Source organism: Leuresthes tenuis, unplaced genomic scaffold (assembly GCF_036924035.1).
Source record: "Leuresthes tenuis unplaced genomic scaffold, fLeuTen1.0.hap1 SCAF_2, whole genome shotgun sequence".
Classification (NCBI taxonomy): Eukaryota; Metazoa; Chordata; class Actinopteri; order Atheriniformes; family Atherinopsidae; genus Leuresthes; species Leuresthes tenuis.
In genome coordinates, this window is record NW_027325356.1 from 1 (window position 1) to 232,500 (window position 232,500).

The 232,500-nt window shown below is 44.9% G+C and overlaps 8 protein-coding genes across 11 annotated transcripts in view; 2 read left to right on the plus strand and 6 right to left on the minus strand.

Annotated features, from left to right (window-relative positions):
• Positions 1 to 5,335: 5,335 nt before the first annotated feature.
• On the minus strand, positions 5,336 to 38,703 carry LOC140301375 (EMILIN-1-A-like). 2 transcript variants are annotated; one of them, XM_072379771.1, is made up of 14 exons: positions 38,262 to 38,703; positions 21,347 to 21,472; positions 21,020 to 21,261; positions 20,403 to 20,644; positions 17,666 to 17,839; positions 16,482 to 17,237; positions 15,231 to 15,558; positions 14,549 to 14,776; positions 14,205 to 14,453; positions 13,518 to 13,703; positions 11,284 to 11,400; positions 10,799 to 10,817; positions 10,551 to 10,684; positions 5,336 to 9,912 (listed from the first exon to the last, which is right to left on the minus strand). In XM_072379771.1, exons 1-14 carry the CDS (start codon positions 38,399 to 38,401, stop codon positions 9,590 to 9,592), a joined length of 3,264 nt encoding a protein of 1,087 aa, XP_072235872.1. In that variant the 5' UTR covers positions 38,402 to 38,703; the 3' UTR covers positions 5,336 to 9,589. The 2 variants fall into 2 exon arrangements, with proteins under 2 accessions (XP_072235872.1, XP_072235873.1); XM_072379772.1 differs by lacking the exon at positions 10,799 to 10,817 and having other exon boundaries at positions 10,551 to 10,685.
• Positions 38,704 to 60,369: 21,666 nt separating this feature from the next.
• On the minus strand, positions 60,370 to 172,952 carry vps13c (vacuolar protein sorting 13 homolog C). 2 transcript variants are annotated; one of them, XM_072379776.1, is made up of 87 exons: positions 172,749 to 172,952; positions 171,194 to 171,237; positions 170,965 to 171,007; positions 166,993 to 167,088; positions 166,829 to 166,861; positions 164,295 to 164,396; positions 162,254 to 162,316; positions 154,126 to 154,200; positions 153,889 to 153,998; positions 153,755 to 153,814; positions 151,754 to 151,813; positions 151,554 to 151,634; positions 151,409 to 151,466; positions 151,098 to 151,225; positions 150,925 to 151,031; positions 150,536 to 150,710; positions 149,658 to 149,720; positions 149,446 to 149,581; positions 149,278 to 149,378; positions 148,849 to 148,991; positions 148,272 to 148,464; positions 147,334 to 147,448; positions 145,961 to 146,097; positions 142,287 to 142,419; positions 142,013 to 142,130; positions 141,807 to 141,939; positions 141,652 to 141,724; positions 141,369 to 141,469; positions 141,126 to 141,279; positions 139,347 to 139,426; positions 139,213 to 139,272; positions 138,904 to 139,054; positions 137,343 to 137,459; positions 137,163 to 137,266; positions 135,961 to 136,128; positions 129,744 to 130,048; positions 127,807 to 127,954; positions 127,619 to 127,727; positions 127,425 to 127,555; positions 127,169 to 127,325; positions 126,977 to 127,056; positions 125,102 to 125,161; positions 124,718 to 124,871; positions 124,523 to 124,642; positions 124,339 to 124,442; positions 123,684 to 123,851; positions 122,756 to 123,060; positions 122,438 to 122,585; positions 121,963 to 122,101; positions 121,768 to 121,883; positions 121,532 to 121,698; positions 120,574 to 120,827; positions 119,431 to 119,657; positions 116,991 to 117,083; positions 116,582 to 116,815; positions 116,372 to 116,503; positions 115,999 to 116,088; positions 115,015 to 115,170; positions 114,563 to 114,827; positions 114,314 to 114,474; positions 114,103 to 114,224; positions 113,664 to 113,961; positions 111,413 to 111,802; positions 102,870 to 102,974; positions 102,537 to 102,692; positions 102,178 to 102,303; positions 101,965 to 102,098; positions 99,446 to 99,572; positions 98,481 to 98,716; positions 95,730 to 95,874; positions 95,417 to 95,557; positions 94,915 to 94,996; positions 94,770 to 94,839; positions 89,501 to 89,612; positions 89,304 to 89,417; positions 88,941 to 89,071; positions 88,779 to 88,860; positions 88,324 to 88,437; positions 88,103 to 88,178; positions 87,853 to 88,016; positions 87,728 to 87,773; positions 85,730 to 85,853; positions 81,436 to 81,550; positions 66,779 to 66,870; positions 66,570 to 66,693; positions 61,518 to 61,601; positions 60,370 to 61,199 (listed from the first exon to the last, which is right to left on the minus strand). In XM_072379776.1, exons 1-87 carry the CDS (start codon positions 172,846 to 172,848, stop codon positions 61,101 to 61,103), a joined length of 11,247 nt encoding a protein of 3,748 aa, XP_072235877.1. In that variant the 5' UTR covers positions 172,849 to 172,952; the 3' UTR covers positions 60,370 to 61,100. The 2 variants fall into 2 exon arrangements, with proteins under 2 accessions (XP_072235877.1, XP_072235878.1); XM_072379777.1 differs by lacking the exon at positions 166,829 to 166,861.
• A 6,012-nt stretch (positions 172,953 to 178,964) lies between these two features.
• Positions 178,965 to 182,293, plus strand: agrp (agouti related neuropeptide). Of its 2 annotated transcripts, XM_072381162.1 has the most exons (3): positions 178,965 to 179,168; positions 181,883 to 181,980; positions 182,047 to 182,293. In XM_072381162.1, the coding sequence occupies exons 1-3, from the start codon at positions 179,030 to 179,032 to the stop codon at positions 182,236 to 182,238; spliced, it is 429 nt and encodes a 142-aa protein (XP_072237263.1). In that variant the 5' UTR covers positions 178,965 to 179,029; the 3' UTR covers positions 182,239 to 182,293. The 2 variants fall into 2 exon arrangements, with proteins under 2 accessions (XP_072237263.1, XP_072237262.1); XM_072381161.1 differs by having other exon boundaries at positions 181,883 to 182,293.
• Positions 182,294 to 183,132: 839 nt separating this feature from the next.
• LOC140301377 (chymotrypsin A-like) lies at positions 183,133 to 184,757 on the minus strand. The gene is made up of 7 exons (XM_072379774.1): positions 184,673 to 184,757; positions 184,405 to 184,508; positions 184,257 to 184,336; positions 184,105 to 184,183; positions 183,848 to 184,028; positions 183,445 to 183,578; positions 183,133 to 183,352 (listed from the first exon to the last, which is right to left on the minus strand). Exons 1-7 carry the CDS (start codon positions 184,722 to 184,724, stop codon positions 183,191 to 183,193), a joined length of 792 nt encoding a protein of 263 aa, XP_072235875.1. The 5' UTR covers positions 184,725 to 184,757; the 3' UTR covers positions 183,133 to 183,190.
• An 18,229-nt stretch (positions 184,758 to 202,986) lies between these two features.
• LOC140302303 (chymotrypsin B-like) lies at positions 202,987 to 205,674 on the minus strand. The gene is made up of 8 exons (XM_072381137.1): positions 205,534 to 205,674; positions 204,715 to 204,795; positions 204,464 to 204,634; positions 204,307 to 204,386; positions 203,921 to 204,002; positions 203,661 to 203,841; positions 203,346 to 203,479; positions 202,987 to 203,264 (listed from the first exon to the last, which is right to left on the minus strand). Exons 1-8 carry the CDS (start codon positions 205,672 to 205,674, stop codon positions 203,103 to 203,105), a joined length of 1,032 nt encoding a protein of 343 aa, XP_072237238.1. The 3' UTR covers positions 202,987 to 203,102.
• A 2,730-nt stretch (positions 205,675 to 208,404) lies between these two features.
• LOC140301376 (chymotrypsin B-like) lies at positions 208,405 to 210,218 on the minus strand. The gene is made up of 7 exons (XM_072379773.1): positions 210,117 to 210,218; positions 209,882 to 209,985; positions 209,725 to 209,804; positions 209,339 to 209,420; positions 209,079 to 209,259; positions 208,764 to 208,897; positions 208,405 to 208,682 (listed from the first exon to the last, which is right to left on the minus strand). Exons 1-7 carry the CDS (start codon positions 210,166 to 210,168, stop codon positions 208,521 to 208,523), a joined length of 795 nt encoding a protein of 264 aa, XP_072235874.1. The 5' UTR covers positions 210,169 to 210,218; the 3' UTR covers positions 208,405 to 208,520.
• A 6,599-nt stretch (positions 210,219 to 216,817) lies between these two features.
• galr1b (galanin receptor 1b) lies at positions 216,818 to 228,636 on the plus strand. Its single transcript, XM_072379789.1, has 3 exons — positions 216,818 to 217,590; positions 219,256 to 219,321; positions 228,123 to 228,636. Exons 1-3 carry the CDS (start codon positions 216,904 to 216,906, stop codon positions 228,438 to 228,440), a joined length of 1,071 nt encoding a protein of 356 aa, XP_072235890.1. The 5' UTR covers positions 216,818 to 216,903; the 3' UTR covers positions 228,441 to 228,636.
• Positions 225,972 to 232,500, minus strand: part of LOC140301381 (transient receptor potential cation channel subfamily M member 1-like) — a 40,609-nt gene continuing 34,080 nt past the window's right edge. The window contains 1 exon segment of the mRNA XM_072379778.1: positions 225,972 to 227,044. Coding sequence (XP_072235879.1) covers positions 226,995 to 227,044 — 50 coding nt within the window. The 3' untranslated portion in view covers positions 225,972 to 226,994.

Sequence of the window (232,500 nt, forward strand, 5' to 3'; positions counted from 1 at the left end):
CCTACCCTAACCCTAACCCTAACCCTAACCCTACCCTAACCCTAACCCTAACCCTAACCCTAACCCTACCCTAACCCTAACCCCTAACCCTAACCCCTAACCCTAACCCCCTTACCCTAACCCCCTAACCCTACCCTACCCTACCCTAACCCTAACCCCTACCCTACCCTACCCTAACCCTAACCCTAACCCTAACCCTAACCCTAACCCCTAACCCTAACCCTAACCCCTAACCCTAACCCTAACCCCTAACCCCTAACCCTACCCTACCCTACCCTTACCCTACCCTACCCTAACCCTACCCTTACCCTAACCCTAACCCTAACCCTAACCCCTAACTGTATGGACTCTGGATTAATGCCTAAACCTAAGGCTTAGCTTTTATGTGCAAGTCCTTTTAATATAACCCCTGCCCTGCATTCAGCCCTAACCCTAAAGGACTCTGGACTAATGCCTAAACCTAAGGCTTGGCTTTTATGTGTAAGCCCTTTTAATATAACCCCTGCCCTGCATTCAGCCCTAACCCTAAAGGACTCTGGACTAATGCCTAACCCTAAAACCCCTAACCCTAACCCTGGACGATTTGGAACCCTAATGGCTCTTTTGCTCTCTTTTTTCTCTCTCTCACATACACCGATTGGCTATGGGACACACCCCGGGACCTGATCAATCTCGGCGGGGCCTTCCTTGGGTGAGGGTGTCTAGTGATAATGGCCGAAACGCCCTGTGATCCCAAGGTCCACTACTGACGATGTGTACCCCCAAAATCACAGTTCTCATTTCACTCACCTCTGTTACAGGTCCACATAATGTCACGTTTATATTTTACACATTCACTCTATCTCCTCTCCTCCTTTTCACTTCCCTCCTGTCTTGGAGGGAGTGGAGGTGGCAGAGTGTACAGCCTGGTAAGGCGGGGGAGTGGGATACAGTCCGGTCCGACACCCTCTCCCTGACTCTGTCTCCTCCGGTTCCTGTTTCACATGTGGATTGATGTGCATGTATGACTGTGTACATGGGCATTAATGCATATGTTCTTTCACCTAATTGGAGATGTCATGGTACTGGTCATTATAAGGCGACGAGGGCTGCGGATGACGTGCGACGGCCAGTGCCTTACCTTTGGCTCCCCATTTCAACTGGCTTGTCGTTGGATGAGTCAGGGGGGGTCATCGTGATAGAGTCTCTCACCTAACCCTAAAGGACTCTGGACTAATGCCTAAACCTAAGGCTTAGCTTTTAGGTGCAAGTCCTTTTAATATAACCCCTGCCCTGCATTCAGCCCTAACCCTAAAGGACTCTGGACTAATGCCTAACCCTAAAAGACTCTCTCTAGTTGGCTTTTTTACGGCACTTTTTCAGAACTGGACTGGACGATTTGTAACCCTAATGGCTCTTTTGTCCACTTATGTGCTAGCCCCTTTACATATAACCCCTGCCCTGCGTTCAACCCTAACCCTAACCCCTTCTGGACTTATGCCTAGCCCTAAAGACTCTTTCTAGTTGTCTTTTTTAAGGCTCACTCTTATATTCTGCCCTTTTCAGAACTGGACTGGCGGATTTGGAACCCTAATGGCTCTTTTGCTCTCTTTTCCTCTCACATACACCGATTGGCTATGGGACACACCCCGGGACCTGATCAATCTCGGCGGGGCCTTCCTTGGGTGAGGGTGTCTAGTGATAATGGCCGAAACGCCCTGTGATCCCAAGGTCCACTACTGACGATGTGTACCCCCAAAATCACAGTTCTCACTTCACTCACCTTTGTTACAGGTCCACATAATATCACGTTTATATTTCACACATTCACTTTATCTCCTCTCCTCCTTTTCACTTCCCTCCTGTCTTGGAGGGAGTGGAGGTGGCAGAGTGTACAGCCTGGTAAGGCGGGGGAGTGGGATACAGTCCGGTCCGACACCCTCTCCCTGACTCTGTCTCCTCCGGTTCCTGTTTCACATGTGGATTGATGTGCATGTATGACTGTGTACATGGGCATTAATGCATATGTTCTTTCACCTAATTGGAGATGTCATGGTACTGGTCATTATAAGGCGACGAGGGCTGCGGATGACGTGCGACGGCCAGTGCCTTACCTTTGGCTCCCCATTTCAACTGGCTTGTCGTTGGATGAGTCAGGGGGGGTCATCGTGATAGAGTCTCTCACCTAACCCTAACCCTAACCCTAACCCTAACCCTTACCCTAACCCTAACCCTAACCCTTTTTTATGTTCTAACCCTAACCCCTAACCCTACCCTAACCCTAACCCTAACCCTAACCCTGGACGATTTGGAACCCTAATGGCTCTTTTGCTCTCTTTTTTCTCTCTCACACATACACCGATTGGCTATGGGACACACCCCGGGACCTGATCAATCTCGGCGGGGCCTTCCTTGGGTGAGGGTGTCTAGTGATAATGGCCGAAACGCCCTGTGATCCCAAGGTCCACTACTGACGATGTGTACCCCCAAAATCACAGTTCTCACTTCACTCACCTCTGTTACAGGTCCACATAATATCACTTTTAGATTTCACACATTCACTCTATCTCCTCTCCTCCTTTTCACTTCCCTCCTGTCTTGGAGGGAGTGGAGGTGGCAGAGTGTACAGCCTGGTAAGGCGGGGGAGTGGGATACAGTCCGGTCCGACACCCTCTCCCTGACTCCGTCTCCTCCGGTTCCTGTTTCACATGTGGATTGATGTGCATGTATGACTGTGTACATGGGCATTAATGCATATGTTCTTTCACCTTATTGGAGATGTCATGGTACTGGTCATTATAAGGCGACGAGGGCTGCGGATGACGTGCGACGGCCAGTGCCTTACCTTTGGCTCCCCATTTCAACTGGCTTGTCGTTGGATGAGTCAGGGGGGGTCATCGTGATAGAGTCTCTCACCTAACCCCAGTCACTACCCAGCCCTAACCCCTAAAGGACTATTTTTTCTTTTATAACCCTTCCCATGTCCACTTTTCTAACCCTAACCTCACCTATTACCCTGCCCTCACACTAAACCCTGTGTGTATGAAAGTATAATTATGTGTATATATGCGTGTTTTTGTATGGGGCGGGCACTTGGGGACAGGTGGGTGTGAGGTATGTATGAGGGAGGGTTCTAATAAAAACTAAAATCATAATAAAATATATAAATTCGGACTGGGATACGTGTGGCGGTGCAAGTGGATATGTAGAATGATAGATGTATATATGTGTATGTATTGGGTGTGTGGGTGTGTGTGGGGGGGGCGGTGCGGGCCTGGGTTTTGGCGGGGGTTGGATGGAGTGTGCATTGACCCCGCTTCCATTTCGGATAGCGGGGTCCAAACATTTCAGTGTTCTAACCCTAACCCTAACCGTTCGACCCCTTTATAAAGGTCCTGTTTGGGTGACACGAGTCCTTTGTGGAATTGGGGGGAGGGAGGGGCCCAAAAGCAGGAACAGTGATGGCCAGTGCATTAAACTCTGCCACCTATGGTGGCGGAGTTTCTATTTCTATTTCCCCTACCCAAATTAATGGATTGATTATGAAAATTGTATTTTAATCGGATGGAAGGATCAAAAGTGTCAAGAATATGAATAAACTGTTGAAATTCTTCCATGGAATGTGTCCAAATACCAAAAATGTCATCCAAATATCTCAAATATAGAAGGGGTTTCTTACTGCACCTATTTAAAGCGTTCTCTTCCCAGTCCGCCATGAAAATGTTTGCGTAGGCAAACCTCTTCCCCATTGCAGTCCCCTTAACTTGTAAATAAAAGTCCCCATTGAATTCGAAATAATTTTTTGTTAAATTTATTTCGAATAACTGTAAAATTTCTTCATCTGGTCTTTTTCTTGCAGGGTATCTATTAAACAGTTTCTTGACAGCTTTTAATCCAGCTTCCGTGTCAATATTTGTGTATAAACTGTCTATGTCAATAGTAAAGAAAAATTAATCTATCAGTATGTCCAAGTCCTTAATGATGCTGATGAAATGTTAAGTATCTTTTAGATAAGATGGATGTTTAACCGATAAGGGATTAAAAAAATAATCAATGAATTCTGCAGTTTGGTATGTCTCACTGCCACAATCGGCCACAATTGGCCTTCCTGGGGGAATCTTGAAAGGTATCGTCCACTTTTCTGGTTATTTGTGGATTTTAGGTAGGATATAAAAACGCCTAGGTCGTGGTTCCAATTCACCTTTTAAATAACGTAATTGTTTTTTATTAATCACTTTGTTTTTACATAATTTATTAAGAATGTCATGGACTATTGGTACTGTATCCAAATAAATTGGTTTGTCTAATTTTTTTATAATACATTTTATCATTCAATTGGCGATTAACTTCTAAGATATACTGATCTCTACCCAAAATCACAATAGAACTCCCTTTATCTGATGGCTTAATAATGTTTTTATTTTGAACCAATTCCTTCCAATATCTCTTCCTCCAATGACAAATTGGGATTTTCCATTTGAGTTCTAAAATGTTTGTTAAAATTCTTTTGATCCTCTCTTATTAAGGCATTAACCTCTGGGGGCAATTTATCAACTGGGGGTGACCATACAGACGTTGGCACAAATACTGGTGGTTTCCATTTATGATCCCTACTGTCAAAATAAGCTTCTAATTTTACCCTCCTGTGATAATTTTGAATATCGAAATTTTGAAATTGCTTTCTTTGATTTCTATACAGATTAATGGTGGGAACAAAGGTCAAGCCCCGATTCAACAAATTCCACTGTGCCTGTGATGGCTTGAAGTTGTCTGCCAAAACTATGACATTTTTGGAACCCTTAATCCCCTCCGCCACAGGGCTTATGGGGCCTTTAAGTTTAAATAAGAGGTCCAATGCTCCAGCATCTTCTGGGCGGTCTGTCTAGTCCAATGTATGTTGTCAGATTCTGTTTGAAAATACATATCGTTCAAGCCCACAATATATGGTATATTGTGTATGATGTTCCAATTGGCTTGAATTGGACTATATTACTTAAGTGCCTTGAGATGACAATTGTTGTAATCTGGCGCTTTATAAATAAAATTGAATTGAAACCTGTTGTTATTGTCATTGTAAACTGAACATCAACTTTTTGTGTTTGTCTTGAATGCATATGCCTTTACCAGCAGGCTGTTAAAAGAACAAAAATACTGTACTAAACAAAGCTGTCTGCCTACACAATACTGCTGGTCAAACATTGACCTGTTCGATAGTCGTGTTATAGATTTGTAGGAAACGATAGAGTTCATATCACAGTGACATACTTCAGTTTGACGATTAAAATCAGAGGCCAACAGTTATTCCCGGTTCGGTGATTTCTTGCATATAGAATAATTTTTCTCAGACTTCCGTGTCTTTAATGATAGTTAAACATTTCATGTCATTACAGAAGTTGGAAGTGTAAAAACAGATTTACATGACAAATGCCTGTCAGACAATAAAGTTGGTAAATCCACTGAGTAAAGAAGGCCTCCTTTTCACATCTCCTTAAGTGTCAAAGAACACAACAGTCAGTTTGATATATTTAAAAGTTCATCTGGAGACGGGTAAGGAAAAATAGATAAAAACATTTAAAAATTCTTCCATTGTGTTCATTGACCAATGACTTTGATGGAAATGTTGAATACATTACTGATCTGCTGAAAATATTTAAATATTTGATTCATATGTCTTTCTTAACCAGTTGTCATATATTTTCAATGCAAACACTCACCATCATATGAAACACCTAAGTTTCTAAGTGAGTGTGTTGTCTAACATTCTCAGCTGTGTATACTTAACAGTCTTTCACAACAGGTAAAGGTGATACTGAATATTTCACTTTTTGTCATCAAATCCCAACTTAACCTGAACAATAAAAACTGCCAAATAACTGAGACACTAGTCTGGTTTAGATTTACAGGTGACTCAATTAAAAAGCATTTCTAATTTTTAAAGAAATTGCTTGCACACGTTTCCATTGATTGAATTTCATAAAAACTCAAATTGGATGTCTGGTGACAGGGTGCCTTGTTCATGGTTATAATTCAGTGGAAATTATAGTTCTAACAGGAAACAACAATAACAAAAATACTGTGGTGCACATCCAACAAATGGAAAGACCTTTTCTTTAGAAATTGCTTTAATCCTTTTTGAATATCTGGCATATTATGTCTCGATGTCAGGCTATTTCCTGTGTGAACCTACACGTCTGGTTCAGACAGGAAACAGCAGGTGACTCTGTAAAGTGACTCTTTCTTATCAGGCGAGATCCACAAAGTTGTTTTGATTCGACTCAAATATACATCAAGTTTTTCAGAATAGAAAGAAACCTCCTTATGTCACATTTGTGAAGGTTGTATATAAGCTAAAATCTGAATGAGAATCAAAAACAGCAATGGAAACATGGCTATTGATGCATCTTATTCCTCTGTGCCACAAAGTTCCATAGTTCTCTTAAAAGTATTACACCCCATCAGAGTACCTCCGTGTGATATGTCCATGGTTTCAGTTACAGAGTTGTGCCCTGCTGCCACAAGAGTTTAGGATATACACTATATTGCCAAAAGTATTTACTCAGCCATCAAAATAATCCAATTCAGGTTTCTAATTACTTCCATGGCCACAGGTCTATAAATTCAAACACCTAGGCATGCAGACTGCTTCTACAAACATTTGTGAAAGAATGGGTCGCTCTCAGGAGCTCTGTGAATTCCAGCATGGTACCGTGATAGGATGCCACCTGTGCAACAAGTCGAGTCGTGAAATTTCCTCTGCTAAATATTCCACAGTCAACTGTCAGCAGTATCATAACAAAGTGGAGGTAATTGGGAATGACAGCGACTCAGCCACAGACTGGTAGGCCACATAAAATGATAAAGCGGGGTCAGCGGATGCTGAGGCACATAGTGCGCAGAGGTCGCCAACTTTCTGCAGAGTCAATCGCTACAGACCCTCAAACTTCATGTGGCCGTCAGATTAGCTCAAGAACAGTGATTAGAGAGCTTCATGGAACGGGTTTCCATGGCCGAGCATCTGCATCCAAGCCGTCCATCACCAAGTGCAATGCAAAGCGTCTAATGCAGTGGTGTAAAGCACGCCGCCACTGGACTCAAGCAGGGAGAGGAGGAGTCTGGGTTTGGCGGTTGCCAGGGGAACTGCACTAATTGTGCCAAGTGTAAAGTTTGGTGGAAGGGGGATTATGGTGTGGGACTGTTTTTCAGGAGCTGGGCTTGGCCCCTTAGTTCCAGTGAAAGGAACTCCGAATGCTTTGGCATGCCAAGAAAATTTGGCCAATTTCATTGAGTGGCCTGCACAGAGTCCTGACCTCAACCCTGTAGTACACCTTTGGGATGAATTAGAGCGGAGACTGAGAGCCAGGCCTTCTTGTCCAACATCAGTGTCTGACCTCACAAATGCACTTCTAGAAGAATAGTCAAAAATTCACTTAAACACACTCCTGAACCTTGTCGAAAGCTTGCCCAGAAGAGTTGAAGCAGTTATAGCTGCAAAGTGTGGGCTGGTGTCATATTAAACCCTATGGATTAAGAATGGGATGCCACTTAAGTATATATGCCTGTAAAGGCAGATGAACAAATACTTTTAGCAATATGGTGCAGTGTTTCTCAATCCTGGTCATCAAGGTACATCGCCCTGCATGTTTTCCATTTTCCCTGCTCCACAGCACACCTGATTCAAATGAATGGGTCAGATCTTTAAGCTCTGCAGAAGGCTGAGTACGACCCATTCATTCCCAGGGCGGTGTGCCTTGAGGACCATGATTGAGAAACAATGATATGGTGTATGTCACTGTGGATGCAGAGTTCTCACTTCTGCTAAGTAATAATCACACATTTTTATTTTGATTACTATAAACTGTAGGGTCACTACAATTTTCCAAAAGAAGATTTTATGTTTATTTTTAAAATATGGTGTTACTTCTTTTACGTAAGTGCTGGATAGTGTGATACTATCACTTTGTAAGATATCTATATGTTTCTTCCACCATTGATCCTTTAATGGGATTTAATGACAAAAAGAAAATACTAAGTAATTACAGCCTTATCCCTTGACTTTTGTCCATTTGTAAGAAAATCTTTGGTTTAAATACAACATAAAAAAATCCAGAGCAAGCAAAAAGCATAATTAAAACAATCATTTCATAAAATCACCAGTCAAAATACAGACAACACATTCTGTGGTTCAGAAGCCTTTGAGCAACAAATAACAAGTTTTTAATTGTTTTTTTTACGTGATTACCATGTGTTCCCTTGACCAGATGATGAGGTTTTTGCCTGACCTTCTCCAAAACAGGACATGCACACAACCTTACTGATTGATATCTAACTATCCAGTAGTACAATAACAATAAACTTACCAGGATTTCTGATTCAAGTCAGTTAGATGAACTGTCAGTAAAAATGACCAACTGATAAATGGCATGGGTTACAAATATGAAAGCTCTTGCAGTCTCAGCTAAGACTTACATTTATTTCTCACATTAACATGATAATTGGAGAAGACCAGATCTGGAGGAAAAAGAGAATAGAGACAAATAAATGTCTAACAGAAAATAAACAAAATAAATGTGCATCTGACTGCAGAAGAAGTGCACAAAAGTCCAGCTGATGAGACTGTAGGTCAATCACCTCACCTCATGTTGAAGGGAACGACAGGGTTTATAAGAAACTTGACCTGCCACCTCATGACATATGTCATCGTGTTATGTCAGCCGAGAAATATCTGCATATGAAGAAAACTTAAGAAACAACTGGGCAGCATTTATTGAAAACTGAATTTTGCTAAATGTTCAGAATGGGCATGAAGCCTTCCGCTTTAGGTTTCTGTGGCAGCCAGTGGCTGGAAATATTGAACATCTTAATGGAAGAATGGATTTTATAAAATATCAGTTAAATCAGGATGCTGATGTTCTGTTGGGAGACAAGAATGTAAAAGTGGAAAGAAGCTTACTTATATAACAGTGATTTGCCACAGCCCTCAAAATCCACTGTGTATCAGTTCATAAAACAGTGATTAAAAAGTGTATACTATTTATTTATCCCTTTCATAAAAATGTAGCAGGGTATTAACATTTTTAATCATAATTTATCAGGATGTTTTTTTGCATTGTGGCTGTAATGCAATGTGCAGTCTGTAGAGGGCACTACCTTAACGTTACACTGTTAACACTGTATTTCTTCACCACATCAGTTGTTTCTTTCCCAAAGGCTGCAAAAACATTTGAAACAGCAAAAGCAGTTATGGCAGGCAACAGCTGATGCTGGTTTCCAGAGATATTTGAAGTTAGATTGTGTGACCACATCAAATCAGCTGACGGAAACAAATTCTCTCCTCCCAACATAAGTCTATAAAGAGACATAAACCTGATGCAGAATAGTCAGTTGTACAAGTCCTGTGTAAGCTATGTGAGCTGTAAAAGATGTGTTATATATAGAGAGATAATTTTTTCAGGAAGCTTCTTAGGAAAAGTATTTAGTCATCAGGTTTGAATTACACCAGAATCAGGATATGACAAACCTTTTGTGGCTACCTCCTGTGGGTTTGAGATTAATATTAAACACATGTTCAGATTTCCAGTCAGATCTGTTTATAAGACAGTGACATGAATGCTCACATGCCTTCATAGAGTAGCATGCCATTGAATATTGTGAGTGGCTCAGAAGAGTAGGGTAATTTGCCAGTCACCAGGTCAATACACACTGTGTCCCGAGTCTGCAGAGGCAGGATGATGCTGAAGACAGCCAGAGAGCCTGGAGTGATTTTAGCCTCAGCCACAGGGTTGTTCTCCAGACCCTCAGGCTGATACCCTCCTGAGTCCACCCGGGCAATGCCAAAGTTTGACCTTGAAAGGACTGCCTCTATCTTTTCATTCTTATAACCTGTCAGCACAGCACTGAAGAAGTAATGTCCATCTACAGGGGCAGTGAAAATACCTGAAAGGGACACAGTTGAAACACAGTTGAAACACAGTTGAAACACAGTTGAATACTAAAATGACTCCAAACTAACAACTTTGTGATCTTTACAAACATCCTTCTACCTCACTTTCAAAAGTAAGAATAAAGGGCAAGCTTCCACGCTAAGCCAGAAAATGTATGTGTAACTAAACAAATGGAGGAAAATATGCCATAAAATATATCAATATATTGATTACATAATGCCTAAGTAAACCAGCAGTAAGGGTAAAAATGATAACATTCACTCAAACTGCTGTGTTCAGTGACTTGTTGAAGAAGTTGTCAACATACAGACAGGAATGGCTAGGAATGAAACTAATGATCCTCTCATTACCAAACATCATGCTCTACACATGGTGTTTCTGTCTGTCTTTTCCCCACTCCGAGACAACAGAATTACTTATTCCGACCCAACTGGGTAGAATGATTTATTATTCAGCAACTCATCTTCATGTGCTCACATTCATGCCTGTACACTTCTTGTGCGTCACCCTTACTCAATCCGTCTTGCAACAAGAACACAGATGGACAGCTCTTCACCGACTTAGACACAAACAATAGTTCCTATTCTTACGAGTTTTCACAAGTGATACACAGACTGTAGTATTGCTCACCTGTTCTTGGGTCGTAGAAGTTTCCCTCATTGACAAAGATTTCATTAAAAGCAATAGTTCCTGTATCGTCCATGGGGAGAGTGAGGGCAGCAGAAAATGATAGCCTGTGGGCATGAGCATCAACACCAGGAAGACCTGGAGACACACACAGAAATACTATGAACTCTGCACATTATGATTGATAATACATCACACTGAACAAACATGACTCTAATAGGATCATCTGTTTTAAGCCTAAAAGGTATACCCCTGTTTCACCTTTGGGACCTGTAACAGACAGAAATGTTGTTAGAAAAGGTGTAAAAAGAGAGGCTCAATGAAGAGGCGACAGTTTGTTTGGTTTAACATAACAAGATCTAAAACCCAAGAAATGTTCACTTCTTGCTTTTCACATTTCTCAAAACATTGTTAATTGAGCCTGAATTATGCTCAACTCTACGTCTTACATTTAAGATTTTGCAGTCTTCACTTAGAAAGTAGAGTAAGGATTAGGGCTTTCTTAGATAAACTGAAACATCTTTAAGTTAAATTCATCATGTGAGTTATATCGTTAGTATTTTTTGAGACATTTCTGAATTCTTTCAAATGAGAACTCAAAATTATAAAGTAACAAGATGTGCCTTCCTCTTCATAGATCTAATTCACTCATTCATTTAGTTTTTATTTAGTTTGGACAAAAGTTTGAGTAGGTTTGTTCTAAGTTTTGAATGCTGTTGCATAATCTCTCTCTTACCAGGCAGACCTCGGGCACCACTTTCACCTTGTCGTCCTTGAGGGCCAGGGGGGCCCCGGGGCCCTGGCTGCCCATTGAAGCCTCTTTCTCCTGGAGGTCCTGGAGGTCCAGGTAGGCCTATGTGATGATGCAAACAATAAACACAATGTGAAGACAGCTTCACTGACTTATATCATTTCACCTCACTTTATCTTAAAAGACATTACCGACAAAAACTCATGAATTTATTTACAGGTGCAATGGTTCAAACATTTTGTTGAAAACTTTCAGAGTTTCATAATTCTATCCAAAGTCTCGTAGTATTGCCCTCAATACCTCTATTTGTTTTTCATAAATAACTTGAAGCACAGTTAGACTGTCGGCAACTAGCAAAGCAGAATAAACCACTTTCATAATATTGCCAAAATTAGGAGCATCCCGTGTCAGAGTGATACAGAAAAACTGGTTTATACATTTATTATGACCTCTCTTTCTTCTGCTCTCTTTACTCTCCATGAACATATGACATTATTGTTGTCATTAACCCTCTCTCAGCAGGTATCTCTGGCCTGGTGTTACGCTGCTTGTTGCTCCTTTTCCCTGTCCTGTCAACCCCCAGCTGGTCCAGGCAGATGGCCGCCCTTCCTGGCTCTGATGGAGGTTTCTTCCCGTTAAAAGGGAGTTTTTTTTTCTCTCCACAGTCGCCTTGTGCAGCTCAGGATGGGGAATTGGATTGAAGAGAAGTTTCGGTGCAATCTGCGGGTTTCCTTAGCTACGCTACTTTTCTTAATTAGCTCTGTATGAACTGGGCTAATTTTCAATTTTATGAATTGGATTGTAATTGACTTGAATTGGACTGTATCTTTGAAGTGTCCTAAGATGACATTTGTTGTCATTTGGAGCTACATAAATAAAACTTAATTGAATTCAATTGAATTAAAGATAAGTTCAGTGAGTTTCAGTTTTTGTGGTAGTTGAGCAATGCATAAATGCATTTTCAATTAAAACATTTTTACGATTATCAAAGCTTGTGATTTACATACACCCTGAATGGGTCGCCGTGCATGATCACACTCACCCCTAAGATCAATTTACAATCACCAATTAAATTACTTTGTTTTCGGACTGTGGGAGAAAGCCAAAGAACCTGGAGAGAACCAACGCATGTAGAAAAGTATACATTGGAATGCTATTCTAAAGTAAGCGTGCCAATTGTCTCCTGCTAACGAGGAACAAACCTTCTGTGAAACAGATCAGAACCTGGCCAGAGGTGGCCACCTCAGCTCTGCAAGACTGTTTTGAGTGTACAGATTGGAATGTTTTCAGAGAGGCTGCCACTTCCAACCAACATGTCAACATAACCGAATACACCGATTCTGTGACCAGCTACAAATGCATGGAAGATGTATCTGTCACAAAAATCATCACCTCAAGGGCCAACGATAAACCCTGGTTTAACAGGGAGGTTCGTGAGCTTCTGAGAGCACGGAACACTGCCTTCTGGAGACAAGGATGCCCTCAGTGCAGCAAGGGCAAACCTAAACCGGGGCATGAGAGCAGCAAAGCGTGCCTATGGACAGAAAATCCAATCTCACTTCACTGACACAAAAGACTCAAGACGCTTATGGCAAGGCATCCAGACAGTAACTGGCTACAGGCCCACCCCTCTACCCTGCAAGGATAGCTCAGACTTTCTCAACTCACTCAATGTATTCTTCAGCCAGTTTGAAGAAAACCACACCACCACTCCAACAAAAGTCCCTCAATGCTAAGAAGTTGCAACACTGCAACTGGACCCAGCTGACGTGTGGAGAACCCTGGGAAAGGTGAATCCCAGGAAGGCTGCGGGCCCGGACAACATAACTGGGCGTGTGCTTAGAGACTGTTGAAACACTGACAGTCTAGGATGTATGCTCACAGTGTCTATGTTGTTGCTTGTTATATGTTATATGTTACTGTCTACTGTCTACCATGCCTGATATCTGATATCAATTGCACTTTATGTTCTAGTGTGTTGTAAGTCTCAATACAGTTATAGCTTAGTTGTATGTCAAATTTTAACTCGTATACATTTGGAGTTAAATAAATGAAATTTCAGTCTGCTTGCAATGTACTGTTGTAGAGCTTGATTGACAATAAAGTTCGCTTTGACTTTTTGACTTTGAAATAGAGAGCTTAATCGAGCCATCACTGTGTGGCCGAAGAACAACAACAAAAAAAGACAATGAAAGAGAACAGAGGAGTTAACAGCTTACCGGTAAGGCCAGGGAAAATATTCAGGTCTCGAAGCACCTGGTTCAGGCTCGAGTTCAGGCTCTTCATCCTGCTGTGGATGTTTTCCTGGTCCCTCTGAATAAATCCCAAAATGTCTTGATGATGAATGACGGACTCATTCATAACAGAAACACAAGACCACAAACTTCTCACATGTTGATTCAGTCCTGAACACAGAAAAAAGCAGAAAACCAGACATTTTATGAAACCAGAAATGTCATCTTGTGGGAAATATAACACGTAAAAAAGGACTTATCATTCCTTCTCGTGTAATGGGACCATACAACCAATAGCCTGAATAGTGATGTCTGCATTTAAAAAATTAGTTAATGATGTGGCAGCTTTCATGTATACACCCCTTTATTTCCTATCCTTATCTTAATGGGAAAACTTAAAATTAGGGAACAAGGCCACATATTCTTCAAGTAAAGTTAATTGAGGTTATATATGAAGTGAAAAGTAGAATTGTCTGATCATAGACCAGTACAATCATATGTCGTTTGTTTTACAAGGAGTGGCTCCCTTCATGGACATTAGAAAATAACGATTAATAGAAAGTAATTCAGATATAAACCACTTCTGCTCTGACAACTTTTATACACTGTTCTATACTACGATTTTCGAGTTAGAATATTCTCAGAAAGCCCCATCAAAAAAAAAAAACACACCTTCCTTGATTTTGTGGATGGAGTCAGAAACACCATCCAGCTTTCCACAGACTCCTTCCAACTTTGATAGCCTCTTCTCCAACCCATCTCCAGACCTCTTACAGTCTCCCATCTCCACCAGCAGCATGCTCTCGAACTGACGAACATCCCGATCCATCTTATCCAGACGGTCTCGGCTCTCCTCGATGTGCTCTGTCACTTCCTCCTGGATTTTGTCTAGCTCAGAGATGATCTTATCCTTGGTGTTTCCTGTCAGGGTTCATGAACCCATGAAAGGTGTGAACATTAGCTGGGTAATGTACAGTAATGAATGAAGATGGACAGTGTAACTGAGCTGGACCCACCAAGGTCAGTTATGGCACTGCCATGTTTGTGCACAGTATGTTCGAGACCCTTGAGGGTGTCGTTGATGGAGCTGAAAGTGAAGATGACCTCAGACAATTCCCTTTGAAGCGTCTTCAGCTGATTATTGTTGATGGAGCCTCCAATCACACTGTGGCCATCTAAAGGTTTTCCTGCATCCAGCCTTGGTCCGTGTCCACTGGGACCACCAGTGCCACTGGAACTGCCACCTATTCAGGGTTTAGTTTGTATACAACTTTCATTACAAATTCTTTTTAGTTAAAATTTTGCAGCTTATCATCATGCAAGGAGACTTTTTTTAATAACGGGAAACAAAATCACAAATTTGAAGCTTAAAAAAGTAAGTTGACTAAAAATAATATTTCTTTAATCTATTTTTAAGCTTACTAAATTATTGATTATCTTAGAAAATTCAGGTTGTGGGTTAGCTGTATTTTTATTTTCATGTCATATTTGTTGAAAAGATTCAAACTGGTGGAGTTTGATAGAGACAATTATTGAAGTAAAACTATGCTTGAAAGACAATAAGCAGGGAACTAAAGTCTGAAAGAACAAAATACACTAGTATGACATTGAACTTTGAGGATAATGTTACTATGGACAGATCAGTATTAACTCAATCCAGAAATATTAATCGAAGAACATTTGATTGATAGATCTGACCTGTGAACGTGTCATGGCTGGTCTTACATTGACTGATACATGACTGAACATCTTTTCGTAGCACACGGACTTCGTCTTGCAGGAGGGAGCACATATGGGAGCAGCTGTCTCCGTCCAGTCTTGTTTGGATACTGTTGATGTGGTTCTGCATTTTCACCAGTACATCCTGGGAACTGTTTTTCAGCCTCTGTAGCTCATCCTCTACTTTCCCACACACCTCACAATCTTTCCCCAGCAACTCCACCTCCGTAACGATTCGGTTAAATTGCTCTCCATGGTCACCGGTCAGAGACTTGATCTGACGAACATCATGACTTAGGTCCAAAACCTGGAAATTGTTTTACTAGTTAACAATCACATCACTTTAATTTCAGTGTCTTAAGAGACATCAGTTTGAAAACACTTCAATTAAATAATTTAACATCAAGTGGGTAAGTTATAATAATTCACAAATGTATTCTGTGATATGAAAATCTAAACAAAGAATGAAGATGAAGACAGCCCAACCAACAGTGTTTAAATGTTTTGACTGACTAAAGATCAGGCAACAGACAACCCCAGTTTGAATGTGGACAACTGGACTTCTTCTTCTTGGATCTTGAAGACGTTTCGTGTCTCATCCAAAAGGCTTCTTCATTTTTAAACTAGATGGTGGGGAGTATCAGTTTATAAGCAGAGAGGGTTGTTACAATTACATGTGTCATTGAACCCCCTGACCAATGTGCATGTCGATAGAGTCATTATCACCTCTGAATTGTCTACCTGCCTGAAAGGGAGTGTTTTGGTCACAGGATCGAAAGTGTGAATGGTTGTGAAAATGCCTGGGGAGGAGAGACAGTGCTGCATTGTAGCTGCTGACACATGTGACTGCAATGATCATGTCTGCTTATGAACTGATACTCATCACCATCTAGTTCAGAACTGAAGAAGCCTTTTGGATGAGGTGAAACATCTTCAAGAACCAAGAAGAAGTCCAGGTGCACTTATCCAAGCTCTTACGACTACCATGACCTGGATAACTGAGAACTGAGAACATCAGACAACATCTTAGTTGGGACAATAAGAGCCTCAACTAATGCAAATGTGTTTCTGGCAAAATGCAAAAATATTCATAAAGATATTTTTATCTTTTCATTACTCAGTATAATTTAAAGAAAGTGAGAATTGGACTTAAACACAATCACATTTAATGATTCAGGACCTCATAAAAAAATCTACCTTTCTCTCATCTTGTAACAGATATGTGCTTACCCTGTCATACATAGAGTCTCCGGACACTGACAGGTCTTTGAGTCGAGTGGTAAAATGTCGAATCTGATCCTCATTCGCTACTACTCTCCACTCAAGAGATTTCTCTGTTGTATCTCCAGTGGTTCCTCCCCCTCTTGCCCCCGCCCCACCTCCACCTGCTCTGACAACACCTTCTCCTCCCCTTGTAGGTCCACTGCCTCCTTCTATTCCAAAACTTCCTTTTTCATCTTTTTTGTCACCTCTTCCTCCTTTAGACTCGCCACAACCACACTCCTCAATTGTCCACTTCATGAGGGAAGTATTGAAGTAGTCCTTCAGGTTCTTCTCCAGGTATGAGCACCTCTGCTCAGTTTGCTGCACATTGCTGTTGATCCGCTGCTCCAGGTCTTGCAGCAGATTGTTCAGCCAATCCTTTGTCACCACACTATCTCTTCCAGTGCCAGCAGCCAAACCTTCCCCTCTGGATCCACTTTTGTTATTGCTGCTGCTGCCACCTGCTCCACTGAAGTCCTTGTCCAGACGGTTGAGTAAAACATCAAAGCTCTCTGAGGCCGAGCTGATTTTGCGTTCAGTATCACTGATGCGATTTTGGAGGTCATTAACAGTGTCACAGCATCCCTGTGAGCGCACCACTTTCTGGTGCAGCTCATTTTGGTCCTGCTGATAACGAGCATCCAAGGCATTTAGCTGCTTCTCCAGAGCTCGAATCCTCTCCCGGTCCTCCTGCTGCTGTTGGCGCAGATCTTCCACTCCGGCCTGAAAAAAAGACAGCACTGAATCAAATATTTCCAAATACAAACTTGTACACAGAGTTTAGCTACTGGCTTGAAAAAAATAAATAAAAGATAAATAACTTTTTAATGTTCATAGGTATTAACCTCCTTTGATTAAGACAAAGTTTAGAGATGTCCTCTATATGTCTGGTTTCTGTTTGAAGTTATGGTGTTGTAATTACACTATATCATAAAGAATAGAGGCAGACTGTAAGATATCAAATATTTTTCTCTAATGGACCTACAGGGAATAACTTGATATTTATGTTCACTGACTAAGAGACAGAAAAGTCAGTTTTCTTTTACATACCATCAGCATAGAATAATTAGAGTTCATCTTGTTAAGTAAAAGATACTGTCCCCTCTATGTTATTTGGATAATCAGCTCATTAAAGGATTGTGTCCTGATACCTGACAGGATGAGCAGGAAAGCGACACTCTCCTCTCTAGCTCTCTCAGGATCTCCTCCTTCAGTGAGTTCAGCTTCACTCTACTTAGTCCTCCTCCAGACACACTTCCATCCAGCTCATTACCTTTTCCGTTCACAAGATGGTTGTTAATGCTGACCAGGGTTTTATCGTGAGCCTGTTGGCGGGGATAATCATCAGACACAGTACAGCACAAAACATGAACAGATGATGTCTGATATACCAAGCACCCAAAGGTGCAGCTACCGCTAGAAGGAAAAAGAAAGCAAGAGACAGATTAAATAGGGACCTGCTTATATAGGCTCAGCCCATAAGCCCCAGATGCTGTCAGTCAGGTTATTGGCCTGAAGCTGACAACAGAAAGCACCTCAATAAAACACGATGTAACGATGGGTGCCCCAGTCAATGTGGACAAGGAAGTCAAGTCAAAATTCATTTCTATGGCATGTTTAAAGCAACATTAGTTGACCAAATCAGCAATAACTAAAATCATCAAAGAAGTAATAGGAGAGTGGTTGTCTTCTAAATTGAAATCTCCAAACCCTAGACATGTCTTAGTGTCCTTTGGCAAAACTCCAAAAGCAAACTTGCCCTAATTATGCTCACTGGTCTCTAACAGCACAGAAAGAAGAGCTGCACATATAGACCATATACTAACAGGTGGAGTAAAAAAAGAAAAACCTGAGTATCTTCCTGTCATCTAATTATTACAATGGCACCAGCCTTTGGGTCAGATATATTATACAGTAACTGAGCATTCTGTCATTAAAATCAGTGTGTTTGAAACTGAACAAATTAATAGCATAATAATTTGAGATATATTAACATGGGTCAAATTGTGATAAATCAACAGCTGAGTCCATGATTGCAAATCTTGTTGTATATTGCCAGTCCATAGTGGCCAGGATTTAACAAAATATATCAAAGGTAAAATATGAAAAGTGTCACAGGCAGCTAAGAGTCAACGATGCAGCCTGATTCCTTGTGTTCCAGATTCTTGACCATTGCGGTACTCAGTATTTTGATCCTTTGTCTGATCACTGAAGTCGAGCGTTTCTCCTTCAGAGTTTTCATTTGGTTAATGTTTTGTGTAGATTCTCAGCTTAGCTTTGACTAATTTTCATAGTCGATTTTGGTTTCCTCCTTTCGAGTGAGTTCTGTTGTAATGTTTCATAGCTCCTCTGTCATAGAAATGGATGCTTGATTTTTGTTCTTTGTCGAATTCTGTAGTTTCTCCAGTAGAAGGAGAGTTTTCTTTGTTCACCTCTTTAGAAGAGCGTTGTCAAATTTAAATAATAATCTTTTTATAGACCTTTCGTTTTCCTCCTAGAGTGGAGAGACAGTGCCTTAGACATTTTTCATAGTGTTTATTTCTCTGTCAGTTTATAAATAAACTATCTTATTCTGAAATTGATCCTGCGCCTGTGTCCTGCCGGTTTCTGACACATTCGGCATTATTGTTGTCATTAATTGTGTTTCTCTTTCTCAGCAGGTATCTCTGGCCTGGTGTTACGGTGCTTGTTATCCCCTCTTTCCTGTCCTCTCAGCCCTCAGCTGATCGAGGCAGATGGTTGCTCTTCCTGGTTCTGGTTCTGATGGAAGTTTCTTCCTGTTAAAATGGACATTTTTCTTTTCACCATCACAACGTGCATGTTCATGACGAGGGATTGGATTAAAGAGAAGATTCAGTGTGTTACAGTGTCTTCCTATGAAACTTGATTTATTTAACAAAACTAAAACAAAAGGCACAGCCAAGCTGATACTCCACAAAACTAAACTTGAGAAACAAAAACCTGCCAAATAACAAAACCCTGACTGAGACATTGAACATGTATAGAACATGAGATACAGAGAAGCACAAACCATGGATGAAATGACGGTGAGGATCTGACAATGACTGAGGGAAAACAGGGAGCTTAAATACTGTGAGGGGAAGTGATAAGTGAATGGATGCAGCTGAGAAGATTGAATACAGGTGAGTGAGTGGAACTGATGACTAGAACACAGAAACTAAGGAAGCTAAAAGCGAGAATGTGACTACTGACCCAAGTAAATGGCAAAAGCAAACATGAATGTAACCATTACAGACAACAAAAGACTAGTAGATACAGCCTGCAAAATACCATAAAAACCCTAAGAAGAAGAAACCAAATCCAGAAAACACAAAACATAAAAATCAAAAACAAAAATCCACAAAACCCTAACAATTATAGGTCCCTTTCAAATTAAATAACTATAGTAACAGAAATTTGGATGATTTCACTGCTTAGACAAAGCATTTTTTTAGGGTATGTTATGGCAGCAGATCTGATATCTAAGTCATTCTTGAAGCACTCTTGGAAAAATAAAGGACGCGTTATCTAGAAAAAAGCAAAAATACAAAAAATTTAAATAAACTATTCTCTTTCTACAATTTCTTGATATTATTTCCATTAAACATGGCAAGCGCGGTCAAAAAACTGTTGATCTATGCTTCTGAGATCCTTCTTTCGTATTGGAGTTCTTTGAGACTAGATGGTTTTATAGGAAGTAACGCTTTCATAATAAAAGTCTGAATTTCATAATACTTACCAACAAAACTTAAACTGATGTTTACCTCATTTACTGTTAATAACCAAATTTAAAGACAAGATATTTGAAAAAAAATAAATCTATTTAAACCTTATTTTTTGCTCTAACAGTGTAATTGCCATCTTCAGTCTTGCAGAAGACAGACTCACCTGAGTACGGTTGTCCAACTGATCAAGTTTGGTTTGAATACTATGAATTGTCTCCTTAATCTCTGGCTGAGCTGCATCTGCTGGGTTTCTTCCTCCTGAAGAAGGTCCTCCACCTCTGAGAGCTGGTTTGTTGGCCTCTTGCTGGAAGCGTTCATTCATGGTTGACTGAAGAGCCTGCAGGCTCTTTGTCAGGCTCTGGATCTTCTCCTCCAGCTGCCTCATCTTCTCACTATCCTGTTGACCTGTAAAGCAAGAAAGCAGCTCAACTGTTAAGTCCAATGTTAAGTTGTGAAGGATCAATAGAGAAATAGAAAACTCTTAATGAGCATTTCAAGGGTCCTATGGACAAAATTATATTAAAAAACTGGTCCCTTCCTGTTAATCAAGCCACTGACTCATGAGATGAGGAACAAATGTTTGTCTTCAGTGTTTCACCTTTCAGTGTATATTTCAAACTTCCATCCATCCATTTTCTATACCCGCTTAATCCAACTCAGGGTTGCAGAAGGCTGTGAGGCAACAGTGCTCACCACCACACTGGCATGTAGCCCTATTTAACACTTCACTTGGAATAATGTTTGTAAGCATCCAATTACCAAATATGAGGGTCCACTCACCCATGTATCCTCCTGTCTGTCCAGTTCCAGTCCTGCCTCCCCGGTAACCCCCTGTTTCTTGTCCAAAGCTTGTGTCCCCAGTCTGTCCAGTCTGAGGTCTGGTGATGGCAATCTGGGTTCCTGCTTCACTAATTGGACCATTGTTACAGTCCTCTCCCCTGTAACCTTGGCAACACTTCCACTCCATCTCTGTCACCATTTTATAAGCCACTTTGTAGCGTGGCCTCATGTAGGTCCGATAGCTGCAGAGACACCAGGATACCAGTATGACTCTGTTGTAGTAGTTTCAGTTGATATGACTGAAAATGACAACAGGAGTTTACTCACACCACTACTCGGCTGCACTGTCCACTCCCCCAGCTGCAAGGATGATAATCAGGCTTCACATAGGTTTCAACTCCATCCTCAACCACACAGCTCACAGTCTTTGTGACCACAAAAGCACACCAGTTCCTTTATAACACACAAATAAAAAAGAAATAAAAAAAAATGTAAAGAGCTGCTATTAATGCTTAAGTAATTAGTTGAATAAAACTCAAATGTGCTTCGGTTGCTCGTGGACAAACATTCTTTACCGTGATACCTGAACAGTCAGTTTTTCCTCTAAAAATGCAACCAGACAAAATTAATCCATCTGTTTGCTAAATGCACAGGAGAGTGTGGCAGGTATTTACAACGCATGCAATAATACAAGTTAAACTTTTATTAGTTGGATGATCCCAATGTATGTTTTCAGTTTTCTGTGGCTTGGCTGCAGCACAGAGTGAGGATGTCACTTGACCTTGACAGACTGATTACAAACAAAGGGTTTTTAAAGATTCACACTGAGACAATAGTCTTTTTTTCCGCACAGCTTATTTATGAAGAACAAATCAGCCGCAACATCAAACCCACTAACAGGTGAATAGAAAAACACTACTAATTCATTGCAATACATTCATTGTTCTGGCATTTATGTGGATGTTACTTTGGTACGCACCACCGACCAAAACACATATACCTGAGTGAGATACTTTCCACCAAGGAGGGCAATACACACTCCACACCATAAATCTGCTCAGGAACAGCAGAAGGAACACGACAACAAGCCTGAGAAGGCCATCAACAAAACCCCTCTCAGTCTGATTAGGCATCTTGTTTATGTTTATGTTTATGTATTTAGTGGACAGTGGGTGACAGTGTAGAGATAGAGTGCAGGTATAGAGGGAAGTACAGGATAAGTGCTAGGGTAGGAGATGCTCTCTGAAGAGCTGGGTCTTCAAGAGTTTCTTGATAGATAGACAGGGACGCCCCTGTTCTAAGGGCACTCGGTAGGTCATTCCACGTGGGAATGACAGATAGAGCTGGGTATCTTCAGCATAACATTGGTATGAGAAGCCATGTGATTGGATGATCTGTCCCAGTGAGGTGGTGTATATGGCTAAGGGAAGAGGTCCCAGTACTGAACCTTGGGGGACCCCTGTGTGAGGTGGTGCGCTGCAGAAGTGTGACCAGTGACCAGTGAGGTACGATTCAAACCAGGAGTGTGCTCTCCCTGTGATGCCCATGCTAGAGAGCATTGACAAAAGGATACTGTGGTTGACAGTGTCAAATGCAGCTGATAAGTCGAGCAGGATAAGTACAGAGGACTTAGCTGTCGCTCTGGCTTCTTTTAAGGCTTCTGTCACAGCCAACAGAGCCATTTCAGTGGAGTGTCCACTTTTAAACCCACATTGGTTTGGACCAAGGAGGTTGTTATGTGAGAGGTAATCGGTGACCTGCTTAAAGACCTTTTCAATGGTTTTCGACAGAAGCGGGAGGAGAGAGACCGGCCGATAGTTCTCCACGAGCTGGAGGGAGGGAAGGTTTCTTGAGCAGCGGTGTAACCCAAGCTTGTTTTAATGTGGTAGGAAATGTGCCCGATGTCAGTGAAGCATTAATCACATGCGTGACTGCTGCAGTTACAGTAGGAGCAATGGATTGGAAAAGATTAGTGGGAACAGGGTTCAGCGGGCATGTAGTAGGCAACTAAATGTGAGAAGTTTAGATACACAGCCCTCACTGAGAGGGGTGAATGAAGCAGATGCAGTAGGACTTCTGCATGCCGATTTTGTGGTACAAGGTTCAGATGTAGGCAGTTCAATAAACTGTTTATTTATAGCTGCCACTTTGTCAATAAAGAATGAGCCAAAGGTGTCTGCCGTCAGATTGGTAGCAGGTGGTGGCGGCGTAGGATTAAGTAGAATTTTGAAGGTGGAAAAAAGTTTCTGGGTGTAAGTAGTACTGTGAATCCTGTCAATGTAGAAAGACTTTTTTTGCATCATTGACACTGGATGAGAATGATGACAGTAGTGCCTGGAATTTGGTTAGATCTGAAGGATCTTTTGATTTGTGCCATTTCCTTTCGGCAGCTCCCCTCACAGGTTGATGTGCAAGTATTATCAAGCAAATATTCAAAATGCACTAGCACAAGTCTGGTCCACAGTGGCCCTACCCGCTGGACATCCTAGAGACAGACCCCACAGGACACCCCCGGATTTAATGCCTCGACAAGTCAGTCATGTTCTGGCTTCATGTGGAGGATTCTAAGCTAAGATGCTTTTCCCATGTCAGCAGGGCACAACACCAATAAAAACAGCTGCTCTTAGTATTTTCTATCATAATGCCCCAACAGCAGTAACATCTGAGATGCTACGCATTTTTTCTCTACGGTCCTCATTTCAAGCATCGCCACTCCTGGAAAAAAATGTTATTATTATCATTATAACACCATGGAGCTTAAGGAATTTTTAAGAGGTTTACTTCAAAGACAGCACTCTCTCACTTCAAATGTGTTAGTAATAACTCAAATTAAATAGTCATTAATTCCTGTCAGAAATATTTCTGTTCAGGTAAGAAATAAAGTTTGTATCGACACAGATGAATATTCTAATAAAATTTTATTTATAAAGCACATTTCAAACAACCACGTTAAATCAAAGTGCTGTACAGTGTGTGAAATACCTAAAATATTGTCAGGGCCTCAAACACAGGACACAAATGCAGGGTCGATTCAAAGTCAAGAATGTTTATTTATGTAAACAGCAGGTGGAGGATCTCCAAGCAGAGCAAATGAAAGGGCTGTGAAATCCTGAACACTCTCCTCAGTAAATATGTTTGAGGATGGTGCGGCTATGAAAAATTATCAAAATAAAAAAAACACAAAATAAATCTTCACGCTCTCCTATTGAGGCGGACTTAAACAAAAGACGCTCTCAAAAAACAGAGGCACTATGAAACTTAACAATTAACTATAAGCACAAAGATCTTTAAGAACAAAAACACAAAGTTGCTCCACTAGAGGAGGAACTATGAAACTTTAACATTAACGAACGCAAAGCTCCGCTAACGGAGGTGACTATGAAAAGGGTACTAAGCAAAATCACTACAAAAGAGAGAAACAAAACTGACTATGAAACTTACCATGAGCTAATCTATGTGAGGCTCATGGTAAGAGGCAACACACTGGCAACGAGACAAGGGAGACGCAGACTATTTGAACACATGAGGAACCAAGGGGAACAGGTGGAAACACTTTGGGAATCAGGGGAGACAATCAGACGCTTGACACAGGAAGAAGGGCAAGGTACCTGAAACGAGAGGGAAGTTAATATTTCAAAATAAAACAGGAAATGATGAGACAAGATATGAATCAAAGCATAAATCGTGACAGAAGGATTCTGCCAGCATGGACCCAGCAGAACTGTTTGATTTCCTGGAGTGGGTCAGAGTGATGGGAACTTTCAGGAAGACCAAGACCAGTCCCCTAAAGAGACTAAAGGTGTCAAACAGGATCCTCGAATTCTTCGAGGACAAACCTGTGCATCTTTTTTTCACAGACACGACACGCATTCTGGAGGAAGCCGAGAGGGTCAACCAGGCAGCCCTGGATGAAATCTTTGGGCGGAGCTCTTCATGGGAGGCATCCGGGGCTGCTTCCAGCCTCCCCGGTGTTGTCTTCTCTTATCTTGCCGTCCCCACAGCTCGCCGCCACGTCCAAGCCGGCTGCCGAGGCCCTGCCGCAGCACTCCGCTGACTCAGCCATGACCCCTACCAAGCCTGTTGCCACGACAAAGCCTGTTCTGGCGGTCAGGGTCCCTCCCTCCCATTCCAAATTGGGAACGTTTGGAAGCCATTCCTTGAGGGAGGGGCTGTGGGCATCGCAGAGAGTGGGCGCATCTTTGTCCTCGCCGTCACCTATGGAAGCCCAGGTGGGTGCATCTCCACCACTGCCCTCGCTGGTGGGAGCCCAGGCGGGCCCACGCCTATCCTCACCTTCGCCTATGGAAGCCCAGGTGGGTGCATCTCCACCACTGCCCTTGCTGGTGGGAGCCCAGGCGGGCCCATGGATGTCCTAGCCTCTTCTCGCTGCCCTGAAGGGGCATCCGGGCCGCCCACCAGACTGGACCCAGCACTAGGCCCTTCAAAGCCCCTCCCTCCCACCCTATTTTGGATGTCTGGTAGCCATCCTTGAGGGGGAGGCTCTGTCACAGTTTATGTTTTAATATTCTTATTTTCAGGTCATTTGTTATGTTTTCAGCTCATGTCACGTTAGGTTCACTCATGTCACCTGTTTTCCGTTTCACAGCTGCACATCATCACCAATCACTTCCCCACAGCATTTAGTTTCCAGGTTCAGTCACAGTCTTTGCAGAATCCTCACTTTCCCTTGCGTGTTCACACCTAGTAATGCTAAGTCTGCCTCATAGTACCATAGTCTTGTTTGTTTATTTTTCATAGACTCGTTTTGTCTTGGTTATTTTTGCCACAGTTAAATTTTTTGATATCCGGCCCTGCCACGGTTTTTGCCTTGCTCTTTGTTTGTGGAATAAACCTTTTTGATTTGAGAAGTTCTGCATCTGGGTCCTCCCTTCCTCCACCGTTTCCTGACAGATGTGTATGTATATATATACATATAATACATATAATACATATGTATTCAATTTCACATACATACATATAAAAACAACAACTGATTGGTGAAGTCCACACTTGCATAGTAGAAATGAATGACGAAAACAAGTGTGTTTTTAAAAGAGATTTAAAAACAGGAAGACAGGAAGCCTACTCATAGATCAAACACTACTTATTTCAAAGTTTTGGAGCTGTGACTGTAAAAGCCTGATCACATCTGAGCTTCAGCCTAGGTACCAGGACAACTAAGGTCAACTGATTAGAGGACCTCAGGGACCGAGAAGGAACATGACCCTGAATCAGGGGGGAAAATGCATCCTGTTGGTGCTTCTGATTACAGAAGGGGGCTGTGTGTCATGGGTTGTCAGTGTTATTTCAGCTTTATGGATGATCGAAAACATTTAAAGATAAAATCCAAACACTGCTCACAGTGATCCTGAAACACCTGCAGAGACTGAAGATAATTCAGATAAAACAATGAGTGAACAGAGTTATTTCTGTCTATTTCTGTTCTTCTTTAAGTTATGAGTCAAACATCCTGCAGGTCATCTGAAAGCTCGATTCTTTATATAAATGACACAATCCTTGTTCATGTGTGGGTTATTGTGGATAAAATCTCTCAAAACTGTTAGGCTAGTCAGTGGTGGAAGAACACAAGTGCAGAGAGCAGACTGGATGTGGAAACTTAACCAAAGGTTTAAATAAAATCTGAAACTAAAAGTGAAACTAAGTTGGGAAACCATAAACTAAACTTGGAAAGCAAAAAAACTAAATAACAGAACAGTCCAGACTGGGAGAAAAATCAGATGCCAAGGAACATAACTACAGAAGTGACCAAAGTTTAGAGAAATGACAAGGATCTGACAAAGACTGAGACAAAGGAGAATAAATAATGTGGGTAACAGAACTGAGGCATGACTGAGACTGCATTAGATAAATAAAAAATTAAAGCAAAAACAACAACTAAGGTAAATAAAAGAGAGCTGAGAAACAAAAAGGCACATCAAGAACAGACTGATACAGACAGAGAATAAATCCTATTTCCAACCCAGAACCCCAAAATACTGATAATACTCAGAATCAAAAGAAATCTAACCCAAAGTCACAAAATAAAACAGAAAACAAACAAAATAAAAGCGGAAAAAAACCACAATCCCTGACACAAACAGTAAAAATGCGGAGCTGATGTCATCCACTGTCATTGTTGGTGAGGTAACTGAATGTCTGTGTCACGTTGAAACAGTGACTCTTTGTGTTTAAATTAAGTGTTTTGATTTATTTTCTCTGGAATCCAGAACAATGTGATAAATCTGATTCAGTTACATTTACTTTACTCCTCTAAAATAAAAAAAATCTGGAATTAAACAGAATCCAAGAAGAACTGGTCCAGAAGTCCAGAGTCAGAGTGTGTTTGGTGTAGGTGTTCTCTGGGGAGATGAGTCTTTGCTCTGATAGCATCTGGTAGCTGGTTCAAGCATCGTGGAACCACCAATGAGAACAGTTTGGACTGAGACTGCCTTGTTTGTAGGGATGGCAGAACCAGACAATGTTCCAGAGAGGAACACAGAGGTCCAGAAGGAGCATCAGCCTGTATGCCATGGGCAGCCAGTGGAGGTTAATGAATAAAGGAAGATCATGTGACCTTTTTAGATGATGGAACAGCAGATGCTCTGCTAGGTTCTGGACGATCTGTGGGGGTTTTCTTGTGCATGATGGGATAGCTGCTAAATGAGCACCGCTGTTGGTCAAGGTAAAACATGAGTGTCATGGTCTTTGACTATATTTTATCCCTTTTGTGAAGGAATAAAACCTAAGCTTCATGTAGCACCTCCCAGGCAGGAAGCAAGAGGTTTCAGGCAGGTCACACTGGGAGGAGGCCACTGTGTAACATCCACTGGAGATATTTCAATTCTCAGCCTTCTTGGGAAAGCCTCAGACTTCCTCAGGGAAAGTTGGAGGAGGTGGGTGCGGTGAGGACGTGACCGTTTGGTGAACATGACATATGAAACTGATATCTGCACCTGTTATGAAGGGCGAAATGTAACCCACTTCTTGTCAACCAATTGTGTCTGTTTGTATCACTACATTCAGGGAACTCGGTAACATAAAGTTATAGATAGATGTATTATATGAAACTTGGATCCCCAAAACATATTAAACCCAATTATAGTGCCACCTGAAGGTGGACACCTTTCGCACACAAGGTATGTGGAAGCTCTGAATCCAACCTGTAAATAACTCTCTCATTATTCAAATGGTTTAGGCTGCCCATGCAGTTTTATTGAATTATTCCAGAAAAATTACAATGGAAAACAGTCTGTGGGTATGGACTGTTCCTGGTATGCTGTCTATTGTTAATAGGGTTAAATAACCATAACCCTTACTGCAGGTGTGGAAGTGATCTGATGTTTTCAACTACACTGTCCGCCAAAAATAAATCACACACTCTAATATTTTGTTGGACCACCTTTAGCTCAGATTATGGCACAGATAAGCTGTGGCATTGTTTTGATAAGCTTCTGCACTGTCACAGAATTTTTTTGTCCAGAGTTGCATACATTTTTTACCAAGATCTTTTAGTGATGATGGGAGAGTCGGAACGCTGTGCAAAGTTTTCTCCAGCACATCCCAAAGATTCTCAGTGGGAGAAGGTCTGGACAAGAGGGCTGCATTGTGATTGGGTCCTACCGGGTCCCACGGGACCCAACTCAAATCTCGCGGGAGCGGGCGGTATGAATTTTGCTGCAGGCAGGAGCGGGCGGCTAGAAAAACCACTGCGGGATCGGGATGTAGCCTAGCGACAGGATGTCAATGAATTATGTGGAAAGGAAGCTCAAAGAAGGTCTTTACAGCACAAAGACAAAGCAAGGCAAGTCTGACATTTGGAGAAGTTTCTCACTTGTCCATGAATCTCTTTATTAATAGCCTATAAAATTACGTGTTTTCTCCTGCGGGACGGGAGAAGACACAAAATCAATGCATTTCTATTATTGTGCAGGCATAAATCCTCAAAGTTTTGCGGGAGTGGGCGGGAGTGTAACACACACTTTGCGGGTGTGGGCGGTAATCGTCAGAAATTCAGTGGGCGGAAAGCGGGATGAAGAAAGGGTTAGGGTGCCAATAATTTGACCCTACTGAACCAGATCAACATCTTCTCCACGACCACAGGATTCAGTTAAATTCAATTCAGTTTTATCTATATCGTGCCAAATCACAAAAAAAAAATCAATTCGCGGCTGGGGCCTTTCTGTTTGGAGTTTGCATGTTCTCCCGTGTATGCGTGGGTTCTCCCTGGATACTCCGGCTTCCTCCCACCGTCCAAAAACATGCATGTTAGGTTAATTGGTATCTCTAAAATTGTCCTTAGGAGTGAGTGTGAGCGTGTGTGTGGTTGTTTGTCTCATTTGTCTCTCTGTGGCCCTGTGATGGACTGGCGACCTGTCCAGGATGTACCCTGCCTCTCGCCCGATGACCACTGGGATAGGCTCCAGCCCCCCCACGACCCAACCAACAGATTAAGTGGGTACAGAAAATGGACAGTGCCAAAAAAATTACACTCATGGAGTTTCTTTACTAAAGTACACATGATAAACACTAAGTTGATACAAGCCAAGAGGACATCTTTAAAAATCTTATCTGAACATATGTCCTGTGTTGTAAGGAAAAACAAGCTACGTCTGTGTGATTGATCAATTTCAGGCTGTTGATTATCAATAAATCTTAGTGACTAATTCATGCTGCTCCTGAATGACTGCTATGGTATTTGTAAAATGAGCCAGTTGTTATGTGTTGGTTGAACATTTTAACGACATCATCTACAGAACTGAACATACCCACTGGCACTGATCATGATTTGTGGCTACACTAATGTTTTCCTGGGACAATAAATTGGGGTGTTTATCAGCAGGATTCACACAGACAGCCACAACCCCAGTGATTTCACTCAAGAGGAAATGACGTGTGCATGTTAGCAAGCAGGCATATACAGTATGAGGCCCCTGAGCGCAGCCCCACCTTTTACAGTCAAGCTTGTTTGGCTTGGATTTGGCATATTACTAACATGATCAAATGTTGATAAATATCAGCTTACAGATTTGCATCACATCAACTGAAGTAAAACATCAGCATCTCAGAATCTTTGTGTATTTATTGTGTTATCACTGTTTTTAGACATAAACATATCTATTTTCTTGTGAGTTGGTGGCTTTAATTGTTGAGATTTTCTGCTGTGTATTGATTTTTTGCACTGCTCTGGTGATTAACTTCTGACATTTTACAACATCTTTTATGATGAACAACCATGCAAACAGAAAAGATATTTACAAAAAGGAGCAGCTGATTCACCTTTCCAAAAGCCAATTTATAACTGGAATAAAGACCCAAAATCCCAGATGAGTTGAAAAGGAAACGCTGTTGATTTTAGGTAAGAGCAAGACGAAGAAACAGGTGATGAGTTTAAACAAAGTCTTCCATAAATCCTCATGGGGAATGCAAGATCACTGGCAAATAAAACGGATAAGCTTGGAGCGCTTAGGAGGACAAAAAGAATGTTGAGAATGCAGTCTTGTGTTTGACTGACACATGACTGTAGGAGCACATACAGACTCCAACGCCTCTCTCCCCAGCTTTAAGATAATATGAATCAACAGAGGCCTGAGGAGCAGTGGCAAAACCAAAGGTGTAGTTATCACAGTGCTTGTTAGCAACAGATTGTGTCATCGTGGACATGTCCCTGTGATGGAGAGGATCTGTACCAGGGACACTGAACTGTAAACTGTGTGAGTTTACTGCAATATTTTCCACAAAAAGTTAATCTGTATTATTCTGGTAGCGGATTATATATTACCCATAGTCGCTGCCAACACAGTCTGGGACATAATCAGATTAGGCACTTCTAGGCCACAAAAAAAAATATTCACCATAGTACTGAAACTTCATTACCTAAAGTAAACAATGACCTCCTTATTCTCTCTGATAATGCTTTTGTCTCTGTGCTGGTCCTATTAGATCTCAGTCCCGCATCTGACACCGGGTTACACCAATCGGAGATCACTAAAATTAATGTTGCAATGAACAATGTCAAACTTCATAGTTTTCTCTGGACCCCTGCCAAATCTGACGAGCGATGACATGTTTTGCGGCATGTCTTCCTTCAACCGCTGGTTGTCTAGATGGTGTCCAGCAAACAATGTAGGCTATATAGATAATTAGCAATATTTTTTGAGAAAACATCATCAGATTAGGAGAAATGGCATTCATCCAACTTTGGAAGGAGCAGCTCTCATATGTAGAAATATGGACAAATTTATTAGTCATCCAAAAACATGACAACCCAGGGTTGAGACCAGGATGCAGAGTTGTAATCTGACACACTTCTCTACAGCTTCCCACCTGCTGATTGGTTTGAGCTCTTTTGAATCTCTGATTCTCAGTTTTTCCCAAAGTGGAAATCACAAAAACCTCTTGTGTTTGTTGTTGTGTATCGTCCACCTGGCCCTCATTCCGAGTTTTTATCCCCGTTAGTGCTGAGATAAAGTCATCGTAGTCGGTGACTTTAATATTCATGTAGATGTTGAAAATGACAGCCTAAATATTAACTTTAATTCTATATTAAACTTTATTGGATTTTCTCTAAGTGTTCACAGACCTACTCACTGCCTTAATCACACCCTTGATCTTGTGCTGACTTATGGCATTGAGAGTGAACAGTATTCCCTCATAACCTTGTGTTATCTGACAATTTTTTAATGTATTTTTTTATATATTACTTGACTGTACAGCTTCTGAGAAGAAATTTGGCATAATTCACAGCTGCATGCTTTAAAGCAAACTGCAAGAAAGTTTGAAAGAAAATGGTGTTCCACTAATTCAATTATTCTGGAAAGAAAGTTTTATAATGTATCAGTAACCCCCTTCATAAAGCTAGAGCTGCTTATTATTCATCATTGATAGAAGAGAATAAGAATAATCCCAGGTTCCTCTTCAGCGCTGTTGCCAGGCTGACAAAGAGTCCGAGCTCTGTTGAGCCATGTATTCCTTTAACTCTCAGCAGTGATGATTTCATGAGATTCTTCATCAATAAAATTGTTTCTATCAGAGAGAAGATTGATGGAATCCTTCCCACTTTTATCACTGATGTATCATCAAGTAGAGCAGCTTTAGAAGTATCTTTAGAACCTGATTTGTATTTAGACAGCTTCTGTCCAGTTGATCTTTCTGCGCTTACAACGATAGCTTGTTGTATTTTACTTTACAAGTTGTACATCAACTTGTATTTTAGACCCAATTACAACTAGACTGGTCAAGGAGGTTTTCCCCTTAATCAATACTTCCATATTGGATTTGATCAATCGGTCTTTGTTGACAGGATATGTACCTCAGACTTTTTAGGTTGCTGTAATTAAACCTTTACTTAAAAAACCTACTCTTGATTCAGAAGTGTTGGCTAATTATCGATCTATATCCAATCTCCCTTTTTTGTCTAAAGTTCTTGAAAAAATAGTTGCAGCTCAACTTTGTGATCATTTACATAGAAATAATCTGTTTGAAGAGTTTCAGTCAGGATTCAGAGTGCATCATAGCACAGAAACAGCACCTGAACATGTTATTGGGATTAAAGGAACTGCATTAGGCTGGTTTAAGTCATATTTATCTGATAGATTCCAGTTTGTTCTTGTAAATGAAGAATCTTCCTCACACACCAGAGTAAGTCATGGAGTTCCTCAGGGTTCTGTGCTTGGACTGTTTTATTTCACTTTATACATGCTTCCATTAGGTAACGTTATAAAACAGCATGGCATAAATTTTCATTGCTATGCTGATGATACTCAGCTGTACTTATCTATCAAACCAGATGCAACCATTCAGTTGGTTAGATTACAAGCATGTTTTAAAGACATAAAAACCTGGGAGACTCAAACTTACTGTTTCTAAATTTAGACAAAACTGAAGTTGTTCTCTTTGGACCTGAGCGCTTCAGGGAGAAACTGTTTAGTTGTAACTTACTCTAGATGGTATTTCCTTGGCTTCTAGTACTACAGTGAGGAACCTTGGGGATATTTTTGACCAGAATTTGTCCTTTGACTCACATATAAAACAGGTTTATAGGACTGCCTTCTTTCACTTTCGTAATATGTTAGACAAGTTAGGAATATTCTGTCTCAGAGTGATTCAGAAAACCTCCTCCATGCATTTTTTACTTCAAGATTGGACTACTATAATTTTTTATTATTGGGCTGTCTGACAAATTCTCTGAAAAGCCTCCAACTGATCCAAAATGCTGCAGTCAGAGTTTTGATGAGAAGTAACAGGAGAGATCATATTACGCCAGTTTGAGCTTCTCTTCATTGGCTCCCTGTTAAATCTAGAATAGAATTTAAAAGTCTTTTATTAACACAAAAACCCTCAATGGCCAGGCACCATTTTATTTGAGAGATATTTTTGATCCGTCTTACCACACCAGAACTCTGCTGACCAGCTTGTTGTTCCCAAAATCTCTACGACTAAAACATGAGGGATTGCTTTCAGTTGTCAGGGAAGTAATTTTCCAGTTTGGGATGAATAAAGTACTTCTATTCTATTCTATTCTATTCTTCTCACATTGAACCAACTCCTAGCTGGGGTACAAAATCCCAACATCCTCTCTGCTTTGAAGACAAGTCTTATAACATGTTTCATTGAAGAAGCTTAACTTAATGTTTGTTTTTATGTACAAACATTTTTACAAACGTTTTTAAATGTTCCGAAGATCATTCTTCTATATTTTGATATACAAATACTTGACCGGTTCAGCGTGTACCCTGCCTCTCGCCCAATGACAGTTGCGACACAAAATTTTACCAATACAAACAGGTTTATAAGGGATATGAGGTATTTAAACAGTGCAGACTGGTTTACAAAGGATTTGAGGTATTTAACCGATGCCAATGGCTTAAGAAATCTTTGAGATATCTAAACAATGCAGATGGGTTTATGAAGGATTTGAGGTATTTATGTTTATGTTTATGCATTTATCCAAAGCGACTTACAGATAGGCAGATAGGGTAAGGTAGTACCTTTCATACAGGGGATTTGAACCCAGATCTCCCACATGAAAGCTGGCAAACATACCACTACACTATCCAGTCCCTATTAACCAATGCAGACAGGTTTATGAAGGATTTGAAGTATTTGTCCAATGCAGACGGGTATGTGAAGGATTTGAGGTATTTAACTAATGCAGATGCCTTTATGAAGGATTTGAGGTATTCAACCAGTGCACATGGTTTATGAAGAATTTGAGATATCTAACTAATACAGACGGGTTTATTAAGGATTTGAGGTATTTAACCAATACAAACGAGTTTATGAAGGATTTGAGGTATTTAACCAATGCAGATGGGTTTATTAAGGATTTCAGGTATCTAACTAATGCAGATGGGTTATGAAGGATTTGAGGTATCTAACCTATGCAGAAGGGTCTATGAGGGATTTGAGTTATTTAACCAATGCAGATTGGTTTATTAAGGATTTGAGGTATCTAACTAATGCAGATTTATTTATGAAGGATTTATGGGGTTTATGAAGGGTTTATGAGGGATTTGAAGTATTTAACCAATGCAGATGGGTTTATTAAGGATTTCAGGTATCTAACTAATGCAGGTTGGTTTAGGAAGAATTTGAGGTATCTAACCAATGCAGACGGGTTTATGAGGGATTTGAGTTATTTAACCAATGTGGATTGGTTTATGAAGGATTTGAGTTATCTAACCAATGCAGAAAGGTTTGTGAGGGATTTGAGGGACTTAACCAATGCAGATTGGTTTATAAAGGGTTTGAGGAATTGAACCAATGCAGACAGGTTTATGAAGGATCGCAGGTATTTAACCAATGCAGGTGGGTTTATGTGCAATCCTGCAGAATGCTAACAGTGTGTAGCCCTTGGAGTTATGGTAAATGGACTGTACTTATAAATAGCTTTTCTAGTCTATGTGACCACTCAAAGCTCTTTCACAACTCATGCCACATTCAACCATTCACGTACAGACTCATACAGCACGCTACACAGTGCTTTGTTTTAAGCATTCACGCATTCATACAGGTGGGCAACATGGGGACACTTCCGTGGAGAAGAAGGGAGTCGAACCACCAATCTTCCATTTAGTAGGTGACTGCTGTTCCTTCTGAGCTGCAGCCACTGATGACACTACACAAAGTTCAGATGCTAACTGGTTGGAAATTCACTCATCATAAAGAGGACAATTTGTAAAAAAAAAAACAAATAAAAAAGGAGGCCAGGTTTAAAGCATTTTAACATTTACACACCTTTCACACTGTGGTTGTATCTCATTGGACATTCTTGTTAAGCTGTTGTCTTTCTTGAGTAATTAACTCACACCAAATAGACAAGGTTCAAGGTCCAAGGTATCTATATTATCCGCTGGGGGGAGATGGGGGGGGGGGGTAGTGGGGGGGGGGGGGGGGTAATTTGATCTGCAACAAGCAGTCATTCAGTTGCAACAATCATGCAAAAACGACAAAGCAAAACAAAATAAAATAGCAGCAAAGGGACAAGGATGACTAAAAACAAAGTAAAGCTACTTATTTAGCCGAGCAATGGCAGCAGGGACAATAGAATGTTTGTATCTATTAGTCCTGCATTTTTAGAATTACACAGGATTAGACAGGGCTGGATAGCGTAGTGGTATGATTGCCACCTTCCATGTGGGAGACCTGGGTTCAAATCCCTTGCATGAAAGGTATTACCTCCAGTAGGGGTCCTTAGGCAAGACCCCCTTACCCTACATCCCTACCTGTAAGTTGCTTTGGATAAAAGCGTCTGCTGAATGCAGAAACACACATAGACAGTAATGTTAGTGAAAAACTTGTGTTCCGCCATGTCAGCCCGTCCATATGACCAAACACCCTTTCAACTCTCTCAGCTGAGAAAAATATCAGCAGCACATCAACTCTGACACTCTTTCTACCCCCATACCTTAAAAAAGGACATAATTCCTACCTTCAAAGAGCTGTTTGAACTATGCCACAAAGATCTTTGTCCATTTTGACGTCTGAATGTTCCACACGAGAATAAAGCTAAAGGACCAACAATAGCAACAACACAGACCAAAGCTCAGATGGTTCCACATATTTCTAACAATGCCCCTATTTGGCAGCAACACTTAACAATGGGTAAACATGTTGCAACTTGTAACGCACCACAAACCCATGACAGAACCCTTAAAACTAGTTTGCGCTGTAAGATTCTGAGTCACAAACAAATGTTGGAGGTCACTGACAGATGCCCATATCTTAAGTGAATCTGAGTTTGATTGGTGGTCATCAGTCACTGCATAGAATCAACACAGAATCATACCAGAACCCTGAGAGGAACACGGTGGTCCAGAAGGAGCCTATATGACTGAATTTAAACAGCTGCTGCAGACTCAGAAGTCACTCCGTAGGCAGCATTGGGGACTGGGTCAGATTCAGACAGGTCTGGTTTAGTTCTGCAGCAGCAGCTGCATCTGAGTGGTGTACTATGAAGCAAGTGGAGCTGATTCCCCACTTGAAAACATGGTTTTAATAGTAACTCGATCTACAATGTACGTGTTGGTTTACTGCAACTGCAGCATCTTTGGTGGGCAGACAGGATTGGATATTTAACATATTTCAGCTGCAAATCTACTTGAATTCAACATGAAATTCTTATCAAAAATACTCATTTTTAGTGAAAAGCTGATGGTGTGGCATGAACTGAATACCAGATGAAGGTGCCTGATGTTGGAAGACAGCCATAGAAGTTGGAAACCACAAAGAGTTTGTAACGACTTGTAGAATCAACTATCCCTGAAATTCAAGTTGTGTCAAATATTTAAACAGATCTATGAAAAAGATGCCATTGAATCAACATGGAATTGTGGTTTAATTTGATGGCTAAAATGTCAACATTAGATGTCAACATGTAATGTGGAACGTTAATCTGAAATGTGAATTATGGGCTTTAAATTATTTTCCAATCTCAACTCTCAGCTCTGTCTGACGACATTAAAATGTTGTTTCAGTCTGAGTTTGCTGTTTGGGACATCATCAGGATGAGAATCAGGGAAAGCCTGAAACTGTTTTCAGACAATCTAATCTGAAACTAAACCTAAAGTACTCTACAGCAAGTTATGAGCTCAGCATTAGTTTTAATGGTGAACACAGAAAATTGTGACTCGTGCTCGTTGACACGCTGAACTCACCTTAGACCACATTCCTGTGAACATCCGAGACCCTCCCACCATATTATTTCTCTCAGCTTGTTGGATGTGCAACAAACAGCAGATTTGTCACACTTTCAGCCTCTGTGTGTTTTTCACTGTTACCTTTGTTTTGCAGAATGTATTTTGGTCTGTTTTTGTTGAGCATCTGGTTATTTTATCCTATGTGCATTGTGTGTTTTATTGGTTTAAAGTCAGTAATAATTGCAGTGAACCAAACTTCAGCTCCATGAAGAACATTAAAGTCAACTCTCGGAACTGATTCTCTGGCTCTGTTGCAAACCCATCATCTTAACAAGCTTCTAATAATGAAGCAGACAAATACAAGCAATAATAAAAGCAATGACCCATACGAACTGACACTGGATCAATGTAGATGGAATTTCTGGAGACACTGAATATGGTGACCTGTGTGGGTCAGATTCTGACTGAGTCCCACAGTATCATATGTACCTGCCATCATATTAATCATCTCGTCTCACACACATGAGAAACAACCCGAAACTGAACTTTGCTGCAGCTACCATCTGACAGAAAGAGCCCCCAGCGTTCATCATCCAAACTCCCCACAGAATCTGCAACGTGGACCGGAACCAGTCTGATCCGCAGAGATCCAAACCACATTCCATAGGATAACTCTTCCGGTCCACATCCTGCTGGGTCAGAACCTTACACTCTGTCAGCAAAATGGTTTTAATGTGGGTGATTAACGTTTTTATGTTGGATGAGGTGACTGCTACTCGTGCACATGAATCTAACATACATGCACTCATTACTGCAGTTAACCTCACAGCTTCAACACGTGCGTGAGCCACAGTTTCAGCAGCTGATTCACAGAAACTCAGAGAGCTGACTTTATTTAGATCAGGGCTGAGAACTCAGCAGAACCAGCAGGAACCAAATCAGCAACCTCAGAGCTCACAATAAAAATATCTGCTGTGCGCGCACTTCAACACGCACGCTAATGCGCGCGTCGAAACTCTGTGAGGTCATCACACCCTGGGGACACTTTCTTTCTCTCCACCCTCATATATCATCATTATGATCCTTTCGTGCACGTGTCGTTTTACCTGTGTCGGCTGGCAGCGCGGGCCCCGTGCGCGTGCATGTGTCCGCCAGCATACAAGCTGTAAGAGGGTCGCAGCGGGAACGTGCTCTTGGTGTGTCCGCAGGTCCAGAGCACGAGCAGCAGCAACGGGAGCGCGGCCATCCCGATCAATAAAGGATCGATAAAAAATATTAATATTCAATCAGAAGCTGATCACTGGCGGGAAATCCGTCTCCATGGAAACAACAAAAAAGTTTCCACACAGTTCGTCCCGTCCTACAGTCCCATGATCCGGTTCCGATCCAAACGGACTCCTGTGAGCTCCCCCGGTCCCGATCCTCCACCTTTAAGCCGGCTTTAATCCCGTTCTGGTCCGGTTCGGTTCGGTCCCGGTTGGTCCATCCGAACTGGTCTATAACAAAGAGAAGAAAAAGTTGCGACAGACTGAACCGAGACAAGCTGCTCCTCCTCTTCATACACCCCCCCACCCCCGAACTGTCCCCGCCCCTCCTGGTGGAGAAACCGGAGCCGTGCGGCTCCGCAGCCACACCTGAACCAGGCCGAGCTCAGAGATGAAAACACAGGGTTTCTATCAAAGGTCCAGTCCGCTGGTTCTGACTCTTTTTTCAAATGTTTTTTTGTTGACTGAGAATTCCTTAGTCAGGCAGAAGAGAAACAGTCTGTTATGATTCTAACAGAAAGTAAAGAATAACATTTTGTTTTTCACATCTTAAACGTGTAAAAAGGGTTAAAGAAGAGTAGTTCTTTTTGTGCTGTCTGAGTGTGAAGCAGCGCTCTGAAAACCAGAAAACAGCTGCAGGCAGGATGCTGGTTGTTGGGTTTGAACTACAGCAGGTCTGATACGATTACAGACTGTATCATAATACAGTCTGTTTCCTCAGAGGCGTCATGTTGGAGCAAAGCAGGGTACCATGGAAATAAAACAGGCAGAGTAGACCAATCACTGCTGGGGTTTGCCTCCGTTAGGTGGATGCACATTTCTTTATTGTGAGCACACCACACCTCTGATTAACTTTTTTGGGATCCCACAACTCAAATATGTAGACAGTCATTTTTATCCAACTAACCTCCTGAAACTATTAAGAAAACCTGCTCCATGCATCTGTTCCTTCAGGACTGAACTACTGTAATTCTTTATTATTGTTCTGTCCCACAGATTCTCTGAAAAGCCTCCAGCTGATCCAAAACCCTGCAGCCAGAGTTCTGATGAGATCTAACAGCAGAGATCATGTTTCTCCAGCTTTAGCTTCTCTTCATTGGCTCCCTGTTAGATTCAGAATAGAATTTAAGATTCTTCTCCTCACATATAAAGCTCTTAATGACCGAGCTCCATCACATCTTAAAGATCTCACAGTTGGATATTTCCCCAACAGAGCACTTTGCTCTCAGGCTGCAGGTTTCCTTGTGGTTCCTAAAAATAAACAAAGATAAAGTTCTGTCTGTGGAGCTGAGGTGGATTCAGTGTCACAGAGAGTCTTCAAACATCTTGACTGAGAGTCAGAAAGCTCAGACTGAATTTTCTAAAGGAAACTAAAGATGATTAAATGTCTACAGAGTAGCAGCAGAGATCATCCTGACTGGAAACATCCCAGACCGACCCGAAAAGACTCTGCAGGTGATTAAAACTTTCCAGAACATCAGAGAGGACCCAAAAGGAGAAAACCCACCCAAACACAGCTCACAGTTTACCTGCTACTGTTCAGCTGACTCTGGATCAACTCTCAAAGCTCTGCATTCACTCTCCTCTCCACTGCAATAATCTAAATGTCCTCCCTCTGATTGAACTTTATTCTGAGGATATATATATATATATATATATATATATATTCTGAGGATATATATTCTGGCCATATATAGAAGTTCATTTTTCAACCTCTGGCTGCATAATAGTAAATTGAGTCATGAATCCCGAGAGCTGCTGTTTTTTTGGCCGAGTTTAACATTCATACAGAACCTATAACCCATGACATCTCTGACCTCCACATTTGTTCAGCTGTCTGCTGGACAGCACACAGTTTTTGTTCTGCTGTCACATGTCCGGCCAACGCTGAATAAAAATCTGAGCATCTGAACCGGACACCAAGGTTTATCATTTGGTTTCATGATTGTTTCATTTCAGTGTATTTTTCAGACATGAAGGGAACGTTGACATGCTGATAAAACTGCCAGGAACGGCCACGCTGAGGGGGGGTCAACCCATGGAAAGCAACGGGCCCTGACGGCGTCTCAGGACGGGTGCTGAAAGACTGTGTGGACCAGTTCGCTGGGATTTTCACCAAGATTTTCAACCTGTCACTGACACAGTCTGCAGTCCCATCCTGCCTGAAGATCTCCACTGTTGTCCCCCTACCCAAGAAATCCCCCACAACCAGCCTCAACGATTACCGGCCAGTTGCACTTACACCTGTGGTGATGAAGTGCTTCGAAAAAAAGGGTTAGGAGTCACATCAAGTCCTTCATACTCATCACCGGTTCCCCTCAAGGCTGTGTGCTGAGCCCCCTGCTTTTCACCCTCTACACCAGACTGCAGCCTCATCCACAGCAGCAACACCTTCGTTAAGTATGCAGACGACACCACAGCGGCAGGTTGCATCATTGTATGTGATGAGTCCACTTACCTAGATGAGGTACAACAGCTGACTGTGTGGTGTAGAGACAACAACCTGCTCCTGAACACATCCAAGACAAAGGAGCTTTGACTTCTCAAGAAATAAAACGGACATTCAGTCCATTTTCATTGGTGGGACCTGTGTGGAAAGGGTCAGTGACTTCCGCTTCCTGGGAGTACACACAGAGGATAAACTGACCTGGGACAAGAACATCACACAGGTGGTCAAGAAGGCACAGCAAAGACTCCACTTCCTGAGAATCCTTAGGAAGAACAATATCAACCAGAGACTGCTTGTGTCTTTTTACCGCTCCACCATGGAGAGCATCCTCACATACTGCCTCTGTAGTGGTCTGACAGCTGCACCGTTGCAAACAGGAAAGATCTCCAGAGGGTCACCAAAATGGCAAAAAAAAAGGGGGGGTAGGGGGTGACATCTGCGCAATATAATAGCCCATAATTACCGAAAATATACTGCTATTCAAGGCCGTAACTACCATCGAGGACACGGAGGTCGTGTCCTCTGTATTTTTCGTCGTTGTTGCTTAAACTGTGGTATATGAACTCAAAATAAATTACACGTGAAACTGACTGCAGGACGATGATCTTAGTCTCCCATAAAACCGTAAGGTGATTTTATACTTGAAGAGCCAAGAGTAGCGCAACTGTTTAATAAAATAGTCGCTCGAGAGTTTGGGCATACATGCTGCTCGTCATCAACAACACGCACTGTCGTTATGGTAACTACCACAGATACCATAATGTCGGACGTTGATGTTGTTACCGTTAGTGAGTCATTTAGTCACAGCAGTCACTGGAAGAGGAGCACATCAAGCTAAAAATGTAGGTAGAGAGCAGTTTAAGTGTTAGATGACTGTGAGAAAAAAATGCATTTTCATGTCGAAATATTTTAATTGCAGCCCAGCGAACTGATCAGATAGAAGGAAACATCGAATAAAAGTTTAATTTTGGTTAACTCCGTGAGTACTGGTCGTCAATCAGTTTCCACCGGTTGAGTCAACATTCATTTTGCGATTGATATGTAACCAGACGTCTTCGATTGAAAATGAAACATTTATTCAGTGTTGATTTCTCAAAGTTGGATGTTGAACCCGAGCACAACACGGCACGGAGCAGATCATGCGGGACAGGAAGTCATGCGCAGAACAAAATAAAACATTCAGTTCATTTTCAAAAATAATAATAAATAGTTTTCTGTAGTAACTTGCCCTTACTTCATGAGTCACCATAATGTTCCTTCAAAAAGCTTCCCCATTTTTACCTCAAAATTTCAAAAGCGCCCTCAAGGTTTTTTAAGATCTCTGACACATCTGAATACATGATTTTGAAATGGCATATTGTTTGCATTTCTATTAGTTTAGTATTTGACTGTGTTTATATTCTTCACTAAAGTGAAAACAGGATAGGGAGGAAAAGGCTGAGCCAAACCAAGCTTGCTGCCCCTTTAAGATCTCAAAATGTAGTTAACTAGTTAAAGGGATATACCACTGATTTTCAGCATTTGCATATATTATCCCTCTGTCCCAGGACAGTTAATTTCCTTTTTATTCCTAATCCATGACTTGATGAAAGTCATTCTCCAGGTTTTTTAATGGGACTCATTTGCAAATCATTTAGGATGAGGCTGATGTTCTCTGATAACAAACAAAACAAATAAGCCTATTCAAAACTTATAATGATGTTGTTTTTGCTCCTTAGACTCTGAAAATGGCCAGATTTAAACAATGGAATTAAAAAAAATTCCGGGGCAGCAAGCCCCCAAACCCGTTCTCATTCATGACTTCAGTATTTTTTGGCCTTGCATACGGCTATTAAACACAAAAGGCAGTTCAAGGGAAATTATCTTAATTAAACATCCCAGATCAAGACAAGTGCAAACGAAATAAAGCTGTACATTACTGCATTATGTTTGGATGATGGAGGACGCATAACATCCAGCGTGCTCTGGGTGTATCTGAGGGATGCTGCGGGTCGGTGCGCCTGCAGTTAAAAAACTAATAAACGATTATTAGACTACAATATTGAAATATGGTTAATATGATATTAATAGCCTATAATAGGCTATGAATAGGCTCTGAAAACACACATTTAGCACTTGGTACTTTCCTCCTGATGAAATTAACCACAGACTGTATGAAATTAACACGGCAAAAAAAAAAACAATCAGAATTTTGGTCGACCCAGAACGTATCGACCATTAAGTCAACCAGTTGACTAGGACTTTACAGCTCTAGTGTCCTCTACCCACACTGGAGGACCTTCATGGCTCTTACTGCTACAGAAGAGCCTACACCATCCTGAAGGACTCACTCCACCCTGGACATTTCCTGTTTGAGCCACTCCAGGGCCATCAAAACCAGCACATATAGATTAAAAGATATAAATGCCTCTTCACAATGAAGTGCAATACACTGTTTTTCTGGTGACAAGTGCAATATATTGTTTTTAATACATAGTCATATTGTTCTCTTTTTTATTAGATTTTATACTGTTTTTATATAGTCATACTGTCCTTTATTGTTATATTGTTATATGTCTGCACTGAAAGGTCTGCACCATACTTTCCGTTGTACTTGTTGCAATAACAGCAAAGAAAATCTGAATCTGAACACAGCAAAAACAAAGCCAGAACAGCCAAATCCTATGGTTCAGCAGCTTATTTGTAACCAAGAAGAGGTCAGAGAACAGAGAGAGGTGCTTTTGTTGATGAACTGCAGATTGAGATGAAAAAAAAGACCTGACAAATCACAAAGTTGAAAACCACACACACACACACACACACACACACACACACACAGTGTTTTATAGGAGATAAACTGTGTGTTTAGTTTTAAGTTTGTTCCTGAACAGAAGAATCAACAAAACCACAAGAAATGAGAGCTATGTCACACAGAGAAGATACACTGCAATCCATGCTGCTGCGCAAGGAATCAAACCAGTAGCCTTCTTATCAAATAACATTATCTGCTTTCACCAAATGTAATGTTGTGTGTTGCTGAAGAGCACTTTGGCAGTGAAACAGCTGCTCACTTCATGAGTTTTGAGCCTCGTGTCTGCAGGATGTAGCATTGTAGCACTGCAGAATGAAGTGGGAGGTGGATGAGATCACTGTTAACATTCCTGGTGTTAATGTAAACATGTGACCCTGAATGCAGCATACTGCCGTTTCTGTGGTGAAGAAGAAGGATCTCAGCTGTGTTTGTATTGGTGAAGCAGTCAGAGACAGCTGAGAGAACCAAAGCTTTACTGTGGCTCCCGCTACAGTGAATCTGAGCAAGGCAGTGGTTGATCTGCAGCGTGCAACATTAATTTAGCCTCTTGTTTTGTGTCATGCAGCATTCGTGATAAACCCCAACAATGTATTCTTCAGTTTCTAAACTTAACCAGTCAGTGAGATAAAAAAAAAAAAGTGAAACTTTAGAAAATGTGGGTTGGATGAAGCTCAATCTGTTCAGGGACCGTTCGCAGACTTATCTGCTACATTCTCAGGAGTTTGACTTATCAAAAAAATGTATGTTTGTCACGATGTTGGAGCCAGAAAATTGTTTTGGGCTGTATTTGGTACACTGCTGTGGATCAGTGTGTCTATAACACATTCTGGAGTGGGACGACAGTGAATCATCTGTAACATCTGTTCTACCTGCTGACACTAAAAGCATCGACACAAGCATCCAATAACGGTTTAGAAGAAGTAGAGGAAAAAAACCTCTACCCTGATACGCTGGATCAGGTCAGGTCAGGTCAAACTGAAGTTAACATGCATCGTGACTCCAGATTTAGGGCAGTAGTTTCGACTGCAGCATTGAGAAGCTCCTTTTTAAAACAATAATGTGAAGTTTTTTTTGCCTGAGGCTGTTACAGCGACCGGACGCACCCCCTTACCTGTTGAGCCTCCAGGTTATCACCTGTCAGTCTGAGCTGCTGCAGTTTGGACGTTTCCACTCTGTTTCTGCTGCACTGACGACTTCCCCTGCAGGGAACAATAAAGTTTCACCTGATCTGCCTTTACGTGCAGCTGTAAAGCAACAGAAGTCCTCAGATTTCCTCCTGTTGAGCTCCATTACAGGGTGAAAAGTCCCAGAGCAAAAAATGTGCATTTATGGTATAATAATAAAAAATACAAACATACGTACATGTATATATCAAACCATCCATCCACTCTCTACACCCGCTTAATCCAACTCAAGTCATGGGGAGCCTGGAGTCTATCCCAGCTGTCTTTGGGTGAGAGGCAGGATACACCTAGGACAGGTCAGCAGTCTAGTGTGTGTGTGTGTGTGTGTGTGTGTGTGTGTGTGTGTGTGTGTGTGTGTGTGTGTGTGTGTGTGTGTGTGTGTGTGTGTGTGTGTGTGTGTGTGTGTGTGTGTGTGTGTAATATTCAAACCCTTTTCATTCATGGAAAACGTCACAAGGTGAAGAAAAGATGGCAGAAATTATTCTGAAAGAAAATGCTTGTGCTGAATAAAGAGATGTTGACCACACTAACCCTCTGAGCTGTGACTCTTTAGTGTAAAACTGCTCTGAAGGTGAACCACCATTGCTTCCCTCTGTGTTGTTTTCATGTAACTTCGTACCACAAACTGAAGCATGTTGGTGTCTCAGGTTGCTCGCCCTCCTGTCCTCATACTTATTTACAGGAATCCAAAAACGAAAAAAGAAAGAAAAAAAAAATCAAACATTTTGACGGTTCCCACCACAAGGAATTATGGGACAGAAGTACTTAACCGCAGGCCCACAACACGAACCCATTCACGCTCTAATTATTAAAGACAGAACAACTTGGCTCTTTGTTTGTAACCCAGTCTGATTCTGGCAATGAAAAGATCAGAAACCAGCTGGGAGCTGAGTGAGGAGAGAGAACAGTGGTCACCCAACAAGTCCAAGTCCGACTGAGACGCTCATCAGATGTCTGTTCATACCTTACTCATAATGGCGTCCTAAAAAGTAACGCCCTACAAACCCCATATGGGAAATCTGATTCATACAAGCTCTTCCACATCAGAGCAGACATCACTAGCTCAAAAAAAAAGATGTCCCCTGCCCCACGTGGAGGAGATCGCCACCTCACACTACTTTAGACAGGTCAAAGCCACCCTGTCTGAGCCCTCCTACCCAACCCACCACCTGGTCGACCCACTTCCCTCAGGCTGATATGGTTCCATCAAGGATCTGGAGCAGTGGTTCCCAATTCTGGTCCTCAAGGCACCCCGCCCTGCATGTTTTCTATGTTTCCCTGCTCCAGCACACCTGATTCAGATGAATGGGTCGCCCTAAGCCTTCTGCAGAGCTTAAAGACCTGACCTATTCATTCATTGGAGATGCACCTTAATTTAGTTGTATTCTATTCTATTGTGCTGAAGAGGCCACAAAGTCCTCATAAGGACGAAGGAGAGCTGCAATTTTAACAGTTTTTCCCATCGGTTACACAAGGTCACATCAAGTTTCAAGCTTAAAAATGTCATTTATTTTTTTAAATCATGTGACCATACCCCACAATTAACACCGTTTTTTATCCTGCTCACCTCCTCATCGCCACATGGACACTGAGGAGGTGGACAGCCACACAGCGCTGATGTAAGTAACATCATCACCAACATCCGTTTGACATATAGAGATACTGTTAGGTTTGGTTTCATAAATGATGCTGAGTGTGGGGGGGGTTAGGGAATGGTGAGCATTTCCTGGGAGCATCCCGATATTTACATTTCTCTAAAAGCTGATTGAGAAGATGCTGAACATGTTGGGAAGTTGTTTTAAACATTTCATGGTCACAGAGCTTTTAATCTGATATAAATTGGTGAATTTCTTCAGAATCTGCTGTCACATCAATTTGCTGAAGCCAAACTTTAGCGAGAAGGAGATCTGTGATCCTCTCATCCCTTCTTTTAAAAGAAATTAACAATTTCTGCACCCTTCATGACGAGATTCTTACTCCTGCAGATGCTGAAGACTGCTGTGAGATATACATTTCATAACAGACAATGCTCCAGGTGAAGACAGAGTTTGAATTTTAGAGATTTCTTCTGTTGAGTGTGGATCATTAAAACTTTCAGTTTGCAGTGTGAATTCAACTCTCTATCCTCTGCCTCTCCGCTGACTGATATCAATCATGGGTTTCAGGAATGTTAGAGAATGTGTGGCAGTAGAAAGTGGGTCAAGAATCTCAGGCTTCATTGCTTTACCAGAAACATGACCACCACAAGTTTACCAAATTTTAGCAGCAGAGATGGAAACATTTCTTCTTGACTGGACGCTTTCAGCAGAAAAGAGGTTGGACGCTGAGCATGATGAGAGGAGGGATGAACATGGAAACAGAAAACATTGAACAACTCTGTGAAGTTCAGGGCTGTGGGGGAATTAAAATAAGAATACAGATACAAGCGGCTGAAATTAGTTTCTTTTAGAGGGGGGCTGGACTCAGCCTTAGAGATAGGGGGAGGAGCTCCACCGTCCGGAGGGAGCTCGGAGTCGAGCTGCTGCTCCTCCACAGGGGTCAGCTGAGGTGGTTCATCTCGTTAGGATGCTTCCTGGAAGGAGGCTCCCGGGCAGAACCAGAACTCACTGGAGGGATTATATATCCCATCTGGCCTGGGAACACCTTGGGATCCCCCAGGAGGAGATGGAGAGTGTCTCTGGGGAGAGGGATGTCTGGGTTTCCCTGATTAACCTGTTGGCTCCGACTCAACCTCAGATAAGAGGGATATGATGGATGGATGCATGGGATGAAACAAAAGTGTGACCATGAATATATGACTGAAATATATGTATTTTTTATCTTTTGAAATTTGACCCAAATAACAGATTTATGAATACTAATAAGCTCCATGCAAATAAACCAGCAGCTGAGTCTTCCTCTTTAACAAAATTGCATTGTGTTAATATATAGTTAATATTTATCTTTAGTAATTTCAGTTATTTTGTATTTAAATTAATTTGTAGACCTAAAGCATTTTGCTGCATCTCAACTTTTCTTTTTCTCTCAGATCTTTTCCATTCCACCTCTTCTCTCTTTGGGACTTTTAGCCATTATTATTTCAAGTCACATCTGTCTGTGTTGATCATCTACCACCGACTCGTCAAGACTGAAAGGTGATGAAACTATAATAAATATACATCATATGGCCTCCTGCTCCCATCAAGTAGGCTGCAGAGCTTTGGCCAGATTTTTGTCCCTTTATTTTTCCCATATTTCTGAGGACCTTTGAACCCCCTGAGCAGCCGGCCTGTTTGCCAGGTTTGCTGGATTGAGCTTTGGGTTCATGTCTGTTCCAGAAAGGTTGATCCAGTTCAAGCTGATCGTCTTTAAACAGACACGGCTTCAGATTTAGTCTGAGTCTGCTGCAGGGAGACTAATCTAAACTGATCTAAAATTTGCTGGGGGTGGGGAACATACCTGGGGCCCCTCTCTGCTGTTTCCACTGGGCTCTGAGCACCCACCCCCACTGTGTTTATTTTCCTTCCTTCAGGAGCTTTTCTCAGCTGCAGACTTTCAGGTGGAGAAATCTCTGAGCTGCAGAAACAGGCTCAAACAGAGCAACAGGCAACCTGAAGGCAGCATCCTGAGCATCATCGTCATCTGTCCAGAAAGCCCCAGAAAACATGAAAGAGCAGAACTCAGGTGCTGTGTTCTGATTACACCTCCACATCAACCACTAAACAAACTAATATTGAAAGTCCTGAATCTGCAGCACAAACCTTTTTCTTCTTCTCAGAACAAATTCTTTGCTCAGTCTGAACAATCTCTAAAGGCTCTTGTGAAATTAGCGAAAACTGAAGCTCACCTCATGATGTTAACATATTTTGGTTCCTTTGGACGGTACTAAAGCACTAATAATAACAATAATTGTAACAACAATAGTAATTACAATACCCTTCTGTTGAGGCTGAACTGGTGTTTTCATAGTTCAGGCTACAACATTAGAGCTGACAGCATGACGTTTCCTACATCAAACACAAATATTTTCATGTTATCAACAATATGATTATCCTATTTCTCTGGTTCATTTATTCAACTGAAGTTAAACACAGGATATACGAGAAAAATCTCACCAGCGGATCAAAGTTGTCCCTGAAAAGACCCATCAGTCCAACGCTCATACGATGACATCATGGCATCAGACGGTTTGACAAGTCATCCGTCACTAAGGGTTGAGTTTCGCAGAAGAAATCAGTATAGTCAGACTTTAGGTTAGAAAAGTAAAGTGTGAAGGAGATGCTGTCGTGTAGAAAGATTCTGGGAGACTGTTGACAGAATCAAACACGACACGCTTCTGATCTAGCAAACAATTCAGCAAGTTAATAACTTCGCCAGCTTTACCTTAAAGTTTAGATAAATATATTTTCAGAAAAAAGTGCCTTATCTTGAGCAGAAGAAAATGTGGATCTGGACATTCTGACAGTAGAGGACAATCTCTCACAAACCCATATTACTCAGGGGGAGAGGTGCTACCATTAAAATGATGGTTCTACCAAAAGTTAACCGCCTTTTTTTTTATGATCCCATAAAACCATCTGCTACTTGGTTTAAGTCACTAGGTTCGTAGATTTCCACGTTTCTGTGGAAAAGAAACAGCAGCTGTCTCGCCATTCTGGGCGGTCAGATGTGGGCTGGGGGGCCTTGTGGCTTTTGGTGGTCTTGGGGAGTGGTGGCCCGGTGAGGTCATTGTTGGGGTGGCTTTGTGTCTGACCTAGTTGGTAGCTTTGGATGGTTACGGATGTTACAGTCTTGCAATGTGGGGTCACTGGGGGGCCCTGTGGTGATGGCTGCTAGCTCTGGTTAAGGTGGCCGGGTGTGTATGTGTGTGTGTGGCGGTGTATTTCCCCTGTTGAGGACTGCTTGGGCAGGCCTGTGGGGTCATGGGTCTCTGCGAATAATGTGACTGCGTTTCATTTTCTTTTTTGTTTTACATTTTGAAGGGGGCCCTGTGAGGTGGGGAAGGTGGATGGTGTGCAGTGGCTCCCCGGATGCTGTGGGCATGGAGCCCTCCCCTCCTGCCCTGTGGCAGGTGCCAGGGAATGGAGGTGTCTATTGCAGCCAGTCCCTGGCTGCCCTTTCTCTCCTCCCCCATACCCCTCTCTGGCTCCTGTACACAGCACACATGCAGGGTTTTGGGGGGTCCCCCGCCCCTCAGTTTTAATTACACCTTAGACATGACTACTTATCACACAGAGACACACAGTGTGTGGGGGTGTTCCACTGTCCATCAGCAGTGGGGAGGATTCTGCCACATTCTTTGCTCTCCCTCTTCCTCTGTCAGGTTCAGCAGTATTATGTAAGGTGTTAATAAATAAATCAGCAGTACTTGGGAATCAAGGAGAACTTTACACACATAAAGCTTCTTTGGCAAAGCAAATGTTTTTGGCACAACATGGTATTCAGATTATAATTCTGCTGCCACAATGCTTCACAGGACAAGTGGAAAAGAAAAAAAACTTCTGAAAGTGAGTCTCTGTTTCTGTCTGTGGAGAAATCAAACATCCCTCTCTGCTCGGCCTCCGGCAGCTGGAAGTCATTAACCCCCCCCTTCGTGTTTTTACCGCTCAGACACTGAGCAGAGCGACGCCCTGGTCAGTTAGAACGACTCAAACACTGTCCAAACTCAGAAAACACGACCAAGCAATAAGAGAAATCAGACATTAAACTGAAGATAAAGTGATGAGATTTAAATCTAGAAGCTCAGCTGCTGAAACACTATCAGTAACCAAACATTGATTAACAGCCACTCACACTTTAAGCAGATGTTCACAGTGAAACGGTCCAACATTTAAACAACAAAAGCTTCTGCTGCTTGAGGACACGAAAAAACTCAGAGTTAAGACCTTCTTTTTCTAAAAGGAAATAAAGGTCCTGTGAGGTCGAGTCATCCTGCCTAAAAGGGTTATGACACTCACTGCAGTTTCACTGCCACAGAGCAGCAAGTGGAGGATCATTACAGTAATGGCCAGAAAGCTTCAAATTCTTCATATTGGTATCTTAATTCAGTACGACCAGAACTCCTCAGAGCGCCACGTCCTTCAGTTTGTGTTTCTGGATCTGATGTAATGAGTCAGACCTCCAATGAAGAACAAGCACTCACTGCTTCCCAAACTGGCTCCTGTTTAGGTTTATACACCAGTCCAACACGTTGCTGTTATTCAGCTGTTAAACCAGTTCGAAAAATAAAATTAAAACTACAGAAGAAAGCTGCTCTTATCAGAAACACAGTAATTAGTTTCTGAAACACATCAGCTCCAGTGCAAACAAAAAAAAACTGCAGGAAGTTTAATGTGAAAGTCGTCTGTCCTTGACCGCCTGATGAAGCTCTGCTGTTTTATCTCAAGAGGTTCGCATCACATCCAACAAACACAACGGACAAGATAAGTGAATCCGAGAGTTCACAGCAGAGACAGACAATATTATGTTAAGACTATGAAATGTTCTACCATGGAAATACTAGAACACAAATAAAAATGTGAGAGATGATGCGCAAAAGAAAACTCAGGAACTCGTAGCTTTCTGTCGTCTCCAAACTGATTGTAAAGGACCACATTGATTTTTCTGTTTGTGCTGACATTTTTTTATAAAATTGATAACATGGAACAGATTATGAGTACAACATCTACTTTATTTTGCAACATCTTAAATAATTTGAGGTTATCTATGAAATCAGATGAAAACAATCAGGCTACAAGCCTGTCTTAAAGACATAAAGACCTGGACGACTCAGAACTTTCTGCTTATAAATTCAGACAAACTGAAGTTGTTCTCTTTGGACCTGAGCGCTTCAGGGAGAAATTGTCTAGTTATATAGTTACTCTAGATGGTATTTCTTTGGCTTCTAGTCCTACAGTGAGGAACCTTGGAGTTATTTCTAACCAGGATCTGTCCTCTGACCCACATATAAAACAGGTTTCTGCCTTCTTTCACCTTCATAATATCATTAAAATCAGGACCATCCTGTCTCAGGGTGATGCAGAGAAGCTGCTCCATGCATCTGTTCCTTCAGGACTGAACTACTGTAATTCCTTATTATTGTTCTGTCCCACAGATTCTCTGAAAAGCCTCCAGCTGATCCAAAACCCTGCAGCCAGAGTTCTGATGAGATCTAACAGCAGAGATCATGTTTCTCCAGTTTTAGCTTCTCTTCATTGGCTCCCTGTTAGATTCAGAATAGAATTTAAGATTCTTCTCCTCACATATAAAGCTCTTAATGACCGAGCTCCATCACATCTTAAAGATCTCACAGCTGGATGTTTCCCCAACAGAGCAACAGGTTTCCTTGTGGTTTCCAGAGTTTCTAAAAGCAGAATGGGAGGCCTGCTGGGGGAGCTCCCATGATGCACCTCTCCTCCCTCCATGTTCTGCTGCTATAGGCCCAGCCTGCTGGGGGAGCTCCCATGATGCACCTCTCCTCCCTCCATGTACAGATGACATCATTGCTGTCATTAACTTGTGTTTCTCTCTCTCAGCAGGTGTCTCTGGCCTGGTGTTACGCTGCTTGTTGTCCCCTCTTTCCTGTCCTCTCAGCCCCAGCTGGTCCAGGCAGATGGACCCTTCCTGGTTCTGGTTCTGATGGAGGTTTCTTCCTGTTAAAGGGAGTTTTTTCTCTCCACAGTCGCCTCGAGCAGCTCAGGACGGGGATTGGATAAGAGAGAAGTTTTGGTACAATCTGTTGGTTTCCTGAGTAGGCTACTCTTGTAATTGGCTCGGTATCAATTGGACTTATTCTTAATTTAATTAATTGGATTTGATTGGATTATGATTATAATTAATTGGCTTGAGTTGGACAGTATTATTTAAGTGCCTTGAGATGACATTTGTTGTGATTTGGTGCTATTTGAATTGAATTAATGAAAAATTTGAGCTCATCTTGAATCTGATGGCAGCAACACATCTTGAAAAAAGTTAGGGCAGGAGCAAAAAAAAAGCAGGAAAAGTAGGTGATACAAAGAAACCATTGGAGAAACATGATGCCGCTAATCAGGTTAATTAGCAACAGGTCAGTAACATGACTGGGTATAAAAGGAGCACCTTAGAGAGGCAGAGTATCTCAGAATAAAGATGGGCAGAGATTCAACATTCTGCGTAAAACTAAGTCTACAAACTGTGGAGAAACTTCAGAAAAATGTTCCTGATGAAAAACTGTGAAGACTTTGAATATTCCATCATCTACAGAATGTAATATCATCAAAAGATCCAGAAGATCTGGAGACTGTTCTGAAAATCAAGAGAAGAAATATTTCAGCAAGACAATGTTGAACTATTCCAACAGCATGGCTTCGTAGTGGAAGAATCCAGGTGCTGAACTGACCTGCCTGCAGTCCAGACCTTTCACCACCTGAAAACATTTAGAATACAGCAAAGAAGACCCAGGAATCCTCTATCAGACAGTAATCGGACAGCATTCCTCTCCCAAAGGTCCAGCAGCTGGTCTCCTCAGGTCCAGATGTTTACAGATGTTGTTAAAATAAGAGGGGATGCTACACAGTGGGAAGCATGGACCTGACCCAACATTTATGAGAGATTTGCTGCCCTCAGAAGTAAAATGTCTCATTTTTTACACTTGATATGTGTTCTGTTGTGGATACAAAGTTAGTTTGTGATATCTGATAATATTGCATTCTGTTTTTATTAACATTTTGAACAGCATCACAACTTTTTTGTGAATGGGGTTCTTTAAGTGAAGAGGTGAGGTATTTTGGTTTTATCAGAATGACCTGAACAGAATGCTGTCACCAGAGACTCAAATCCACATTTGCAGCTGCTGCTGCATAAAACATGATCAAACTGACCTTCACTCTGTCTCAGAAACAAAAGAAACTGATGCATCCATCACAGGACGATGACTTCTCACTTCCTTTCCCAGCTGTGCAGGAACAGAGAGTTATCAATCTGTTGTCATGGATGCCATAAATTACAGCTTGTTTCTGTGGAGACAGGATGGGCAGAAAAATATTTGCTGACCGACGCCCTAAAGTCACATCGGTTCATCAGTGAGAACACAGCAGTTTTCTTTTGACCATCAAACCAATCAATCAATCAATCAATAAATGGCTTCTCTCCAATCATTCCAACATCCTCTGTGTTGGAGAGATTCCCTGATCCAGGGAAAGGAACAAAGTGAACCCTCAAAGGATAATCAAAACAAAATGAATCCTATGTGAAAAATGTGTGAAATAAAACAGCTTTAAACCAATTATCATATTACTTAATAAATGTTTTAAATTAGCTTTGTTGCCAACTTTCCGTTTGTCAGTAATTTTAAGTGTTATTTTAGGTGACATCTGAGAAACATTATCTTCTTCCTGTGTTTCATGTCAGGTCATGTTGGTGAAGTATGAAGAGCTGTTGATGATGTCATCAGGAACAATCAGGACTCATGTCTCACTTGAGGTTAAGGACCCAAACCCAGGACTACTGGATGGAGGAGCTGAAGACAGACACAGACCGCAAGCGGTAATGCTTTCCTTGAAAAAAAACAATGGCACTGCAGAGGCAGACATAAAGTACAACCAAAAGTCAAACAGAACTAAGGAAAGAAGAACTGAACAATTTACTGACTAATAAGGAAACGACAAGGAGGAATATTCACAGCAACATCAATTATCTGGCAAATGACTGAGGTGACTGCAGAGCTACAAATACTGGGAGGGCTGATGAGGAGAGTGACAACAGGTGAGTGATTACCAGGAGACAGGTGTGAATGAGACCAGGGGACAAGACCAACACAACCTAGGATATCTAGGGGAAATGACGAGAAAACAAGAATCCAAGAAAATTTAAAACTGAGGACTGAATACTAAAACAGAATACAAGGAATAGAGCTCAAAGAAAATACCAAACAGGAACACAGAACAGAGACTAAACCAAGGAGCTGAGAAATAACTAACATAGAAACATGGAGCATTAACTCTTGACATCACAGAGGCTGCAAATGAAGCGTCCACAGGGGGCGCTGCAGCGCTGAGAAGACACTTCTGAGCAAAGTGGAGCAGAGCCACAGTCTGAACTCACATCAAACATTCAGAAGGACTTTACTTCCTGATGACATCACCATCTCTGACATCCATGAGAAAAAAACCTGAAGATGGTAACAGCAGCTTTAGTCTCTCCACCAACTGATCTCACCAAGAGAGAACTATCCATGATGCAGTGGGAACTTCTCAAGTTTGACACAAACTGACTCAGTCAGTTCAGCCTGCAGACACAACATACAAGCAAACATCGATTTAGACACTTCTTACCTGGAAATGCCACTTTTAATAAACACCTTCTGCACAAAGCATCCTAACCAGAGGAACCACCTCAGTTGACTAGTTTCTATGTGGAGGAGCAGCGGCTCGACTCCGAGCTCCTCCCGGATGGTGGAGCTCCTCCCCCTATCTCTAAGGCTGAGCCCCGCCCCCCTCTGAAGGAAACTCATTTCAGCCGCTTGTATTCACGACCTCATTCTTTGGGTCACTACCCAGACCATTACCATAAATGAGGGTTGGAACAAAGATGGAGCAGTAAACTGAAAGTTTCTCCTTCCGGCTCAGCTCCCTCTTCACCACAACGGACCGAAGCAGCGCCTTCATTACTGCCCCAAGCCGTCAGTCCATCTCTAACTCCAACTCACCGTCACTGAGAACAAAAATCAAGAGATACTTAAACTCCTCCACCTGAGGCAGAGACTCATCCCCGACCCAGAAGGAGCACTCCAACCTTTGGTTTAGAACCATGGTCTTGGATTTGGAAGAGCTGACTTTCATCCCGGCTGCTTTGCACTCTAGCTGTGAACCCTACCCTACCCCCCTAACTGAAGGCTCTGCTCCAGAGCAGCGGAAGGTCATGGCTTGAAGAACCCAACAGAACCACATCATCTATAAAAAGCAGAGATGTGACCCTGAGGTTCCTAAACCTGACGTCCTCCTCTCCCAGACAACACCTTCAGATCCTGTTCATGAAAACCATAAACAGGATCGGTGACGAGGGGCAGCCCTGCTGGAGTCCAACACGCACCGCAAATTAACTTGACTTTGTGCCACCAATGTGGCTATAGCTCTTACTTTGGTGATATAGGGACTGAATAGCCTATAAAAGCAACACTGGTACCCCATACTCCCATAGCACCTCCACAGAATGTATGCATGTATAAATATAAGACGTAAGTAACCTAAATAAATAAAACTAAAGACAAGATTGCACAATGCACTGCAGTAGCAGATGTGAGCATAGCAAAAAAGTAACAGAGTGAGCAGAACATAGCAGCAATTTGACAAAGTGACATGGTGCATTTTTAGTAAAATGTTTAGAAGATGGGTGGAGCAGTTCAACAGTCTAACAGCCTCCGGGTTGAAGCTGTTTTTCAGTCTGGGTGTCCTAGCAGACGCTTTTATCCAAAGCAACTTACAAATTAGGATAAAACATTACAGCTAAAATCAAAGCTAACAATAAGCTACATAGAAGGAAACCACTAATCAGACTCAGAGGTGACAGAGTAGAGATAGAGTGCAGGCATAGAGGGAAGTGCTAGGGTAGGAGATGCTCTCTGAACAGCTGGGTCTTCAAAATTTTCTTGAAGATAGACGGTAGCGCTCAGTGTGTCGTTTCATGTTCAAAAGAGTCTGGACTGTCTTAGGCGTGGTGTAGGAGCTGCTAGACAACAATCCTGTGATGACCGAAGTGACCGAGTTGTGGATGGAGCCGTTCCATTAAGCTCTTTGTAGCTAACATCAGGGACTTGAATCTGATGCTAAGGGCAGCCAGAGGAGCTCAATGAACAGAGGGGGGACGTGTTCTTTTAGGCTGATCCAAGACCAGACGCACCGCCGCGTTCTGGACCATCTGCAGAGGTTTCACAGGCTGGAGACCAGTTAGGAAACCAGTTAGGAGACCAGTTAGGAGACCAGTTAGGAAGCCAGTTAGGAAACCAGTTAGGAGAGCAGTTAGGAGACCAGTTAGGAAACCAGTTAGGAGACCCGTTAGGAAACCAGTTAGGAAACCAGTTAGGAGAGCAGTTAGGAGACCAATTAGGAGAGCAGTTAGGAGACCAGTTAGGAAACCAGTTAGGAAACCAGTTAGGAGACCAGTTAGGAGACCAGTTAGGAGACCAGTTAGGAGAGCAGTTAGGAGACCAGTTAGGAGACCAGTTAGGAAACCAGTTAGGAGACCAGTTAGGAAACCAGTTAGGAGAGCAGTTAGGAGAGCAGTTAGGAGAGCAGTTAGGAGAGCAGTTAGGAGAGCAGTTAGGAGACCAGTTAGGAAACCAGTTAGGAAACCAGTTAGGAGACCAGTTAGGAGAGCAGTTAGGAGAGCAGTTAGGAGACCAGTTAGGAGACCAGTTAGGAGACCAGTTAGGAAACCAGTTAGGAGACCAGTTAGGAGACCAGTTAGGAGACCAGTTAGGAAACCAGTTAGGAGAGCAGTTAGGAGAGCAGTTAGGAGAGCAGTTAGGAGAGCAGTTAGGAGAGCAGTTAGGAGACCAGTTAGGAGACCAGTTAGGAGACCAGTTAGGAAACCAGTTAGGAGAGCAGTTAGGAGAGCAGTTAGGAGACCAGTTAGGAAACCAGTTAGGAAACCAGTTAGGAAACCAGTTAGGAGACCAGTTAGGAAACCAGTTAGGAGACCAGTTAGGAAACCAGTTAGGAGAGCAGTTAGGAGAGCAGTTAGGAGAGCAGTTAGGAGAGCAGTTAGGAGAGCAGTTAGGAGAGCAGTTAGGAGAGCAGTTAGGAGAGCAGTTAGGAGACCAGTTAGGAAACCAGTTAGGAAACCAGTTAGGAAACCAGTTAGGAGACCAGTTAGGAGACCAGTTAGGAGAGCAGTTAGGAGAGCAGTTAGGAGAGCAGTTAGGAGACCAGTTAGGAGACCAGTTAGGAAACCAGTTAGGAGACCAGTTAGGAGAGCATTGCAGGAGTCAAGGTGGGAGATGACCAACATGCTGATGGAACATGGGGAGAATGTCCTTCAGGTTCACATGTTTAATGGGAGGCAGAGCCTTCAGTTATCAGGCCCCTCTCTTGTGGAATAAGCTGCCAGTAAATGTCCGGGAAGCAGACACCCTTTTCCACTTTTAAGATTAGGCTTAAAACTTTCCTTTTTGATAAAGCTTATAGTTAGGGATGGCTCAGGTGACCCTGAAACATCCCATAGTTAAGCTGCTATAGGCTTAGACTGCTGGGGGACCTCATCTGTCACACCTTTCTTCACTTTGCTCTCTTTTTCCCCCTGTTTAATTTCTCAATAGCTGCCAGGCTCCTAACCAACACCCGTAAACATGACCACATCACACCTGTACTTTACTCCCTCCACTGGCTACCTGTAAAATTTAGGATCCAGTTTAAAACCTTGTTATTTGTTTTCAATGCAGTTAATGGTCTTGCACCCCCCTACATAAGTTAAACCTGAGGCTTCACCAATCTGGCAGAGCTCTCCGCTCTGCTGCTCAACATCTGCTGGAGGTTCCCCGGTCCAGGTGGAAGCAGTGGGGTGACTGATCTTTCGCAGTGGCAGGTCCAAAATTTTGGGATACACTGCCCTCTGATTACGTAGCACCACTGACCGACCTCAGCTCAAAGCCAGATTAAAAACATTTATTTAAACTGGCTTTTCACTGAAGCTGTGGCTCACCTTTTTTGTTGTTGTCTTGTGTTATATGTAATATATTTTAAATCTATTTCTCAAATTGTGAAGCACTTTGGTCAATTTCTGGTTGTTGTAAGGTGCTATATAAATAAATGTTGATTGATTTAAATTATATTATGTCCATGTGACATTATTGTGGTTATAAACTTGTGTTTCCCTGTTCCAACAGATATCCTTTGAATGGTGTTATGGTGTTTTTCCCCCCTCTTTTCCCTCTTTTCTGTCTTCTCAAACCCCAGCTGGTCGAGGCGGATGGCCACCCTTCCTGGTTCTGGTTCTGTTAGAGGTTTCTTCCTGGTTCTGCCAGAGGTTTCTTCCTGGGTCTGGTTCTGCCAGAGGTTTCTTCCTGGTTCTGCCAGAGGTTTCTTCCTGAGTCTGGTTCTGCCAGAGGTTTCTTCCTGGTTCTGGTTCTGCCAGAGGTTTCTTCCTGGTTCTGCCAGAGGTTTCTTCCTGGGTCTGGTTCTGCCAGAGGTTTCTTCCTGGTTCTGCCAGAGGTTTCTTCCTGAGTCTGGTTCTGCCAGAGGTTTCTTCCTGGTTCTGGTTCTGCCAGAGGTTTCTTCCTGGTTCTGGTTCTGCCAGAGGTTTCTTCCTGGTTCTGCCAGAGGTTTCTTCCTGGTTCTGGTTCTGCCAGAGGTTTCTTCCTGTTAAAGGGAGTCGTTCCTTTCCACAGTCCCTCAGGCTCAGGACGGGAGATTGGACTGAAGACAAGTTTCGGTCCAATCTGTTGGTTTCCTTAGCTAGGATATTATTTTTTGAATTGGCTCTATATGAATGAATTGGATTATTTTGAAAATAATTAATTGGATTTCACTGGATTATGATTACAATGAATTACAATTGGCTTGAATTGGACTATATTATTTAAGTGCTTTGAGATGACAATTGTTGTAATTTGGCGCTATATAAATAAAACTGAACTGAATTGAACTGAATTAGCATTAGCTCTCAGTCTGATTAGCAGACCGGCCCTCTTGCCCCTCTTCTGCTTCCTTGAACACTGCCTTCTCTTGGTTCTGAGTAAAGGCCCGGCTTTTACTCAGGGAAATCCCTCAGGGGTTACGGTCGTAAGTCTTCTCCAAGTCCACTAAACAGATGTAAACTTGGATGATCAAACTCCCATGATCCCCCTCAGTAACTCTGAGGGTGAAGTTGTCCACTGTCCCACAATCTGGTGAAAGGTCCTCCTGAAGGTCATAAAAGGAGCATAAAACATCTAATCCATTCATTTAATCCATGGTGCTCTTCTGTCTGGAAGCTTTTTAACTACCTCTGCAACTTCTGCCGGTGTGATGGTCGAGTTCTCAGAACCTGGCCTCTCAGTGGCGGAAATCTTGGTTGCATCAACACGCTTTGTGTGGAGGTGAGCCCCATGATATCTTGTTGGTACTGCTCCACCTCACACACCAGCTCAGGCTCTTTCCCTGCCAACAAGGTGACGTTCCACATCGCAAGAGCCAGATTGCAAGGAAGACTAGGCCCCAGCTTTTACTTATTGCCCAGCTTGCATTGCAACCGACCTCAGAATTCCTCCCCGTAAGTGGGTGGTCCCACCTGAAAGTGTGTGAGTGAGTCCAGCGGAGCCCCAAGAGTCAAGGCTCGGTCACCAGGTGCTCCTTACGTTTACTTGTACTCGCTGTAAGTTCAAAATCTGAACAAAAATATTTATTGAAACCATTAAGTAGTAATACATCAAATATACCATTAATTTTCTGTACCTAATTTATCAAATTCAAGGTCACAAGGAAATGAGGCAGGTGGGCGGGGCCTGTAGATTATTGATTAATTTTACCTTTTTAATTGGATCAGCTCAGTTATAGTCAGTTAAAAGCTGACAACTGGACCTTTGACACAGCTCAATAAGTTAAGAACACCAACACAGAATGTTAAATCTCATCTTATTAGACAATATTGAGATTACGGGTCAGATCCCAGGTACCAACATGGAGACAGAAACATCAGCAGGTCTCAGCGAATGTAATGAGTCTGAAGCTTTGCTTGAAGATTTCTACTCATAAATTTACAAATGTTTAAGTCATTTACAGTTTTTATTCTTGCTGTAGATCTTCAGATCTGTGTTTATTTCACTGAAAATGAATTACATCATCAACACACTGATAGGTGTAAATATAAAAATGTTTTTTTTATGGATTCTTCCTCAGACACGAGGCACAGAACAGACAAAAACACCCAAAAACTGAAGACTCGTTAAAAAAGAAGAAAAACACTTTCTGAACCCAGTAAAACTAGATATTCCATTTAAATTAATTAGTATCTTTATATTGAGTTATAGTCATTTATATTAATTTGTCTTCTTGTTATTTAGTTTGATTCAGCCTCTTTTACCATTTAAAACAAGATACAGTTTAAATTTTCATCAGTACAAAGTTTGAGACAGCAGAGAAAACTACAGCCCGTCGTAAACCGTCAATAACCCGCTAACAAGCTAACCCCGTGAGTCACAAGAACAACAATCACATGATGATGAACCTCGCTGCCTCGCTCATCACATAACATCTGAGCAGGTGTGCTTGTGTGTTGCACAAATCGGGTTCAGGTCCAAACGACACTTTACATAAAAGCTAACTTGCTGCAGACAGGAAGTGACCTTGTTACTTTTTGTTGGGTTTCAGAAAACGCTGCGACTTCTGTCTCGCCATGCGATGCTGCTGCTGCGCCACCTGAGCGTCATGGATGGCGGCCCGCAGTTTCTGTGGGAGACAACACCAACCAGGTGAGGGAGGATCCAAATAACCACACACTGCTCTCCACCTGCTATCTGACCTGATGTTACCTGGGCTGACCTGACAGCTGCCATGCAGTCAAACCATCAACGACCCTAACCCTATCCTACCCACAGCAACCAAAGATGCAGGAGCTCTCTGACTCTCCGTCACACTCTTCATCACACATTTCACCACACTACTCATCACTTTTATTAGAACAAAGTTAAAAACTGAGCTAAATTCACAGTGAATGACTCTGCAACAAGTAAAGATCTCCCCAACACACACACAAACAAACAGTACCTGGGCAGTGTTTGGGTCTCTGAGTTGGACGTTCCTAACTGATTCCTGACCGTCTCTGGTTGGAAGTTGGAACTTATGCTGCTCCTGAAACACAGAGGCAAAAAACAGACGTGAAACTTCTGACAGGATGTGATGTCACAGGAACTTAGAGGAGTCATTTGGTCTACTCCATTTTCGTTATGGGAGCTTTTAATTGGTGTGTTCAAAGGGGAAGACTTAACCACAGCAGACAAGGTTACAAGAGCAGCTTTCTAGCTGTGGATACTTGAAGCCAGAATAGCTGGAAATAAAGCACATTTCTGCAGTTCTTTTGGCTTCTTTCATGGTCAGCGTGTATTAGGAAATGTGCTTCTGAGTTAAGTTTGTATTTACAGAGGTTTGGATGAAAGCCTCTATGAATGAAAATGGATAAGAACATCCATTTTCATCAAAATGTTGAGAGATTTGACGAACTGATTACTTGTTTGTTATCAAACCTAAAAGTTTTGTTTTCTTCTTTGAAAATAAGAAAGACTGAACAAAAAATAATGGGTATCTTTCTGTTTTTCAAAGGACTTGAATAACTTTGTATATTCTTGAATAAGACTCATGAGTGAACTACTAAGTTTGGGAAGAATCAGTGGGGTGACAACTGTAGCGAACTCAAGTGTGGATTTAATATGAAACTTAATGTTTGGAAGGCCCCAGCATAGATGGGGGATTTCCACACCCGGAAGAGACAACCATCACCTTATTTACCACAACCTTTGTCCTTTGGAGATGATTTGGGAGACTCTCTCCCACCAGACCTGTCCCATATCTTATGGGTAAAGCATTAAGGCCCTAATGCTAACTAGCCTGAATACACAAAGAATCTCTTTGATACAGATCAGGGGAGAGCAACCAGACCAACTGTTGCTTCCTTCTTATCTAGACAATGTAACATCTGCTTTGATCCAGCAAGACCTCTCAGACTACTTTCTTCAGATTCACTTTGATGAACTTTAAAACTGTGTTAAAAGTGTCTTATATCTTTGTACATTTTCTTTAAAGTTTTCAGTTAAATCACAAGCTGCTTTTCACGATCATACTTGGTACAATAACGAAGAAATTATTATTTACAAAATAACTTTTCTATGGACCCACATTGCCCCCTAGTGGTCTGTATTATTAAATAGTTAAATCCTAATTAGTTCAGTAACTATACATTCAAATATTAAGTAATGCAACCGTTAACCAATGTTTCCTGTTGTTTCTTTTTTGTATTCTATGGTTAACGCAGGAAGATAACATTGTGTGGTTCTTTATTCATAAGTCGTAACTTTACAGATATCCATCTGAATTTCAGAGGTATTCAAGCTATGTATTTTATGTTATTTGATGTCTTTTTAGCTTTGTACATTTATTTCATGTCTTCACCTTCATATCTTAACTTGGTGTGGGGGTTTTCAGAATCCTCTGAGCAAATGTATGTTAAGACAAAAGAATGGAGAAATTGAGTTTTCTTTGTTTTCTCAAACTCTTAACGCTAGAATTAAAACTTCTACTTTACGCGCCCAGGCAAACGCCATAAAGGTTTCAGGCATATCATTGGCTGAAGGGGGCGCGTAAGCCTGCCCCCCTCCGCGAACCAAACTCGACCCACGAGAAGAAAGTTAGAAGATTAGTTAGAAGTTAGAAGAAAAAGGAATGTCGGATGGACAGATAGAAAGATGAAAGGATAGAGGGATGAGGAAAATGGAAAAGAACAGCAAAGAGAACAGAAGTAACACAAATGTTTTTTTATTTTGGTTCGTCCCTCATTATCTCATCTCCATGTCTGTTCTTCGTCGCTCCGCTGCTGCAGACGTTATCACATCGTTAGTTTTTTTTCTACAAATAAAGCCAGCAGCTTGTCAACTTTTTGTTAATATTTTTATAAATTGAAGTTCACCTCAGAGTTGGTTCTTCAACCAGGCCAGCAAACCAACTCCAACACTCAGGGGAACATTTGTTCATTTTTGATGGTGAAGTCTTGATATCAACCGTCCGTCTCCTTGGCAACGAGAGGCCATCGGTGGAGAAGAGAGATCTTCCCAGGCAACTTGAAAGTCCACTGAAAGCCATCCACAACCAAGAAAGGCCCAGAGACAGCGGAACCAAGAGAGACCCACTTGGACACCACTAAGTGGGCTAAGTGCCAACCACAGTAAGGTCTTCCCTCTTCTTCTCTTTTTCAGACGGCACGGTGGTGTCAAGAGAATTCACTGTTAAAATTATAAATTACTTCAAAGGTGTCAGCTTTTAACCGTAAATAATAACTAAAATTAAGACAATTTTAGCAATTCTGGTACATTTCTCCATTTGCTTGCCCCTTTTCGAATCACTAAGTGTTCCTGTATACCCAAACATAGTCAACGCATTTCTCCTGTTTGTCCTTCAAGGTTCATGTTTTGGTTTCATTTAGCAATAAATAGTTCATATATATATATCTAACAAATCATTGTTGAATGTTTCTTTACGTCATTTTGGTCAACTCAAGCGAGAAGTAGCACTTTGACGGATTCATTTTAAGAAAACAGAATCGGGAGATTCTGTCTTTTTCCTTCTTTTGAAGGTGGCGCCCACATGTATATGAGGTAGTTAAGGTTCATCTAAATAGTGAGAACACTATTTGTAAACCGTTTATATTCTTCTGGTTCTGCCGTGTCAGGGTATGCTACACAACATATTTTGCCCTGACAATAACAGAACTGGAGGCTATTTCCTTTACAGATTTCCTGGGAAGCTTATAACATTCAAATCCTGTAAAAGTGGTGTTTGGATTGCTGCAGTTGTAGATGTGGAAGACTTACTTATAGATTTTAGTAAATGTGTGTGGGCATAATAATATTTATCAGAATTAAACTTTATTCAGATCACTTCCAGAAATTACTAGAGAGAACCGAACAGTTTATAACAATTCATTCACTATAACTCTGTGTACAGAGAAAATATGGAAAATGTAATGTATTTACTCTGTAAAACCTCTGATTGAACAATTTACAAAAGACAGAATTTAGTTAGAATTCTTTCAATAAAATTTAGTAAAATTAGATGCCAGAAACAAAAAGAAAAAAAAGAAAATGAATTCAAAACGCAAATACTTATCTGAAGAAAGCATAACAAATTCTGGTTATATTAGGTATCGAGCAAAAGGGAATGAACAAGGAGGGGAAAAGGTCATATTTCTTTGGTCTTGAACAAGAAAAATTAATTCAATAAGCTCCCCGATAATTATTAACTGCAACTGCTTTGAGCCTAAACTAATCTGAACATATTTTCAAATTCTACTCTGAATTGCCCTGTCATTCCTTGAAAATACTAAGCTGTTTATTCCGCAAATTACCTTGGATTTGAAAGTGTTATTCTGAGGTCTGTATGGTTTAGGGTAAAAGAGGTGGAAGTGGTGGTAAAACAAATGCCAGAGGGGAAGTCCCCCGGCCGGGACCCCAGACCCTCAGGGGTCGGTATTTAATGCTCTGATGGAATGTGTTAAAAGATGAAGATTTAACACCAACCATGAAGCGAGGAATTCTTACCGAAAGATATATTCATAATCTTTGGTTAAAACCCATTGAATGTGGATTATATATTACTGACACAACTGATTGCTAATCGGCTAAAAGAAGGAATTGGACAAATTATAAGTGACATGCAGTCTGATACATTCATAACAACATTAGATTGGTTCTTGAGTCTTTCAGTTCCAACTTTTGGTTGAAGATAATAGATTCTTTTTTTAAATTTTTCTTTATAAAGCCTTTGACACAGCAAAACACCCTTTGTTGTTGTCTCGTTCATTTCCATGACGCCAGGGCCCAGTACATCCGTCTTCAACATTGGTTTTCTTGTCCGAGTTTTCCCTCTTCTAAGCAACTTTCCCGACTCCCATATTCTATTTATTCAAATTTCTGAACTTCTGGCCATTTATATTAAAGATAGGCCTGACATAGAGGCGTTGAAAGTCTTTGATAATCCTATTTCTATAATTCAGTTGGCAGATGATCCTATAATCTTTCTAAAAAGCTTGGATCAAACACCTCTTATAATTAGTAATATTGAGAATTGTCTAAAGCATCTGGCCTTTACTTAAATCTTAAATAGATTTGTATGGTATTCCTGTTCAAATCAAGTGAAATATTGAGGTGTAGTTATTTATCTCTCACTCTATGAAATTAATAAAAAAAAGGTTAAATCTCTGCTTAACTCTTGGTTGCAATGAGATTTATACATTTTTGGCCAAATTTAGCTACACCAAAATAGAAGCTGAATGTGATGATAGAAGGTGATGCAGTTAAATCAATAAGGGGACTTAAATGTTATCAATTATGGAATCAGATAATGGCATGTTAAAATTTCTGTTAAATAAGGATAGTTTATGTTTTTACCGCGAACATCTTCAGGAAGTGTGGTGGGATAGATTTTCTTTTAAGTTGTGATTTTTGTGCAAGTAAACTACCTGTTAAGTTATCCAAGTTCCATTAAAAGGTTGTATTATATTGGGAAGAGGAAGATATCTGGTCGATCTTACATTGAGGAACGATTGGGGGGATTTGCTGGAATTTGAAATTCACAAGGAAACAATTTTCTGTGATCATAAAGGCAATCCCTGAAGGCTCTATAAATGTGGTGAAGGGAGCATCATATTACGAGATGCTAATCTCTGTTCTGCCTTTGATTTATTTGAATGGTTTTCATTTTAAAGACAAGAAATTCTCCAACAGGTTTATAAGGAATGCTCCCTCTTCAGAACTGAGGAAATAGCTAATGAAAGATATTTCGATCAATATGACTATAAAAATAAGAACTAGGTACCTTTGTCTCCCATTTTTACCATAAACTAAAGAAATAAATTTCAAATTTATTAGCAATATTCATCCATGTAACGAGTCTTTGAGACAAAGTTCAAACAAACAGGAATAAAAGTAATTTTTATTTAACGTCTGAACCATGTAGCGACACAGTTCATCCATAAATGTGTGTTTTAAACACTAAATCACTGTTTGTCATTTTTATTAACGAGTTAAAAAGGTCGGGAGTGGAACCACCAACCTTGCAGTAAATCTTCAGCTCTGATCCCTTCACAGCTGGAGGACGATAGAAGTTCTCAAACAGACACTCCCACTCTTTGTTGAAGTGGCCCACAAAGTCCATCTCCTTCACACAGAAAACCCTCCTACAAAGCAACAAGAACAAAGAAGGTGAAGAGCGACAGGCTGCGTGTTTCAGAGCAGGTTGGGCTCAGCACATCGACCTCTGACCTGTTGGTGACGATGATGTTGGTCTTCCTGTGTCCAGGGAACTGACAGTGATCCCTGAATACTTCACCTTCCAGCTGTTTGATCTCTGAGCGCTGCACACACACACAGAGACACACACACACACACACACACAGAGACACACACACACACACAGAGACACACACACACACACAGAGACACACACACACACACAGAGACACACACACACACACAGAGACACACAGAGACACACACACACACACGCACACAGAGACACACACACACACACAGAGACACACACACACACACAGAGACACACACACAGAGACACACACACACACAGAGACACACAGAGACACACACACACAGAGACACACACACACACACACACACACACACACAGAGACACACACACACACACACACAGAGACACACACACACACACACACAGAGACACACACACACACACACACACCCTAACCCCCTAACCCTAACCCTAACCCACAATCCAAAAACATAACCCTCTCTCTCTCTCTCTCTCTCTCTCTTTCCCACCCCCCCCCTTCCACATACACAAACCAAAGGCCTCGAGCCTACTGCATACAGTACACACTCAAACACTTGCACCACTCACCTCAAGGGAAATTCAATTTCCTATCGCACCCGCAGCACACCACAATCCAAAAACATAACCCATCCTCTCTCCCTCTCTCTACCCCCCCCCCCCCCCCCCCCCCATCCTAGCAGCACATAACACACACCATAAGGACCCTGAGTCTATCGCACCCACATTGCTACACAACTCAAATTGCACGGAGTTTCCCAGGGTCTCCTGAGTTACTCCAAGACCATGGCACTACACGCAGCAGCTCCCAGCGAGATCACGAGTTGAGCGTGCACCCCCTTGGTTTCTACACCAAACTCCATGGTAACCAGCTGGTTGCGTAGGAGGGAGACCACTGAGTAAAAACTCTTGAGCCTAACCTTTGCCTGATCCTCGGTCGAACTGGGCCTGCTCAGGTATTTTGGCTTAAACCAGAATACTGCAAATGCACACTTATGAAATGCATCCAACGATACCTACACACAAACTCAAAAACTCTCTCTCCATCTCCCCTCACTCTCTCTCCATCTCCCCTCACTCTCTCTCCATCTCCCCTCACTCTCTCTCCATCTGCCCTCACTCTCTCTCCATCTGCCCTCTCTTCTCCAGCTCCTCTCCATCTCCCCCCTCTCTCCATCTCCCCAAAAAGAGACTGGGACACAAGAAAAAGATACAACCAACAAGTGAACTTGACTAGGAACAGAAGATCTCAAACCCCAAAAGCAAAGGAATACTAGTCCTCAGGAATGATCAACAGTCACACCCACCATAAAGAGGGAAGGACCAGCAGACACCCAACAAAAGGAAAACTCAGAAACTAATAGGAAATACAGGGAAACAATAACACCCAAACAAACGGAACAGACCGGACAAACTCAAACGGACCAATCAGCAACATGACCACACCCACCCGAACAACCGCAAGGGATTGTGGGTAACATGAAAAAAAAAAAAAAAAAAAACGGCACCGTCCAACAAACCAACAGTGAGAAACAGCACCACCCCCCGAAAAAAACGGAACACCGCAAGGGATTGTGGGTAACATGCAAAAAAAACCGCACCATCCAGCAAACCAACAGTGAGAAACAGCACCACCCCCCGAAACAAACGGAACACCCACATCATCCTGGACTCACCTCCTGAATGACCAGACGCTTGGAACAGCACACCGCCTCCAATCAAGACCAGAACCCCTGAAAGACGGAACCAACTCTGCAAGACGACACAAGAATGCCAGAAGCAACCAACCACCAGGAAACCCCGGATCTGCAGGCTTCGCAAAGCAAAAAAGGCACTTTTCAGAGCTACCCCCCTTGGGGTTTGGGACAGCCAAGGAGGAGCACACCTGCAAGACCAACCAACTCGGACAAGCTCCAGAAACATCAGGACGCTACTCAATAAAGATTGTACTATATGCTCTCTAAAAAATAGATGCTGACAAAACCAACTAACCCTCACTGTATAAAACTCTTGCAGCCTCGGATAACCCCGGACTCCCAACACACGGCGGACTAACCCCCAGGAAAGGGCTACTGGACATACTGGGGTAACCTTACGGTGACAACAAACAGTATTGTTCATTCCAGTAACCCTGGTAAGTAAGCAGCCGCCCATGTTCCGACTATAGGACAGCACTGTGGGGCCGGTGACTCAGGGCATCAGAGTCTTAAATGTTGCCCAGTCTTCTATGAGGACTAGCCTCAAAGCACAACAGAACACTTTGCACCACACACGTGGTTACTCCAGTAACCAGAGGCCAAATCAAACTTCCAATTGGATTACTTCAAATTGCCACCTTCACAGGTTTACATCCGTTGACTTACTTAGAAGTCAATCCGTGGATGCAACGGGACCTAGACACCAGACCTCAAACCGGCTTGTAATAAGCCTCGATCAGGGTCAAAGTGGACAAAGACAACCCCTTATCCTTTGATAACGGCCATTTTGCAACAAGGCCGCCATTTTGGATCCCATAGACGCACCAGTTCGGACACAAACTTTAACGAGGGCAACCCCTTGTTCACCATAAAACAAAAACCCAATAAAATAAAAACCGAAACCAGGGCAAGCTTAAAGATAAAAACTTTTTTTATCACCTAATCACCAAAAAATTGGACACTGGACTAAACCCTGGAATTGATCAACCAGGGGGCCCCCACAAGGGAGAACGTATGGTGATAAACAGCTGAAACGTTCGCTGATCTTGTGGTACACCACTGATGAATTAGTCCTGAAATTGTACAAAAAGAAAATAGCCTAGCTTCCTGATAGTGTGGAAATACAACAGGCATCCCCACACTAACAGCGTTAAAAACACTCAAACCATAGGAAACAAAATAGAAAGCAAAACCAGACAGGGCCAGATCGAATTCCAAAGATAGTTAGAACAAAGAAACAACAATTGAGCCAAACGACGTAGCTATATGGGTTACAACACGGATCCGGAACTGAAACCAGAACACCACCAACAGAAGTCGGAATCAGTCTCAACACCTATGAGCACAATGGAAACAAAATGCAGAACTGGGACCTGCACCCAACCAAACCACACATAATTTGTGGAGACTCAAATCTGAAGAGGTTACCAACAATCCAGAACAGTGAAATCCGGATTGACAGCTACCCTGGCGGAAATCTGACCAGCAAATATTATTTGTATTATTTTTTTCTAATTTATAGTTTACCACCTACCCACCATCTTTATACCCTCCCCTCCCATTTACCTGTACCTTAAAGGTCACAGGACGCTAGCCCTAACCATAAGTCCTTCCCCGTGCCACGCCACGGGAAAACTAATTTTCATAAGCCTAACAATTTTGGCTAAAACTAACGGTCTCCGGCTATCTGACCACCTGATTCTTTTGTCTCAGGCCTTTCCCGGTCATTTATCCTTACCCTAAGGTCACAGGACGCTAGCCCTAACCATAAGTCCTTCCCCTGGCCACGCCACGGGAAAATTAATTTTCATAAGCCTAACAATTTTGGCTAAAACTAACGGTCTCCGGCTATCTGACCACCTGATTCCTTTGTCTCAGGCCTTTCCCGGTCATTTATCCTTACCCTAAGGTCACAGGACGCTAGCCCTAACCATAAGTCCTTCCCCTGGCCACGCCACGGGAAAATTAATTTTCATAAGCCTAACAATTTTGGCTAAAACTAACGGTCTCCGGCTATCTGACCACCTGATTCCTTTGTCTCAGGCCTTTCCCGGTCATTTATCCTTACCCTAAAGGTCACAGGACGCTAGCCCTAACCCTAAGTCCTCCCCATCCTCTCTCTTTCTCTCTCTCTCTTTCCCACCCCCCCACCCCACACATACACAAACCAAAGGCCTCGAGCCTACTGCATACAGTACACACTCAAACACTTGCACCACTCACCTCAAGGGAAATTCAATTTCCTATCGCACCCGCAGCACACCACAATCCAAAAACATAACCCTCTCTCTCTCTCTCTCTCTCTCTCTTTCCCACCCCCCCCCTTCCACATACACAAACCAAAGGCCTCGAGCCTACTGCATACAGTACACACTCAAACACTTGCACCACTCACCTCAAGGGAAATTCAATTTCCTATCGCACCCGCAGCACACCACAATCCAAAAACATAACCCATCCTCTCTCCCTCTCTCTACCCCCCCCCCCCCCCCCCCCCCATCCTAGCAGCACATAACACACACCATAAGGACCCTGAGTCTATCGCACCCACATTGCTACACAACTCAAATTGCACGGAGTTTCCCAGGGTCTCCTGAGTTACTCCAAGACCATGGCACTACACGCAGCAGCTCCCAGCGAGATCACGAGTTGAGCGTGCACCCCCTTGGTTTCTACACCAAACTCCATGGTAACCAGCTGGTTGCGTAGGAGGGAGACCACTGAGTAAAAACTCTTGAGCCTAACCTTTGCCTGATCCTCGGTCGAACTGGGCCTGCTCAGGTATTTTGGCTTAAACCAGAATACTGCAAATGCACACTTATGAAATGCATCCAACGATACCTACACACAAACTCAAAAACTCTCTCTCCATCTCCCCTCACTCTCTCTCCATCTCCCCTCACTCTCTCTCCATCTCCCCTCACTCTCTCTCCATCTGCCCTCACTCTCTCTCCATCTGCCCTCTCTTCTCCAGCTCCTCTCCATCTCCCCCCTCTCTCCATCTCCCCAAAAAGAGACTGGGACACAAGAAAAAGATACAACCAACAAGTGAACTTGACTAGGAACAGAAGATCTCAAACCCCAAAAGCAAAGGAATACTAGTCCTCAGGAATGATCAACAGTCACACCCACCATAAAGAGGGAAGGACCAGCAGACACCCAACAAAAGGAAAACTCAGAAACTAATAGGAAATACAGGGAAACAATAACACCCAAACAAACGGAACAGACCGGACAAACTCAAACGGACCAATCAGCAACATGACCACACCCACCCGAACAACCGCAAGGGATTGTGGGTAACATGAAAAAAAAAAAAAAAAAAAACGGCACCGTCCAACAAACCAACAGTGAGAAACAGCACCACCCCCCGAAAAAAACGGAACACCGCAAGGGATTGTGGGTAACATGCAAAAAAACCGCACCATCCAGCAAACCAACAGTGAGAAACAGCACCACCCCCCGAAACAAACGGAACACCCACATCATCCTGGACTCACCTCCTGAATGACCAGACGCTTGGAACAGCACACCGCCTCCAATCAAGACCAGAACCCCTGAAAGACGGAACCAACTCTGCAAGACGACACAAGAACGCCAGAAGCAACCAACCACCAGGAAACCCCGGATCTGCAGGCTTCGCAAAGCAAAAAAGGCACTTTTCAGAGCTACCCCCCTTGGGGTTTGGGACAGCCAAGGAGGAGCACACCTGCAAGACCAACCAACTCGGACAAGCTCCAGTAACATCAGGACGCTACTCAATAAAGATTGTACTATATGCTCTCTAAAAAAATAGATGCTGACAAAACCAACTAACCCTCACTGTATAAAACTCTTGCAGCCCCGGATAACCCCGGACTCCTAACACACGGCGGACTAACCCCCAGGAAAGGGCTACTGGACATACTGGGGTAACCTTACGGTGACAACAAACAGTATTGTTCATTCCAGTAACCCTGGTAAGTAAGCAGCCGCCCATGTTCCGACTATAGGACAGCACTGTGGGGCCGGTGACTCAGGGCATCAGAGTCTTAAATGTTGCCCAGTCTTCTATGAGGACTAGCCTCAAAGCACAACAGAACACTTTGCACCACACACGTGGTTACTCCAGTAACCAGAGGCCAAATCAAACTTCCAATTGGATTACTTCAAATTGCCACCTTCACAGGTTTACATCCGTTGACTTACTTAGAAGTCAATCCGTGGATGCAACGGGACCTAGACACCAGACCTCAAACCGGCTTGTAATAAGCCTCGATCAGGGTCAAAGTGGACAAAGACAACCCCTTATCCTTTGATAACGGCCATTTTGCAACAAGGCCGCCATTTTGGATCCCATAGACGCACCAGTTCGGACACAAACTTTAACGAGGGCAACCCCTTGTTCACCATAAAACAAAAACCCAATAAAATAAAAACCGAAACCAGGGCAAGCTTAAAGATAAAAACTTTTTTTATCACCTAATCACCAAAAAATTGGACACTGGACTAAACCCTGGAATTGATCAACCAGGGGGCCCCCACAAGGGAGAACGTATGGTGATAAACAGCTGAAACGTTCGCTGATCTTGTGGTACACCACTGATGAATTAGTCCTGAAATTGTACAAAAAGAAAATAGCCTAGCTTCCTGATAGTGTGGAAATACAACAGGCATCCCCACACTAACAGCGTTAAAAACACTCAAACCATAGGAAACAAAATAGAAAGCAAAACCAGACAGGGCCAGATCGAATTCCAAAGATAGTTAGAACAAAGAAACAACAATTGAGCCAAACGACGTAGCTATATGGGTTACAACACGGATCCGGAACTGAAACCAGAACACCACCAACAGAAGTCGGAATCAGTCTCAACACCTATGAGCACAATGGAAACAAAATACAGAACTGGGACCTGCACCCAACCAAACCACACATAATTTGTGGAGACTCAAATCTGAAGAGGTTACCAACAATCCGGAACAGTGAAATCCGGATTGACAGCTACCCTGGCGGAAATCTGTCCAGCAAATATTATATTGATTATTTCTCATTATTTTTTTATATATTCTATTTTATAGTTTACCACCTACCCACCATTTTTATGCCCTCCCCTCCCATTTACCTTTACCTTAAAGGTCACAGGACGCTAGCCCTAACCATAAGTCCTTCCCCTGGCCACGCCACGGGAAAATTAAATTTCATAAGCCTAACAATTTTGGCTAAAACTAAAAGTCTCCGGCTATCTGACCACCTGATTCCTTTGTCTCAGGCCTTTCCCGGTCATTTATCCTTACCCTAAGGTCACAGGACGCTAGCCCTAACCATAAGTCCTTCCCCTGGCCACGCCACGGGAAAATTAATTTTCATAAGCCTAACAATTTTGGCTAAAACTAACGGTCTCCGGCTATCTGACCACCTGATTCCTTTGTCTCAGGCCTTTCCCGGTCATTTATCCTTACCCTAAGGTCACAGGACGCTAGCCCTAACCATAAGTCCTTCCCCGGGCCACGCCACGGGAAAATTAATTTTCATAAGCCTAACAATTTTGGCTAAAACTAACGGTATCCGGCTATCTGACCACCTGATTCCTTTGTCTCAGTCCTTTCCCGGTCATTTACCCTTACCCTAAGGTCACAGGACGCTAACCCTAACCATAAGTCCTTCCCCTGGCCACGCCACGGGAAAATTAATTTTCATAAGCCTAACAATTTTGGCTAAAACTAACGGTATCCGGCTATCTGACCACCTGATTCCTTTGTCTCAGTCCTTTCCCGGTCATTTACCCTTACCCTAAGGTCACAGGACGCTAACCCTAACCATAAGTCCTTCCCCTGGCCACGCCACGGGAAAATTAATTTTCATAAGCCTAACAATTTTGGCTAAAACTAACGGTCTCCGGCTATCTGACCACCTGATTCCTTTGTCTCAGGCCTTTCCCGGTCATTTATCCTTACCCTAAAGGTCACAGGACGCTAGCCCTAACCCTAAGTCCTCCCCATCCTCTCTCTTTCTCTCTCTCTCTTTCCCACCCCCCCACCCCACACATACACAAACCAAAGGCCTCGAGCCTACTGCATACAGTACACACTCAAACACTTGCACCACTCACCTCAAGGGAAATTCAATTTCCTATCGCACCCGCAGCACACCACAATCCAAAAACATAACCCTCTCTCTCTCTCTCTCTCTCTCTCTCTCTCTTTCCCACCCCCCCCCTTCCACATACACAAACCAAAGGCCCCGAGCCTACTGCATACAGTACACACTCAAACACTTGCACCACTCACCTCAAGGGAAATTCAATTTCCTATCGCACCCGCAGCACACCACAATCCAAAAACATAACCCTCTCTCTCTCTCTCTCTCTCTCTCTCTTTCCCACCCCCCCCACCCCCCCCCCTTCCACATACACAAACCAAAGGCCTCGAGCCTACTGCATACAGTACACACTCAGACACTTGCACCACTCACCTCAAGGGAAATTCAATTTCCTATCGCACCCGCAGCACACCACAATCCAAAAACATAACCCTCTCTCTCTCTCTCTCTCTCTCTCTCTCTCTCTCTCTCTCTTTCCCACCCCCCCCCTTCCACATACACAAACCAAAGGCCTCGAGCCTACTGCATACAGTAAACACTCAAACACTTGCACCACTCGCCTCAAGGGAAATTCAATTTCCTATCGCACCCGCAGCACACCACAATCCAAAAACATAACCCAACCTCTCTTTCTCTCTCTCCCCCCCCCCCCATCCTAGCAGCACATAACACACACCATAAGGACCCTGAGTCTATCGCACCCACATTGCTACACAACTCAAATTGCACGGAGTTTCCCAGGGTCTCCTGAGTTACTCCAAGACCATGGCACTACACGCAGCAGCTCCCAGCGAGATCACGAGTTGAGCGTGCACCCCCTTGGTTTCTACACCAAACTCCATGGTAACCAGCTGGTTGCGTAGGAGGGAGACCACTGAGTAAAAACTCTTGAGCCTAACCTTTGCCTGATCCTCGGTCGAACTGGGCCTGCTCAGGTATTTTGGCTTAAACCAGAATACTGCAAATGCACACTTATGAAATGCATCCAACGATACCTACACACAAACTACAAAACTCTCTCTCCATCTCCCCTCACTCTCTCTCCATCTCCCCTCACTCTCTCTCCATCTGCCCTCACTCTCTCTCCATCTGCCCTCACTCTCTCCCCATCTGCCCTCACTCTCTCTCCATCTGCCCTCTCTTCTCCAGCTCCTCTCCATCTCCCCCCTCTCATCTCCCCCCTCTCTCCATCTCCCCAAAAAGAGACTGGGACACAAGAAAAAGATACAACCAACAAGTGAACTTTACTAGGAACAGAAGATCTCGAACCCCAAAAGCAAAGGAATACTAGTCCTCAGGAATGATCAACAGTCACACCCACCATAAAGATGGAAGGACCAGCAGACACCCAAGAAAAGGAAAACTCAGAAACTAATAGGAAATACAGGGAAACAATAACACCCAAACAAACGGAACAGACCGGACAAACTCAAACGGACCAATCAGCAACATGACCACACCCACCCGAACAACCGCAAGGGATTGTGGGTAACATGCAAAAATACGGCACCGTCCAACAAACCAACAGTGAGAAACAGCACCACCCCCCGAAAAAAACGGAACACCGCAAGGGATTGTGGGTAACATGCAAAAAAACCGCACCGTCCAGCAAACCAACAGTGAGAAACAGCACCACCCCCCGAAACAAACGGAACACCAACATCATCCTGGACTCACCTCCTGAATGACCAGACGCTTGGAACAGCACACCGCCTCCAATCAAGACCAGAACCCCTGAAAGACGGAACCAACTCTGCAAGACGACACAAGAACGCCAGAAGCAACCAACCACCAGGAAACCCCGGATCTGCAGGCTTCGCAAAGCAAAAAAGGCACTTTTCAGAGCTACCCCCCTTGGGGTTTGGGACAGCCAAGGAGGAGCACACCTGCAAGACCAACCAACTCGGACAAGCTCCAGTAACATCAGGACGCTACTCAATAAAGATTGTACTATATGCTCTCTAAAAAAATAGATGCTGACAAAACCAACTAACCCTCACTGTATAAAACTCTTGCAGCCCCGGATAACCCCGGACTCCTAACACACGGCGGACTAACCCCCAGGAAAGGGCTACTGGACATACTGGGGTAACCTTACGGTGACAACAAACAGTATTGTTCATTCCAGTAACCCTGGTAAGTAAGCAGCCGCCCATGTTCCGACTATAGGACAGCACTGTGGGGCCGGTGACTCAGGGCATCAGAGTCTTAAATGTTGCCCAGTCTTCTATGAGGACTAGCCTCAAAGCACAACAGAACACTTTGCACCACACACGTGGTTACTCCAGTAACCAGAGGCCAAATCAAACTTCCAATTGGATTACTTCAAATTGCCACCTTCACAGGTTTACATCCGTTGACTTACTTAGAAGTCAATCCGTGGATGCAACGGGACCTAGACACCAGACCTCAAACCGGCTTGTAATAAGCCTCGATCAGGGTCAAAGTGGACAAAGACAACCCCTTATCCTTTGATAACGGCCATTTTGCAACAAGGCCGCCATTTTGGATCCCATAGACGCACCAGTTCGGACACAAACTTTAACGAAGGCAACCCCTTGTTCACCATAAAACAAAAACCCAATAAAATAAAAACCGAAACCAGGGCAAGCTAAAAGATAACTTTTTTTATCACCTAATCACCAAAAAATTGGACACTGGACTAAACCCTGGAATTGATCAACCAGGGGGCCCCCACAAGGGAGAACGTATGGTGATAAACAGCTGAAACGTTCGCTGATCTTGTGGTACACCACTGATGAATTAGTCCTGAAATTGTACAAAAAGAAAATAGCCTAGCTTCCTGATAGTGTGGAAATACAACAGGCATCCCCACACTAACAGCGTTAAAAACACTCAAACCACAGGAAACAAAATAGAAAGCAAAACCAGACAGGGCCAGATCGAATTCCAAAGATAGTTAGAACAAAGAAACAACAATGGAGCCAAACGACGTAGCTATATGGGTTACAACACGGATCCGGAACTGAAACCAGAACACCACCAACAGAAGTCGGAATCAGTCTCAACACCTATGAGCACAATGGAAACAAAATACAGAACTGGGACCTGCACCCAACCAAACCACACATAATTTGTGGAGACTCAAATCTGAAGAGGTTACCAACAATCCGGAACAGTGAAATCCGGATTGACAGCTACCCTGGCGGAAATCTGTCCAGCAAATATTATATTGATTATTTCTCATTATTTTTTTATATATTCTATTTTATAGTTTACCACCTACCCACCATTTTTATGCCCTCCCCTCCCATTTACCTTTACCTTAAAGGTCACAGGACGCTAGCCCTAACCATAAGTCCTTCCCCTGGCCACGCCACGGGAAAATTAAATTTCATAAGCCTAACAATTTTGGCTAAAACTAACGGTCTCCGGCTATCTGACCACCTGATTCCTTTGTCTCAGGCCTTTCCCGGTCATTTATCCTTACCCTAAGGTCACAGGACGCTAGCCCTAACCATAAGTCCTTCCCCTGGCCACGCCACGGGAAAATTAATTTTCATAAGCCTAACAATTTTGGCTAAAACTAACGGTCTCCGGCTATCTGACCACCTGATTCCTTTGTCTCAGGCCTTTCCCGGTCATTTATCCTTACCCTAAGGTCACAGGACGCTAGCCCTAACCATAAGTCCTTCCCCGGGCCACGCCACGGGAAAATTAATTTTCATAAGCCTAACAATTTTGGCTAAAACTAACGGTATCCGGCTATCTGACCACCTGATTCCTTTGTCTCAGTCCTTTCCCGGTCATTTACCCTTACCCTAAGGTCACAGGACGCTAACCCTAACCATAAGTCCTTCCCCTGGCCACGCCACGGGAAAATTAATTTTCATAAGCCTAACAATTTTGGCTAAAACTAACGGTATCCGGCTATCTGACCACCTGATTCCTTTGTCTCAGTCCTTTCCCGGTCATTTACCCTTACCCTAAGGTCACAGGACGCTAACCCTAACCATAAGTCCTTCCCCTGGCCACGCCACGGGAAAATTAATTTTCATAAGCCTAACAATTTTGGCTAAAACTAACGGTCTCCGGCTATCTGACCACCTGATTCCTTTGTCTCAGGCCTTTCCCGGTCATTTATCCTTACCCTAAAGGTCACAGGACGCTAGCCCTAACCCTAAGTCCTCCCCATCCTCTCTCTTTCTCTCTCTCTCTTTCCCACCCCCCCACCCCACACATACACAAACCAAAGGCCTCGAGCCTACTGCATACAGTACACACTCAAACACTTGCACCACTCACCTCAAGGGAAATTCAATTTCCTATCGCACCCGCAGCACACCACAATCCAAAAACATAACCCTCTCTCTCTCTCTCTCTCTCTCTCTCTCTCTTTCCCACCCCCCCCCTTCCACATACACAAACCAAAGGCCCCGAGCCTACTGCATACAGTACACACTCAAACACTTGCACCACTCACCTCAAGGGAAATTCAATTTCCTATCGCACCCGCAGCACACCACAATCCAAAAACATAACCCTCTCTCTCTCTCTCTCTCTCTCTCTCTTTCCCACCCCCCCCACCCCCCCCCCTTCCACATACACAAACCAAAGGCCTCGAGCCTACTGCATACAGTAAACACTCAAACACTTGCACCACTCGCCTCAAGGGAAATTCAATTTCCTATCGCACCCGCAGCACACCACAATCCAAAAACATAACCCAACCTCTCTTTCTCTCTCCCCCCCCCCCCCCCATCCTAGCAGCACATAACACACACCATAAGGACCCTGAGTCTATCGCACCCACATTGCTACACAACTCAAATTGCACGGAGTTTCCCAGGGTCTCCTGAGTTACTCCAAGACCATGGCACTACACGCAGCAGCTCCCAGCGAGATCACGAGTTGAGCGTGCACCCCCTTGGTTTCTACACCAAACTCCATGGTAACCAGCTGGTTGCGTAGGAGGGAGACCACTGAGTAAAAACTCTTGAGCCTAACCCAACCCTTACCTCTGAGTTTATTTCCTGCAGCTGCCCCCCCACAGAGATGGACCCTCTGAATCTGACATGAAGCATGTTTCATGGGAAAGGAAACGTGAGAGACGTTTTATTACAATTCATAAACTTAGGAACACTACAGACATCACACACAGAGGTCAGAGGTCATGCTGACTGTTACATAAATACTAAGTCCTCACAAAGATACACAAGTGTCACATGTTCATGTACAAGTTCAGGATTAATTCAGATGTGAAGCTTTTACAAAAATATTTCAAAGATCTAACCCTAATTTCACTGCCTCCTCGGTTTGTTTCGATAAAATAAAGTAATGAATTATTAACAAGCCAGGAATCAGAAATAAAAAACAAAAGGCAGCAACAGCTTGTTTAGAAAAACAGAGACAAGAGTAGAAATGTGTGAGGTATGAGCAGAAGCCTTCAGCATGCATAGAAACCTGAATGATTTCAGTTAATAAGAAGAATGCGACATTTTACACCACAAAGTCAGAGACTAACGCAGCACTTTAGTCTTCAAAAGCACATTCAGTGTTAAAGTTCGTCACCAGAGCAGGTTGAGTCCTCCTCAGGCTGCATGAGAAGAGGAAGAGAATGAAAAAAAGAAGTGGATAAGGAGGAGAAGGTTACAGAAACAGCTGGAGAAACACGATGCAGCTAATCAGGTTAATTAGCAACATGACTGGGAGCACCTTAGAGAGGCAGAGTCTCTCAGAATAAAGATGAGCAGAGATTCAACAACCTGCTAAATACTGTGTCTAGAAAATGTTCCTCAAACTGTGAGCAGCTTCTGCTCCCATCCAGACGGCGTCTTCTTCAGGGAAGGCCTTGCATATTTCAGCAGGACAAAGTTAAACCACATCCTGCATCTGTTCCAGCAGCACAGCTCTGTAGCAGAAGAGTTCGGCTGCTGGACTGACCTGACGGGTCCAGATGTTTCCAGATGTTGTTCAAAAAGAGGGGATGCTACCCGGTGGGAAACATGGACCTGTCCCAACATTTATGAGACGTGTTGCTGCCCTCACATTCAAGTAAAATGTCTGACTTTCATGTTCTGTTGTGGATAAAATGTTAGTTTGTGAGATTTGTGAATCTTTGCCTTCTTTTACACAGCGTCCCAAAAAAGATCCCCACCTCCCTGTCAGCGTTTCTAATTAACGATGTCGGACTGTGTTTCGCCGCATGTCCTCCTTTAACCGCTGGTTCTCTAACCCAAACCCACACTATGGGCTTCAGAGATAATCAGAAATCTTTCTGGAGAAAACCTGGTCTGATGAGGAGAGACGGCATCCATCCCACTTTGGAAGGAGCGGCTCTCATTTCTACAAATATGGACGAATTTATTAGTCATCCAGAAACCTGACGACCCAGGGCTGAGACCAGGATGCAGAGTTGTAGTCTTACACACTTCTCTGCAGCTTCCCACCTGATGCTGCCCCCCCCCAAAACCCCATAATGACCGTCTGCTCCCACACCACCCAAATTAAATCAATCAAAAAACACAAGATGTCCATCATTCCAACATAAAAGATATTTATAAAAAATGTATAACTGAACAAAAACAAACTATTTGCTGAATATTAGATCTCTCCTTTCTTGATATATTTAGGCTTTAGTCTGCAGCAGGAAGACATTAAAGAATCAACCCTCTCTGGTTGCTAATCTTAATCGATGTCGATTGTTCCGGGTTTTATTTGTCAGGAGTGTAAATAACGACTTAACAGACAAAGATTAAACATGAGCTTGTACTGATGTTTTCTCCTCTAAAACTGGGACATCATCAGATCTAAAACACAGAAGGCCTTGCCTGATTGTTGTCACGGGAACAGTAAAAAGAGAAAGTGATCAAACCTGGAAAAGGTCGAAACCCTGCGACTCCGTCAGGTCATATGGGCGGATGATCCCGTCCTCCTTGATCAGGCGCACCGGACGAAGTTTGTTCACCTCCTCTGTGGACTCGGCCGCTCTGACATCACACACACACACACACAGCTCTGTTATCTGCCTGAAACTTAAAGCCCACCTCCACCTGACTCACAATAAACTAAATTCTGATTGGACGCTTCAGAGTCACATGACTGAGCTGAAACAAATCAGTTTTGGTTCACATTTGAAGCTCTGACACACACCATGCGGCAGGCAGCTTCATTCAGGTCTCACCTGTGGTGGCCTCTACAGTGATGGCATGAAACGACAACGTTCAACAGGTTATCATGAACTGACTGATGGGTCACCTGACAGACGGGTCACCTGACAGACGGGTCACCTGACTGATGGGTCACCTGACAGACGGGTCACCTGACAGATGGGTCACCTGACAGATGGGTCACCTGACTGATGGGTCACCTGACTGACGGGTCACCTGACAGACGGGTCACCTGACTGATGGGTCACCTGACAGACGGGTCACCTGACAGATGGGTCACCTGACTGATGGGTCACCTGACAGATGGGTCACCTGACTGATGGGTGGAGGGATATGAAGGTCATTGAGAAATGTTTCGGGAGCAGAAGGAGCTTGATGGGGTGACAACTGAAATCTGAACGCGTTTTTCCAGAAGCTTCAGTTTGTCTTTAAATGTGCAACTAAATTTATCCATCAGTACCATTTATTCAAGTTTGAATAAAGAAATTCTCCAAATACTTACAAATACCCCCCCCCCCCCCCCCCCCGCCCCCCCCAATAATGTTTGGGACAAAGTAATGGCAGGTACATTAAAGCAGCCATGTTTAGTACTTTGTTGCATATCCCTTACACACAATGACTGCTTGAAGTGGGTGACATTAATGACATCATGCTGAGTATCTTCTAAGGTGATGTTCTCCAAGCCTCTACTGCAACCACAGCTCCTGCTTGACCCTTGAAGTTTCTTCTTCAGCATATAGAAGACCTGCTCAGTTGGATTTAAATCCGCTGACTCGGCCATGTTTCAGCTCTGAGAAACTCTGGTGCTGCTCAGCAGGCTGTTTGGATCATTCTCTTGTTGCAGGATGAAGCTTTGGAGGCATTTACTGCAGCTGGAGCAGATCAGATGTTTCTATCCAGCTCAGAATTTATGGTGCAGCTGCCATCATCAATGAAGATAAGTGAGCCAGAACCTGTGGCAGCAGAACCTGTGGCAGCAGAACCTGTGGCAGCCAGAACCTGTGGCAGCCAGAACCTGTGGCAGCAGAACCTGTGGCAGCAGAACCTGTGGCAGCCAGAACCTGTGGCAGCCAGAACCTGTGGCAGCAGAACCTGTGGCAGCAGAACCTGTGGCAGCCAGAACCTGTGGCAGCCAGAACCTGTGGCAGCAGAACCTGTGGCAGCCAGAACCTGTGGCAGCAGAACCTGTGGCAGCAGAACCTGTGGCAGCAGAACCTGTGGCAGCAAGAACCTGTGGTAGCCAGAACCTGTGGCAGCCAGAACCTGTGGCAGCCAGAACCTGTGGCAGCAGAACCTGTGGCAGCCAGAACCTGTGGCAGCAAGAACCTGTGGTAGCCAGAACCTGTGGCAGCCAGAACCTGTGGCAGCCAGAACCTGTGGCAGCAGAACCTGTGGCAGCCAGAACCTGTGGCAGCAGAACCTGTGGCAGCCAGAACCTGTGGCAGCCAGAACCTGTGGCAGCCATACATGCCCACACCATAACACCCCCACCACCGTGTTCAACAGAGGAGCTGCTATGCTTTGGCTCTTGGGCACTTCCTGTTGGTCTCCACATTTTCTTCTTGCCATCCCTCTGATGCAGGTTCTTCTTTGTTTTCCAAAACTCTGCAGCTCCTTTAAGGACTTTTTGGTAAACTGCAATGTGTCCATCCTGTTGTTGTGGCTAACTAGTGGTTAGCACGTAGCAGTGTAGCCTCTGTGTTTCTATTCATGAAATTTTTTGTGGATAGTAGTCTCTGACAAAGGCACACTTGCCTCTGAAGACTGGTTCTGATCGGTTGGGCCTTTGAGGATTAGGGTAGGATTGTTCTTTACCACAGTGAGGATTCTTCTGTCTCCCTTGGCCTACCTGTGCATCATTTCTTCTTAATGATCTTTCAGACAGCTGATGTTGGTAACCCTAAAGGTATGAGCCATGTCTCCGATGGTTTTATTCTGGTTTCTCAGATTCATAACAGCTTCCTTGATTTTCATTGGCTCTCCTCATGTAGAATAGCTACAGAAACAAGTCGAGGTATCTTATCCCTGCACTGATGAAGCAGTAAAACAAACCTGAGGAACCACACACACCTGGAAGCCACCTGTCCCAAACATTATGCACCCTGAAATGAGGGGGGGATAAAAAGGGTTTTAATTTCTACATGGTGGAACTGAAATGTATGAAAATGACTTGAAATGAAAGTATGGAATGTGCACTTTAATTGTTTGATTTAGAATTTTACAGTGAGGAACAGAGAGATGGGACTGTGTTTACACTCCTATGCATTAGTATCTAAAAGCAATCTCATGTAGTGTAGAGGTCTTAAAATGTACTTATGCAAATGTTTGGTGCTGGACATGTACTCACAAATATGTGTCACAACAACATACAAAACACACTGATGCTGTTATTGTTCCTGTGCATAATGATTGTTAATCAGAAGGTGGCTAAACTCAGCCTGCCAGAACCATGTGACCAGTCAGCCAACCAATCCCTGAGGAGAGAGCAACACGTGGGATTCAATATCAACGAGTTCCACGGGATTTACATGAAAAACGACACACAGAAACATGTCAAAATGACTGATACATCTTCAGCTGACGTCTGTCTAATCAGAGGTCCAGAACACAAGCTTGAGACGTGAGGGGGCGGAGACTGCAGGGAACCAATGAAATCAGAAGATTGCATCCCCATGACACCTTAAACTTGCATTTCATTTAGCAGAAACTTTCACCCAAAGCAACATCACTGAGGCATCAGTTCAGTCAGAAACTCTGGTGTCAGCATTAAGAAAGGAATCTGTTTAAAGGACAAAGTCCCAGTAGAACCGGTCCAGAAGTCCAGAATCAGAGTGAGTTTGGTGTGTTAGGGTGTTAGAGGTGTTCTCTGGAGAGAGGAGTCTGTGCTCTGATAGCATCCAGTAGCTGGTTCCACCATCATGGAACCACCAATGAGAACAGTCTGGACTAAAGCAGAACCAGACCAGGTTCCTGAGAGGAACACAGAGGTCCAGAAGGGACTGGATCTGATTCAGGCAGCCATGGACAGCCAGTGCTGGAGGGTCATGTAACCTTTTTAGTTGCTGGAACAGCAGACGCTCCGCCGGGTTCTGGGACCATCTTTGGGGGTTTCACTGTGCAAACTATTAGAGCTTCTCAGCTCAGAATTGATTAAATTCTCTGAACCTTGAAGGCGAGCAGCGTGATGTCACAGTGAACACCACCCAACCTCACCTGTCCTCTCAAGCATGGAGGTGCCCACAAAAAAATAAATAAAACGGCTGAGAGGCTGCTCTACACTTCCTGACAGATTCCAGGTTCACTGGAGTTAAAGTAATACGAAGACAGCTGCTGAAGGCCTGCTTTATATCAATCATCACATTAAATTGTTAAATTTACTAAAAAAGACCCACCCCAACCGCCACCAGCAGGGCAAGTGTCTCTCCCCAGGGATGTGGCTAATTAACCTGCAACAAGCTGAGGGGAGGGGCTTCAAGCAGCTTTAGAATGATGGACGACATGACGAGCATGAATCAATATCAATGGATTAACTTTAACAAGATGCAGCAACTTACCGTCCGTCTGATGCAACAGTCAACATGCAAACATCAACCTGCTGAGCATCAAAGCTCAGCTCCACCATCACTGTTTGGATCAGCTTTGATCTGCCTGATAAAAGTCAATGAGCTACAGAGGACACCTGTCCTGGACCTCTGTGATATTTTATTATTGTGAGGCTTCTTTACACCAGCAGTGACAGTTGGAGCTAAGCTTTAACAGTTTTATGTAAAATACTCACACCAAACAGCAAGACAAAGAAAGAACAACAATCCCGGCAACAACACCACCACGCAAAAAACAAAAGCAGAAAATAGGAAAATTAGTGAGTTTACAAGAAAAACAGAGGACACAACAAAACACATAATGAAGCACACAGGAAGTTCTTCAGTATCATACTGGAACTTCTCAGAGAGACCACCGTAAAATACAATCACTGTGACTGATGGTTCAGGCAAATACCTCTGGATTCCCTGGAAGGTGCTGCTGGCCATGTCCACGATGCCACCTGTTGGCCGAGCGACCACACCCACAAGACCTTTGCCAATCCCCTTAAAGAAACCTGCAGCCCCCTCCTTCTTAGCTCCTACAGACAGACAGAAAATAAACAGTCTTATCAAGTCCCCTTTTTTAAAACTAGTTTCTCTTCGATCAGAGGATCTGAGAACCCTGATCTGTTTTTCTTCCAAAAGTGGATGTAGTCTTACACACTTCTCTGCAGCTTCCCACCTGCTGCTACCCCCCAAAACCCCACAATGACACCACCCAAATTAAATAAATCAATAAACACATGGTTTGCTGAATATTAGATCTCTCCTTTGGAAGTCTCTGTTAGTGAATGATTTGATCTGTGATCATCATATTGATATATTTTGTCTTACAGAAACCTGGCTGCAGCAGGAGGATCATGTTAGCATTAATGAATCAACTCCCTCTGACTATTTAAATGTTCACGTTCCTCCAACCACAGGCAGAGGAGGAGGAGTGGCAGCTATCTTCAGATCAGGGTTAGTAATCAGTCCTAGACCCAAGATTAGTTTTAGCTCTTTTGAATCTCTGATTCTCAGTTTTTCCCAAAGTGGAAATCACAAAAACCTCTTGTGTTTGTTGTTGTGTATCATCCACCTGGCCCTTATTCTGAGTTTCTGTCTGAATTCTCAGAGTTTTTATCCCAGTTAGTGCTGAGTACAGATAAAGTCATTGTAGTGGGTGACTTTAATATTCATGTAGATGTTGAAAATGACAGCCTAAATATTAACTTTAATTCTATATTAGACTCCATTGGATTTTCTCAAAGTGTTCACAGACCTACTCACTGCCTTAATCATACCTTTGACCTTTGACTTATGGCATTGAGAGTGAACAGTTAACAGTGTTCCCTCATAACTCTGTCTTGTCTGACCATTTTTTAATAACTTTTGAATTTACATTACTTGACTACACGGTTTCTGAGAAGAATTCTACATATAGAAGGTGTCTGTCAGAGAATGCTGTAACCAGTTTTAAAGTTGATTTCATCATCCTTTTCTTCACTGCCATGTGCAGATATGACAGAGGACGGCTACCTAAATTTTACTCCAGTAGAACTTGACTCTCTTGTTGACAGCACTATAGCTTCAATGCGTACAACACTGGACAATGTTGCCCCTCTGAAAAGGAAGGTAATCAGTCAGAGGAGGTTGGCTCCTTGGTATAATTCACAGCTGCTTTAAAGCAGACTGAAGAAAGCTGGAGAGACAGTGGCGTTCCTCTAATTTAGAAGAGTCTCAATTAGTCTGGAAAGATAGTTTAATAACGTATAAGAAAGCACTTCGTAAAGCTAGAACTGCTTATTATTCATTATTGATAGAAGAGAATAAGAATAATCCCAGGTTTCTTTTCAGCGCTGCTGCCAGGCTGACAAAGAGTCCGAGCTCTGTTGAGCCATGTATTCCTTTAACTCTCAGCAGTGATGATTTCATGAGATTCTTCATCAATAAAATAGTTTCTATCAGAGAGAAGATTAATGGAATCCTTCCCATTATTATCACTGATGTATCATCAAGTAGAGCAGCTTTAGAAGTATCTTTAGAACCTGAATTTTTAAATAAACTGAATTGAACTGAATAATCCGATCTGACATCTTAGGGTTCTGGATCAGAGCGTCTGGTTTGTGGTGTCCAATCAGTTGTTTTTGAGTGCCACAGAAACAGAGACCCTTGTTCGTATTCAAACTCTTTCAGATAGGTTAAGATCTAGAATTTCTTTCTTTGAATCCTTAAAGCTGGTCACCACAGATTGTTCTGTACTTTTGTCAGTTGCACAGAATGTATGTTGGGTCCAGTCATTTGTGTTCAATGTCCTGTTTGATTTGTGTATCATTTTATTACAGCCTTTCTATGAATAAAATAGGATATGTGCTTCTTCTCTTTTTGTTGTTTTCCGGTAGGAAGCTGGGTGTCGCAGGATGTGAAAACATACCTTCAACAGGCTTGGTGACGATGCCTGTAACCCCGCCAACGACCCCCTGCAGAGACACAAGGCGTTTTTATAGCTGCAGCAGGTAACGTCAGCTGACAGAATATCTAAACACAGTTCTTCTTAACCTTCAGCAGTCCTTTTCCACCTTTGGCCAGACTCTCTCCGAAGTCTTTGGGTGGACGGTTCATCTCTTCTCGTCTTTTCTGCTGGTACTCTTTATCCATGGTGATGGCTGCCAGGCCTTTACCCACTGAACCCGTGATTTTCGACACCATACCTGCAGCACCTCCTGTAAAAGGAATCCATTGCTTTGTAACACTCACCACAGAGCTCATAACCTTTCTGTCAAATGTCATCAAAACATAAAATTCTCACCGACAGTGTGACCCAAGAGGCTGCGGACACCAATCACAAAACCTTCAGCAAACTCTTCTGGTCCCTGAACAGCTCCCTGAAAAACCAAGAAGCAACCTTCTGTCATCCACATTTCTGTGGCAAATGTACGACTATAAAGACAGTTTCTCAGATCATTAAATGGTCCCGATCACTGCACGGCATTGTGTGGTATTCATAACTCAGTATGCAGGATGCGTTACCTGGAACGGCTCATAGAAGAAGGCCTCCACCCCCTCAGACAGACCTCGGATCAGTCCAAATGGATTTCCCAAGACATCCAGACCCAGAACCAGAACATACATTTGCTTCAGGAACTGCAGCCAGAACCGACACCAGGTTTTACTTCAAATGTTTTTTAAACACTCACATCAGAGGAAGATCAGAGGGATCATTCCTGCTCAGCTTTTTAAGCACAAGCAGAACAGAGTCATTTATTTATGACTAATGCAATAAAGATTTAACAGTAAACTTATTGTGTCCACTTGGTCAAACACTGACAGCTGCTGTAACCCAACTCTGCTTTATTCATGCAGAACTTTTTAAACACACATAATGTGTGTAACAGTGCAAAAGCAACATGTAAAAAGCAAGAAACGATTAAAAGATGAATAGATCAATGAATAACTGACCCGTCTGACTGTGCCGTTAACCTTACCTGTTCACTGTAGTGTCGAGTGACCGCCCACATCAGCTTCTCTCTGCGGTAAAACTGGTACTTCACCTCAAAGAAGGCCAGTCTGACACAGGCACAGAGAAGCAAACACAACATCAGACACACAGATCAGTTTGCAGCTCACAACAGCAAAATGATCCTCACTTGAAGATGATGTCGTCTACATCAGTCAGAGTAGCTCCGATACTTTTCAGCAGCAGGTTCAAAGACTGATCAGCAGCAGTCTCCTGAACAGAGTTATCACCGCTGGAGCCCAGAGACAGACTGAGGTGGAGCTGAAACACAAACCCTCACAGAGGTCACAATTCAGGCTCCAACTGTCTGCATACCAACAATCAGAGGTTAAACAGCTAATTCTAACCCAGGTGGACTGAGGATTGTTAAATTGATACAAACAGAAACGTTTTAATTTGATTCTTCAGTTTCTTCTGAGTTCAGTGTTTGAACATCTGTTTCACTCAGACTGAGGAAGGTTAAAGGATGTGTAGAAGTGAATAGGACTGTTACCTTGATGGGTGAAATGTGGAAATGTTCAAAGAAACTGAGTCCTGATGTGTCAGACAGCGATGCCTCCATCAGCTCGGCCTGCAGAAGCTGCAGATCTCCCTCAATCAGCCCCAACTGAAGAACAAACACAACTTTTTACTCCTCTGAGCAACAGTCGTGTATCAAAGGTGAAATGTCAGCTTCCTGCGTTTATCTACCTTCTGTCCCTCGGCCTGAGGGCCAGCAGCTGGTGTGAACAGAGCCAAGATGGCTCTGAGGAAACCCTGATCGATCTTCACTGCCATCTCCTGAACCAGAGCCATGAAATATCTGAAGGACACAGAAACAAATAAAGAGCTTCACCTGATTCACATCTGAGCAGACTCAGAGCCAGAGAAGAACCAAAAAACAAACAGAAAAACCACAAGTCGGTCTGAGGCTACTGTGAATCACTTTGTTCTGCTGCCAGCACACAGAAAGTGAAAAGCTGTAGGAAACTCTGTAGGAGACTCTGTAGGAGACTCTGTAGGAAACTCTGTGGGAAACTCTGTGGGAGACTCTGTAGGAGACTCTGTAGGAGACTCTGTAGGAAACTCTGTGGGAAACTCTGTAGGAGACTCTGTAGGAGACTCTGTAGGAAACTCTGTAGGAAACTCTGTAGGAAACTCTGTAGGAGACTCTGTAGGAGACTCTGTAGGAAACTCTGTAGGAAACTCTGTAGGAAACTCTGTAGGAAACTCTGTGGGAGACTCTGTAGGAGACTCTGTGGGAAACTCTGTGGGAGACTCTGTAGGAGACTCTGTAGGAGACTCTGTAGGAAACTCTGTAGGAAACTCTGTGGGAGACTCTGTGGGAAACTCTGTGGGAGACTCTGTGGGAGACTCTGTGGGAGACTCTGTGGGAAACTCTGTAGGAGACTCTGTAGGAGACTGTAGGAGACTCTGTAGGAAACTGTAGGAAACTCTGTAGGAAACTCTGTAGGAAACTCTGTAGGAGACTCTGTAGGAGACTCTGTAGGAGACTCTGTAGGAAACTCTGTAGGAGACTCTGTAGGAGACTCTGTAGGAGACTCTGTGGGAAACTCTGTAGGAAACTCTGTAGGAGACTCTGTAGGAGACTCTGTAGGACTCTGTAGGAGACTCTGTAGGAGACTCTGTAGGAAACTCTGTGGGAAACTCTGTAGGAAACTCTGTGGGAAACTCTGTGGGAAACTCTGTGGGAAACTGTGTAGGAGACTCTGTGGGAAACTCTGTAGGAAACTGTAGGAAACTCTGTGGGAAACTCTGTGGGAAACTGTGGGAAACTCTGTGGGAAACTCTGTGGGAAACTCTGTGGGAAACTCTGTGGGAAACTCTGTGGGAAACTCTGTGGGAAACTCTGTGGGAAACTCTGTAGGAGACTGTGTAGGAGACTCTGTGGGAAACTCTGTAGGAAACTGTAGGAAACTCTGTGGGAAACTCTGTGGGAAACTCTGTGGGAAACTCTGTGGGAAACTCTGTGGGAAACTCTGTGGGAAACTCTGTGGGAGACTCTGTGGGAAACTCTGTAGGAGACTCTGTAGGAAACTGTAGGAAACTCTGTGGGAAACTCTGTAGGAGACTGTGTAGGAGACTCTGTGGGAAACTCTGTAGGAAACTGTAGGAAACTCTGTGGGAAACTGTGTAGGAGACTCTGTAGGAGACTCTGTGGGAAACTCTGTAGGAAACTGTAGGAAACTCTGTGGGAAACTCTGTGGGAAACTCTGTGGGAAACTCTGTGGGAAACTCTGTGGGAAACTCTGTGGGAAACTCTGTGGGAAACTCTGTGGGAAACTCTGTGGGAAACTCTGTAGGAGACTGTGTAGGAGACTCTGTGGGAAACTCTGTGGGAAACTCTGTGGGAAACTCTGTGGGAAACTCTGTGGGAAACTCTGTGGGAAACTCTGTGGGAAACTCTGTGGGAAACTCTGTAGGAGACTGTGTAGGAGACTCTGTGGGAAACTCTGTAGGAAACTGTAGGAAACTCTGTGGGAAACTCTGTGGGAAACTCTGTGGGAAACTCTGTGGGAAACTCTGTGGGAAACTCTGTGGGAAACTCTGTGGGAAACTCTGTGGGAGACTCTGTGGGAAACTCTGTAGGAGACTCTGTAGGAAACTGTAGGAAACTCTGTGGGAAACTCTGTAGGAGACTGTGTAGGAGACTCTGTGGGAAACTCTGTAGGAAACTGTAGGAAACTCTGTGGGAAACTGTGTAGGAGACTCTGTAGGAGACTCTGTGGGAAACTCTGTAGGAAACTGTAGGAAACTCTGTAGGAGACTCTGTGGGAAACTCTGTAGGAGACTCTGTGGGAAACTCTGTAGGAGACTCTGTGGGAAACTCTGTGGGAAACTCTGTGGGAGACTCTGTAGGAGACTCTGTGGGAAACTCTGTGGGAGACTCTGTAGGAAACTCTGTAGGAAACTCTGTAGGAAACTCTGTAGGAAACTCTGGGAAACTCTGTGGGAGACTCTGTGGGAGACTCTGTAGGAGACTCTGTGGGAAACTCTGTGGGAAACTCTGTAGGAGACTGTAGGAAACTCTGTAGGAAACTCTGTAGGAGACTCTGTGGGAAACTCTGTAGGAGACTCTGTAGGAGACTCTGTAGGACTCTGTAGGAGACTCTGTAGGAGACTCTGTAGGAGACTCTGTAGGAAACTCTGTGGGAAACTCTGTGGGAAACTCTGTGGGAGACTCTGTGGGAGACTCTGTAGGAAACTCTGTAGGAAACTCTGTAGGAAACTCTGTAGGAGACTCTGTGGGAGACTCTGTGGGAGACTCTGTGGGAGACTCTGTGGGAGACTCTGTGGGAAACTCTGTAGGAGACTCTGTAGGAAACTCTGTAGGAGACTGTGTAGGAGACTGTGTAGGAGACTCTGTGGGAAACTCTGTGGGAAACTCTGTGGGAGACTGTGGGAAACTCTGTAGGAAACTCTGTAGGAGACTCTGTAGGAGACTCTGTAGGAGACTCTGTAGGAGACTCTGTAGGAGACTCTGTAGGAGACTCTGTGGGAAACTCTGTGGGAAACTCTGTGGGAAACTCTGTGGGAAACTCTGTGGGAGACTCTGTGGGAAACTCTGTAGGAGACTCTGTAGGAAACTCTGTAGGAGACTCTGTGGGAGACTCTGTGGGAGACTCTGTGGGAGACTCTGTGGGAGACTCTGTGGGAGACTCTGTGGGAAACTCTGTGGGAAACTCTGTGGGAAACTCTGTGGGAAACTCTGTGGGAAACTCTGTGGGAAACTCTGTGGGAAACTCTGTGGGAAACTCTGTAGGAGACTGTGTAGGAGACTCTGTGGGAAACTCTGTAGGAAACTGTGGGAAACTCTGTGGGAAACTCTGTGGGAAACTCTGTGGGAAACTCTGTGGGAAACTCTGTGGGAAACTCTGTGGGAAACTCTGTGGGAAACTCTGTGGGAAACTCTGTGGGAAACTCTGTAGGAGACTCTGTAGGAAACTCTGTAGGAAACTCTGTAGGAGACTGTGTAGGAGACTCTGTAGGAGACTCTGTGGGAAACTCTGTGGGAAACTCTGTAGGAAACTGTGGGAGACTGTGTAGGAGACTCTGTAGGAGACTCTGTAGGAGACTCTGTAGGAGACTCTGTAGGAGACTCTGTAGGAGACTCTGTAGGAGACTCTGTAGGAGACTCTGTAGGAAACTCTGTAGGAAACTCTGTAGGAAACTCTGTAGGAGACTCTGTGGGAAACTCTGTAGGAGACTCTGTAGGAGACTCTGTAGGAGACTCTGTAGGAAACTCTGTAGGAAACTCTGTAGGAAACTCTGTAGGAGACTCTGTGGGAAACTCTGTAGGAGACTCTGTAGGAGACTCTGTGGGAGACTCTGTGGGAAACTCTGTGGGAAACTCTGTGGGAAACTCTGTAGGAAACTCTGTAGGAGACTCTGTAGGAAACTCTGTAGGAAACTCTGTGGGAAACTCTGTGGGAAACTCTGTGGGAAACTCTGTGGGAAACTCTGTGGGAAACTCTGTGGGAAACTCTGTGGGAAACTCTGTAGGAAACTCTGTAGGAAACTCTGTGGGAAATTCTGTAGGAGACTCTGTAGGAAACTCTGTAGGAAACTCTGTGGGAAACTCTGTGGGAAACTCTGTGGGAAACTCTGTAGGAGACTCTGTAGGAAACTCTGTAGGAAACTCTGTAGGAAACTCTGTAGGAAACTCTGTAGGAAACTCTGTAGGAGACTCTGTAGGAGACTCTGTAGGAAAGTGGAAACGAACAGGAGACGAACAGTGAACCGGAAATCAAAGAGAACTCTTTTGCCTTTCCTTTAAGCTCGTCAACTTCATTACAGAGAACAAGATGGACTGTACTTGTATAGCGCTTTTCTAGTCTGACCACTCAAAGTGCTTCTCACACACACTCATACAGCACGTCTTAAGTCTTAAGAACCTCTCTCTACATTCCACTAATTTTATCTTTGCACTCTTGTACTTCTGCTGCCTTAAATTCAACGGATACTGTGAGGCTTGCAATCATTCAGGTCCACCATCTTGTCATCTTGTTCATCAAACCTCAGGTGGAGAGCCTGAATAGCAGTCACAATGTAATTTGCCGTCGGACTGGGTTTAGCCGCCTCTCTCAACTCCTAAAGGAAACTCACTTACTTCGTCAAGGCTTCTTTTTCTCCGGTGCCGTTCTCAGACTCCATATCTGACAAATAGTAATCGTGGTCACCTACCATCGGGGATCTTTCATCTTTGTCCCACTCAGACAACTTTCTCTCTCTTTTATCCTTTCTCACATTGGTCTTTCGACACAGTCAAACTTCCAAAGAAGTGAAGAAGGAGTGAACAGGAAGGGACAGTGAAGTGGACTGGGATTGCTCATGATGTGGTTCTGTTGGCCTGATCTGATCAGAGCCTCTAGTAACTGTCAGTAAACTGGTTCAGAATCAGTGTAAACTGGTTCAGAATCAGTGTAAACTGGTTCAGAATCAGTGTAAACTGGTTCAGAATCAGTGTAAACTGGTTCAGAATCAGTGTAAACTGGTTCAGAATCAGTGTAAACTGGTTCAGAATCAGTGTAAACTGGTTCAGAATCAGTGTAAACTGGTTCAGAATCAGTGTAAACTTGTTCAGAATCAGTGTAAACTGGTTCAGAATCAGTGTAAACTTGTTCAGAATCAGTGTAAACTGGTTCAGAATCAGTGTAAACTGGTTCAGAATCAGTGTAAACTGGTTCAGAATCAGTGTAAACTTGTTCAGAATCAGTGTAAACTGGTTCAGAATCAGTGTAAACTGGTTCAGAATCAGTGTAAACTGGTTCAGAATCAGTGTAAACTTGTTCAGAATCAGTGTAAACTGGTTCAGAATCAGTGTAAACTTGTTCAGAATCAGTGTAAACTGGTTCAGAATCAGTGGAAACTGGTTCAGAATCAGTGGAAACTGGTTCAGAATCAGTGGAAACTGGTTCAGAATCAGTGGAAACTGGTTTTACTACATCCTGGTTCTTACTTGAACTGCATGACGCTGCTATGCTGGTTGAACCTGGTGATGACCGACACGTCGATGAAGGGCTTTGGTTCTGTGGAAACAGAACAAGAGTTACAGCCACCTACACCGAGATCAGAAGAGTGATGCAGGTAAGAAAATGTTCCACCTGAATCCAGAGCAATGGACTTTGGAGGAGGAACTGGATGGAAGACAATGGGGAAGATGGCACCTGGCAGCTGGTTGTCCACCTGCAATTAGAAATTATGTTGGTAAGCCAGGTGTGTGCAGAGGTGTGTGTGCAGATGTGTGTGTGCAGAGGTGTGTGTGCAGAGGTGTGTGTGCAGAGGTGTGTGTGCAGAGGTGTGTGTGCAGAGGTGTGTGTGCAGAGGTGTGTGTGCAGAGGTGTGTGCAGAGGTGTGTGTGCAGAGGTGTGTACAGAGGTGTGTGTGCAGAGGTGTGTGTGCAGAGGTGTGTGTGCAGAGGTGTGTGTGCAGAGGTGTGTGTGCAGAGGTGTGTGTGCAGAGGTGTGTGTGCAGAGGTGTGTGTGCAGAGGTGTGTGTGCAGAGGTGTGTGTGCAGAGGTGTGTGTGCAGAGGTGTGTGTGCAGAGGTGTGTGTGCAGAGGTGTGTGTGCAGAGGTGTGTGTGCAGAGGTGTGTGTGCAGACTCACTTGCAGCCAGTGCAGCTGGGCTCTGAGGCTGCGCTGGTGCTTCGACTGCTTTAACTCCAGCTGGATCCCAGAAAGGAAGTTCCTCCTCACTGGGCAGGAAAAGGGTTGACGCATCATCATGATGGCTCTGCTGAGATTCACCTGGTAACAGATTACATCACACATTCTGACTCAACTCATTGGACAATAGACAGATCTGATTCTAATTTATAAAAACCACGACCTTCCAGACCTTCAAACCCATATTATTAATCTGTGTTTTTAACATGTGAGTCTGTATGTGTATTTGTTAACATGCATGTTGACCTCTGACCTCCACATTGGTCTCCAGTCTGACCCAGCCACCCTCCGTCTTTCCACTCAGCTGACTCTGGTAGGTTTTCTCCAGCAGGTTGATGTTCTTCTGACTGAACGGCTTCCAGCGATTCTTCGGCTTCATCTCCCAAACCACACCTGAGCTGTGACACAAGCACACCTGAGCTGTGACACAGGCACACCTGAACCGTGACACAGGCACACCTGAGCCACACCTGAGCCGTGACACAGGCACACCTGAACCGTGACACAGGCACACCTGAGCCACACCTGAGCCGTGACACAGGCACACCTGAGCTGTGACACAGGCACACCTGAGCCGTGACACAGGCACACCTGAACCGTGACACAAGCACACCTGAGCTGTGACACAGGCACACCTGAGCCACACCTGAGCCGTGACACAGGCACACCTGAGCCGTGACACAGGCACACCTGAACCGTGACACAGGCACACCTGAGCCGTGACACAGGCACACCTGAGCCGTGACACAGGCACACCTGAACCGTGACACAGGCACACCTGAGCCGTGACACAGGCACACCTGAGCTGTGACACAAGCACACCTGAGCTGTGACACAGGCACACCTGAGCCGTGACACAGGCACACCTGAGCCGTGACACAGGCACACCTGAACCGTGACACAGGCACACCTGAGCTGTGACACAGGCACACCTGAGCTGTGACACAGGCACACCTGAGCCGTGACACAGGCACACCTGAGCTGTGACACAGGCACACCTGAACCGTGACACAGGCACACCTGAGCTGTGACACAGGCACACCTGAGCCGTGACACAGGCACACCTGAGCTGTGACACAGGCACACCTGAACCGTGACACAGGCACACCTGAGCCGTGACACAGGCACACCTGAGCTGTGACACAGGCACACCTGAGCCGTGACACAGGCACACCTGAGCTGTGACACAAGCACACCTGAGCTGTGACACAAGCACACCTGAGCCGTGACACAGGCACACCTGAGCCGTGACACAGGCACACCTGAGCCGTGACACAGGCACACCTGAGCCGTGACACAGGCACACCTGAGCTGTGACACAAGCACACCTGAGCTGTGACACAGGCACACCTGAGCCGTGACACAAGCACACCTGAGCTGTGACACAGGCACACCTGAGCTGTGACACAGGCACACCTGAACCGTGACACAGGCACACCTGAGCCGTGACACAGGCACACCTGAGCCGTGACACAGGCACACCTGAGCCGTGACACAGGCACACCTGAGCCGTGACACAGGCACACCTGAGCCGTGACACAGGCACACCTGAGCCGTGACACAGGCACACCTGAGCCGTGACACAGGCACACCTGAGCCGTGACACAGGCACACCTGAGCCGTGACACAGGCACACCTGAGCCGTGACACAGGCACACCTGAGCCGTGACACAGGCACACCTGAGCCGTGACACAGGCACACCTGAGCCGTGACACAGGCACACCTGAGCCGTGACACAGGCACACCTGAGCCGTGACACAGGCACACCTGAGCCGTGACACAGGCACACCTGAGCCGTGACACAGGCACACCTGAGCCGTGACACAGGCACACCTGAGCCGTGACACAGGCACACCTGAGCCGTGACACAGGCACACCTGAGCCGTGACACAGGCACACCTGAGCCGTGACACAGGCACACCTGAGCCGTGACACAGGCACACCTGAGCCGTGACACAGGCACACCTGAGCCGTGACACAGGCACACCTGAGCCGTGACACAGGCACACCTGAGCCGTGACACAGGCACACCTGAGCCGTGACACAGGCACACCTGAGCCGTGACACAGGCACACCTGAGCCGTGACACAGGCACACCTGAGCCGTGACACAGGCACACCTGAGCCGTGACACAGGCACACCTGAGCCGTGACACAGGCACACCTGAGCCGTGACACAGGCACACCTGAGCCGTGACACAGGCACACCTGAGCCGTGACACAGGCACACCTGAGCCGTGACACAGGCACACCTGAGCCGTGACACAGGCACACCTGAGCCGTGACACAGGCACACCTGAACCGTGACACAGGCACACCTGAGCTGTGACACAAGCACACCTGAACCGTGACACAGGCACACCTGAGCCGTGACACAGGCACACCTGAGCTGTGACACAAGCACACCTGAACCGTGACACAGGCACACCTGAGCTGTGACACAGGCACACCTGAGCCGTGACACAGGCACACCTGAGCTGTGACCCTGAAGGACCTGCCGAGCTCCACAGCAGGGTCAGTGAGCTTATTTTAAAGACTGCAGGGAAAGGTGCTGAACATTGGACTGAACAGCTCTACCCATCAACCCCTGCAAAACCAAAGAGAAACGGCAGAAGAGAACAGACCAACCCCTCAAACACAGGAGGGTCATCACAGACAGCATAAGAGAGTTTGTTTGGAACTGGACCGTGAGCCACATTTTCATTTTGGTGCACATCAGGGTCCACGTTACAGCGCTAAGCACTATGGGAGCCATCACAGCAGAGTTTGTGTTAATCCAACTGAATACACTCTTAGATAGTTTAGGATGTAGACTTCTGATTGATCCTTTTTGCCAGGGTTTCTTGTGATATTTATCCTGTGAGTTTATCATTCAATTAGTGCTTTCTCACTTCACCGGTGATCTCTGCAAACTTTGTACGACTCTCAAAGGAGAGACGACTTCATGACCTCGGAAACTAACTTTAGGCCCGTCACACTCCTCGAGTCACTTGTTGATGCTTACCTGGTGATGCCAATATAAGCGATCTCCTGCTGGCTGCTGTTGCTGATGAGCGACAGTCCAAGGTTTTGCAGTGACACCTTCACTTCCTGTTGAATCTGTTCGAGCTCCTCGGCCTGCCGGGCCTTTGTCACCATGCCGGTGTCCTCGGTGAACAGCAACATTCGCTGGCGTCCATCCAGGAAGGAAACCCAGTGGACCTGAGACTTGCTGTCATAGGCAAACTGACCCACATCATCCTGAAAGGACAAAGACAGACTGTGAGGGTGTAGTTCTAAAATGGCCTCAGATCATGTTTCTCCAGTTTTAGCTTCTCTTCATTGGCTCCCTGTTAAATTCAGAATAGAATTTAAGATTCTTCTCCTCACATATAAAGCTCTTAATGACCGAGCTCCATCACATCTTAAAGATCTCACAGTTGGATATTTCCCCAACAGAGCACTTTGCTCTCAGGCTGCAGGTTTCCTTGTGGTTCCCAGAGTCTCTAAAAGAAAGCTTCATCTTTATGAGCCCTTTATTCAGTCACGTGTCCAATTCTGCACGGGTCAGAAAATCTTAACAGCGGGCTGCAATTGTTAGCACCAGCTAGCACCAGCTAGTATTAGCATGCTCTGTTAGCTGCTGGTTTCAGACCTATCAGAGCGTGCATCCTCTCCTTCTACTGTACAGTGAACGAGAAGTTTCAGTTTGGACTTCAGACACATCTAAAAGTGGTTGATTCGGTGTGCAGTTTGAACAGAGGCACCATTTGGACCCAGCTCAATGGGCTGCAACATGAAATGAAGGCAGAACACACAAGTTTAATCAAATGTATCATTAATAACCAGCCAATGGTAAAAACCCTCAGAAACACACTACAAGCAACACGAACCGTGCAGCCCATAAGAAGCAGGAAGGCCGGCACCACCCAGACTCCGCCGTAACAGTTACCAACGGGAAAAAGAATAAGGGCTCCGTTTGAATCAGACCTTCAGCAGATCCAGCTCTCCTGAGTGGTCCATGTAGCTCCAGCTGAGTGTTCGGGTTCCTGTCGGGTCATCCCACACAAACCGCCGGGCCTCACTGGGTTTCAGCTCGTAAACCGCCGCTGAGCCGCTGGGGAAGAAAGAGCAGGCATTTAGGTTGCTGTTACAGTGAAGAGGAGTCATGAGAAAAAGAAAACAGAGCAAGAACCGAGCAGAACTTTCAGGTGATCACCACCTGGCTGTGGGGTGGATTTTAATCTGAGAAACATGAACAGCTCTGAACTGTGTCCATCTGTGGGGGAACAGTTGCTGTATATCTGGAGGAGTCTGCTGCACCCAGTGGGTCATGATGTCTTCACCTCCGAGTGGTGGCTACTGAAAATCCTGCTGGAGGACTCCAGGTGAGGAGGAAGCTGTCAAGAAGAATAAGGACCCCTAGTTTGTCTGGTCCTGAAGAAGCATTGGGGGGTGGCTTTGAGACCGTACAGAAGGACTTTCAGCTGATGAAAGTGGACAGAACCTGGACTGAGGTCACTGCCTGACATGTAAATAATAATAATAATAACAATAATAATACATTTTATTCTAAAAAAGCGCCTTTCTTGACACTCAAGGACACTTAACAACACATTAAAAACACAATAAATAAGATGATACAAGTTAAACAAGGCAATGAGGCTAGAGGGAGAATGCACCTTGGAACTTATGGGTTTTGAGTTTTGATATGAAGAGGGGTAAAGACTCAATGTCTGGAGTGAGTTCCAGAGTTTGGGAGCAGAGCAACTTAAAGCTCTGCTCCTCATGGTGCTGAGATGGGGCACAAAGAGGTGGAGGGAGGAGGAAGACCTGAGGGAGCGAGAGGGAATGGTGATGGAGAAGAGATCAGACAGATATGAGGGGGCGAGGTTGTGGATGGCATTGAATGTATGGAGAAGGATCTTGAATGGGTTCTGGTAACTGGCTGCAGAGTTTTGGACCAGTTGAAGCTTATGAAGGGATTTGTGAGGGGCGGGGGTTAGGCTGAGTCGCAATAATCGATGCGGGAGGTGACGAGGCTGTGGACCAGGATAGCAGTGGTGTGAGGAGTGAGAGAGGGGCGGAGACGATTAATGCTGCGTAAATGGAAATATGCAGACCGGGTAATGTTATTAATGTGGGAGTGGAAAGAAAGTGTGCTGCTGAGCATGACACCCAGACTCTTAACCTGGGGGAGGGGGACACTATGGAGCTGTGGTGAGAGAGAAACTGTTAACTTTGGATAAGGTGGATTTGGTGCCAACAAGGAGGAGTTTAAGGAAGTTTGAGGTGAACCAAGATTTAATCTCAGAGAGGCAGTGGGGGAGGGAGGAGGGAGGGAGAGTGGCGTCAGGTTTACTGGACAAATAAAACTGGGTGTCATCCGCGAAGCAGTGAAAATGAAAACCAAATTTCCAGAAAATATTGCCAAGTGGGAGGAAGTAGATGATGAAGAGGAGGGACCCCAGGACAGAGCCCTGGGGAACACCTGAAGTGACGGGGGAGGGCTGAGAGGAGAAGGACTTGAGCTGTATGAACTGAGTGCAGCCTGTGAGGTCGGAGTGAAACCAGTGCAGGGGGGTGCTGATGATGCCGAAGGAGGAGAATCTATTGTGGAGGATGGGGTGAGAAATGGGGTCAAAGGCCGCACTCAGATAGAGGAGGATGGAGACGAAACCGGAGTCAGCTGCCATGAGGAGGTCGTTGGTGAAAAATGCGGGAACAATTCCAGTGGACAGTGAGGAGTGGATAATGGCTCATATGAGGGGGAGCAGAGAGGGGAGGTAGGATTTGACCAGGCCTGTAGGGAGGGGGTCAAGAAGACAAGAAGAAGGCTTGGACTTGCTGATGAGGTCTGAGACTGATGAGGGAGATCAAAGTTGGAAAATGGTTGACAGAGCGGAAGAAGTTCAGAGGAGGGGAAGGGAGAGATAGAGGAGCCTAGGTGCTGGAGGATTTTGCTGACCTTCTCATTGGAAAAACAGGAGGAGAGAATTGCATGTTTCAGAGGAGTAGAGGTGGGGGGGGGTCGGGAGTCAGGGGGTTCAAAAATGCTATTAAACACTGAAAAAAAGAGTCTTGGTGTTGTCTGCATTTGAGCAGATAAGTCCGCTGTAATATTGTGTTTTAGCATGGGAGTCCTTGTAAAGAGGGAGCTGAGCTGGGTAACGGTCCAGATTTCCTACAGTCTTTCAAGCTGTCGATTTTTGGACTTCATGGAACGGAGATCAGGAGTGAACCAGGGAGCAGACCGAGTAAAGAAAACAGAGCGGGATTTGACAGGAGAAAGTGAATTGAGAATGTTAGTAAGACCATTGTTATATTGGGTGACAAGGTCATCAGGGGTGGAAGAAGAGCTAAATCTGAAGCTAACTGTCTGAAGGTCATCTTACTGCTTAATGAAGGTGATCTGGAGCATTCTGACAGGGACTGGGCAGATCTGATGACCCTCAGTATGGACGATATCAACAGAACGAAACATAAAACTGTGTGTGTTGACCTCTGACCTCTGTTTGTAGCTGATGGTGACCCAGGCCGTGTGGTTCAGCAACAGGGCCGGTGCTGCTCCGTCATAATAATCACTGAAGCCGATGATGGTGGAGTGATCAGAGATATTGACGTCCACGATGATCCCGCCGCACTGCAAAAACACATCTGTGTTAATGCTCTGAAACGCTGCGTGTGAATCAGCTGATGTGATTGGACCTGCTGGTATTCACCATGTCCAGGCTTAGCAGGGTGCCTTTGTCCTGCCTATTGAAGAAGAAGGACTTGGAGACAGATTCTGACCCAACCAAACGGACACACAGCTTCCCTGAGCTGGTCTCTGGCCAAAGTGGGAGGCACTGCAACACAACAACCACAGCGTCATCCCAAAAACCAGCTCGAGTCCAAAAGCTCCTGATCTCTAAGTCTTTGGGTCCGACTGCAGAACTCTGAAGTAGTTGTCACTGTGGGCACAGCCCCATCAAGAACTATCATTAAACTCTGAAAACTTATGAAACTGATGTGATTTAGAAACTGTTCTGACTACCTGCAGCCGCCACAGTTTGGACGGAGCCGTTTGATACCAACTCACCTCGGTGGAGGGGATGTAGTACCATTTGGTGGAGGTCTGACCGATGAGCTCCCCCACCTCCAGCTCATAGGATGACTTGTTAACCAGAGTGTAGAAAGGACTCATGGTGACGATCCTGGTCAGGTTAAAGCTGCTCATCTGGATGCAAACGCCCACCTGGACACAAACACCAATCAGAAGCCAGCTGACCATTGTCTCATCAATACATCTGTCGGGCGAAAACACAGGCAAAAACTCCACAACACAACGGAGTCATGCTGAGCCCAGAGAAGATCTAAAAACTAATATCTGCATACAAAAGTCTAAGAAAATGACATGAATGAAAGCAGTTACCAAGAAGTCCATGCTGTTGGCGGGACAGCGAACACAGCCGTAACTTCCCACCGTGTCCAGAGAGAAACCCTCAGACCAGGAGCTGGTGGAGATGCACAGCTGTATCTGCAGCAGAAAACACAGTTTGATCCATTTCCAGCACATTTTGAATGAATTAAATCTTTATTGCCATTGTACACAAGTACAACAAAAATTAGCCCGGCAGCATATGCATGCGCCAACTTTAAAGAGTTGCACAGAGTGGGGAGAAAAGGGAGGAAAACAAAGAGAGAGGGGAGGGGAAAAACACAACATCCAGACTATGCTCCTTAGGGAGTACAATGTGGGTCTGGGAAAAAACTCATTAACATCAAGAACAGCAAACATTAGCTCACCGTCCAGCATAGAGCTCAAAACATAAGCAAACATTAGCTCACCATCCAACATAGAGCTCAAAACATAAGCAAACATCAGCTCACCGTCCAGCATAGAGCTCAAAACATAAGCAAACATTAGCTCACCGTCCAGCATAGAGCTCAAAACATAAGCAAACATTAGCTCACCATCCAGCATAGAGCTCAAAACATAAGCAAACATTAGCTCACCATCCAACATAGAGCTCAAAACATAAGCAAACATTAGCTCACCATCCAACATAGAGCTCAAAACATAAGCAAACATTAGCTCACCATCCAGCATAGAGCTCAAAACATAAGCAAACATTAGCTCACCATCCAGCATAGAGCTCAAAACATAAGCAAACATCAGCTCACCATCCAGCATAGAGCTCAAAACATAAGCAAACATCAGCTCACCATCCAACATAGAGCTCAAAACATAAGCAAACATCAGCTCACCATCCAACATAGAGCTCAAAACATAAGCAAACATTAGCTCACCATCCAGCATAGAGCTCAAAACATAAGCAAACATTAGCTCACCATCCAGCATAGAGCTCAAAACATAAGCAAACATCAGCTCACCATCCAGCATAGAGCTCAAAACATAAGCAAACATCAGCTCACCATCCAACATAGAGCTCAAAACATAAGCAAACATTAGCTCACCATCCAGCATAGAGCTCAAAACATAAGCAAACATTAGCTCACCATCCAACATAGAGCTCAAAACATAAGCAAACATCAGCTCACCATCCAGCATAGAGCTCAAAACATAAGCAAACATCAGCTCACCATCCAACATAGAGCTCAAAACATAAGCAAACATTAGCTCACCATCCAGCATAGAGCTCAAAACATAAGCAAACATCAGCTCACCATCCAACATAGAGCTCAAAACATAAGCAAACATCAGCTCACCATCCAACATAGAGCTCAAAACATAAGCAAACATTAGCTCACCATCCAGCATAGAGCTCAAAACATAAGCAAACATCAGCTCACCATCCAGCATAGAGCTCAAAACATAAGCAAACATCAGCTCACCATCCAACATAGAGCTCAAAACATAAGCAAACATTAGCTCACCATCCAGCATAGAGCTCAAAACATAAGCAAACATTAGCTCACCATCCAGCATAGAGCTCAAAACATAAGCAAACATTAGCTCACCATCCAGCATAGAGCTCAAAACATAAGCAAACATTAGCTCACCATCCAGCATAGAGCTCAAAACATAAGCAAACATTAGCTCACCATCCAGCATAGAGCTCAAAACATAAGCAAACATCAGCTCACCATCCAGCATAGAGCTCAAAACATAAGCAAACATCAGCTCACCATCCAACATAGAGCTCAAAACATAAGCAAACATTAGCTCACCATCCAGCATAGAGCTCAAAACATAAGCAAACATCAGCTCACCATCCAACATAGAGCTCAAAACATAAGCAAACATTAGCTCACCATCCAGCATAGAGCTCAAAACATAAGCAAACATTAGCTCACCATCCAACATAGAGCTCAAAACATAAGCAAACATCAGCTCACCATCCAACATAGAGCTCAAAACATAAGCAAACATTAGCTCACCATCCAGCATAGAGCTCAAAACATAAGCAAACATTAGCTCACCATCCAGCATAGAGCTCAAAACATAAGCAAACATCAGCTCACCATCCAGCATAGAGCTCAAAACATAAGCAAACATTAGCTCACCATCCAGCATAGAGCTCAAAACATAAGCAAACATTAGCTCACCATCCAACATAGAGCTCAAAACATAAGCAAACATCAGCTCACCATCCAACATAGAGCTCAAAACATAAGCAAACATTAGCTCACCATCCAGCATAGAGCTCAAAACATAAGCAAACATTAGCTCACCATCCAGCATAGAGCTCAAAACATAAGCAAACATCAGCTCACCATCCAGCATAGAGCTCAAAACATAAGCAAACATTAGCTCACCATCCAGCATAGAGCTCAAAACATAAGCAAACATTAGCTCACCATCCAGCATAGAGCTCAAAACATAAGCAAACATCAGCTCACCATCCAACATAGAGCTCAAAACATAAGCAAACATTAGCTCACCATCCAGCATAGAGCTCAAAACATAAGCAAACATTAGCTCACCATCCAGCATAGAGCTCAAAACATAAGCAAACATCAGCTCACCATCCAACATAGAGCTCAAAACATAAGCAAACATTAGCTCACCATCCAGCATAGAGCTCAAAACATAAGCAAACATCAGCTCACCATCCAACATAGAGCTCAAAACATAAGCAAACATTAGCTCACCATCCAACATAGAGCTCAAAACATAAGCAAACATTAGCTCACCATCCAGCATAGAGCTCAAAACATAAGCAAACATTAGCTCACCATCCAGCATAGAGCTCAAAACATAAGCAAACATTAGCTCACCATCCAACATAGAGCTCAAAACATAAGCAAACATCAGCTCACCATCCAGCATAGAGCTCAAAACATAAGCAAACATCAGCTCACCATCCAACATAGAGCTCAAAACATAAGCAAACATCAGCTCACCATCCAGCATAGAGCTCAAAACATAAGCAAACATTAGCTCACCATCCAACATAGAGCTCAAAACATAAGCAAACATTAGCTCACCATCCAACATAGAGCTCAAAACATAAGCAAACATCAGCTCACCATCCAGCATAGAGCTCAAAACATAAGCAAACATCAGCTCACCATCCAGCATAGAGCTCAAAACATAAGCAAACATTAGCTCACCATCCAGCATAGAGCTCAAAACATAAGCAAACATTAGCTCACCATCCAACATAGAGCTCAAAACATAAGCATACATTAGCTCACCATCCAACATAGAGCTCAAAACATAAGCAAACATTAGCTCACCATCCAGCATAGAGCTCAAAACATAAGCAAACATTAGCTCACCATCCAGCATAGAGCTCAAAACATAAGCAAACATTAGCTCACCATCCAGCATAGAGCTCAAAACATAAGCAAACATCAGCTCACCATCCAGCATAGAGCTCAAAACATAAGCAAACATTAGCTCACCATCCAGCATAGAGCTCAAAACATAAGCAAACATTAGCTCACCATCCAGCATAGAGCTCAAAACATAAGCAAACATCAGCTCACCATCCAGCATAGAGCTCAAAACATAAGCAAACATCAGCTCACCATCCAACATAGAGCTCAAAACATAAGCAAACATTAGCTCACCATCCAACATAGAGCTCAAAACATAAGCAAACATCAGCTCACCATCCAGCATAGAGCTCAAAACATAAGCAAACATTAGCTCACCATCCAGCATAGAGCTCAAAACATAAGCAAACATCAGCTCACCATCCAGCATAGAGCTCAAAACATAAGCAAACATCAGCTCACCATCCAACATAGAGCTCAAAACATAAGCAAACATCAGCTCACCATCCAGCATAGAGCTCAAAACATAAGCAAACATCAGCTCACCATCCAGCATAGAGCTCAAAACATAAGCAAACATTAGCTCACCATCCAGCATAGAGCTCAAAACATAAGCAAACATCAGCTCACCATCCAGCATAGAGCTCAAAACATAAGCAAACATTAGCTCACCATCCAGCATAGAGCTCAAAACATAAGCAAACATCAGCTCACCATCCAGCATAGAGCTCAAAACATAAGCAAACATTAGCTCACCATCCAGCATAGAGCTCAAAACATAAGCAAACATTAGCTCACCATCCAGCATAGAGCTCAAAACATAAGCAAACATTAGCTCACCATCCAACATAGAGCTCAAAACATAAGCAAACATTAGCTCACCATCCAGCATAGAGCTCAAAACATAAGCAAACATCAGCTCACCATCCAGCATAGAGCTCAAAACATAAGCAAACATCAGCTCACCATCCAGCATAGAGCTCAAAACATAAGCAAACATTAGCTCACCATCCAACATAGAGCTCAAAACATAAGCAAACATTAGCTCACCATCCAGCATAGAGCTCAAAACATAAGCAAACATTAGCTCACCATCCAGCATAGAGCTCAAAACATAAGCAAACATTAGCTCACCATCCAGCATAGAGCTCAAAACATAAGCAAACATTAGCTCACCATCCAGCATAGAGCTCAAAACATAAGCAAACATCAGCTCACCATCCAACATAGAGCTCAAAACATAAGCAAACATTAGCTCGCTTCACAAAAACGCAAAAACAACTTGAAGGCGTGGGACGTGATTAGGGGGCTGTACTGCTTATCTGCATGTCAGTAGAAGTGTGTGTCCATAAGCAAATATGAAAAGCATGTGCGTATCGAGCTGTGGGTTGACGTTGTGGAATAGTCTGGCGACAGAAATAAAACAACGTGCAAATATAAATCTGTTTAAAAAAGGTACAAAAAAATCTGTTTAGATGAGTCCATGGAAGAGGAAGTATGTTAATGGAGGATGATGAGGGATAAATCTTTAAATAGAACAGGGTTGATTGTTATATTGTAACTAACTTAGTATATGGCATGTAATTATTCATGGGGATAGTTTGTATATATATTTATATTCACAGGGATATGTATGTAGTATATATTTAATTTAGGTAATTATATATTTATATAGAAATTTATGAAGTGCATATTTGGTATATATGTATATAGGTGTATTCTGCAGTTAGGATATCTGCGTAGTTACAAACTGAAGAGCAGTTAAAAAGGGGTGGGAAATTAAAAAAGTATTATACTTCTTCCCACTCCTTTTTCGAACATTGTGTGCTGTTTTGTTAGCTCTTCGTGTTATTCATTTTTTTAATTTCTCTTTTTTTCTTACTTTTGTATCAAAATATATCAAAATCCTGTCTTGTCTGACCATTTTTTAATAACTTTTGAATTTACATTACTTGACTACACGGTTTCTGAGAAGAATTCTACATATAGAAGGTGTCTGTCAAAGAATGCTGTAACCAGATTTAAAGAGTTGATTTCATCATCCTTTTCTTCACTGCCATGTGCAGATATGACAGAGGACGGCTGCCTAAACTTTACTCCAGTAGAACTTGACTCTCTTGTTGACAGCACTATAGCTTCAATGCGTACAACACTGGACAATGTTGCCCCTCTGAAAAGGAAGGTAATCAGTCAGAAGAGGTCGGCTCCTTGGTATAATTCACAGCTGCTTTAAAGCAGACTGAAGAAAGCTGGAGAGACAGTGGCGTTCCTCTGATTTAGAAGAGTCTCAATTAGTCTGGAAAGATAGTTTAATAACGTATAAGAAAGCACTTCGTAAAGCTAGAACTGCGTATTATTCATTATTGATAGAAGAGAATAAGAATAATCCCAGGTTCCTCTTCAGCGCTGTTGCCAGGCTGACAAAGAGTCCGAGCTCTGTTGAGCCATGTATTCCTTTAACTCTCAGCAGTGATGATTTCATGAGATTCTTCATCAATAAAATTGTTTCTATCAGAGAGAAGATTAATGGAATCCTTCCCATTATTATCACTGATGTATCATCAAGTAGAGCAGCTTTAGAAGTATCTTTCTAACCTGAATTGTATTCAGACAGCTTCTGCCCAGTTGATCTTTCTGAGCTAACAACAGCAATAGTCTCTTCTAAACCATCAACTTGTATGTTAGACCCAATCCCAACCAGACTGTTCAAGGAGGTTTTCCCCTTAATTGATACTTCCATATTGGATTTGATCAATCTGTCTTTGTTGATAGGATATGTTCCTCAGACTTTTAAGGTTGCTGTAATTAAACCTTTACTTAAAAAACCTACTCTTGATTCAGAAGTGTTGGCTAATTATCGACCTATATCCAATCTCCCTTTTTTGTCTAAAGTTCTTGAAAAAATAGTTGCAGTTCAACTTTGTGATCATTTACATAGAAATAATCTGTTTGAAGAGTTTCAGTCAGGATTCAGAGTGCATCATAGCACAGAAACAGCACCTGAACATGTTATTGGGATTAAAGGAACTGCATTAGGCTGGTTTAAGTCATATTTATCTGATAGATTCCAGTTTGTTCTTGAAGAATGAAGAAATTTCCTCACACACCAGAGTAACTCATGGAGTTCCTCAGGGTTCTGTGCTTGGACCCATTCTTTTTACTTTATACATGCTTCCATTAGGTAACATTATCAGACAGCATGGCATAAAGTTCCATTGTTATGCTGATGATACTCAGCTGTACTTATCTATGAAACCAGATGAAACCAAGAGGTTGGTCAGACTACAAGCCTGTCTTAAAGACATAAAGACCTGGATGACTCAGAACTGTCTGCTTCTAAATTCAGACAAAACTGAAGTTGTTCTCTTTGGACCTGAGCGCTTCAGGGAGAAATTGTCTAGTTATATAGTTACTCTAGATGGTATTTCTTTGGCTTCTGGTCCTACACTGAGGAACATTGGAGTTATTTCTGACCAGGATCTGTCCTCTGACTCTCATATAAAACAGGTTTCTGCCTTCTTTCACCTTCGTAATATCATTAAAATCAGGACCATCCTGTCTCAGGGTGATGCAGAGAAACGGCTCCATGCATCTGTTCCTTCAGGACTGAACTACTGTAATTCCTTATTATTGTTCTGTCCCACAGATTCTCTGAAAAGCCTCCAGCTGATCCAAAACCCTGCAGCCAGAGTTCTGATGAGATCTAACAGCAGAGATCATGTTTCTCCAGTTTTAGCTTCTCTTCATTGGCTCCCTGTTAGATTCAGGATAGAATTTAAGCTTCTTCTCCTCACATATAAAGCTCTTAATGACCGAGCTCCATCACATCTTAAAGATCTCACAGTTGGATATTTCCCCAACAGAGCACTTTGCTCTCAGGCTGCAGGTTTCCTTGTGGTTCCCAGAGTTTCTAAAAGCAGAATGGGAGGCAGAGCCTTCAGTTATCAGGCCCCTAAGAGCAGAATGGGAGGCAGAGCCTTCAGTTATCAGGCCCCTAAAAGCAGAATGGGAGGCAGAGCCTTCAGTTATCAGGCCCCTAAAAGCAGAATGGGAGGCAGAGCCTTCAGTTATCAGGCCCCTAAAAGCAGAATGGGAGGCAGAGCCTTCAGTTATCAGGCCCCTAAAAGCAGAATGGGAGGCAGAGCCTTCAGTTATCAGGCCCCTAAAAGCAGAATGGGAGGCAGAGCCTTCAGTTATCAGGCCCCTAAAAGCAGAATGGGAGGCAGAGCCTTCAGTTATCAGGCCCCTAAAAGCAGAAAGGGAGGCAGAGCCTTCAGTTATCAGGCCCCTAAAAGCAGAATGGGAGGCAGAGCCTTCAGTTATCAGGCCCCTAAAAGCAGAATGGGAGGCAGAGCCTTCAGTTATCAGGCCCCTAAAAGCAGAATGGGAGGCAGAGCCTTCAGTTATCAGGCCCCTAAAAGCAGAAAGGGAGGCAGAGCCTTCAGTTATCAGGCCCCTAAAAGCAGAATGGGAGGCAGAGCCTTCAGTTATCAGGCCCCTAAAAGCAGAATGGGAGGCAGAGCCTTCAGTTATCAGGCCCCTAAAAGCAGAATGGGAGGCAGAGCCTTCAGTTATCAGGCCCCTAAAAGCAGAATGGGAGGCAGAGCCTTCAGTTATCAGGCCCCTAAAAGCAGAAAGGGAGGCAGAGCCTTCAGGACGGGAGATTGAACTGAAGACAAGTTTCGGTACAATCTGTTGGTTTCCTTAGCTTGGATATTGTTTTTGAATTGGCTCCATATGAATAAATTGGGTTATTTTGAAAATTAATTAATTGGATTTCATTATTGCAGATTATGATTACAATTAATTGAATTCCAATTGGCTTGAATTGGACTTTATTATTTAAGTGCCTTCAGATGACATTTGTCGTAATCTGGGGCTATATAAATAAAACTGAATTGAATTGAATTGTTTTTATCTCTTCAGAAATATTTCACAGTTCAGTCCCACTGTGTCCCTCTCTGAGCTGGAAACTGTTCTTCCTGCAGTTATCAGGTCCATAAGAGGCTGCAAAGGTCAGACTTTTCTCCAACACTGATGCATTGAATTTCAGTCAACATCTGAACTTAAAAATTAAAGTACAACAAATGTGGACACAAAGCACAAAATGCTTAAACTAAAACTTAATAAGACAAAATTAAATATCTTGAGACATGACGCAGAAAGAAAAGTAGACTCTGAAAATGGCTGTGAGTCTGATCAGGTCGCACCTGTCCAGGTGTGTCTCACCTTGCTCTTACTGAACAGGTTCTTATTCCTGAAGGAGAACAGGATGATGTCTCTGTAGTCGGCCGGGTGTTTGACGCTGACATCCTCGGCCCGGTACTGCAGCACTCTGGATGTCTTGTTGATGATCCAGTACGGGCTGAACAGCGACAGCAGCAGGCGGCTGGCCGTCCGGGTCACGTGAACGTTCAAGTCCACCGTCATGCTGGTGTCCGATTCGCAGGTGAGACGCAGAGCGAAGAACTCCGGCAGCTCCTGTTTGATCTGAATGTGTCCGTGCCAGTCGCGGCCCTGATATTGGATCAGCACCAGTGACATGACCTCACCTGCGAAGCGAGCGTTCAGCAGGTCTGACGCGCAGCCCTCCTGAAGCTCATAGGAATCTGCTGAGCTCTGAGGAAAGAAGAGTAAAATGCAGTAAAATGCAGAGCGGATTGTGTCAGAGAACAGGTAAACACTGTTTCACTTTATTATTCCGCCCGTTTTAAACGCTTAATTCGTTCCACATACTTGGTATTTCTAATTTTTATACTATAAATAGCTAGGTATACTACAGGTATACTAATAAATATTAGGCTTTTCATGCTAATTTCCCCATAATTTAAATTAATGTAAAATCTTTAAAATCCTTCAAAAAGTATTTAAAAAAAACTACTTCAGCATACTTTCAGCAAGAGACACCATTCAAACGTTAAACGGGTCACAAGACATTGAGCTTTTACCAATCGTGTCATCTTTTTAAAATATTTAGCCAAATTTGAAATATCACAGTTTAAAAAAACCAAGGTTTTATGCTCCTTCCTGGTTTTTAATGTATTTCTATGGGGAGCAGTTAGAGTAGAGAGATCAAAGGGTCATGTGACACACTGATACCTTTTCAACTTTTTCTGAAATGAAAAAAATGCATTAAAAAAAATCTTCAAACAAACTCCTCTTACATCAAAACGTAGGTACATTTGTCCTCTTTCAGCCAATGTGACTAGCAAAGCCTTAAAGAATTTGAGCTATGAGCCTCCAAGCGAGAGACATGCCTGAAATCTTTCCACTGACTGGTTTAAGGCAGATCTTTGGAGGAGAGCAGGAATATCACATGTCTTTGAATCGCTCCCGTTCGCACATTTTATACAAGTATAGAATATACATTTATAAAATACTTGCATCTATATACTTGTACATCTTATACTGGACCCAAATAAAAAGTACATCAGCGGGTTCCCTCACTCTTACTCACTTGACTTTTCACCTTCCTCATAGAATACTGTTTATCTTTATGTTAAATCTCCATTTTACTTGTACAGTAATGTGTTCCTCCCTTTTCACACTGATGGACACTGTTTTGAACGGTTTCCTACCACTTAAGCCATGTCTCACTGAAGGACACAGTGTCAAATCTTTTGGGTTTATTTTCACATGAGACTCTATAACAGACAGAAGCAGCTCACTGTGAGGTTCTCAGCTTCACTGTTTCTGTGCTTCATGTTGGACTTATCCAGTGTCAAACTAATTTCTCCCTGAAACTTGAAGTAAAATGTGAGCCCATTTCATTCCAGGCCATTATTCAAATAAGCTGCTATGAATTAAACCATTTCTTTCTTTCTTTTCTATGCCTTTCTCTGTATCGCATTTAAGGTTATTTAAGATTCTGGTGATCCATTTAACCTTTAACCTTTTTCATGACAACTGTTCATCTCTGTGTTTAAATGTTCTGCAGCTGTCACTTCAGCACTTTCAAAATTCAATTTAAAGTTCAAATTAAGCTGGAATACACATTCCATTTCACTCGTTTAGAATGACTCAGCACTCAGGCTTTTCACTCGTTTTCATTCAACCCCTTTTTCTGCTGACACTTGTCCAGCAGCTTCAAATCGTTCCACTGTTGTCTTTTCACCTTCGAATTCCTTCAACCAGGACTTATGTTATGTTTATGTTTATGGTTTATCAGACGCTTTTATCCAAAGCGACTTACAGGTGGGCAGGTAGGGTAAGGGGGTCTTGCCTCAGGACCCCTACTGGAGGTAGTACCTTTCATGCAGGGGATTTGAACCCAGGTCACCCACAAAAACCCACACAAAGGTGGCAATCTTACCACTACACTGTCCAGGACTTCAGCAACTGGCTTTCTGTTAAAGTTTCACAATGTTTTGCCTCTTTGGTATCTTGATTCAGCTTATCAGCATTCTCACTGCTGTGTCATGGGAACAGCTTTTTCTAGTTCATTTTACTCTTCTTAACTTTGAATCAGCAGCTCTCGTACCTCCATTATATAGCGGACCGCGTAGGGCAGCAGGTTGCGCAGCGTGGCCACAGGGTGGAGGTGGATGATGTAGGCGGGGTCCCAGTCCTCCTCGCCATGGCTGGCGATGTGCCGCAGGTTGTCAGGGACAGCCAGCGTGCTGACCATAAGCGGCAGCAGGCCGCTGCCAGAGGCAGGACACTGCAGCAGCGAGCGCACCTCCGAGCTGCAGTGCACCTGCTCCTTCCACGCCACGCAGCTGGACGATGCAGTGTACTGACCCTCCAGAGGACCCGCTGGACGCACAAACAGCTGGCATCTGCAACACACAGAGCAGTGAGACCAGTTCAAAGTCCTGGTTCTCTTTAACTGGGTCCAGTTTGACCGTCACAGGCTCTGAAGTAACCAAACCGAACAGGACGCCACGGCAGCGGAGCTGACAGACATGATGTCATGATACCTGTATGTTTCCAAGTTGACATGAAACTCTCTCTCAGGTTGGGCCTCTCCGACGCTCTGCATACTCCTGGATGTGGGACAGTACCTCATTATGGTGAACGGCACAGAGAAGTGATTCTGTATCTGAAACCCAACAACGAACACTTATCAACACCTGCTGAAGACTCAGTGCTATCCCCCAACTGGAACTGACCAGCGTCTGTGGTTCTGACCTGCAGTGGCGAGCGGACAGTGATGACCTTGTTACCATCGGCGGCGTCGATCTGCAGCAACACGGAGACAGCCTCCTGCAGCATGGGACCGCGCACGTTGTAGAGACGCCGGCCAGGTTTATCCACGGCGATGTTGGCGATCTCGCTGTATCCGGAGGGCACTGCAGGGTTCAGACAAGCACGTTTACTCACAGACCGCCTCAGGATGTCAAACAAAGAACAAAAGAAGCCACAGCGAAGGTGTCTGACCGATAGTGAGGTGAAAGAGGCAGCTCTCCTGCCGCTGCAGAGCCGAAAGTTTGCCTCTGGATGATGATTCAAACACGGTGTGCTCCAGGTCCACGCTCTGATCCACCGACAGCTCGTGCAGTTTTCCGCGGGTTGGAGATCCCACCGGCCTTAGGTTGGCACTGTGCTGCAGAATCAGGGGAATTCCCAGGGAGTTTTTGATGGTGAAGGGGGCCTTTTCCTTTAAGATGTAATCATGGGTCGAGGCGGTGCCCTCTGAGAAGGCCTGAAAGATAAAACAGCAAAGAAAAGTCACTTTCAGCAGGCTAAGTCCACTGAATGTATCAGCATTAACAGATATTCTGCCAGTAGTTCAAGAAGACTGGAAACACTTCATACTGTACATGAATATGAAAACAACCCTCTACTGGATGAGGCTGGCTTTTTATACCCTACGCCAGGAGCAGTTGTACCTTGGCGAGATTGTGGAAGACGTTGAGGCTGCACTTGGAGAGGGTGACGTTCATGGCGTCTTTGGAGCAGATGCTGATGGCGGAGCGAGGTTCAGGAAGAAGAACGTAGTCGTCTCCATGGACGGGACTCTTGTCCATAACCGGATTGTTCTTAATCTGCAGGAATAAAAGCAGAGTTCATCAGGCTGACACCCAGGCTCTGAGGGGTTTAAATCCCGCACAGCAGCACCACAATTATTTTCATCCCGACTCCAGAGGCCGTCTTCTCTGACTCAATGAATGTCTCACTCCCATCTGGACCATCAGCTAACTAGAAAGGTGAATGGAGAAGATGCAGACGTGGAGGCACCCGGCTGTTTTTAGCCACATGCTCACGAGTGTGAATAAGATGTATTTTAACGATTTATCTCTACATCAGTGTTGATCTGATTGGAGGTCACCAGTTACAGAGGTCTCATGATTAAAGAAGGTCAGAGCTCTATGCTCTTTAGATCGGGCCGCAGTGGTGTCATCTGTAAATTCCTCTTCTCCTGAAATATAAATATATCTTATCACCCACATGAAAGGTGGCAATCTCACCACTACACTATCCAGTCCCCCAGTTCGAACTACACTGCTCAAGGACAGCGGAGAAGAAAAGCACACGACTCCTGATACACCCAGAGAGGGTTTGGACTTTATCAAACAAACTGCTGTCACAGTTAGTTCACTTCTGCAGGTCCAAACATCTGGAATAACAGGCAGCATCCTGCAACCTTCAACAGGGACTGAGCCACTTGGTGCCTGGTAAAGGTCAAAGGGTTGGCTTTCAAAGCACAATCACAAAAGCTGGAGTTTATGTCAGTTGAGAAACTCTAGAGACGCTACAACTGATCTGAGATCAGATGGGACAGAGATAAGACACTGAGCTCACACAGTATCAGTTGGGACGACATAAAACACCAATGAGAAGCGTAACAAAAACAGCCCGTTTAACTATTTTACCTTGAGCTCCAGGTTCCATCTGCGTCGGCCACTGTCAACCCGTTCGATCAGAGGTTCCCACACCGCATGGGTCTCATTAAAGTAGTTTACCTGCTCAAAAAAACAAAAGCAAACATCACATAGTAACTAAAAAATATCCAGAAAATCTGAAACTGGGTGAGAAGGAATATCCTGAACGTTTGAGGCTGGAGTTCAAACTATAAACAGATTTTATAAAAGTTCCTGACCCAAGGAGCACTGGCCAGGATCCGTGAGCTGGATGGGAAATGGTCAGAACACCTAAAACGTTGTTTCATAAACATATCGCATGTACCTGGGTCTGGTAAAAGGTCAAAAGTCATGTTAAAGGTTAAAGGTCAGGGTCAAGTCTCACCTCCAGCGTCATGTCAGCCCTCAGCTGCAGCAAAGACGACCAGTTCTTGGCGAGTCCGTTGAGGGACGACTCAGCCAGCAGCAGAGGGACTGTCCGATGGCCCAAACCAGACTCCAGGGTCACCTGGACCACCTATGGGCCAACAGTACCTCATCAGCAGGGAAGGGGCCCCGTTATTGTCACATTCCAAAAAAAGAACGTCTTTCGTACCTTAACCTCAGCGGTGAAGCTCTCGCCCTCGTTGCACCTGTTGGGCTCTCTGAAGCTCTCAGTCATCTCAGTGGCCTGGTCCACCCCCAGGAACCAGAAGTTACAGGTGTAGATGTTCCTGACAGACCATAGGTCACTGACCTCAGCTGGCAAGTCCTTGCTCTGCTCGTCGTGTGGCTTTAGCGTCATGGCGGCTGTGATGGTCATCACCGTATTGAGGATGACCGGAGAGATCTGTAGGGGGAAGGAGCACCACTGATGAGTTCAGGGACAGCTCGTTGTTTCCTGCTTCTGCTGCTTTGATGCTGTGACATCACGGTCATAACTAGGTCACATGTTAAAAAAACAGCACCCGCTGTTTCCACTTTCCATCGATCTCTGCTGACGAGCATTGTTTTAGAGAACAAACCTTCACAATGATCTCCTCCACCGTCACAGAGCCACTCAGGGGTTTGTCGGGGCGTGTTTTAGTTTCCAAGGCGACCGAACATGGTTTCAGCACCTGTTGGACAGCAAAAACACTATTCATAAATATGAGGACAGCCTGTGACAGCACTATATTTACCTTTTTATTTGATGTAATAATAAATAAAATATTACTATAATAAGAAGAAGAACGTAATATTCTAGATTATCTCTGATATATGAGAGAACCTTCCTGGAACAACATGATCAGATCCCATTAGATGAAGCATCTGCAGCTGTTTCTGGAGAAGATTTACTGAACATCTGGAGCTTCAGACCCACATCACAGCTGGGTGTCAGAGTGCTGAAGCAGTTTTCCTCCATCTGACTTTAACCCTGAGATGTTTGCCAGGAGGAAAAGATTATAGGAGTCCTTGAGTTTAGTTTCAGGGTGCTCAGAACATGAGGTACTTAGTGATCTGGAGGCTTTAGCTTTGTTCTTAGCTTCACCTAAATACAGATTCTGGTAGTGTGACTTCATGTTTCGAGGTTAAAATTCTGAAGGTAAACCTCTGTGGTCCTAAAAAGTAAAAATCAGAGCTGATCAGAGACGCGGGCAAACAGCGTCCCACGATATTCTGAACAAAGAAAACATGACCGATTTGATCGATCACAGCATTCTGTTACAGAGACTTGAACATGTTATTGGGATTAAAGGAACTGCATTAGGCTGGTTTAAGTCATATTTATCTGATAGATTCCAGTTTGTTCTTGTAAATGAAGAATCTTCCTCACACATCGGAGTAAGTCATGGAGTTCCTCAGGGTTCTGTGCTTGGACCGATTCTTTTCTCTTTATACATGCTTCCATTAGGTAACATTATCAGACAGCATGGCATAAAGTTCCATTGTTATGCTGATGATACTCAGCTGTCTTCATTGGCTCCCTGTTAAATTCAGGATAGAATTTAAGATTCTTCTCCTCACATATAAAGCTCTTAATGACCGAGCTCCATCACATCTTAAAGATCTCACAGTTGGATATTTCCCCAACAGAGCACTTTGCTCTCAGGCTGCAGGTTTCCTTGTGGTTCCCAGAGTTTCTAAAAGCAGAATGGGAGGCAGAGCCTTCAGTTATCAGGCCCCTAAAAGCAGAATGGGAGGCAGAGCCTTCAGTTATCAGGCCCCTAAAAGCAGAATGGGAGGCAGAGCCTTCAGTTATCAGGCCCCTAAAAGCAGAATGGGAGGCAGAGCCTTCAGTTATCAGGCCCCTAAAAGCAGAATGGGAGGCAGAGCCTTCAGTTATCAGGCCCCTAAAAGCAGAATGGGAGGCAGAGCCTTCAGTTATCAGGCCCCTAAAAGCAGAATGGGAGGCAGAGCCTTCAGTTATCAGGCCCCTAAAAGCAGAATGGGAGGCAGAGCCTTCAGTTATCAGGCCCCTAAAAGCAGAATGGGAGGCAGAGCCTTCAGTTATCAGGCCCCTAAAAGCAGAACGGGAGGCAGAGCCTTCAGTTATCAGGCCCCTAAAAGCAGAACGGGAGGCAGAGCCTTCAGTTATCAGGCCCCTAAAAGCAGAATGGGAGGCAGAGCCTTCAGTTATCAGGCCCCTAAAAGCAGAATGGGAGGCAGAGCCTTCAGTTATCAGGCCCCTAAAAGCAGAATGGGAGGCAGAGCCTTCAGTTATCAGGCCCCTAAAAGCAGAATGGGAGGCAGAGCCTTCAGTTATCAGGCCCCTCTCTGTGGAACCAGCTGCCAGTTTGGTTTCAGGAAGCAGACACCCTCTCTACCTTTAAGATCAGGCTGAAACTTTCCTTTCTGATGAAGCTTATAGTTAGGGATGGCTCAGGTGAGCCTGAAACATCCCATAGTTCTGCTGCTATAGGCCCAGCCTGCTGGGGGAGCTCCCATGATGCACCTCTCCTCCCTCCATGTACAGATGACATCATTGCTGTCATTAACTTGTGTTTCTCTCTCTCAGCAGGTATCTCTGGCCTGGTGTTACGCTGCTTGTTGTCCCCTCTTTCCTGTCCTCTCAGCCCCAGCTGGTCCAGGCAGATGGACCCTTCCTGGTTCTGGTTCTGATGGAGGTTTCTTCCTGGTTCTGGTTCTGATGGAGGTTTCTTCCTAAAAGGGAGTTTTTTCTCTCCACAGTCGCCTCATGCAGCTCAGGTCGGGGGATTGGATCAAAGAGAAGTTTTCGGTGTAATCTGTTGGTTTCTTGAGCTGGGAAATTGTTTTTGAATTGGTTCTGTATGAATTGGATTCATTTTTAATTCAATGAAATGGATTTTATTGGATTGTGATTACAATAAATTGGACTCTAACTGGCTTGAATTGGACTGTATTATTGAAGTGCCTTCAGATGACATTTGTTGTGATTTGGTGCTATATTAATAAAACTGACTTGAATTGAATGCTCCTCCCCCTGGGGTCACATGATCTTACCGTTGTGATGCCCTTGTCCTGCTGCTTCCGGATGAAGGGGCAAGCAAGCACCTTCAGCTCCCTCAGGTTAGCCCTCATGTTCTGGGCGCCGTCCTCTTCAGCCTGAAGAGTGAAGTCACACTGAAATGACGTCACAAGGGCGGGGGCATCGGCCTTTGCCAGGCTGCCCACAAACACCACCTCCGGGTCCACGATCACTATCTGCAGACGAGTCCTCATCACAGCAGCTGAAGAGACAAGAAAGACAGAACTGTCTGTTTTTTTCTTGGGATTTGGACCAGAAGGAGTTTTTAATTGGACAACAGGAAGACTTTTCATCTGTATCATGATCACAAAACTTCTCTGGGTGAAGTTAATCACCATGTCTTCTGAGTAATCAAACACGTGGGTGGGGGGTTGAGAAGCTGTGACACCTCAGAATGAACCAGTGAGATTATGACTCTCAGATCAATTTAGTTTCTATTTCTGATTTCAAGTGTAAAATCCCATGAGAAAAACCATAACCTTGTTTTCATGAGCTCAGAATAAGAGATGTATCCACCAGCGTCTCCGTACCACAGGCTTCTACAGAAAAGTTCCCTGAGATTTTACAGCAACCTATGCTGCCTTCAAGGCCACATCTTTTCCTGGGACGTCCCAGCATTGTTCAAGCAGACCATGGAAAACCACATTCTGCCACCTTCCAAAGGCCTGGCTGAGGAAGAAGAGGTACGGGTGCTGGACTGGCTGCCTGCAGTCCTGACCTGTCCCCAGCAGAGAAACAACCACCCCCCCGCACTGCTGCACACCTTAAGACCTGTTTAAGGAGGAATGGGACAAAATAACAGCTGGAACTCTGCATCACCTGGTTTCCTCAGAGTCAGAACGGCTTTAAGTGTTGGCAGAAGGAAACAAAGTGGGAAAAGGTTCACTGACTTTATGGGATGCTGCAGGTTTGAGGTGTAGAAATGATGTTTGTTAACAGATTAAATGAAGCTGAACAGGAAACATGCTGAGTTCAGACTCACTGCCTTTCCTTTTATATTACTATGTTCCGTATCAACCCAACCTTGAGTATTGTAAAATTATTTCCTGTCCTCTATAATCATAAATAAATTCAGACCACAGCTCCCTCTGGTTTAGGTATTGGTCTCCTGGTCTTACCGGCCTTGGCATCAGCATGTGGCTTGGCGGTCTGTCTCAGCAGCAGTCTGTCACCTGATGCAACAGATGTGGTCGGGGGGGAACTCTGTGGCAGAGCCTGCAGGAAGAAATCTGCAACGGCCATCAGAAACTCCACGCTTGCACACAGATAAAGTTTCTGCAGAACCATCACCAACTCCCGTCCTGCAGCCCCCTGCTGGTACGTCACATCGACCATGGGCTCTGAGCTGTCCTCTTCTTTGCGCCTGATCATCCTGCAGAGGGATAACACAGAAGGTCACACTACTACCAGACGCAGGACAATGGAGAACAATCAATGCACACAAAGCCAGTGGTTCTTCTGTGACTAAAGTCCCAGAATATATCTTTTATCTGCAAAAAGAGCTGTGCTGCCCTAAAAGGACTTTAGGTTCTCTCTGCTGAGATAAGATGTGGACACATACGGCTGAAACTGAACTTCCAGTCACGGTTGTTAGATAAGAAGATTGACAAACATATTGTTCACCTCTGTGGGCCATCACCTTCTCCAGCTGGGTTCTCTCCCAGTGCCAGGGAGCTTAAGGGTTCTCCTCAGTATCTCAGCTGTTCCTTGAACTCTTCTGGATAGATCTGAGATGTTGTTCCTGGGATCTGTCATGACCTCTGGTACTACTGCTGCCTTCACTGCTCTTCTCAGCTTCTTCTTTTAGTCCATGGTATTTTTTGAGCTTCTCATCGATCTCTAAAGTTCTAGGAACTGCTGAGATACTAAGAAGAACCCTCAGGCTCCCCGGTTCTGGAAGTAAACCTGAGTTTAAAAAAGAAGACAAAGAGGCAGGTGTGCAGTTTGTTCTCTTTATGGAATGATCCTTTGGGGAAAAACAGGTTGGTCTTGTCTTGCTAATGAAGTTAAACCTTGTTTATACCACCTTAAAGTTCCACCATGTTCAAGCGCAAAACAGTCAACCATGACTCTTACCGTGAGGTCACCCTGTCCACGCCGCTCCTCAGGTCGTCCAGCGTGCACGCGGTGAGGACCGTGCACATCTCCAATCTGCCGCTGGTCAGAACCTCCCCGGAGGCCCGGAGCAGGTGGAGGGCAAACTCACCAAGTCTGAGGCTGTGCTGATGCTGGATGTCCAATGGCTGGTGAAAACAGCAGAACCAGTCAGAATCAGGCAGAACCAGCCAGAGGGGTTTCTAAGACTGACTGACCTGTTTTGGGTCGGCATGGTACAGAACCAGACTAACGGACTCAATGTTGAAGGTAAACTTCAGCTGAGCTTCGTCCTCTTCTTCCTCACTTCTCTGACCGAGTTTCTCTGAATCACCTGTACAGATGGAGCACAGCTAAGGTTAAAATGACACCAGAAGGAGGATCAGGACCAGGTCTGTGGATTTCTGTCACACCTGTCGAGGGTCCTCGGGCCCCTCGGACCTGTCGGCTGGTCTCTGGTCTAAGGGCACTGGGTTCTGGACCGCCAGCTTCTCCAAGGTTGTCAATCATGATCCTGAGCAGAACCCGCAGGTCGTCCTGACTGAGCTCCAGCTGCACAGACACAGGGTTTGTTACTGAGCCAAGAATCTGATCAGAGCCTTGGATATACGTGCTGCCTAACACAAGCCTGGTTGGGGGGGGGGTCTACGGAGACTAAAGAGCACTCTCTGAGGGGGTTAGAGTAAAGGAAACGGTACCTTTGGAGGTTTAAACGTGGACTGGATGTAAAAAAAAAAATAAATGAACAAAGCTGTTGGAGTTCAGCTGAGGCAGAAGATAAATAAAAGCTGATTCATCAGTTTCAAGACTTAAACCCTAAGATTTATCAGTTTTGAAGGGTTAACTAACCATGTTTAATAACCAGCTGCCCCTCCCACTTCCTCCTACCTTCATAGGCTTCAGGTCTCCATGGATCTCCATGGAGGCCATTTTATTGTACCAGCTAGCTGACAGGTTCCTCTTGATGTTCACGTGCAGGTTGACTGGTTCTAGCAGCTCACTGCTGGGTCGACATAAAGCCGGATCCATACAGGTCCTGGTGAACAACAGGAACCAGTGTGAGTCATATCTGAGATGGATGTTCATCAAACAGTGACGCAGCAGCTCCACAAACACCCATTAACCGACTAAAACACGCCTCCTGGTTGCGATCCCAATGGAAAAGGGGAGGCTGGTGAAACTTCTGATGGGATCGGTTTGACTCACCGTGACAGTTTGAGCTCCGTCAGCTGGACGAACATGTTGTCAGTGACGGCTGGCAGCGGACGTCCCTCCACCGGCAGCAGAGAGAAAGAGTTTCCCACTGTGATCAGACCCAGGTCCATCACCAGCGCGTCGTGGGAAGTGGAGGACTGGGGAATGATGATGAGTGGCGCCTTCAGCCTGATGTCCATGGATAAACGGAAACTCTTATGGGCAAAGCTTCGAACACTTGATGCCGCCTTCTCTGCCGCCTGAGCCGTAGCGGCGCTCAGAGCTTCTTTGGCCATCTGGAAGTTGTTGCTAAAGTTCTGGGGGACATAACGATGTAGAACATCTCCAATAAGAACGTGGTGTCGTGAAGGCAGAAGAGAGTCTGAAACTGTTGTGTTTATTAACCCTTTAACTTCCACACAGTGAAAAAAGCAAAGACTAATATTTCTTATTTCCTTGGATCAATAACAATCAGAACCAAGAAGTAAAAATGTTGTAACACGTACTTTATTTTAGGTTTACATATCTAAACCAAGTTTTAGACATACTTTAGGAAGGTTCACTTCCACTAATTTTTTAAATCAAATGATAGATGTTAGACGGTTAAAAAAAGTGCCAAATGTAATAAAGTGTAACCAGAGAAATTTGAGTGTTTCACAACGTAATTGTTAAGAACTGAGGAGATAAGGGTTTCCAAACTTTTCCAAACCTATTTTCTTTGAGACAGCAGAGTCTATCTCACACACTTTGTTTTATACATAAATCAATTTCTTGGTTTCTGGTTTTTGTTCCAACAAACAATAAATACAAAACCTTTGAAACTGGAGCCTGCAAGTGAAAAACAACGCAGAGGAAGATGAGACAAGAAGTGTCAGAAATCCAAATCTTTGACTATAAATGAATATCAGAAGTCTTCCACTCATCTGGCCATGGGACTCACCAGTAAAGACGTGACAAACTTGTGCAGGTAAACCACCTGGATGCAGCCCACATTCAGCTTCACTCTGCCGTCAGTTTTGGAGGTGTCAGCGTAGCCGGCGCCTTCTGTGGCATTTGGAGTCAGACTCATTGCGAAGCTGAACACCTCATCTCCCACGATGGAGATAGCCTGAAAGACGGTTCAGAGTGAAGGCGTCAGCAGGACAAAAGGACAGCTCGGAGAATCCAGGGAGATTTTCCAGGGACAAATCCAAGGTCCAGGGAGACTGGGGTACAGTTAAGTTACAGTTTCTCTGCAGCCAAAAATCCTGATAAACTCATACAAACAACAACATGACATATTACACTGAGTGATTATCTACTGACGAGAAACTGAAAGAAAACACAGAAGCAGCGAGTTGAAAACTAAGTGAACCCCATGATCCAACAACACCACCTTTAGCAGTAATGGTTTTCTGTGATATTATCAGACTGCAGAGTGAAGAGTGGATCACTGCACCCCCTTAAAGCAGCTGCTGTGAACAGAGCTGTACAGAAAAGGCTGTGAAGGGGCTGCTGTGCTGCGGAGTTTGGACCAGAACATGCCACAGAAGTTTCATTAAGACCTCAGGAAAGAAAAAAGGTAGAATTTCTTATCTCTTTGAGAACTGACTGACCTTGTTGTGGACACTCTGTGGATCAACGTTCAAGACGACAATGTCTCGTAAGCGGGCTGAAATGTGCGTCTGTGGTCCCTGCATCAGCAGCGAGCCGTTAATACCTGAGGAGCACATCACACTCGTCACTCAGATCAGACACAGATGAAGAAAAGCAGATCAAAGATTTGCTGAGACTCCCCACCCTGGACTTTGATGTCGGCCATGTTACAGCTCTGGTCACACACCAGCACGTTGAAGGCTCCTAGCATCATCATCACCTTCAGATCAACGACCTGGCAGTCTGAAGGTGAACCCACGGCAGCTGACGGGAAACATCAGAACTTTAGTGTGGATGCACAGCTCAGTTTCTGTGTGTTTCTGTCTGTGTGGTACTGACCCAACTTGGCTGACACCGTCCTGTCCTCTGAATTCAGTCGGGCATCTCGGTCTGGGGATGCCATGCCGCCCGGTGACAGCGCCATCGACAGGGAGTTCATGACTGACAGAAGAGCCTCAGTGTGGAGCATGACGTCCAGAGATGTGAAGGTCACCTGCAGAGACAGAAGCACTGAAGTGAAACCAGGTCCGGGTTTGTGGTCAGCTGTCAGCAGATCCAGTTCATCCACACCATCAGAACATATCCGTTCAGAACTTATCTGAAGTATTCAGGCAAAACTAAATAAAAATTACTCCTGGTGGTGGTGTTCTCCTTGGGCCCGTTTGTTCTGGAAACACGTTTATGAGAAGTTTGACCTGCAGGCGCTGATGAACGAGGACTTACGTTGACCATCTGTTCGGTGTTCTTGTAGACGGTGGAGAAGTTGGGACCACAGCGGTCAGCCTGAAACAAAGACAGGAAGTTCAGGTACTATGACAGGTGACCCACACCTGGACAGGTGACAAACACCTGGACAGGTGACACACACCTGGACAGGTGACCCACACCTGGACAGGTGACAAACACCTGGACAGGTGACCCACACCTGGACAGGTGACCCACACCTGGACAGGTGACAAAAACCTGGACAGGTGACACACACCTGGAGAGGTGACACACACCTGGAGAGGTGACAAACACCTGGAGAGGTGACACACACCTGGACAGGTGACACACACCTGGACAGGTGACAAACACCTGGAGAGGTGACACACACCTGGAGAGGTGACACACACCTGGACAGGTGACAAACACCTGGACAGGTGACAAACACCTGGACAGGTGACACACACCTGGATAGGTGACACACACCTGGACAGGTGACACACACCTGGACAGGTGACAAACACCTGGACAGGTGACAAACACCTGGACAGGTGACACACACCTGGACAGGTGACAAACACCTGGACAGGTGACAAACACCTGGACAGGTGACACACACCTGGAGAGGTGACACACACCTGGACAGGTGACAAACACCTGGATAGGTGACACACACCTGGACAGGTGACACACACCTGGACAGGTGACACACACCTGGAGAGGTGACACACACCTGGACAGGTGACAAACACCTGGAGAGGTGACACACACCTGGAGAGGTGACACACACCTGGAGAGGTGACACACACCTGGACAGGTGACAAACACCTGGACAGGTGACAAACACCTGGAGAGGTGACACACACCTGGACAGGTGACACACACCTGGACAGGTGACAAACACCTGGACAGGTGACACACACCTGGACAGGTGACACACACCTGGAGAGGTGACACACACCTGGACAGGTGACAAACACCTGGAGAGGTGACACACACCTGGACAGGTGACAAACACCTGGACAGGTGACACACACCTGGAGAGGTGACACACACCTGGAGAGGTGACACACACCTGGACAGGTGACAAACACCTGGACAGGTGACAAACACCTGGACAGGTGACACACACCTGGATAGGTGACACACACCTGGATAGGTGACACACACCTGGACAGGTGACACACACCTGGAGAGGTGACACACACCTGGACAGGTGACAAACACCTGGAGAGGTGACACACACCTGGACAGGTGACAAACACCTGGACAGGTGACAAACACCTGGACAGGTGACACACACCTGGATAGGTGACACACACCTGGACAGGTGACACACACCTGGATAGGTGACACACACCTGGACAGGTGACACACACCTGGACAGGTGACACACACCTGGAGAGGTGACACACACCTGGACAGGTGACAAACACCTGGAGAGGTGACACACACCTGGAGAGGTGACACACACCTGGACAGGTGACAAACACCTGGACAGGTGACAAACACCTGGACAGGTGACACACACCTGGATAGGTGACACACACCTGGACAGGTGACACACACCTGGACAGGTGACAAACACCTGGACAGGTGACAAACACCTGGACAGGTGACAAACACCTGGACAGGTGACACACACCTGGACAGGTGACAAACACCTGGACAGGTGACAAACACCTGGACAGGTGACAAACACCTGGACAGGTGACAAACACCTGGAGAGGTGACACACACCTGGACAGGTGACAAACACCTGGACAGGTGACACACACCTGGATAGGTGACACACACCTGGACAGGTGACACACACCTGGACAGGTGACACACACCTGGACAGGTGACACACACCTGGACAGGTGACAAACACCTGGACAAACATCTCCTCACCTTGCAGTACTGCACTTTGAGCAATTCGGCTCCAGAGTCGGCTGAAGAGTTGATCAGACACAGCGGCTCGCCACTCGAGTCTGAAACAAAAACAATTCATCAACACGTCTGACTTCCTGTGGGGACAAGAAGCCACGCAGACGCTGCTGTAACCATAGCAACCAGCCTTTAACGCTGCTGTGAGGCTCTGACCTTTGAACTCCGGGCACATCATGGACACCGTCTTGATGTATGTTGTGGCACACAAGTCATACTTCCTGACTTTGGTGTTGACGCCGAGCTGAGCAATCTGGAAGATGAGGAAAGGAGACTCCCTCTGCTGCCAGGGCTTCTTCAGGGTCAGAAGCAACTTGGGGAGAAAACAGGAAATGGCATCAGACGACAGGAGAGCACCGCCACGTTAGAGGCCGCTTACAGTTTCTGGAATAGTCGGTCAAAGCATTTGTACCTCTTTGACTTCAAAGTCCAGCAGAACATTGACAATGTTCTCAGTGTGTTCTCCGTTGGTGGCCTTCACCGCACCGTCAGGTCCTGACTGTAACAACACCGGCCCCAACTGCTCTGCTGGCTCCGCCCTCTCTGTGGAGGGAAATACATCTCAGTCTGGGATTGGTTAAATAAGAAGCAGCTGCTGAGCCTTACCTTGAGCCACCTGTTCTCCGATGTCCCTGTTGTGTTCAGTGCTGCCCTCCCCAATGTTCTCCTGCAGAATCTTCATCAGCACACCGATATCTTCCTCAGTCAGACTCACCTGCAGATCAGAATAAGAATTAAGTCTTATTAAGAAAAAACAAAATTTCAGTCTGAACATCACCACATGACAGACGTACGTTTAGGGAGCGCAGGACCCCCTGGACCTGGACCCCGGGTAACTTGGAGAACCAAGAAGCAGCCAGGTTTCTGGTGACGAGCAGCTCCAAGTTGATTGGCTGAAGGATCTCGATGTCCGGCTCAGAGGACTCTCGCTTCAGCGTGGTTCTAAGAACACATCAGAGTTTCACTGAGCTGCTGTTTGACTGAACCTCAGTGTGTTAAAGCATAAATGTTCTGTCTTGGCGGTGCCTTCAAAGACCAGAGATTCATCTCAAAGTTTACAATATTCTGGTTCACCTGTGTGCACAGAAAGTTACCAATGATCTCCTCTTAGCCTCTGATAGCGGACTTGTTTCTTGTCCTGTTGGATCTCAGAGCTGCATTTGATACGGTCGATCACAGCATTCTGTTACAGAGACTTGAACATGTTATTGGGATTAAAGGAACTGCATTAGGCTGGTTTAAGTCATATTTATCTGATAGATTCCAGTTTGTTCTTGTAAATGAAGAATCTTCCTCACACACCAGAGTAAGTCATGGAGTTCCTCAGGGTTCTGTGCTTGGACCGATTCTTTTTACTCTATACATGCTTCCATTAGGTAACATTATCAGACAGCATGGCATAAATTTCCATTGTTATGCTGATGATACTCAGCTGTACTTATCTATGAAACCAGATGAAACCAACAGGTTGGTCAGACTACAAGCCTGTCTTAAAGACATAAAGACCTGGATGACTCAATGCTTCTAAATTCAGACAAAGTCTATATTTGGACCTGAGTGCTTCAGGGAGAAATTGTCTAGTTATATAGTTACTCTAGATGGTATTTCCTTGGCTTCTAGTCCTACAGTGAGGAACCTTGGGGGTCCAGTAGATCTTTATTATTGAATCAAAGAGAAGTTTTGATGTAATCTGTTGTAATTATTTTAACTGACATTTATGATGAATTGGCTGATTTGAGCCAAATGGGATTTTATTTTATTTATATTAAACTTGTTTATTCTCTGTTTGAAGGGCCTCAAATGACAGAAGTTGTGAACTGGTGTTACATGTATAAATTAATAATAATTATTTTAAAATGTTGATGTTGCCCTTCCTTCGATATCAGCCACTCACTCAGGTTAGGGTTAGGGTTACATGTCGTCTGAAAGCTCAATCACACAAACAGAAAAGAAGCAGAAACATCATCCAATCAGACGACTGCTCTGGTGCTGCTCATCAGCTCAACATCACATATTGAGGTTAATCAGATCAGAAAGAGCTCACTGTGAAGTGGTTATTTTATGTGACTAGACCATCCGGTTCTGACCCACGTCTTGCTGGCCAAGCTGCCCGTTCAGGATTGGCTGAACGCTCGTGACTCCTCCTACCTTCTGGTGTCAGTGGACGGTTCTGGGTCCTGATCCACCAGTCTCTGGAGCACCTCAGCCTTTTTTTCATGAGCCTTCTGCTGTTCAGGGCAGCTGTGATCTGGTGTGAGCAGCTCGTCCTGTTTGTGTGCATTTTATTGGCTGTGATTGTATCATTACTTTTTGTTTATGGTCTTGGTTAACAGTAGTTATTGTGTTTGTGCTGCTCGTCTTTGAGAGGCTGTAAACTTAGATGATATACTTGTTGCTTTCCGAGTCATTTGAGGAACAGACAGACTTGGTTGAAGCCCCTTTTGTTACATTTAGTTGGTTTTTCTCGTTAGTTAGACTCGTCCGGACCTGGGCTGTTAACCGTTGTTTCTATGTTGATGTAGTTGGTCCTTTTGATTTATTATTTTGTTTGGCTCTGCTTGTGTTGCTGTACATCTAATCACTATTGTCATTAAACAGTAAATGACTTTCCTAACCAACCTTCTAGTTTAGTGTTACCCTCCCTCTCCCAGTCTGAGTCGGGTCAGAACACTGGTTTGACCTCTGAACATCACCACAGTTTCAGGATCAGAGTAGAGTTCAGGGTTTATACCTGGACAGTTTGAGCTGCGTCAGCTTGACATCCATCTTCTCGACCACGGCAGGTAAAGGGAAGTCTTCAGCGGGCAGCAGACAGAACCGGTTTGCCACCGTGATCAGACCCAGATCCACCACCATGGCATTATGGGAGGTGGACGACTGGGGGATGATGATGAGCGGCGCCTTCAGGCTGATGTCCATGGACAGACGGAAACTCTTCTGAGCAAAGCTGCGAACACTGGACGCTGCCTTTTCGGCCGCCTGAGCTGTGGCGGCACTCAGAGCTTTTTTGGCTGTCTGGAAGTTGTCAACAAACATCTGAAAAACAACCAATCAGGTGTGAGATACCTCAGCATCACATGAAGACAACTTACAGAGAGGCCATGAGGGAGCGAGTCAGAAGGCTGATGTGAAGTGTTCCCTGCACGGAGCGTTCAGGTTCATCCGTGTTTCATAAACATCATGAAAATGTCTTTCAGTTTAAACATTAAGACAAAAACCAGAAACTCAGATGGAAAGGAGATCTACTGTGAATGAAACAAGAATGAACCTTGGAACCTATCAGGGCAGGAAGTGAGGTCACCAGTCAGAGGTCATGTGACTGAGGGGGTGTGGCAGTGGGCTGGTGGTTTTTGATGGCAGCCAAGTAAGCAGCAAAGCAAACATGGAGGAAGGGAGCTCAGGTTAGGGTCACATGTTGTGAATGAGAAGCATTCCTCCATCTGTTCTCTGCCTGTCAATCATAACAACCATCAGAGCGTTTGTTTTCACCAACTCAGCGTTTATCTGGGAGATCTGTGTGTCCAGATGTGGTAAACAACTAATGAACAACAAACACCTCAGTTTGTAAAAAAAAAGTTTGCCCTCAGGTCTATTTTATCATAAACGGAATGATCTTGCTGCACAGAAATGATCCATCACTCAGTCACCTGTCGTGAGTTTAAGGGCAATCTGACTAATCCAAGTTAAACAATAAATAAATAAATTAACAAATATGCCCGTTGTGAGAATTTGCTCAGTTGGTTCTGAAAACTCAGACGATGTGGTGTCTTTGAATGCACCGCCTCTTTACTGGCAGTGGGATTACCTTTCTGGTAGGGTTAGGGTAACTATACCTCCTTCTGTCACCTCTCAAATCTGAGTTGGTTTTGGTTTCAGTAAAACTTCTGCCTCTCTGATGTTTGTTTCCTTTGTTCTTCTCTCTGAGTTCGGGTCAATCAGAACTGATGGTGGGGTGAACCCTGAGTCCCTGTGGAACCTTAAATTAGATGCTGTTTAAGGTGGCCTGAGGGTGCAGTGATGTCAGAGTGAAAGTAAGGGAAATGGTTTGAGGTAGATCATGCAGGGTCTGTACCTCATCAACAGACACACACTGAAAGCTAAAAGAATCCTGAAACAACAAAACACACCAACAACAGAGAGACGTGAGAGACGACAAACTGCAGAGAAAACATGCAACAGGAAACAAACACATCACCAATTCCATCTTAAACTGTGGAGGGGGTGCCTCTGAGAAGATCAGCTGACCCCCGGCAGCCAATCACAGCCTGACACTGAGTCCCATTTGATTCATGAAACCGATCCAAACTTTGCAGGTCAGATGCTCTCCATGTTGTGGCCTTAAGCTTTCTGAACCAGGCAGAAGAGTGGTTGTGTGGTCATCTTCTGCTCCCATCTCTGCCGTGTGAATACAGCCCAGAAAGAAACAGCTGCTGCGTTGGTCCGTTCGTGTCGGTCCATCCGAGACCCGGCGGAACCTCGCAGGCTGATGTAGATGATTGATGAAGCATAGGTCTTGCAGGCACAGACATGAAACTGAAAATATTTCTTGGCCATCTAAACGCGGTATAGTTTTAATGGAAAGCAAAAGCGGTCACGATTTACCGACTGAATGTCTGAAACTCCAAGGCGGTATTTGTTTAGCACCAGGGGGCGTTCGTTTAGCACCAGGGGGCATTCGTCAAGTACCAGGGGGCATTCGTCAGGCACCAGGGGGCGTTCATTTAGCACCAGGGGGCGTTCGTTTAGCACCAGGGGGCATTCGTCAAGTACCAGGGGGCGTTTGTCAAGCACCAGGGGGCGTTTGTCTAGCACCAAGGGGCGTTTGTCTAGCACCAAGGGGCGTTTGTCAGGCACCAGGGGGCGTTTGTCAGGCACCAGGGGGCGTTCGTTTAGCACCAGGGGGCATTCGTCAGGCACCAGGGGGCGTTCATTTAGCACCAGGGGGCGTTTGTTTAGCACCAGGGGGCGTTTGTTTAGCACCAGGGGGCGTTCGTTTAGCACCAGGGGGCGTTTGTTTAGCACCAGGGGGCGTTTGTTTAGCACCAGGGGGCGTTCGTTTAGCACTAGGGGGCATTCGTCAGGCACCAGGGGGCATTCGTCAGGCACCAGGGGGCGTGTGTTTAGCACTAGGGGGCGTTCATTTAGCACCAGGGGGCGTTTGTCAGGCACCAGGGGGCGTTTGTCAGGCACCAGGGGGCGTTTGTCAGGCACCAGGGGGCGTTTGTCAGGCACCAGGGGGCGTTTGTCAGGCACCAGGGGGCGTTTGTCAGGCACCAGGGGGCGTTTGTCAGGCACCAGGGGGCGTTCGTTTAGCACCAGGGGGCGTTCGTTTAGCACCAGGGGGCGTTTGTTTAGCACCAGGGGGCGTTTGTTTAGCACCAGGGGGCGTTTGTTTAGCACCAGGGGGCGTTTGTTTAGCACCAGGGGGCGTTTGTTTAGCACCAGGGGGCGTTTGTCAGGCACCAGGGGGCATTTGTTTAGCACCAGGGGGCGTTTGTTTAGCACCAGGGGGCGTTTGTTTAGCACCAGGGGGCGTTTGTTTAGCACCAGGGGGCGTTTGTTTAGCACCAGGGGGCGTTTGTTTAGCACCAGGGGGCGTTTGTCAGGCACCAGGGGGCGTTTGTCAAGTACCAGGGGGCGTTTGTTTAGCGCCAGGGGGCGTTCGTCAGGCACCAGGGGGCGTGTGTTTAGCACTAGGGGGCGTTCGTTTAGCACCAGGGGGCGTTCGTCAAGCACCAGGGGGCGTGTGTTTAGCACAAGGGGCGTTTGTTTAGCACCAGGGGGCGTGTGTTTAGCACCAGGGGGCGTGTGTTTAGCACCAGGGGGCATTTGTTTAGCACCAGGGGGCGTTTGTTTAGCACCAAGGGGCGTTTGTTTAGCACCAGGGGGCATTCGTCAGGCACCAGGGGGCGTTTGTCAGGCACCAGGGGGCGTTTGTCAAGCACCGGGGGCGTTTGTCAGGCACCAGGGGGCGTTTGTCAAGCACCAGGGGGCGTGTGTTTAGCACAAGGGGCGTTTGTTTAGCACCAGGGGGCGTGTGTTTAGCACCAGGGGGCATTTGTTTAGCACCAGGGGGCGTTTGTTTAGCACCAAGGGGCGTTTGTTTAGCACCAGGGGGCATTCGTCAGGCACCAGGGGGCGTTTGTCAGGCACCAGGGGGCGTTGTCAAGTACCAGGGGGCTTTGTCAAGTACCAGGGGGCGTTTGTCAAGTACCAGGTGGCATTCGTCAAGCACCAGGGGGCGTGTGTTTAGCACAAGGGGCGTTTGTTTAGCACCAGGGGGCGTGTGTTTAGCACCAGGGGGCATTTGTTTAGCACCAGGGGGCGTTTGTTTAGCACCAAGGGGCGTTTGTTTAGCACCAGGGGGCATTCGTCAGGCACCAGGGGGCGTTTGTCAGGCACCAGGGGGCGTTGTCAAGTACCAGGGGGCGTTTGTCAAGTACCAGGGGGCTTTGTCAAGTACCAGGGGGCTTTGTCAAGCACCAGGGGGCGTTTGTCAAGTACCAGGTGGCGTTTATTTAGCACAAGGGGGCGTTTGTTTAGCACCAGGGGGCGTTTGTCAAGTACCAGGGGGCTTTGTCAAGTACCAGGGGGCGTTTGTCAAGTACCAGGGGGCGTTTGTCAAGTACCAGGGGGCTTTGTCAAGTACCAGGGGGCGTTTGTCAAGTACCAGGGGGCTTTGTCAAGCACCAGGGGGCGTTTGTCAAGTACCAGGTGGCGTTTATTTAGCACAAGGGAGCGTTTGTTTAGCACCAGGGGGCGTTTGTCAAGTACCAGGGGGCTTTGTCAAGTACCAGGGGGCGTTTGTCAAGTACCAGGTGGCATTCGTCAAGCACCAGGGGGCGTGTGTTTAGCACAAGGGGCGTTTGTTTAGCACCAGGGGGCATTTGTTTAGCACCAGGGGGCGTTTGTTTAGCACCAAGGGGCGTTTGTTTAGCACCAGGGGGCATTCGTCAGGCACCAGGGGGCGTTTGTCAGGCACCAGGGGGCGTGTGTTTAGCACAAGGGGCGTTTGTTTAGCACCAGGGGGCGTGTGTTTAGCACCAGGGGGCATTTGTTTAGCACCAGGGGGCGTTTGTTTAGCACCAAGGGGCGTTTGTTTAGCACCAGGGGGCATTCGTCAGGCACCAGGGGGCGTTTGTCAGGCACCAGGGGGCGTTTGTCAAGTACCAGGGGGCTTTGTCAAGTACCAGGGGGCATTCGTCAAGCACCAGGGGGCGTGTGTTTAGCACAAGGGGCGTTTGTTTAGCACCAGGGGGCGTGTGTTTAGCACCAGGGGGCATTTGTTTAGCACCAGGGGGCGTTTGTTTAGCACCAAGGGGCGTTTGTTTAGCACCAGGGGGCATTCGTCAGGCACCAGGGGGCGTTTGTCAGGCACCAGGGGGCGTTTGTCAGGCACCAGGGGGCGTTTGTCAAGTACCAGGGGGCGTTTGTCAAGTACCAGGGGGCTTTGTCAAGTACCAGGGGGCTTTGTCAAGCACCAGGGGGCGTTTGTCAAGTACCAGGTGGCGTTTATTTAGCACAAGGGGGCGTTTGTTTAGCACCAGGGGGCGTTTGTCAAGTACCAGGGGGCTTTGTCAAGTACCAGGGGGCGTTTGTCAGGCACCAGGGGGCTTTGTCAAGTACCAGGGGGCGTTTGTCAAGTACCAGGGGGCTTTGTCAAGTACCAGGGGGCTTTGTCAAGCACCAGGGGGCGTTTGTCAAGTACCAGGTGGCGTTTATTTAGCACAAGGGGGCGTTTGTTTAGCACCAGGGGGCGTTTGTCAAGTACCAGGGGGCTTTGTCAAGTACCAGGGGGCGTTTGTCAAGTACCAGGGGGCGTTTGTCAAGTACCAGGGGGCTTTCTCAAGTACCAGGGGGCGTTTGTCAAGTACCAGGGGGCTTTGTCAAGCACCAGGGGGCGTTTGTCAAGTACCAGGTGGCGTTTATTTAGCACAAGGGAGCGTTTGTTTAGCACCAGGGGGCGTTTGTCAAGTACCAGGGGGCTTTGTCAAGTACCAGGGGGCGTTTGTCAAGTACCAGGTGGCATTCGTCAAGCACCAGGGGGCGTGTGTTTAGCACCAGGGGGCATTTGTTTAGCACCAGGGGGCGTTTGTTTAGCACCAAGGGGCGTTTGTTTAGCACCAGGGGGCATTCGTCAGGCACCAGGGGGCGTTTGTCAGGCACCAGGGGGCGTTTGTCAAGTACCAGGTGGCATTTGTCAAGTACCAGGGGGCGTTTATTTAGCACAAGGGGGCGTTTGTTTAGCACCAGGGGGCGTTTGTTTAGCACCAGGGGGCGTTTATTTAGCACAAGGGGGCGTTTGTTTAGCACCAGGGGGCGTTTGTCAAGTACCAGGGGGCGTTTATTTAGCACAAGGGGGCGTTTGTTTAGCACCAGGGGGCGTTTGTCAAGCACCAGGGGGCGTTTGTCAAGCACCAGGGGGCGTTTGTCAAGTACCAGGGAGCGTTTGTTTAGCACCAGGGAGCGTTTGTTTAGCACCAGGGGGCGTTTGTCAAGCACCAGGGGGCGTTTGTCAAGTACCAGGGAGCATTTGTTTAGCACCAGGGGGCGTTTGTCAGGCACCAGGGAGCGTTTGTTTAGCACCAGGGAGCGTTTGTTTAGCACCAGGGGGCATTCGTCAGGCACCAGGGGGCGTTCGTGGACATTCCAGTGTGGGATATAAAGATGTCACCATGGTGACAGAATAATGTCAGGTTTTCTATGCTTCTCGTCTTAAGAGAGGATTAAAAGGTCTGACTGTTATCTTGTTACATGGCCCATCTTCACTTTGCAGATTGTATCAAGACTGATTTTACAAATGTACATTTCTGGTCACTAACAGCAAAAGGCTGCAGGTAGAAACGCCATCAGGTCCGTAAAGAAACAAACAGACAAAGAAGAAATACACAACACGTTTAAATAACCCAACAGAAACAAACTGTACAGGTGTGTGTGTGTGTGCTGACCAGCAGAGACATCAGGAACTTGTGCAGGTAAACGATCTGAATGCAGCCCAGACGCAGCGTCACCTTCCCGTCAACCTTCGACATGTCACTGTAGCCCTGCCCCTCCGTTGCTCCGGGAAACAGGGAGAGTCTGAAGCTGAACACCTCGTCGCCCATGATGGACACGGCCTGCAGGGGGCGGGGAGGCGAGAAAGTTTTAATAAGAGGAACTGACTGATGCCGAGGTGTTCAGACACCTTCGTACGTATTTTTACGTGCTCAGGCCAGTTCAGATGTGTACCGACCTCTTCTGACATGCACTGTCGTGCGTGTGTTCTCCCGTGTACAGATGTGTTCACACGTGTACAGATGTGTTCACACGTGTTCTCACGTGTACAGATGTGTTCTCACGTGTACAGATGTGTTCACATGTGTTCTCACGTGTACAGATGTGTTCTCACGTGTACAGATGTGTTCTCACGTGTACAGATGTGTTCACATGTGTTCTCACGTGTACAGATGTGTTCTCACGTGTACAGATGTGTTCACACGTGTTCTCACGTGTACAGATGTGTTCTCACGTGTACAGATGTGTTCTCACGTGTACAGATGTGTTCACATGTGTTCTCCCGTGTACAGATGTGTTCACACGTGTTCTCCCGTGTACAGATGTGTTCACACGTGTACAGATGTGTTCACATGTGTTCTCCCGTGTACAGATGTGTTCACACGTGTTCTCCCGTGTACAGATGTGTTCACACGTGTTCTCCCGTGTACAGATGTGTTCACACGTGTTCTCCCGTGTACAGATGTGTTCTCCCGTGTACAGATGTGTTCACACGTGTTCTCCCGTGTACAGATGTGTTCACACACTGTCAGGTGCATACAAACGTACTCCCGTGTTCAGACGTGTTCTCATGTATATCCACATTTTCTGACAAGTTCAGATATGTTTTCAGGCGTGTTCGTGTTCAGATGCGTACAGACATGTTTTCACATATTCAGACGTGTTCGGACGTGTTTGTTTTCAGGCGTGTTCTAACGTGTTTTCACATGTTCAGACGTGTTCAGGCGTGTTCTAACGTGTTCAGGCGTGTTCTAACGTGTTCAGGCGTGTTTTCACATGTTCTAACGTGTTCAGGCGTGTTCTAACGTGTTCAGGCGCGTTCTAACGTGTTCAGGCGCGTACAGACATGTGTTCACATGTTCGGACGTGTTCTGACCTTTCTGTGGGTGGTGCTTGGGTTGGCATCGGTAACCACGATGTCTTGGAGGCGGGCGAACACCTCCGTGTTCTGCGCCTGCATCAACACTGACGCGTTGATTCCTGCGGGGACGCCACATTTTCAGCTGGAAGTCACATGACTCCGGTTTATTCTTGGCTCACAACGAAGCGTTCATACCTTGGATTCTGATGTCTGCGATGCTGTGGTGGTCGTTGCACACCTCCACACGGAAACAGCCCAACACGGCAAACAGCTTGAAGCTGAAGATGTCACCATCTTTAACATCTTTAGACGCTGCAGAGACAAACACATCTGAGCATCTCCTGAACACAACACAGACTAGGGATGGAGAGATTTTCCATCAGTGATGGAAGGGAGGATCGGGATCTTTTTTTCAAAAGACGATCTTTAAGGCAATCTTGAATTAATTTAATGCCATAAGATGTTTAAAATTCTCTAGGACCTGCACTTGACTGTACTTGTTCTTCACGGAGCAGCATGTCTGCATACGGAGCCCCTTGATCTGTGAGGACTGAATATTAAACCCTTAATTACACCCTGTTGCATCTGTTTTTCCTTCACACTTTTTTCGGAGGTGTGCGCCGCAGACACAGGCTCTCTTTGTCTCCTCTGTTCTTCATCTTCTTGCTTGCTTGCCAAACACCTTTCTCTGTGCTATATTATCTTTCTTTTAGTCACAAAAGAAAGATAATATAGCACATATTTGAACAACAAGAACTTTATTAAAGGAGAACAATTATTCCCTTTTCCACCAGTGTACGCAGGTCACAGGCACCTTAATGACATGTCTGTGAAATCTTTTGGTCAAATTCCTCACGAATCGATCACAGCAGCCCTCTCACTACACCCTCGCGCACCGAGGTGGTCGGATTTAGAGCGGCTGCTCATGCTCACTCAGGTGATGGCTGCCCACACACCGTTGCAACATATGTTTGAGCCAGAGTCAGACCCTGAGAATGTAACATAACTCAAGCTGCTGTATAAATCATTTATTAAAGCATAGTTTGTACCTGCATGAACTAGCGGTTAGCATTAGCTCGTGGAAATCGGACAAAAGAAACACAAAGCATGCTAACATCGTCTGTCCTTTCCCTACGGATGGTCGGCATCGATCCCTCTTTTAGGTAAAGTTCTGCTGCCACTCCTGCATTGTACTGACCCAAATTGTGGAAGCAGTCAATGTCAAAATGTCTGGCACACACAGAAAGGTTTATGCCGACCGTGTCTGGAACTTTGCCGTCTAAAACGAACTTTATCTGCTCCCGTCGTAGGTCCTCTGAGACTCGGGTCTTATGCTGGTCACTGCAGCCAACAACAGAGCTACTAACATGCTTAGCTCTCAGATTCGCCGTACTGCCAAACTTTTTTCTTCGCTGCGATGAATGAAATATGGGCGCCCCACCTTGCTCTTTTTGCTCTTTTATTAACTGTAGGGCGTGGTGGGTGGAGACTGTTGGCCACTGCTGGAGAGTTCAGATTCCTCTTTCTACATAGGACAAGTGATTTTTGCATAATATGTCCCCTTTAACTCGATGGATCTCGTGTGTAAATTAAATGCTCCTCAAACAAACAACCAAACCAAAATAAAAGTTTGGGCCACAGACCAAACCTGTATTTCTAAATGAATAACAGGCTGTAATAGGAATGGAGCGAATGATCTGAAGACGGGGCTGATCTCACATCCCTAGCACAGACAAACCTGACAACAGGAACTCACCGGTCCGGCCACGCCCCGCCTTCTCCACCCACTTTCTGGTGTTTTGGTCTTGGGTGACAGCGAGCTTTGGCGGTATGGCATTGTTCAGGTAGCTGATGGTGGACAGCAGAGCTTTGGTATGAAGGAGGAAGTTTAGAGAGGAAAACTCCACCTGAAACAGGAGCAGGCAAAGAGCTAAGAACAGAACTGGGTCCGGTACTCATAGAACATTTTCTTCTTCTGCTGATAAAATTTAGAATCGCAAAAGCACTTCAGAGTTCTAATGAATGATAGTTTGTACAGTTAATATCCACCCCCAGCTCCACTCACCTTTAGCGTCTGCTCCGTACTGTTAAACAGGGTGTGGAAGCTAGGACCAGCCGGGTCTGCCTGCAAAACCACAGAAACTGGATCAGAATCAGTTCATGTGTATGAAGCAGCAGGAGGCGTTAATGCAACCTCACCTTGATGAATTCCACCTTCAGCAAGTCGGAGCCCAGTTGCTCTGAGGATCTGATCAGGTGAAGAGGCTGACTCCTGCCCCCTAAAAACACAGTCAGAACCAGAACCGATCAGCACAGAGGAGCCGAGGAGGCTTTAATAGTCTGGGATTCATCTCAGGCAGTGACTAACGACGACCATCTAACACAGTCTGTTTAAAGGTTTTTAAAAGCAGGAAAGCTCACTAAAGCAAGCCAGTTAAATCTTTTTCAGGACTAAAATGTACTCGGAACCAGTCCAGAAATCACATTGGAGCACTCAGCTGTAATCAGACTGAATGCTAATTGGTTGTAAAGCAGTCGACTTCACAGACACAAGAAGACACGTCTTCATGTGACACCGTTCACTCGTCATTCATTCAAACCTTTATTCAACCAGGAATAAAAAGTTTAAAAAAAAGTGTTCTGGCCAACACTTTCTACACTAAAAGTAGGAGCAGGATGGTCATCAGAGCATTTACAGTCAGATATCTGCCTCCATCAGGGTTAAAATCACCTTCAATCTGTATAATTCGATCGGCTCCGATTCTGCAGCAGCTTTAAAGACCTTCATGTTGTTTTAAACAGATACAAGAACTTCCTGTACCTCTCTGAAAGATGCCGACCATCCAGCTGCAGCACACAGTGATGTGAGAAGGCTTTAAGGCTCAGTGCAGCAGTGTTGGACCACAGTCTGAGACAATCGGACCGAGTTAGAGTTTCTGACGCCGGTCCGCAGAACTGAGAAGCTGCCAGCTGTCTGACAGATGCTGAAATCCATCAGTCATCTCTCTTTTTGTCCCACATGTTGCTGTCGCCATGTGAGGCGTTACAGTCGCTAAACGACTTTCAATGAAGACAAACTGAGCCGTTTCAGCTCTCCAATAAAAACCTGCAAATGCTGTAGAGACTTTGGGACTGAATGCAGATTAAAAACTTAGATTCTGCTCTCAGAAACCAGATGTAGTCTTGGCACAATAACAACATTTTGGTATCAATACCGGTACCAACATGTATTTCGATACTTTTCCATACAAAAAATGTCATTATTGACTTTATTTTAATAGAAAATCTTGGATAAGATAAAATAAAATAATTTTAAAAAGGCCATTTAAACCAGAGAAAGTGGTAGCTTAATGCAATGCAGCTTTAATTTTCCAGAGCCAGTTTTGTGGAGTGAACAGGGCTGCCTTTCAGCACTGAATGAGGCTATTTTTCATGGGGATTTAAGTTATTAGCCGTCGTTCTCTGGACTTCTTCTGCAGCTCTGGGGGCTTGTCCTTCAAGTGTTTTGCTAAGTTGGAAATGTTTCCACCCTGTGCCAGACATGCTCTGTAACACCGTTTGCACGGTGGTGCTTAATGGCTTCATTTGTTTTAAAGTCCAAGTGGTTCCATATAGCACCTGCTTTACCTACGAGCCACTGCAGGTCGCAGTATTCTGGTCCTACTCCTGCTCCATTTGCTGCTCCTCAGCTCAAAGACAATGTGGGGACGTCACGCGGTGAAGTGAAAAGAAAAACAAGCGCGGTACAGAATGGCTTTGAATGCCTCAGTACCCCGGTACCAGTTTAGCAGCAGTATACCGAACAAGCCCAACCAGATGTTAACATTAACCTTTCAGACTAAGTTTCTACATCTGCCATCTTCATCAGGATTTTATTTCTCAACATGACCACCTGCTCAAATGAAGCAACAATTTCTGATAAGTAAGAGATATTGTTGATATTCTTAAACATGCAGATGAACAGGTCCAATCTGTTACCTGGACCATCACAGTAGTCGAGTGTGACTCGCCGCAGGTATGAGGTCACACTCAGGTCGAAGCTTCGCACCTGTCCTTCAGCTCCGAGCTGAAGGACGCTTAAGAACAAGACTGTCTTCTCCTGGTCCACCTGCCGGGTCAGCTCCAACAGCACCTGAACACACCATGAACTGCTGTCTCAGAGGTTCTGGTTCAGATGTCACACCCCAACATCCTGACCTGAGAGCAGAGACTCAAACAAACCTCTCTGACTTCAAACTGAAAGTGAAAGTTGGTGAGCTCCTCCAGAGCTGAGCGCTGATGGTCTTCATCTGTGGACTTCTCACTGGCATCTTCATCAGAATCTGAGAGGAAAACAGTTGAAACAGAGTTCAGCTCCAGTTGGAAAACCGGAGTCGTCCTCCTCAGACAGACACGAGGAGATCTTATTGAACAATCTGTTAACCGTACAGCTGCTGTAAATCAATTCTTTGGTCAGAATCAACAGTCCGGTTATCTTAACCACAAAGCTCTCTGAAACACTGACCCGTTTCCATGACATCAAGGAGAGCAGGGTGAAGGCTGGCTGCTGGCTGTCTGGCCAGAGCCAATGACAAGACCTGAAGAATAAAACGAGACGGGTCAAAACAGAACCAGGTCCTATCAGGGCGTGGTCCCAGCATCACCTGACTGCAGGTGTACCTTCTCTGTCGGGGTGGAGGGGGAGGAGTTCATCTTGGGCAGAGGGATGCTTTCAATCAGCTCCAGAACGTTCTGGATCTTCTGATCTGAGATCTTAACATGCAGCAGAGGAAGTTCCCCAGAAACCTTGAACCTGACGCAGAAATCACTTCATTATTATTGTTCCCCACAGAAAAGTCAGCACCTGGACACCAGGTGAGTCTTACCTGGGCATCCTGCTGTCTTTTTCCACCATACACTTGGCCAGCTGGAGCGTGAAGTCCAGCGGCTGCAGGATGTGTTGGACCGAAGAGGGCTGCAGCCGAGCCGACTTCCAGGCCTCACCTGCAACAGGTACAGCCATTACTGTCCAGCTGCTGTCCAGCTGTTATACAGCTGCTGTCCAGCTGTTATACAGCTGCTGTGTGCTGGTATACAGCTGCTGTCCAGCTGTTATACAGCTGCTGTGTGCTGGTATACAGCTGCTGTGTGCTGGTATACCTGACTTGCTGTAGAGCAGCTGGACTCTCCTCAGCTGCAAATTGTACCTCTCGTAGGCTCGATCCATGATCTCCTCCAGAGAAGAGAAAGAGGAAGAAGACGATCTGAGGCTGGTCTGCTCGATGCTGCGGAGCTGCAGACACACAAAGACATTTTAACTCCAGATGTTCAGCTGCAGACACACAAAGACATTTTAACTCCAGATGTGCAGCCGCAGACACACAAAGACATTTTAACTCCAGATGTTCAGCTGCAGACACACAAAGACATTTTAACTCCAGATGTGCAGCCGCAGACACACAAAGACATTTTAACTCCAGATGTTCAGCTGCAGACACACAAAGACATTTTAACTCCAGATGTGCAGCCGCAGACACACAAAGACATTTTAACTCCAGATGTTCAGCCGCAGACACACAAAGACATTTTAACTCCAGATGTGCAGCTGCAGACACACAAAGACATTTTAACTCCAGATGTTCAGCTGCAGACACACAAAGACATTTTAACTCCAGATGTGCAGCCGCAGACACACAAAGACATTTTAACTCCAGATGTTCAGCTGCAGACACACAAAGACATTTTAACTCCAGATGTGCAGCCGCAGACACACAAAGACATTTTAACTCCAGATGTTCAGCTGCAGACACACAAAGACATTTTAACTCCAGATGTGCAGCCGCAGACACACAAAGACATTTTAACTCCAGATGTTCAGCCGCAGACACACAAAGACATTTTAACTCCAGATGTGCAGCTGCAGACACACAAAGACATTTTAACTCCAGATGTTCAGCTGCAGACACACAAATCCAGATGTGCAGCCGCAGACACACAAAGACATTTTAACTCCAGATGTTCAGCTGCAGACACACACAGACATTTTAACTCCAGATGTGCAGCCGCAGACACACAAAGACATTTTAACTCCAGATGTTCAGCCGCAGACACACAAAGACATTTTAACTCCAGATGTTCAGCTGCAGACACACAAAGACATTTTAACTCCAGATGTGCAGCTGCAGACACACAAAGACATTTTAACTCCAGATGTTCAGCTGCAGACACACAAATCCAGATGTGCAGCCGCAGACACACAAAGACATTTTAACTCCAGATGTTCAGCTGCAGACACACAAAGACATTTTAACTCCAGATGTGCAGCTGCAGACACACAAAGACATTTTAACTCCAGATGTTCAGCTGCAGACACACAAAGACATTTTAACTCCAGATGTTCAGCTGCAGACACACAAAGACATTTTAACTCCAGATGTTCAGCTGCAGACACACAAAGACATTTTAACTCCAGATGTTCAGCTGCAGACACACACAGACATTTTAACTCCAGATGTGCAGCTGCAGACACACACAGACATTTTAACTCCAGATGTGCAGCCGCAGACACACAAAGACATTTTAACTCCAGATGTTCAGCTGCAGACACACAAAGACATTTTAACTCCAGATGTTCAGCTGCAGACACACAAAGACATTTTAACTCCAGATGTTCAGCTGCAGACACACAAAGACATTTTAACTCCAGATGTGCAGCCGCAGACACAAAGACATTTTAACTCCAGATGTTCAGCTGCAGACACACAAAGACATTTTAACTCCAGATGTTCAGCCGCAGACACAAAGACATTTTAACTCCAGATGTTCAGCTGCAGACACACAAAGACATTTTAACTCCAGATGTTCAGCTGCAGACACACAAAGACATTTTAACTCCAGATGTGCAGCCGCAGACACACAAAGACATTTTAACTCCAGATGTTCAGCCGCAGACACACAAAGACATTTTAACTCCAGATGTTCAGCCGCAGACACACAAAGACATTTTAACTCCAGATGTGCAGCTGCAGACACACAAAGACATTTTAACTCCAGATGTTCAGCTGCAGACACACAAAGACATTTTAACTCCAGATGTTCAGCTGCAGACACACAAAGACATTTTAACTCCAGATGTTCAGCTGCAGACACACAAAGACATTTTAACTCCAGATGTTCAGCTGCAGACACACAAAGACATTTTAACTCCAGATGTTCAGCTGCAGACACACAAAGACATTTTAACTCCAGATGTGCAGCTGCAGACACACAAAGACATTTTAACTCCAGATGTTCAGCTGCAGACACACAAAGACATTTTAACTCCAGATGTTCAGCCGCAGACACACAAAGACATTTTAACTCCAGATGTTCAGCCGCAGACACACAAAGACATTTTAACTCCAGATGTGCAGCTGCAGACACACAAAGACATTTTAACTCCAGATGTTCAGCTGCAGACACACAAAGACATTTTAACTCCAGATGTTCAGCTGCAGACACACAAAGACATTTTAACTCCAGATGTTCAGCTGCAGACACAAAGACATTTTAACTCCAGATGTGCAGCCGCAGACACAAAGACATTTTAACTCCAGATGTTCAGCCGCAGACACACAAAGACATTTTAACTCCAGATGTTCAGCTGCAGACACACAAAGACATTTTAACTCCAGATGTGCAGCTGCAGACACACAAAGACATTTTAACTCCAGATGTTCAGCTGCAGACACACAAAGACATTTTAACTCCAGATGTTCAGCTGCAGACACACAAAGACATTTTAACTCCAGATGTTCAGCTGCAGACACACAGACATTTTAACTCCAGATGTTGAGCTGCAGACACACAAAGACATTTTAACTCCAGATGTTCAGCTGCAGACACACAAAGACATTTTAACTCCAGATGTTCAGCTGCAGACACACAAAGACATTTTAACTCCAGATGTGCAGCCGCAGACACACAAAGACATTTTAACTCCAGATGTTCAGCCGCAGACACACAAAGACATTTTAACTCCAGATGTTCAGCCGCAGACACACAAAGACATTTTAACTCCAGATGTGCAGCTGCAGACACACAAAGACATTTTAACTCCAGATGTTCAGCTGCAGACACACAAAGACATTTTAACTCCAGATGTTCAGCCGCAGACACACAAAGACATTTTAACTCCAGATGTTCAGCCGCAGACACACAAAGACATTTTAACTCCAGATGTTCAGCCGCAGACACACAAAGACATTTTAACTCCAGATGTGCAGCCGCAGACACACAAAGACATTTTAACTCCAGATGTGCAGCCGCAGACACACAAAGACATTTTAACTCCAGATGTTCAGCCGCAGACACACAAAGACATTTTAACTCCAGATGTTCAGCCGCAGACACACAAACCCAGATGTGCAGACACACTAGCACCAGACTCCGAGGCCTTCTACACAAACAGGACCACCTGTTTATCTTCTGCAGGCAATGATTCATCCAGATGTGCATCACTTAACTATAAAACTGAAATCCTCATCCTTAATTTTCCTTTGCGAAGACATCAAATGTCCCCGAGTTTCTGTTCTGGTCATTATCCAGCCGGCCCCCAGTGAAATAAGCAGGAGTCTCCTGCTGCTGAACTGCAGACTCCCTGTTGGGGGGGTTATTGGACACCTCCCCTCGTGGTGGTCAGCTTGGAAAAGCTCTCATTGTGTGGGGTGTAGGGGGCAGACTGACCCTGTGCCATGAACAGATGCTACTAAGAAGGGTTCCGGTTCACCTGCAACAGACACTTCCACCTGCAGGGAATATCTTAGAAGGCAGGAGCCAATGAAAGCAGAGCTGACCTGGAAGCTGCCAAAGTCCACGATGATGAGGTCCGATGACTCGCTGTAAAAGCCGGACTTCGGGATCAGCAGGTAGGACGGTTTCAGGTCGATCGTCAGGTCCAGGACTTTCCTGGTCTCAATGATGTGAGACAAACCTGCAAAAACCAGAACCAATCAGAGGTCTGATACGACTGTGTTGGTTCCAGCGTTTCCGCTAGAAAGAAATTGGCACCGGTCACATGACCTGCGGGTTTTCAATTTACCGGACAAACATCATTTGAATTTATTGAGCTTAAAATGATAATTGATATGCAGGTTATAAAATAATGATATCAAAGCATGTCAATTAATAATCCTTTTCATTTAAAAGTATAGACTGTCTCAAATGAAATGAGTGAAACGCCTCTCAGAAACAACAGGAGACACACTGGGCTCGGAGGGAATATTTCCACCGGACATTTTGAGTGGCGGGGTTAGAAAACACCGGACTTCAGCAGATTTTACCGGATCATTTTCATCTTTGACCCCCAGACAGGAGGGCGCTGTCACCGTCACTGTGAATGAATGTGTGTGGGCAGATCTGACTGCCATTAAACATGCAGATGGTTACTTTCATGATAATGAGACCAGATCAAAGAGGGGGGCGGAGTCTGACCTCCAGGTAAAAAAACTAAAGAAAGCAGATGAAGCACCTGATCAAAGTTGGCTTTAAACATCTGGGACAGACTGTAAAAAGGCTCAGCAGCAACTTTCCCTCCGTGTTTTACCTGCTGTTACTGAATCCGCCCCGTCTTCTTCTGTGGTGTCACGGTTCGGTCAAACTTCTTTAAAGAGAAGAACTTAAAGTGGATGTTCAGGGTCCGGCTGCTGCGCCGCGGCTCGTCCAGCGCCGCTGCTCCAGAGACAGCAGCAGCCTTCAGCTGAATGCATTTTAAATGCTGACTCCCATCCTTTGTTCAGGGGTTTGAAGCTTCTTCTTCCATCTTTGTTCCTGCTGCTGTCTCTGAGCTGAACAAGCTGCAGCTGATCTGCTCTTTTATTTAGTTTGGAGTCACGTTTTAATCAGATGGTTTTATATCTGTCCTGATCTGTGGAGCCAGAGACCTTTAACCACTTCACTGCTTTTACAGTTCGATCCTTTTTATCGTGAGTTGGGTTTTAACATGTGTTACAGATGTTATGCTGTGTGGATGTAAAACAGATCTACCTGCAGGTGCAGATAAAGATCATAGAAATATTTCAGCTGAGAATCACTGACACAAAATCAATCAGCTGATCATCTCACCAGATAACAGCAGATTTCAGTCACATGGCAGTGATGTCACAGAAGAAAGCCTCTCAGACTGCTGCAATGTTTCATGAAAACATCACCCGAGTGGAACCGAACTCACCTGAGGCAGTTTTCTCTTTGATCTCCTCCAGTTTGGACAGTGTGGCAGAGGTCAGGACCTCCAGATCCACACCTTTGCCCGTCTGAAAGAAGTCCACCACAGTGTTGACAGTCACCTGGAGGACAGAGAGACACGTCACTACCAGCTGGCTGCAGAGCTGAAGCTCTGCTGGGAGCAGAAGGTCTGCTGGGAGCAGAAGGTCTGCTGGGAGCTGAAGGTCTGCTGGGAGCAGAAGGTCTGCTGGGAGCAGAAGGTCTGCTGGGAGCAGAAGGTCTGCTGGGAGCTGAAGCTCTGCTGGGAGCAGAAGCTCTGCTGGGAGCAGAAGCTCTGCTGGGAGCTGAAGCTCTGCTGGGAGCAGAAGCTCTGCTGGGAGCAGAAGGTCTGCTGGGAGCAGAAGGTCTGCTGGGAGCAGAAGGTCTGCTGGGAGCTGAAGGTCTGCTGGGAGCAGAAGGTCTGCTGGGAGCAGAAGGTCTGCTGGGAGCAGAAGGTCTGCTGCCAGCAGAAGGTCTGCTGGGAGCAGAAGGTCTGCTGCCAGCAGAAGGTCTGCTGGGAGCAGAAGGTCTGCTGGGAGCAGAAGCTCTGCTGGGAGCAGAAGGTCTGCTGGGAGCAGAAGGTCTGCTGGGAGCAGCAGGTCTGCTGGGAGCAGAAGGTCTGCTGGGAGCAGAAGGTCTGCTGGGAGCAGAAGGTCTGCTGGGAGCAGAAGGTCTGCTGGGAGCTGAAGGTCTGCTGGGAGCAGAAGGTCTGCTGGGAGCAGAAGGTCTGCTGGGAGCTGAAGGTCTGCTGGGAGCTGAAGGTCTGCTGGGAGCAGCAGAGCAGGACGGACCAGAAACACCAAACCTCAGTATGACATCAACTCACCAGAATGTTAACCCTGAAGGAGGAAAATATTCTGACAGAGCTCAGAAGTGGTGAGTAAAAAGCAGAGATGTGAGTTTTACCGCATCGTAGATGATCTCCACGGGCTGAGAGTGAACCCTGAGCAGCTGGTCGCCGGCGCTCTCCTCCGGGTTCACCTCAAAAACAAAGCTGAGCAGGGAGGATGAAGAGTCTCCCATGGAGGCGATGAGCGAGGGCACCGCCCCCTGCTGCTGCAGGCCAGTGACGAACCAGTGCTCCAGGGCCGCCTCCACCCTGCAGGGGTCAGAGGTCAGACTGAGGGAAGCACAGCAGCTGGAGAACATCTGTTCAGAGGAGCTCAGGACTTAAATCTGCTTCTACAGAAACCCTAAAACTGACCCAGAAACACTGTTAGCCTATTAAAGTCCAGCTGCTGAACCCCAACAACCGCCTACCAACTCCCACCCTAACAGGGAGCCTGTTGAGGGAGAGCGATGCAATGACCAACAACCAGGTTGCAGGTGGAGGTTTCTTCCTACTTTTTAAAGCTTGGCTCTGTATTGGACTAATTAGATGGACTGGATGTTCTGCTCCTGGCAGGAAGTGCTCCTTAAACAGTTTCAGGCTTCATGCTCCGGGCTGCTTTGCTTTCACACTGGTCGGAGGAAACGTCGTCACCTGACAGCCTGAGCTCCGGGTCTCTGACATATTCTGGTGCTGAGGTTGATCATCTGGATCTTCAGGATCTCTGGAACGTTGAGCTGCTCTCTGAAGGTCACCGAGGTCCTCAGCAGCTGGAAGGTGATGACCATCGCGACGTACTGAAAACACAAGGCCAATCATTTTGTTCCCGTCCTCTAAAACCTTTACAGATAAATCCCCGTTTACTCGGTCCTGGAAGTCCAGAACCAGACCGTGACATCATCCCTGAACCCAAAGTGTTGTGGAACAGGTCTGTGGGCCGATAAGCAAACTGCAGGGAGCTCAATACTAACCACAGGCTGCAACCATCTGGCACTGGTACTGGTTCTGACTGAGTTGAATTCTAACAGTTTACCAGATGGAGGTACCATCAGAACCGGGCCGGGCTGAAGGGCGCTTCATTACCTGTCTGGGTAACGCCAGGTTGTGGCTGCTGCCACTGTAGCCGATGGCCATGTAGAATTTCTCCTTCTCCTCAGAAGTCATGATCTGGTCCAGTCCGGAACCTGAAGCAGAGCAGAACCCTCAGAAACCAGCTGACGGCATGTTCTGATGAACCTGAACAGAACTTACTCTCAGGCTCCTGGTTCTCCTCCACTTCCTGCTGCTCCTTCTTGGCCTTCCTCCCAAACCAGCCACTGAAAAACCCGCCTCCCTGCTTCTGGTTTCCCGCCTTCTTTCCAGCCAACTTCTGTCCCGATCGGATCACCTGCACCAGGCAGACGGGTCTGCGGTCAAACTGGACTGGGTCAGAACACACAGAGAGAGCAGTTTGTTCTGATTACCTCCATCTGTGCCTGCTGTCTGGCCAAAGTAATGTTGAACACGTCCAGAACTTTCTCCAGATCCTGGAGACAGAGAGAGCAGAGGGTCAGAACCAGGAGCTGATGTTCATGGACCAGGAAACAAACAGAACCAAGAGGAAACAAACAGAACCATCATCAAAACAAACAGAACCATCATTAAAACAAACAGAACCAAGAGGAAACAAACAGAACCATCATCAAAACAAACAGAACCAAGAGGAAACAAACAGAACCATCATTAAAATAAACAGAACCAAGAGGAAACAAACAGAACCATCATTAAAATAAACAGAACCAAGAGGAAACAAACAGAACCATCATTAAAATAAACAGAACCAAGAGGAAACAAACAGAACCAACGAGAAACACAAACAGAACCAAGAGGAAACAAACAGAACCATCATCAAAATAAACAGAACCAAGAGGAAACAAACAGAACCATCATTAAAATAAACAGAACCAAGAGGAAACAAACAGAACCATCATTAAAATAAACAGAACCAAGAGGAAACAAACAGAACCAAGAGGAAACAAACAGAACCATCATTAAAATAAACAGAACCAAGAGGAAAAACAGAACCATCATTAAAATAAACAGAACCAAGAGGAAACAAACAGAACCAACGAGAAACACAAACAGAACCAACTGGAAAGACAAACAGAACCAACAGAATACTGATCTGATTTCTGATGGTCATCAGAACCGTACATCTCATCTCACTCTGAATGTTCTGGCTGAGAGGTGAGAGCAGCAGTTCTGACCCAGATATATCCGGGTCCACACCTGAACACGCCCTGTGACCAGCTGTCCTCCATGTTGGATGGGCGTGGTCAGTATTCTGTCTGTTCTGGCTCACCTGGACAAGTTGCTCGTTGTCCTGGCCCACCTTGGTCTGGGCCAGCAGCTTGGTCCTGTAGGCGGTCCGGTAAACCTTCAGGTTCTGCCGGTGCTGTCTGATGTTGGACCAGGACCACATGCGGCTGAGGCGCCGTATGTGGACCTCCAAGATGCTGTTGGAGGCGTACCTCCACCTGAGGAGAAAACAGAGCGTCACCCTGAGGCTCCTCCCACAGGGTTGGTTTCACTTTCCTCGGCCGTCTGTCTGGCACAGATTTCATGGTTTTGGACTTAGCTGCAAGTTTTTACCTCAAACAAGACTTTCAGAAAATAATCAAAGGTTTTCTTTGTGTGACGGACTGATGACCCGAGGCCAAAGCGCCGTGCGGCGGCCTGATTCAGACTAACCAGAGTCTGGCGTTCCTGTGGACGGGGACGCTGGGCCTGAACTTCCTGTAGGGGGCGTTCTTCACCATGCAGTCGATGGACTCGAGCAGCTCCACCATGGTCAGGTACTGCACACAAACAGAGATGTCTGACCCGTTCCTTCTGGCCCGCCCCCCGTCTCTGCCTCATCGTACCTGCGCTTTTGTCATCTCGATGGCAATGTTCTGGACCTCCAGATGAAGGTTGGCCTTCGGAGAGTTCAGCTCCAGCTCAGCGTTTGGGTTGATGCACATCTTAGCAGAGGCGAAGATTGGCTTGAAAACTTTGGAGAAAAACACATTTAAACATTTAATTTACAGATTTAGGAGCAGCTGACATGTGACCAATGTTAACAACCAATCAGAGCTCGCCACGGAAATAACGCCCTGACGCTCTTTGCTTCACACGGACCTCCTGTCGGGTCAGAGAGACGAACAGACATTTATTGATCCCTGATCTGACTCACTGTACTGATACTGCGGCAGCTCCTGCTCCTTACTGCTGATCCCACACCTGAGCTGGTCCTGAGGGGAGGAGCACAGTATGAAGCTTTGTGTGCACAGCAACACGCCAGCTGGTTCCTGGCCTTAAAAATGGGCAAGAACGCTCACCACGATGTCCTGCCAAGATCCTTTATAGAAGACGGGACTGTTGACATTCCAGTAGGCGCAGAGACACTCCAGACGCCCGAGCTGACGGGACAAACACACACCAACAGCAGCTGGGTCATCCCCCAACATCTGGACTTTAACAAGTCTACAACCATCACAACCAGGTGAGTGCTTAAGGGTGCGAGCAGAGCATCTGTCACCTTATAGATGATCTTTGCTGCTTCGTTCAGGATGCACAACTTCCAGTTTTCATCCGTCGTCTGAAAAGAAAACAGAGCGAGTCAGCAGTTTCTCTGCATCAGGTCCAAACACAAGGAAGGTTCCGGGCCCAACAAGTTCTGGGCCCAACATGTTCCGGGCCCAACATGTTCCGGGCCCAACATGTTCCGGGCCCAACATGTTCCGGGCCCAACATGTTCCGGGCCCAACATGCTCCGGGCCCAACATGTTCCGGGCCCAACATGTTCCGGGCCCAACATGTTCTGGGCCCAACATGCTCTGGGCCCAACAAGTTCCGGGCCCAACATGTTCCGGGCCCAACATGTTCCGGGCCCAACATGTTCCGGGCCCAACATGTTCCGGGCCCAACATGCTCCGGGCCCAACATGTTCCGGGCCCAACATGTTCCGGGCCCAACATGTTCTGGGCCCAACATGTTCCGGACCCAACATGTTCTGGTCCCAACATGTTCCGGGCCCAACATGTTCTGGGCCCAACATGTTCTGGGCCCAACATGTTCTGGGTCCAACATGTTCCGGACCCAACATGTTCTGGGCCCAACATGTTCTGGGTCCAACATGTTCCGGGCCCAACATGTTCCGGGCCCAACATGTTCCGGGCCCAACATGCTCTGGGCCCAACATGTTCCGGGCCCAACATGTTCCGGGCCCAACATGTTCCGGACCCAACATGTTCTGGACCCAACATGTTCTGGACCCAACATGTTCCGGGTCCAACATGTTCCGGGCCCAACATGTTCCGGGCCCAACATGTTCCGGGCCCAACATGTTCCGGGCCCAACATGTTCTGGGCCCAACATGTTCCGGGCCCAACATGTTCTGGGCCCAACATGTTCCGGGCCCAACATGTTCCGGGCCCAACATGTTCCGGGCCCAACATGTTCCGGGCCCAACATGTTCCGGGCCCAACATGTTCCGGGCCCAACATGCTCTGGGCCCAACATGTTCCGGGCCCAACATGTTCCGGGCCCAACATGTTCCGGACCCAACATGTTCTGGACCCAACATGTTCTGGACCCAACATGTTCCGGGTCCAACATGTTCCGGGTCCAACATGTTCCGGGCCCAACATGTTCCGGGCCCAACATGTTCCGGGCCCAACATGTTCCGGGCCCAACATGCCTGGTCCCAACATGCCTGGTCCAACATGTTCCGGGCCCAACATGTTCCGGGCCCAACATGCCTGGTCCAACATGTTCCGGACCCAACATGTTCTGGACCCAACATGTTCTGGACCCAACATGTTCCGGGTCCAACATGTTCCGGGCCCAACATGTTCCGGGCCCAACATGTTCCGGGCCCAACATGTTCCGGGCCCAACATGTTCCGGGCCCAACATGTTCCGGGCCCAACATGTTCCGGGTCCAACATGTTCCGGGCCCAACATGTTCCGGGCCCAACATGTTCCGGGCCCAACATGTTCCGGGCCCAACATGCCTGGTCCAACATGTTCCGGGCCCAACATGTTCCGGGCCCAACATGTTCCGGGCCCAACATGCCTGGTCCAACATGTTCCGGGCCCAACATGCCTGGTCCAACATGTTCCGGGCCCAACATGCCTGGTCCAACATGTTCCGGGCCCAACATGTTCCGGGCCCAACATGTTCCGGGCCCAACATGCTCTGGGCCCAACATGTTCCGGGTCCAACATGTTCCGGGCCCAACATGCCTGGTCCAACATGTTCCGGGCCCAACATGTTCCGGGCCCAACATGCCTGGTCCAACATGTTCCGGGCCCAACATGCCTGGTCCAACATGTTCCGGGCCCAACATGTTCCGGGCCCAACATGTTCCGGGCCCAACATGCTCTGGGCCCAACATGTTGGGCCCAACATGTTCCGGGCCCAACATGCTCTGGGCCCAACATGTTCCGGGTCCAACATGTTCTGGGCCCAACATGTTCCGGGCCCAACATGTTCCGGGCCCAACACGTTCAAAATGGCGCCCCAACCTTTAAATTACCTGCAGGCTGAGCTCGGACAGCGTCACTCCCATGGACAGGGGGCGCTGTGGGTCCAGCAGCTGAAACACACGTCAGAGCAGGTGACACTCAGAACTGTTCTACAACCAGAACCTGAACCTGGATCAGAACTCACATCATCCTCGTAGCGCAGGTGGATGCTGCTGATCTTCACCTGCAGGTTTTTGATGACCTGTGTGGCCAGTTTCTCTGCAAACGTGTCCTTCTTCTCTTCCAGAGGTTTTTCTGAAAGAAACAGAGTTATCAGGAGAGTTAGGTTCTGACACCTGAGACCGGGTCAGTCACACCTGGACCTGAGACCAGGACGTCGGTACCATCAGGGTCAAACTGATCTAAATGACCTGCCACTCACCTGCTTTGGCCTCACGTCGTTTCAGCTTCTTCAAACCTTTTTTCTGCTTTTTCTCTTTTTTATGTCCTTTTGTGACTTCGCAGCGTTAAAGAAAGAGACAGCAGTTAGTGAGAGAAAAGCCCGAAACACAGAGGAGCAGGAAGCAGAACCACCATCAGAGAGTAAAGCTGCTGGACTGGGTCGGTGCTGGGAGAACACAGGTGGGTTAGTGGAAAGGTCCAAAACAGAACCTAAAGAAGCTAGAGCCTGATTCTGTCTCAGTCTAAATCGTCTCTGACTCAGTGGGAGTCAGCAGAGACTCTCGTGCACAGCAGAGACTCTCGTGCACAGCAGAGACTCTCGTGCACAGCAGAGACTCTCGTGCACAGCAGAGACTCTCGTGCACTAACGGGTCCGACTGCTGCACCACAGCAGCTCTCAGAACAAGACATTATGAAACTTTACAAGCTTGAGTTCAAAGATTAACTCTTCAATCCAAAGTATTTCAACTTGTCACAGGTGGTGACAGACGGGGTTCTGTCCACCTGATTCTGACCCCGCAAACATCGACCCGAGCAGCCGTGTTACTGTGTTTCAGAGCGTTTTTACTGTGTTTTTACTGCGTTTCAGTGAGTTTTTACTGTGTTTTTACTGTGTTTCAGAGCGTTTCAGTGAGTTTTTACTGTGTTTTTACTGTGTTTTTACTGTGTTTCAGAGAGTTTTTACTGTGTTTTTACTGTGTTTCAGTGAGTTTTTACTGTGTTTTTACTGTGTTTTTACTGTGTTTCAGTGAGTTTTTACTGTGTTTTTACTGTGTTTCAGAGCGTTTCAGTGAGTTTACTCTGTTTTTACTGTGTTTCAGAGTGTTTCCTCTGTTTTTACTGTGTTTCAGAGCGTTTCAGAGCGTTTCAGTGAGTTTTTACTGTGTTTTTACTGTGTTTCAGAGCGTTTCCTCTGTTTTTACTGTGTTTCAGAGTGTTTCCTCTGTTTTTACTGTGTTTCAGAGCATTTCAGTGAGTTTTTACTGTGTTTCAGAGTGTTTCAGTGAGTTTTTACTGTGTTTCAGTGAGTTTCCTCTGTTTTTACTGTGTTTTTACTGTGTTTCAGTGAGTTTCAGTGAGTTTACTCTGTTTTTACTGTGTTTTTACTGTGTTTTTACTGTGTTTCAGTGAGTTTCAGTGAGTTTCTACTGTGTTTCAGTGAGTTTTTACTGTGTTTCAGTGAGTTTTTACTGTGTTTCAGAGTGTTTCAGTGAGTTTCCTCTGTTTTTACTGTGTTTTTACTGTGTTTCAGTGAGTTTCAGTGTGTTTTTACTGTGTTTTTACTGTGTTTCAGTGAGTTTCAGTGTGTTTTTACTGTGTTTCAGAGTGTTTCCTCTGTTTTTACTGTGTTTTTACTGTGTTTCAGAGTGTTTCAGTGAGTTTTTACTGTGTTTCAGAGCGTTTCAGTGAGTTTTTACTGTGTTTCAGAGTGTTTCCTCTGTTTTTACTGTGTTTTTACTGTGTTTCAGTGAGTTTCAGTGTGTTTTTACTGTGTTTTTACTGTGTTTCAGTGAGTTTCAGTGTGTTTTTACTGTGTTTCAGAGTGTTTCAGTGAGTTTCCTCTGTTTTTACTGTGTTTCAGAGTGTTTCCTCTGTTTTTACTGTGTTTTTACTGTGTTTCAGTGAGTTTCCTCTGTTTTTACTGTGTTTTTACTGTGTTTCAGTGAGTTTCAGTGTGTTTTTCCTGTGTTTTTACTGTGTTTCAGTGAGTTTCAGTGTGTTTTTACTGTGTTTCAGAGTGTTTCAGTGAGTTTCCTCTGTTTTTACTGTGTTTTTACTGTGTTTCAGTGAGTTTCAGTGTGTTTTTACTGTGTTTTTACTGTGTTTCAGTGAGTTTCAGTGTGTTTTTCCTGTGTTTCAGAGTGTTTCAGTGAGTTTCCTCTGTTTTTACTGTGTTTCAGTGAGTTTCAGTGTGTTTTTCCTGTGTTTTTACTGTGTTTCAGAGCCTTTCAGTGAGTTTCCTCTGTTTTTACTGTGTTTTTACTGTGTTTCAGTGAGTTTCAGTGTGTTTTTACTGTGTTTCAGAGTGTTTCAGTGAGTTTCCTCTGTTTTTACTGTGTTTTTACTGTGTTTCAGTGAGTTTCAGTGTGTTTTTACTGTGTTTCAGTGAGTTTCAGTGTGTTTTTACTGTGTTTCAGAGTGTTTCAGTGAGTTTCCTCTGTTTTTACTGTGTTTTTACGGTGTTTCAGTGAGTTTCAGTGTGTTTTTACTGTGTTTTTACTGTGTTTCAGTGAGTTTCAGTGTGTTTTTCCTGTGTTTCAGAGTGTTTCAGTGAGTTTCCTCTGTTTTTACTGTGTTTTTACTGTGTTTCAGTGAGTTTCAGTGTGTTTTTCCTGTGTTTTTACTGTGTTTCAGAGCCTTTCAGTGAGTTTCCTCTGTTTTTACTGTGTTTTTACTGTGTTTCAGTGAGTTTCAGTGTGTTTTTACTGTGTTTCAGTGAGTTTCCTCTGTTTTTACTGTGTTTTTACTGTGTTTCAGTGAGTTTCAGTGTGTTTTTACTGTGTTTTTACTGTGTTTCAGTGAGTTTCAGTGTGTTTTTACTGTGTTTCAGAGTGTTTCAGTGAGTTTCCTCTGTTTTTACTGTGTTTCAGTGAGTTTCCTCTGTTTTTACTATGTTTTTACTGTGTTTCAGTGAGTTTCAGTGTGTTTTTACTGTGTTTCAGAGTGTTTCAGTGAGTTTCCTCTGTTTTTACTGTGTTTTTACTGTGTTTCAGTGAGTTTCAGTGTGTTTTTACTGTGTTTTTACTGTGTTTCAGTGAGTTTCAGTGTGTTTTTACTGTGTTTCAGAGTGTTTCAGTGAGTTTCCTCTGTTTTTACTGTGTTTCAGTGAGTTTCCTCTGTTTTTACTGTGTTTTTACTGTGTTTCAGTGAGTTTCAGTGAGTTTCAGTGTGTTTTTACTGTGTTTCAGAGCGTTTCAGAGTGTTTTTACTGTGTTTTTACTGTGTTTCAGAGTGTTTCCTCTGTTTTTACTGTGTTTCAGAGCGTTTCAGTGAGTTTACTCTGTTTTTACTGTGTTTCAGAGCGTTTCAGTGAGTTTACTCTGTTTTTACTGTGTTTCAGAGCGTTTCAGTGAGTTTTTACTGTGTTTTTACTGTGTTTCAGAGTGTTTCCTCTGTTTTTACTGTGTTTCAGAGCGTTTCAGTGAGTTTTTACTGTGTTTCAGAGCGTTTCAGTGAGTTTTTACTGTGTTTTTACTGTGTTTTTACTGTGTTTCAGAGTGTTTCCTCTGTTTTTACTGTGTTTTTACTGTGTTTCAGAGTGTTTCCTCTGTTTTTACTGTGTTTCAGAGCGTTTCAGTGAGTTTTTACTGTGTTTTTACTGTGTTTCAGAGCGTTTCCTCTGTTTTTACTGTGTTTCAGAGTGTTTCCTCTGTTTTTACTGTGTTTCAGAGCGTTTCCTCTGTTTTTACTGTGTTTCAGAGCGTTTCAGTGAGTTTTTACTGTGTTTCAGAGTGTTTCCTCTGTTTTTCCTGTGTTTTTACTGTGTTTCAGTGAGTTTCAGTGTGTTTTTACTGTGTTTCAGAGTGTTTTTACTGTGTTTCAGAGCGTTTCAGTGAGTTTCCTCTGTTTTTACTGTGTTTCAGTGAGTTTCAGTGTGTTTTTACTGTGTTTCAGAGTGTTTCAGTGAGTTTCCTCTGTTTTTACTGTGTTTTTACTGTGTTTCAGTGAGTTTCAGTGTGTTTTTACTGTGTTTTTACTGTGTTTCAGTGAGTTTCAGTGTGTTTTTACTGTGTTTCAGAGTGTTTCAGTGAGTTTCCTCTGTTTTTACTGTGTTTCAGTGAGTTTCCTCTGTTTTTACTGTGTTTCAGTGAGTTTCAGTGTGTTTTTACTGTGTTTCAGAGCGTTTCAGAGTGTTTTTACTGTGTTTTTACTGTGTTTCAGAGTGTTTCCTCTGTTTTTACTGTGTTTCAGAGCGTTTCAGTGAGTTTACTCTGTTTTTACTGTGTTTCAGAGCGTTTCCTCTGTTTTTACTGTGTTTTTACTGTGTTTCAGAGCGTTTCAGTGAGTTTACTCTGTTTTTACTGTGTTTCAGAGCGTTTCCTCTGTTTTTACTGTGTTTTTACTGTGTTTCAGAGCGTTTCAGTGAGTTTACTCTGTTTTTACTGTGTTTCAGAGCGTTTCAGTGAGTTTTTACTGTGTTTTTACTGTGTTTTTACTGTGTTTCAGAGTGTTTCCTCTGTTTTTACTGTGTTTTTACTGTGTTTCAGTGAGTTTCAGTGTGTTTTTACTGTGTTTCAGAGTGTTTTTACTGTGTTTCAGAGCGTTTCAGTGAGTTTCCTCTGTTTTTACTGTGTTTTTACTGTGTTTCAGTGAGTTTCAGTGTGTTTTTACTGTGTTTCAGAGTGTTTTTACTGTGTTTCAGAGCGTTTCAGTGAGTTTCCTCTGTTTTTACTGTGTTTTTACTGTGTTTCAGTGAGTTTCAGTGTGTTTTTACTGTGTTTCAGAGTGTTTCAGTGAGTTTCCTCTGTTTTTACTGTGTTTTTACGGTGTTTCAGTGAGTTTCAGTGTGTTTTTACTGTGTTTTTACTGTGTTTCAGTGAGTTTTTACTGTGTTTCAGAGTGTTTTTACTGTGTTTCAGAGCGTTTCCTCTGTTTTTACTGTGTTTTTACTGTGTTTCAGTGAGTTTCAGTGTGTTTTTACTGTGTTTCAGAGTGTTTTTACTGTGTTTCAGAGCGTTTCAGTGAGTTTCCTCTGTTTTTACTGTGTTTTTACTGTGTTTCAGTGAGTTTCAGTGTGTTTTTACTGTGTTTCAGAGTGTTTTTACTGTGTTTCAGAGCGTTTCAGTGAGTTTCCTCTGTTTTTACTGTGTTTTTACTGTGTTTCAGTGAGTTTCAGTGTGTTTTTACTGTGTTTCAGAGTGTTTCAGTGAGTTTCCTCTGTTTTTACTGTTTTTACGGTGTTTCAGTGAGTTTCAGTGTGTTTTTACTGTGTTTTTACTGTGTTTCAGAGTGTTTCAGTGAGTTTCCTCTGTTTTTACTGTGTTTCAGAGCGTTTCCTCTGTTTTTACTGTGTTTTTACTGTGTTTCAGAGCGTTTCAGTGAGTTTACTCTGTTTTTACTGTGTTTCAGAGCGTTTCAGTGAGTTTACTCTGTTTTTACTGTGTTTCAGAGCGTTTCCTCTGTTTTTACTGTGTTTTTACTGTGTTTCAGAGCGTTTCAGTGAGTTTTTACTGTGTTTTTACTGTGTTTTTACTGTGTTTCAGAGTGTTTCCTCTGTTTTTACTGTGTTTTTACTGTGTTTCAGTGAGTTTCAGTGTGTTTTTACTGTGTTTCAGAGTGTTTTTACTGTGTTTCAGAGCGTTTCAGTGAGTTTCCTCTGTTTTTACTGTGTTTCAGAGTGTTTTTACTGTGTTTCAGAGCGTTTCAGTGAGTTTCCTCTGTTTTTACTGTGTTTTTACTGTGTTTCAGTGAGTTTCAGTGTGTTTTTACTGTGTTTCAGAGTGTTTCAGTGAGTTTCCTCTGTTTTTACTGTGTTTTTACTGTGTTTCAGTGAGTTTCAGTGTGTTTTTACTGTGTTTTTACTGTGTTTCAGTGAGTTTCAGTGTGTTTTTACTGTGTTTCAGAGTGTTTCAGTGAGTTTCCTCTGTTTTTACTGTGTTTCAGTGAGTTTCCTCTGTTTTTACTGTGTTTCAGTGAGTTTCCTCTGTTTTTACTGTGTTTTTACTGTGTTTCAGTGAGTTTCAGTGTGTTTTTACTGTGTTTCAGAGCGTTTCAGAGTGTTTTTACTGTGTTTTTACTGTGTTTCAGAGTGTTTCCTCTGTTTTTACTGTGTTTCAGAGCGTTTCAGTGAGTTTACTCTGTTTTTACTGTGTTTCAGAGCGTTTCCTCTGTTTTTACTGTGTTTTTACTGTGTTTCAGAGCGTTTCAGTGAGTTTACTCTGTTTTTACTGTGTTTCAGAGCGTTTCAGTGAGTTTTTACTGTGTTTCAGAGTGTTTCCTCTGTTTTTACTGTGTTTCAGAGCGTTTCAGTGAGTTTTTACTGTGTTTCAGAGTGTTTCCTCTGTTTTTACTGTGTTTTTACTGTGTTTCAGAGTGTTTTCTCTGTTTTTACTGTGTTTCAGAGCGTTTCAGTGAGTTTTTACTGTGTTTCAGAGCGTTTCAGTGAGTTTTTACTGTGTTTCAGAGTGTTTCCTCTGTTTTTCCTGTGTTTTTACTGTGTTTCAGTGAGTTTCAGTGTGTTTTTACTGTGTTTCAGAGTGTTTTTACTGTGTTTCAGAGCGTTTCAGTGAGTTTCCTCTGTTTTTACTGTGTTTTTACTGTGTTTCAGTGAGTTTCAGTGAGTTTCCTCTGTTTTTACTGTGTTTTTACTGTGTTTCAGAGTGTTTCAGTGAGTTTCCTCTGTTTTTACTGTGTTTTTACTGTGTTTCAGTGAGTTTCAGTGTGTTTTTACTGTGTTTCAGTGAGTTTCAGTGTGTTTTTACTGTGTTTCAGAGTGTTTCAGTGAGTTTCCTCTGTTTTTACTGTGTTTCAGTGAGTTTCCTCTGTTTTTACTGTGTTTTTACTGTGTTTCAGTGAGTTTCAGTGTGTTTTTACTGTGTTTCAGAGCGTTTCAGAGTGTTTTTACTGTGTTTTTACTGTGTTTCAGAGTGTTTCCTCTGTTTTTACTGTGTTTCAGAGCGTTTCAGTGAGTTTACTCTGTTTTTACTGTGTTTCAGAGCGTTTCCTCTGTTTTTACTGTGTTTTTACTGTGTTTCAGAGCGTTTCAGTGAGTTTACTCTGTTTTTACTGTGTTTCAGAGCGTTTCAGTGAGTTTTTACTGTGTTTTTACTGTGTTTTTACTGTGTTTCAGAGTGTTTCCTCTGTTTTTACTGTGTTTCAGAGCGTTTCAGTGAGTTTTTACTGTGTTTCAGAGCGTTTCAGTGAGTTTTTACTGTGTTTTTACTGTGTTTCAGAGTGTTTCCTCTGTTTTTACTGTGTTTTTACTGTGTTTCAGAGTGTTTCCTCTGTTTTTACTGTGTTTCAGAGCGTTTCAGTGAGTTTTTACTGTGTTTTTACTGTGTTTTTACTGTGTTTCAGAGCGTTTCCTCTGTTTTTACTGTGTTTCAGAGTGTTTCCTCTGTTTTTACTGTGTTTCAGAGCGTTTCCTCTGTTTTTACTGTGTTTCAGAGCGTTTCAGTGAGTTTTTACTGTGTTTCAGAGTGTTTCCTCTGTTTTTCCTGTGTTTTTACTGTGTTTCAGTGAGTTTCAGTGTGTTTTTACTGTGTTTCAGAGTGTTTTTACTGTGTTTCAGAGCGTTTCAGTGAGTTTCCTCTGTTTTTACTGTGTTTTTACTGTGTTTCAGTGAGTTTCAGTGTGTTTTTACTGTGTTTCAGAGTGTTTCAGTGAGTTTCCTCTGTTTTTACTGTGTTTTTACTGTGTTTCAGTGAGTTTCAGTGTGTTTTTACTGTGTTTTTACTGTGTTTCAGTGAGTTTCAGTGTGTTTTTACTGTGTTTCAGAGTGTTTCAGTGAGTTTCCTCTGTTTTTACTGTGTTTCAGTGAGTTTCCTCTGTTTTTACTGTGTTTTTACTGTGTTTCAGTGAGTTTCAGTGTGTTTTTACTGTGTTTCAGAGCGTTTCAGAGTGTTTTTACTGTGTTTCAGAGTGTTTCCTCTGTTTTTACTGTGTTTCAGAGCGTTTCAGTGAGTTTACTCTGTTTTTCCTGTGTTTCAGACAGTTTCCTCTTTTTTTCCTGTGTTTCAGAGCGTTTCCTCTGTTTTTCCTGTGTTTCAGTGAGTTTTCTCTGTTTTTCCTGTGTTTCAGAGAGTTTCCTCTGTTTTTCCTGTGTTTCAGTGAGTTTTCTCTGTTTTTCCTGTGTTTCAGAGAGTTTCCTCTGTTTTTCCTGTGTTTCAGTGAGTTTTCTCTGTTTTTCCTGTGTTTCAGAGAGTTTCCTCTGTTTTTCCTGTGTTTCAGTGAGTTTCCTCTGTTTTTCCTGTGTTTCAGAGCGTTTCCTCTGTTTTTCCTGTGTTTCAGTGAGTTTTCTCTGTTTTTCCTGTGTTTCAGAGAGTTTCCTCTGTTTTTCCTGTGTTTCAGTGAGTTTTCTCTGTTTTTCCTGTGTTTCAGTGAGTTTTCTCTGTTTTTCCTGTGTTTCAGTGAGTTTTCTCTGTTTTTCCTGTGTTTCAGAGCGTTACCGTTCAGCGGCTCCTTGTACACGAAGCTCTCCAGACTGAAGAGCAGATCTCCGCTCTGAGACGCTGGCAGCAAACGCAGCATGAACAGGACAGAAAGCATGTTAGTGCATTCAGGGCTTTACAGGTGTGAAGGTGGAGATGGACTCTGTCCTGAACTTTGGAGACACTGCTTCTGTGCTTCTGGCTCATTGTGTTTCTGATTCTGAGGTTCTGACAGTAAAGCCTGGAAATCATAAGAGGAACCTACTGTTCTGTTTTGTGGGATTTGAAGTCATCACAGTGAATCCTGTTGTTGTGTCACTGCTATGGAAACAGTTTGAAGGGCAGGAGGAAAGGGTAGGAGGAGGCAGAACCAGAGAAGGCAGAACCAGAGAACAGAGGCAGAACCAGAGAACAGAGGAGGAAGAACCAGAGAACAGAGGAGGAAGAACCAGAGAACAGAGGAAGAACCAGAGAACAGAGGCAGAACCAGAGAACAGAGGAGGAAGAACCATAGAACAGAGGAGGAAGAACCAGAGAACAGAGGCAGAACCATAGAACAGAGGAGGAAGAACCAGAGAACAGAGGAGGCAGAACCATAGAACAGAGGAAGAACCAGAGAACAGAGGCAGAACCAGAGAACAGAGGAGGAAGAACCAGAGAACAGAGGCAGAACCAGAGAACAGAGGAGGAAGAACCAGAGAACAGAGGCAGAACCAGAGAACAGAGGCAGAACCAGAGAACAGAGGAGGAAGAACCAGAGAACAGAGGAGGCAGAACCAGAGAACAGAGGAGGAAGAACCAGAGAACAGAGGAGGCAGAACCAGAGAAGGCAGAACCAGAGAACAGAGGAGGAAGAACCATAGAACAGAGGCAGAACCATAGAACAGAGGAGGCAGAACCATAGAACAGAGGCAGAACCATAGAACAGAGGAGGCAGAACCATAGAACAGAGGCAGAACCATAGAACAGAGGAGGCAGAACCATAGAACAGTGGAGGCAGAACCATAGAACAGAGGAGGCAGAACCATAGAACAGAGGCAGAACCATAGAACAGAGGAGGCAGAACCATAGAACAGAGGCAGAACCAGAGAACAGAGGAGGAAGAACCAGAGAACAGAGGAGGCAGAACCATAGAACAGAGGAGGCAGAACCATAGAACAGAGGCAGAACCATAGAACAGAGGAGGCAGAACCATAGAACAGAGGCAGAACCATAGAACAGAGGAGGCAGAACCATAGAACAGAGGCAGAACCAGAGAACAGAGGAGGAAGAACCATAGAACAGAGGAGGAAGAACCAGAGAACAGAGGAGGCAGAACCATAGAACAGAGGAGGCAGAACCATAGAACAGAGGCAGAACCATAGAACAGAGGAGGCAGAACCATAGAACGGAGGAGGCAGAACCATAGAACAGAGGAGGCAGAACCATAGAACAGAGGAGGCAGAACCATAGAACAGAGGAGGCAGAACCATAGAACAGAGGAGGCAGAACCATAGAACAGAGGAGGCAGAACCATAGAACAGAGGAGGCAGAACCATAGAACAGAGGCAGAACCATAGAACAGAGGAGGCAGAACCATAGAACAGAGGCAGAACCATAGAACAGAGGCAGAACCATAGAACAGAGGCAGAACCATAGAACAGAGGAGGCAGAACCATAGAACAGAGGCAGAACCATAGAACAGAGGAGGCAGAACCAGAGAACAGAGGAGGCAGAACCATAGAACAGAGGCAGAACCATAGAACAGAGGAGGAAGAACCAGAGAACAGAGGAGGCAGAACCATAGAACAGAGGAGGCAGAACCATAGAACAGAGGCAGAACCATAGAACAGAGGAGGCAGAACCATAGAACAGAGGCAGAACCATAGAACAGAGGCAGAACCATAGAACAGAGGCAGAACCATAGAACAGAGGAGGCAGAACCATAGAACAGAGGCAGAACCATAGAACAGAGGAGGCAGAACCATAGAACAGAGGCAGAACCATAGAACAGAGGCAGAACCATAGAACAGAGGCAGAGCCAGAAAAAGCACCTGGGTCTCAGCTCGACCCGTCTCACCTCTCCGTGCAGCCGTCTGTAGCGCCTCCTCGATGCGCTGCAGCTCCTTCTGCTTCGCCTCCTGCTGATAACGCTCCTCCTTCGCTGCATCGTACACTATTGCTGAGAAACAGAGGAACGGCAGAGTGAACACATGATCTCATCTTGGAGCTACAGGTGAGACGCTTAACCCACTGAAACAGCTCTGGTCAAAGTGTTAAACGACATCAGGTTGAATACTGATTCTGGTTATGTTTCAGTCCTGGTTCTGTTGGATCTCAGCACTGCATTTGATCACAGAATCCTGTTGCACAGGCTGGAAAACTGGGTTGGACTTTCTGGAGCGGTCCTTAACTGGTTCAGGTCCTATTTAGAAGGCCGGAGTTATTTTGTTACGGCAGCTATGAATCTGAGCGAGTGGCCATGACTTGTGGAGTCCCCCAGGGGTCAATCCTTGGACCTCTTCTATTTAACTTGTATATGCTCCCTTTGGGTCAGATATTGCAGAACTTTAACATCAATTATCACAGTTATGCAGATGATACACAGCTTTATGTCTCTGTCACCAGACGACTGCAGCCCAGCAGACGTACTGTGTCAGTGTCTGGAGGAAATAAACCCCTGGATGAGATAGAATTTTCTACAATTAAAAGATAAAACTGAGATCATTCTGTTTGGTAGCAAAGAGAAGAGGGTCAGTGTTGGTAAATATCTTGAGACTCGGGCCTTACAATCACTGACCCAGTTGGTAACCTTGGAGTGTTGATGGACTCAGATCTGACTTTCAGCAGCCACATCAAAGCTGTCACCAAGGCAGCTTTCTACCAACTCAGAAACATCAACAGAATTAAAGGTTTAACCAGGAGAAACTCATCCATGTATTCATCTCCAGTAGACTCCATTACTGTAATGGTCTTTTAACTGGACTCCCCAAAAAGAGCATCAAACATCTGCAGCTCATCCAGAACGCTGCTGCTGGAGTTTTAACCAGAACTCAGATATCTGAACACATCCCACCAGCTTTAAAGTCTTTACTCTGGCTTCCAGCCAGTCACAGAATAGATTTTAAAAGCCTGCTATGCTGCAAACAAGTGGAACAAACTGCCAGAGGAGGTTAAACTGTCACCAAATGTTTTTAAATCCAGGTTAAAAACATTTCTGTTCTCATGTGTCTCTGCATGAAATCTGCAGGATATCTTTTAACTTATCTTGCTTGTTTTTATTCATTTTAATTATTCTATTTCTTTCTACTTATATTCTCTTACATATTTTAATGCTTTTTCCGCACTGCGATGCTTTTATTTTATGTAAAGCAATTTGAATTCTTTTGTACATGAAATGTGCTACAAATAAATTTTACTTCCACTTTGACTCGTTCTGCTCTTAAGAACTGATTCCTTCCATCTAATTATAGTTCTGCCTCTGTCTCTCTCCACTTGGTCGACCACACCTTCTACACTGCCCCACGCTTCCCTAAGCTGCCCCACGCTTCCCTAAGCTGCCCCACGCTTCCCTAAGCTGCCCCACGCTTCCCCAAGCTGCCCCACGCCTCCCCACGCCGCCACACGCCTCCCCACGCCGCCACACGCCTCCCCACGCTGCCCCACGCTTCCCCAAGCTGCCCCACGCCTCCCCACGCTGCCACACGCCTCCCCACGCCTCCCCACGCTGCCACACGCCTCCCCACGCTGCCCCACGCTTCCCTAAGCTGCCACACGCCTCCCCAAGCTGCCACACGCCTCCCCACGCCGCCACACGCCTCCCCACGCCGCCCCACGCCGCCACACGCCTCCCCACGCTGCCACACGCCTCCCCACGCCTCCCCACGCTGCCACACGCCTCCCCACGCCTCCCCACGCTTCCCTAAGCCGCCCCACGCCCCCCCAGGCTTCCCCACGCCGCCCCCTTGTGTCCAAATAAAAAACAACAGTGAAAATAAACAGCATGTACGGGGATCCGTCACAAAGTGCTAAACATGGCTGCATTAATGTACCAGAAATATGAACCCTGAAATGAGGGGGGGGGTATAAAAAGGGTTGGAACTGAAATGTAGGAAGATTACTTTAAAGTCTGGAATGCGAATATAATCACATCTGAATTGTTCGATTTATAATTTCTCTCTGAAGAGCGGGGGGGGCAGAAAAAGATGGTCCTCTGTCCCAAACATCATGGGGAGACTTCATGTGACCAGTATCAGGGACAAAGAGAGGAACCAGGAGTGGAACGTTGCTACCAGCCTCAACCCCCTGAGATCAGAAGCATTCAATGTCACCAAATAGTTGAAACTGTTTGAGTTTGAGCCCATCCCAAACGTCCCAGTACCAACAGTTAGAGTCCAGAGAGAGAATCCAGACTGGAAAGCAGCTGAATTTACATGAGACGACCCAAACGGGCTACATGACCAGCTTTTACACTCAAACTGGTTTCATATCAAACACAGACTCATCAATACATATCTGGATCAATACTGGTCACGTTTCATCATTCTTATTAATGAACACTGTACAGCCCAGACAGACACCAGAACCAGAACCACTCGAACGTCCGCAGCTTACCGTTAAATGGACACGTTTTCAGCTGAGATCCAGCTATAAAACACACATCATCACAAAATAAGCTCCAGCTGCTCTGTTCACCTGCAAACAGCCAATCAGCTGTAAGGAGCTGGCATCTGACCTGTGATTGGCTAAAAGTGTGGAGGTGTTTAAACGCCACTTACTGGCTCCAGGCACGATCAGCAGGTACAGACCCTCCAACGAGGCGACCACAGCGTCGTTGTAGAGGTTCTTCCAGGGGATCTTCAGCGTCAGCTTCCCTGAAACAGATGGATCGTGAGGGAGGCTGCGGCCTCGCCAGCTTTCTGGTGGTTCTGGTCACATGAACAGTACTTTGAGATGACCTCATAAAGCTCCACATTTTCACACAGCAGCTCAGATAGAACAGAGATGGTCAAATTGTTTTGCATCAGGAGGTCGCATGCAGCGTGGTTAGGATTGTAGGAAATTAAACCCGATTTTGTTTCACTTTGAGGCTTTAAAGGCTCGTGGGTCGTCGGCCCGGCCGGGTCCAATCATCTGCTCTGTGCTAGAACACTAACACTCAAAAGGAAATTACATTTCATCAAATCCAAACACTGGTACCTCGCCTGGAGTGACTGCTTCCTAATATACAGGATAATTGTGCACACTGTGCACAGCTGACGGAGGAAAAGAAGCTTCACCTGGTGCCAGCTGACTGAGGAACAGAAGCTTCACCTGGTGCCAGCTGACAGGAACAGAAGCTTCACCTGGTGCCAGCTGACTGAGGAACAGAAGCTTCACCTGGTGCCAGCTGACTGTGGAACAGAAGCTTCACCTGGTGCCAGCTGACAGGAACAGAAGCTTCACCTGGTGCCAGCTGACTGAGGAACAGAAGCTTCACCTGGTGCCAGCTGACTGTGGAACAGAAGCTTCACCTGGTGCCAGCTGACTGAGGAACAGAAGCTTCACCTGGTGCCAGCTGACTGAGGAAAAGAAGCTTCACCTGGTGCCAGCTGACTGAGGAAAAGAAGCTTCACCTGGTGCCAGCTGACTGAGGAACAGAAGCTTCACCTGGTGCCAGCTGACTGAGGAAAAGAAGCTTCACCTGGTGCCAGCTGACTGAGGAAAAGAAGCTTCACCTGGTGCCAGCTGACTGAGGAAAAGAAGCTTCACCTGGTGCCAGCTGACTGAGGAACAGAAGCTTCACCTGGTGCCAGCTGACTGAGGAAAAGAAGCTTCACCTGGTGCCAGCTGACTGAGGAAAAGAAGCTTCACCTGGTGCCAGCTGACTGAGGAAAAGAAGCTTCACCTGGTGCCAGCTGACAGGAAAAGAAGCTTCACCTGGTGCCAGCTGACTGAGGAAAAGAAGCTTCACCTGGTGCCAGCTGACTGTGGAAAAGAAGCTTCACCTGGTGCCAGCTGACTGTGGAAAAGAAGCTTCACCTGGTGCCAGCTGACTGAGGAAAAGAAGCTTCACCTGGTGCCAGCTGACTGAGGAACAGAAGCTTCACCTGGTGCCAGCTGACTGAGGAACAGAAGCTTCACCTGGTGCCAGCTGACTGAGGAAAAGAAGCTTCATCTGGTGCCAGCTGACTGAGGAAAAGAAGCTTCACCTGGTGCCAGCTGACTGAGGAAAAGAAGCTTCACCTGGTGCCAGCTGACTGGGGAAAAGAAGCTTCACCTGGTGCCAGCTGACAGGAAAAGAAGCTTCACCTGGTGCCAGCTGACTGAGGAAAAGAAGCTTCACCTGGTGCCAGCTGACTGAGGAACAGAAGCTTCACCTGGTGCCAGCTGACAGGAAAAGAAGCTTCACCTGGTGCCAGCTGACTGAGGAAAAGAAGCTTCACCTGGTGCCAGCTGACAGGAACAGAAGCTTCACCTGGTGCCAGCTGACTGAGGAACAGAAGCTTCACCTGGTGCCAGCTGACAGGAAAAGAAGCTTCATCTGGTGCCAGCTGACTGAGGAAAAGAAGCTTCACCTGGTGCCAGCTGACTGAGGAAAAGAAGCTTCACCTGGTGCCAGCTGACTGAGGAAAAGAAGCTTCACCTGGTGCCAGCTGACTGAGGAAAAGAAGCTTCACCTGGTGCCAGCTGACTGAGGAAAAGAAGCTTCACCTGGTGCCAGCTGACTGGGGAAAAGAAGCTTCACCTGGTGCCAGCTGACAGGAACAGAAGCTTCACCTGGTGCCAGCTGACAGGAACAGAAGCTTCACCTGGTGCCAGCTGACTGAGGAAAAGAAGCTTCACCTGGTGCCAGCTGACAGGAACAGAAGCTTCACCTGGTGCCAGCTGACAGGAACAGAAGCTTCACCTGGTGCCAGCTGACTGAGGAACAGAAGCTTCACCTGGTGCCAGCTGACTGAGGAAAAGAAGCTTCACCTGGTGCCAGCTGACAGGAACAGAAGCTTCACCTGGTGCCAGCTGACTGAGGAAAAGAAGCTTCACCTGGTGCCAGCTGACTGAGGAAAAGAAGCTTCACCTGGTGCCAGCTGACAGGAAAAGAAGCTTCACCTGGTGCCAGCTGACTGAGGAACAGAAGCTTCACCTGGTGCCAGCTGACAGGAAAAGAAGCTTCACCTGGTGCCAGCTGACTGAGGAAAAGAAGCTTCACCTGGTGCCAGCTGACTGAGGAAAAGAAGCTTCACCTGGTGCCAGCTGACAGGAACAGAAGCTTCACCTGGTGCCAGCTGACAGGAACAGAAGCTTCACCTGGTGCCAGCTGACTGAGGAAAAGAAGCTTCACCTGGTGCCAGCTGACTGAGGAAAAGAAGCTTCACCTGGTGCCAGCTGACTGAGGAAAAGAAGCTTCACCTGGTGCCAGCTGACAGGAACAGAAGCTTCACCTGGTGCCAGCTGACTGAGGAAAAGAAGCTTCACCTGGTGCCAGCTGACTGAGGAACAGAAGCTTCACCTGGTGCCAGCTGACAGGAACAGAAGCTTCACCTGGTGCCAGCTGACTGAGGAAAAGAAGCTTCACCTGGTGCCAGCTGACTGAGGAACAGAAGCTTCACCTGGTGCCAGCTGACAGGAACAGAAGCTTCACCTGGTGCCAGCTGACTGAGGAAAAGAAGCTTCACCTGGTGCCAGCTGACAGGAACAGAAGCTTCACCTGGTGCCAGCTGACTGAGGAAAAGAAGCTTCACCTGGTGCCAGCTGACTGAGGAAAAGAAGCTTCACCTGGTGCCAGCTGACAGGAACAGAAGCTTCACCTGGTGCCAGCTGACAGGAACAGAAGCTTCACCTGGTGCCAGCTGACTGAGGAACAGAAGCTTCACCTGGTGCCAGCTGACAGGAACAGAAGCTTCACCTGGTGCCAGCTGACAGGAACAGAAGCTTCACCTGGTGCCAGCTGACTGAGGAAAAGAAGCTTCACCTGGTGCCAGCTGACTGAGGAACAGAAGCTTCACCTGGTGCCAGCTGACTGTGGAAAAGAAGCTTCACCTGGTGCCAGCTGACAGGAACAGAAGCTTCACCTGGTGCCAGCTGACAGGAACAGAAGCTTCACCTGGTGCCAGCTGACTGAGGAACAGAAGCTTCACCTGGTGCCAGCTGACTGAGGAAAAGAAGCTTCACCTGGTGCCAGCTGACAGGAACAGAAGCTTCACCTGGTGCCAGCTGACTGAGGAAAAGAAGCTTCACCTGGTGCCAGCTGACTGAGGAACAGAAGCTTCACCTGGTGCCAGCTGACAGGAACAGAAGCTTCACCTGGTGCCAGCTGACAGGAACAGAAGCTTCACCTGGTGCCAGCTGACTGAGGAAAAGAAGCTTCACCTGGTGCCAGCTGACAGGAAAAGAAGCTTCACCTGGTGCCAGCTGACTGAGGAACAGAAGCTTCACCTGGTGCCAGCTGACTGTGGAAAAGAAGCTTCACCTGGTGCCAGCTGACTGAGGAACAGAAGCTTCACCTGGTGCCAGCTGACTGTGGAACAGAAGCTTCACCTGGTGCCAGCTGACTCACAGCCATTCTGATGTTGATTATTGTATTCAGCAGACATCATTTTACAAACTTTTTTTCACCCAGAAAATCTTGTTTGTCACGAAAAAAAGTTGACCTTTCAGTTCCCACAGCTGGAAAAAGTCCAGTGTTTGACCCCAGAAAACAGAAAGATGTCATTCATTCTGCTTTTTAATCAGAGCTTCTGCCCATGTCAGACGACACTTTCAGCACTCACCTATCTGTCCGGCCTTCACTTTGAAGGGAACGTCCAACTCGCTCTGAAACACAAACGCAAACACACGGTGAGCATCCCGTGGCGGTGATCCCTGACTGTGGGGGGGTCTCACCCTGCCCCGAGACGGCCCACAGCAAACAGGAAGTGTGGCTGCACCACTGACAGGTCATGTGATTAGTTCACAGCTATTGAGATTTAAGTTGGGACCAGACTTTTCAGAGAGACTCACCAGAGCATTTTCCTTCACCTTCAGGTTCTCCAGAACAACATTTCCTGCAGAGACACAGAAACAAACAGTCAGAACCTTGACCTGGCTCTGGTCCTAGTTCATTATCCCCCCAGAACTGCACCACAAAAATAATCAATAAAACAGTCAATAACACTTAAAAGACACCGATGTAAACTCTAAACCCTAAAGCTTATAGTTAGGGATGGCTCAGGTGAGCCTGAAACATCCCATAGTTCTGCTGCTATAGGCCCAGCCTGCTGGGGGAGCTCCCATGATGCACCTCTCCTCCCTCCATGTACAGATGACATCATTGCTGTCATTAACTTGTGTTTCTCTCTCTCAGCAGGTGTCTCTGGCCTGGTGTTACGCTGCTTGTTGTCCCCTCTTTCCTGTCCTCTCAGCCCCAGCTGGTCCAGGCAGATGGACCCTTCCTGGTTCTGATAGAGGTTTCTTCCTGGTTCTGGTTCTGATGGAGGGTTCTTCCTGGTTCTGGTAGCAAGAACCCAATATAAAGAATGGGAGTAAACTCATCATGAATTCTGACAGATGAGAGCGCATGGTGGACTTCCTGAACATTAGGGAACGACCTGATCGATCAGGACCGGTTTTCTTTTCGGTGATTTTCCAGGAGTGGCTACAGCCAGCAGCTGATTGCTGGAGAGCTCTCCTTGGGGTGTGTGAACAGGTGAGAGGAACAGAGGAATGCAGCGTGACAGGCAGCAGGTGGAAATACCCACGATGCAGCGTGTTCATGTAACACCTGAACGCAGGGTAGGGATCACCGTGAGATCTTTCAGTTATTAACTGGTTTCTGATCAACTTCTTCTTCACTGATCAATAAATTACACACACACATAAACGCCTCATGTTGATGTTTCAGAGCACGTTCTCAGTCTGTTTGACCCTGATAAAAAAGAGCAGTGTGTGGCCATGGCTGATAAGCAGCGCTTCACCTGCATTAATGCTCCGAACAGACGCCTTTTATAACCCTTTATTCTGTGACCTGACCTGAGATCAAACTGCAGCACCTGTGTAGAAGCATCAGGGTTTGTCACAGTGCCTCCATCCGGTCCGGTTACTGACGCTTCGCAAGGAAAAGGTTCTCACACCTGACCTTCTTCGGATATCAGAGGATTTAGGGACGTTTAGGTGGTCAGAGATAAAAACAACCACACTCGCACTAAGCTTTGTGGTTCTATCTTTAATTCAGGGAACATTTAAATAAATGTCAAAAAATTTAATCAACAAAACCTGACATTCATTAAGAAGATGACGCCATCACTTCCGGTTCCGTTTCGCTGTATTTTGGTGGAGGAGCGATATGATCAGCAGATAAAAGTCTACATTTCATCAGAATTCATGTTGACTTGTACTTTAAAGAGATACCGAATTAAACAATATACTCTGGTGCTCTGTATTATATCTCACAACATGTTTTATAGTACTTCTTTATGTATACAAAAAGATGAGAACTTTTAAGTGGACCGCTTCTGAACGGAGTCTGGCCTGTGTCAGTGTGTCACGGCGGTAGATGCAAGCTAGCAGCGGAGTTTACCTCCCCAGATCCCGATCTTCAGCTGAGACTTGTCCAGGTTCTCCACATAATCCCCGATGAACCTGTTGAGCAGGTCGCTGACCAGAGACTCGAAGACCATGACTGAAGTATTCCGGACCGACCCGCTGAGGGTCAACGACTCTCTGCACCTGAGTTCCGGTTTAGAGTCTCGATTAAGTCCGAGCTCGATTAGCTCTGTCTGTGTGTGCGTGCGTGTGTTATTATGGATCAGTCAGGTGAGGATGAGTCAGAAACGTAGCGCGTGTCCGTTTAAGCGACGACGTACTGCGTGCAGTTTGTGTGCGTGTTCGACACGCAATAGAGCTGTTGGATCATGAAGCAGCTTCATGGTATCTGGGTATGTGGAGTCATTTCAGGGCCGTAATGTTTGTTAATCTGAAAAAAAAAATAATAATTAAAATTGGGGAAAAAAACAAATTTGCAAACTGAAAGTCTGATTTTGAAAATTTACTTAGAAAAACAAAAAATAGTATTCAAAATAAAAATACTCTTCATATTTCGTCTATATTTCATCAACAGTTGATTCATCCATCTTCTAGAGCCTACATGTGAGTATCAACAATCACCAGTTGAACTAACATCAGTATCCTGGCTTGGTCACACTGTTGCACACCACCTCACCACAGGGGTCCCCCAAGGTTCTGTACTGGGGCCTCTTCTCTGTGCCATATACACCACCTCACTGGGCCAGATAATCTGATCACATGGCTTCTCATACCAATGTTATGCTGGCGATACCCAGCTCTATCTGTCATTCCCACCTGATGACCACACAGTCTCAGAACGAATCTCAGACCGTCTCTCTGACATATCGACATGGATGAAAGCCCATCACCTCCAACTAAACCACTCAAAAACTGAACTGAGCTCTGGAGACCCAGTCAGAGACATGAAGCTCAGGCTGTCAGGTGACAACATGTCCTCCAACAAGTGTGAAATCAAAACAGCTCAGCATGAAGACTGAAACTGTGTTTAAGGAGGACACACAAGAAATGTGTCACACTGGCACTTCCTGTCAGGAGCAGAACATCCGTTTTTGTTCCTCTTTAGTCCAGAATGCTTACAGCTGTGCCACTTCACGCCAGGGGCGTGGGGATTTTTATTTCAGCTCCCGTGGTAACCGTTCAGAGCGTGAGACGCCTCGAGCCGCGCTGCAGTCACAAGGTGTCAATTCAGTTCAGCTTTATTTATAAAGCCCAAATCACAACAAATGTCATTTTAAGGCACTTCAAAGTCAATTATAATCCAATCAAATCCAATTAATTAAATTCCAAATTAGTCCAATTCATACAGAGCCATTTAAAAAAAAGTAGCCTAGCTAAAGAAACCAACAGATTGCGCTAAAACTTCTTCAATCCCCCGTCCTGAGCTGCACGAGGCGACTGTGGAGAGAAAAAACTCCCTTTAACAGGAAGAAACCTCCATCAGAACCAGAACCAGGGAGGGTCCATCTGCCTGGACCAGCTGGGGCTGAGAGGACAGGAAAGAGGGGACAACAAGCAGCGTAACACCAGGCCAGAGACACCTGCTGAGAGAGAGAAACACAAGTTAATGACAGCAATGATGTCATCTGTACATGGAGGGAGGAGAGGTGCATCATGGGAGCTCCCCCAGCAGGCTGGGCCTATAGCAGCAGAACATGGAGGGAGGAGAGGTGCATCATGGGAGCTCCCCCAGTAGGCTGGGCCTATAGCAGCAGAACTATGGGATGTTTCAGGATCACCTGAGCCATCCCTAACTATAAGCTTTATCAGAAAGGAAAGTTTCAGCCTGATCTTAAAGGTAGAGAGGGTGTCTGCTTCCTGAAGCCAAACTGGCAGCTGGTTCCACAGAGAGGGGCCTGATAACTGAAGGCTCTGCCTCCCATTCTGCTTTTAGGGGCCTGATAACTGAAGGCTCTGCCTCCCATTCTGCTTTTAGGGGCCTGATAACTGAAGGCTCTGCCTCCCATTCTGCTTTTAGGGGCCTGATAACTGAAGGCTCTGCCTCCCATTCTGCTTTTAGGGGCCTGATAACTGAAGGCTCTGCCTCCCATTCTGCTTTTAGGGACCTGATAACTGAAGGCTCTGCCTCCCATTCTGCTTTTAGGGGCCTGATAACTGAAGGCTCTGCCTCCCATTCTGCTTTTAGGGGCCTGATAACTGAAGGCTCTGCCTCCCATTCTGCTTTTAGGGGCCTGATAACTGAAGGCTCTGCCTCCCATTCTGCTTTTAGGGGCCTGATAACTGAAGGCTCTGCCTCCCATTCTGCTTTTAGGGGCCTGATAACTGAAGGCTCTGGCTCCCATTCTGCTTTTAGGGGCCTGATAACTGAAGGCTCTGCCTCCCATTCTGCTTTTAGGGGCCTGATAACTGAAGGCTCTGCCTCCCATTCTGCTTTTAGGGGCCTGATAACTGAAGGCTCTGCCTCCCATTCTGCTTTTAGGGGCCTGATAACTGAAGGCTCTGCCTCCCATTCTGCTTTTAGGGACCTGATAACTGAAGGCTCTGCCTCCCATTCTGCTTTTAGGGGCCTGATAACTGAAGGCTCTGCCTCCCATTCTGCTTTTAGAAACTCTGGGAACCACAAGGAAACCTGCAGCCTGAGAGCAAAGTGCTCTGTTGGGGAAATATCCAACTGTGAGATCTTTAAGATGTGATGGAGCTCGGTCATTAAGAGCTTTATATGTGAGGAGAAGAATCTTAAATTCTATTCTGAATTTAACAGGGAGCCAATGAAGAGAAGCTAAAACTGGAGAAACATGATCTCTGCTGTTAGATCTCATCAGAACTCTCAGGTCATTTCTTCAGCCTGGACGACCTCTGATATCAAACAGCAGTTCTGTGGAGATGAAGGTCCAACATGTGCTGTCACACCGATGCGAATCGGCCTGTTTTGGGATTTCATGTTGACCTGAACATGTCTTGTTTTCAACAACCACCTATGTGTGATGTCACCCATCCACTGCTCACCTGTACAACCCAACCAGTTACCGTAGCAACAGTCCAGTCTGAAACATCAAGTGTGTTAGTGCGCTCTCTGTAAACACGTCTATTAAGCTCATTTCCTGCTGATTGGCTGTAATCAGGTGCCATATTAATACTGCTTTACCTGCAGCTGCAGAGCATTTCGTCTCGTTTGTGCTGAGTGCAGCTGTGATGTCATCAGCGTGTCACAGTTCAGAGAAACGTCGCCATGTTTGCAGGTGAAGGATGAGGAGGAGGAAGCAGCAGATTGACAGTAATGGAGGAAATGTAAAGAAAGCAGCTGATCTAATGTTCTCCAATCAGAGAGACAGAGAGTCATTACTGAGCACTAATGAACTCCAGGTCAGAACAGAAGAAACAGATCAGCTGACTGAACAACATGTGACTCACATACCAGCCTCACCATGAGACTCTGACCCGAAACACTGGATTTTATGTTTAATTTAACAAACAAAAAAAGCACAAGTATATTCTGTTTGCGTTCAATTTTCTGGTGTGGGGGGGTAAACACGAACTGGATCTGATTTGAACGGAATATAAAATCCTCCTACTCATTTATAAATGACTGCTTCCTGGTAAGCAGCTCTGCAGACGCATGTGATTCTGTTTGTTCTACCCTTTGGATCAGCCTCCTGCAGAATGTGAGCAGCAACCCAAAGCAGGAGCCAGTAAAGTTTCAAAGGTTCTTTAAATATGTGAAACATTTGGAAAGATGAGTTAGCTTGTTGCTGTCAGACACTCATCTGGATAAAAACAAACATACTCTGCTCCTGGCAGGAATCACCAAGTAAGAACAAAACTAAAGAGATGCAAAAGATGGACGGACTGATTCACAGGCTCACAAGCAACAACAATGATGTGGCACATGGCCGATCTGACCAGAAAGCTCTAAATGCTGGGAGGGTTGGTGAGCAGAGTGACAACAGGTGAGTGATTACCAGGAGACACGTGTGCATGAGACCAGGAGACAAGCTCAAGACACCTGAGAACATCTACGGTCAAACACAAAAAGCAAGAATCCTACAGAATGTAACGGTGAAAACTGAAACAGAACACGAGGAATAAGGCTCAAAGAAAGACAGAACAGAGACTAAACCAAGGAGCTGAGGAATAAACCAGAGCACAGACCAAGAAGAAAACCAACACACAGAAACATGGAGCAGGACAAAGTTTAAGAGTCTGCAGACTGAAGCCTCCCTGGAGCGTCTGATGACTGGAGCACACAGAATGTGTCTGTGGCTGAGAGACCCAACACAGACTGAGTGGGTCATATACGATGGACCTTCCCATGTGAGAGACTGAGTGGGTCATATACGATGGACCTTCCCATGTGAGAGACCCAACACACACTGAGTGGGTCATATACGATGGACCTTCCCATGTGAGAGACTGAGTGGGTCATATACGATGGACCTTCCCATGTGAGAGACCCAACACAGACTGAGTGGGTCATATACGATGGACCTTCTCATGTGAGAGACCCAACACACACTGAGTGGGTCATATACGATGGACCTTCCCATGTGAGAGACCCAACAACAGCTTCAGAACAGAACCTCAGGTCCAGACTCAGCAGGTCACCTCCATCTGAAGGAGAAGGGCTCTGAGGACAGTAAAGTCCACCTTCTGGTTCTGTGTTAAAGTGGAAGAATCACGTCTGAACAGAGGAGGTGTTCTCAGGTATCACCTTCCAGCTGCTACAATGCAGCCCTGACTCTGCTCCAGGAAGTTTCACAACCATTCACACCCTGGATCATGTGACCAAAACACGCTCTTTCAGACAGGTAAACAGCTCACAGGTGAAAATGACTTAAACCCCCCACACATTGGCCAGGTGGTTCCTCTGCTGCTTATCAGCTGGTACTCCCCACCATCTTGTTCAGAACTGGAGAACCTTTCAGCTGAGAGGTGAAGCGTCTTCATATCCGAGAAGCAGTCCAGCTGACCCGGTTCAGCTCTTATTCCACCTGTGACCTGGATGAATCCGACTCTATCCACACGGATCCTAACCAACAGTTCCTGCACTGTTTTATGCTCCAGAAAACCTCGTGACTGCAGGACCGAGTCCATCACATCACTGTTTGATCTAATGTGTCTGTGAGGAATAAACCAGCAGAACTGGGTACTTACTCCTCAGATTATAAGCACCGTCTCTTTCACAGAACATTTTCAGGAGATTTCCAGACAGTTCTCTACTTTGTGCATTATTCATTTAGAAACAGTGGATATTTGTGTTCATGAAACCTCACGGTAACCTAACCCCATGGCTCTGTTCTGCAGGTTAAACAGTGGCTGTAATGAGCTGTGAAACAGCTGTAAATTCAGATGTTAGTGGCTTTTTGCCCTGTGTGAGCGTTTTTTTAACTATTAAAAAGGGTTTTTAGTTCCACTCAGTTTGTAAATGAAATGATTATTAATTGGAAAGGGAAATGATCAAATGTTACACACTCTGTGTGGTCTCCCTGTTGGTGATGATGCTCCTCCCCACCCTGCTGCTCATGTGACCTCCCTCCTGTCCAGGAGTCTTTAAAAGGTCCCCAGAATGAGCTGAGGAGGACAAACCGGAGCCCCAGAGATAGGTGAGTCACCTCTTCCTTCATCTCTGTTAATCACAGACTTTGGTCTGACTGCTGAGATTTCCGACGCTTTGTGTTTCTGATGATGAATTCATTCCACTTCTCTGTTGATTGTTCATTCAGGCAGAGACGGACTCACATATTCAGACGGATCATTAATTCCACAACTTTTAATGTCTGTGGGTTGAATTGTAAAAAGAATTAATCTAGGATCATTTTTTAAGCCAAAGTAAAGTCTTTGCTGAAGTTTCCATTTGCTGTTATTGACTGAGCAGAACTCAAAAGAGAAGAACATCACTGCCCCCCCCCTTCTTTAGTTTAGAAACCTGTTGGATGGCGGGTGCTCTGGCGTGGAAACGCTCAGACGACTCGTATTCATCCTGCAAGTTATAAAGCGTACCTGAAAGCTGTTTAAGGTGGAGGCAGATGGACCCTTCCTGGTTCTGGTTCTGATGGAGGTTTCTTCCTGTTAAAAGGGAGTTTTTTCCTTCCTTGTGCAGCTCAGGACTGGATCGAACCGCTGGTGGCTTTACAAACTGACTAATCTAATTCTAATGAACTGGACTGACCTGGGCTGCATCTTTAAAGTGCTCGGAGATGACTTTTGTTGGGTAATAAAACTCTGTGAACAACCTTGTTCCTCTTTCAGAGGCTGTTGTTGGAGCAGCCGAGGATTGTGGGAGTTGCAGTGCGGATTGTTCTCCTCTCTGACAGCAGGATGTTCGGCTGGGTTCTGCTCTGTTGTTGGTCCCTCAGTCTGCTGCGGCTCTCCTCCTCCCTTGTTCATGGAAACATAGAACTGGACGAGGGTCCGGTCTCCGGCCGCCACACCGACACCGCCTACCTTTCGGACCTCGGTCAGTAACACCAACCAATCCAAGAGGTCCTCAGTCGGCTGACAGATTTCATTAGACTGTCAGAGACACTGAGTTAAGGTTTGATAATGAAGATGGAAAACATGAACTTATCTTCTACTTTACTGAATGACAGAATGAAACAAACCAAACAGGTGAAAGTACGTCTGCATGTTTATATGAAGTGAGTCCAAGTCTGAGGGAGTCCTCTTAACTTATTGATCAGCTGAGTTTATTACAAACAATCAATGTTCCATCTGTTCTGTCAACGCGGGAACCTTCTTCAGACAGACACAGTTTGATTAGCTAAAAATAAACTGAATTAAAACTTTTCATCAGTTCAGTTCTTGTCGTTGCTCTGGGACCAGAACAGAATGAGCTCCGTCTCAGTCCAACTTGAGAACCGACCCGTAAGTCTAATTGAAGAGGGAAAAATGTAATTCAGCAGCTTCAGCAGCAGCTTCAGCAGCAGTGAGTGTAAAACTGAGTGAACCCCTGATCCAGCAGCTTCAGCAGCAGTGAGTGTAAAACTAAGTGAACCCCTGATCCAGCAGCTTCAGCAGCAGTGAGTGTAAAACTAAGTGAACCCCTGATCCAGCAGCTTCAGCAGCAGTGAGTGAGAAACTAAGTGAACCCCTGATCCAGCAGCTTCAGCAGCAGAGAGCTGCAGTGATGGTTTCCTGTGGGACGTTATCAGTCTCTCTCCTGGTTCTGGAGGAATCTCGGCCCTCTTCTCTCCAGCGCTGCTTCAGCTCATTGAGGTTTGCAGCTTTGGTTTCTGCACAGCTCTCTTAAGGTCCCACCACAGCATTTCAGTCAGGCTGAGGTCTGGACTCTGACTGGACCATTGCAACACCTTGATTCTGTTCTTTTTCCCACATTCTGCTGTAGATCTGCTGCTGTGTTTGGGATCTTTGTCCTGTTGATGAGCCAGTTTCAGCCCAGCTTTAGCTGTGGGACAGATGGCCTCACATCTGACTCTAGAATACTTTGGTATCCAGAGGAGTTCATGGTGGACTCAATGACTGCAAGGTGCCCAGGTCCTGTGGCTGCAGAACCAGCCCAGATCATCAGCCCTCCACCACCGTGCTTGACAGCTGGTATGAGGTGTTTGTGCTGATCTGCTGTGTTTGGTTTCCTCCAAACGTGCTGCTGTGCATTAGGACCAAACATCTCCACTTTGCTCTGGTCTGTCCAAAGGACATTGTTCCAGAAGTCTTGAGCTTTGTTCAGATGCAGCTTTGCAAACCTAAGCTGTGCTGCCATGTTCTTTTTAGAGAGAAGAGGCTTTCTCCTGCAGCCCTTCCAAACAAGCCATCCTTGTTCAGTCTTTTTCTAACTGTGCTGTCATGACCTTTAACCTTTAACATGCTAACTGAGGCCTGTAGAGTCTGAGATGTAGCTCTCTGCTTCTTCACCTTGGGGTGACCTTTAACCTTTAACATGCTAACTGAGGCCTGTAGAGTCTGAGATGTAGCTCTGGGCTTTTTCACCTTGGGGTGAACTTTAACCTTTAGCATGCTAACTGAGGCCTGTAGAGTCTGAGATGTAGCTCTGGGCTTCTTCACCTTGGGGTGACCTTTAACCTTTAACATGCTAACTGAGGCCTGTAGAGTCTGAGATGTAGCTCTGGGCTTTTTCACCTTGGGGTGACCTTTAACCTTTAACATGCTAACTGAGGCCTGGAGAGTCTGAGATGTAGCTCTGGGCTTTTTCACCTTGGGGTGACCTTTAACCTTTAACATGCTAACTGAGGCCTGTAGAGTCTGAGATGTATGACCTTTGACCTTTAACATGCTAACTGAGGCCTGGAGAGTCTGAGATGTAGCTCTGGGCTTTTTCACCTTGGGGTGACCTTTAACCTTTAGCATGCTAACTGAGGCCTGTAGAGTCTGAGATGTAGCTCTGGGCTTCTTCACCTTGGGGTGACCTTTAACCTTTAGCATGCTAACTGAGGCCTGTAGAGTCTGAGATGTAGCTCTGGGCTTCTTCACCTTGGGGTGACCTTGCTGGGACGTCCACTCCTGGGAAGATTGACAGCTGTCCTGAATGTTTTCCACTTGTGAATAATCTTTCTCTCTGTAGAATGATGGACTCCAGATAGTTTGGAAATGGCCTTATAACCCTTCCCAGACTGATGGGCAGCAGCAGCTGCTTCTCTGAGATCATTGCTGGTGTCTTTCCTCCTTGGCATCGTGTTAAACTGACAGAACTCCTGCTTTTATAGAGCTGCTCACACTGACTGAGGATCAGTTAATCAGAGCATTGATCAGTGAATCAGAGCATTGATCAGTTAATCAGAGCATTGATCAGTTAATCAGAGCATTGGTCAGTTAATCAGAGCATTGATCAGTTAATCAGAGCATTGATCAGCAGCTCCTGGCTGCTTCTTACCCTCTTAGATCCTGTGGAAGCAGGAAGGGTTCACTTAGTTTTTCATTCACTGCTTCTGTGTTTTATCTCAGTTTTTGTTCAATAAATAATGACAGTAATTCATCATTTGTTGTTCACCTGAGGTTGGATTTATTGAGTTTTAACACCTGCTGAGGAGCAGGATGGTGTGTTTATGTCCTGATAATAAAACATAAGAAGTCTTTTGGACTTTGTAGCCCTCGTGACTTTGATTCACCACAGATTATTCTTTTCAGGAACAAAGGTTGAGTATGAAAATTGTTCAGGTAAACAATGGGGGGCTGCTTTCTTCTTCTGTTCTGCAGAAAGAAGTCATGCCACCCTCTCTGTGCAGGACCCCGCCCTCCTGCCCGTGGACTCTGTGGAGGATCACTTCTTGATGGACACAGGGTCCTACGATGAGGTGCAGTATCCTGACCTGTTTTTTAAGCCTGTGGCCTGCTTGAGTTCACCTGTTTCTGTCCTGCAGGACTCGTCGGCCACCCTGCAGCTGCAGGGCCGTGCCATGCGCTCGTCTCGCCGCTGCATCCCTCATAAGCAGTCCTGTCTCGGGTACCCGCTGCCCTGTTGCGACCCCTGTGACACCTGCTACTGCCGCTTCTTCAATGCTATCTGCTACTGCCGCCGCGTCGGCCACACCTGCCCGCCCAGACGCACCTGACACCCAACCTGCTTCTGTGATGCCAAACGTGGATGGAAGCAAGTCGATAATGCTTTTTCAGTGTGATTAATTATGTGTGTTTATGTGAAATAAACAATTATTGATAAAAGTGTTCAGACTTTAAAAGAGATTTTACCCAAAGACCAGGTGTTGCTGTGAAAATGAGCTGGTGTTATTTCAGGCTGGCTGCTCCAAAGAGCATTTTGACACCAAACTCTGCACTGTGTATAGAAAATGATTGACAGACAGCTGGCTTGTCTCTTCATGTCGATATTTATTATCTGAGTGGGAACACAGTACGTACAAGTCAGAAATACAGTTAATTCACTCGCACCATAAAGCAACCAGAGGTGTCTTTTAGCATCAGGGGTTGCTCGCCTGCAATCGTAATGAATGCATTTTACCAATATTTGGACAGTAAAACTGAAAAAGGACAACCAACCCACTCTATAGATTCCTGAGCAGCAGTTCAATATGATATCCAGCACACAACCTTTGTTCAGGGTGCGCCTCTTGATAACCTACCTCGGGCACATCTTTCATCAACTGGCAAAGTTTTAGAGCTGCCCGCAGCATTTCTTTACTCCTGAGAGAGGGCACCCCAGAGCCAGCAAATCTTCACAGAAAACACACACAAAAGGAGAAGAGTGGATTTAAAGACCACACAAACCCTGTTCCACTGGTCAGTGATGGACCAGACATACGGAATGAGTCAGGACACCTGTTTCCCTTTGTCTCCAGTGTTCAAGCTAAGCTAACAGCAACACACAGTTGATGCTCTGGTTTCACTGAACCGGTAAAAATGAAAGCAGAGGAGAGGCTCCTGCCAGTATCAGTGTGATGAAGATGAGAGAAGAAGAAGACTGGTGGGACAAACAACTCCGACATATCATGTGAGTTTCTGAGTTTTATTAAGTTTCACATTAGAATAGACACATTCTGTTGGACGTGCTCAGTTGGCAGCGATGGTCTGGTCGATCCAGCCACGCAGCTCTGTGACACGGGCGTACACGCCGGGCATGGTGGGGGTGCAGGTGCCACTGCCCCAGGACACGATACCCACCAGAGTCCAGGCTCCGGCCTTCTCACAGACAAGGGGACCACCGGAGTCACCCTGAAAGCACAACGCATCAACTGTGAGGTAACAGAAGAGACAGAGAGAATCAACCAGCTCCATGAGGTCCAGCTGATGGAGAAATTACCCACCATGCATGAGGAGGCCCCGGAGGCTCCGGCGCAGATCATCAGGTCGGTGATCCTACTGCCCCAATATTTACGGCAGTCGGTGTTGGTCAGGATGGGCAGCGAGGCCTGCTGCAGCAGGGCGGGGGTGTTAGGGGCTATAACACACACAGACACAGACACAGTTTAAAATAAACCAACAGTATTTACTGTTGGTCTCTAATGATCAATAACAGGATCAATAACAGGAATTGATAGCAGGATAACGGGATCAATAGTAGAATCAATAACAAGATCAAGAAAAGGATCGATAACAGGATCGATAACAGAACTGATAGCTAGATCGATAACTAATTTGGCCTCAGTCAGCATGCTTGACCTGAACCAATAAGCGCCTTCGTGCTCTCTGATTGGCCGGCGCTCTTACCATTGTAGCGGGTCAGACCCCAGCCGGAGGTCACGCACCTCATGCCCCCGGGGAAGCTGTCGCTGCTCTCAGCCAAACACACAGGAGAGACGCGCATGCCCAGCTGGGCAGGACTGGCCAGCCTGATGAGCAGCACATCGTTGTTGATGGTGTAGCTGTTGTAGTACGGGTGCTTGAACACCTGGCAGGAAGTGACATCATTAGGACCGGCGGACAAACAGGAAGTCAGTGTGAGGTGATGAGGAGTTGCCGCTCACCTTGCCGACCCTCATCACCTGGATGCCCTCAGCGTTGGATTCACGGTCATGTTCTCCGAGGATCACACGGTGGGAGGTCCTGCTCGCAGGAAGAACAATGACATCACTTCCTGTTCTACCTGCGGATATGAGGACAGGTGGAACGGACTCACCTGACGTTGCAGTGAGCAGCGGTCACCACCCAGTTCTCATTGATGAGAGATCCTCCACAGAAGTGGAAGCCGGTGTAATCCTGAAACAACAACAACACTAAATCCCAGCGCAGCACACCTCCGTTCGTTCGTTTGTGAGACTGTTTACCTGCAGAGACACCTGCCAGGGCCAGGAGTGAGGCACTGCCTCCTCGCCGTTTACGATACGAGAGTATCCAGTGACGACGGGGGGGATGGCAGGAGTGCCGCAGCCTGGTGACATCATTGTTACATCATTATCAACAACAAACAGAAACAGTCTGAGAAGCTGATCTGCTTCCCTCAGCTGATTCTGGACTTAATCAATTAATCAATAAAGAACCCAAATTCTGTAAATATTCCCAACATGTGTCGGGGCTGAGTGTGCTGTTGCTCACCATAGGCGGCGCCGGCGAAAGCAAGGCAGGACAGGATCCACAAGAAGGCCATGGCTCGATGATGTCCGCTGGGTCGGGTTGAGCAGATTTTATACAGGCAGCTGCGACGGGATTGGACAGCTCCGGGAACACCTTATCAGAGGATGCTGGGAGTTTGGACAGGTGCTGCTGGGTTTCCACTGGAGGGGGCGGAGCCTGGGGCTCAGGCAGCTGATGGCTTCATTGTCCATTAGCTGATCGATGCAGTCACACTGTGCCCAAAGTTACTTATTATACAATTATACAGCAGTAATATGTAGCATTATATTGACTCAAAATCTGTTTAAATAGTCATAACCTGACATGTCCGGCCTCCTGAACCGATATGTAGAGCGGTTGAGTTTCTGTACCCCAACCTTCACTTTCGAGGGTCCTTCACACGTCTCTCCCCTTTTGCTGTTGTTCTCCTTGGGAGAGGTACTGGGTTAGCCTCTGTTAAAGTGCTTTTGTAAGTTTACTTGCTGGCTTAAACTTATTGTGTAGTACGCTAACATATTTCTGTCATTTAGGAGCTCAGGTTGATCTCGACTGACCGGAGGATTTTGTTGTTATTTACACCTTTTGTCAGAATAAACAGAGATGGCCTCCAAACACATCCTGGCCTGTTCATCAAAACGCAGACAACAGGAGAAACTAAGCGGTTACACGAAGGAGTCAAGATGAATTAGTCTGATACGGGACAAATGCCTCAGATTAACCAGTTAACAGATCAAACTGATCTGTTCTGGCTGGAACAGGACAGGAAGGGTTACACTGATCAGGTTATTGATCATGCAGCTGTGTGTTTCACAGCATCACTGTTTATCATCAACAGGTCGACCTTGACTTTTCAAATGTGTGTGTGTTTGTTTAACAACTCCACGTGCACGTTGTTCTGAAAGCGTCCCGCAGCAGCAGGGCGGGTTTGAGCGTGCACGTTTTCTGTTACCAGCGATAAGAGAATCAACCTGCAGCATCATCTGATGCAACAGTTTCGACCAGGTGAGGGAGCCTCAGTGCTGCCAGGCTGAAAGTATCGCAGTACTCCTTCATTTTCTCCACCTCTGAACTTCTGCTCAGCCCAGCCTCACAACATTAAACCTTGTCGACAGGCTTCTTTATACAAACATTACTGGATATAGTAAAAGTATTTTTGATGTCTATGATCCAGTAATAACTCAATCATAAATGCTTTCTATCATGTCAGGAGTTTAATAAAGACCTGAGAAAAATGGATACTGACAGTGTTTCTGAATGATCTCACCTGGTTAGTTCTGCTCACCTTATTGGGCAACATCAGCAGCATGGTGCGAACGTTAGTTTCACTGAGATCAATATGTAATAAAGTTCATGACAAGTTAAAGCTGGAACAGGAACTGTAACAGTTCAGTAAAGGAGGAGGATCACAGAGCTGGTTAGAGCTCAGCTTTAAGACTATCCGGGCAGACAGAGACTGCAGACAGAGCGCTAACAGTAAAGGAGGAGGATCACAGAGCTGGTTAACAACAGATAGTGGAATCCTGGACCTGGCTGCAGGAACAACTCTAACAGCTCTCTGCTCAGCTTTAAGACTATCCGGGCAGACAGAGACTGCAGACAGAGCGCTAACAGTAAAGGAGGAGGATCACAGAGCTGGTTAACAACAGATGGTGGAATCCTGGACCTGGCTGCAGGAACAGCTCTAACAGCTCTCTGCTCAGCTTTAAGACTATCCGGGCAGACAGAGACTGCAGACAGAGCGCTAACAGTAAAGGAGGAGGATCACAGAGCTGGTTAACAACAGATGGTGGAATCCTGGACCTGGCTGCAGGAACAGCTCTAACAGCTCTCTGCTCAGCTTTAAGACTATCCGGGCAGAGAGACTGCAGACAGAGCGCTAACAGTAAAGGAGGAGGATCACAGAGCTGGTTAACAACAGATGGTGGAATCCTGGACCTGGCTGCAGGAACAACTCTAACAGCTCTCTGCTCAGCTTTAAGACTATCCGGGCAGACAGAGACTGCAGACAGAGCGCTAACAGTAAAGGAGGAGGATCACAGAGCTGGTTAACAACAGATGGTGGAATCCTGGACCTGGCTGCAGGAACAACTCTAACAGCTCTCTGCTCAGCTTTAAGACTATCCGGGCAGACAGAGACTGCAGACAGAGCGCTAACAGTAAAGGAGGAGGATCACAGAGCTGGTTAACAACAGATGGTGGAATCCTGGACCTGGCTGCAGGAACAACTCTAACAGCTCTCTGCTCAGCTTTAAGACTATCCGGGCAGACAGAGACTGCAGACAGAGCGCTAACAGTAAAGGAGGAGGATCACAGAGCTGGTTAACAACAGATGGTGGAATCCTGGAGCGTCTCTGCAGCCCAGATTTTGAACTGCTGGCTGTGAGTTTCTGTCTTAGTTCACCTGAGTTACCTGCTGACGCTGTGTGTGACATCATCAGCCGAGTTGTTGCTAAGCAACAGAAACAGCAGCCCAACCCACTGATGGAGACCTCTGAAGGTTTCTACCTTCCTCTCTGCTACACTTTTATTTTATTTTGTTCTCTGTAACAACAGCTGATCTTTAATAATAATTAATTCTGCAGATATATAACAATTTAACAGAACTGAACTAAATTGACCTTCAATCATTTCAGCTGAAATTAATTTAATTAAGTCTAAAATCAACTGAATTGAAACAAAAAAAATTAAATTATTAAAACTGATTTTAGTAAACTGAACTAAACCTATCCGAATTAAATCGAATTGAATTGAGCTGAATTTAATTTAATTTTCATTTAATTTGATTTAAATTGATTTAATTTAACTGACCTGTATTGAACTGAAATTTCATTAAACTGAACTGAAATTAAAGGATTATTAACTGTCATAAACAGGGAAATACACAAACTTTCTCTTCCGCTTTGACCCGACACACACATGAACACACATGAACACACATGAACACACATGAACACACATGAACAGACATGAACACACATGAACACACACATGAACACACACATGAACACACATGAACAGACATGAACACACATGAACACACACATGAACACACACATGAACACACATGAACACACATGAACACACATGAACACACACATGAACACACACATGAACACACATGAACACACATGAACACACATGAACACACATGAACAGACATGAACACACACATGAACACACATGAACACACATGAACAGACATGAACACACACATGAACAGACATGAACACACATGAACACACACATGAACACACACATGAACACACATGAACACACATGAACACACACATGAACACACATGAACACACATGAACACACATGAACACACACATGAACACACACATGAACACACATGAACACACATGAACACACATGAACACACATGAACACACACATGAACAGACATGAACACACACATGAACACACATGAACACACATGAACACACATGAACAGACATGAACACACACATGAACAGACATGAACACACATGAACACACACATGAACACACACATGAACACACATGAACACACATGAACACACACATACACACACATGAACACACACATGAACACACACATGAACACACATGAACACACATGAACACACATGAACACACATGAACACACACATGAACAGACATGAACACACATGAACACACATGAACACACACATACACACACATGAACAAACACATGAACACACATGAACACACATGAACACACATGAACACACATGAACACACATGAACACACATGAACACACATGAACAGACATGAACACACACATGAACAGACATGAACACACATGAACACACATGAACAGACATGAACACACACATGAACAGACATGAACACACACATGAACACACATGAACACACATGAACACACATGAACACACACATGAACAGACATGAACACACATGAACAGACATGAACACACACATGAACAGACATGAACACACATGAACACACATGAACACACATGAACAGACATGAACACACACATGAACAGACATGAACACACATGAACACACACATGAACACACACATGAACACACATGAACACACATGAACACACATGAACACACACATGAACACACACATGAACACACATGAACACACATGAACACACATGAACACACACATACACACACATGAACACACACATGAACACACACATGAACACACACATGAACACACACATGAACAAACACATGAACACACATGAACACACACATACACACACATGAACACACACATGAACACACACATGAACACACACATGAACACACACATGAACAAACACATGAACACACATGAACACACACATGAACACACATGAACACACACATGAACAGACATGAACACACATGAACACACATGAACAGACATGAACACACATGAACACACATGAACACACATGAACAGACATGAACACACACATGAACAGACATGAACACACATGAACACACACATGAACACACACATGAACACACATGAACACACATGAACACACATGAACACACACATACACACACATGAACACACACATGAACACACACATGAACACACATGAACACACATGAACACACATGAACACACATGAACACACATGAACACACATGAACACACACATGAACACACACATGAACACACATGAACACACATGAACACACACATGAACAGACATGAACACACATGAACACACACATGAACACACACATGAACACACATGAACACACATGAACAAACACATGAACACACATGAACACACACATGAACAGACATGAACACACATGAACACACATGAACACACATGAACACACATGAACACACATGAACAAACACATGAACACACATGAACACACATGAACACACATGAACACACATGAACACACACATGAACACACATGAACACACATGAACACACACATACACACACATGAACAAACACATGAACACACATGAACACACATGAACACACATGAACACACATGAACACACATGAACACACACATGAACAAACACATGAACACACATGAACACACATGAACACACATGAACACACATGAACACACACATGAACAGACATGAACACACATGAACACACACATGAACAGACATGAACACACACATGAACACACATGAACACACATGAACAGACATGAACACACACATGAACAGACATGAACACACATGAACACACACATGAACACACACATGAACACACATGAACACACATGAACAAACACATGAACACACATGAACACACATGAACACACATGAACACACATGAACACACATGAACACACACATGAACACACATGAACACACATGAACACACACATGAACAGACATGAACACACATGAACACACATGAACACACATGAACACACACATGAACACACATGAACACACATGAACAAACACATGAACACACATGAACAAACACATGAACACACATGAACACACATGAACACACATGAACACACATGAACACACACATGAACACACATGAACACACATGAACACACATGAACACAAATGAACACACATGAACAGACATGAACACACATGAACAGACATGAACACACATGAACACACACATGAACACACACATGAACACACATGAACACACATGAACAAACACATGAACACACATGAACACACATGAACACACATGAACACACATGAACACACATGAACACACACATGAACACACATGAACACACATGAACACACACATGAACAGACATGAACACACATGAACACACATGAACACACATGAACACACATGAACACACATGAACACACACATGAACACACATGAACACACATGAACAAACACATGAACACACATGAACACACATGAACACACATGAACACACATGAACACACATGAACACACACATGAACACACATGAACACACACATGAACACACATGAACACACATGAACACACACATACACACACATGAACAAACACATGAACACACATGAACACACATGAACACACATGAACACACATGAACACACATGAACACACATGAACACACACATACACACACATGAACAAACACATGAACACACATGAACACACATGAACACACATGAACACACACATGAACACACATGAACACACATGAACAGACATGAACACACACATGAACACACATGAACACACATGAACACACATGAACACACACATGAACACACATGAACACACATGAACACACATGAACACACATGAACACACATGAACACACATACACACACATGAACAAACACATGAACACACATGAACACACATGAACAGACATGAACACACACATGAACACACATGAACAGACATGAACACACACATGAACACACATGAACACACATGAACAGACATGAACACACACATGAACACACATGAACACACATGAACAGACATGAACACACACATGAACACACATGAACACACATGAACACACATGAACACACATGAACACACATGAACACACATGAACACACACATGAACACACATGAACACACATGAACAAACACATGAACACACATGAACACACATGAACACACATGAACACACATGAACACACATGAACACACACATGAACACACACATGAACACACATGAACACACATGAACACACACATGAACAGACATGAACACACATGAACACACATGAACACACATGAACACACATGAACACACACATGAACACACATGAACACACATGAACAAACACATGAACACACATGAACACACATGAACACACATGAACACACATGAACACACACATGAACACACATGAACACACATGAACACACACATACACACACATGAACAAACACATGAACACACATGAACACACATGAACACACATGAACACACATGAACACACATGAACACACACATACACACACATGAACAAACACATGAACACACATGAACACACATGAACACACATGAACACACATGAACACACATGAACACACATGAACACACATGAACACACACATGAACAGACATGAACACACACATGAACACACATGAACACACATGAACAGACATGAACACACACATGAACACACATGAACACACATGAACACACATGAACACACATGAACACACATGAACACACATGAACACACACATGAACACACATGAACACACATGAACAAACACATGAACACACATGAACACACATGAACACACATGAACACACATGAACACACATGAACACACACATGAACACACATGAACACACATGAACAAACACATGAACACACATGAACACACATGAACACACATGAACACACATGAACACACATGAACACACACATGAACACACATGAACACACATGAACACACACATACACACACATGAACAAACACATGAACACACATGAACACACATGAACACACATGAACACACATGAACACACATGAACACACACATACACACACATGAACAAACACATGAACACACATGAACACACACATACACACACATGAACACACACATGAACACACACATGAACACACATGAACAGACATGAACACACACATGAACACACATGAACACACATGAACACACACATGAACACACATGAACAGACATGAACACACACATGAACAGACATGAACACACATGAACACACACATGAACACACACATGAACACACATGAACACACATGAACACACATGAACACACACATGAACACACACATGAACACACATGAACACACATGAACACACATGAACACACACATACACACACATGAACACACACATGAACACACACATGAACACACACATGAACACACACATGAACAAACACATGAACACACATGAACACACACATACACACACATGAACACACACATGAACACACACATGAACACACACATGAACACACACATGAACAAACACATGAACACACATGAACACACACATGAACACACATGAACACACACATGAACAGACATGAACACACATGAACACACATGAACAGACATGAACACACATGAACACACATGAACACACATGAACAGACATGAACACACACATGAACAGACATGAACACACATGAACACACACATGAACACACACATGAACACACATGAACACACATGAACACACATGAACACACACATACACACACATGAACACACACATGAACACACACATGAACACACATGAACACACATGAACACACATGAACACACATGAACACACATGAACAGACATGAACACACACATGAACAGACATGAACACACATGAACACACACATGAACACACACATGAACACACATGAACACACATGAACAAACACATGAACACACATGAACACACACATGAACAGACATGAACACACATGAACACACATGAACACACATGAACACACATGAACACACATGAACAAACACATGAACACACATGAACACACATGAACACACATGAACACACATGAACACACACATGAACACACATGAACACACATGAACACACACATACACACACATGAACAAACACATGAACACACATGAACACACATGAACACACATGAACACACATGAACACACACATGAACAAACACATGAACACACATGAACACACATGAACACACATGAACACACATGAACACACACATGAACAGACATGAACACACATGAACACACACATGAACAGACATGAACACACACATGAACACACATGAACACACATGAACAGACATGAACACACACATGAACAGACATGAACACACATGAACACACACATGAACACACACATGAACACACATGAACACACATGAACAAACACATGAACACACATGAACACACATGAACACACATGAACACACATGAACACACATGAACACACACATGAACACACATGAACACACATGAACACACACATGAACAGACATGAACACACATGAACACACATGAACACACATGAACACACATGAACACACACATGAACACACATGAACACACATGAACAAACACATGAACACACATGAACAAACACATGAACACACATGAACACACATGAACACACATGAACACACATGAACACACACATGAACACACATGAACACACATGAACACACATGAACACAAATGAACACACATGAACAGACATGAACACACATGAACAGACATGAACACACATGAACACACACATGAACACACACATGAACACACATGAACACACATGAACAAACACATGAACACACATGAACACACATGAACACACATGAACACACATGAACACACACATGAACACACATGAACACACATGAACAAACACATGAACACACATGAACACACACATGAACACACATGAACACACATGAACACACACATGAACAGACATGAACACACATGAACACACATGAACACACATGAACACACATGAACACACATGAACACACACATGAACACACATGAACACACATGAACAAACACATGAACACACATGAACACACATGAACACACATGAACACACATGAACACACATGAACACACACATGAACACACATGAACACACACATGAACACACATGAACACACATGAACACACACATACACACACATGAACAAACACATGAACACACATGAACACACATGAACACACATGAACACACATGAACACACATGAACACACACATACACACACATGAACAAACACATGAACACACACATGAACACACATGAACACACATGAACAGACATGAACACACACATGAACACACATGAACACACATGAACACACATGAACACACACATGAACACACATGAACACACATGAACACACATGAACACACATGAACACACATGAACACACATACACACACATGAACAAACACATGAACACACATGAACACACATGAACAGACATGAACACACACATGAACACACATGAACACACATGAACAGACATGAACACACACATGAACACACATGAACACACATGAACACACATGAACACACATGAACACACATGAACACACATGAACACACACATGAACACACATGAACACACATGAACAAACACATGAACACACATGAACACACATGAACACACATGAACACACATGAACACACATGAACACACACATGAACACACACATGAACACACATGAACACACATGAACACACACATGAACAGACATGAACACACATGAACACACATGAACACACATGAACACACATGAACACACACATGAACACACATGAACACACATGAACAAACACATGAACACACATGAACACACATGAACACACATGAACACACATGAACACACACATGAACACACATGAACACACATGAACACACACATACACACACATGAACAAACACATGAACACACATGAACACACATGAACACACATGAACACACATGAACACACATGAACACACACATACACACACATGAACAAACACATGAACACACATGAACACACATGAACACACATGAACACACATGAACACACATGAACACACACATGAACAGACATGAACACACATGAACACACACATGAACAGACATGAACACACACATGAACACACATGAACACACATGAACAGACATGAACACACACATGAACACACATGAACACACATGAACACACATGAACACACATGAACACACATGAACACACATGAACACACACATGAACACACATGAACACACATGAACAAACACATGAACACACATGAACACACATGAACACACATGAACACACATGAACACACATGAACACACACATGAACACACATGAACACACATGAACAAACACATGAACACACATGAACACACATGAACACACATGAACACACATGAACACACATGAACACACACATGAACACACATGAACACACATGAACACACACATACACACACATGAACAAACACATGAACACACATGAACACACATGAACACACATGAACACACATGAACACACATGAACACACATGAACACACACATACACACACATGAACAAACACATGAACACACATGAACACACATGAACACACATGAACACACATGAACACACACATGAACAGACATGAACACACATGAACACACACATGAACAGACATGAACACACACATGAACACACATGAACACACATGAACAGACATGAACACACATGAACACACATGAACACACATGAACACACATGAACACACATGAACACACACATGAACACACATGAACACACATGAACACACATGAACACACATGAACACACACATGAACACACATGAACACACATGAACACACATGAACACACATGAACACACACATGAACACACACATGAACACACATGAACACACATGAACACACATGAACACACACATGAACACACATGAACACACACATGAACAGACATGAACACACATGAACACACATGAACACACATGAACACACACATGAACAGACATGAACACACATGAACACACATGAACACACACATGAACACACAAGAACACACACATGAACACACATGAACACACATGAACACACATGAACACACACATGAACACACATGAACACACACATGAACACACATGAACACACATGAACACACATGAACACACATGAACACACACATGAACACACACATGAACACACATGAACAGACATGAACACACATGAACACACATGAACACACACATGAACACACACATGAACACACATGAACACACACATGAACACACATGAACACACATGAACACACATGAACACACATGAACACACATGAACACACACATGAACACACATGAACACACACATGAACACACATGAACACACATGAACACACATGAACACACATGAACACACACATGAACACACACATGAACACACATGAACACACATGAACACACATGAACACACACATGAACACACACATGAACACACACATGAACACACATGAACACACATGAACACACATGAACACACATGAACACACACATGAACACACACATGAACACACATGAACACACACATGAACAGACATGAACACACATGAACACACATGAACACACATGAACACACATGAACACACACATGAACACACATGAACACACATGAACACACATGAACACACACATGAACACACATGAACACACACATGAACACACATGAACACACATGAACACACACATGAACACACATGAACACACATGAACACACATGAACACACATGAACACACATGAACACACACATGAACACACATGAACACACACATGAACACACATGAACACACATGAACACACATGAACACACACATGAACACACATGAACACACACATGAACACACATGAACACACATGAACACACATGAACACACACATGAACACACATGAACACACATGAACACACATGAACACACATGAACACACACATGAACAGACATGAACACACATGAACACACATGAACACACACATGAACACACATGAACACACACATGAACACACATGAACACACATGAACACACATGAACACACACATGAACACACACATGAACACACATGAACACACATGAACACACACATGAACACACATGAACACACACATGAACAGACATGAACACACACATGAACACACATGAACACACACATGAACAGACATGAACACACATGAACACACATGAACACACACATGAACACACATGAACACACATGAACACACACATGAACACACATGAACACACACATGAACACACATGAACACACATGAACACACATGAACACACACATGAACACACATGAACACACACATGAACAGACATGAACACACATGAACACACATGAACACACACATGAACACACATGAACACACATGAACACACATGAACACACACATGAACACACACATGAACACACATGAACACACATGAACAGACATGAACACACATGAACACACATGAACACACATGAACACACATGAACACACATGAACACACATGAACACACATGAACACACATGAACACACACATGAACACACATGAACACACACATGAACACACACATGAACACACATGAACACACACATGAACACACATGAACACACATGAACACACATGAACACACATGAACACACATGAACACACACATGAACACACATGAACACACATGAACACACATGAACACACATGAACACACACATGAACACACACATGAACACACATGAACACACATGAACACACATGAACACACATGAACACACACATGAACACACACATGAACACACACATGAACACACATGAACACACATGAACACACATGAACACACATGAACACACATGAACACACACATGAACAGACATGAACACACATGAACACACATGAACACACACATGAACACACATGAACACACACATGAACACACATGAACACACACATGAACACACATGAACACACACATGAACACACACATGAACACACATGAACACACATGAACAGACATGAACACACATGAACACACATGAACACACATGAACACACATGAACACACACATGAACACACACATGAACACACATGAACACACATGAACACACATGAACACACATGAACAGACATGAACACACACATGAACACACATGAACACACATGAACACACATGAACACACATGAACACACATGAACACACACATGAACAGACATGAACACACATGAACACACATGAACACACACATGAACACACATGAACACACATGAACACACATGAACACACATGAACACACACATGAACACACACATGAACACACACATGAACACACATGAACACACATGAACACACATGAACACACATGAACACACATGAACACACACATGAACAGACATGAACACACATGAACACACATGAACACACACATGAACACACATGAACACACACATGAACACACATGAACACACACATGAACACACATGAACACACACATGAACACACATGAACACACATGAACACACACATGAACACACACATGAACACACACATGAACACACATGAACACACACATGAACACACATGAACACACACATGAACACACACATGAACACACATGAACACACATGAACAGACATGAACACACATGAACACACATGAACACACATGAACACACATGAACACACACATGAACACACACATGAACACACATGAACACACATGAACACACATGAACACACATGAACAGACATGAACACACACATGAACACACATGAACACACATGAACACACATGAACACACATGAACAGACATGAACAGACATGAACACACACATGAACACACATGAACACACATGAACACACACATGAACACACACATGAACACACATGAACACACATGAACACACACATGAACACACACATGAACACACATGAACACACACATGAACACACACATGAACACACATGAACAGACATGAACACACACATGAACACACATGAACACACATGAACACACATGAACACACATGAACACACACATGAACACACACATGAACACACATGAACACACATGAACACACATGAACACACATGAACACAAATGAACACACACATGAACACACATGAACACACATGAACAGACATGAACAGACATGAACACACACATGAACACACATGAACACACATGAACACACACATGAACACACACATGAACACACATGAACACACATGAACACACACATGAACACACACATGAACACACATGAACACACACATGAACACACACATGAACACACATGAACAGACATGAACACACACATGAACACACATGAACACACATGAACACACACATGAACACACACATGAACACACATGAACACACATGAACACACACATGAACACACACATGAACACACATGAACAGACATGAACACACACATGAACACACATGAACACACATGAACACACACATGAACACACACATGAACACACATGAACACACATGAACACACATGAACACACATGAACAGACATGAACACACACATGAACACACATGAACACACATGAACACACATGAACACACATGAACACACATGAACACACATGAACAGACATGAACACACACATGAACACACATGAACACACATGAACACACACATGAACACACACATGAACACACATGAACACACATGAACACACACATGAACACACACATGAACACACATGAACACACATGAACACACATGAACACACACATGAACACACACATGAACACACATGAACACACATGAACACACATGAACACACATGAACACACATGAACAGACATGAACACACATGAACACACATGAACACACACATGAACAGACATGAACACACATGAACACACATGAACACACACATGAACACACACATGAACACACACATGAACACACATGAACACACACATGAACACACATGAACACACATGAACACACATGAACACACATGAACAGACATGAACACACACATGAACACACATGAACACACATGAACACACATGAACACACATGAACACACACATGAACACACACATGAACACACATGAACACACATGAACACACACATGAACACACACATGAACACACATGAACACACATGAACACACATGAACACACATGAACACACATGAACACACACATGAACACACATGAACACACATGAACATACATGAACACACATGAACACACATGAACACACATGAACACACACATGAACACACATGAACAGACATGAACACACATGAACACACATGAACACACATGAACACACATGAACACACACTCATGGAGACAGACGCCTTACACTGGAGCGTTGGGCAGCCATTCACAGCTTCTGGGACGCCTGGGTGTAAGGAGGGAGACTGACACCCTCCAGTCTTTGAGTGGTGAGAGTTCCGGTTATTGGACAATGCACTCGAACCACTGAGCTGCCCACGACTGAGATAAACTAAACTAAACTAAACTAAACTAAACTGAACTAAACTAAACTAAACTAAACTAAACTAAACTAAACTGAGCTAAACTAAACTAAACTAAACTAAACTGAACTAAGCTAAACTAAACTAAACTAAACTAAACTAAACTAAACTGAGCTAAACTAAACTAAACTAAACTAAACTAAACTAAACTAAACTAAACTAAACTAAACTAAACTAAACTGAACTAAACTGAACTAAACTTGTCACAGGAGATGGAGACAAAGGACAGGAGCCAGAGCTAAACTCAAAGGGTTTATTGTAGAAAATAAAAATCACAGCAATGCTGGAAAAAAAACCTCAAAACCAAAGAACTAGAAAATGCCCAAGAGAATTAACAAAACTAAACTATGCAAAACTCAGAAGGAAAACCTGGAAACACGGAAAAACCCATGAGACTAGAGAAACTGACATGGTGTAGAAGGATCTGACAAAACTGAGAACTGAGGGAAATGACAAGAGAGAACTCGGAAACTAGAAAACCACAAGACAAAACTAAACCAGAAAGATACACAACAACAAGGATCAACAAGGTTAACCCTAACCCTAACCCTACTAACCCTAACCCTAACCCTACTAACCCTAACCCTAACCCTACTAACCCTAACCCTACTAACCCTAACCCTAACCCTACTAACCCTAACCCTAACCCTACTAACCCTAACCCTACTAACCCTAACCCACAATCACATGACACAATCTACGCACATAAAATAAAATAAAATTAACTGAATTGAGCTGCATTGAGTTTAACTGAAATTAATCCGTTAATTAAACAAAATCACCCTGACAAAGAGCATAAAAATGTTCTGAACAAATGGAGAGAAGCTGAGGCTGCCTCTTTGTCTCATTTATCTTCTCATTTAGACAAAGACGGAACTTTGTTTACATCTTAAAAAGACTTTGAACAGAACATTGTTTTAAACTTTGGTGAAACCTCGAGCAGAAACAGTAATAAGTCAGGAACTTGTGATACTTCTGTATCTCCACCTGGTGAAGTGCAACCCTGAGCTGCACCAGCATGGAAAACTAAGCTGGGAGGAACATAATGATTCACCAGGTGTTGTTCAGAGTCAGAACATTTTCTATGGACCTGTTGGAGAGATCCCACTGATACAGAACACCGAGGATCCATCTCCTTCACCTTCTTTGGTCTTTTCAGGGAGGGTGGACAGATCTTTCTTCAGTTTAGCTCTGTCATTATGAGTGTTCCTCAGTACTCTCTGGTTTGTTCACATCTTTGGAGTCACCCTTACAAATATGGAAGCCCTGAGAGGCAAGAGAAGAACACATTTCTGGCCACTTGTTTCCTAAATCTGACCATTTTTTGTCTCACCCAAGAGCCCTAACATACAAACAAAGAAAAAACAAGGTGAGGCTGATTTCTGTTTGTTTCTGTAATCCTCTGCTCTGCCACCAGGGGGAGTCTAACTGAACCACTGCCCCCAAACAACATCTGGCAGACTGAAGTGAATCAGGGGTCTGGACCCAGGAACCATTACACCATGATCCAAACAGAACCAAAAGGATGAGTGTCTTACAGATGTTCTGAACCTAAGTTACACGCTGTGTGTCAGCAGGTTGTGTAACCTTACTGTTATGTCTGACTTTTGGCTTTGACCGTGGACTGTTTGTGCTGGTGAGTGCAAAGGATCATGGGAACTTATATTTTTCATTGAAATCATTAGTTTAGTGGCGCCGTAATCGTCACTGCAGTTGGGTTTAGTCTGGACTTTAATTGCTATGAATGTGTGATGTGGTTTTCAGCATTTTGAGGCCAAGAAGAGTTTTAAGATGATTGACAATGAGCCAACATGAGCGAGGTTCCTCTGGACCAAAGTGTGGTCTGACCTGACTGAAAACACTTCCTCTGCAGAGTCACTTTTGTCAGGTGAAAGTAGAGGGCAAAACTTAGATTTTTTTATTCTTCACACACCAAAAGCACATAGTCAGATATAGATATAGACATATATACATAGGCACTTTGTGTCTCTCTATTTGTCTTTCTTAAAGTGAGGAGAAAGACTTCATTTGGTCAGACTTAGAAGGTGGACGCTTGGATAGATTTTTTCCTCGCTTTTCTCTCAGGGCTTCTGTACCCGTCAATAAGCTGCTGCAGAAACTTTAGTTTATCAGATGTTAGAGGCCAGCAGCACAGGTTCTGATTGTGGTGCTCTAAAATAAAACCTGTGAGCATCAGACTGAAGGCTCAGTTTGTTCAACAGACTCAGACGGCGTCAGACTTCAGGACCGAAGTCTTGGGCTAAAGAGGAAGAGACCAAACCCAAACACAGTCACTGCTTTCCAGCTTTTTATTATCGTTCAGCTTCCTCACACTCAGCAGGTAGCGTCCCGGGTTCTGGGACCTCAGGAGGCTGCTGGTCACCCTGTTGGTGGCGGCTCAGCTATGTGTTTAGTTGGCAGCGAGGATCTGGTCAACCCATCCGCGGAGCTCGGTGACACGAGCGTAGACAGCGGGGGTGCTGGTGGAGCAGCGGCTGCTTCCCCAGGACACGATACCCACCAGAGTCCAGACGTTGTCCTTCTGGCAGACCAGGGGACCACCGGAGTCGCCCTGAAAACGCAACAAACACACGCTGTCAGGACACACAGGTCAGTCTGAGGCAGGTGATGCGGCAGGGGGGCGGGGCCTCACCATGCAGGAGGTGGCACCAGCTCCTCCAGCGCAGATCATGACGTCGGAGATGTTGCTGCCCCAGTGTCTCTTGCACTGGTCGTTGGACAGCAGGGGCAGGGCAGCCTGCTGCAGGAGGTTGGGAGTACTGGGAGCTGTGGGAGACAGGTTCACAGGTGTTACTCACCTGCGTGACCTCATCACTTCTCCTGGATCAGCTAACCATCAGTCAGTATAGTTTGAATGTGTCTGACCAGGCCTGGATCTGAACCAGGAAACATTCTGAGGTTCACTGTGACACTGACAGGGCAGAGAGCACATGTGTGTGAGACTCACAGGCATAGTGGGTCAGACCCCAGCCGGAGGTCACGCAGGTCATGCCAGCGGCAAAGTTATCAGAGGAAGCCGCGAGGCAGACGGGGGACACGTTGGTGCCCAGCTTGGCGGGGGAGGACAGCTTGATGAGGGTGATGTCGTTGTTGATGGTATTAGGGTTCCAGTAGGGGTGGGTGAACACCTGAGGGTGAGCAGGGGGTGGGGTTAGTGACAGCAGGTGGGCTTGTTCTGAAAGCTGGTAGCCTGCAGGGGTCTCTCACCTTGGCGGGCTTCAGCACCTGGACGTTCTCGTTGGAGCCGTAGCCCTTGTTGTGCTCTCCAGCGATCACTTTGTGGTAGGTCCTGACAGGAAACACGTTAAAAGATCACAGCGTGAAGACGGTTGTGTTCACTGGAACTCGACTGAAGCTGCAAACTGGATCCTGTTCAGTGTAACTGAGCAGAACCCTCTTTAAAGTCAGTGATTGAACAGGATTAACTATTGGTTCACGTTGACTCCGCCAAACTGGATTAATCCACTGCTGAAAATAGTAGCTTTTCTACAGTTAAAGGTTTCAGTAGGACGTCTGAACACACTGCTTTGGGTCAGAACCCCGGGCCTGCCTGTGACGCTGTGCTCTGATTCGTTGGTTTGGGCCAGACTCACCTGACGTTGCAGTGGGCGGCGGTCACCACCCAGTTCTCGTTGATCAGAGATCCTCCACAGAAGTGGAAACCGTTGGATTGCTGCGAGAAAAAAGAGGTCAGCGTGTGAGGAAGAGGAGGAGGAAGCCGTTCTGGTTTGCTGAGGTCAGCTGACTCACCTGCAGAGACACCTGCCAGGGCCAGGAGTGAGGCACTGCCTCCTCACCATTCACAATGCGGGCGTAGCCAGTCACTTGGGGGGTGATGGCGGGGACGCCGCAGCCTGAGGGGATGTCAGCAAGAAAAGAGCCGAAAACAAACAGGAAAACATGTAAACAAGTTATAAAAATCTGTCAAAATTCTGTAACAGTGGAACTGAATTCAGGTTAAAGGTCTTTGTGAGAGTCGACTCACCGTAGGCCGCACTGACAAAGGCGAGGCAGGACACGATCCAGAGGAAGGCCATGGTGATAACGATGATGCTGAGGAAGAGCCGAGCAGTGGTTTTATACTGTGGTTGGAGGGCTTCGACCAATCAGAGCTGCCCCAGGTTCAGCTGTCAGCTGCTTATCAGAGCTGAGGCGGCGGTGGTGTTCTCACGGGTCACACGCCCTGAGAGCTGGCTCTCTGATTGGCCAACATAAAGAACATTATTCAAACTCACATTGATTGGTTATGGATTAGACTGAGGTGTTCTTTTATTTTAGACGTCCCAGATTAAAACAGGAGACTCAACACAGCGGCTGAGCTCTTTACTCAGCGGGTCTTCATTCAAAAATGACCTGACTGCAGTGAAATGCTGTTTACCTCACAGAAAAGCTGTCTATGGGAACTTCTCTTCAGCCGAAACCTGTTCCCTTCTCAAAGAACATCCACATGTTTCCCTGATCTTTACTCTTTGGCCCTTAGGCCGTTGTTGTGGATAACATCCATTAATTTTCTTCACCTGTGAGAGGCGGTACCTGTCCATCACATGGCCACACAGAGGCAAACCAGACACACAACCATCCGCGCTCAGTCCGAGGGTTGCTTTAGAGTCACCAATTAATCTAATATGCACGTTTTGGGTGGTGGGAGGAAGCCGGAGTACCCAGGTATACACGGTGAGAACATGCAGCCTCTTTGTGAAGAACAATGTTGAGGGAAAAGGGTGTGATGATTCCTGAACACTTTTAGTTTTTGTACTTTGTCTCGTCACTTCCGGTTTTATTTTGAATGTTAACTTCTCCTCTGGTTTCAGCTAACTTGCCCTTCCTCCCGTGTCCTGCGTCTGGATCCTCATGTGTATACAGTCTTTGTCTTCCCTTCTCGTTGCCAGTGTGTACCTTACAGTCGTCATCCAAGCCTCCGAAAACCTCTTGCTGCTCCTAGTATCCGGATTCCTGACCATTGCGGTATCTTGTGTTTTGGCCCCTTGTTGGATTCCTGAAGTCGAGCGTTTCTCCTTCAGAGTTTTCTTTTGGTTAATGTTTGTGTAGATTCTCAGCTTAGCTTTGACTAATTTTCAGTCGATTTTGGTTTCCTCCTTTTGAGAGATTTCTGTTGTAATGTTTCACAGCTCCTCCGTTATAGGAGTGGATGTTTGATTTCTGTTCTTTGTTCAATTCTGTAGTTTCTCCAGTAGAAGGAGAGTTTTCTTTGTTCACCTCTTTGGAAGAGTGTTGTTGACTTTTCGTTTTCCTCCTCGAGTGGAGAGACTGTTTCTTTTGATTAAGTTTTATACCGGCCTCTGTCACTGATGTAGTTATAGTGATCAGATCTTTAGTCATTTTCATAGCGTTTATTTCTCTGTTCGGAGACCTGTTAAGAAAGTTTATATTAATAAACTATCTTATTCTGAAAATGATCCTGAGCCTGTGTCCTGCCGGTTTCTGACAAAGGGAACATAACGTTGCTGCTAAACTTTGGAACTTGTGATACTTCTGTATCTCCACCTGGTGAAGTGCAACCCTGAGCTGCACCAGCATGGAAAACTAAGCTGGGAGGATCATAATGATTCACCAGGTGTTGTTCAGAGTCAGACTCAGAACCAGAAAAACCTTTATTCATCCCCGAGGGACAATTAGGAGGGCAAAGAGTGACACATTCACTTAAAGAGCAAGAGAAAAAAATCAAATAAAAGATAAAAATAACATATATATATTTATCAAAATGACAAAGATACACAAGGTGGGTGGGGCAAAGCAGCTGTTTGTGTGCATTGGCAGGTCTGCAGCCAGTTACGGTATTAGTGGTTGCTACGAAGATAATAAGGCATAGTCAAGATGTTTGGTACTGAACATGATAAATATTAAAAGTAAAATAGCAGATACAGCAATAGATAATGATTATGGATTAAATAAAGCAAGCAATATGTTACAGAATAACGAGCAGCAATGAGCAACAGCATGAGCAGCTGTATGGAAATATTTCACATGTGGACATAGTGATTTTGCACATAATTGTAATGTCGCACATCTTAAATGACTGCGACCCCTTTGAGTTCAGGAGGAGAATGGAAATGGGAGCAAAGGTCCCTCTCCTTCTCTGGGTCTTACAAAATGGACGGCGCTCAAACGCTGGGCACCGAGCGTGCGTGGAGCCAGGTGCCTGCTGCTCGTACACAGCGCTCACGTGGCGAGCAGGAAGTCCAGTAATCTTAGAACACACCTTCACAATGTCGTGCAGGCGGTTCCTGTCCTGTTGGGTGATGGAGTGGTACCAGCAGCACAAGGAGAAAGCTAAAACACTTTCAATGAATGTGTAGTAAAAGGTCAGCAAGAGGTTCTGACTGACAGAAAAGGAGTTCAGTTTCCTAAGTAGGTACATCCTCTGGATTAACTCAGACTTGGAGGAGAACCTCAGTTGGCAGTCGAGGATGGTGCTCAGATATTTGTATTCAAAATTTGTTCAGAGTCAGAACATTTTCTATGGACCTGTTGGAGAGATCCCACTGATACAGAACACAGAGGATCCATCTCCTTCACCTTCTTTGGTCTTTTCAGGGAGGGTGGACAGATGTTTCTTCAGTTTAGCTCTGTCATTATGAGTGTTCCTCAGTACTCTCTGGTTTGTTCACATCTTTGGAGTCACCCTTACAAATATGGAAGCCCTGAGAGGCAAGAGAAGAACACATTTCTGGCCACTTGTTTCCTAAATCTGACCATTTTTTGTCTCACCCAAGAGCCCTAACATACAAACAAAGAAAAAAACAAGGTGAGGCTGATTTCTGTTTGTTTCTGTAATCCTCTGCTCTGCCACCAGGGGGAGTCTAACTGAACCACTGCCCCCAAACAACATCTGGCAGACTGAAGTGAATCAGGGGTCTGGACCCAGGAACCATTACACCATGATCCAAACAGAACCAAAAGGATGAGTGTCTTACAGATGTTCTGAACCTAAGTTACACGCTGTGTGTCAGCAGGTTGTGTAACCTTACTGTTATGTCTGACTTTTGGCTTTGACCGTGGACTGTTTGTGCTGGTGAGTGCAAAGGATCATGGGAACTTATATTTTTCATTGAAATCATTAGTTTAGTGGCGCCGTAATCGTCACTGCAGGTGGGTTTAGTCTGGACTTTAATTGCTATGAATGTGTGATGTGGTTTTCAGCATTTTGAGGCCAAGAAGAGTTTTAAGATGATTGACAATGAGCCAACATGAGCGAGGTTCCTCTGGACCAAAGTGTGGTCTGACCTGACTGAAAACACTTCCTCTGCAGAGTCACTTTTGTCAGGTGAAAGTAGAGGGCAAAACTTAGATTTTTTTATTCTTCACACACCAAAAGCACATAGTCAGATATAGATATAGACATATATACATAGGCACTTTTTGTCTCTCTATTTGTCTTTCTTAAAGTGAGGAGAAAGACTTCATTTGGTCAGACTTAGAAGGTGGACGCTTGGATAGATTTTTTCCTCGCTTTTCTCTCAGGGCTTCTGTACCCGTCAATAAGCTGCTGCAGAAACTTTAGTTTATCAGATGTTAGAGGCCAGCAGCACAGGTTCTGATTGTGGTGCTCTAAAATAAAACCTGTGAGCTTCAGACTGAAGGCTCAGTTTGTTCAACAGACTCAGACGGCGTCAGACTTCAGGACCGAAGTCTTGGGCTAAAGAGGAAGAGACCAAACCCAAACACAGTCACTGCTTTCCAGCTTTTTATTATCGTTCAGCTTCCTCACACTCAGCAGGTAGCGTCCCGGGTTCTGGGACCTCAGGAGGCTGCTGGTCACCCTGTTGGTGGCGGCTCAGCTATGTGTTTAGTTGGCAGCGAGGATCTGGTCAACCCATCCGCGGAGCTCGGTGACACGAGCGTAGACAGCGGGGGTGCTGGTGGAGCAGCGGCTGCTTCCCCAGGACACGATACCCACCAGAGTCCAGACGTTGTCCTTCTGGCAGACCAGGGGACCACCGGAGTCGCCCTGAAAACGCAACAAACACACGCTGTCAGGACACACAGGTCAGTCTGAGGCAGGTGATGCGGCAGGGGGGCGGGGCCTCACCATGCAGGAGGTGGCACCAGCTCCTCCAGCGCAGATCATGACGTCGGAGATGTTGCTGCCCCAGTGTCTCTTGCACTGGTCGTTGGACAGCAGGGGCAGGGCAGCCTGCTGCAGGAGGTTGGGAGTACTGGGAGCTGTGGGAGACAGGTTCACAGGTGTTACTCACCTGCGTGACCTCATCACTTCTCCTGGATCAGCTAACCATCAGTCAGTATAGTTTGAATGTGTCTGACCAGGCCTGGATCTGAACCAGGAAACATTCTGAGGTTCACTGTGACACTGACAGGGCAGAGAGCACATGTGTGTGAGACTCACAGGCATAGTGGGTCAGACCCCAGCCGGAGGTCACGCAGGTCATGCCAGCGGCAAAGTTATCAGAGGAAGCCGCGAGGCAGACGGGGGACACGTTGGTGCCCAGCTTGGCGGGGGAGGACAGCTTGATGAGGGTGATGTCGTTGTTGATGGTATTAGGGTTCCAGTAGGGGTGGGTGAACACCTGAGGGTGAGCAGGGGGTGGGGTTAGTGACAGCAGGTGGGCTTGTTCTGAAAGCTGGTAGCCTGCAGGGGTCTCTCACCTTGGCGGGCTTCAGCACCTGGACGTTCTCGTTGGAGCCGTAGCCCTTGTTGTGCTCTCCAGCAATCACTTTGTGGTAGGTCCTGACAGGAAACACGTTAAAAGATCACAGCGTGAAGACGGTTGTGTTCACTGGAACTCGACTGAAGCTGCAAACTGGATCCTGTTCAGTGTAACTGAGCAGAACCCTCTTTAAAGTCAGTGATTGAACAGGATTAACTATTGGTTCACGTTGACTCCGCCAAACTGGATTAATCCACTGCTGAAAATAGTAGCTTTTCTACAGTTAAAGGTTTCAGTAGGACGTCTGAACACACTGCTTTGGGTCAGAACCCCGGGCCTGCCTGTGACGCTGTGCTCTGATTCGTTGGTTTGGGCCAGACTCACCTGACGTTGCAGTGGGCGGCGGTCACCACCCAGTTCTCGTTGATCAGAGATCCTCCACAGAAGTGGAAACCGTTGGATTGCTGCGAGAAAAAAGAGGTCAGCGTGTGAGGAAGAGGAGGAGGAAGCCGTTCTGGTTTGCTGAGGTCAGCTGACTCACCTGCAGAGACACCTGCCAGGGCCAGGAGTGAGGCACTGCCTCCTCACCATTCACAATGCGGGCGTAGCCAGTCACTTGGGGGGTGATGGCGGGGACGCCGCAGCCTGAGGGGATGTCAGCAAGAAAAGAGCCGAAAACAAACAGGAAAACATGAAAACAAGTTATAAAAATCTGTCAAAATTCTGTAACAGTGGAACTGAATTCAGGTTAAAGGTCTTTGTGAGAGTCGACTCACCGTAGGCGGCACTGACAAAGGCGAGGCAGGACACGATCCAGAGGAAGGCCATGGTGATAACGATGATGCTGAGGAAGAGCCGAGCAGTGGTTTTATACTGTGGTTGGAGGGCTTCGACCAATCAGAGCTGCCCCAGGTTCAGCTGTCAGCTGCTTATCAGAGCTGAGGCGGCGGTGGTGTTCTCACGGGTCACACGCCCTGAGAGCTGGCTCTCTGATTGGCCAACATAAAGAACATTATTCAAACTCACATTTATTGGTTATGGATTAGAATGAGGTGTTCTTTTATTTTAGACGTCCCAGATTAAAACAGGACATCAGAATGTGTTTGGATTTGATCGTCTGTGCATTACATAACAGCTCATTCACATCTCAGGAGAGTTTGGGATATTTTTAAAAAACACTCATTTCTGTCTGTGGAAACAACAGCACATGTTTAATGTCTTTATCTTAAGGAAAAATAATTCCTGTTTGTATAAAATCCTTTCATTGGGTTACAGTCAGAGCAGCAGAAACAACAAAAATCTGAATATAAATTATTATAAAACTGTCAATGAAAACATCAGTTTGCGAAAGAAAGGGAGATAATTCATACTGAGGTGGTCATTAATAATTCAGGTGTACTACCTGCATTCAAATGAATGAAATAAGCCCAATAATCCTGAAATAGAGGATTTTTTTCCAGCTGGTGGACTGACGGGCTGTTCAGAAGCTGTTAATGTGTGACTCACAGATAACAACGGGAACAGTCAGCTAAACTCAGAGCAGCTGCTGTCAGACTATTCAATCATTCAAAACATGCTCAATGATGTTTTAGTTAAAACTCTGTTTTCAGATAAAGGGTTTGAGGAGTTTTTACCCAGCAGTTACCATGGAGTTTGGTGTAGAGACCAAGGGGGTGCACACTGGAAAGCGTGTAGTGGTATGGTCATGAGGTAGGAGCTGTATCAGAAATGTTTCTGGGCGACTTAGGTGTTAGGGCATGGTCCTGTGATCTTAGGGTTAGGGTAAATGGAAGCGGAGGGCATAAGAGACGGCGAGCAGGTGGTCAGATATAGGGCGAAAAATTCATTTTTGGGAGAATTGTTAAAATTGTGAAAATTAATTTTCCTGTGGTGGAGCCAGGGGGAGGGACTTAAGGTTAGGGCTATGATCCTGTGACCTTAGGGTTAGGGTAAAAGGAAGGGAAAGGTATACAGATGAGGAGTAGGTGGTTCAATTTGGGGTAAAAAATATATTAATTTGGGAAAAGTTATAAAAACTTAACAAAATTGATTTCTCAAATTTTTGCATGGAGGGGGACTTAAGGTTAGGGCTATGGTCCTGTGACCTTGAGCTTAGTTTAGCTTAGCTTAGCTTCCTGTTTGGGATGAAGTATTGCATTCATAGACACTTTATAGGCATTATTAAAAAGTACCATTAATCATTAACCCAGCTAATCCAATTGTCAAATTAGAGTCTTGTTATCCAAGAACCGCTGTGAGGTCACATAAAGCCATGTATGGCTTTTCACTAATCTCACGAGTAATAACTCGATTGATAAACTAGTGTAAAACGTCCTAGTGATCTTGTAAAGGTCAACTATCCATACTACAATTACACTAGGCGGTAATCCAGGAGTGTATTCTAGGAATTAGGTGAGATATCCAGGTTGTTCAGAGAGCTGGGTATTGGAAAAGTGTCCCAAAATGAACCTGCCTAAATAATCTGTGGAGGTTCATTCTGTCTAGGAAGATTATAACCCCCTGCGGAGCAAATGAGGGAATAGTACAGTGCTGATGATAGGGCATAATCCCCATTTGTAGAAAATAGAGAATAATATGGCGACACAACATCATGAACGGCCACCAAACTATGTGGCTGTGTGACCCCCGGACCGTCATGTCCCCATAGGTCAAAAAGTCCCCTGTAATGGTTGCTGTATTGTAACGAGTAAATGCATTTTCCTGGTATCTAGGTGCTGACTCCGTGTGATTTGTGCAGGGCTCTTAATGGTTAATACAGTTTGTAAAAGATAAATCGGGCGATTTAATGACCATGAAAGTAACTGCTCCGATTCCTGATAGAATAGAAAAATGCTCTCTTCATTCCCCAGTGGGGGAAATTGGAGAACAATATATCCTAATGTCTCATAATAATATTATTAACTAATATCTGCCAGTGTAATGACTCAGTTATCCCACTGGTGTAAAAAATATTGATCCCCTTATAATAGTGAAACATTTTAACTGAAATGACCCTGAAATGTAGTTTTGGATCGCCTTCAACATACTATCAGAGTTAAGTAGATTGTTCTGAGAGCTTCGTGCTGGAACCGTGGTCAAATAAGACATCCTGCAATTCTGATAAAAGCTAACCCCTGTGAAGTTTGGAGATATCCTGCAAAATGGTGCAAAAAGGGAAAATAGTGGTTCAATTAGGTCAATATGTTGTAAATGTGGGTTTATTATTAGCTGTTCCTTGTGATTAATAATGCTGTTAGTCTGGAGATGCCAGATGTATTTCCACACTATCAGGTAGCTAAGCTAGTTTCTTTACACAATTTCAGGACTAATTCATCAGTGGTGTACCACAAGATCAGCGAACGTTTCAGCTGTTTATCACCATACGTTCTCATTGTGGGTAAAAACTTAACGAAAAATGGGAAACAAGAAATAAAACTTGTGGTTATTCAGTCAGCAGGCGAGTTTTGGTGAAGCCCAGTTCTTCTAGAAGTTCTGGAAGTCCGTCAGACACAGCAGGAGGCGACTTTTGTCACGAACATGGCCTTTTGACAAAGATCCCGTGGATGAAGGGTTAAATATTCGGTGGGAGATGGTCATCAGACCGCTCATAATGTTTCAGCATTTCCAGACAATTATCTTTTTGAGCAGCACCATCAGAATCTGTTGGGACAAAAACAAAAAAGGCAAATAAGTGTTTGTATGAATAGGCTTAAAAAAGATACTTATAGGCCTATTGCAAGGCACTTGTGTCTTGGGGGGTGGACTCGGAGAATGAGCTCCCTCCAGGGACCCCCGGCCCGGCTGCTCTGCCTAAGCCAGAGGTGGCGGTGCTGGACCACCACCTGTTTTACAGGCATCTGCCTTCTTTCTGTTGTCTTTTCTCTATGCAAAAAAACACATAAAAGACAAATAATTATTCTGTTGAGTAGAAGTCTGTGTTATTTTAAATAGGCTTAATTATTTAACAGAACGTGAAATAGATGAGAAGACATATGTGAATCAAAACAGCATTGTGTTGTGGATAAAACAGCTGCACAGTCAAATAGCCACTTAATATTTACTTTACAGTGTAAAACAAGATCAAAATTAGGTGCCTCCATGCTGAGGTCTTACCTGTTTGAACAATGGGCCTCAAGCAAGAACCGTTCGTACGAGTTATTTAAGAAAATGTGCGCAGTCACCTTTGTTTTTGTATCTTAAGTTTTCTTTCAGGTAGGAACATATTTTACGAGTGATCCAGTCCTGCCGTCAGAGTCACGTTAAATTGTCAGCTGTTATTCTAACCAAGTGTGCTTGACTATTGGATTGTATATTTAATTACTTTGAAGCAGTCATAGATAAATATATACATTATACCCCACAATTGTGCTGACATTATTCTGTTTGATTTAAATTATGCACTAATTGAAGGTTGTGGTGGTTAGAAGGCATGCTGTTGTTGTGGCGCTTCACTCAAGGTGAAACTACTCAGAGTTGACTAAACTAACTCAAATCAGCGTTTCTGTTTCTTTTTCAGAGTAGATCAACTCAGAATTCAGACTCAGAGTTTGATGAACATGCTTTGTGAAATGGACCCAGAACTTTATGTCTTTAAGACAGGCTTGTAGTCCAACCAACTGACTGGTTTCATCTGGTTTTATATACAAGTACAGCTGAGTATCATCAGCATAGCAATGAAAATTTATGCCACGCTGTTGAATAATGTTACCTAATGGAAGCATTTATAAAGGGAAAAGAATCGGTCCAAGCACAGAACCCTGAGGAACTCCTTGACTTACTCTGACAGAAACAAGTCCGCTATCAGAGGCTAAGAGGAGATCATTGGTAACTTTCACCAGTGCTGTTTCTGTGCTATGATGCACTCTGAATCCTGACTGAAACTCTTCAAACAGATTATTTCTATGTAAATGATCACAAAGAAGAACTTTAGACAAAAAAGGGAGATTGGATATAGGTCGATAATTAGCCAACACTTCTGAATCAAGAGTAGGTTTTTTAAGTAAAGGTTTAATTACAGCAACCTTAAAAGTCTGAGGAACATATCCTGTCAACAAAGACCGATTGATCAAATCCAATATGGAAGTATTGATTAAGGGGAAAACCTCCTTGAACAGTCTGGTTGGGATTGGGTCTGAAATACAAGTTGATGGTTTAGAAGAGACTATTGCTGTTGTTAGCTCAGAGAGATCAACTGGGCAGAAGCTGTCTAAATACAAATCAGGTTCTAAAGATGCTACTAAAGCTGCTCTACTTGATGATACATCAGTGATAATAGTGGGAAGGATTCCATTAATCTTCTCTCTGATAGAAACAATTTAATTGATAAAGAATCTCATGAAATCATCACTGCTGAGAGTTAAAGGAATACATGGCTCAACAGAGCTCGGACTCTTTGTCAGCCTGGCAACAGTGCTGAAAAGAAATCTGGGATTATTCTTATTCTCTTCTATCAATGATGAATAATAAGCAGTTATAGCTTTACGAAGTGCTTTCTTATACGTTATTAAACTATCTTTCCAGACTAATTGAGACTCTTCTAAATTAGAGGAACACCACTGTCTCTCCAGCTTTCTTCAGTCTGCTTTAAAGCAGCTGTGAATTATACCAAGGAGCCAACCTCTTCTGACTGATTGCCTTCCTTTTCAGAGGGCCAACATTGTCCAGTGTTGCACGCATCCTCCATTTTGTTCCAGCTCTGCATCCTTGACGTCTCCCCTTCAACTCATCTGGATTTGGGGTCTTATTCCAGGCATTACTTGGACTTTGAAAAGCTCAGTTAGCTGCTCCAACAGGTTAAAGGCATCCAAACCAAGTCGTACATTTTTTTAAAAATCATTATTATGACAGAAAAAAACTAATCAGAAAATCTCATAATGATACAAAGACAGACTCAACATGTCCAGAGCTGCTGCTGTGGGCCGCCACCACTAAGGCGCTGATCAAAAGCGCAACACTTAATTTCACTAATGTTGGACATTTATTCAAAGGATCTCATGAAAAAGTCATTTAGATTGTTTTCTTTTCGGGGAAATACACACAGACCCTTACTGCGTAGCACTGAAGAAGTGGTGATAAAGCAGGTCACCACCTGCTGATGAAGGGTGAAGTTTATCCTCCTCTTCTGATTCAGTTCATCCTGCAGGTCACCAGGTACTCTCCTCCATCTCCACGGTAACCAGTCTGTCAACAGGTGCTGATGCTGAAAGGAATCAGACAGAAGCACTCATCCAACCTTGTGAGATCTCAGTCAATCACACTTTGTTCTTATATTCTGTTGGTTTGACTGTGGCTCTGAAAACAGAAAAAACTGGCTGTGTTGAGAGGAGCTCCCCAGGTGTCTTCACCCATCTGGGGGGGGCTCCTGCTGCCTGCCCCCACCCCTCAGATATGTTGACAGACACACATTATTTCTGTGATACCATAAATCATCGGATAGGAAATTAGCTCTGCCATCTGTCAACATGTCACCTGATCAGCTTCTGCTGATGTGATCATGTCAGATTTTATCATGAGTGCTTCCTGTAAGAGCTGTGTCAGCAGAAACGACCGCACCCATCACACCACCACAGCAGCTCATTTATTCCTCTCAGGGCTTCAAAAACTAACCCAGCTGGAACGGCTGGTCATGGCAGACAGATGGGGGGACTGTTTGCTGTTTTCATCCCGGTCCTGCTTTTCTCTGGGTTTACTGGGTTTCTGACAGGCTCCTGTCTTTTTTTACCTGATCTATTTTAAACTGTCTCCCCGGTGAATTCAGTCGGCTTCTTGCAGTCATTTCTCAGCAGATGTTGAGTCTGTAGTCCAGAAGATGACCTCCTATTGTCTATTCCTATAATCATCTTCTTGACTTCACCGGAAAACGTCATGCATTTAAAGTAAGAAGGTGGCAGTTCTGAACTTAGATGAGTCTGACTACTCTGAGCTGTGCAGGAGGGGAACTATGTTTTAAATTGTTTGTACATTCTGTCATTTCATTCATGATTTACAGACAGAACAAACAGGTGGAAAAAAGAATCACACCTGGTGAACTTCTGTTAGGATTTATCGTCATGGCAACATATGCTGGAAGTCACCTGTTGCAACTCAGTTTAGTTCCAGATAAAATATCAAATCATGTAAATGAGCAGCTCCCCTTACATCAATCGTGCCTTCACCCGTTAAGAGGCCTGTGGGACATCTGAGAACTCGCTGAAAACAAGGAAACAGGAAGTGAAATCACTGCATTTCATCTCTGGGCAGATGCTCTGATTCTGATAGATACTGGGTGGATCTGGCTGTTTTTGTTTTTCCCTTTGAAACAGAGGCACAATCGGTTCATGTTTGTCTGGACCCAGGGAAGCTGGGAGCATCCTCCCTCAGCTGGTGTAAAGACTTTGGTTTGGTTTTACTTTGAAATCCCGCGACAGGAAACAGCCCGCCGTGATTTCGGGAACTTGCCGTGATTCCAGCACTCTGCACAGTCCGGACTGCACTGCCGGACGTGGCTGATCCGGATCATGGAGCTGGTCTCCCAGTCAGTCCGTGCGCTGCTCTGATCCTCCAGGGTCCACGCGGAGCTCCACCATGCTGCTGCTGGGGAACGACTCCTCCAGCTGGGCTGACCACTCTGAGACCAACCGGTCAGTGGGCGCGAGCACCGGTGCGGCAGCAGGCGGCGAACCCGGACCAGAGGCGGTGATCGTGCCAGTGGTGTTTGGGCTGATTTTCGTGGTGGGAATCGTGGGTAACTCTCTGGTGATGGTGGTGATCGGGAGGGTGAAGCACAGCGGCGGAGTGCGCTCCATCAGCCCCACCAACATCTTTATCTTGAACTTGAGCGTGGCAGACCTCCTCTTCCTCCTCTTCTGCGTGCCCTTCCACGCCACCATCTACTCTCTCCCCGAGTGGGTGTTCGGGGCCTTCCTCTGTAAGTTTGGACACTACTTCTACACCGTCAGCATGCTGGTCAGCGTCTTCACGCTCGTGGCCATGTCCGTGGACCGTTACATCGCCGTGGTGCGCTCCAAAAAGTCCGCGTGCGTCCGGAGCCCCAGGAACGCGCTGGTGGGACTGTGCGTCATCTGGACTCTGTCTCTTGTGTGGTCGGTGCCGGTGGCGCAACACCAGGAGCTCACAAACCACCGCATCGCCTTGAACAGCACCTTCTGCTGGGAGAACTGGTCCGGAGCTTCCAAACCCGCCTACAAGGTGTCCATCCTGGCTCTGGGCTACGTCCTGCCGCTGCTGCTCATCTGCTGCTGCTACACCAGGGTCAGTCCGAAACCGGCGCCGTTACCGGGCTAATGTTTCACTCCAGCGACAGTAAAACACGCACTATTAACCGTGAACAGCGATCAAAGGGCGCGCGCAAAGTCCTTGTGGTCGTAAAAAGTGTGCGTAAAAACCGCACACAAGCACACAAGCACCAATAGGTCAGATATAAGTTGGCCACTGCAGAAAGGCTCAAGCAGCAGAATGTTTGGCCCAAATGTACACGGTACTGAGCCAGATTAGACCCGAATGTGTCCGTTAACCGGGGGGGGGGGGGGGGTTATAACACTTAATGTGTGACATCATTGTTCAAAATAAGAAGGTACAAGCAGAGAAAGGGGCTGAGTTTTTCTATCTGACGCTTAAACCCATCAGACCCTTTCTGATAATCTAAAAATAAGAGGTTTTTACTTTTGCTGTTACCAGTGCACGTGAGTTCAGTCTCCATGACAACGGTGTCCTGAAGACTTTAGAGGTTTGTGTCTGAGGGAAACTGCTCTTCATCCTTCATTTATCTTTCCTTTCAGAGAGCTCAGCTGCTAAACCCCTAATCAATAATGATTGGATGAGTACCGGTGGTGATCCTGATCTGACTGATCAGCCTCAAAACTAGTTTTAAAACTGAAACTCGGTCACACCCTGAAACCAAAACAGATTTTAATTTCTTATGTTGTTCTTCTGTCGGTTTTCAGGATAAAATGGATGTTTAATCAGAAAGATCTTTTAAGTATTAGGATTTATTAACCAGGTGTGTTCCAGGTGTTATCCAGGTGTGTTTCAGGTAATATCCAGGACAGTTTCAGGTATAACCCCGGTGTGTTCCAAGTGTTATTCAGAAGTACATTTTATCCAGGTGTTATCCAGTTATCTTCCAGGTGTGTTCCAGGTGTTATCCAGGTGGGATTCAAGTGTGATTCAGGTGTGTTTCAGATATGTTCCAGGTGTAATTCAGGTGTTGTTCAGCTGCGATCCATGTGTGATCAAATTGTGATTATCCAGGTGTCATACATATGTGTTCCAGGTTTGATTCAGGTGTGTTCCAGGTGTACTATATGTGCTTTGAGAGTGATTAAGCTGTATTCCAGGTGTTATCCAGTTGTGTTCCAGGTGTTATCCAGTTATCTTCCAGGTATGTTCCAGGTGTTATCCAAGTGGGATTCAAGTGTGTTTCAGATATGTTCCAGGTTTGATTCAGGTGTGTTCCAGGTGTTATACAGGTGCTGTTCAGGTGTTATCCAGTTGTGTTCCAGGTGTTATCCAGGTGTGTTCCAGGTGTGTTCCAGGTGTTATCCAGGTGTGTTCCAGGTGTGTTCCAGGTGTGTTACAGCTGTTATCTGTGGGTGTTCCAGGTGTTTTACAGCTGAGTTCTAGGTTTTATCCACGTGTTATCCAGGTGTTATTCAAGTATTATCCAGGTGTGTTCCAGGTATGTTCCAGGTGTGTTCCAGGTATTATCCAGGTGTTATCCAGGTGTGTTCCAGGTATTATCCAGGTGTGTTACAGGTATGTTCCAGGTGTTATTCAAGTATTATCCAGGTGTGACGGAGCACATACACTGAAAACACAGGGGAGACAGATTTTTATCAACACTCCAGATGTTTCACATGTTCACCTCAAGCTCCTCAGTTGGATTCATTAGATTGTCACTTTCTGTTTTTACTTTAGGTTTTATGTCACCTCCATAAGAAGATGAAGAACATGTCCAAGAAGTCAGAGCGCTCCAAAAGAAAGGTATGCTTTTCTTCTTTTGTCATGTGTAAATGCAGAGTAAAGAGAGCAGAGGGAGGAAAGTACTTAGGACCAGAAGCCAAGGACAAACCATATAGAGTAACTATATAACTGGTCGGTTTCTCCCTGCAGCACTGAATATGATTTTTTAAATACATTTAGCCTGATTCAGTAGATTCAAGCTGGTTTAATAAGTTATTCAGTCACATGAGAAAATCTGAATATGGCAGAACAGTTGCTGGACTGACTGAACTGGAAGGTTTGGATCCTGAACAATTCAGAGACACAGAATAGAGTCAGATGGAGGTTTCTGTACATTTTAAACAAGCTTCAAGTTAAACAGGGACACACATAATTACTGCATATTGTAGGTCTGTTGTCAGCATCATTTGATGTTAATTATCTGTCACGCCTTCATTGTCTTTATCTAACTGTCATCCTGGCAGCTTTTAGCAGCCCAAATAGGGCCAAAGAGCTTGTATGTGAGTCAGGACTTTATATTATGGTCAATATTAGGTTCTATGTTCGATCCCAGATACAAAACTGATGGGACGCTGTAAAGTATAAATAAAAACAGAATGCAATGGTTTGTAAATATTTTACTCTTATTGGAACAAAACAAAACGTTTTTTTATGTTTCAACATAAAATGTTGAAAATGACACATTTTACTGCTTAATGGAAATTTTGAGCTCATCTTTAATCTGATGGCAGCAACACATCCCAAAAAGTTGGGACAGCAGCAAAAACAGGCTGGAAAAGTAAGTGGTTCTAAGAAACCGCTGGAGAAACACGATTAGTCAGATTAATCAACAAAGATGGGCAGAGATTCAACATTCTGCGTAAAACTGAGTCTACAAACTGTGGAGAAACTTCAGAAAAATGTTCCTGATGAAAAACTGTGAAGACTTTGAATATTCCATCATCTACAGAATGTAATATCATCAAAAGATCCAGAAGATCTGGAGACTGTTCTGAAAATCAACAGAAGAAATATTTCAGCAAGACAATGTTGAACTATTCCAACAGCAAGGCTTCGTAGTGGAAGAATCCAGGTGCTGAACTGACCTGCCTGCAGTCCAGACCTTTCACCACCTGAAAACATTTAGAATACAGCAAAGAAGACCCAGGAATCCTCTATCAGACAGTAATCGGACAGCATTCCTCTCCCAAAGGTCCAGCAGCTGGTCTCCTCAGGTCCAGATGTTTACAGATGTTGTTAAAAGAAGAGGGGATGCTACACAGTGGGAAACATGGACCTGACCCAACATTTATGAGAGATTTGCTGCCCTCAGATTCAAGTAAAATGTCTCATTTAATGTATAAAATGTTGGTTTGTGAGATCACTGCATTCTGTTTTTTATTTACAATTTAAAGAGCGTCCCAACTCTTTTGGAACTGGAGGTGTACATTCACCCCTGAGGACCGCTTCAGGCTGGTGACTGGACTCTGTAAGGTGCAGCCCGTCCACAGTCTCCCCTGAGTGGTCCAGGTATGACGTCACAGGTGAGCAGCAGCAGCCTCAGACTGACTGACAGAGTGCAGACGTCCTGCAGCAGCAGATCCGTTAGCAGCACACAGTTTACAGCAGAGTATCTGGTGCTGCCGGCTCGCTGAGGATGAACAAAGGCTGCTGGGTAAATATTTAGACAGAGGGACTAAGAATAGAGGAGATGAGAGCCTTCACGGCTTCATTCACAGACTGAACTCCTCACACAGCTTCATGCAGAGGCTGCAGCCGATGCTCAGGCCATCTGCAGGGATTTCATCCGCAACCAGGAAATCTCTGTCAGAAAAACATTTTTCATTGGTGCTCCTGTAATGAAGTTTTATGGTTCTGCAGATAACCGACTTCATTAAAGCTGCTGAAGAGAAGAACAAACAAAATGAAGCCAAGCCATATAACATTTTATTAAGAGGAACAACAGCTGTGAATAAAATTCTAATTAGTTACTGGACCTGTTGGATGATTTGATGTTTCTGACCCAGAACAGCTGCTGTCAGTCATCAGATCTCACAAACAGAGCAGTGATGCTGCCTCAGAAATGTTTCCACAGAGCTTCAGACTGAGCGCCTTCTCTGCGAAGAACACAGCTGTAAAACTTTATGACCACCTCCATCCTTACAGGGAGCGCCTGGCGCTTCAGCACCGAAACAGCGAGGCTGCTGGTTTCCAGTCGGCAGGCAGCTGGTTTCCAGTCGGCAGGCTGCTGGTTTCCAGTCGGCAGGCTGCTGGTTTCCAGTCAGCAGGCTGCTGGTTTCCAGTCTGCAGGCAGCTGGTTTCCAGTCTGCAGGCTGCTGGTTTCCAGTCGGCAGGCTTCTGGTTTCCAGTCAGCAGGCTTCTGGTTTCCAGTCTGCAGGCTGCTGGTTTCCAGTCTGCAGGCAGCTGGTTTCCAGTCGGCAGGCTGCTGGTTTCCAGTCAGCAGGCTGCTGGTTTCCAGTCGGCAGGCTGCTGGTTTCCAGTCGGCAGGCTGCTGGTTTCCAGTCGGCAGGCTGCTGGTTTCCAGTCGGCAGGCAGCTGGTTTCCAGTCGGCAGGCTGCTGGTTTCCAGTCGGCAGGCAGCTGGTTTCCAGTCGGCAGGCTGCTGGTTTCCAGTCGGCAGGCAGCTGGTTTCCAGTCGGCAGGCTGCTGGTTTCCAGTCGGCAGGCAGCTGGTTTCCAGTCAGCAGGCTGCTGGTTTCCAGTCAGCAGGCTGCTGGTTTCCAGTCAGCAGGCTGCTGGTTTCCAGTCGGCAGGCAGCTGGTTTCCAGTCGGCAGGCTGGGCTTGTTGTTTACTTGAGAGTAAAGCTCCGTCAGATCAGGAGAGGAACCAGGAGGGGAACCAGGAGGGGAACCAGGAGAGGAACCAGGAGGGGAACCAGGAGGGGAACCAGGAGGGGAACCAGGAGAGGAACCAGGAGAGGAACCAGGAGGGGAACCAGGAGAGGAACCAGGAGAGGAACCAGGAGAGGAACCAGGAGGGGAACCAGGAGAGGAACCAGGAGAGGAACCAGGAGAGGAACCAGTAGGGGAACCAGGAGAGGAACCAGGAGGGGAACCAGGAGGGGAACCAGGAGAGGAACCAGGAGAGGAACCAGGAGAGGAACCAGGAGGGGAACCAGGAGAGGAACCAGGAGAGGAACCAGGAGAGGAACCAGGAGGGGAACCAGGAGAGGAACCAGGAGAGGAACCAGGAGAGGAACCAGTAGGGGAACCAGGAGAGGAACCAGGAGGGGAACCAGGAGGGGAACCAGGAGAGGAACCAGGAGAGGAACCAGGAGAGGAACCAGGAGGGGAACCAGGAGAGGAACCAGGAGGGGAACCAGGAGAGGAACCAGGAGGGGAACCAGGAGGGGAACCAGGAGGGGAACCAGGAGGGGAACCAGGAGAGGAACCAGGAGAGGAACCAGGAGGGGAACCAGGAGAGGAACCAGGAGAGGAACCAGGAGGGGAACCAGGAGAGGAACCAGGAGGGGAACCAGGAGAGGAACCAGGAGAGGAACCAGGAGAGGAACCAGGAGGGGAACCAGGAGAGGAACCAGGAGGGGAACCAGGAGGGGAACCAGGAGAGGAACCAGGAGAGGAACCAGGAGGGGAACCAGGAGAGGAACCAGGAGGGGAACCAGGAGGGGAACCAGGAGAGGAACCAGGAGGGGAACCAGGAGAGGAACCAGGAGAGGAACCAGGAGGGGAACCAGGAGAGGAACCAGGAGGGGAACCAGGAGAGGAACCAGGAGGGGAACCAGAAAACTAAAGGCTCTGCCTTCCACTCCAGAGTCTGGGAACAGTAAGCAGGCACTCAGAGAGAGCTCTGAGTTGGGAGGATGCTCGGCCTTTGGGGGCTTTGTATGTGATAAGAAGGATTTTACACTGAGTTCTAAATCTGACAGGAGCCGTGCAGGGAGGCTCAAACTGGAGAAACTCTGGCTGCAGCATTCTGGATCAGCTGAGGGAGTTTAATGGATGTTCAGCTGAAAAAGCATCTTCCTGGATGTAATAAATTCATGGACCGGTTTTCCAGTATCACCTTGAGACAGGATGTTCCTGAGTCTGGAGACATTACAGAGGTGAAAATATGTGCACTTAAAGACAAGTCGTGGTCAAAGATGACTCCAAGGTTCTTCACGGTGGGAGCAGGAGCCAAAGCAGCTACATCCGGAGAAACTGAAGAAGCAGACTGTATTCTGTTCAGCCTGCAGATAAAACAGGAACTGTTGGTCCTCATGTGATGCGGGAGCCGATCAGCGTTTCTGATCCGACCGTTTCTTTCTACCTCTGCAGGATGATCTGGGCTTGTTCTGCAGTCATTGAGTCCACCATGAACTCCTCTGGATACCACAGTATTCGGAGGCCATCTGTCCCACAGCTGAAGCTGGGCTGAAACTGGCTCATCAGCAGAAGCAGCGTTGGAAAGAGGCACGATAACGTCAAACAGAAAACCATTACTTCCACTTATTGCTGCTAAAGGGGCTTCTACACGCTGTTGGTCCATGGGCTGGGTTTGTGTGATCAGTGTAGAATTCACAGCCGAAGGTTTTCCAGAACAATGCACTATGAGGAAATAATCAGTCTGATGTGGGTTTGATGTTTTGGCTGATAAGAAACACCCTGTTGTGTTGATGGTCTGGTTCACAGACTTCATGACGCTCAGATGTCACCTCAGGAGCATTTCCAGTCAGATCACCGTGAGTCTCATTGGATTTTGTTGGAGTCATTTTCCATTGTGCAGCAGGTAACAAACTATTCAGAGAACTTGGAATATCTCTGGATCCATCTGTGGGAACAGTGATGAATATCTGGAGCTGACAGATGACCCACTCCTCTCAAACTGACTCTGTGTAAATAAAGATGTTGGAAAGTAGAATTCTTCTTTCTGTACAAAGTGAGGATATCAGTGGAAAGTTGTTTTTGAAGTGGGGAGCGGTGTGGTTCAGGTCTGGGCTATTTTTAGGAACAGGAGTGGGTTTTGGGAAGGTAAGGACCAACATAACTCAAGTTATTTGAGGATGGTGGAACATTTGTTGGAAGTCAGGAGCATTTGGGAAAATGGACAGAATTTGAGATAATGCTAGAATGTGAGGACAACTTTTTATTAAAGCCAGTTGAAGTTTTCAGCGTTGAAACTTTGTGAGACAGAAGAGCCTGGATGTGCAGGGCTGCTGCTCGGCTACAGTTGTGGTGGAAATATGAGTGTGACAGTTCATAAGTTTGAAGATGAATCACGGTGAAAGCAGAGAACTGATTAGAAATACACAGAATGGACTCTTTAGGGAGGCTTTAGGCTGAACTGAATGCTGGAGTGTTTGTTGTGAAGCAGTTTCAAATGGTGCACATCATAGGCTGACTGGTGGAGTAAGAACTATTTATTCAACTACAACTGGAGGCGCTTGCAGGAGCAGGTGATCCAAAACCCAAGAGAATGAGGTGTGAAATACAACTGAATCACTGATGAGGATCCCACACTGAACTGAGGAAACCAGGGAATGTTTGTACACAGGAAGCTAATGACAAACTGAGGCTAGGTGTGGTAATTAGCTACCTAAATCCAGTTGAAGAGAGTCGAAAACAACACTAAGGCTACGTTTGAATTGTCCACTTGTTCACTGTATGTTGCACCATATTTCTGTAAAAGTATAGTTCAGATGATTTACACTACGAGGGTCTGGAAGCCAAGAGGTAACAGAACATGCTAATGCTAGCTGGCGCTAATATTTGTAGCCTGTTGCTTTCATTTTCTGACCCATGTAGAATTTCTGGTGACCAAATGGACGGGAAGTTTCTCATCTCTCTTTCTGCCTGAGACTCAGAACTTGAGAATTTATGATAAAAATATGTTCAGGAATCACATTTAAAGCTGAGGTTGTTCAGTCTGAACAGGCTCAGGGTCAGTTTAACAGTAATGCAGATCACTTTATGAATAGCCTATATTTATGTGAGCAACTCTGTGGACACCGTGGCTCTGAAAGCTGGATTTGATCATATTATAAGTATTATACAGTTTTATTATAAAAGTCAGTTCTATTACACCCTGGACAGGTTGTCCATCACAGAGACACACGACCAGGCTCACACCCACTCCTCTGGATAAGTTAGCATCACCAATTAACCTAACATCCACGCTTTTGGACTGCAGCCGAAGTACCCGGGAGAACCCACACATGCACGGGGAGCCCATCCACACAGGAAGACCCCAGCTGGGAATGTGCTATACAGACAGATGTTTGGAACGATCTTTCATTGTTCCGCCCGTTTCTGCAGATTTAACATATCTGAATCCTGCTGACGGTTCTTTATGAGACACAGAGAGACCTGACTGTGAACCAAAGGCTCGTAACTGGGAAGTGTTCAGGGAGAGGGAAATACTTCAGCAGCTGTCTGGGTCTGCCTGCTCATGACTCCTGGTTAATACTGTGATACTGCAGTGAGTCCTGACCCAAAGGTCAGACTGAGGAACGTTTAGCCCTCCATTTCTTACCTTAGTGTAGTTTTTGGGTTCTAAGCATCAAGGAGCACCTGGTTGGTGGAGCACAGGTAAAAATGAGTCTGTCCATAAAACCATAAGGTTTTGAATTGTGGGAGGAAGCCGGAGAGAACCCAGCTGAGATCAGAACCAGGGCTAAACACCACATCACCATGAAATCAGAACCAGAAACCCAGAGAACATGTCAGTGTTTGTTTTTATTCAGAATTTTCCATTTCTAAGTCTGTTGAGTTGGCTCGATATCTCCTGGGCAACAGTGTGTGTGGTTTCAGTTGTTGACCATTTAAAAGTGTGTAATGGTGTTGAGTTTAAAGAGAGAAGGCCAGCGGTGGGATGAAATGTAGTTTCCATCCAGTCTGAAGTTGAACTGAAATAAATGTAACATGAAACCTGAAGACACACGGATGCTGATTTCCCTGTTTATGGTGGACAGAGTGACCAGAGTTACTGTTCAAACAAACCATCACAGAAAAGAAACCCAGGCATCAGATAAGATGCAGTTTGTTTCTCACCCAGGAAACATGTCATCCAAAAACAGGTGGGTCAGGACTGGGGGGATGTGCTGTAGCCAATGAGAAGAGAGAGGAGGCGGGCGGAAGGAAAACAGGCCTGAGGGAGGCCTGAGTGTTTTTAATCTTTCTTCATTTTGAATTTCAATAAGTTCTGAAACCTGATGGATCAGCGAAGGCTGCGACTGCTCCTCTGCAGTTAGTCTGAGGGGGGGGGGGGGGGGGGGGGTTAATTTAGGGTGACATAGTCTTAATGGAGCCATAATTCTGTTATATTCTGCCCATTTTTTACTGAAAACATTCTGCAGCACATCACCAACCAAAGATGGCTAAAACAGAATCTTTAACAGCCAGTTAGTGTCCGAGTCTGTGAAGGCTGGGCCTGTTGAGATGAACACGGAGCTGAAGAACAGCACACTAAGCTTAGGGTTTAGTTTTTGAAGTAGTCGTGGATGAAAAGCTACGCTTATGGTGGTTCTTGGTCTCTGCTCTGGTTCAGTTGTTTCTTAGTACCCTGGTTTATTTTCTGTTCTGTCCTCCAGAGGTCACAGTTGTCTTGGTCTTTTCCCTGGTCTCTTTCACTCTTGTTCATTGTCAGTCAGGTCCTCACAGTATTTATGCTCCTTGTTTATCTCAGTCTTAGTCAGATATTTGCTTTTACGTTCACTTTTTCCTGTAGTTCTGTTCCGCACGTGTCTGGTTTGTTCTGTTATTTAGTCTTTTGTTTGTTTGACTTTATGGTTTCCTGGATCAGCCAAGCTTTTGGTTTCTTCCATCAATCATCCATTAGCCTCTGGACAGCTGTTTCCTGCATTTGGGTCCTCCATAACCTGTCACTTTTTTATTTGGCTCCAAGTTCAGCTGCAAAGAAACTAGCTTGAGTCAGACACCTTCGTGGTTCTCTTATTAAAGTTACCTGTTGCTCAAAAAAAGGATTGAATACTTGATAGACAGCGACAAGAACAATGATGAGGATCTGACAGGAACCAGGAGCTGTAGATACTGAGGGTCATCGGCAGAATGATTCAGGGTCAGAACTGACTGGCAGAGTTCCCTCTGACCCAATAACTTTTCTACAACACTGTCAGTCATGGTCAGAGTTCGCTTGGTCTGAGGATGATTACTCCATGGGTAGTGGACCACTAAGCCGTCCATCACAGAACCAGAACCTCCACTCAGGAATAACAGGTTCTGGTAACTCAGCCTTTTTCTGCAGGCTCTAATGTGTTTGATGTGTCATGTGACCATTCTGCAGGATCAGCACAAGTAGAGCAGCCTATCCGAGTGTGGAGGTGTGCAAATGTCAGCATGTCAATGCTGATGGAATATTATCTGATATGCAGGCCCAGGCTGGTGAAGGTGCTGATCCAAGTTCGATCAAATATCAGCAGAACAGACCTGTTGGCAGATCAGAACCAGATATAAAGTCAGGTTTTCACAGCAGTGGAACCCATCCAATCCGATAGGATGGACAGTTCTGATGTCAGGCATCTGTTTGCATCTTATCTCTCCTTCGGGCTCTGCTTTCATAATCTTTCTTTTGATGCAAATAAATAACTAATAAAGCTTCTTATTCATCTTTTTTCCTGCTGACTGAAGTAACACTTTCACCAGCAGCAACTGACTTCAGAAATGCATCTTTGTCTGATAAGTTCACCTCAGACTCTGTCTGTTGATTTTGGTGGAACTTTTTCATGGAAAATGACTGCTCTGATGTTCTGCCAACATCTCAAAAGAATTCAGCCTCTATGGTCTGCAGTTGGATGTGTTTCTAAAACTGTGCATCTGTTCTGATTTCTGACCCTGTAGATTTACTCTGATGTTTTCTCCTCCTCAGACCGCTCAGACCATCCTGCTGGTTGTCACCGCCTTCACCTTCTGCTGGTTGCCTCACCACATCATCGCCATGTGGGTGGAGTTTGGTAGTTTTCCCCTGACCGACGCCTCCTTTGCCTTCCGTATCGTGGCCCACTGCCTGTCCTATGGAAACTCCTGCGTTAACCCTGTCCTCTATGCGTTCCTGTCTGAGAATTTCAGAAAAGCCTGCCGCCAGGTCTTCACCCGCCACCTCCCATACCCGCCGCCCCCCAACAAGAAGGTGGTTCGATTTCGCATGGATAACTTCTCCACCACACACTCCACCACCAACATCTGAGGGAGCAGAGGTCTGATAGAGCAGGAGCTGGTCACATGACCTCAGGGCCACGTGTGATTGGCTGCTGCGATCAGTCTGCACATCTCTGGCTGTAGAGAAACAGAAAATAGTTTTTATGGTTTCCTCAGCCATAAACAGACACAAACTGAACCACTTACAATATTTTGTCGGCCAAATAAACATACTTCTTCATGTTTTCATTCATTTACAGTGAACCCCAGAAATGTGGACACCGGTGCAGTTCCTATGATTTTATCTGTTTACTAAAGTAAATTAACCAGATAAAATGTTATTTTTTAATCCTTCTCAGACTGAATGAAATCGGGAGCAGCAGCACAAAGTGTTTCCTTCTCTCTGACTTTCAAGCCTCTCGTGTTTGTGGGTTTTTCTGCCCTCAGTATTGTCTTCAGCAGCTTCACCGGGCTCAGATCCGCTGTGGGACTCTCAGAACGTTCCACGTCTTTTCTTTCTGAACCTCTTGCTTTTTCTCACTATGTTTGAGTCCATCTTTACGGAGACTCTCCGTCCAATCAGCAGACATCTCTGTACCGTCATCGTTAAACTTAAAGCCCATCTCCTGTCTCCAGGTGTTTTACAGCTGATGTTGCAGCTTCAAATCAGAACTTTTTTCTTCTTGTCATTCTGGTTCAGGTTGACAGGAGTTTCATCATTTTCAGAACTGTTCTGGTTCTTTAACATGTTTAGAACCAACCCTTGAGGATCATTTAGGTCTGCAGCTTCATGTGAACTCTGTACTTGCTCTGTGAAGATCTTTGTTCCTCAGAATGGACTGAACTGTAGATGTGTTGACGGCCCTCTCCCTGTATGGATATGCTGTCCGATGGCATGTTGTGAGTTCCCAGCTGCAGACTGATGAAGAAGTGATGAAGGAACTGTGGTGTATGAGGGATGGACACCACCGATGTGTAGATGATGCAGGAAGAACTCTGCTGACGCAGACTTGGTCGAACACAGAAACATTTTACTGCCAACCAGGTCTGCATCAGAATTACAGATTAATGCATCAAATCTGGAGAGATCTTCAAAGCTCAAAAGTCCAGTGCAATGTCCCTCGTGTTGTGGGTGCTTCTCCCGTTTATAGGGTAAAACCTTCCCATATCTGATAACCCTGTATGTGCTGCACGCCCCCGTCAACATGCACATTAATCACTATATAATGTATGACCCTGTCCACTTAATTATGCTATGCTTCAAATGTTTGTGTGCGTGACCATTGTTCCTCTCCTATCTGGAGCCACTGAACCTCTGTTAAGTAAAGTCAGATGAGTCAAATGAATCAGACAGTGCAGAACCAAACTCCCCTCACCGTTAAATGGACTGTGGGTCAATGGTTCAGTTACAGCAGAATCTGTGAAACCAACGGTTCTACATGTCAAAGAGCTGCAAACCTTCCTGCAGTCTGGATGTGAAAACACTCAAAGCTGAGAACTATGATTTAAACTACTTCAGGTGTGAACATTTCAAAGGGACTTAGTCTCACAGAGACCGACTCACCAGTGTTGCAGCATCTGCTTCCAATCCTGTCAGGGCCCGGATCCACTTGGTGGTGGACAGGGAAAATTCAGCCCTGGACTTTTTGGTCCAGACTGGCCCACAACAATCAGATACTGTGCCAACTGGGTCCGTTGATGTACTGCACATATAATACAGAATCCCTTGATATTCTGGAGCATTGAATAAAATAAATGATGACCACACAGTATGTTGCTCACTTGTTCTTAACAAGGATACTGGAGAAGGATTATTACTTGTTGAATTAAAACATAGCTGGGTTGGGATGGGTGGGCTGAGGGTCTCTGGTGAGAGAGATGATGTACTGGGCACAAACCTGGACGTGAAAAGTAGAGAAATAGCACGAATATGTTTGAACACCCCCAATATGTATGCAGATGTTTAATAGTAGTTCATCAGTTTCATTAGTTTTAACTGTATAATGTGAAATGGGTCATTGTCTCCTATTTGATGTAATTTAATCTGAAAACTTCCATAAATAAGTGTTCAAAAAAAGAAAAGCAAGGACAATAAACCATAAACACTGACAGAAACAGCATATTTGAACAAATTGGACAGTAGAAAGTGTACTGATACTTAAAACACTTTAACTCTGGTGACCTGATTTGTAATAAAAACTGTGAAAAAGCAGATCTGCGTGCTCAAACCACACCACCATAAGATAGTGGTGAATTAATCAGGATAGTATATCATTTTGCAACACTTTAGAACTAGATTTACACCACAACATTTAGTGAATGAGTGTTTATCCACAACATGTTAGTTAGCGCACACCTGCTGTCACCACCCATCTCCTGCTCCCCCTCCTGTACCTCATGGCCGCGGGAGCCTCGCTTTCACTGTCCGAAGACACCTCCTGAGAGGGACCCGCCGCCGCCGGAAGCCCCGCCGCCGCCGGAAGCCCCGCCGCCGCCGGAAGCCCCGCCGCCGCCGGAAGCCCCGCCGCCGCCGGAAGCCCCGCCGCCGCCGGAAGCCCCGCCGCCGCCGGAAGCCCCGCCGCAGCCGGAAGCTCCGCAGCAGCCGGAAGCTCCGCCCCCGCCGCAGCTCACATGTTTATTATATTTCTGCTCTTAGCAGCATCTGTTGCGGGAGCCTTTTTTTTCATTTCCGTCAGTTTTTCTGCACCGCCTTTTCGTTTTTTTTCTCTATTTTTGCTTCCTCTTCTCTCTCATAGAGTGCTAATGTTGTGCGATTAGCTCATCATTAAAGGTCACAAAACACGAAGAGAAAAACGGTCATTAAAGTCCAATTAAATCGAGTTCAGGGCTAAGGGTTGTTTGTTTTGTCACATTAAATGCGTTTAATAACGAGGAGAGCAAAACCAGAACCGAGATAAACAGCCTGGAAGCATATTAAGCTTGTATTAAAGATCAATTAGATGTCAATATAAAATGTAAACATGCAGCTGACATTTAAACCTGTATCAAAAGTTTGAATAAAAGCACATTCAGTGTTATTCTGATGGATGAAGTGATTGATGAATCTCACTCATGTTTGGTCACAGCAGCACGATGTTTGCAGAGAAGTTATCAGAGAATTACTCCACATCAACATGGTTTGACCGGTTTACACCGTGATCTTTGTTTGAATCTCTGTAGGACTTTCTCAGGTGTTTACAGGTGTGTCAAAGTGAATAAAATATGAGATGTCAGAAGATGTTTGATCACACACTTTGTGGAGCTCCAACAGGTTGTTAGCCGCCCTCTGTCCTCAGTCTGGTGTCTGCAGGCCTCAGTTTAAGCCCAAACTTGACCCAAAAATGAAAGACTCCAGCTCTGTTTAGCTATCGTCCTTCACAGTGTTGACTGACCAACTGTTCTGTCCAAACTTTGGTGACCACTCAGACCTTTTCCACGCAGCCATGGGATGGTGGGCAAACAGCTCCTTCGTGTGTCACCGTGTTGTTGTCAGATGGTTTGTGTTTGGGTCCAGTTTCAGTTCATAGTTGGAAAGAAAAAAGACACAATACAGCTGCAGCGTATCTAAACTTTACTTAAATTGAATCACTTAAACACACATTTCATCTTCAGATTGAACTGTAGCGCCTACAGCAGGGGGCTGAACCACCGCCGAGCCACAGCTCGAACCCCGCCGAGCCACAGCTCGAACCCCGCCGAGCCACAGCTCGAACCCCGCCGAGCCACAGCTCGAACCCCGCCGAGCCACAGCTCGAACCCCGCCGAGCCACAGCTCGATTCACGAGGAGCTTGAAGAAAAAGGATCAGCTCTATGAAAGGAGGTGAAGACGGGCAGTGAGTAAACCGAGGCTTTATTCCAACAAAAACTGAGGCCAAGGCAGGATAGACATGAGGGAAACTGGCAGGACTGAACAGCTATTAAGAATCAGCATAGGGTTGCATGGAGGAATCTGAGGGACAAAAGGCAAGGATTCAATTAGGAGTCAGGGTTTAGCCATAAGAGAGACCTGATTACCACATGAAGACTGGCTGCTCCTGCTGGTCCTTAAGGACTCCTGATGAGGTAGAATGAGGCACAGGTGTGCCTGCAGGAGCCAGCCAGCACTAAA

Bases quoted from the DNA above. Each gene is read 5' to 3' on its own strand.
- galr1b (XM_072379789.1), top strand. From the start codon at position 216,904: ATGCTGCTGCTGGGGAACGACTCCTCCAGCTGGGCTGACCACTCTGAG. The intron at 217,591-219,255 runs GTCAGTCCGAAA...TTTTTACTTTAG, and splicing joins TCTGCTGCTGCTACACCAGG to GTTTTATGTCACCTCCATAA. The intron at 219,322-228,122 runs GTATGCTTTTCT...TCTCCTCCTCAG, and splicing joins CAGAGCGCTCCAAAAGAAAG to ACCGCTCAGACCATCCTGCT.
- LOC140302303 (XM_072381137.1), bottom strand. From the start codon at position 205,674: ATGGTCAGGAATCCGGATACTAGGAGCAGCAAGAGGTTTTCGGAGGCT. The intron at 204,387-204,463 runs GTGAGTCAGCTG...TTTTTCTCGCAG, and splicing joins CCTGGCAGGTGTCTCTGCAG to CAATCCAACGGTTTCCACTT. The intron at 203,842-203,920 runs GTGAGAGACCCC...GCTCACCCTCAG, and splicing joins AGGTGCTGAAGCCCGCCAAG to GTGTTCACCCACCCCTACTG.
- LOC140301376 (XM_072379773.1), bottom strand. From the start codon at position 210,168: ATGGCCTTCCTCTGGATCGTGTCCTGCCTCGCCTTTGTCAGTGCCGCC. The intron at 209,805-209,881 runs GTGAGTCAGCTG...TTTTTCTCGCAG, and splicing joins CCTGGCAGGTGTCTCTGCAG to CAATCCAACGGTTTCCACTT. The intron at 208,683-208,763 runs GTGAGGCCCCGC...TTGCGTTTTCAG, and splicing joins CTGGTGCCACCTCCTGCATG to GGCGACTCCGGTGGTCCCCT.
- LOC140301377 (XM_072379774.1), bottom strand. From the start codon at position 184,724: ATGGCCTTCTTGTGGATCCTGTCCTGCCTTGCTTTCGCCGGCGCCGCC. The intron at 184,184-184,256 runs GTGAGTCCGTTC...TCCTGCGAGCAG, and splicing joins GCTGCTCACTGCAACGTCAG to GACCTCCCACCGTGTGATCC. The intron at 183,353-183,444 runs GTGGGTAATTTC...TTGTGCTTTCAG, and splicing joins CCGGGGCCTCCTCATGCATG to GGTGACTCCGGTGGTCCCCT.
- LOC140301375 (XM_072379771.1), bottom strand. From the start codon at position 38,401: ATGGCCGCGCTCCCGTTGCTGCTGCTCGTGCTCTGGACCTGCGGACAC. The intron at 21,262-21,346 runs GTGAGTAAACTC...GTGTCTCTGCAG, and splicing joins CAGTGCAGCCGAGTAGTGGT to CTATCGGACCTACATGAGGC. The intron at 17,840-20,402 runs GTGAGTCTGTCT...CCCCGCCAACAG, and splicing joins AGTTGGACAACCGTACTCAG to GCTCACGATAAAACCCTGGT.
- vps13c (XM_072379776.1), bottom strand. From the start codon at position 172,848: ATGGTCTTCGAGTCTCTGGTCAGCGACCTGCTCAACAGGTTCATCGGG. The intron at 151,635-151,753 runs GTGACAGATGCT...TTGTCCCGTCAG, and splicing joins CAGCAAAGATCATCTATAAG to CTCGGGCGTCTGGAGTGTCT. The intron at 121,884-121,962 runs GTGTGACAGAAA...CCATCTGTACAG, and splicing joins GGCCCGAGGACCCTCGACAG to GTGATTCAGAGAAACTCGGT.
- agrp (XM_072381161.1), top strand. From the start codon at position 179,030: ATGTTCGGCTGGGTTCTGCTCTGTTGTTGGTCCCTCAGTCTGCTGCGG. The intron at 179,169-181,882 runs GTCAGTAACACC...TCTGTTCTGCAG, and splicing joins CGCCTACCTTTCGGACCTCG to AAAGAAGTCATGCCACCCTC.